This window comes from Zalophus californianus, chromosome 5 (assembly GCF_009762305.2).
Source record: "Zalophus californianus isolate mZalCal1 chromosome 5, mZalCal1.pri.v2, whole genome shotgun sequence".
In the NCBI taxonomy this organism is placed as follows: Eukaryota; Metazoa; Chordata; class Mammalia; order Carnivora; family Otariidae; genus Zalophus; species Zalophus californianus.
The window spans coordinates 154,008,445-154,254,305 of NC_045599.1; the positions used below are offsets into that span (position 1 = coordinate 154,008,445).

General features: G+C 52.9%; 4 protein-coding genes across 15 annotated transcripts; 1 reads left to right on the forward strand and 3 right to left on the reverse strand.

Annotated features, from left to right (window-relative positions):
* The first annotated feature begins 42,566 nt into the window (after positions 1-42,566).
* Positions 42,567-90,283, forward strand: SLC9A3 (solute carrier family 9 member A3). Of its 2 annotated transcripts, XM_027604262.2 has the most exons (17): positions 42,567-42,893; positions 70,398-70,700; positions 74,162-74,322; positions 76,206-76,284; positions 76,876-77,053; positions 77,664-77,884; positions 78,800-79,002; positions 79,415-79,504; positions 79,604-79,674; positions 80,679-80,808; positions 82,892-83,007; positions 83,559-83,688; positions 83,921-84,097; positions 84,360-84,432; positions 84,976-85,089; positions 85,409-85,670; positions 87,446-90,283. In XM_027604262.2, exons 1-17 carry the CDS (start codon positions 42,680-42,682, stop codon positions 87,447-87,449), a joined length of 2,526 nt encoding a protein of 841 aa, XP_027460063.1. In that variant the 5' UTR covers positions 42,567-42,679; the 3' UTR covers positions 87,450-90,283. The 2 variants fall into 2 exon arrangements, with proteins under 2 accessions (XP_027460063.1, XP_027460062.1); XM_027604261.1 differs by lacking the exon at positions 87,446-90,283 and having other exon boundaries at positions 85,409-85,674.
* A 3,422-nt stretch (positions 90,284-93,705) lies between these two features.
* Positions 93,706-118,042, reverse strand: EXOC3 (exocyst complex component 3). 4 transcript variants are annotated; one of them, XM_027606072.2, is made up of 14 exons: positions 117,253-118,042; positions 114,210-114,265; positions 113,174-113,364; positions 111,353-111,572; positions 105,419-106,100; positions 103,269-103,386; positions 102,308-102,433; positions 100,641-100,741; positions 98,894-99,004; positions 98,648-98,798; positions 97,209-97,331; positions 95,493-95,654; positions 94,990-95,117; positions 94,039-94,210 (listed from the first exon to the last, which is right to left on the reverse strand). In XM_027606072.2, the coding sequence occupies exons 3-14, from the start codon at positions 113,315-113,317 to the stop codon at positions 94,039-94,041; spliced, it is 2,238 nt and encodes a 745-aa protein (XP_027461873.1). In that variant the 5' UTR covers positions 113,318-113,364; positions 114,210-114,265; positions 117,253-118,042. The 4 variants fall into 4 exon arrangements, with proteins under 4 accessions (XP_027461869.1, XP_027461873.1, XP_027461870.1 ...); XM_027606069.1 differs by lacking the exon at positions 117,253-118,042 and adding an exon at positions 115,072-115,140; XM_027606071.1 differs by lacking the exon at positions 117,253-118,042 and adding an exon at positions 114,681-114,861.
* A 2,506-nt stretch (positions 118,043-120,548) lies between these two features.
* AHRR (aryl-hydrocarbon receptor repressor) lies at positions 120,549-200,762 on the reverse strand. Of its 5 annotated transcripts, XM_027606907.2 has the most exons (11): positions 200,668-200,762; positions 191,382-191,454; positions 183,880-184,061; positions 165,044-165,147; positions 139,237-139,326; positions 132,590-132,719; positions 131,047-131,180; positions 126,421-126,620; positions 125,419-125,480; positions 125,120-125,258; positions 120,549-124,305 (listed from the first exon to the last, which is right to left on the reverse strand). In XM_027606907.2, the coding sequence occupies exons 2-11, from the start codon at positions 191,444-191,446 to the stop codon at positions 123,237-123,239; spliced, it is 2,175 nt and encodes a 724-aa protein (XP_027462708.2). In that variant the 5' UTR covers positions 191,447-191,454; positions 200,668-200,762; the 3' UTR covers positions 120,549-123,236. The 5 variants fall into 5 exon arrangements, with proteins under 5 accessions (XP_027462708.2, XP_027462709.2, XP_027462713.1 ...); XM_027606908.2 differs by lacking the exon at positions 139,237-139,326; XM_027606912.2 differs by lacking the exons at positions 183,880-184,061; positions 191,382-191,454; positions 200,668-200,762 and adding an exon at positions 166,784-166,890.
* A 12,764-nt stretch (positions 200,763-213,526) lies between these two features.
* PDCD6 (programmed cell death 6) lies at positions 213,527-240,796 on the reverse strand. 4 transcript variants are annotated; one of them, XM_035727643.1, is made up of 7 exons: positions 240,600-240,796; positions 239,150-239,211; positions 223,779-223,823; positions 222,521-222,673; positions 217,034-217,143; positions 216,642-216,687; positions 213,956-214,094 (listed from the first exon to the last, which is right to left on the reverse strand). In XM_035727643.1, the coding sequence occupies exons 1-6, from the start codon at positions 240,692-240,694 to the stop codon at positions 216,673-216,675; spliced, it is 480 nt and encodes a 159-aa protein (XP_035583536.1). In that variant the 5' UTR covers positions 240,695-240,796; the 3' UTR covers positions 213,956-214,094; positions 216,642-216,672. The 4 variants fall into 4 exon arrangements, with proteins under 4 accessions (XP_027461951.2, XP_027461950.2, XP_035583536.1 ...); XM_035727642.1 differs by having other exon boundaries at positions 213,963-214,094; positions 222,515-222,673; positions 240,600-240,795; XM_027606150.2 differs by lacking the exon at positions 216,642-216,687 and having other exon boundaries at positions 213,527-214,094; positions 240,600-240,793.
* Positions 240,797-245,861: the final 5,065 nt, after the last annotated feature.

Genomic DNA, 245,861 nt, shown 5'->3' on the forward strand with positions numbered 1-245,861 from the left:
AAATATGTAGAGTCTGTAGTGATATCTTCTCATACATTTCTGGTATTGGTAACTTATGATTGTTTTTCCTTTGATCAGTCTTGCTAGGGCTTTATCACTTTTATTAATCTTTTCAAAAAACAACTTTTGCCTTTATTGACTTCTCTGTAAGTTAATTTCTCTGTCAGTTAATTGTTATTAATTTCTCACCTTTATAACTTTTTCTTCTACTTCCGCTACTTAATTTGGATTTATTTTGCTCATTTTTCAAACTTCTTAAGGTGGAATGTTAGATCATTTGTTTGAATTTTTTTAATGTGCATTTATATAATCTTTAAAAAGATTTTATTTACTTATTTGAGAGAGAGAGAGAGCACAGGATGGGGAAGTGGGACAGAGGGAGAAGCAGACTCCCCGCTGAGCAGGGAGCCCGACACAGGGCTGGATCCCAGGACCCCGGGATCACGATCTGAGCCAAAGGCAGATACTTAACTGAATAAGTCACCCAGGCACCCCAACATTTATATAATTTTTAATTATAATTTTCCCTCTAAGCTCACCTTCACCTTATCTTACAGATTTTATTTGTTATATATTCATTGTCACTCAGTTTGATATATTTTCCAATTTCCTTTGTGATTTTTTGACCCCTGGATTATCTAAAAGTGTGTTTTTTAATTTGCAAAGATTTGTGTTTCCCCAGATATATAATTATTATTAATTTCTAATTCAACTCCATTGTGATCAGAGAATATTCTCTCCCAGATTTCAATTATTGGAAATATCTGAGACTTATTTTATGACCCAGCATATGATCTATAGTAATCTTGAGTTCCGGAATTTCCATTTGGTTCTCTAAAAAAATAATTTCTAGTTCTCTTCTGAGAGTCCCCATCCATTTATTCTTTATGACCATATTTTCCTTGAATTCCCTGAATATATTAAAGCCCTTGTCTTCTGATTTCACCATCTTTCATTATCCTGAGGTAGGTTTCTACTGACTGCTTTTTCTTTTTTTCTTTTTTTTGTTTTTTCTTGATAGGTCACATTTTCCTGTGTCTTTACACGTCTAGTAACTTTTTATTGTAAACTACTGTGTCCCCACCATTGTTGTCAGCATGTTGTAGCAACTTTGGATTGTATTATGTTCATTGGAAGAGTGTTTATTTCTGTCCTAGCAGGTTGCCCGGCTGCAAACAGCACATCTGGCTTCCCTGTGATGGAAGCTGCTGCTGCGTCTTCTCAGCTTTTTCAGGCTTCAGCTGTTGCGTTTCTTCTCCGAGGCCTTTGGCGTCTCCCCCATGCATGCAGCTCAGGAGTCCAACCAGGATTTGCATGGAGTTTATATACAGATTTACCGGGCTCATGGTAGCTTCCTCATGGGGGCTTTACCCACCACTTCTACCTCTGCCAGCTGTGTCCTCAGCCAAATGCCGTTTCCCTGCGAGTCACCTGCTGGCAGTTCTGTTCCTTCCACGCTGTCGGTATTCAAGTTTGTACCTTCTTTATTTGCTTTCCAATATCTCTAGTGTTTTTAATTTTTTACGGAACATGTAATTATTATCTAAAATTACTCTGACACAAGCTACTCTGCCATTTACAAAGCAAAACTCCCACATAGTTTTTATATCTCCCTCAAGTTTTAATTTAATTTTTTCTCAAGTTTTAATTTTAAAGTAACTGACACCATTTACCTTTACCAATAGGATTTACCAATGTCTTTGCTTGTGCTTCTTTCAACCCACTCCTTCCTTCCTGACAAACTATACTTAGTGATTACTCCAGTAAGAATCTCTAAGTTTTACATGCTCTTTTTGGTCTTTAAAGGTCCCAAGGTGCCTTATTTTATCCTCATGCTGGAGTGATAGCTTAACTGATAATTTAGTGCTGATAGTTACTTACCCTTCACACAATAAAACTATTGTTCCATTGTTTCCTGGCATTTATTGCTGCGGATGGGACGCCATGGTCAGTCTGATTGCCTTCCCTTTGTGGGCATGTTGGACACATGCTACATACCTCCAGATTCTTTCAGCCCTGCCTGCCTCTGGACCTGAACTACGTGCTTCACCTCAGCCTTTGCCATTCTTAAATACCCAAGTGTCTGAGATGCATCCATATCACACATCCTGGAAAGAGTTACTCACGTATATACTCCTGGCAGTAAAGAAGATTATACCTTCTAAGTTATAAAAAAAAAAAAAAATCAAGGAAAACAGATTGCAGTGTTCTGGGGCATGACACAATGAAGGATGTCATTTCAACCAACATTAGACCTATTTGGAGTACTTTCCGTGTGATGCGACAGAAGGGTCAGGCCCTGAGAGAGACAACAAAGACTCATTGTCCCTAAAACTCTGTCCCAGACAATGCTGAGCAACATTCATGAGCTCCCACCGTTCTCCTGCTTCTGTCAAGGGTCAAATCTTAATGGACTGTACAGTTCTGGTCCTGAGTGAGGTGGCCCACCAGCAGGGGGTAGACAGGCCCAGAGGAGTATTCCCACAGCCTGGAGTCAAGCCCTAGGGCAACAACTGGGAAAAGTGTTCCCGCCACTCTCATCATCTTCCTTTAGGGACCTTGGGGCATCTAGGCATCACTCTTTTTTTTCACTTGCGACACTCAAGAGCTTGTTTCTTCTTGTTTTCCTTTGAAATATAAGTGGTAAAGTGCTATTGGACAGCCAAGGAGACAGGTGGTACCTTTCTGGGCCCATGAAGCTAAGTCATACAGATTCCCCCAAATCCAGGCTGTACAAACCCGGGAGACCCTGGGGTTTGGTCTCCCTTTTCCAGTGCCATAGGTCGGTTAGGGACATGCCCTACCTCTTCATAAGACCAAAAATATCTTATGTAGAATATAGTCACCCTAATATTTCTGGTCACCATTTTCCAACTGAAATGGAGCAACTGCTCATCTTGAAGGGGAAACAAAGGAAATCTAAGGCTGAGTTAGTACTAGTACCCTTTAGTTTTTTATTTTTATTTTTTAAGGATGTTGTTTATTTATTTCAGAGAAAGAGAGTGATAGAGAGAGCATGAATGGGGGAGGGGCAGCGGGAGAGGGAGAAGCAGATTCCCCACAGAGCAGGAAGCCCGATGCGGGGCTCAATCCCTGGACCCTGGGACCATGACCTGAGCTGAAGGCAGACAATTCACCAACTGAGCCACCCAGGCACCACAGTACTACTGCCACCCTTTAGAATGAAGAAAATATTATGACAAGAGGGAACTTTTCTTTCAAAAATGGTTGTGAGGAATGCCCTGGGAAGATGGCAGAGGGAGCACCAGGAACCTGTCTCCACACCCAGACAGCAACTGCACTGGCAGAATCTGTCTGAATAACTATTTTGGAACTGTGGAGTCAGAAGAAGGCTGGCAACTTCCAGGAGATGGCTTGGCAGTAAATTGTGGTTAATTCAGGTCAATTTCAGCTCTTAGCACAGGAGCATCTTCCCAGCACCAATCCCAGCCCGGCTGGCCACACATTCCCTAAGCAGCCTGCACACAGCTTGAGGGAACCTGAGTGAGCAAAGAGGACCATGCCCTCCAAACACTGGGGATCTGTGCTTTAATGACTAATTGCAGCTTCTGACCACCATAGTGTAGACACAGAGGGGAGTATTGTTGTTGCGCCTTCCCCTCACCCCCACCCCACTGTAACAAGCTCCTTCCCCTGCAGCGGAAGGGACTTAACAGATTTAAAGGGCTAGGGCCCTTCCTCCCCTTCATAGTTATGATATATACACAAAAAGGAAATGAAAAAGAAATTAAAACATTTCACCACAAAAAAATCAACTAAACACAAAAGAAGACAGGAATGCAGGAAATGAGAGATAAAAAGACTATAAGGCACATAGAAGTCAAATAGAAAATGACTGAAATAAGTCACCCATTTTCAGTAATTGCTTTAAATGTAAATGGATTAAACTCTCCAATTAAAAGACAGAGACTGGTAGAAAGGATAAAAACACAAGATCCAGCCATATGCTATCTATAAGAGACCCACTTGTGATCCAAAGACACAGACAGGTTCAGATGAAAGGGTGGGAGAAGACATTCCATGCAAACAGTGACCCAAATAGAGCAGGTGGCCCCACTAATACCAGACAAAATCGACTTGAAATCAAGTTTGCAAGAGACAAAGAAGGCATTATATGTTAATAAAAGGCTCTCTACAGCGAGAAGATACAATTATAAACAATTACACACCTAATGAAAGACCATCAGAATATACAAAGCAGAAATTCACAAAACTGGAAAACAGACAGTTCTCTAGTAATAATTGGGAGACTTCGATGTCACTCACAGTAGTGGATAGGACAACCAGTCAGGAGAGAAGGAAGGAGGCAGAGGACCTAAACAACACAATCAACCAAGTACATCTAACAGACACATACAGAACACTCCACCCAGCAGCCACACACATGTTCTTCCCAACAGCACATTTTCCAGGACAGACCTTATGTTAGACGACAAATTAAATCTTTTTTTTTTTTAAAGATTTATTTATTTATTTGAGAGAGCAAGAATGAGAGAAAGAGAGCACATGGGGGGGGAGGGTCAGAGGGAGAAGCAGGCTCCTCACTGAGCAGAGAGCCCGATGTGGGACTCGATCCCAGGACTCCAGGATCATGACCTGAGCCAAAGGCAGTCGCTTGACCAACTGATCCACCCAGGTGCCCACAAATTAAATCTTAATAGATTCTGAAAGATAAATATTATACAAAGTATCTTCTCCAACCAGAATGCAATGAAGTTAGAAATCTGTAACAGAAAAAAAATTGGAAAATTTTCAAAATTGTGGAAATTAAACAACACATGTCTAAACAACCAATAGATCAAAGAAGAAATCAATGGGTAAAATACTTCAAGACAAATGAAAACAAAAAACAACACACCAAAATTTATGGGACACAGAGTGGTGTTAAGGGGGAAATTTATAACTATAAATGCTTACATTAAAAAAAGATCTCAAAATCAACAACCTAACTTTACAACTTAAGGAACTGGTAAGGACATGGAGAAAGGGGAACACTCCTACACTGTTGGTGGGAATGCAAGCTGGTGCAGCCACTCTGGAAAACAGTATGGAGGTTCCTCAAAAAGTTAAAAATAGAGCTACCCTATGACCCAGCAATTACACTACTAAGTATTTACCTCAAAGATACAAATGTAGTGATCTGAAGGGGCATCTGCACCCCAATGTTCATATCAGCAATGTCTACAAGCCAAACCATAGAAAGAGCCCAGATGTCCATCAATAGATAAATGGATAAAGAAGAGGTGGTATATATATAAAATGGAATATTACTCAGCCATCAGAAAGGATGAATATCTACCATTTGCACTGATGTGGATGGAACTAGAGGGTATTATGCTAAGTGAAATAAGTCAAGCAGAGAAAGACAGTTATCATACGGTTTCCCTCATATGTGGAACATAAGGAATAGTGTGGAGGACCATAGTGGAAGGGAAGGAAAACTGAATGGGAAGAAATCAGAGAGGGAGACAAACCACGAGAGACTCTGGATTCCAGGAAACAAACTGAAGCTTACAGAAGGGAGGGGGTGGGGCGATGGGGTAACTGGGGGATGGGCATGAAGGAGGGCACATGATGTGATGATGAGCACTGGGTGTTATATGCAACTGATAAGTCACTGAATTCTACCTCTGAAACTAATAATACACTCTATTTTAATTAATTGAATTTAAATTTAAAAAAAAGAACTGGAAGAAGAACAAACTAAACCCTAAGCTAGCAGAAGACAGGAAATAATAAAGATCAGAGCAGAGATACATAAAATAGAGGATAGAAAATGGAGAGAACCAATGAAATGAAAAGTTGGTTCTTCAAAAGGATCAACAAAATTGACAAAATTTTAGCTAAAGGAACTAAGAAAAAAGGGAAGACTCAAATACGAAAATCAGAAATGAAAGTGGGTAAATTACTACTCATTCTACGGAAATGAAACAGATCATAAGAACACTATGAACAATTGTACACCAATAAATTGGATGACCTAGATGAAGTAACAAATTTCTAAAAACACAAAACCTACCAGACCAAATTATGAAAAGTAGACAATCTGAATAGACCTATAACTTGTAAGGAGAAGGAATCGGTGATCAAAACCTGGCAAAGCGAAGCCCAGGACCTGATAGCTTCCCTGGTGAATTCTATCAAACATTTAAAGAAGAACGAATACCAATCTTTCTCAAACTTTCCCCCAAAATTGAAAAGCTGGGCATATTCCTAACTCACTCTGAGGCCAGCATTTACCTGATACCAAGCCAAAGACAGGAGAAGATCAGAACACTGCATGCTCATCTCCCTCACACACACAATGCAAAGTCCCTCAGCAAGACAGTAGCAAACATAATTTAGCATCTTATTAAAAGGATTGCACACCATGAACCAGCATCCATCGACAGATGAACAGATGAGCACAATGTGCTCTATACATTGTTGTGTAAGTGCCTGGCATTAAGCTTTTGATGGCCGAAGCATTCACTTCAAAGACATCCATCTCGAATAAACACAAAGTTCTGACTACACTACTAGATAAAGAGCCAGGCTGCCCCACCCTGAAGTTCCCTTTCCAGAAAGCTCTGGATGACCTAGGGAGTTGACTGAGTGACCTCACTTTAATTCCCACTCTTATATTTTAAATTCGCCAACAAACAGCGAACCCACAAAACCCTAGGCAGTCCACCCTGGACCCCAGTAAGGGCAGAACCCAAGGCCTGTGCTTTCTCTGTGTCTCTCTCTCTCTCCCACCTCAACCTCGCTGTGTGGCCCCAGATGCGCCGCATACCCCCGGGCCGTGTGAGTCATAAGCCAGTTTCTTCAACGCTTCTTGGTGGCTGTGGCAGAGGTGTGTCTCGCAATCATAGTAAGAACCGCCAGGGCGAGTCTATCCCCAACACTGGCTCTGGTCAGGGAAATGGTTGTGGAGACCTGCCATAGGGAGTAAGGGCCCAGGTGAGCGCCCCAGGCGTTTTAGTCCATAGCACCAACACAAAACAACATACAGTGGGAAATTATTCAGGTTTAAAAAGGAAATGGGGCGCCTGGGTGGCTCAGTCATTAAGTGTCTGCCTTTGGCCCAGGTCATGATCCCAGGGTCCTGGGGTTGAGCCCGCTTCGGGCTCCCTGCTCAGGGGGGAGTCTGCTTCTCTCTCTGCGGCTCCCCCTGCATGTGTGTGCTCTCTAGCGTGCTCTCTCTCTCAAATAAGTAAAATCTTAAAAGTAAGTACATAAATCAATAAAAGGGAAAGGAATTACAAAACCTGCTACAACATGGACGCACCTGGCGAATGTTATGCTGAGTGAAATAAGCCGTCACGAAAAGACAAATACTGCATGATTCCACGGATATGGGGTACCTGGAGCCATCAAACTCATAGAGACAGGACGTGGGACGGTGGGGGCCGGGGGCTGGGGGCAGGAATGGGGTGTTTCATGGGACAGAGGTCCAGCGAGGGGATGGTGGTGCCTGCACAAGTGTGTGAACGTGATCAGTACATGGAACCGCACACTTAAAAATAGTTTAGATGGAAAACTTTATGTTATGCATTTTACCACAAGAGAAAAATTGTAACGAAGAGTGGTTGAGGAGAATAAATCTAGTTTGGAGGAATAAAAGTACAGACTTTGTACTGTCTGCTCCTGAGTATATACCCATGAGAAACGAAAGCACATATCTATACAAGATGTGTAAGTGTTCACACCAAAATTATTTTATAAGCCGAAAGGTAGGAACACCCCAATGACCACAGACCGGCAGGTGGTGTGGGAAACGCGGGGATCCACACAGAGGAGCGAGGTTTGGCAGTAAAGACAGACAGGCGCACCGGCACCCCCGGAGCATGGAGGATCCCCGGTGATGCGCTGTTCCACAGGACAGCCCGCCACGGGGGACCACAGACGCGTGGCTTGCTTTCCAGGAAGCATCGGAGCAGGCAGGTCCCGGAGACACGGAGACACAGAGCGGATTAGCTGCGCCCCGGCGCCCGCTGGGTGGACGGCGCCCTCTGCAGGGCTGGGCTCTGCTGTCAGCGGTGCCACCAAGGGTCTGGGCCCCACTCTCCCTCCATCCCTTCCAGGGAGTGAGGCCACGGGCACCATAGCACGTTTTGAAATTGTATTTTATTTTATTTTTTTTTAACAGGAAACACGTATGTGATGGAAAATTCAAAATGGACAAAAAGGGTTCCTGGAAGAGCGAGGCCCCAGCCTGCCGGCCCTTGCTCCAGAATGACTGTTGGGTTGGCGGCTGTGCTCCCTGATGTCTCCATGCTGCCCCATCTGTGCCCCCTGGCCTCCTACAGGGAGCATGCGGGTACTCCCCTGTCGAGAAAGATGCTGCGGTTGCAACCTGCTTCCTCTGGGGCGGTGGGGGGGGCGGGCCGTGAGCTGCACTCCCTCTTCTGTGCTTGGCCGGTTCACGTAAAGAACTTGCTTGGGCTTCTCGGCTTTACAACCTGTCTTAATACGGCAGAGTTGGTCCCATCTTGTTGCCATTTTGATATGCCCTCCGTGTGTTGAGGATGTTTCTGCTACGTATAAAATTCCGGGCTTGCAGGTTTCGTTTTTGTGTTTGTGGGTTTTGTGGCCAGCTCCGTGGAAGGCCCTGCTCCTGTTGCAAAGGTGGCTAGCGGTCCAATTGCTACTCCCCAAGATAATGCATCTTTTTTCTTTGGTTGCTTTTGAGATTTTTCTCTTGACATTGGTTTTCAGGGTTTGGCTGTGAGCTCGCTGGGTGTGAGGATCCTTATGGATGCCTTCTGCTAGGGGCTCACCGGCATTCACGGGCTTCACATCATTTGTCGATTTTGGGAGATTCGTGGGCTTCAATTAATCGAGTCTCACTCCTGCCACATTCCTTGTCCTCTCTTGAGTTGGGGCCCCATTTACAAGGGCTTTTAGCCCCTTGAGGATTGTCCTGCCCTTCCCACTGCACCCCGCTGTGCTGGGTGAGATTGGCCCCCTCCCCCCCCCCACTAGGGGCCCCTTGCTCCTTAGCCCTGACGGTTCTCACAAACAATGAATTTATAGCTCCGCGGGGGGCGGGGGGGCGCGGTCGATGCCTCTCCTTGGCAGCTATTCTCCAGTGCTCAAAAGCAAAAAAAGTTTCTCGTACTGTTCTTGCAATAATTCTGTCAAAATTAAAAATTTAAAAATATATTACTTTAAAAAATCCACAAATAAAGTTTATATAAGAATACACATTTGACTTCTGCTTGACTACAATGTAGGAAATATTTTCACCCAGCAACCAGAACAAGCCGTCAGCGTGTTCACTCTGACCCTTGGTGGAGGCCATGTTTTCCGACATCTTCACTGTAAAGATACTTTCTCCATCATGTCACTAATGAGCATTTTGTGGACAGGTTCTTGAGAATGTAAACATCACATCCCTCCTCAGTTTTCCATGTATTAACTTGTGTAAGTACGGACCCCTGGGCCCCAGCTTTGTTCACTGGGTTGTAGTCCAGCACCGTTACTGTTTCCATGACCAGATTGTCCCGCTTCAGCTGGTTGGTGCTCCCTCCACACGGCCTCGTCATTCTCGACATATGTCTTCCTTTCTGATGCTCTCTGACACGGTTCCTGGCTCAGCTTCCCCAGGACTCCAGCTTCCCCCTGGGGGAGAACAGACTTGGAAACCCAGGCCTGGCGCTGGCAATGCCGCTGTGGGGCAGTGCCGCTCCCCGCCCCGTCCCGTCCTGTCCAGGCTGGGGACACACACGCTCATTCACATCTGTACAGTGTATCCTGAAAATGATCCATTCACACAGACACGGTCAGTTCCAATCCTCACTCGGATCTGGTTTTCTCTTTGTCCAAAATCTGTAACTCCCTTTCTTTGACATTAAGAAACTCAGCTTCTGTCATCCTCAATAGACTTACATATGTGATCCGTCCCCTCTTAGGTAACTGGTCTCCTATTTACTGCCTCCCCTGCCCCTCACCCCCAGGACACTCTCTTCGTCTTGCTTGGGCTCTGACAGGTCACCCTGTGTGGACGCCCCTCACCCTGTTTGGGCCAGGCAAGCCCATTTTCTCCACCCCCATCAGCCTACACCTCACCTCTACACCTCAGCCTCCAATTCTAAGTTAAGGGGTCTTCACCTGCAGGGGCAAGGTCACCTGGGACACAGGTAAGTGGGAAGAAAAGGGATCTGGCAAGGGCAAAGGTCTAGGGGCCCCTCTGATGCCCAAGGAGGTGGAGCGGGCTCTGTGAGGTGCACATCCTGTTGCAGATGCTGGGATTTGCAGGTAATATTACTGGGCATGCTTTCCCCATCCCATGGCCGCATTCCAAACAAAGACCAAAACACCTGATAAAGAACCAATTAAACTGCATTTCTTCATCTGCTTTTATTTTATGTGACAGGGAGAACCTAATCCCATGAAGGGACAGGCAGGCCCCTTATCTTCCCAGCATGGGGAAAAGGGCAACCCCTTCCCAGCAAAGACTTTGAACTCCAGGAGGGAGAGAGTCAGCTGCAAGGAAGGCCTGCTGGCCAGAATCAAAGGAAGGAAGGAACTAGCAGCTTATCTGGAGATGGATGACAGGGTCACGGGCTGCCCAGGACAAGGCCAGGCTTACGTTCAGCAAAGGGAAGGCAGTGGGGAGGTTGTGGGCAGAGCAGGCTCAGCTTTGGGACGAGGCAGCCGGAGGGAGGTGGGGCAGTTCCCTGCATTGACAAGGTCACCGCAGGTGGGGAAGCCCACAGTGGATATTTGGAGCCTGTTAGGAGCCTGGCATCCCACACCCAGCATGTGGGCACAAGGGTCTGGCCCATGTGCCTTTGTACTGGTGGCCTGGCTCATGGGCACCGTCCATTCCTGGACACTCATCAGCTGGGGCCAGGGACCAGAGCCCCTGCCCCCTGGAACAGCACTGGGATCCCCGCGGCCAGCTGGGGTCCCTTCCTCGGCACGCTGTGGACCCTCGTGGCCTTTTCCTCTGTCCGGGGTAAGCACACCATTTCGGTGGAGTGTTTGCACTCTTGTTCTTGAAACAAGCCTCCAGAAGCAGGTGCTCTGGTTCCATCAACAGAGTTTTTCTGGTTTTGTTTTGTGATTCCTTGAGCCTTGGAGATATTCTCAAGAGGGCACTCTGCTTCCAGAAAAGCAAACAGCCTCCAAGACCCCTGGTGAGCCGCTGATAAGCATTGGTCACTCAGCGTCCCCCGCCGCGTGCTCTGAGACTCTGACGCCCTCTCACCCCGTACCTGGCCAGTGGGACAAGGAGGGAGGGAGGCCAAGGCCCGGAGTCTGTTGGGCTTTCAAAGGCCCGCGTGTGGTGGAATGGCCCATCTGAGCACAAAAGACACTCTCTTGGTCGCGGCTATCCGCCTGATGGAGCCCCTCGTGCTGGCGCCCACATGGCTGGCCCTGTGTGTTTGTGCACAAATGTGCACAGAGAGGGTTGTTGTTCTTGGCACAGTGGCTCAATGTCCCCTTGCAACTCTTGGTACATTCATTTTGCTTGTTTCATACTGAGTATGAAAAGATTAACATCAAATGCCCCATGTTTTCACACATTTCAAATTGGCAGAGTCTGAATTTGTGAGTGTTTATTCCTTAGAAAGCATGTAGGCTCTCGGTAAAATTGCACAGAGCGAATAATTCAGCTCTAATGGTAAATTGAATTTTGGGAATATAGTATCAAATTGAATTAAAAACTGACCATCCAGCATGTGATCAGATTAAGAAAGACATAGAGTGTATTCAATTATGTGTGATTCCAATGACCTCTTTACAAAGAAAATTGATTTGGCCAGAAAATTCCTGAGGACACCTCTGTCTGCACTTAGGACTGGCTGGCCACAGGTGTGTGCTGTGTGCGAGGCTCTGGTCCCAGCCCTGCCTGGCCACTGACGACCACGTCTCCTTCCAAATGGTAGAACTGGCTGACCCTCAGGTAGTGTCCCCCCGAGTGCACGGGCCAGCCAGAAAATGAAGGTTCCAAGCTCACAGGGCCTGTGGACAGACCAAAGGTCATCGCCACCTGGCTTGGGGTGCCGCCAGTTCCCCCGTGACAGACAACCCCCATGTAAGCGTGCACATGAGCAACATCCCTCTGCTGTGGCAGAAGGAACCTGGTCCTTGGGATTTCAGTGAAAGCCTGGAAAGGGCAGGAGTTGTGGGGCCAGGGACTGGGGGAGCCTAGGTTTATGTGCCGAATGCAGACTCAGCGGGGGGCACAGCCCAGGACACCCGGCATCTCCATCCAACACTGGCCACGTGCTCATGCGTGTGGGGTCATTTCATCCACTTCATCCATTTCATCTTACCGGCCTTTATGAAATCCAGACAGCACTGAATACCCCAAGTTTTTCTCAAGTTTGGTGCAAAATCTGGCTTGAACTCTATCTAGTCTTTATTTCTCACTTACTGTGAGCATCCACCAGTGTGTTTGATTTTGGGGTGCTGTCCAGAGCCCACTGGGGTATCACCTAACATATGGACAGTATTTGCACCATACTCAATTTCTAAGACCTGAAGAGGTCTGCATCCCAAAGACATCTGCCCCAAGGGCATCACACAAGAAGAGTGCATATGGTTTCATGTTCCGAAGCAGTGAACTCTGAATTAATGGGGTTTCTCAGCATCCTTCAGAAAGATTCATTGGTCGAGCAGCAGAGGGAACTCTCCCTTGTAGTTGAGGAACTTAATTACTTAAATGCAAATGCAGTTTCATGGGTGGCTCTGGGGCTTTAGAGAAGCAGGAGGCTGTGCGTGAGCTCTGGAGCTCTCCGCAGTGGGCTCCCCAGAATTCCCTAAGGTAGCAAAACTCAGGTTTTGACATCTGAGGATATATTTGGGTGTGGCAGATTTTTCCTCCTCTTGCGGTGTGAACCGGCAAACTCCCAGGAGCTCAGAGAAGCCCATGAAACAGGCTGGGGGACATCAAAGGGGATGAAGAGGCTCATGGAGGCAGGGGGCCTAGGGAGGTCTAGACAACCAGGCTCCCCACCGCTGCTAGGGGAGCAATGGGGCTGGGGCTCCGGCCCCAGCTGCCCGTGGCTCAGCCTGAGTGGGCTAGTGTTGAGGCATGGCCACCGATGTGGACCTACCCACAGGAGCAGACCAGACAGGAGAGGCACTGCCACCAGTCCGAGGCTCTGGTGGGATCTGTCAGCAGCTGACGGGAGAATGGACTCCAGGCAGGGCACTGTGACCCGGCACAGACCAGGCTGGGGGTCTTCCAGGGACGGCTGAGGGGGGCAGGCCTGGGAAGCTGCCCTGACTCGGTGACACAGGCCAGCCAGGGCACCGACCAACCTCGCCTTCTGTGTGCTGTGGGGGAACCACAAGCCAGGCCTTGGAGGGGGCACAGGGTGTGCCTGGTGTGGGGTCTGGCCAAAGGGAAGGTTTCCTTCTAGGGTAGGAGGGATACAGAGCCGGTCTGTGTGCTGATAGGGATCATCAAGCACAGAGGGAGGAAGGGCGTCAGCCCGGGGCCCAAGCTGGGTGACGCTGTGTGGGCAGGTGCAGCCTGTGGGTGGCAGGAAGAAGGAAGTAGGCAGCACCAGGGCACAGGGTCCATTTACGCACTGCAGTCGTTTGCCAAGGGGGACCAAGTTGATGATGCAGAGAAATGGGAGGAAGCACAGGTGGGCCTGGTACAGAGAGATGAGGTCCAGGCCCGGAGGAGGTGAGGCCCCGAGGGCAGGCAGGGAAGGCAGTGAGTCTGTCGTTCCAGGGGCAGAGCTGGGGTGCAGGGGTGACACCCAGGAACCTCCACGAGGCTTTCCCACCTCCAGGGGCTGCCCCCCGCTGACCACAGCCCCAGGCAGCGTGCAGGCTCAGGGCACACACTGCGCCAACGGAGGGCACGAGCTCAGGCCCTGGTGCACCAGGCATCAGGGCAGCTCGAGTCCCCAGGGGCCCTCCACCTCTTCTGGGAAGCACATGGGTGGCGGGACCCCTGGCTGGCCGAACCAGCCACCTTCTTCGCAAGCCCTGTGCCTTGGGAGCCCCAAGCCTGGAGCCAGTCAGGGGTAGCTTAGTGTACTTTCATTTGCAACCCTCAAAATTGTGGAAAACAATGCTCTCATCTTGAGGTGGGTTCATCTCATTACTTAGGATGCCCCTGGCCCAACTCTGCCCCAGACTCAAGGGGTGTCTACACAGCAGGAGCTTTGTGTCTTGTCTCTCCCTAATTGTATCAGGGACAGAGAAGACCCTCCCTGTATCACACCATGTCCACCCCTTCGGGAAAAACTGCTCCATCAGAGAGGTGGCACAGTGCTGTTTCCCTGCCTGTAAAATAGCATGATAATGTCACCTACCTCATTGGGTGTGATGAAGATGAGCACATATACTGTGTTTAGAACCATGCCTGGCATGTGATACCCTCCCCATAGTGTTGGCTGTCATTGTTATTTCCCTAAGGGGAAGATGCAGGGACACCCTGAGCAGTATGTATGGTTCGTGCAGTGTGAGAGGTTTGTACAGAGAGGGGGGTCTGTGCAGGGAGGGAGGTCTGTGCAGGGAGGGAGGTCTGTGCAGGGAGGGAGGCCAGTGCAGGGAGGGAGGTCTGTGCAGAGAGGGAGGTCTGTGCAGGGAGGGAGGTCTGTGCAGGGAGGGAGGCCAGTGCAGGGAGGGAGGTCTGTGCAGGGAGGGAGGTCTGTGCAGGGAGGGAGGCCAGTGCAGGGAGGGAGGTCTGTGCAGGGAGGGAGGCCAGTGCAGGGAGGGAGGTCTGTGCAGAGAGGGAGGTCTGTGCAGGGAGGGAGGTCTGTGCAGGGAGGGAGGTCTGTGCAGGGAGGGAGGCCAGTGCAGGGAGGGAGGTCTGTGCAGGGAGGGAGGTCTGTGCAGGGAGGGAGGCCAGTGCAGGGAGGGAGGTCTGTGCAGGGAGGGAGGCCAGTGCAGGGAGGGAGGTCTGTGCAGAGAGGGAGGTCTGTGCAGGGAGGGAGGCCAGTGCAGGGAGGGAGGTCTGTGCAGGGAGGGAGGCCAGTGCAGGGAGGGAGGTCTGTGCAGGGAGGGAGGTCTGTGCAGGGAGGGAGGTCAGTGCAGGGAAGGAGGTAGCTGCAGGGAGGGAGGTCTGTGCAGTGTGGGAGTTCTGTGCAGGGAGTTTGGTCTGTGCAGGGAGGGAGATCTGTGCAGTGGTGTGAGGTCTGTGCAGGGAGGTTGGTCTGTGCAGGGAGGGAGGTCTGTGCAAGGAGGGAGGTCTGACCAGTGTAGGAGGTCCATGCAGGGGGGCTGCCCCCCAGCAGGGTGGATGGTGCCGGCAATGGGGCCGAGGTGAAGCTGACCATAGAGACTTCAATGTCCCTTTCCTCTGGTGGTTCAGTGGAGCATGGTCTCAATACCTTAGCATCTCAGCCAGGCCAGAAGCACTGTGAATAGTCCAAAACCCACCGCTCCTCCTGCCCGCCTTGACCATGACCAGCTGAGGCTCAGGGAAGCTGTGGTTCTCCAGCAGGTGGCAGGCCAGCCGCTCCCTCGAGGGGCCACCAGCCACAGAGGCCCCTCCTTTGCTTGCTCCTTCTCTGCTCATTTTCAGCTCCACAGCACAGTAGGACCTTGCTGACCTGATCACTTTCGTTTATCTTGGAAATGTATACATTCATTTTGTTTATTCTAAAAGCGTCTTTTTTTCCCCCTTAATCAGAATTAGGGGTACTCTAATCCAGGGAGCAGAGCTGAGAGAACGCCCTAGAGAGGGTGGCCCCTGGGAGCCAGTGGGAACACCGGGGAGGGGACCAGGCTAGGGGAGCCCTGAAGGTCCCTGTGGCATAGCCCGGCAGAGGCACAGGGCCTGTAGCCCCACCACTGAGGTCAGCGGATGCAGGTTGCTCTCCCTGCATGGGCGCAGCCAGGCTGCCCTCCTCAAGGCAGGGGCGGTTCCTAGGGGGCCTCATCTGGGAAGGGTCAGCTGGGGAGTAGGGGCTGTGGTTCTTCTGGGGAGGGAATGTGGGCAGCCGCCCCTGCGTGCAGCACCCACCGGCACTAGTAGCTCGCACGGGCTCTTCACAGGACAGCCTTGTGAGGAAGGCAGCACTCCCCCAGCTGTGGGAGAAAGCTGAACTTCATACAAGTTCAGCAACCCCCACCTGGCCACACCAAGAGGAAGCTGTGTAACCTCTGAGCTCAAGTCCGCGCTTATCTGCAGGACCGTCCCAGGCACCCGGCAACCTCAGGCTCGTGCTCTCTGTTTGTTTTCTATTTATGGTAGTTTTATTCCGTGTTCAGCATAATCTTATAAGCTGCCCGAAATTCCTTTGGGAAGCAGATAGGGGTGTAATAATAAATAAATCGGAGTGGTTTGGTGAAAGGTAATGGCTGGTTTATTTCCCTCGCCATAAACATACCATGAGAGTGCTGAGTGCAAACTTGACGAGGGGCAGTTTTCCACAGAGGTGCCTGCTGGGTTCTCCGCACTGACTTCAGGGCTTTCTTGCAAGGAAATGCTGAGCGATCTGCACCCAAGACTCCAGGCTAGGGAAGAAACCACTAGAAATAACAGAACTAGATGTCACTCCCCCATTTGGATGTGTGTGGCCGGTAGGCAGAGCTCCGTCTGTAAAGCAGTGCCTGGTAAAGGGGTTGAGCAAGGAATCCCTCACCAGAAAAAGATGCCTGTTGGGAAAGATGGGGCTGTACACAGGGCTTTCGCTGTTCTCGGGCACCTGTGATCAGCAGCGTTTCTCACACACCCTCCACGTTTCTCTGCCTCTGAAGGTAGGGCCTGCTTTCTGGGAGAGTCCAGCGCCTCCCCCACGCCCCACCCAGGCAGCCCTCACCCCCTGCTCACACCTGGGTCCCGGTTCCGCTTGTCACAAGGAAGACCTAAAGATGTCTGCACTTGGCTCCAGACCAGGAGCAATCATGTGCTGTGCTGAGGCAACCAGCTGGAGGCCGCCCAGAACTGAGTATCACCTGAATGTAGAGGTAATTTTTATCAGAACGCAGTAAAATTTCTCACTGATCCACTTTTTATTTAGCAGCTTTATTGAGGTACAACTGACACAGAATAAACGGTACACAGTGTCCCCTTGATGCATTTGACATGTGTCTACACTCGTAACGCCACCACAAACAAGGTAAGGAACGCCTTCATTGCCCCAAAGATTCCCCGTGCCCCTTTGTGATCTGTCTCTCCCACACCTCCCTAGCCACATCCCCTGGGCTCCAGGCAGCCTCTGACCTGCCTTCTGTCACCGCTGATTAGTAGGCATTTTCTACAACTTTCCTAGAAATGTACTAATACAGTATTTACTTTTTTTGGTCTGGCTTATTTCACTCCGAATAGTTATGTTGAGATTCACCTATGTTTATGTGTGGCAAGATTTCACTTCCTTTTACATTTGAGGAGTGTCCCTCTGTAGGGATTTACCACAAAGCTGTACCCATTACCGTCCATGCACATCTGAATTGTTTCTACTTTGGTATTAATTTAGTCACTCCAGGCTTCTTTGGTTAGGGTTGGCATTCTGGAACCTTTCCAGTCTTTAATTTTTAGCATACTTGTCTTTATATTTAAAGTGGGCTTCCTGGGGCGCCTGGGTGGCTCAGTCAGTGAAGCATCTGCCTTCAGCTCAGGTCATGATCTCAGGATCCTGAGATCGAGCCCTGCATCAGCCTCCCTGCTTGTGGGGAGTCTGATTTTTCCTCTCCCTCTCCCCCCCATTTGTGCTCTCTCTCTCTCTCTCTCAAATAAATAAATAAAATCTTTATTAAAAAAATAAAGTGGGTTTCCTATAGGGAGCATATAGTTTCTCAGTTTTTCTTTTCTTTTTTTTCCACTCTGACCATGTTTGCTTTTTAATTGGGGTATTTAGACCATTTATATTTAATGTGATTAGTGATAAAGCTTGGTACATCTACCATTTTTCTATTTGTCCCCTCTATTTTTTGTTCCATTTTTCCTGTTTTCTTTAAGATTGTGTTATTTTTTGTTGTTGTTGTTTGCATTTAATGTCCTTTGTAGGGTTTTTGGCTATTGTTCATTGTTGTGTTCCATGGTTGCTTTACGGTTTATGATATACATCTTTATCACACGCTGTCTTCAAGTGATATTATGCCAAGTAAGACCTTACAACAGCATACTGCTATGTGCTACTTCTAAGATACATTTAGTTCAACGCATTATAAATCCTGTGATACATTGTTAATTTGTTTCCCATATCTCATAGATCACTCTTCTATGTTGTCTGATGTCCAGTGTCTTGAAACTCTTTGTTTCTATATTATTTCTGTGCTTGTATTTGTTTTCAGCAGGTGGTAAATCTGGTCCCGGTTAACCCACCTTTGCTGGTAGGGGAAGTCAACCCACTTTTAAAAATAACATTTGTAAGCCTTGTAAGTTAATAAACTAACACCCATCCTGAATCCCACTCGCTGGAGCACTGTTAAGACCTGTGTCCCCCCACCCTGCCCGGTACTTCCTCTGTGCATATCCGTGTGTGACAGTCCCCTCTTTGGTAATTACGAGCACAGTGTAGACACGTGGGTCCCAATCTTTTTCCCCTAACATCACATAGTGAACATTTTCTCACATCATTAGAGTTCTTTGACCTTTTAGAGGAAACACAGCACCCATTATGTGAATACACAGTAATTTTTGTAATGAGTCCCTTTGTTCCCGTGATTTCCATGATTTTGTTTGTAAAATGCATTTTAAGGACCCAAGTGAGTCTTGATGATTCATAGTTTCCTCCAGGCCGGTCCCTAAAAGTGACATGCCTAGATTAAAGGAGCACAAGCCTTAACATAAAAAGTGTGTGTGAGCGTGTGTATCTGTGTGTGTGCATGTGGCAATCCCACGTCATGATGGTCAGGGTGCAGGAGCCCCAAGTTGTCTCCCGAACGCAGATAGTGGATGGACCACCTCTAGACAAAGTGACGGGTCTCGTAGTTCCCAGGGCTGCTCAAAGTGGCATTAGTGATTCAAGGCTGTTTGCTGGGTCCGGGTAGCCAGATCTGAACTCACTAGAACTGTTAGAGGGAATCCTAACTGTAACACCGTGTCTCGTAGAAACTGTGCCCCGAAGACAAGATTATCCTGTGGCAGCACTAGAGTTGGCATAAAAGGGATATTTATTCTTTGGGAAAATGGAAAACGATTCACTTGCACTCGCTGTTAAGGCCCCTGTGAGTTGGCACAGAATCAGGAGAGGCCACTATGCACAGCGCTCCCGGGGACATGAGGCCTGTTGGGGCAGAGAGCTGGGCTCACCTGCCTGCCTGGGCAGACTTGGTCTAGGCCCATTGAGCACAGTGGCTGAGGGGCTTGTGCCTGGCCCCCAGAGCGGGTGTGAGCAGAGCTAGGGGCTTCCTCCACCTGCTGGCTGAGCCTCAGGTGAACAAAGAAAGAACGGTTTCTCCTGAGTCAGCAGCACTGGGCAGGCAGGTGGTCCCGAGGGCAGAGGCAGGCCAGCCGGGCAAGCACCAGCCTGACCGCACTGTGAGCCAGGCTACCCTGGGCCAAGCTGTCCGTGGGAGGGGCAGTGGGGACACTGCTGAGCCCGCCTCACAGCACGGGTACCGCACCATGGGCACCCCCAGGCATCCCGGGACAACCTGCACCCCGCAGGTTTCCATGAAGGTCTGGAGGCAGGGCGGGACCAGGGCTGCCCTCGCCTGCCTCGCCGGCCCTTCTCACAGCCAGGCCCCTTCCACAAGCCACTGACCACCAGTGTTTCTGGATTCAGACCCCTGTGGGCTGCACTTGGCCTCGGGGCTGCAGCGGCTGTTTCAAGGTAGGTCTGACACTCAGGACCACTTGGCTGGACAGCCCAGTGTTGACGCCTTTGCTGATGATGCCAGGTTTGAGCAGCCTTGGCCCTGAGCCCCTGACTGCACCCAGAGTAAGAGCCTGATCCCTTTCCAGACCAACAGCTGTGTGAGATGCTGGACTGGATGGTCTGGCCAGCACCCCTTGACCACCAAGGCCACAAAGAGTACTGATGAGAAAGAGGGGCTCCTGCTTCTGCTGTTTTCCATACAGAGGGTCCCTCTCCAGTGGTTCTAATGTCTGACCCATGAGACATTCAAAACTCTACTTGAAGGTGCAGCTTCCCCTCCCCTGGCTTGGCAGGTCCTGGGGGCCTGGGACGGGGTAGGCCCCGGGGAGCAGTGGCTCATGGTACTAACCCCAGTCCATCTCCAGGCTGCTCACTCTTCCAGGACCCGATTCGGCCGGAGGGAGACCCCTCATCTGGTGAGGTTCTCATGGCTCCTTGGAGGCCCCATTCTTAATTCTCCCTCTGCCTGGGGGTCTTAGGCCTTCAGGGGCCCCTTGCCCCTCCAGGATGGGCCCATGAGCTTTCAACCTGAGCGGGCAGGAAGCAGCAGTGGTTGGGAGCTGTGTTCCTGACCACTGGGAGCCCCCAAGGCCAGTGCTGAGCTATGGAGACACCTCTCTTGCCTTGGTTATCAGGAAGCAGGAAGTCAGCATGGCAGGTCTGAGCGGCAGAAATAATCAGATGTCACAAAGTCCAAGCCTGTAACTCTGTGAACTTTATTGGCAGGAGGAGTCATCTCCCTGTCCCACTTCCCCCTATTCTAAAAGCAGTTTTGGCACCAAGCAAGTGGTGTCTCAGCCCAGAGTAAGGCCGTTCAGGGCACAAGACATCCAAGCTCGGCCTCCAGTGAGGCAAAGGGCAGAAGACAGTGGAAGGGGGCCAGGCCCTGAGGGGCAGGGGCTGCTGGTGCTGGGGCCACAGCCTGGGAAGGCTAGCTCATTGCTGGGTAGCCCCATGGCCACACAAAACCCCAGTGTCAGTGTTTTGAGGTCACACAATGACAGGGCTCAACCAAGAGGTGCAATTTCCTCCTGATAAGCCCCTGGCAACTGCTGCAGGTCTTGGTCAGGACAGACAAAGTCACTTTCCTCCACCTCTTTCTAGGTACCTTCCCGAAGCTAAGTGGAGGCTGAGCCTGCTGGGAACCAGCAGGTAAACTACGGGGTTGTGGAAACGTCCTGACCTTGCATATGCTCAGGGTCCAGGCCCACTTCTGCTGGACGGGGATTCTCACAGGCTCGAGAAGGTGGGGAGGCAGCAGCGCCCGAGGGCCCCCTGTCTTCAGGACTGAGACAAGGTGAAGGGTGGGCAGTCATATGCTAGAACAAGGCTGACAGGCCAGCCCCAGTGCTGGGAAGAGGGGATGCAAGAGCACCTTGCAAAGGAGGTCACCAGCACATCTTGAACAGGGTCTGCTGTGGACAACACGTTCTTTTTTTTTCTTTTAAAGATTTTATTTATTTATTTGCTACAGAGAGAGACAGAATGAACACAAGCAGGGGGAGCGGCAGAGGGAGAAGCAGGCTCCCTGCCGAGCAGGAAGCTGATGCAGGACTCCATCCCAGGACCCCAGGATCACGACCTGAGCTGAAGGCAGACGCTTCACCGACGGAGCCACCCAGGCGCCCCCAAGACAGCAGGTTCTCGAGAAGCACCCCAGGTGCAGCTCGTTTGCACACACGTCCGGATGCCTGGCTCCTGGGAGCCCCTCCCCGCTCAAGGAGACAGGGAGGAGACAGAGCTGTTTCAGCAGAAAGCTGACCTCTGCCCCTGCCTGGGCGCAGTGCACAGAGCTGGGTCTGCGGCCACAGCAACCACCCACACCCAGGGTGGCCTGCACGCCCCAGCGGTCACACACCGGGCTCTTACCAGTGGGCCCGGGGGACTCACATCACCCTGAGGTTGCCCACAGCCTGCAATGTATGACCCCCAGGCTCTGTCCACCCACATGTCCAGTCACACAGCGGTCCAGCAGCACCCAGTGGGAAGGGGTTTCTAACTATGAGGTTTGGGTGGGAAAGTCCAAGTACTAGTTAGTACTCCCCACTAATCCTCGGCAGATCACCTGCTCACACTCTGAACCTAGCAAGACCTCCTTCTGTGGTTGTGATGGACGATAAGGCGGGCCACCAGGGGCGGAGGCTACCCTTTTACAAACACAAGCCCTGTGCATTCCTTGCTAATGGGTTTGGAAAATTTTGACCAGCAGAGAAGCTCGGGGAAATGTGTGGGGAACTTCTTTGCTTGGGAGCAAGGGCAAGAGAAGGGGCCGGGTGGAGAGCACAGCTGTCTGCATCTGGCTCGGCCCTCCAGTGGTGGCCCCTGAGGGATCAGGCCTGCTGGGAGGCTGCACTCCCCAGGCTCACGCCAGGCTAGACGGGCCCCACGAGCACCAGGGAGGAGCCCCTGGGTGGCCACAGCTAGCCCCAGTCTTCCTGAGGAGCGGCCCACATGCCACCCATGGCTCCTGTCTGCAGGGAAAGAGCCACAGTGCACGGCCACTGTTTGCTCACTTTCCAGGGGGTGGGTGTGCCAGGCTCTGCATTCTGGAACCCCAGTATCTGATCGTGGTCGGGCTGGCGCCACCTGCCCCCGATACTGCACTCACACACTTGAGAGCACATAAAACTAAGCCATTAGGGAAGCAGAAGTCACGGAGTCCCGGCCCCGGCTCAGCTCTCCATGCTTACTTCCCCACACCAGCCCTTCGCCTTCCCAAGAGCCAGGCTAGCTGAAGGTGATGTGATCAGAAAGTGGTGTTGGGTCCTAGGGTCTGCGGCAGGAGCCCTGATGGTGAGACTAGAGTCCTGCTTGTCGGCGAGGTCTCACCACGGCCGCTTTTTCTTTGTTCAAATGTCACCACACCCAGTTTCGTTAATTGTTCTTGACACGTTCCTTTCCTTTGCTGATTAGGATGGGGTAAGCCACAGGAGGCCAACTACTGGACCTGCTCTAGGTCCTGGGTGGGGGGCTTTGCTCCCCAGGTCTTGTGCCCTTCTCTGTGGGCATGCACTGGTCCTTGCCACCATCAGACGGCAGGCCGAGGGTGGTCAGCGGTCCTGGTGGGCCGAGGACCTGAGCAGGGCCCTGCCTGTGGGGCGTGTGGGGCCCCTGGAGGATGGGGTGGGGGGCTGGGTTGGTGGTGAATGACTGGCCCCGAGAAGGTGGCCCAGACAGCCTTAGAGAAGCCTTGGATTCTCTGCTCCCATGGAGGGCCCACCTGGCTTCTCTGTCCGCCCTGGGGCCCCTGCCTCTACCTTGCATCCAGCACCCCATCGAGACTGAGCCTCCAGAAACCACAAAGACCGTCTCCACCCTGTGTTATCTGAGTGGCTAGTGGAGTGTCTTCCTAATAAACAAAAACTGAAGCATCCCTAAATATTACTTCCATAACTTTATGGCAAAGGAGAACCGCAACGCAGACTGATTAGCAGTGTGGGGCCTGGAGCTGGGCCTTCCTGGCACACTGCGGCCCTGGCACCCCGGTCTGCTGGGGACCCCTGGGCACCATTCTTTCTTCCTTGCTTGTTTGTCCTGCAGCATGCAGGGACCCTTCCAGGCACCAGGGGATCAGCACTGAACCACACAGAGAAACCCTGTCACACGGAGCCCCGAGCGAGCAGGGAGACAGAAGTACACAAACAGAAGGGAGAACAGGTACCACCCCCGTGAGGCAGGTGGGGGGGGGCATCTCCATGGGTGGAGGTCGTCAGGATAGGCTTGGAGGGAGGGTGGCTCCCACAGAGGCCAGAATGGAGTCAGAGGTAGGGGTGCAGGGCCAGGTCTCCAGGGGGTCAGCAACAGGAGGCTGGTGCCCAGCCACCTTTAAAAGGACCACTTGGCTTCCCAAGGGCACAAAGAGCCTGGACCGGACCAGGGAGGTGGCCCGGAAACAGGGGCAACTAAGTACCATGTTCCTGCCTGTCTTCTTCCAATGGCCACGCTCTTGGACGGCCTAACACCCATAGCCAAGTTCTCCTCCTCCTTGGGGATCAACTAAACTCCATTATCCCATCCAAAGATACTTTTTCTTGTCTTTTCCTATTTTTTTCAAGACTTATTTTTTCTAGAGCAGTTTTAGGTTCACCCAAAATTTCGAGGAAGGTACAAGGATTTCCCATATACCTCCTGTGCCCCTAAAATGCACAGCCATCCCCATTGTCAACATCCCCCGCCAGAGTGGTGCCTTTGTTGTCATTGATGAGCCCTCATGAACACATCATAACCACCCAGAGTCCATAGTGACATTAGGCTCACTCTTGCTGGTGTGCATTCTGTGGGTTTGGACAAACGTACAGTGACATGTATCTGCCGTTAGGTATCAGAGCCCTTCCACTGCCCTAAAGGCCTTCCTGCTCCTCCTGTTCATCTGCCCCAACGCTGCTGCAACCTGGCAACCGCGGGTCTTGCGACCATCTCCATAGTTTTGCCCCTCCAGAGGTAGCCTGTTGAGATAGGTTTCTGTCAGTAACATGCTTCTCGTAGGATTATCTGCCATCTGTACATCTTCTTGGTGAAGTGTCTGCTAAGGTCTTGGGTCCATTTTTTTAATAGTGTTGTGTTCTTATTGTTGAGTCTTAAGAGTTCTTTACATGTTTTGATAATAGTCCTTCATCATATGTGTCTTTTGCAAATATTTTCTCTCAGTCTGTGGCTTGTCCTCTCGTTCTCTTGTCACTGTCTTTCAGAGAGCAGAAGGTTTTATGTTTAGCGAGGTCCATTTCTCTGTTCCTTCTTTCATGGATCGTGCCTTCGCTGGAGCATCTAACACGTCACCACCAAACCCGGGTCACCCAGGTCTCCCCTTACTCTATCTTCTAGGAGATTTCTAGCTTTGCATTTTACACTGAGGTCTGTGATGCATGTTGAGTGCGTTATTGTGAAGGCTGTGTGGTCTGTGTCTAGATCCATATTCTGCCTGTGCACGCCCAGCCATTCCAGCATCCCTTGCGGAAGGAAGGGTCTTCGCTCCTTTGTCAAAGATCAGCGACTGTACTTCTGTGGGTCTGTCTCTGCGCACACTGTTCTGTCGCGCTCCTCTGTTCGTCCGTCCTGTCACCAACACCACGCTGACTCGATCACAAGTCTTGAGGTTGGGAAGTGTGAGTCCTGGACTTTGTTCTCCTTTGATGCTGTGTTGGCTGTTCTGGGTCTTTTGCCTCTCCATATAAACTTTAGAATTAGTTTATCCCAATCCATAAATAGATTGCACATTTGGATGTTAGTACCTATTGCCACCCCCCCACCCCCACCCCCACCCCCACCCCCACCCCCACCCCCGCCCAGGGCAGCAGCACACTTGCCACTCCCCTGCAGAGGGTGGAGTCAGGAAATCAAGTCCATCTGAACATTCCTAGCAGGGATTTCTCAGGGAATGAATACAAATTTTGCTTTGAGGTCAAACATACCTTGGATCCTCCTAACCCCACATGGGGTCAGCGGATGAGCCCGACACTGCAGGGGGAGGTCTTGGCCTGGAGTGGGGCCTGTGTCTGGAACAAGGGTCAGTCTCCCCAGTAGCATCTGCAACACTGTTGCGGGCAGGACTCTTGGGCACAGCCATTCCCTCTGGCCTACCCTAGCCACAGCGTCCTGAGGAGCTGAATGTGCCTTGGGGGGGTCTGGAGGCACTCCAGCCTTAGGCCTGAGACCACCAGGTTTCTAACTTCCTTATTGGAAAGCCCGTTACTATCCCCAGGGAAGGTGACCCAGGTCTCAGGTCCACCAGCCACAGCAAACTTCAATGGGACCCTGGCTGGAGCCCGCACCGCCTGGCCCCACCTCCCAGGAGAACCTGCAGCAGGAAGGAGGCCCACTGAGGCGGGAGTGCAGGCCTGCTGGAGGGAGGTGGTGCTCCCAGGGGGGGACCCAAGAGGCCTGTCCATGGTGAGACTAATGTCGACATTTCAAGGATCACAGCCCGGTGGGTGCTGACCTAGCCTGCGCTGCACCTGCTGGGACCTGTCTTCGGGGACCTGGCCTGGGGCATCCAGTCTGGAGAGTGATGGACAGATTTAAGTTTCCCGGGGGTGACGTGCACTAGCAACCCGCCTGCTCCTGGAATCTTGGGGTCAGTCTTGGTCAGCCGCCCCTCCCGCAACCCGAGTGATACCAGGGCTGGTGTCCCAGACCCACACTGAAGTCCCTGCTGCCCCTTTCACTGCGAACCCCAAATAAAACGTGGCCGCATGGACTCCGCCCACGCAGTGAGACAGAACAATGCATCATGACCGCTTGCAATTTACCCCAATGTCTCCGATATGGTGCCTGACAGGCTTGGCCCAGGCTTGGCCCAGACTCCGCCCCCAAAGACCCCAAAGCCCTCTAACCCCCGGCCCCGCCCCCAAGGCCTCATTTTCCCTAGCCCCGTCCCCAAGGCCCGCACAGGCCCCGCCCTCACTGGCCCTCACAAGCTCCGCCCCAAGGTCGTCACAGGCTCCACCCTCAGCCCCCCCCCCCCCCCCCCCCCGGGGCTCTAATGGAGAGGAGGAGTTGGAGGGGGAGCAGGGCGCTGAGACCTGGAGAGAGACCTAGAAACCTGTTCTGGCTCGGCAGAAGGAAGGGCAAAGGGCCAAGAGGCAGTGAAACGTCCCGCTGGGGTCAGACGCTGAATGGGGCGTGCGAGTCAGCGCCTGGCACAGTTTGAGGGCGTTTGTGCACCCCCACCCCGCCAGCCCTGAAACCCACCCTGGACACCCCGCTTGTGATAGCGGTGCTCCAGATGCTCTCTTGTCTCAGACTTGAGATGATTCTCAGTCAGGGACACCCTCCAACCAGACCCTCCTCCAGCCCCCACCTTTCCTCCCCCTCCCTCCCCACCTCCCCTCCCCTAACTGCCAATCCCCCATTTGCTCCTGCCCTAACCCCTACAGCCCCCCTCACCGCCGCCCCCTCCCCAGCACCCTAACCCTTCATCCATGGCCCTCCAGCCCCAGCAGGCCTCCTTACCTGACCTCCTCCTGCAACCCCCTCAAGCCCCACCACAAGAGGGTTTCTGCTGAGGCAGGAGGCACACCAGGCTCTGGGTCACCGCTGGGTGCCTTTGCCCTGCTTTTGTTCTGCACAATGTCCCTTACTCCTCAGCTCCTCCCAGGTTCCCAGCACAGCCTCCAGAGCCATCCGTGGGCGCATTCCCCAAGCTCGGGGTGCCCCTGGCCTTGACACTGCTTGGGACAGCCATCTAGGAACAGAGCGCTCCTCTGAGCAGACCCTCCCCGCAGCGAGGCTGGCGCCTCTGCAGAGGCCAGGGTCAACTCTTTTCAGGATGAGATGCTCTTGGGACGCCTCGGCCCACTGCTCACCACCCCTGTCTGGTCACCGTTGTTGTTAGGGTAATTTTTATTACCGTGGATGAAATGACAGTGTGTCTGGGATGGCTTCAAAACAGTTGGGGAGGCAGGGAGGGAGGAGGGGGCTCTGGCAAAGCTGGTTCAGGAGCAGAAGGCCAAGGAGAATTTGGGAAATACAGAAGTCAGGGCTGGGCTCTGGAGACCCTGCATGGAGGGAGGAAGGGAGGGACACAGAGGGAGGACCTAGAGCCCAGACATGGGCTAGAGCGGAGATGGACCTTTGGGGCAGCAAGCAAAGATAGGCCCACAGAGGGCCCCCCAATTGCCCCTGCTGCTTTCAGAAGGGAGGCCCAAGAAGTGTCTGGAACCACTGTCTGACGGGGGGGATGGGGACTCAGATGGGCAGCAGAGCGGAGGGCGCGGCCAGCCTGGGGGCCCAGGGGTTGAGACTGCCCCGGCCAGTCCAGCCCCGGGGCCTGAGTCTGGCATGCCTTGCAGCTGCCTTTGCACATAAGTTGCCACAGCGGCTGGGAAAGGTGGTCCAAGGCACACTCTGCCGTAAACTGCTGCAGAATTAGCAGAGGTTAATATGTAATTCTGCACCCCATGGGGATCTCGCCAGCACCAGAGCTATTGTTTGATAAGGATTTAATGAGAAGAAGGAGGCCACACCGATAAGAGCCTTCTCTCGTTGTGAATGGTGTCAAGGTCAGGGTGGGAGCCCGCCCCCCAGTGCTGCCCCAGGCCCCGGGGCTCCTCTCATGCCAGCATCCCCCCGGTCCGGCTCTCTGGGGCACTGTCTCAGCACACGGCCTTATTGACAGTTTCGGGGGTGATTTTATTCTTACTATTTTGTATTTGCATCTACCGCAGGCTACAGCCTTGAGGAAGGGCTTGTCCATATAGGTCACCACAGGAGCCCAGGCCTTCCCGTCTTCGTGTGCTTTTCCCTCTGGGCTCACAGACAGCCATCCTGGGAGGCAAGGTCAGGGAGTGAGTGAGTGGGTACAGAAGATTCCCTTCCTGCAAACACGTTAACGTGGCACAAGCATTTGGGGTTTGAGGAGAGAATAGGGTATGTCATAAAGAGGGCTTACCTCCCAGCCTGTCCCAAGTTCGGGGGATGTGGCACGCTGCCCGTTCATGGGCTTGGCTGTCAGCGGGAAGTAGGGGTGGTGACTCAGTGCTGACACCTGCTCTTCCCCAGAATCATTCGGCCAGGGTGGGGTAGGGCATGGCAGGTGGGGCCCCAGCCTTCCAAGTAAGTGGGAGAGGAATCATTCAGGGACCCCTCTCCCCAACCCCGCCCTCCCCCTCTGGTCACTCCATCCGCACAGTGACTCTGAGCCAAAGCCAGGAGTCCTCTGTTGCCTCAAGGCCACAGCTCCACCCTCGTCCCTCCGGGCGACAGGTGGAGCTCCCCCAAGCCTCTGGGCCCAGCCCCCCGCAGATGAGCTGATACAGGAAGGAAAGGTGGAAAGTTACCCGTGAACACACAAGTCTATCAGAGAACAGTTCATGTGGACTACTCCATGGGTGAAGCCCCAGCCAAGGGCCCTGCTCAAAGATGCAGAGGCACAGAGCTCCACGTCCCCAGGCTCGGGGCACACAGATGCACCAGCTTTGTTTCAGACATCTGGTCCCAGTCGCCAGGACAGCTTTCCAGACAAATGTGCTTAGTGAGTCAGTCCCCTACGCTGCCTGCTTTGTCTCTTGGGCTCCGGCAGGTGGAGGGCACTGACTCTGCAGGCAAGTTTGGGGCCTGGCATGGGGGCAGTGTGGGGGTGGTGGGAGCTGGGCATGAGGAAAACCCTGAAGAAAGACCCCAGGAGAAAACCTGCAAGTATGCGCATAGCAGAGCCATCACGCGCGTCAGATTGCGCCTCTGGGACATCGTGGCATTAACAAAAAGCAACTGTTGATGTCAACAGACATGTAAATAATCAGGTGGCCAGCCCACACTTGGTACCAAGTCAGGAAGCCCTCTCCCCCAGTGAAGCCAATCCCCTACCCACGCACCTCTAGGTGAGGCAGGGCGGGGGGAGCTTGGGGCACTCTGTGCCATGGGAGTCGTGGGGCATCTGGAGCTAACCGTCCACAGACAGGGGCAAGGGTAAGGCTGAGCATCGTCCAGCTCTCGTTCTCTGTCTCTGGAAACCTGCCGCGTGATGGGCTCTAGCCGCTGGTCAAGGACCCTTTGGGGTTCCTGCCCCCCCCCCCCCCCCGCACTGCTGCCTCCCCAAGCCAGGCCTCTTATGCTTTTGCTTCTCCCCTCAGGGCTCCAGGTTTTGGAAACGAGGATGCCCCTGGTGCAGCAGTGCTGTTGAGTTGGGGCCTGCAGGCATGGTGCCCCAGAGAAGGGGTGAGGCAGTGCATGCTGCCCGCTTGCAGAATGCCCACTACCAGGGCCGTCTGGGCAAGCTAGCCAGCCAGCATACTGTTGGCACCACCACTCTCCTTGGACTAAACCAGCCACCCTAGGCTGCCAACCAGCTGAGCATCCAGTGCGGGGAAATTCACTGTGGCCAAGCTCTGCTCTCACCTCACCCCCGGGCAGTGGCTTCACCGGGACCATCACAGCGGCCTCTGTCCAGACGGACAGTCACCCGCATCTGCACATTCACTCATCCTGGACGCTGGACACTCACATGCAGCCGGCAGGCTGAGTGCCATCACTCTGTCTGACAGATGAGGCCCAGAGAGGTTCAGGAAGCCCCCAGAGACCACACGGCTGGCCGGTGGTAGGGGCAGGATTCCCCCAGGCTCTCTCTCCACACGAGCTGCCTCTGAGGGAGAACATCTGTGTGCAGGGCCGCGGAGGGGGCCCTGGCTCTGCAGGCGTGTGATTTGTGGGGAATCGTGGAAGCCTTCAGCTTCCTTGCTCTAAAATGGGATTAGGAGGTGTAGCCGGCGGATGTCAGGCCAGCCTGCGCATGGGGTTCCCATGGGTATCAAATGAAAGCAGGGTGGGGCGAAGGCAGGGGGTGGGCTGCAGCCAGACCTATGGTTATTTTTCTGTGTATTTAATACCCGATCTCCAAATAGGGAAGTGGGGAGCAGAACAATGGGCATATTCACTCACAGATGGAGCTGGCCAAGTCCTAAGTCCGGAGCCCAATGGCCCCCCGCACTGCCTGAAAGTAGTGAGCCCCGTGTCTCTGCCCAGTGCAGAACCACGCACATTTGAGAGTGGCGTATATCGTTTCTTGGGAGGTTTGTGTGAATGCCAAAGGCTGTTAAATAAAAGAAAACTTGGTCCTAACGCAAACAGAAAAACTGGCAGACTCTAATGAACCCCCAGGTCAGCAGTTTGTGCAGGTGAGCTGGTGCCGGCCACAAGCAGAGCCTTATGCATTTGATATGGCGTCGGAATCCAGAATTACTGAAATAAAACTCATAGGCATTTTGATGCTAGGGAGGCAATGAGCAAGCCTCCTCTCATCTCATTTCTGGGGCTTGTTACATCTGTAGCCACAGCCAGGTGAGCCTCTGCCAGGCTGAGCCTGCGGGGCCCCGGGCACGGCTTTCCCGCAGGACTACCCCACGCACATATCCAAGGAAAACACCCTTGTTCCCACAAGCAGACACAGCAAAAGCAGGAGAGATTGATTTTTGAAAATATTATTCCTGAAATCCAAACCTGTGGCTGGCGTTTGCTGGCAGGTGGCTGTGTGGGTATCTTGGGTTTGGGACATCAGCGTCCACCCTGGGGTTTGGGGGAAGCCGGTCAAGGAAGTACATTTGAACCGGGAGGTAAAACCTGAGTTTCTGTATTGTCTTCCACCCCAAATCTGAACAGCCACTGGCAGGGGCCTTCATGCCCTGCCCCGGGGGGGCAGGGCGGCTCCTGTGCCTCTCACCCCTTCCCTACCCTCTCCTGGGCCACGAAACCGCAACTCAGGTGCTGTGGATTCCCAGTTCTTCCTCAGGATTACACTCGATAAAGCCGGCAACTTCTGTCTCTGGAAAGAAGTCCTGGGTCCTATCCAATATTGCTACATCCCCTTTATGGTACAAGTGGCCTCGGCCCAGCCAGGGCCGGCCCAGGACAGCCTGTAGCTGCAGGTGCCCTTGCTGTGTGGCCCTGGCTGTGGGTTTGAGGCCAGGCTGTGGGCTCTGCCCCACAAGGTCCTGGGAGGGGTGTGGAAACACGGGCTCCAGGGGCAGATCCAGGATGGCAGGGCAGAAGTAGAGCCCACAAGGGGGCACAGCTGGACTCCGAAGGGGCCCCTGGGCTCCAGTCTGAGCCTCCTGAACCTGTGGGGGCCAGGAACCCCCCAACCCAGTGCCCCAAATGGTCCTCGGGCTGGTGGACTCAGCATGCCTCTCCCTCACCTCCTCAAGCTGGGCCCTGGCACATGAGAGTCCCAACCCAGCTGGTGTTGGCTCTTAGACACCGGGGACGTCGAGGTCCCCCTTGCACTGGACAGGGCAAGAAAGAGCAATGAGGGCCAGCAGTCACCTGCTATCTCTCTGTGCCTCTGTTTCCCCATCTGCGAAAAGGGAGGTGCAGTTCCTGGTTTCAGCTTCCCTCATTTTACAGACGGGAAGACTAAGGCAGAGAAAAACCACATACCCAAGCGTACCCATGAACCCCCATGAAAGCCTGTGCCATGGTGAGCAGGTGCAGTGAGCACCCAGCACATCTTGGTGCCAGGGACAGAGCAGCTGTGCTTCCAGAGCCGTGGTGATGTCCCTGCAAAGGGCGCAGACTCACACTCACTGCCTTTGGGGATAAGCCCAGGGTTGCTGCTCTCTGGATGTGGGGCCGGCGAGGCCTGCACACATCTCAGCCTGGAGGAGGCGTCCGTGGAGAGACCCTGGCAAGGGCCATGATGGACGGGGTGTTGAAATTGTGTGGGAGTGGCCCCCCCAGGGGACAGGCAGATGTGGAGTGTCCATGCCTGCAGAGGCTGGCTGGGGTCCCCAGCCATGGCCGACTGCACCCTTGCCACCTGGCGGCCCTGGTTCAGAACAGTCCTGTGGGACATGCATTCTGAGCCGCCCCTGGGGACCTGGCTTATTCCCATCCCTGGCTTCCATGTCCTCTGGAATCCAACACATATCCCAAGAGGGTAGGGTCCCTATCAGGGCCAAGGCCGGGGAGTCTGGGGGCCTGGAAATGAGCATTTGGACAACTAAGGTCTGCCCCTCCCTCTGGCTCTGCCTCGACCTCTGACCCTTCCTTAAGGAGGCCAGAGGGTCAGTACATGTTCCCCAACCTCTCCTGGCCCTGTGGCCCTCGGTAAAATGCCTGGGTCTTTAGGGACCAGACAGCCTCTCTTGGGTCCTCTTCTTCCAGTGGGGCTGGGCCTCTCCAGAGTGCTTATTTCTGTTCTGGAGGTGTTTCTCACAAGCCCGGGCAAGTCTGGACCAACACAGGATGGCCCCCTGGATGGGGGTGCCGCACATGTCAGCAGGACCAGGTTACAGGGACCAGTCCGGGAAGGGAGTCCCCCTACCATCCCGAGACAGGGTGAGATGCTCCGGCCCACTCAGGGCCAGGAGGCTCTAAAGGGTCTCAGGGGCCTGGGGGGTCCCAGTGAGTAGCAGTGGAGTAGACTGGTGGGACAGAGGCACGCCCAGGGCTGGGGGCCACCTCCTGCCTGGGCGCCGTCGAGTCGCCCAAGCTGCCCCAGCCCCCGCCTGTGGGCCGGGTTAAGGACTGGACCAGAAACATGTGGGCAGTGGGCGCAGGGCTCTCTCTGTCGCTGAGCCCAGCTGAGCTGAGCATAAAAGCAAGTCCCTTTTTCCTAAAAGGCCCGGCAGGAGCGCCAAGCAGAGGAGTACAGGCGCTCGTGCGCAGCCCCCGGCCACCCTCAAGGGAGGGAGCGGGCCGGTCCTCCTCTGCCCTTCTGATGAAGGAGGGCCAGCTTCTCTGGGGTCAGGAGGAGCCGGGCGTGTGTGCTGGGACCTTGACTCCGTGCCCCAGGACACCGAGTACCCCAGAAGCTGTTCTGAGCCAGCCAGGTCTTGCATGAACGGCATTCCCATCTGAAAGGCTAATTTGTGTAAATGCTCTCCTCAGGAATGTGCCTTCCCCACCACACACACCGCACACATTCCTCTCTGTGAAAACTTTCCACTGTCAGGTGAGGGCTGCTGGGCCCAGGGGGCGGAAACCTCATGGTCATTCTCTGGGGGAGCCCCGCTCCCACACTTCTGCTGTCTTTGGGTTGAGGTAACACCCGAGGTCGTCAGAGCCCTTGGTGAGGAGGTCAGGGACAGAACTCCCCGAGCACAGGGCCTGGGGTCACCCAGCCAGAGGGTGCTTGGTCTGATGCTCTAAGGCCTGGCAAAGCAGCTGGGGCGAGGGGGCTGCAGGCTCGTAATCAGTGGGTTTCTGAGCTTAGACTCCGGTCACTGGAGCCTCAGTCCGCACCTGAGTCCCCATGGGGCCCTGACTTGGGCTTACCGTGAACCCCCCAAGGACAGGGCCCCACAGTGGGGGACTGATGATGCTGGTGACACGCTTCCCATGTGGCGGGTCCCATTGGCCAGTGACAGGTCTCCAGGGGCAGCAGTGACAAACCAGCCACCCTACCCACCCACTTGCCAAGGACGGCTCCCTGGGCTGTTGGCTGACCAGACTCGGGGTCTGCTGTCACTGTTCCGGGCAGTCCACGGTGGAGGCAAATTGGGTGGAAATGAGACATGAGCGGGGCCATGGGACACATGGCCACCTGCGCTGCCCCTCTGCACACCGGCCCCTGCCTGAGCCCTGGACAGAGGCAGCTCGGGGCCCGGCCCTGCTGCCCAGGGCCTGCCTCTCCACGGGCACCCACGCCTCCCACAGCTTTTCCAGCAGGTTCTCCAACAGCAGAGGGGGGCAGTCTCATGATCCCCAGCCCACTGCGAGGACATGTCTCCACTTGGCTCCTCTGTCTCCAGGCCCCCCGGGTCCCCCCGGCGCCTTCTGGGGTGCTTGAGCTCACTTGGAGACCTCCAGTTCTTCCTAGATCTGGAGCTTGCCAACCAGACCTTAGCCTTTGCTTGCACTTAAGAATGTGAGTCAAAGGACAAATGCATGAAAATGTTAATGGCCAGTTTTCAGAGCATGCTAGTAGGAGTTCTACAGTTATTCCCATCAGCAAAACTGCCCTTCTTTGTAGAAATCTCCCTGGGTTCCTTTTAGAAGAAATGCTATCAGGAGTGAATAAGTTAATACAACTGCGTCCAACCCTGTGAATAGGGGTTCATCCCAAGAGCACCCAGAGCCCTTGGCTCTGCTATAAATGGCAGTCTCTCCAGGAACACAATGTGCATTGTGCTTCTCCTGGGCGGGCAGCACCCAGGCTCAGAGGCCCCGAGAGCCTCCTAAATCCTCAGCACACACTGTATCAGCCCTAAGACAAAGCCCAGCTGCCCCACTCACCCCTGTCTGGCTATTGTCACCAGCCTTTCAGGCTGTGTGTTTGCTCTGGGCCTGGCCTGATACTATTGATTGCCAGGTGAGGTGGGGCTCTGGGCTGGGCAGGGAGGGCATGGCTTTCAGGTTCCCAGGAACCTGGCCCACCTCCAGCAGCCTCAGTGGGAGCTCTGCAGACTTCTCATGCTGACATGTTGGCTGTGTGTTGCCCCTATTTGGCAGGTCTGAGGAGCGGGGAACAGGTTGGCACACCTGCCCCGGGGTTAGTACCAGTTTCAGGGACAGGGGCCCACTGTGGTGCATAGCACAGGGTGCAGATGGGTCCGGCTTGGAGCCCTGCCCACTTCTGGGTGCTGTGGGGGGTGGCTGCCTAGCGGAAACTGAGGCTTGTCGATATAAACAAGATCTCACCCAAGGCAGGCGGGGGTCTGGGCCAGGTGGGGTCCCATATCAGGCTCCTGACCAGAGATACCTGGGGGCTTCCAGGCTCTTCTGGTCCAAGTGGAAAGTGGAGGGTGGGAACATCTGAGCTATAGGAGGCGGTAAGCAATGACCTGATAATCCATTTCCTCCTTCTTCAGTAACATCTACAGAGCCAGAGTGCAGAGGTCTTACAGGGCAGCCCTGATGGTGACAGGGCCCAGGTCCTGCTTCCCGCAGCGCAGGGCGAGAATTCAGGTGGGCGCACAGCAGCAAGAGGAAGATTGCAGTCAGCCCCGCTGCATGCCTGCTCCGAGCACAGGCCAGCCTTCAGAGCACAGCCCTGCTCAGCCCTAAAACCCTGGATGCATTTTCCTTATCCTACCAGAGGGCCTCCATGCACAGAGAGAGTGGGCCGCTCCCACACTGCCACCCGTTCCGGCGTCTGCTCCCAGCTGCTCTGCTGGGGTGGGCTCCAAGGTCCTCAGCCAGCTCTCAGCCTCGGACTCTAGCTGGAAGGACTCTGCTGCATGTCTTTAGGGGTGACTTCTCCCTCCCAGAGGGTGGGCTTGCAGGACCAGAAAGGGAGCCAGGAACAAGTGTCCTAGAAAATGGGCAAATCCACAGATGAGGCAGATCCAAAGGCTCTGTGTTCTGCCAGGACAGAGCCCCAGGGGGCCACTGGGCCTGGGGGCGAAGCCCAAGGAGAAGAGCAACATGATCACTCGAGTGTGAGAAGCTCCAGGGACACCGTCAGCTGGATTCTGTGTGAACAAGGACTTGGAACCAGGTAGTGTGGGGAGGTGGGCCGGCCCGGAGCCCGGGAGGGACCGTGAGATCCACATGGCGACGGCCCCCTCCGGAGCTCCCCGCGTCTGCAGGCTCACAACTCGTCTTCTGACACTTACAGATGGGGGTCCCCTCCCCACATGTGGACTGAGCAGGCGGAGGGCAAGCACCCCAGTCCCAGCAAGTCTTGGCTGGAGGGAAGTGAATCCAAAAGGAACACACGGAGAAACTAACAACACCCAAAAGGCAGAGGAAAACTTTCGAGGACATTGGGACAGAGTGAGCTTGTTTTCCTTTGAGCTCAGGCTGAGTAGGCATGAACACACCGGAGCTGCGTCCCTGGCGGGGCCTTGCACCTGGCCTCCTGTGGGGTCCAGGCCTGCGTGCCGCGGGGCCACTGCGGGTGTGGAGCTAGTTAAGAATGGACGCCCCAGGACCAGCCCTGTCAGGCCTGATGAGAAAACAGAAACTGCACTTTAAACAGAAAGACGAATAGATTGAAGGCAAAAGAATGGGAAACGATACACCTTGCATGTATTAACCAAAAGAAAACCGGGGTAGCCGTATGAATATCAGAGCGGACTTTAGGCAAGAGTCTCCGAGATAGAAGGACATTCCACACGATAACGAGCCAGTTCACCCTGAAGACAGAACAATCCTGTTAACATAGCTTAAATCACAGAGAACAAAAGCTAACAAGCCTAGAATGACACAGCCACCAGCAGAGAATACGATGTTAACGCGTCTCTTTACTACAGAAATTAGTATGAACGTAGAAGATTTGAACAACACAACGAAACAGTTTGACCAAAAGGACAAACATGGAACCCCAGTTCCGACAACTGCAGAACACACATTCCTACCAAGAGCACAGGGAATATTTACCATAATAGCCCAGATGCTAAATCACAAAGCAAGTTGTCACAGATGCAGGAGGCCTGACGTCATCCGCGGCGGAATTCTGTCAGGGACAGGGACAGGAACAGTCCAGAAGGGTCTGGAAGTGAAGCAACGCGCTCCCGAGTGACCCACGTCAAAGAGGAAATCACAATAGAAATCAGAGAATATTTTGACGTGAAGAAGGAAAACCCAGTACATTAAAACCACTGGAAGCACCAAAGTAGTTGTCAAAGGGGACTTTACACCTTCTTGGAAAACTTCATGAATTTAAAAAAGAGAAACACTGAAAGTCAATGACCAGAGCGTCCAGTTCAAGAAGCCAGAAAAACAACATCAAAATATGAGCAAAGAAGGAAAGGAAGAATAAATAAGTGTGTGAATCAGAGACAGAAATACAATAGAGAAAATCAGCAAAACCAAAATCGGGTTTTGTGAAAAGACTAATGAAGTTGGTGGACCTCCAGAAACACTGATCACTGATGAGAAGAAACAAGAGGGAACCGACGTGAGGAATAGAAAGAAAAACATCACCGCAGCGCCTTATGGACACAAAAAGAGCATAACAAACTTCACATTAATAAACACGAAATTTTAGTTAAATGGGCAAATCCCTTGAAAATAAAATTTACCAAAATGGATACAAAAGGAAACAGAAAGTCTGAATCATCATGTATCTAATTGAGAAGTTAAATTCATAATTTAAAATCTTTCCAGTGTTCACTGGAGAATTCTCCTGTATCTTCCATATCTTTTGTTAGATTTTTTCCCTACGTATTTTGAATTTTTGATGCTATGTAAATAGTGTTTTTAAATGAACTTTTGTTTTCTGAAAAGTTTGTGGCAGTGTATAGAAATAGAACTGATTTCAGAATATTGATTTTGAAGCCAGCAGCTTTGCGGACCTAACTCTCATTAATTCCAATAATCTGTCTCCAAGTCCCCTGGGTGTTGCACGCGAGCCACAACCCCACATGCCCAGAGGGGTGGCTCTGCTCCTCCCTCCCCCATGTGTACACCTGTCCCGTCTTCACCTGTGTTCCCTACGGACATCTGCAGGTGCTATTGATCAGCTGAAGGAAATGTGCCTCCATTCTAAGTTCGCTGGGAGTTTTCCTTCTTGTATGTGTTGTCTTGAGTGGATTTTCAATTTTACCAAAGGCTCTCTGCCTCTGTGGGTACATCATTGAGCTTTCTCCTTCAATCTGTTAACTGAGGGACCACAGGAGTGGCTTTTCCAACATAATAAATCCACCTTTCTTCCTTGATATGCTCAGCTTGCTGGGCCCCTGTTACCTTCCCTATATATTTTGGGTTCATTTGTGAATCCTTGTGTTTGGGATGGTTCCAGTTTTATTCCCGAACAGAGTGAGTTTCTCGGCCTAGCTGGCAGGCCCCTGGGAGCAGACCACTTACCAGGCTCTGGGAGGTCTGAGCCTGTGATCCCATCTGATGGGTTTTTGTGGCACCTCCAAGAGGAGCTCGGGGCCAGTGGTCTGCACTGGAACTCCGGCTGCAGGTGGCACAGGGTTCCAGTGCCGCTTGTGGGGACGCAGTTTCAGGAGAAAGTCACAGATGATGGACAGTGTGAGGATGTCAGGGGACGCAGTCCATGGTAGGTCTCCCTCCTGGAATGGGGGTCTTGCTTCCAGAAAGAAGGGGGGAGTCTGAGACTCTGCAGAAGAAGAGGCAGGGCCCAGAGATGGGGCTCCCACGAAGGGGGTCACCTGTGTCCAGGGCTACCAGGCTGTGGCCAGGGTCTGTGTGAGGTCAGTGGGCAGAGGGAGTGGGTGGGAGGCTAGGGCATGATCAGATGTGGTTGGGGGGAGGGGCTCCTGCAGGAGCACAGTGGGGTCCCAGGAGCCCCTATCATGGAAGATCCCTGGTGTCCCTAAGAGCCAAGCAGGGTGGTGTGGAGCGGCATGTGGAACAGGGCTGCTGGGTGCAGAGGGGGTCCCCGGCTGGGGAGACAGGAATCGGGGACCCTAGTGGGGGGTGGGGTCCTGGGTGGCACTGTGTGCCATCTCTGCTGGGCCTCCCCACAGGAATGAGAAGGAGACCCAGCCAGCAGTGTCCCCAGACACTCCTTACCTGCGGGCTGGGCAGGAGGTTACACAGGCTCTAGGCTCACCTGGAGTCTCAAAGGAACCAACAGGCCAAGAGTGGTTGCTCCAATTTGTAAGAAATGCAATTTTAATGCAGCAATCACATAAGAAATGATAAATATGCCATTATGATGATTTTGGTTGGCTTCCAGACGGGCTACATCTGTCTAAACAGCAACCAAAACACAGTAGGTACTCAGCAAACAGATGAAGAGGGGCCTGTGCAGAATCACTGGCTTGGAGGGTAATAACACGGGTTTCCTTCCCCTCTTCAGGAAGAGCTAGTGTGTGATTCCTTGGGGTATAAAAGTAAGCTTGTGGGGGTGATGAGGTATGTGTAGCCTTAAAGTTACATTAAACGCTTAACGTCCACCTCTTGTGTTGTCAGCAAAAGCATAAACAGACTCAAAACCTTTGTCTCTTTATGCATAAGATGTTTTCCTAAACCATATGAATGAAATTCATAACCAGAAGTTACGATGATGGGCCAGATGTGACATTTTTCACTTCTGATTTCTTACTTTTGAAGTTCAGTTGCTCACAGCAGCTTAGGTAGAGTGCAGGGGTTTTTTGGACGGGTTAGTTGCATTTTTTTAACTGTTTTGAGCATGTCATATTGTCATGGCCCTTCTCTGGGTGCTAGGCACTGAATTTTTGTCCCTCAGAATTCCTAAGTTAGCGTCCTATCCCCCACCCATGATGGTATTTGGAGATAGGATCTCTAGGAGGTAATTAAGGTTCAATGAGGTCATAAGGATGGGGCCTGATCGAATGGGGTGGCCCTATAAGAAGACGATGAGAGAGCTCTCCCTCTCTCCCCGCCTCCTTGCTCTGAGGACAGACCACTGAGGGCACAGCGCCCCCCCCCAAGCCACCAGAACTGGACTCAGTCAGAACCTTGCTCTTGGACTTCCAGCCACAACTGTGAGGAAATAGACTTCTGTTGTGTGAGCTCCCATTTGTGGCACCTGCTCTGGTGGCCCACGCAGACTAAGACAACGTATGTGCTGGCAAACCTACAGGTGACCCAGGCCGCTGGGGAGGTATGGGGAGGGGAGGGGAGGGGAGGGGAGGAAGCACCTGATGGCGGGGCTGGGGAAGGTGGTTATCAGATAGTCATACACACACCGGGTCCCAAGGATGCGTCCCCAGACGGCCCACCATACACGTACACACCCAGGCCCCCAGGTTCACGTGGCCTCGCAGCTGTGAGAACTGTGCACAGCACGACTCTGAGGGGCACCATTCACAGTTCTGCTGGATGTGGATGGCAGGCCTCTAGCTCTGTGTGAAGCCACAACTCTGTCAGAGGCAGAGAGGTGTGGGGCCCTGTGGCCCCTGTCCATGGCGGGGCACTGACGGAGAAGTGGGTCAGCCAGGTGTGGGTGTCAGGAGGCAAGGCACTCCACTTCCCCAAGCAGACTTCCGCATGTAAGGGCGGCTCAGACAGAGGCACCATCTGGCCCAAAGTTTTTCAGGAGTGCAGGCACAGTCATCCTTCAAATGCCCACAGATCCTGCCATGTAGCCCCAGAAGTTCGCACCATTTCGGGGGCTTGCTTCTGACTCTCCATTGGACACCCCTCTCCCTTGTCCCTGGGCATCTTCCAGCCAGCTCTGCAGCACAGCGCCTAAGGGCCAATCACCAGCACCAGCATTCAGACCGGACCCATGGGTCCACATGACGATTCTCAGCTCTCCTGCCCTTTGAACCACTCCCTGGGCCTCAGATGCAGCCCCTCCCAGGAGAAATGGCGTGAGCTCTTAGGACAAGCTCCTCATGAAAACCCCAGAGGGTGGAGTGACCAGATGTTCTGGTGGGAACCTGGCCTTCCTGTGGAATGCAAGGACACCATCTTCAAAGAGACACTCTTCCTGAAGACTTCACTCAAGAACCATGAGGAAAGAACAGAGAAGTGTGTCTGGGCTGGAGGTAACCCAACCTTGTCCCACTGGCACTCTCTCTGGGTCAGGAGGCTGAGAATGGTGCTGGGGAGAGAAACAGAGACACGGCTGAGCTGGAAGCAACCCCACAACCGCCCATGGCCCTCCACACAAGGCTACCCCAGCAGCCAGTCACACCCTCCTATTGTTGGACGCTGTGCCCAGCTCATTCCAGCCCCGCTCTGCTTGAGCCTGGCCCTCCTCCCTCTACCAAGGGTCCCTGCACTACCGCAGAGGCCCTTTCATCAGGACAGTCCTCCAGGGACACCCAGGGAGGACTGGAGCCCCCTCCAGCATCCTCCCATAAGGTCACCCAGACGTTCAGTGCTCAGCCACCCGGCCAGTTCGCCCAGCTGGGCATGATTTCACTGGACTCTCTACTACACAACTGACAACCACCTCCCACCAGCAAGAAACTGGGGACAGAACCCAAGGAATAAAGCCATCCAGCTCAGCTCCGTCCAGCTCCAATCTCCTGGCACCCTGACCTACATTCTGATATTAGAAGATGCATCCATCTGTCCACCCACGCCCCTGCCCCCCACCTGCCCACCTACCCCTCTGTCCTTCCACCCAACCAATTTCCCCTGAGTGTTCCTGGATGCCAGGTGCCGTTTCGGGAAGGGGGATGCAGCCATGAGCCTTGTGGAGCCCCTCACTCATGGAACAGACGTTCCCACAGACAATCATCAGTCAAACTGAGTGGGTGGCAGGTCAGAAGACATGGAGGAACACAGCCAGGAGGGAGGGGAGCTCAGATGTCACAATTGTGAGCTGAGAGATCAGCTATGAGACAAGGACCTTGGGAAATAGAGGGGGTGCAAGTGCACGGGTCCCCAGGAGGGCAGCTCGGAGGTCAGAGAGGGACCTGAATCATGGGGAGACTGGGCCTTCCCTCTGAACTGGAGGCTCACCAGGAGAGCCAGACAGGGCAAGTGGAGGGAATGCAGGTGAGAAGTCTTTGCCACAGCCCCATGGTGGCTGGACCTGCTGAGCAGGGGCTGGGCTTCCTTTGTATTTTGAAGGTGGAGCAGACAGCAGGAAGATGGAGCTGCCCGGTGGTGCTGAGGCTGCAGGGTGGGCTGGGGAAGGGAGCAAAGGGGGCATTTGCCTTGTCAAATCTGAGGTGCCCAGGTGAGCCATCATAGGTGACAGGGCAGGCAGGAAGGGTTATGGGCAGACATCCTGCTTGGACTTCACTGGCGGCCAAGCCCTCAGGTAGAAAGTGCATTCTGCTCTGAGCCCTGGCAGCTGGCTCCAAGATCAGGGGTGGAGGGTCCCTCACGAAGGAACAAGGGCCACCACGCATGCGGAAGGGCAGAATGCCCTGGATTCTGCACCGCCCCTGGTTTGGAGGGAGAGAACCTGGTTTCTGACAAGTTGTTTCATCCTGTTACGAAATGCAGGTGTGTGATGAAGACATAGCTCCAGGCTTTGGGGCTGGCCCCCTCCTGGACCCTCCAGCCTCTAGCGGGGTCAGCAAGCCCCGCATCCTGTGTTTATGGATAAGCAGCTGCTTGGGGCAAGCTGTCCCAGGCAACTCGGGAGCCGAGCGAAGGCCACTGAGGGGCGCCCGAGGCACCTGCCGCCCACCATCCCTCAGCCAAGCCAGCAGGGGCCCCGACGCTGCGATCTACCCCCTAGCGAGGCGGTTGCGCATCGCCGCGCGGCTTCGCAGACCGCTCCCCCCGCCACCCCGCCCCGGCCTGCGCCCTCCAGCCCCGGGCTCCAGCACTCGGCGGGCTGGTAGGGGAGGGAGATGGAGGGGACCGAGCGCGGACGTGAGGAGGTGAGGTCAGGACGACCGGTCCGCCCGGGGTGGGCGTGTGCAGGCTGGGCGGGCGTGCCGAGAGCGTGCGGCGGTGTCCGCGCTCGCGTGCGCGCAGCGGGGGCGGGAAGGCCCCGCCCCGGGGCGGGAGGGGGCTGCCGGATTAAAGGCCACCCGGGCGGGCGGGGACCAAGACAGCCGCCCGTACCCCGAGTGCGCTGGGCTCCACGCCGCCCAACGCGAGCCCCGAGGGTCCCGCACGTCCAACAGCTCCGGCGCAGCGCGTCCCGCCGAGCGCAGCAGGACCCACACGCCATGAGCGTCTGCACAGGGCGCTGAGCGGTGGCTGAGATGTTGGGGCGCGGGGCTCGGGGCTCCGGTTGGGGGTTGCTGCTGGCGCTGCTGCTGGCGCTGGGAGTGCTGCCGCGGGTGCGGGGCGTCGAGGAGCCTGGCAGCGCGCACGAAGAGAGCCAGGGTTTCCAGGTGGTCACCTTCAAATGGCCCCATGTCCGGGACCCGTACATCATCGCGCTGTGGATCCTCGTGGCCAGCTTGGCCAAGATCGGTAAGAGGCCCGGGGCTCGATGGGTCTCGAGGTCATGGCCCCGCTGCGACTTCTCCTTCCACTTGCCCCCGCCGGGCTCGCGGGGTCTGCGTGGCCCCGCCTGCGCCCCCGGGTACAGAGCGGCGCGCCCGCGTCTGCCCTCCTCGGGGTCTCCGTTGGGCCCGCGGTCTTCCCCGTCGGGCGCTAGCTGCCCCGCGGCCGGGCCGTGGAGCGCCGCTGCCAGCCCCCGGGAGTCAGGCCTTCGGGTCAGGCAGAGCTAGGTGCGGACTGCGAGCCTGGCCGGGCCCGGAGCGGCCGTGCCGGTCGCCGAGGGTGACGCGATCCTGGCCAAGCGGGCGCAGCCTCCGGAGCCCCGCGCGCTCTGGGCTCCTGGATTTCGAGTCCGGGGCTCCCTTCGGCTGCATCCAGGCCTGCAGACGTCGCTCCTGCCCTGGGGCGCCCTCAGCCAGATGTCCTGTCTGCGGGCTTGTGGGGGCTGTTCCATGTCGGGAGAAAGAGCAGGTTCTTGCCATCAGCACGGCAGGGATATTTGGTTCTCAGCGCAGAAAGAAACACCGTGCCACTCAAGATTAAACCCAGTAAAATCCTATTCATAGGAGCAATTTTTCCGTTGACAGTGTTTCTCTTTTAAAAAATCCTGGTCTGTCAGATTTCTCTTAACTTGCTCCAGTGAGCCAGCAAGTGGGAACCGCAGGTAACTCCCGGGCAAGGTGATGGGAAGGTCAGCCTTCTTAAGAGCTTACGAGGACCGGAGTTTCAACATGTCGGTCCACCACGGAGGGTCTTCCGGAGGTGGTGGAGAGATGGTGGCCTGTGTGACTTACCAGGTGGAGCCTGGGGGGAGGGTGAAGGGGGGGTCTGAAGACACCCTCCCCAGGGAAGGGCAGGAGGCAGGGATTTGGGGATGGGGAGGGACACCGCAAATTGGCAAGGACCCCCCCTGGGGCATTAGGCTCTGAGTGTTCAGCGGGACAGGAGGGTCAGGTTCTGGGGAGAACCTACTAGAGAACTTGGGGCCTGGGGTTCGGGGTGCCTGGAGCGCGGGCGGTGCTTGGTTACCTTGTGTCCCGGTCAGCCCCGCCCGCTCTGTGCCCTGCCTACCCGGAGGTCCTTCTCATTTCTGGCTCTTGAAGGCACTGGCCATCCCTCTGCCTCCTCCTCTTTCCTCAGACGGCTCTTCATGTCTGTCCCTGGCCCCGGCTGGCTGTCTGGTCTCATGCTCACTCTGTCTGCACTCGGTTTTCTGGGGTTTTGTGATACCAGGGGTAGAACTCCAGCACCCACGTGAAGTCTCATGTTGTGTCTTTTCCGAACACGTCTGCCGTGGGTGAATGGCTGACACTTTTCCCTGGACAGGTCCAGCCCCAACCTGGGTTTCTGAGAGCCCTGTCCCGACACCCACACTGGAGTGACCCATTTCTGTTGGGGGGCGGGGCTCCTGTCCTCTGCCACCTTCTCTCGCCTGTGAAACCACCATAAGAGTGATTGGAGCAGGGTGAACCCGTGACGCTCTGGGGGTCCACACCTGGGACATGGAGCACCCTTGTCTTGTAAAGCAGATGTGTGCTTTCCTTGTGAGCTGGGGCCTCTCCTAGTCCCGCCGCGGCATCCAGAGATGGAGCCTTGCATCTGAAATTCCGGTGACAGCCACCAGTGCTCCCTCTGGTCAGTAGGCCCTAAGGGGAGAGACTGCGGAAAGGCTGGTGCACTGACCTGGGTGTCTGCCTGGCCCCAGAGTTTGCTATTCACCCGGGAAGAGCCATGTCCCTGCAAGTCTCCAACACCTCGGACTTGCCCTGAGGGCACCTTCTCCAGGGTGGCATGGCCACCCACTCTGCCAGCTGTGTCCTGGTCAGGGCAAGCCCAGAATCCGTTTTCTTACCCACACTCATTTAAAAAGGCTCGCTGTATATCCGCATTCCATTGCTGTCATCTGGGATTACTGACTCCCCTTGAAGGGGCAAGAGTCAAGCCTTGGTGGAGACTTTGGGGGGTGCTCAGGGCAACATGGCAAGGATCCTAAGGGAAGACCCATGGGGCTGACCCAGCTGCACCTGCAGAGCCCTCCTGCTCTGGGCCGAGCCCTGCCCTGACTCTCCTGTATTTGGAGGTTCCCACTATGATGGCATTGTGGTCTCACGAGGGAACAGGCAGCATCTCAGAGACTCAGTCTCCCCATCTGAAAAAGTAAGTCATGACTCTCCCCACGCCCAGCCTACCCCCCCCCCGTCCCTCCCTCACGCTCACCACTTTACTCCCAGACAATCTGCTGCACTGACCCTGCCCAGGTCCCCAAGGTTCTCCTGGTGGCTCAGTATGGGTCTCTGGTGACACCCACCTCTGCCCTTTCCTCTGCAGCCCCCCACCCCTTTCCACTCTGGCCCTTTCCCCATTGCCCCTCAGCTGTCCCTCCTCCATCCACCTTGGGACCCCACCCCCTGCCATCTCTCAGCCTTCCAGACCTCAAAAACCAAACCAAACCTTAGCAAACAGGCCAGACACCCCTGCTCCTGTTCAGCCCCACAAACCAAGAGTTGCAACAAAGCACTCATCTCAGTGGTCTACCTGCACTCCTGACCAGACCCAGTGAGCTGGAGCTCCACCCCTCCCCACCCCCAGGATCCATTGTTCTCCACAGGGACAAGCAGAGATCTGACCTGGTCAGGGTTACACCCCAGGGGTTCCCCAATGCCTAGCCCACCGCCCTGCCTGAAGGTAGGAAACCATCTGCCATGTGGCTCCTCCCCCCTTCCTGCCCCACAGACCTGGCTCCCAGACCCCTCCCTGTGCAGTGGACCCTAGCGCCCCTTCTCGCAAACCCCCACAGAGCACTCCCCCACACACCTTCACCTGCATCTGGGTGCAGCCTGGAGGCTGCATGGCGGTGTGTCCGGTCTGTGCATACATGAGGGGAAGGCATGGATCCTGGTGTGCTTCCTTCTTGACCCCACAGTCCAGGGTTCATGCTCCTGAGCCTCTTTGGCCCCTTTCATCATTTAAAATGGTCAGGGTATTTTGGTTTCAAGACACAGAAACAGAAGAAAAGCAGGTTTCTATGCATTTCCAAGCACTTGCCAAATGTCTTACCAGTGGCTTCAAGTGCTCATTTTAGTCCACATCCCACCTTGCGCTGCAGAGGTCAGATTTCTTCCAGCTACGTATAACCTGCCGTGGACCCTGGAACCACGCAATAACTCACACGAATGTGTTGAGGCAGCTTCTCACCTCAAGCAGCTTGGGACAGAGAAAGACCAGAGGGCAGGGTCATGGCCACCAGCGAGTTGGCCCAGGAGTCTGGGTTTACCGCTGGAAGCAGCACCTTTGCACGGGTGAGAAATAGGTGTGGCTGCTGAGCCCATGGACCCCCAGCCCCTAAGACCCCATGTCTGGGGCTCAGCAAAGGGCTTATTGTAAGCATCTGGGACTCCGGGGGCCCCTGCCTGTTACTGTACCTTTAGGAAATTCAGAAGGCCAGGGAGCCCACCCACAGGTGGAGCCTGCTGGACCGGAGAAGTTGAGGGCCCTCCTGCAGTGGGATAATCTCTGTCCCTGAACGGGCGTATAGTTCCTTCCTCTGGGCCCCTGGGGATTCCTGAATCTGCAGCTTCCTGCACCAGGGTCCCTTCGGGCCTTGGGCCAGGCTGGGTTTTCTCCTCTTAATTGTGTTCTCTATCCTCGGGCCTTCCTTGGGGACCAAAGCCTGGGCCGGCAGCAGGCTCAGCGACCCACGTTGGCCGTGCAGAGGTCGCGAGGCTGGGGAGCACTGGTTGAAGGGCCTCCTGGGGGGTAAGGATCCAGGCAGCTTCTGGAGACAGAGCCCCGGGGGCGGCAGGGTTATAGGACAGTACCTCTGGGGGAAGAGAGAGGTTAGAATGTTGGAGGCCAGAGGAGGCCAAACCAGCACAAGCACAGACCCTGGAGGACCTTGATCTCTACCCAGGGTGGCACAAAGGGGAGGGACTCGAACAGACCTGGGCTCTGAGACTATTACCTTGGTCGTTGGGCAGAGAATGGACAGGAGGGGCACCAGAGGGGATTCTGGGGGAGGGGGTAGTTCTAGGTTGACGGGGTCCCTTTATTCCCAGGCATTAGGTAGGGGGTTCCGGGGGACAGACATGGCTCAGCTGTCCAGCTGACATCCCAGGGGGTCCAGGGTGAGAGGTGGGCACTGGGCCGCATCGGGGAGGAGCCTCCGGAGAGAGTGGGAGCGGCGAGGGGGTCGAGATCCTGCCTGGGAGGAAGCCGGAGCCATCGGGAGAGCCCTGGGCAGAATGGGCTGCAGTGGCAGAGGCCAGGGTCAGGGGCGGTGTCGGTGTGTGTGGGCTGGTAGGACACCCAGGCTGCGGACATGTCTCGGAAGTGGGCTCATGGCGCTGATGCGCTGGAGGCGAGGGCACCCCTGACGTGGGCCGGCTGGGAAGTGGTGGGTTCCCTCTCTGAGCCTGAACGTCTCTGCTCTCTCCACCACGGCCTCTCTTGGGAAAGGGGGCAGCCCAGGCTCACACCCCACCCACTCAAACCAGGTGGAAACACCCCAGGAGGACCCCAGTGGCTGATGGGCCCTCTGGCTTGGAAGGCTGGGGGCTCAGGGGTGGTGGCGAGGTGGTCTTTCCTGGTCACCTCCGCCAGTGCCCTTGGGGCTTTGCAAGCCCTTGTCACCCCTGGTCTTGGGGGAAGAGCACCCGGGGGGGGGGGGGGCCAGGGCCAGGTGTGCAGCATCCAGAGCCTGTGACCCGCGCTGTGCCTCCGTGGGAAGTGCCTTCCCCTAGTTATGCTCCAGGCAGGGTGCAGCCCTGGGATCATGTCTTTGACATGCCACTGCCGGCTTATCAATCCAGTCTCTCGAGCCTCCGGGCCCTGTGATCCTGGACCCCAATTCTTGTTGCTTCCAAAGCCCCTTCCCATCATTGTGACTGTGCCCTTGATGGGGGGGGGGTGGCGCATGGACCGACGGCCTGGGACATCCCTGGCACTCCATCCACACCCTCTGCTGTGTCACCCAGGGCACCCAGACCCCCACCTAATCCATGTATTTCTCTGAGGTACAGCTGTGGGGCTGGGCGTCTGGCCCAGGCATGTTCCCAGGCTGCGGGGGGAAGCCATGGGATGGTGTTTACCTCCTGGGGTTAAAACCAGAAGCTTTTGGTTTTGACTTAATGTGCTCTGATCCTAGGACCTGGAGCCCCTGGTGCTGAGCCTCACCCTTGTCCGGCTCTTTCCTGTGGGTTCCTGGGCACTCCCCATCATACCCTCCTGCCTGCTTCCACTGGATTTCCCTTACTCCCCTCGAAGGAATGCATGAGATCTGGAAAAAAGAGGACCTAGAAGGACAGTGTGAGCAACAGGAGTCCCCAGTAGGCCCCATCCTCCCAAGGGTAGATGAGTCAGTGGGCCCTAGTGGACCCCCAGTCCTGGCAGGACAGATGCAATCAGTGGGCCTGGAGTTAAGACCCATCATCCAAAGCCTAGAACCAAGGGCCCTTCCAAGAGCCTCTACCATGCTGAAGGTGTAAAGTCTCCCTTTTCAGGAAGGCCCATGGGGGAATTAGCCACAGGCTGTAAATAATCCATAGGCATTTGGAGCTCAGGTATCACACTGAAATAACCCAAGGAAAGAGGGGCAAAGGTTGGGAAGTACTGATAGCCTCCAGTCCTGCCTGCTCATGGAAGGGACTCCCTGGGGAGGCTCTTCCTGGGCCAACTTCCTGTAAGTGGAGAGAGTCTTGGTGTTATTCCCAAGGCTCCAAGCCCCAGTGTGGGGTCTGGACCCAGGTCAGCCTCTCTGGGGAACGCTCAGTGCTCTGTGACCGCAGTCGCCTGAGACCTGTCTCTGTGCCTTCCTGACCTGGGCCGCATTCAGCCCCACACTTTATTTCTTGGCAGATGTGTCAGGAAACCCCCCTCCCCCGCCGTTCTTGCCCCTTGAGGAAGGGGCTGTGGTTTCCTCTGTGTCCCTATGGGTTGGAGAAAAGATTTCCTGCCACACCTGCCAGGTCCCTGAGCTGGGGTCTGAAGCTTGGGTGTGTCTAAAGTTAGGGTTCCCAACCATGCATTTCCCCAGTGTCCAAAGCCCATCTGGCAGCGAGTTTTACCTAGAGCTGTACACTGGGGGATGGGGGTGGCACTCAGCCAACGAGGGACGGGACTGACCAAGGTCTCTCCGCCACTGTCCGTCTCCTGCCCTGCCTTGGCACGTGCTTGCAGCTTCCCTCAGAGAAGGGCTCCTTGGCTCTGGCTGGCTGGGTCCTGGGACGGGCCTCTTCCCAGGAGCACAGGGCCCCTGGCTCCAAGTCCAGCTGCTGGCCGCTCTCAGGCACTGGGTCTGAGTCTCCAGGTCTTGGGTGCTTGTCTTGAGCAGAGCCTGCTTACCCAACCTGTCTGCCCTGCGGAGCCCCGACTGGGTGGTTTCCTGCTTGGGCCGTGGGGGCACAGCTGGGGTCCCTGTTCTCTGCACCAACGAGAACTTCGGGGCCGCTTGGGTGCCTCGCTGGGCGGCTCTCTGCCCCCACCCTGCACCTTCGCCCCCGCGCTGCCTTCCGGCCTTCCTTCCTGACCTTACTTATCTCCCACCCCTTCCCTATCTCTGCTTCATATCTTCGTCTTCTGTCTCCTCTCTCTGCTCAGGCCGGCGGAGAAGGGGTGAGGAGTGAGCCCAGGTGCTGCCCTGGCCCCTCCCCGCCCCAGCCCTACCTGCAGAGCCTGTGCGACTGGGGGATGGTGAGCTCCAAGGGCCTCTGGGCTGGGGGGCAGGTACACCATTAGTGAGGGGCGAGGCGGCAGAGGGGCTGGTGGGGCAACAGAGGCCCAAGGGCAGTCAGGACAGGGAAGCAGGACAGCCTAGTGGGTGCATGGTGGACTCCCACCCTCGCTGGTGTGGCCTTACCCTATGTGGCTTTCCCCAGACTCCACCCCGTCATGCAAGCCCAGCCCTACTCCCAAGGACCCGAGGTCAGTGCTGTGAAGGCAGGGGCTGTGTCTGGCTTGTGTCGTGCCCTCCGTGCCTGGCACCTGGCCTGCCCGCGCTGCTCTCGCCGAGCTGCATGGATGGGTGGGTGAGAGCCTGAGCACAGCCCTGAAGGCCCGCTTCTCCACCGGTAAGCTGCATCCAGACCATGTAGGCTCTGGGCCTGGGAAGAGACTCCTTACCTGAATTCTTTCCCCAACTGCCACACAGCCTCCTGGGAGCGCTGCACCGCAGACAACACCCCTAGCAGGGGGCAGACCAGGACAAAGCAGGGCCAGCATCTGCCCAGAGCACCCAGGGTGTGTCGGGCTGAGGGCGGGGAGCGCCTCACCCCACGCGGCGCTCACTTGGACGGCTCCAGGGACTCGGGTGCCTACCCGCATGGCTGCCGGCTCATACACTCCTGTGCTGAGCCTGGAACTTGGGTCCCAGGCAGGTCAATACCATCAGCGCAGGGGCCACTGTTGGGGGCATGACTGATTGACTTGATTAATGCAGTCTCCAAGCGCTTGAGTTTTAGCAGCTACCTCTCTGGCTGCTGGGAGAGTGCTCCCCAGTTCAGTGCTCACTTCAAAAACATCAGTGCCACCCAGCGCCGAATGCTGCTCTGGGCCACAGGATGTAGGTGCCACGGGACAAGGGCAGGTGCCACGGGACGCAGGTGCCACAGCCCAAGTGCAGGTGCCGTGGGACGCAGGTGCCACGGGACAAGGGCAGGTGCCACGGGACACAGGTGCCACAGCCCAAGTGCAGGTGCCACGGGACCAGGTGCCACGGGACAAGGGCAGGTGCCCCGGGACAAGTGCAGGTTCCTGGGGGGGGCAGACAAATGAGATCATGCCGCAGGATACATGGCATCATGTACTGTAGTGAACAACAAATGAGGGATGGAGGATAGCGCAGGTGAAGGGGCAGGCGAAGGGGAGTGAGCCCTGTGGGTTAGGGGAAAGCATTTTCAGGAGTGGAACAGTCAGTGCAAAGGCCCTGAGGCGGGTGTGTGTGGGTGTGTCTGAGGAGCAGTGTGGGGTTTAGCCAGGGGAGGGGGTAGGTGAGGTCCGAGGGACCAGCACGGCAATCAGTCACACGCGTCACAGGGAAGAGGGGCCACGGAGGCCTCTGGGCGAGGGTGCGCATGTCTCCACTGAGACGGACAAGACTCCAGGGAGGGTGAGGGCAGCTCAGACCTGTCACTCCATGAGCCGAGCCCTCCCCAAGGGCATTGTAATGCTGCTACAATCCCTCTCATTGTATAAGATTCTTCCCTTAAACATGTTCGGAACAAACAAGTCGAAAACCAGTGTGTATGTGCTCTAGGGTCTGATCAGAGGTTAAGGTCACCTCAAAGATTAAAGGCCTTCCCCCTTCCCCTCTGAGCGTCCATGAGACAAGACGTCTGAGCACTGAAGGGCCTTGCCAGGCCACTGTGGTTTGGCCTCCGTGCCTCCAGCGTCCCAGGGGGCAGAGAACCACTAGGCAGGGGAGGGGCCGAGAGGCTGAGTGTGCATGGTGCCGCCCCTGCCTGGAGCCCCCGCCCTGCCGGCCCTGCCCTGCCTGGCACACACCGCCCGCTAGGGTGACCATGGGTGTTGGTGCTGGTCACTCTCTAGGTCACGCAAGATGCCCCAGTCGGGTCAGGGGTCCGGCCTGGGCCTCGGCCTCACGCTGGACTTCCCATGGAGCTGTGTCTCAAGTCCTACCCCTACAACCCAAGTGTTCATTCATCAGTTCTAGAAAGGATTGAGAGCCCCATGGTTTGCTGGACACAGGGGGTCAGAGTCCAGGCTGAGGAGTCAGACTGTGGCTGGGGTGTCGGCTTCCCATCAGGGGCACAGTTGAGATGAGCCACACAGGAAGGGAGGGGGCCAGGCAGAGTGAGAGGGGCTGGGGGGAGGTGGTCCACGGGGAGGCACCAGCCCAGGGGGCCCCCGTGGGGCTCAGGGTCACTGGGCTGCAATGGCAGGTGGTTAGGGCTGACAAGGGAGGCTGGGGGCCTGCTGGCAGGTGTGGACTTTTCGGGTGGGGGGTTGAGCCAAGTCATTTCCCAGGTTCCCCTCACCCAGTGGAACGTTCTGCTCCAGGCACCGGTGTGTCAGCTCTGGGAGGCATCCAGCGAGCCCCTGCCGGGACCACCAGCCTCTGGGGGCAGGGACAACCCAGTGCCCGGGGAGAAAGGGTGCAGGGCCGTGTGGGGGAGGGCTGGGTCCTGTTTCTCCCTTTCCTGGGCGAATCAGGAAGCCTCAGTGAATTCACCACCTGCCGAGCTATCATGCTAAAGTCCAACTGCTTGTGAATTCTCAGCTGGGGAATGGTTTCTTCTTGCAAAGGCAAAGTGAGAAGTTGGAAGTACTTGTTTCTGACAGCTTGTGGAACAACGCAGAAGGTGGAAGACCACCAGCTCCCGGGGGTTCTGTTTCTTCTGGGATTTAACAAGCCCTGGCTGTTGGGGTGCCGTGGACCTGGGTCCCCCTTAGCCCTCACATGCTGGTTGCTCAGTGCAGGTCACCTTCAGCCCACTAGCTAGACATAGACCCGAACAGGACAGCACTGCAGGAGGGGGACCTCAGGTGCACATTGCGCCTCATGTCCACGTGCAGGTGCGCGTGTGTGTCCTGCCCTGTGTGCAGTCTCCATCTGAGGTCTGAGGGTTTTGCAGCCTGTGGCTGAAGATCTGAAATCGATTCCCCACACACCAAAGTCTCAGGGCTGCTTTCTGGGGTCGTGAGGTACCCTGTGAGCCTCCGTAACACCAACACTCCCTATGGAGGTTCAGGGAGGAGTGGACAGACCCGGCAGGTGCTCAGGGGACATTGGGCGAAGGCCAAGTTATCGTCACCCCCCCACACACACGGTCCAAGGGAGTCTCCACACTGGCTGTCAAACCCTGGGCACAGAGTCTCAAAGGGAAGCTCCCTGCCCAACCCCCGCGGGAGCAGCTGGGCTCTCAGGGGAGTGGGCTGAGGAAGTGGGTGCAGGAGGGAGCTGAAGCCACCCCCTGGCCATCCCAGTGGAGGGGGCCCACCGAGAGCTGTGTCGTGGGGCCGCAGAGGCCTTTCCAGCTCGAGAAGTCAGCAGGCCCCCCAGAGCAGGCCCGGGAATAGGTGTGCTCAACAGCAGGGCTGGGCGGCCACAGCCCCTCTCTGCACAGAGGCCAATTCCCCAGAAGGTGGCTGGGGTCGTGCCTGTGACAGAGCGTGCCGAGAGTGTGCATGGGGGGCCGCTGCCCTTCCCCACGTCCCGTGGAGCCTTCATGCCTTCCTCCTGCTCCTTCAGCTGAGGATCCAGATGGGGATCCACTGCCTGTGTAGCCTGGAGTGGGAGAGTCTCTGGCCTCAGTTTCTCTCAGGCAGCTGGGGAGCCTGGTGACACCAGCGGTGCTTGGTCCAGCTCAGCCCCCCAGGGCCGGCTCCAGACAACTTGAATCAGAGCCTCTGGGAGTGAGGCTGGGGCCAGGAACCACGCCCAAGGATGTCGGGGTGGGAAGCAGAAGGGAAGCGATGTTCACCATCCCTGAGCAGCCACGGCCCAGCCAGGCTTCTGGAGGCTGGCCACATCACACAGCCGCATGCAACTCCAGGGCCTCCTGCACTGGGGCTCCTGCCTGGTCCGTTGCTGCATCTGAGGGATGTATGGTGGCCTTGCTGTGGGCTAGCTACTCTCCCCTCCAATGCCCTGGCCTCCTCAGCAGGGACGTGGCCTGCATCCACATCTCCCTTGCATGTGGCCACAAGGGTGGACGTAAGCAGGTGCACAAATGCATGAAGGTTGCTTAAAAGGTGCCCAGCGGATGTCCTGTGGACACAGTGATGACCCTGCACGGTGCCCGGTCATAATAACAGGTCAACTAACAATAGTTGTGTAAAAACCACAATGCCCGGATGGTCAGTCAGCTACGGGCACATGTACCCAGCCAGCTCTGGGGTGCCCAGGGAGAGAGGCGTTCGGCACACACACCGGCTACCCGCGGCCTCCAGGTCCTCACCTGTCCTTGGGTGGAATGGTTTTGCGGCCTTGTCCTGGTGGGTGCTGGCTTTTACCCACTGAGTCCTCAGCTAGGGGGGGCGTCTTGTGGACTTGGCCAGGCCTAGGGGGACCACCCTGTGGCTGGCTGTTGGCCCCGCACACGTGTGCCTCAAACCTTGGCCATTAGTTTACCTTTTCTTCCTTGATACCTTGTTCCCTCCTGCGCCAGGGCTGGTGTTTCCAGTTGTCTCCAGCACAGTGATGCTAGGATTGGGGTGGGGGTCATCCGACCACCATTTAAAAAATATAGTGAGCGAACGGAGCAGGGCTCAGGGGTGCGCGTGTCGCCAGGGCTCTGTCACCCTCTGCTGGTGTGTGGCAGGTCTAAGCTCAGCCTTTCCCCATTTACCTTCCCCTGTAGAGCTTACCTTGCTGGGGATCAACTGGAGAAGGAAGGCAGTTTTAAGTTTCTGAGAGGCCCCTGGTGTTGAGAATACAGCCTCTGTTGTCAAAACCCTTTACTCATTAACTCAATAATGCCGAGAACATTCCGATGGCTGAGGTGCCCTCAGCCCTGGGCCAGCATGAGCCTTGCCCTGCACCCGGTATTTGGGTCCCTGAAGCCTGCGAGGAGCATGTCGTGGCCCAACACCTGCCCTGGCTCACCTGAGGTGCCCCCCACGGGAGGCACCGGCAGAGGCATGGTGGGCACACGCGGCCAGCCGCCCAAGGACGAGGGTGGGCTCTTCTTGCCAGACCAGTGAGGCCGCTGCGACCCCTGACCACCAGTTCGGGGTCGGGAAAGCTGACCCCCAGGCCCGGGCTCTGGGACCCTCTTCCCACCCCCACAGGGGCATCCTCCGGTGGTGCAGGGGGTGGAGACTAAGGGGCTGTGTCTCTGCACCTCCCCCTCCCCCGAGGCTCCCACTTGCCCTCAGGGGCACCTGACCCTGACGTCCCTCCCTCTGGCTTTCTGCTGAGAATCCTGGTTTTCTCATGATCTGAAGGTTAGTTGAAGTGTCAGGGAGCTGGACGTGGCTGGGAAGGTCAGTCCCTCGCTACAGAGCAGAGTGCCAGGTGCTGGTGTGCTGCTGAGCACACCCTGTGTCCTTACAACCCTGAGCCGCACTCCTGTCCTGTGGCCAGCACGGAGCCAAGCACCATCTCAGCTCGGTCGTGTCCGTTCCCAGGAGAGGAGCAGGAGGGAGGCCAGCTGCCCTGGGGGTGGCTGCCGGCGTGGAGCTGGGGCCGTCATGCTGCAGCCCAGCGACCTGCCCCCCCACCCACGGGGCCACAGTTAGCTGTTTTCAGCCTAAATCCACAGAGCCAGGCCCCAATGCCTAAGTGCGGGAAGTTAAGAGAATTGTCTGCTTTTCCAGAAACAAGGTCCTCGTTCCTGGTAATGTGCTCTGTGCCTTCATCAAAGGGAGCTGGGGAGGGTCTGGGCTCCTCAGGCAGCCTGACCTGGAGCCGAGTCTCCTGCCCATCAGAGCCGCAAGGATCGGCCACCCCGGGGCCCGTGCAGGATGTACGCGGTGCCAAGATGGAGGCATGTGTCTGCCCTGCTGAGGGCATGCGGGTCAAGCATCCACGGAGACCTTGTCACCTCCCACAGAGCTCCTGTCCTGGGACGGACACGTGTCAGGCTGTTTCTGGGGGGCCTCCGTCCCAGCGGGGGGACTATGGGGGGGACGGGTGGCGCATTCAGGGTCCTGCAGCGTGCACGGTGTCCAACACCCAGGTCCCGGCAGGGGTGCGTGGTTGTTGTGCTGTAGGCACACTTCTCCCTCGGAGCAGCTCTCACCTGACCCCTCGCAAAGGAGCCTGCAGGTCTCCACCGAGGTGGGCGCCTCCGACTAGCGTGTGCACCTGAAGCACACGACCACGTGTGCCACACATGGCACCGGATAGCCGCTGGTTCCTGAGACGCTGCTGCCCTTGCCCACCCACGTGCACACCCACCCACTCGTGCTGGCTCACACAGCTAACGATCACGCGTGCTCACACTCACACCCACTCTTGCTTGCTCACACAGCTCACAATCACGCGTGCTCACACCCACACTCACAATAACACCCTTTACAGTGAAACTGAACAAACTTTCCCGAAACCTTGCAGCATGTGAGTGCGGTAGAACCATGACAGACCGCAGACCAGTTGGCATAAAACTGCAGGATGTTCACACCTGGTTCCCCCTCAGGGCAAATAGCCAGCGTGTTTCCTGGCCTACCCGCCTCCCACTCCTCATCCTTAAAAGGCTGTCGCCTCTGTCCCTGGCCTGGCCTCCTAAGGCCACATTACGGTGCAAACGCACCCCCCCCAAGAGGCACACTTACCACAGTGTCAGCAATGCTGATTTTCAAAAATTAGTAGACTTAATATTTTTAGTAAAGGTGTAAATTTACAAAATAAGTGAACAGTTCCCCATACCCACCCTCTCCCCCACCTACAGTTTCCCTCTTGTTAACATTGGTATAACACACGTGTTGCAATTGATGAACCAATATTGATACATGATTATTTTGCATAGTTTACATGGGGGTTTACTCTTGGTGTGGTGTATCCTACTGGTTTGGACAAATGTATAACATAAACATGTAACATGATAGTATCATCCAGAGCATCTTCCGTGCCCTAAAAACCCCCCCTGCTCTACCCTAACCCTCCCTCACCCCGTTCCCCGGGCAACCACTGATCTTTTTACTGCCTCCATAGTTTTGCCTTTTCCAGAATGTCATAGAGTTGGAGTCCTACTGTATGAGCATTCCAGAATGTAGCCTTTTCAGATTGACTTCTTTCACTTAGTAACAGGCATTGAAGATTCATCCATGTCTTTTCCTGTCTTGAGAGCTCATTTCTTTTCGGGCTGGATGATACTGTCTGTGTGTAGCAGAGCCTGTCTACCCATCACCCACTGAACAATATCTTGGTTGCTCCCAAGTTCTGGCTATGAATAGAGCTGCTATAAGCGTCCATTTGCAGGTTCTTGTGTGGACATAAGGTTTCAGTTCCTTCGTGTAAATACCAAGGAGTGTGGTTGTTGGGTCATACGGTAAGGGTGTGTTTAGTTTTGCAGGAAACCACCGAACTGTCCTCCAAAGTGGCTGCACTGTTTTGTATTCTCACCACTCTGGTATTGGTATTGGTGGGTTTTGGGTTCTAATCATTCCAATAGATGTACAGTAGTACCTTGTTGTTTTAATTTGCAATTCCCTGATGATGTATGATATTGAGCATCTTTTCATATGCTAACTTTCCACCTGCATATCTTCTTTGCTGAAGCGTCTGCTTAGATTTTTAGCCCATTTTTCAATTGGGTAGTTTGTTTTCTTACTGAGATTTGAGTTCTTCGTGTATTTGGGATACAGATCCTTTATCAGATACGTCTTTTGCAAATATTTTCTCTCAGTCTGTGGCTTGTCCTCTCGTTCTCTTGTCACTGTCTTTCAGAGAGCAGAAGGTTTTATGTTTAGCGAGGTCCATTTCTCTGTTCCTTCTTTCATGGATCGTGCCTTCGCTGGAGCATCTAACACGTCACCACCAAACCCGGGTCACCCAGGTCTCCCCTTACTCTATCTTCTAGGAGATTTCTAGCTTTGCATTTTACACTGAGGTCTGTGATGCATGTTGAGTGCGTTATTGTGAAGGCTGTGTGGTCTGTGTCTAGATCCATATTCTGCCTGTGCACGCCCAGCCATTCCAGCATCCCTTGCGGAAGGAAGGGTCTTCGCTCCTTTGTCAAAGATCAGCGACTGTGGGATGCCTGGGTGGCTCAGATGGTTGAGCGTCTGCCTTCGGCTCAGGTCATGATCCCAGGGTCCTGGGATCGAGTCCCGCATCGGGCTCCCTGCTCAGCGGGGAGCCTGCTTCTCCCTCTGCTTCTCTCTCTCTCTCTCATGAATAAATAAAATCTTAAAAAGAAAAAGATCAGCGACTGTACTTCTGTGGATCTGTCTCTGTGCACTCTGTTCTGTCGCGCTCCTCTGTTTGTCCGTTCTGTCACCAACACCACGCTGACTCGATCACAAGTCTTGAGGTCGGGAAGTGTGAGTCTTGGACTTTGTTCTTCTTCGATGCTGTGTCGGCTGTTCTGGGTCTTTTGTTTCTCCATATGATAAAATAACTGGCTGGAATTTTTCATTGGGATTGCATTGCATCCACGGATCATGCCAGGAAGAACTGGCAGCTTGACCATGTCGGGTCTTCCTATCCATGCACGTGGAATATCTGTCCGTTTATACAGATCTTCTTTGAAGTCTTCATCCAGGTTTGGAAATTTTCCTCATATAGGTCCTGTACATATTTTGTTAGATTCATACCAAAGGTGGTTTTTAAAATTTTTTATTTTTTGGTGCTGATATAAATGGCGTTGTGTTTTAAATTTTAAATTCCATACCTTCATTGTCGGTTTATAGGAAAGTGACTTTGTATATCCCACAGCCTTGCTGTCATTGGGATTTTCTGCACAGAGGATCACATCATCTGGGAACGGCCCTGCCCCTGCCCCTCCCCCCCCTCCCCACCCAGCATGCTCGCCCTGTACCCCTGGCTTTGCTGACATATGTTGGGCTGTTGTGTCCAGGACCATACATGTGGGTGCACAGGGCGGGCAGGAGTTGTGATGTGAGCTCACCAGCTGTGGGGCTCTGGCCAGAGGAGATAGCCCAGAAAGCCTGCCCCACCCCCACATGCATGCTTTCCAAGTTCTGGCATTTTCCACCCAAATTTCAGTGCTGTTCGTTATGACTACATGAACTGTCTCCACAGCCATGAGAAATGGGACCATTTTCCATTTCCAGTACAGCCTTTTGTTTTACCTTTGTTTAGTAACTATTTTTGTTGACATAGTTTTCCATGTATTTCAGTGATTCTGCCCCAAACTCCCAGCAGGCTGCTGCGCAGGGCAGGTGAGCAAGTTCCCAGGCTCGTGGTGTCTGCGGAGCTCAGCATCAGTCCCCCTCTGCCCTCTCCCCCACACCGGGTACCTCCTCTCCTGAATCCCGGGCCTTCTGTCTTGGGGAACACCTCTGTTTGGCAGATTCATCCCCCACCAAATGTGGGTTTTCCCCTGTTCCTTTTGGGGACTGGCTGTGCAGTGGGCAGATGACAACCAAGCATCGTGAGCAGCCTGACGGCCCCTGGGCGCACCTGGAGGTCACCTCCCTTCCAAGGAGGGAGGCGCCACTCCGGGTCCCTCCGGAGTCGGTGTCGAGGCTGTGATCCGCTGCCCCGTGCTTCGCATGGGCTCTCTTCCCTCTCTTCCCCACTCCTCCTGGCTGCTTCTAATGGTGTGCTTTGGGGCAGATCGAATTCCACCCCGGGAAACACGGAAACACGAGTTGGGGGCTGTGTGCGCCCATGCTGCTGCAGCCGCCACTCCTTCTGAACATCCCTGGGCCCTTGTTCTCCTCCCTTTAGGGGTTCCCTCCTGCGCTTGGTGTCTCGTGTCTTTTTCCTCTATCTTCTGAGAGAGCTCTTTAACTTCATCTTTCAGCTCCTCCACTGAGTACTTCTGCTCTCATGTTTGAAAAGAGGTTTTTAAATCTCTGGACGTACTTTCTCATCGAGGGTGCAACCCTTCTTTCGTGGGTGCAGATGGTAACACTCGAGGCTTGCCCCCCGGCCTGTCCTCACATGCATCTGTGCTTCTGTGCTTCAGCCACGGATTTGTGCCGGAGACACTAACCCTAACCCAGCAGCAGACCCGGGCCCACGTGCGCGGGAGCAGGACTCCATGGCCGCCTGGGGAGTGCGGACCCCAGGGCGCCCGCATCCACTACCCTCATATCCCTCCTTCCTGTTGGCCCGACCAGAAAACTAAAAATACAGAAAATAAGTGACATCTCCCCTTTTAGTTTTCATCGGGCTTGGGGAAGAAGCACTCAATCCATGTTCCTTAGGAGAATCTGATTTTCATTTTACAACATCCCAGAAAGGTCTTGACGATCATCTCACCATGAGGAAACCAAGTCCAGAGGGATAAGATAATAATAGCTTGCTAAGGTCCCTGGGAACAGAAGCCGTGGAGGTGCTGCTCCGCTGGGGGGCCCGGCACGCGGGCGCTGCCCCCAAGGCCCCCCTCACGCCAGCGCACCCAGCAGGCCGTGCGGTCACCAGCGACCCTCCTGCATCTGGGGCGGGTGATGGGAGGCGGGGGATACAAGACCACGCCCACAAGGGGGGGGCGGGTGACGGGAGGCGGGGGGTACAAGACCACGCCCACAAGGGGGCGGGTGACGGGAGGCGGGGGTACAAGACCACGCCCACGAGGGGGCGGGTGACGGGGGCGGGGGTGCAAGACCACGCCCACGAGGGGGCGGGTGGCGGGGGCGGGGGGTGCAAGGCCACGCCCACGAGGGGGTGGCCCGGCTGCGCCCTCTGCCCACGTCCGTCAGTCCGGCTCTCCTCAAGACCTGGTGTCTGTGCCGGGCCCTCGGGCGGGCATCTGTCCTGTGGTCTTCCCACCTTGGGGAGCCCTTTGTCCTGCAGCGCTGCATCAGTATCAAAAGTCGATAGTCCCTGTCCTTCCCTGCTGCTGTGTGTCTGGGCAGCGGCCCATGACAAAGTCCTGGCTTCAGGGCCGGGGCTGGGAATGCCCTGATGTGTGTCCACAGCGCCACGGCAGCCACGGGAGTGGGCACGGGCTCGTTTTACGGCGCCTGGGCACGTCGCCCACACGTTATCTGCACGAAAGGTGTCCTCAGAGAAATGGCTTTACTGGAAGTTTCACGTGAAGGCGTAAAGGGAGCTAAGATCTCGACCTGCTCCCCTACAGAGGATCTGTTCACAAAATCCCTGTAGCCTTTCCAGGGCCCCTCACAGCCCCCGGCCACACCCCAGAGTGAAGTGTCTTTGTATCTTTGCTTCCGTGGATTTTCCGGTGCGTTTGCTCCTTAGGGTCAGTCTCCAAAGCTCCAGCCAACCGCCAGGTCGAGATTGAGGCAAACTCGGAAGAAGAAGGCTCTTCTGCTGTCTAGCCTCCTCCGCCCTCCTCCTGTGAAAGCAGAGTCACGAAATCCGTTCTGCGGCCCCTTGCACAGCCTGAGCGGAGGAAGGGCGCTGGGGCCCGTGTGATTCCGGCGTGGACGCCTTCCCTGCGCCTGTGCTCTTTTGGCTCCCGTGCTGTCGCCGCTGGAGCTCGAGGAATTTGTTTTGTTACGTAGGGTCTCCGTGAGCCGAGCACCAGCTTCCTTATGCCGCCGTGCCCGGCGGGCCGCGCACTCAGGACAGTCAGCTTGACCCCTGGGGCTCTGCTCGGGCCTCTGCCCTCCGGCCTTTGAGGTCCTGGCCTGGCCCCAGCCCCTCCCCCGGCTCTCCCCACCTCACCTCTGACCGGCAGCTTCTAGGCCCCTCCCCCACCCCCACTTCTTGCCCTGGACCCTCAGTTCTTCTCAGACCTGTTCCAAGTTCACTTGAAGACTGATCAATAGAAATGGAAATCAAGTAGAAACCCAGCCTGAAGGACTTCTCAAATCTATGAATGTATGTCTTTTGCCAAATTGGGGCATTTGAGGCCATGACTTTCTCAGATTTTTTCCCCCCATCCTCCCTCTCCTCACCTCTGGGACTCCATTTACACACATATTGGACCTTTCAACACTGTCCCACTGGCCACTGACGCTCTGCTCACTTTTTATTTTTTTATCTTTTGTTTTGTTAGGTGGGACCATTTCCACCAATGTAACTTCGAGTTCATGATCTCTTCTCTCATCTCTGCCTACAGTTAAGCCTATCTATTGAATTTCTTATTTCAGATATTGAACTCTTCAATTCCAGGATTTTCATTTGGTTCTTTTAAATTTCTTCTATTTCGGGGGTCTGCAGACTACAGCCCAAGGGCTGGGCACATGTTTCTTTTTTTTTTTTTTTAACATTTTATTTATTTCACAGAGAGAGACACAGCGAGAGAGGAAACACAAGCAGGGGGAGTGGGAGAGGGAGAAGCAGGCTTCCTGCTGAGCAGGGAGCCCGAGGCGGGGCTCGATCCCAGGACCCTGCGACCATGACTTGAGCCAAAGGCAGACGCCCAACGACTGAGCCACCCAGGTGCCCCTGGCCACGTGTTTCTGTAGATACAGTTTTCTTGGAACACAGCTGTGTCCATCCGTTACTGTATGTTATGACCATTCTTTCAATATGGCAGCAAAGCTGAGCTGCTGCTGAGCAGACTGGGTAGCCCCCAAGCCTAAACAATTTGCTATCTGGCTCTTATAGAAAAAATTTGCCAACTCCTGTTCTTTTCTGCTACTGAGATTTGCTATTTTTAAATTCATTACAAGCATATTTTCCTTAACACCCTTGAGCATAGTTACAGTAGCTCTTTTTAAACCCTTGTCTGCTAAACCCAACATGTGGGTCATCTTGAGGTCTCCGTTGATATATGGTCCTGTTTCCCTGGTTCTTCATATTCCCTGGTAATTTGGGGTTGTTCCCAGGACCCTGTGGCTCATGCATTGTAGAGACTCTGTATTCTGCTACGCTCCTCTGGAGAGCATTGATTTTGTGGTGGTTGTTGCTGCATTGCCATTTGACCAGGAATGGACTGGAACTCCCCTGTGGTGACGCGAGGTTGGGACCTGTCTCTCTCCTGTGTAATTCAGGAGTCAGCCAGGAATTTGGAAAGAGTTCATGCACAGAATGTGGGGTCTGGCCTCATGCTGCCCAGCTGCTGCGGCTGCCCCCATCCCTGTCCTCTGCTTTCTCGATCCAGTAAGACTACAGGTTTCTGAGTTTTACTGCTCTGCACAACCCTGGCTGGGGCCTGTCCTCAGGAAAAAGCCATAAAGAACAGGGAAGTCAGAAAAACAAACACAAACAAAAAAGAAAACAGGGCACTGGCCTGTTGCCGACCCTTCCGTCCAGCGCTGGAGCCCTCCAGGGTCTCTTTCCGTCTCTCTACTGTGTTTAGGTTGTTGTTCCCCGGGGATACTTGGTGCAATGTGTCTACTCCCCTCCCCCCCCACCCAGCGTCCGGCCCCAAAGTTATAATTGTCACAGATCCTGCTCTCAAATCTTTATTTAGATTAGTTAGAGCCAAACATGAAATCACAAGAAAGCAAAGCTTAAAGCATGTGATCCTTTATACTCAGAGCACTTTAGAAGCAGCCTGGCACAGGAGGGTTGAGAAGGAGGGGAGGGTGCTCAGGAAGAAGGACACTGATGTGGGGCGGCCTTCTGGCTCTTGCTCAGCTCAGACACACTGTCCACCTGGACGTTCATTCCTGGGTCCACCCAACAACACTTACTGTTCATTACTACGAGTGTCTACAATTTTATGTGAGATTATCAACAACACCTGCCGTGTGGAGTTCTTGCCTTGCCTGCCCTACAAGGGACAGCCTCTGGGGTGGACACCTCTGAACACAGGATGAGGCTTTTGTTTTAAATCAAAATGCTGCTCTGGGTCTCTCTCCAGTGGTTGAAGCTGGCTAGGGTCCAGGCTTCCTTCTGTCCTCACTTCTGTTGTGCACGATGGCTCAGAATTGAAGAATCTGACGCTTCCTAGGAAGCTATTAACACTTTTCATTTTTTAATTAAAAAATTGACAAAGTTTGCTTGAGTTTTATAAGCCTGCAATGTTTAAAGTGTTTTGTGGTTTGTGAACAGAAGCTCTGCTCAGGGTCCCGGAAGCAGGCCGCCCCTGGGGAGAGGCCAGGCTGGCTCATCTATCACTCTGAGCACTCATCCGCAACATCCTTGCAGGCAGGGGGTGTGGGGTCAGCTAGGTAATATTTGAGGACACTATAAATATCTTTACCCCCTGCCCTGCACTTGGCAGCGGACACATTTAGTATAACTCCTACCTTGGTGCCTCGTGAGGTGGCGTGGCGATCAGAGTGAGGGGGTCTGCTCCTCTCCTCATGGATGGTGGGGAGGGGGCTCGGAGGCAGCCCTGTTCTGGGAAAGTGCTGGAGGAACCCCACACTTGTCTGGAGAGTTAGTGCTGGGGACCCACGCGTGTGTGTGTATGTGTGTGTGTGTGTGTGTGTGCATCCCTGTATGTCTGTGTGTGTCTGTATGTCTGTGGACCTGAGTGTGTGGACATTTCAGGTCCAACCCTGACCTGCTCATCCTACTAAGTGACGTGGGCCCCCTGTGTGTGCCCAAGTGCTTCCCATTGTTTCTCTGGGAAGGTGTCCACTGCTCGGTCTGGTTACTCCATCAGGCAGCGTTTATTCACCAAGGTCCATACATGTTAAAGTAAAACCAAAGGATTTACTGTGCTGTTGCATTTGCGTGGACTCAGCTGAATTTTGTTGAGAGATCCTTGGAGGCGGTGGCCACATAGGGCCTGACCCCGGGTGCCCAGCTGCGTCCCGAGGGGGCGTGACACCCATCAGCAATGGCCTTCCCAAGCCCCCGGCACCCACTACTGCGGAAACGACTGGCTGGCAAGCTGGCAACTCCTGACCTTTCACAGCAGTCTGAGGGTTTGTAATTACAACTAAAGTGTGTGTTCTGTTGTCCTTACCATCCTCAGCCGGGCGTCTTTGCTTAATTAGCTGTAACTCCCCCTGCCTCAGCGATCAGTTACCTGTGGGTTTGGAAGTCGCTTCATTAACGTGTCCTTGTTGGAAGGTCCCGGCCAGCAGGTAGGGGAGCCCGGGAACCCACCTCACCCCCCGCCCACCCCGTGGCCCGCACTTTCTTGGCGCTTGGGCTTCGTCCTCTGCTGTCCTTGTCACTCTGTCCTGGGAGTGTGCACCACGTGCTCTGCATTAGCACCTCAAATATCTGCTGAGCTGGAGTTGACACCGATCAGATGCTGCTCCTCAAGGGTGTGGGAGCCGCTGTCTTTCTGCAGAGCTTTGTCCCCATTGTTGTTCTGCTCCAGCTGGGCCCGGTGTCCACATGACATGGTTGGTGTGTGTGCTGGGCCCCTGGCTACCCTCTCCCTCAGCGAGGCATGCAGGAAAAGCCAGCGGCTCCTGAAAGGCTCAGACATTCTCTGTCCTTCCAGCCTGCAGGGTTTGGCTTCTCCCCAGCAAATGCACAGGAATTTTGATGTGGAAGGTTGCACCACCTAATTGCTTCCCAAGGTCACGGCCTCCCTGATGGCACGTGGTCTTTCTCTCTGTTTGCGGCTCAGGCTCGGGGACAGGCCCAGATGTGGAGACCCCAGAGGTGTGGGTCCCGAGGAGGTGCTCTGGGCTACTGCTCAGGTTTGCCTTTGCTGGGTCCTTCTGCTTCTGGAGTAAAGCAAACAAGTGTTGGGAGGAACTGGGGTCTTCCCACCCACCGCTGGAGTCTTGGAGGCCAAGCCTACCTGAGCACATGGCCGTGGACCGAGGTACTGGGTGTTCTGGTGATGGGGACTGTGGTGGGCAGCCTGCCTTCCCGCCCTCCCCGCCTCCTAGAAGCCCAGGCTGCCCAGTGGGGCAGGAACAGAGGCTGGGTCTCGGGCTGTGGACGGAGATCTGTGACCTCCAACCCCGTGTCGGTGATTTTCATAGTGACTTGATGATGTACAGCCGCCGCGGGAAGGAAGGGTCTGTCCGCAGTGACTCACCCCAACTGGAAGCCACATCCCTCCCTGTGTCCATTCAGGTTTCTGGCCAGTGACAGAAACCAGACGCCACAGGGCACCTCCAGCAGGAACTCCGCTTACGGGCTCCTAAAATGCCCATTATACCCTTAATGGCTGAACCACCAGCAAATTGCCACTTAGAATCAATCAAGTCTTCCATTTAATTAGATCATTACAATGCAGCTGCAATCTGGAAGGGGTCACGGGTGATGGGGAGGGCCGCCTACAGGCCTGACCAGTCTCTGGCTGGCCGGACTTGCTCTTGAAGAATTCCCATCAACCAGAGACCCCAGCCACTCGAGACTGACACCCTCCCTCCTGACGGGGCTGGGGGGCAGTGATGTGCAAAGCCTGGAAGGGACAGCTCCAGCTGGGGCCAGCTGAGAGCCCAGAACAAGGGTCCCAGGAGGGCTCCCCCCACTGCACACTGCCAAGCTCTCAGCCCACAGGACAGGGACGGCAACATCCCACCCCAATCTGTAGCTCCAGAGAAGATATGTGGGCCCATGTGAGGCAGAAGCCTGACTCGGAAAATTGCCCTGTATCTGTGAACGCAGAGAAAGTGAGGTCAGGCACCACAGGAAAGAGAAATATCGGGCAGTCGTGCTGATGTCGTAGGAAGGAGAAGGGGGATCCACCTGGCATAAAATGGGACCCAAGAAACAGAAGGGAAGTCCCCACAGAGCTTTACATCCCAGAAAAGGGTAAACGCAAACTCAGACACTCCAGTGAAGACCATGAAACAGGGAAATTGTTGAAGAGGGTTTTCATGGGGGAAACACGCAGTGTTAGATCTCAGACCTTCCTGACTGAGATATTTCCACGGGCGCAGCGGGACACAGGACGGGAGGTGGGGCCGGGGTGGACAGTCTGGAGATTCAGCGGCACGGTCCAGGGGCAGCCGAACCCAGAGGGCAGCTTCCCTTGCTGGGCAGGTGCCTGCCATCTTCTGCCCCAGGGTCAAGGACCGTGCAGGACGTCCGCTGCGGATGCACACCCGAGACAAAGAGCCAAGGCAGGGCAAGTGGCCGGCTGGGCGCCGTGTGGGCAGTGAGGAGCCTGCAGGAAGCTGCCCTGCAGACTGAAGGGACATCCCCAGCACTAGAGAAAGAAGACTCAGCGTGAAGATCTATCCTTGCTACAAGGTGTTCTCAAGGAGGAAAAGTTCTCCCCTAACCAGACAGAAAAAACAAGCAAACAAGTGCCCGTCAGGGTGAGGGGAGGAAAAAGCAGTCTGCTCCGTTCCTTCCTCTGTGCTTGCTCAGAGCCCAAAGCAGCGCGTGTGACCCCAGGACACCACCCGCTGTCTGGTCCTGACAGCGGCCGACGCAGGAAGACGCAAGCCAGCCACTCGGAAGCAGAGAGCTGGAAAGGCAGGGGTGAGCACAGAGAAGTAGGGGAATTTGGGAGCAGACTTCTCTCTGCGGATGGGCAAGTCCTTCAGTTTCACAATTATTTTTAAATATTTTCTTTGCTAAATCCAAGTTAAGTGGAATGTTAAAAAGTGTAATAGGAAACAAAGAAGTACAAAGGGCTTATTCTAAGGCACAAAACTCAGAGGCCATAAAACAAAGGCCAGTAAGTTTACCTAAACAGATGTCTGCACAGCGCAAAACAACATAAACAAAACTAAAAGGTGAGCAACGGTACCTGGACGGTGTGAGGACCTGCTCCAGGGTGTGACCAGCCTTGCCCCCCCGCCACCCCCAGCGAAGGAGCAGTGAATGCTGTGAACAAGCAGTTCACAGAGAAGGAAAGGAATGTCCCCCAGATGTGGGAAGACGCTCACGCCTCACTCAGAAGAGGACCGAGTTACACTGAATCTACCAACAGAGTTTCTCAGCCGCCCAGGATGCGGCCTGGTGTGTCCGATCCCGGGTGAGCTCTGGGCTAAAATGCACATGCCTCCCAGCCCTCCAGAAACCCGCCCTGCACAAGGTGTGTCCACCATCAGGAAACACTGGGACTGACACTCCCGACCTCCGCCCTGTGTGGGTGCACTTAGGTTTCTTTCTCAGCGAGTAAAGAGCTCAAGTTGCCTCTTCTGTGGATTTGCAGGGCTTACTTTAGAGCAAGAGCATCAGGTCTGAAGTCAGCTTGTCCCTCATCCACCCGTTTTCCAAATTAACAAGATCTTATGTTGACGGGCTGCCATGCCTGAGGCCTGGCCTGTGGTGTCCACAGTCTCCTCCTGTTAAAGAAAAGCCTGGTCCTTGGCACCGACAGCAAACTGACTAAATCAGGATCCCGTGTGAATCTCTAATTTGGGGAGAGATTGTAGCTAAAGACTAAATACTCAGCAACATGACCTGAGGCCAGCTCTAGGGCTTTCTAGCGTGCCCCCAAGGCTGACCCCGCCTGTGACGCTCAGAGCTCATGAGGACACACCGTGGATTCCGTACTCAGAAGGCCCACACCCCAGCAGTACGTGCTGCTCGGTGGCCGTCCCTGCAGAGGCAATGTCATGACCTTGAAAAGGCAAGAAGAGCATCCAGGAGCTTGTCACAGGCTTGACCCCTCATGCAGCGTGGCCAGCAGCGTGGTGGGCAGGAGAGGGAGCCCCCCTGGCCTGGGGTTTGTGGGGACTCCTGGGGGCAGGAGAGGGCATGGCATCTACCCCAGAGAAAAGCACCCCTGCCAACAGCCCTGCAAGGACAGAGATGCAGGCCAGAGCCGAGGGGACCGAACAGCCGGCTCTGGGCAGGGACCAGGGACTTCGCTGACACAGCTCCTGGGCACCAGACCCACTGGGACAGAGGGAATTATAAAGCCAGCTGTCTCTGGACATTAACAGATGAACAGGGGTCTCCAGTGGGAGGGGACCCATACTGTGTCACGGTGTGACAGCACCTCGCTGGGGGCTGTTAGAATGCAGAACCCGTGAAGCCTGGTGTCTGTGGCAGGGCCCAGACTGATGGAGCCTTCAGGTGCTGCCCCCTCTCTTCCCAAAGCATCAGGGAGCCCAGCACCACAGGCCCAGGGCGCTGGCGGGCACCGCCACGGGCTTGCTGGCTGCCAGCCCCATGAGCCCGCATCTGGGGCACCATGTGCTGCCGAGGACCAGGTTCTCGGGCCCAGCTGTGTGTGAGCAGAGCCAGGCCCAGGGTGCACAGCGCGGGACACCTGCACTCTCCTGCCCTTGGTGCCCCTCCCAGGCTCAGAGAGAGCGCCCTTCAGGCAGACGTGAGCCGGGACACCCCAGTGAGGCCAAAGCCTCTGGCTGTTTTCCTGCTGACCAGCTGGGGCAGCCCTGAGGGTTTCCAGGGAACCTGCCATCCATCATTCTGGGCGGCCACCGCCTCATGCCATTTGTCACACGTGCCCCTGCGTGGTTTGGTAATCCTCAGTCATATGACTGTGTCAATCAAGGTGCTGGCTTCCCGGGGCCTCACTCTGTGGCCCCCCTGCAACTTTGGGGGAGCAGGGATGCTGCCTTCACCTGAGCAGTGTGAAAATTTTCAGAAGGAAGAACATAGGAATACAGGGAGTTCGACCATGGTTGGGGGTGCAGGAGAGCCGGAGAGCCTTCAGGGCATGTGGGGGGCAGGGACCCCCAGCAGATTCTCAGATCCCAGAAGCATCAACCTGTTCTACCTCCACAAGCTGAGACCTGGTCCTTCCCAGAGCACGGTGACCAAGTGGGTCGGTGACGCTGGGGTGCTCGTAGAAGGTCCCGTGTGTGCACCTGCCACTCTGCTTCTCCACCAGACTTGGGGGACCATGCATGAGGGAAAGAGCAACTCCTCGGGCAGTCTCCTCCAGAGCCAGCCTCTGACCCCCATGATGACCCCATAATTAAGCAGGCCGGGGGGGAGAGTGGAGCTTGGGACAGGCAGCCTGGCGGGAAGGGCGGGTGGGACCAGAACCCCCTGGGCCCAGCGTGCCGGCCATCCCCCCCGGCCCTCCAGCCCCCCAAACGGGACGGGGTCAGCGCCGGCAGCCTCGCGGGATAACACCCACGCTCTGCACGGAGCTGGGGCCTTGGCACCTCAGAAGACAGCTCTGCTTTGAATCTCTAAGAAGGCTTCTCAATAAACAGAACCTCAGTGAATGGAACAGGGAATTATCCCAGACATTGCTGAGGGCTCTCCTGTCAACAGTCCAACTGTTTTGATGTCAGGCTTAACATAGGAATTCTCACTTTTTTCCTGAGTCTTAGAATAGAAGGAGAAATGGGCCCCAATAGGTCTGCGAGGCTGCCTCACTCACCCCTGGGGCCCCTCTGTCCCCCCCACCCCTGCCAGCTCGCATAGACGCAGTGGAGCTAGGGCCTGTGGGGGAGCCCTGGAGACCCTGGTCTCGGAAGGCTCTGTTCCTGGGGGCCTGTGACCTCCAGAGAGCCAGGAAGGGGGGATGGTCCTTCAAGGAAGATTTAAATGCAGCCCGGCGTCAAGCAGGGCATGGGCTCCAGCAGCTTGAGACAAGCCGGATGAGGTTGGGCCGGGCGTGCCACGGAGGCACGAGGCACTGCATTCCCGCTCAGAGGGCCGGAAGGGGCCACGTGGGGCCTGGGGGCTGTGGGGCCCTGGGGTCTCCCCACCCAGCTCGGGCGTCCTGTCCTCAGGACCTGGAGCCGCCCCCTCCAGCCTGACTCCATCATAGGACGCTCTTCCCACCTCCTCACCAGCCTTGTGGGCTGCCCACGGTAAGGGAGGGGCTCTTCCCCCTGAGGGAGACAGGGAGACCCCGAGGCGGGTGTGCCGGGGGCCAGGCCCCGAGGGAACCACAGGCGTAGGGCCCGAGGGAAGAGGCCACAGACCCAGACGTCTGTCCTATGAGCCAGAACAGCCCCTCCCAGGCCTCCGGCGTGTGGGTCCGCAGAGCCAGGCAACCCCCAGGGAGGTGAGGGGCTCGGCCCCCGCCCAGGGGTGAGCAGGGAGGCCCGGGAGGCCGGTCAGAGCCCGCCCGCAGAGACTAGCAGCCCCGTGGGCCGGAGCAGCCCCTGTGCTTCCAGAAGGAAACCCGTGGGGGAGGGGCTGCAGTGACCCTGGACCAGCGCACTCCCACCGGGCGGTGGCCCGGCCCCTGACCTCGCCCTCCACCTGCCCCACAGGCTTCCATCTGTCGCACAAGGTCACCAGCGTCGTCCCCGAGAGTGTGCTGCTCATCGTGTTGGGCCTGGTGCTGGGCGGCATCGTCTGGGCAGCTGACCACATTGCCTCCTTCACGCTGACGCCCACCGTCTTCTTCTTCTACCTGCTGCCCCCCATCGTGCTGGACGCCGGCTACTTCATGCCCAACCGGCTCTTCTTCGGAAACCTGGGCACCATCCTGCTGTACGCCGTCATCGGCACCGTGTGGAACGCGGCCACCACCGGGCTGTCCCTCTACGGCGTCTTCCTCAGCGGCCTGATGGGTGAGCGGGCATGGCATCGGCGGGGTGGGGGTGGGGGGGGATCCTGGGGGCGGGGCATCCTGGGGGCGGGGCATCCTGGGGGCGGGGTCCGCGGGGCGGGGTCCTCGGGGTGGGGCCCTCGTGGCGGGGTCCTCCGGGTAGAGTTCGGGGACGAGGTCCTGGGGGGTGTTCTTGGGGTGGGCTCTGCAGGAGCAGGGTGTGGGCAGCCTTACTACTTAAGAAAGCTCGGGATACAGAATACAGACCCAGAAAGGGGAGGAGTGATCAGGGTGACAAACCTCACTGGTGGGTACACTTAACCAGCTTGGTATGTTTAAAATGAGGTTTAATTAAGAAACAGCTGTCTGGGCATCCCCAGGCTGAGGCTCAAGAGTCCTGCTTGGGAATCAAATCCTGTCCAACCAGGTTAGCAGGTGGGTGGGGTGGGTGGGACAGCCGAGCCACTGTCCCTCCCCCTCAGCAAGAAGGTGGGGCTGGGCCTCACTTCCCTGCCACCAAGCACCCAGGGGAAGAGAGGGGAAGGCCCCCTCTGGCAGAGGCCAGATGGAGGAGCCCTGGCAGACGCGCACCTGAGCACAAAGACTGGGTCGTCCTACCAGGACGTCCCGCAGGAGAAGCCTGGCCGGTCGCTGCTCGGCCACCACTCATCTGTGTGTCTGCAGCCGCTTCCCCTGCCTGTGTCTCCTGAAGTTTGGGTTACTTAATTCAGCCCTGGCACAGAGCCGAGGTGCACCCCACCCACCTGGGAGTTGGCCATTATCTACCTGGGAAACTGGAGCAGGCAGGGCAAGGGGCTCACCTGAGGCCTTGCAGGGCCCACTCTGGGGTTGCTGCACATCTGCAGCGTGGGTCTGCTGCGCTAGCGCACGGCGTTGGGGGAGTGAAGTGAGAGTCAGCACCATGGGCACCTGTCTGTGCACTCAACCTTGGCCCCAAACACCTCACCTGCAAGAACCAGACTCCTAGGGATGGGCCTGGTCCGCGGTTTCCGTCTGACTCTAGGAAGAGTCTGTGAATCGCTCCCTGTGTGGATCAGGGCCTTGGGGCCTTGGCAACAAAGGACATGCACTGAGAAAGAGAGGCCAAAGGGCCCCTAACGGGAACCATCACCTTGCCTGGCCCATTTGTCATCTCAGGACTTTGTCCTCAGCCCATGGGGAGCATGCATGCTCCTTTGAGCCCCCGCTGCCATCTGGCACCACCCCCAGGCCCAACCCAGAGAAACTCTTCAAGGGTGACACGGGGCCGAATGCACCTGGCCAGGCCTCGCACGCAAGTAAGCCTCGGGTGCGTTTGATTGCATTTACTGGCGATGCCTTTAGATATATAGCTGGGACGCAGCTAAGATGACAAGACCGCCTCCGGCCACTGGCCCCAGGGCAAAGTCTTGGGGTTTGGACCAGGATCCCTGCGGGGGCCTGTGCTCAGCCCTCAGGATGCAGCTGGTCAAGGGTGCACATCAGCCAAAGTCACGGAGTAGAACGGCACCCGGGGGCCAGTGAGTCTGTCCTGTCCCCAGACGCCTGGAGCCGGGAGCCTGATGGGGCTGGGGGGGTGGGGGTCAGTTTCTGCAGACCAGTGGCCAGGCTCTGAGGTGCAGGTCAAGGCGGGGGAGCAGCCCTCTGAGGAAAGGTCAGCCTAGGCCAGGCCACCTGTGGGGTGGGCATCTGGACGAGCCAGCTAGGGGTGGGCCCAGCAGAGGCTCCAGGCCATCAGTCAGAGAGGCCCCCTCAGATGGATGTAATCTCAGGTCCTCTTGGCCGTGGTGGAGAGAGGGTCCTGGTGCGCACAGCTGGTCGAAGGGAGCCCACAGTCCAGTCCGGTCCCAGGAATCTTGCTGGCAGGGCCGGTGGGTGGCAGATGGTCCCACCAGGGAGGAGAGCAGGCTGCGCCTGGACCCAGGGCACTTGCTGCCTGGTTGGCTGGCTTCCAGGAGGTACCACCAGGTCTGTCAGGGTCTGTGGACAGTGAGAGGCCATTGAGCCAGGAGGCGTTTACAGATGGAACACCTCAAAGGGTATGTGGGTCTGGCAGCTGCTGACGTCTGAAGCCAGGAAGGACTGCCTTCCCACCTCCACCTCACCCACAGCATCTGGAGGTGGGAGAGCAAACCCTATGATTCCCGTTCCAAAAGAGACATCTTAAAGTCATTGGAAGCTGGTTCTAACACCTGTCACCCCTTCAGCACCCAGACTGTGGCACCAGGCTGTGGGGTTTTCAGAGCTCACAGGAAACCCCCTCCAAGGCCCTGCCTTCCCCCAGACACAACCTTCTTCCAGGGGCCCTGCCTGGCCCTGAGGGAGAGCCGGGCTCCTGTGGAAGCCCCCCATCCTGGGCCTGGAGGGGGCCCTCGGCTCTGAACCGGCAGGCGTCCAGCCCACATGGTTTCCACCTACCCCACCCCGGCTGGCCTCTCCCATGGCCTCAAGGCCTGACTGGCCCCTGGGGTCTGTTTAAGTCCACTCAGCCTGGGGAGGAGGCTCCATACCAAGAAGGCCCCTGGACAAGGTCCCCCTCCCACCACAGCCCTCTGAGAGCAGGTGTGTGTCCCGAACACAGCTGGGACAGGCAACCATATGCAGGGGTCCTGAGCTTTTGTCCAGGGAAGACCGCTGCGGGGGGTTTGCATGCAACCTGGGGTGGCTCTGGAGACTGAGATGGATCTGGAAGGACAGAGAAGTTGGAAAATGCATCTCAGCATGACCCCCGCCCCCGAGGGCGCCAGGAACTTGCTGGGCAGAGGTCACTCCAAGATGCAGGCTAGGCTGAGCTCTGAGGATCTGCACCTCCAAGGTCCCTTCCTCCCCTCCCTCCTCTCTGAGCCCCCAGCTCCCTTCTTGTCCCTCAGACCTCCCCAGCGGCTTCTACTGTTGGAGCCCCCCGGTTTCCCCGGGGCCTGTGAGGCCTGTCCCTCCCCTGCCCCGTCCATCACCTCCCCTCAGGCTGGTCCTGGTGGCTCTGATCTAGGCTGAGGTATCGCTTCCCAGGGAGGCCTTTCCCCCAGGCCTGTCGAGCCCCCGACCACCTCCCTTGCGAATACACCATCTGCATCCCCGGACTGCAGACCGCCCAGGGCCGGGGTCTGATTCCATGCTGTGCCTGGTCGGGCACCAGGGGCCCCTCATCTGCTGGCAGATGGCCTCGGTAAGCTGGCCAGAAGGAAGCAGCCAGGCACAGGGGCTGTCAGTCCCCGCTGGGGGGTGAGATAAGCCGTTCCTGAAGGTTGTGGGGGCCCATGGGAGGGAGGCAGGCAATCTGACCCCAGTTCCCACAACTGACCAGCCCCAGACCCAAGAGCATCAGAGTCCCCATCCTGAGGGGCGTCCAACTCAGTCATCAGCAGGACAACAGCCTGGGGCAGCCCCCCAGAAGGCCAAGGGGAGGAAGTGTGCCTGACTCTGAGGTCCTCCTTCTACCTGGGCCCTGAAGGGCTCTCCTTGATAGCCCTGCCTGTCTTGCAGGAGACCTGAAAGTTGGGCTGCTGGATTTCCTCCTGTTCGGCAGCCTGATCGCCGCCGTGGACCCGGTGGCCGTCCTGGCCGTGTTCGAGGAGGTGCACGTCAACGAGGTCCTGTTCATCATCGTCTTTGGGGAGTCACTGCTGAACGACGCCGTCACTGTGGTGAGCGGGTGCGGGGCGGGCCCTGGGACTTGGCACAGGGCATCTCAGAGCCACTGGGAGGGAGAAACACGGTCACTCTGTGGCTGCAGTGCCCCTCAGTGCAGAGGGCAGAGGAGCGGACACACAAAGGCCAAGTCTGCATGAGGGGGCTCTTCCTCTGCTCGCAGCTCCGACCGCAGGAGGCTTCCCCATGCCCCTGTCGCGTGGCCCCCCTTCCCTCACCACCTCCTAACTCAGAATGACTGCCTGTCTGGGTCAGTTCTTCGTCCATTCTCCCTCCTTCGTGGTAACCATCTGTCAGCCCCACAACCACGGTTCCCAGAACAGGACCCCTCTAGCTTTGGGTCCAGACTTGGTGCTACCCGTTCGTGAGTCCCCTAAGAGAGCCGATGAAGAAACAAACAGCAAGATCTCACCAGAATCAAGGAAGGAAGATGAGCAAGCATGGGCCGTGTGCCCCCGAAGGCAGCTTTCTCTCCAGAAGGGAGCGTGGCAGAGTCCCCGTGGGCGGGCAGGGGCTTGTGGACCCTCTGTTAGGGTGTGAGGCCACAGCGACTCCACAAAGTGAACAGAAGGCTCATGACATGTGGGGACACTGTCTAGCATCACAGTGGCCGGCATGGATTTTTCAAAGCCCATCCCCAAACTGGGCCACTACCTCTGCGAGAGTGAGTTATGGGTAACACTGAGGCACACACAGAGTACCTTCCCCACGCAGATCCGCCGGGCGCTGTGTCTCCAGGCACCTGCTCTGGGCCCGAGGGTCTGGCCCCACCAGCCCCACACCACGGGATAGGAAGATGTCTTAGCTCTGAAAGTACTGGTGGTCTGTCTAAGAAACCCCCTTCTCATGTCCCTTCAGGATTCAGGAGACTGAAAAGTCCTAAGGTTGTGCTGCACCAGATTTCTTCTGTAGCAGAGATGTTCTCGGGGGAATTTGAGAATTAATTTGGAATTTAATCAGAAATGTAATACACAGCTCCTTTGAGATTGGGCTGCCCTGTGCCGTGGCTTCGCCTCTCTGCGGAGGCACGAACTTCTGCCTGAGCCACGGAGCTCACCACAGAGCTCTCCACACACAATCCTGCCAGAGGCTCCATCCCCCCTCCCACCTGCGTTTCCATGGAGATAGCGGAACTGTGGTCCAGCCCCCAATGCCCTTGGAGGCCCAGGCCCTGCCCACCACCAGTACGTCATCAAGCCATGCCCAACCTCCTGCTATAGAGACAGCAGCACACCCTGCCTTTTGGGGTCCTGTGTCCCCTCCAGCCGACCTGGAGAGGCGGACCCATGGCCCAGAGACAAGTGGCCTCCCTAGGAGCCGGCATCCTGCCCATGGCAGCCCCTCGGCCCGGCGGTGTGGAGCGGCACGTCCTCAGGAGGCCCGGGAAACACAACACTGTCCCCACAGCTGAGCCTAGCATATAGTTCTCGAGCTTTTCACCTCAAATATCTTGGTGGGATACAGTTTAAAAGTCAACATGCAAAGACATCAAGGGGTGTGATCCCACAAGCAGGAGTCAATGCAATAGTGAGGTCACTAAAAATGAAACTCTGGCTTCATCTTGGAAAACAAAACAGAGTTAAATGCAGTAGGTAGCTTTGTGCTTTGCTGAGAGTAGGAAAGGGCCAGGTTTGCTCCTGAAGGTTCTAGTTCCTTCTAGAATGTTCTTCTGCCTCTCCTAGCCCACCTGCTGACTCATCTTGGGCCTTTGTCTTATTGAATATTATTGCCCCGTAATGATTTCCTCCCAGTGATTTCTGGTGGCTTCCACAGGCTGCTCCATCCAGCCCAAGTCTCTGAAGCCTGGGGCCCGAGTCACGGGGGTGAGTGCTGGCCGAGGGCTGACCCGATGTCATGCTTGCCTCTCTGTCCCCCCCAGGTCCTCTACAACGTGTTTGAATCTTTCGTGACACTGGGTGGTGACAAGGTGACTGGAGTGGATTGCGTGAAAGGCATAGGTGTGTGGCTGGCAGGTCCACCCACCTGGGGAGTGTGGGGGCCACGTCTCCTCTCCAGCATGGGGACCACCTCCAGGCTTCGGCCCCAGGTCTGCCCCTGGAACCCACAGCCTGTGTAGGAGAAGGCATTTCCGCTTTGAAGTCTGGGCGGCGGTTTCCTCGCGTCCCCAGCGTGTTTCATGGACGCAACTTCATTGGGTCCGGGCACCCTTGGGGGAGCAGGGTGCTGCCCCGTGAGGCCCACCAGCACGTCGAGTTGGAGGACGGGGGTCCTGGGTGGTCCCGAGTAAACATTTCTCTGGGAAGGGACAGTGACAGCCTCGCTGTCCTGGGGGCCCGGGGACAACCCTGCGCAAGGCCTCCTTCATGGCCTTTGTCCACAATGGGGGAGGGGAGCCGGGCCTCCCTGCACTCCACGTGGGAGAACTGGCCTCTTGTTGGCCGCGCTGTTGGCGCCTCTGGGGGGGTTACCGGGCGACCCACATGAGGAATGTTCTGGAAGGAGGCCGGTCAGCGGCGCCCACACAGGGGCCAGCCACGCCGGCCACAAAGGGCCTTTCACGTGGTTCAGCCAACGTCCTCGGCCCACAGTGTCCTTCTTCGTGGTGAGCCTGGGGGGCACGCTGGTGGGGGTGCTTTTCGCCTTCCTGCTCTCGCTGGTGACCCGCTTCACCAAGCACGTGCGCATCATCGAGCCGGGCTTCGTGTTCGTCATCTCCTATTTGTCCTACCTCACGTCCGAGATGCTGTCGCTGTCAGCCATCCTGGCGTGAGTCCCTCACCCCCATGCCCCAGGGTGCCAGGGCCGCACGGTGTCCCGGCCATGTGCTGTGCAGGGGTGGGGTGGGGTCACCCCACAGCACAGTCAAGCAGCTGTGCCCAGGAGGGGAGGGGGAGGGGGAAGGGGGGAGAGGGGAGGGAGGAGGGAGGGGAGGGGGGAGGGGGGAAGGCCCCTCCCTTCCTGGGCACAACCTTCCTGGCCCACCTCCCTGTGAGGGGTGAGAAGCCACTGTGGGGGTGAAGAATCTGGTCTATTCAGGTTTTAAATCAGGAGTTGGCGTTTTCACAGAATTGTCCTTGAGCTCTGCCTACACGCAGCCTCTTCTGGGTGCCCTGGGTGGGCGGCTGGCTAGCAACCCGTGACCCAAATCTGCCCCAGCACGCCTCCAAGAGCCAGCTGCCGCTGGACTGGGGACAGACACCGAGGCAGCCCACTGGGTGGCTCAGGGTTCAGGTCTTGGGGTGTAGGGAGGCCCAGCTCCAAGAGAAGACCCGATCAGTGGGGTGGGTGCGTGCCCAGGACACAGGCCCACAGGCCCACAGGCCATGCAGGTGGAGTCTCGGCCCCCAGTCTGACAGCAAGCCCATCCCGCCCCCAGCATCACCTTCTGTGGCATCTGCTGTCAGAAGTACGTGAAGGCGAACATCTCTGAGCAGTCAGCCACCACCGTGCGCTACACCATGAAGATGCTGGCCAGTGGGGCGGAGACCATCATCTTCATGTTCCTGGGCATCTCAGCCGTGAACCCCCTCATCTGGAAGTGGAACACAGCCTTTGTGCTCCTGACACTGGTCTTCATCTCTGTGTACCGGGCCATTGGTGAGGGTGCCGGGGGTTGTGGGGACGAAGGAGTGCGGGGTGGGGGTGGGGCTGACGGGGAGGAGGGGAGTCGATGGGGGTGGCGGGGGGGGGGGGACAATGACAGGGATGCCTGGGGGATGGGGCTGTTGGGGAAGGTGGGGATTGGTGGGGGGCAGTGGGGATGACTGAGGGATGCTGGGGACAGTGGAAGGTGGACAGAGGGGACCCGCTGTGGGCAGGCTGTGGGAACCGAGGACGTGGTGTTTGAGACCAGCCCTCGGAGTGAGCCCCCTGGCCCAGTGAACGGCAGGTTCCAGAGCCCCTGGGGAGCCTCAGCATGGCCAGGCCGTCAGTTATGTGCAGTGAAGGTTCAGGCTTTCTTCACGGCCTTGTCACCTTGAGTCAGAGAGAGCATAGCTGGGGGGCAGGGTGGAAGGTTCTAGAACCTAGGGGAACCCATTTGGTTTCCCCTTGGCTCACTCTGGATGCTGTCACTGAGGAAGCAGATGGAGGCTCCTGTGAGGCTGGAGCCCTGCTGCCTGCTGTGACCCTTGTGGCCCATCCTCGGGGTGCTGGCCAGGGCGGGACCACCACCCACTCTGCCTGTGCTCAGCGGGGACTGGGGGCTCCAGGGAGCGGCTTCCGGAGTGAGGCAGAGTCAGTGGTCCTAGGACACAAGGCTTCCATTGCCTCCTGGGTCACAGGGCAGGTTTGGCTCTCGGCCAAGAGGGAGCACAGGTTGGACCGGAGGGTGTGGGGAGAGCAGGGCCCCAGGGTGGCATTTTCGTGACTTTTGCTCAGAACAGAACCCGTCACCCTCGCCGTCAGTGCCCAAGGAGGGAATTCCCAAATGTTGCTCCCCCGGTGCGGTGGCTGCCAAGGAGGGGGGGCCGCTCCTGGAGCGTGGGAGCTCAGCGCGGGCCCCACCCGCAGGTGTCGTCCTGCAGACCTGGGTCTTGAACCGGTACCGGATGGTGCAGCTGGAGATCATAGACCAGGTGGTCATGTCCTATGGTGGCCTGCGCGGAGCCGTGGCCTTTGCTCTGGTTGTCCTTCTGGACGAGAAGAAGGTGAAGGAGAGGAACCTGTTCGTCAGCACGACCATCATCGTGGTCTTTTTCACGGTCATCTTCCAGGTAGGGTCGAGCGCATGCCCCTGCCTGTCCTCCCGGCCTCACCATGCCGGGCCGGGGTGCTGTGACAAGCCTCTCCAGCCTCCAGGCCCTAATTGGTTTTTACTATTTTAGTAACTAGGAGCCGTTTTGTAGGTTTTCATGTGGCCCCACAGGGGACGCAGCACGATTTGGCCTAAAAATGTCCTTCCTGGGTTGCTGCTGGCTAACAAAGCCCCAGTTAATATTTCATTGACCAGACACGCCCAGGAAAGTGTCCCACTTCCCCCTTGCTTTTGGACAATCTAAAGAGCTGACCGGGGGGCCCTCAGAGCAGGGTCGGGTGGCGGTGGATTCACACACTGGGGGCTCAGTGGGCCGGGGTGGGCCCTGGGGTGGAACCTGCCTGCCGCCAGGGTCAACACCCGTCTTCCAGGGCCTGACCATCAAGCCCCTGGTGCAGTGGCTGAAGGTGAAAAGGAGTGAGCATCGAGAGCCCAAACTCAACGAGAAGCTGCACGGCCGGGTAGGGGACCTCCCCAGTGGCTGGGGGGGCGGGGGGCGGGGCAGGGCTGGCAGTTGCGTCCCTCCAAGTGATGCTAATCCCCTTCTCTTTCCTGCGAAGGCTTTCGACCACATCCTTTCAGCCATTGAGGACATATCAGGGCAAATTGGACACAATTATCTCAGAGATAAGTAAGTAGCCGCAGGTGCCCCTGGCTGGGTTGAAATGGGGATATTTGGAGGCATCTTTAGTCTTGTCAGCTTCCTGCCCTCTGCCTTTAACGGGAGACCCACAGGGTAGAAAGAGCCACTGATATTCCCCATAAACCAACCTCACAAAGTGCTAGCTAACTGAAGAACACTGCCTTTAAAGGGGTCAGGTTGCTTGACTAACTGTCTGAGACCCCCACCCCCTGGGACTCCTGGTCCCCCTGAACCCCCTCCTTCCCCTGGGGCTCCCCCTCTCCCTGAGACCCCCCCCAGAGTCCCTCCGCCTCTGGGACCCCTCTCCCCCAGGAGCCCCTCCCCCAGGAGCCCCTCCTTCCCCTGGGACTCCCCCGCCTCCTCCCCCACCACGTCCGTCCAGCTCGTGGCCCGCTGGGCTTCGGCTAGATACTCCCCTTATCCTCACCTGGCCACCTGCTCTTCTGACCCACAATGCTGGCCAGTACCCTAACTGTGTTGGGTTGAAAGCCTCCTTCTGGCCAGCCTTGTTCTGTCCTGGTGTGGGAGCTCAGGGGCTCCTCTTCCCCCAGCCAATCCCTCTGCAGGTAAAATGTGCCCCCTTCACTGTAGGCAGGGCTCCAGGGCCCCAGGGCCCTGCCCTCCCCCAGCCTTACCCTTTCCAGAGGGTTAGGTAGTCACTTGGGAAACTTTTCAATATCGTATTAAGAAAACAAAATACAGAATTCGGCATACATTCTAATGACACGTACCTTCAGGTAGGAAGGTAGGAACAGAGCGCAGATGAGGAAATAGCACCCCTGAGGTTTATTCCTTTTATTTTAAAACTTATCTTTGTGCTTGTTACAGTAAATAAAAATCAGGGTTGGGGGGAGGGAGGGCGTCTCCTGTGTCTCAGTTCCTGGGAGACCATGTCCATTACAAGTCTGGGCAGTGAGAGGGGTCCCCGTCCACCCTGGGGCCTTGCCCACGGCCCATCCAAGTGTTGATGTCATGTTCGTTTGACCCCCCAGGTGGTCCAATTTTGATAGGAAATTCCTCAGCAAAATCCTTATGAGAAGGTCGGCTCAGAAGTCACGAGATCGGATTCTGAATGTTTTCCATGAACTCAACTTGAAAGATGCCATTAGCTATGTGGCTGAGGTACCAGAACATTCCATCTGTTCTCTTGTTGGAGTTGGGGGCTGAAACAACACCCAGCCAAAGGATGTAGCCAACAGCCACGGGGTCTAGGGCAGCGGGTCAGGGAGGGAGGCCCCTGGTGGGAAGGCCCAGGTGGCACCGCGCTGGGGCTGCGGACAAGTTCATGACGTGAAGCTCCTGGGTCCTCCAACACCCCAAGAATGGCTGTGGGAGCTGAGGCACAGCACCCTCCCCCACGGCCCTCTGTGGGATGCTCTGTGGTCTGGTGAGTCTGAGATCGAAGACCAGCTAGGGCATTACAGAGTCATGCCCCCCAACATACATATGTGCACACACACACATTCATGCATGTCTGCATATGCACACAGAGGGGAAAGCAGCAAGGGTATCTCGCATCCTGTGGGGTCAACAGGGGACACACCTGGGAACAGGCTGTGATTCTAAGGTCCTTGCAGGTGAGCAGGACTCCTCTGCATCCACAGAATACCCGCTTCTGGAGGTGAATGAATCCTCCCCCATGTCTTTGGGGCTGATGGGCCATAGAAGACCCCCACCAACTAGTGGCTGGTGCATCCGGTGTGGGGTCAGTGAGTGGGCTCGGGGAGCCTGTGGAAGGATGAGGGACTAGCCTACCACGTGGGCTGCATGGTGACTCTCCGGATCTTGCTGTTTCTGATGCCACATGCCCTGTGCCAACCCACAGCCACTCAGTCAGGACTCGGGGTGTGTCAAAGTGACCCAGGCATAGCAGGTCCCAGGTCAAACCCCACTCCCCTGGACACACAGTCTGGCTGGCCCCTCCCCAGTGGCCACACGCCTCCAGGCAGTGCACGCGTGTGACAGTCACTTGGCCTTTGCCCCGTGTGTATCCCCTGGGCCCCGAGGTCACCTGATGCCTCACCAGCTCAGGCCTACACAGAGCCTGGTGAGCTAGGGATCTGCACTCCCATCTCAGCAAATCCCATGGACCTCAGCGAGAAGGCGTAGCCAGAGCCCTGGAAGCGTCTGTTCCTTCCGAGGGGAAAGTGATTCCTGTCTCGAGTGGGCTTGTCCACACCAAATGTACAGCCTGATGCCCTAACACAGCCGGGGGTCACTCCAGGACAGACGGATGCAGGGGCCACAGGGAGAGCAGTAAAGAGGAGGGCCCTACACCATCTACTGAGCTAATGCCACACCAATGCTGCTCCCCCTGAAACCCCAACCCACAAGCTCCAGGCACTAGGAGGGACAAGGTCACCTGCTGTCTGCACCTCTGGCCCTGGGCTGGGAAAGTTCACTGCTCAAATCTCTGCCCTCTGGGACTACAGAGGCCTTCGTGTCCTTCGAGCCTGGATGGGTGGGCAGGAGGGACTGTCCTGACTGACCAGCCCTTCTGCTGGCCCAGTCCTGTCTCCCTCGGACACTCTGACACCCCTAGCCCCCACGTGGGAGATGCAGCCTGCTTGCAGGGCCCCCACTGCCCACCACACTGAGTGCCCGGTGCCCGTGACATGGGCTCCTGCATGGTCAGGACTGGCTCTGCCCACTCAGACCGCAGTGGGGGGTGGTGCGTCCTCCTGGGCTGTGCCTCTGGGCCTCCTGCCCTGCCACGCCGGCCCCTGTCCCTGGTGCCCTCGCAGCCCCATGCCCTCCCCTGAGGAATCCCTGCTTCTCCTCCAGTGGCCCCCTTGGCACTCGGCCCCACGCTCCCACCCAAGGAGAGTGGCTGTTTCCAACTCTCATTCATGTCAGGCTTGGCTCTACATGATCTTAATCTGGTTCAGTTCCGGACAGAGGCCATGAGCCCCCACTGGGGGTTTCCTTCTCAGGGTCACTGAGGGCAGGTGCTTGGGAGTCTCCAGTGGGGACAGGGGACACCTCCCCAGTCCTGTGGGGAGCTGCAATGTTTCCTGATGCCCCGTGCCCACTGAGGGTCTGGGTTGAAGGACCCATGGTTCTGTCTTCACTTTCCTCTTCAAACCACCAGCCCCGACCCCTCAGCGAGGCCTTACCTGTGGCCTCAGCTCTCCAGGGGCTGGTGGTCACCTGGCTTCAAGGCACTCCACGGTGTGGGCTGACACAGGCTTCCTCTTCCCCACAGGGAGAGCGCCGTGGGTCCCTGGCCTTCATCCGCTCCCCCAGCACCGACAACATGGTCAATGTGGACTTCAGCACACCACGGCCCTCAACCGTGGAGGCCTCTGTCTCCTACCTCCTGTAGGTGCTCGCGTTCACACGGGCTTCCACCAGAAGAGGCCACCCCTGGCCTGGGCCCCTCCCCCACTCCCCTGGAGGCTGCCCGCCTGGTCATAGGCAGCAGGGCCCCTCTGGACAGACACTGGCCAGTGGGCACCTGGGGGCAACTGCGAGTCATAAATGGGTGGAGCAGAGGCCCCTGCATCGGACCCCAGGGAGGGCGTGCACACAGGCGCCGGTGTCCCCCGCTCCAATGCATCTGTAGTAAATGTTAGCGCCTGCCGGATGGAGACCAAGAGAGGAGGGTGCCAGACAGAGACCTGGGGCTGAGGCCTCATCCCTGGCCACCCCTACCTACACCGGTCCCGGGGTTTGGGCCTCCTGCTCTGTAGTGCTGTGCGGCTGGGGCTTGGCCAACCGGCGTGCAGGTGCCGGGCTTGAGGGGGTGAGTGAGGAGGGCACGGAGCACGGTGTCGGGGGAGGCCTCATGGGAAGTCATGCCCAGGACAAGGCGCCCAGGGGGCCGGCGGTGAGGGCAGGAAGGGCAGGCGGTCACCATGGCCCCCACACAGGAGGGAGAACGTCAGCGCGGTGTGCCTGGACATGCAGTCCCTGGAACAGAGGAGGAGGAGCATCCGTGACACAGAGGACATGGTCACTCACCACACCCTGCAGCAGTACCTGTACAAGCCTCGGCAGGAGGTGGGTGCGCGGAGCCCGGGTGGGGTGCAGCTCCCTGGTCCCCTCCTCGCCCCGGGACGGTTTCCGTGCAGAGGGTGCTCAGGCCGAGAAGGGCTGGCAGGAGGCGCGGGGCTCAGCCTCCCAGCCAGGTCCCTGGGCCCTCTCGCCCCTGGGTGTGCTGGCTGGGGGTGCTGGGGGGGCCGTGAGGCCCGGGGCAGCCATGCAAGGTGCCCCCACCGTGATCTCTCCCCAGTACAAGCATCTCTACAGTCGGCATGAGCTGACCCCGAGCGAGGACGAGAAGCAGGACAAGGAGATCTTCCACAGGACCATGCGGAAGCGCTTGGAGTCCTTCAAGTCCGCCAAGCTGGGGATCAACCAGAACAAGAAGGCGGCAAAACTCTACAAGAGGGAACGCGCCCAGAAACGGGTGAGGGCAGTGGGCACGTGGTTGTCGGCAGAGGGGCCGTGGGGTTCCCGGGGGCTGGGGTCCCACCAGGGCACCCCCAGGGACAGGCCTGGGCAGGCGCTCTGCTCCTGTAAGCCCTCACAGAGCAGGAGGGGCCCCGGAGGGCTCCCAGCAGCACCAGCAGGGGCTCCCCTGGAACAGTCTCCCCTGGGAACAGTTGGGGCAGTCAGGGTCCAGGTGTGGCTGTGCCCACACCTGCTGACGGTTTCCTTTTGTTTCTCAGAGGAACAGCAGTATCCCCAACGGGAAACTGCCCACGGAGAGCCCCATGGACAACTTCACCATTAAGGAGAAAGGTACTGGGGGGGGCAGAGCAGGACCCAGAGACACATGCGATGGGGCAGGAGGGGTGCAGAGCGCTGTCCTGCCAGAGGGACCCTTCCCCTTGGCAGTCAGGACCCACCTTGGGCAGGGGGCTGCTGCCAAGGCCCCAGCCGCTCTGGTGGGCAGCGCCCTGGAGGTGGGCTCCACATCCCCTGTCCCAGTCCCCACTTGTGGTTTAGCTACAAGAAGAGTGCCCTCTCTGAGCAGAGCCTGCTCTGCAGCGCGCTCCTGCCTCCAGAAGGCCAGGCTGGCTGGGGAGGAGGAGCAGGGGCAGGAGGGCTGGACACTCCCCGTGGCTCCCGTGTAGAAGGGAAAACCTCTTGGTGTGGTTTTGCTTTGCCCAGCCCTGTGCTGGCCGTCCAGGCACTGCTGCCCAGCAAGCTGCCCAGATGGGGTGGTGTGATGACAGCCCTCGGGGTGCTCTGCAAGCGGTCAAGGGTGTCAGTCAAGGGCACTACACGGGGGTGTCTGTGCGCCCAGCCCGCTCCCTTCATGCTGCCCTCTCTTGCCACCAGATTTGGAACTTTCAGAACCAGAGGAGGCCCCGGACTACGGTGCTGAAATGGGTGGGGGGATCGAGTTCCTGGCAAACATCACGCAAGATGCCACGGCAACAGACTCCCCCTCAGGTGAGGGGTGGGGCCGGCCCTCCTTGGGCCCCACACGTGAGCATGGTCATTGGTCATTGATGGGGGTTACAGGGCCCGGGTCCACATGGGGTGTGAGTTGCGGGGGGGTCTCTGCTCCAGAGAAGGGAGCATGTGCCCTGCCTGCTGCGTGTGGAGAGACAGAATGGGGTGCAAGGCATGGAACCCCAAAGACCTTCCAGGTGACCTTCCAGGTGTCGGCTACAGGAAGAGCTGGTGTCTGACCCCCAGGGCAGCACCCTCCCTCGCTGCTGTCTGAGGTTCACCTGGGAATCTCATCAGCCCCTGCCCTTTCTCCTAGGGATTGACAACCCCGTGTTCTCCCCGGATGAGGACCTGAGCATCCTCTCCAGGGTGCCACCCTGGCTGTCCCCTGGGGAGACGGTGGTGCCCTCCCAGAGGGCCCGTGTGCAGATCCCCTGCTCTCCGGGCAACTTCCGCCGCCTGGCGCCCTTCCGCCTCAGCAACAAGTCCGTGGACTCCTTTCTGCAGGCCGATGGCCCCAGTGGCCCCGATGGCTCCGAGGAGCAGCCCCACAAGACCCTCCCTGAGTCCACGCACATGTAACTCCTGACCCCGCCCACTGGCCTGACACCTGCTCTCTCAGCTTCTCTCCCCTAGCCAGCCGCCTCTCTGGCTCTGGACCTGAACTTCCGCAGACTTTCTCCAGCAACTCTTCTCCCTCCTTCTAAACCTCTTTTCCAGCTGCACATTTCTTAGGAGACCTGTCTGAGTCTCTGCTTCTCCAGCTGAGATGTCAGGATCCAGAGCTGTTTGAGGATCTCTGTAACCCATGTGCTCAGCCCATGAATCTAAGTCTTGAGCTCAGAGGGAACTGAGCCCAGGGCTGGGTGGGGGTTGCGTGGGAAGAGGCCTGTTTTCCTCCCCAAAGGCCCCCGGGGGTTTGGGAAAAGTCCATGTGACAGAAGTGAGTCCAGAAGAGCAACGGGTCCCTTTCAGCCTCATACAGAGAGGAGCTTGGGGAAAGGGAACAGGGAAGTGGAGGGGCAGGCCACCAGCCAGCCAAGGGGACCAGCACCTCTCTCAGGAGAGGAGGCCAGAGAAGGCAGGGGTGGGGGGGTGGAGTTAGGGGACAAGGCAAGGGCGGGGGGGGGGAGCGAGGGGGCAAGGCAAGTGTGGGAGGCTGGAGGGGCGCAAGGGGCAAGGCAAGGGAGTCAGAGTGGGGGAGTGAGGGGGCAAGGCAAGGGTGGAAGGTGGGGGGCGTTAGGGGGCAAGGCAAGGGCGGGAGGCAGGGGTGAGGCACCTGTTCTGCTTCAGGGACTTCTTGCTGGGTCCCCACTTTACCTTCCATAGGGAAGAGGGTTCACCCCTTTGTGCAAGGTTTTGGGTTCATTTCACGTTTCCTTTGGGTGTTTGGTGGGCACTTGGGGGGAAACAGGAGGCGAACCTTTCCCCCAGCACAGAAGGGGCTCTCATGCAGAAGCTTTCCCATTCATTTCAACTGAAGCAGGACCTCCTTGTTTTTCTCTCCTGTGGACACTTGGAGAGGGCGTGCATCAGTCCAGCTGGGGCGAGGCCTTCATGGTGGGGTGTTCTAGCAAGGCTGGCTGGCGCTCCCCGGTGCAGCATTTTCTTTACGCATAACGCTGGGCTTTCTCGGGAGTTCCTGGGGACTAGAAGTGAGCTTGTGGGGAACACCACGTGGGCAGGGCCTCTGTCTGGTCCTTCCGCTGCTCTTCTGCTTCTTCCTGGCTTCTGCCTCTGAACCCATAACCTTCCCCTCTCTCTTCCTTGAGCCCTGCTTGTCCTAGAGCAAGGGCACCGTGTCCAGGGAGGCCATGTGGCCAGGACCATTCCTGGACAGGGTGGTTGTATGGGGCGGGCATGGCCTGTAGCGGAGGTGCCCGTCAGGGGGCTGCAGAGGCAGGTCCTTAGAAGGCCCTGTAACTGCACCGTGTTGGCCACACGGCCCGGGCATGGCCTCAGAGTGTCCCACAACATTCCAGGTAGTGGGGGCGGGGCGCAGGCTGGGTGTGTTGGGGACCCTCCAGGCTGCTCGGCCATCCTGGAAGATTAGAGGGAAGGTCCCACGGCCTGGAGTGTCCCTGTGATTCCCGGACCCGCAGAGGGGCGGTGGCAGCCTCCAGAGGTGGGAGCGCCCGCAGTCAACTGGGAAGGTTGCCCATGCCCCCTGCCCGCAGGCATGCTCCGGGTTTGGGCCAACCCAGCAAGTCTTGACTTCCGTGCAGTTTGCGCGGCATGGGGCCGGGAACCTGACCAGCGCCGCCTCCCGGGTCTCCCCTGCACCCCTTCCCCCTCCCCCCCCACGAGGGCCCCCGCCAGGTGCCCTCTGCGCTCACACCCTCTTCTCCCGCAGGTGACACGGGCTCCGACGTGCCGCTGACCGGACGCTCGTCCCCTCCCGCCGCCGAGAAGCCCCCGCTTCCCGCGCGGTCCCCGCGCCAGCGCGCCCTGAGCCCGGCCCCGCCCGCCGAGGGCCCGCCCGCCGAGGCCCCGCCCACCGCCCCGTCCGACCGCGAGCCGGGCGCGGGGCCGGAGCGCCGCGGACTCCCGGGCGCGCATGCGCGGTCGGCGGCGGCGCGCCGCGTGCACAGCCGGCGCTCTTTCCAGCGGCCCCCGCGCGCGCCGCCCCGCGCTGCTCAAGCTCGCGTCCCTGCCGCCGTCGTGCCACGCGCCGCCGCACGCGCTGGAGCAGGAGGAGACGCCGCTGTGACGGCCAGGCCCCGGGGTCTCCCCCAGCCGGAGTCTAGGTGCTGGCATAGGGCAGCAAGCCGGACTCGCCGGTTCAGAATCCGTCCCAGGGGACCGAGTGTGCCACGAGGCCTGACCCTTGGAATTCCTTGGAGCCACCTGCAGAGAGGCCCCTGCAGAGAGGCCCCTGTGGGCTAGGAAGTGGAGCGTGGCAGAGCCTCTAACAGCTGCCGGGCGGTCTGGGCCCGTGCCCTTGCCCCGAGACTCTGCTGTGGGCCCTTCTGTGCACCTGCCGTGGTTCTGAAGCCTGCCGGCACTTGGGTGTCATTGCCACCCCGACTTAGAGTCAGGAAGGGCCCTGGGTATCCAGAAGTGGGCTCTGGGTTCGAGTTCTTGCCACTTCGTGTCCACTATCTCATCAACACTGCCAGGGACACTGAGACCAGATGCCAGCCCACCTTCCGGGCCCCGCAGGGCTCTCACCCCCAGGGAGGCAGGAGCCCTGATTCCAGGAGCAGTTTGCAGGCGGAGGGGTTGGCCCTGCGTGATGTCTTAACATACACTTAGCAGTTCTTTGATCTACCTGTCACCTTAGGGACACCTTAGGTACAATTGCAGAAACATCTTTTGTTTATCCTTTTTGTGTTGTGACTTCTGGAGCCCAGCACTGGTCTGGCTCTGGCCCAGGCGTCAATGTGGCGGCCCCTGGTCTGCGGGTGTTGCCCCATGCCCAACACCTGGTCTCTGGCCTTAGCCGTCCTACCTGACACTGGGAGAGGTTGCACTGGCCGTGTGGGCAGGTCTACACAGCTCCCGCTGAGTAGAGTGGGCCTTCACTTAGCAAGCAGCTCAACAGGGCCCGGGCCAGGTGGGGTGGGAAGCTGCTCTTTCCTGGAGAGCCAAGGGACTTGGAGCAGGGCTCAGAGCCTCACAGGACCCTCTGGGCCTGCCCTGAGAATGTTGTAGCCCAGACTGCTCCTCACCCCCTCCAGGGTCTCAGGGACATGGCTTTGGACAGAGCTGCACCCTCTGCCCCCCATCCTCTGGAGGGAGACCACTGTCTGGCTCTCCTATGGGGGCAGCAGACAGGAGGCTGGGGTGAGGAGGCTGCCACAGTAGTCCAGGGAAGAGGCCCTCATCTGCCCTCGCCTGTTCCTCAGAAAGAGGAAGTAAAGATCAGAGGAATGTGGGCCTTAGGATGGACACTACTAGAAGCTTTTCTGAAGAGGCCCAGCTCAGCTCTGCTCAGGAAAGTATTTGTGCTGTGCTGTGACCGACTTCTGATGGTGGAAATTCTCACAGCCGTCACTGGCGAGGCCTGATAGCACTTCGTAGTGTTCACTGAGACCCTGGTGGAAAGTCGGTACAACCTACTGTCCCTTTGCTGTTGAGAAAAACAGGGACTAGTCACTGTGGCATCTGCTCAGCAACACAAAGCTCTTGACCCTGGGGCAGCAGATCTGCTCATTACCTAAATCACACACACGGGGGTGGTGTTTGGTTTTCTTTCTGTAGGTATTCCCCCACACTGTGCAACCATTTTGACAAACTCTGTGAGCACAAAATCCAGCCATTATCGGGGCAACAAAACCTGCCGGTTAGTGAGCCCGACTGAGCTGCAGCAACCACGCACACCTCCAGGAAGGCACACGCTCTGCCCACTCCCTGCAGAGTGGTTCGTCCAGATCAAGCCAAGCCCTGCCGCACTGAGCTCCCCAGGGTCCACAGCCCAGCTGGTCCGGCATCTCCAGCTGCCTTAACAACTCACCTGGACCTCTGGACCCGGATCCAATTCCCAGCTGCGGAGCTAGAGGCTGAGCTGGGGAAAGCGGCTCGGAGGTCCCTCCATCAACACCAGAAATAGTAAACCGGCGGGTGATGCCTCTGTTTGACAAATGTCTCATGGCTCAGGTGGAACTGAAGTTCTAGGTGGGAAACCTCCTTTGCAGAATCCCACATTTCAATGCTCACGAGAGAAGTTTGGTGTTTCCTCTGTGGACAGTCTTATGCTCCGTAGTGCTGTGGATACATTTCATAAATGAGAATCCTAGCTGTTCTTGTCATTGTAAAACAGAAAGTAAACAAAGTCTTATGAATGTATTTCCTTAGGAAAACTGTTGTAAAATTTTTTATTATAAAAGAATTCCTATTTATTTAATACTGAATTTTGGCCTACTTTATGGTAGACTATAAAGAACACAAATGTAGGAGTTGCTATTTCTCACCTATTTTCTTGAAAATAATTTTGTTACAGTGCTTATATACTGTGTACTAGTGATCTTCTATTGTGAAAGGAGATTTAAAGAATTTCATTGAAATTCGAAATGTACGTTAAGTTAGGAGTGGTGAAAATTGTGTGTTAATTTTGTGAATGTAATTTTAGTCAAATTTTGTGTAACCCTGACCACAGAACAATGTGCCTTACAGGGCCCCCTGGATGTGCTGGGCAGGGGCCCTGTCACAGACCCTGTCACACCTGCATGATCAAGTCTATTAAAAATGTTTCAAGGCACTTTGGGTGGAAACTTTGTAAGTGAGAAATCATATCAAGGAGAATTTAAGGGGCAGTTCGCTGCAGGCAAACATTGCTCTGGTACTAAAATTAACATCGACATGTGCGTGCGCATGCGCGTGTGTGCATGCGTCAGAGGCAGCCCCTTCTGGCTGGTGCAAGGAGGTCGTTGGGACGCGACTGCTGGCACGCCCTGGGCTCTGAGACCTGGTTCTTCCCAGGCACAGACAGGTGGGCACCACCACTTGCTCACTTACTCAGACTCGTCACTGCACACGGGGCAGGCGCCTAGAAAGGGCAGAGCAGCGCCCACCCAGCCAGAATGGGAGGAGGAAGTGCCTGAGACACCAAAGGGGGTGGGCCCGGGGCCGGAAGGAGGTGGGTAAGGGTGGTCTCTGGAGGCCAAGATGAAGCTGATGGGGGAGGCAGAACTGCACCTGCCCCTAAATGTCTGGGTGAATCTTGTCCCCCCGAGGTGGATCCCACCCCCCCAGGTGGATCCTGCCCCACCCCGAGGTGGATCCCACCCTCAGGTGGATCCCACCCCCAGGTGACTCTCACCCCCCCAGGTGGATCTTGCCCCCCCCAGGTGAATCTCACCCCCCCAAGTGGATCCCACCCCCAGGTGGATCCCGCCCCCCAGGTGGATCCCTCAGGTGGATCCCACCCCCAGGTGGATCCCTCAGGTGGATCCCACCCCCCAGGTGGATCCCGCCCCCCCCCAGGTGAATCCCACCCCCCAGGTGGATCCCGCCCCCCCCCCGGTGGATCCCACCCCGCCAGGTGGATCCCGCCCCCCCCGGTGAATCCCACCCCCCCAGGTGGATCCCACCCCCAGGTGAATCCCACCCCCCCAGGTGGATCCTGCCCCCACCAGGTGGATCCCACCCCCAGGTTCCTTGAGGTCTGTGTCACAGACACATCTTTTTTTTAGAAAACAAGGGCACAAGCAGGGGCAGGGGGTAGGGGAGAGAAGGGGTGGAGAGAGAGAATCCTAAGCAGACTCCCTGCTGAACACAGAGCCTGGACTCAATCTCACCACCCTGAGATCATGACCTGAGCTGAAACCAAGAGTCAGACACTTAACCCACAGAGCCACCCAGGTGCCCCACAGACACATCTTTCAATAGCTAAAATTTTTGAGGTTTATTATAGAAAGAAAATGCACATCAATGCCGAGTCTATAAATACTTTTTATAAGAGAAGTCTAACCAGCAAATTTATAGCCATTTCAAAGTTGATAGGAGTGTGGTTCTAGGACTGCTGTAAGTACCACAGACTGGTTGGCTTAGAACAACACATTCATTGCCAAGTAATCCAGGTGTGGGCAGGGGCTCACTCCCGACCTTGCAGGAGAGTCCTCCGACCTTGTCAGTGTCTGGTGCCCCTGGGCTTGGAGGAGCATCACCTCAACCCCCCACGCCTGTCACGGCCCCACCTGCTCGCTCCCAGGCCAGCTGTCCAGGAAGCCCGTCTCCGGGCTTCTCCCCGCTGCGTTCCATGTCTCCTCCCAGGTGGCACTGGTGTCCCGGTCACATCCCTCGCTGCGGTGTTCCACGGACAGGCAGGAGGGCCGAGCAGCCAGAAGCCCCCATGTGGCCCACCTTCCCTGGAAGACTTCCTCTGGACACAAAGAAGTGTCCATGCCTCCCAGCTCCGTGTTTTGGGGTCACAGCAGTTTGGACGGTACATTGGCAGAGCACCCCAGGTAAGCATCAGCTCATGCGCCCACACCAGTTAAATGTGGTCAGGAGCCCCTTCCCCGCCGTGCTCTGAAAACCCTATGAATAAAACTTGAGAGTCAAAGAAATCTCCTACCTTGAAAGATGTTCTTTCCACTGAACAGCAAGTGTTCTTACAAAGAACCACCCAAAGACTCAGTGAGTCTGCAGTGGCCTGACAGGAACCTGTTTCTGGTACCAGCTGCAGGCTGCCTGTCCTGTTAAACCCATTTTCTCCGATGGACACCTGGCACCAAGCGGCCTAGAGACGAGCCCCCCCTGGCTGTCACCGACCCACCAGGATGTGGGCCTCTACTCTGCCCCCACCCCCCACCACATCCTGGCCACTGTGCTGCCCTCAAAATCACGTGTCCCTGTTATTTGGAACGTGCTGACCTCTGGCATTCACCATTACCACAGGCATCCCTGAAGCAAGTGTGACCAATGGCCAAGGGCACTGGGGCGACCATCACATAATCACAGCAAGAACTGACAAGGACAATGTGCGCCACTTGGGTCTGTTGTCATCATTTGAATATTCACCCTGGATATTTGTTCCTGAAGTAACGTGGAGTGAAAATTCAGTCGCTGGGAAAATAAATGCATTTTTATGATTATAAGGGACAATAAAACTCTTAATTTTATTATTTCAAAAAACACTTGGAATTACTACATGCTCAACATTAAGACACATAATATGTATATGAAAAGACAGGACATTTGCTCCATATTTATAGAAAAGTCACTCCTCTTCTGAACCAGGAACTTTCTCTAAGAACTGCATCTAGTTTTTAGTCACTTAATTCCATTTAGGTTTTGATTCCTTGAACAAAAAGCCCTTCATGTGAATTTTTTACATGGCTGGACATGGCTGGAGATGAGCAGAGACTTGAGCTCGGGGGTTCAGGGCAGCCCACACCGCACTCACGCGGGGCCCTCGGGGGGAGAAGCAGAGCACAGCACAGCCACCACGGGGGCTGGCGGCACAGTGGGGAAGGGGCTGCATGCCCCCCCACCTGAGCCAGCCGGTCCCCGGGGTCCCTGAAGCAAGGCCGGGGGGAACAGGGCCCCTCTCCATTCCTGATTTTGGACAGCACCGCATGGTGAACCAGAGCGCAGGTGCTTCCGAGAACTCCCACTCACTGACAGCAGTGGGGAAGGGTCAGGACCCACACACAGGCCTCCCCATGTATTCAGGTACAGCCTCTTAGTTAATGCATTGTGAGACTCAAGACTCATGCAAAACGAGGCCACCACTGAAGCAGCTGCCACATAGACGGCTACACGACAGAGGGGCTAAGGGATCTGGTGTCAGGAAGGAGCACAGATCCTGTATCGTGCACCAGATAAATGTTCGCATTCACCTTCGAATCCGCTTTGTCAGACCTGATGCTCATCCCTCATCTGCCAGGTCCGCTCCTGGGGGAGGGTGTGGAGTGGCGAGAGGGACACCTGCCTGACCTCAGTGGGGTTGCGGGGAGGATGGGGCTGGGGCCCAGCACCTAAGAGCCTGCGGCACGTGTCAGGACACACACAGCACGAGGGGCTCCACGCAGAGCTGCAGGACCCAGGCCCCCAGTCCAGGCGGAGGTGCATCTCTGAGCTACACATCAGACAACCTGAGAGCAGCCTCCAGGCACTGGACGCACACTACATCATCCCTAGTAAGAAAACCTTCACACCCGGGAAGTCTTCATTTCCCTGCAAGAGGTTAGACTCTTTTATTGAAGAGCAGAGTTTTGGGTGTTTACACTGTGCAGAAATGAGGGAAGACCCAGGGGTTAAGGGGGATAGGCACCATGAGGCCCCTCACAACAGAGCCTGCCTCACAAAGGACATTACAAAAAGATGAGAAAGCCAGCAGAACCACGGCCCTCAGAGTGCTTGTTCTTCAAGAAGCCCTGAGCACAACACCGGGATAGGAGGGCACGCGAGTCCTGGGCATCTCATGTTGCTCTGGCTGCCACACATTTCCAAGGGGGGGGTGATGGGCACAGCATCGCAACAAGGCTGCGGCCCAACAGGCTACTTGAGGAGCTTTGCCACGTTCAGACTGGGAACCACAATCTCCTTGAAGAGGGGCACATAGTTTGGGTTTGCCTGCGTCGGGCCCTGCTCCAGCGTCTCAATGATGGTCTGCTTCATGTCCCGGCTGGTGTCCCCTCGCATGGCCAGGAGTGCACCAATGTGCTCATCCCTGCAGGTGTGGGGAACACCACGGGTGTGTCAGCGGGTGCGCTTACAGCTGCTCACCCCCCACGCCTGCCTCAAACTCCCCCCAGTCTCCCCCCGCCTAGCTTGGGTCAACAGCTGTGCACGAGAAGGCATGCCCCATATCATGACAGGAGAGAAACCGGAGTTCTCCGCTCATGGTGACCTTTTCTTCAACCTATAATCACGAAGTTTTTTAAACTCTGTTCTCCTAAATCTTTAACAGACTGCCGAACTAGAGTGAGAGGACCCTGGAGAGCCCCGGACCACCAGTTCCTCCGGCTTCAAGCAAACCCACAGCACTGGCAGAGAGAGAAAAAGCTGGCTGAGGCAGGAGGGTGGTGGGGGGCATGCTGGTTGCATGTGACAGGCACATGTCCCTTCTCTGAATCCACGAGCATAAGACGAGCTTCCTGAAACCACTCTGCTCTGCTGCCGTCCCCCCAGTGCACAGAGCGTGGTGATGCCCCACCTGCACTCAGGCCACCTGCTCCCCAGCCGTGCTGACACCTGGGAGGTGCATGACCCGAGGCTGGGGTCCCATGGGCTCCAGGTCCAACAGCAGGGCTAGGGGACACAGAGGCACGCTGATATGCCCACTCTGCTCCCGGCCATAATCCACACAGCTTGTCCTCCCGGGAGCCAGGACACCCAACAGTGCTCACACCTGCTCGTCAGGCCCCTCCATCTTGTCAGCGACCCTAGGAATGAGCTTACTGCTGTTCCATGATTTCTAGCTAAAACACATGGCACATGGGCCCTTACCTGATGTCTGGATATTTGCTGACCAGAGTGGAGACTTCCAGGTAGAGCAGAGACGGGTCCGTCAGCTTAATAACTTCCGCGATGGCCACAATGGTATCACAGTGTCCATCTGCATCCTCCCCAAACCCCTGGAAGATAGTGTGCATGCAGCTGCCAAGCACCACGAGGGGAAACATGCCGAATGTCTGTGGAACTCTGTGGCCCAGGCACACACCAACGGCTCAGGATCGGCCCACAGTGGAGCTGTCCTGGGCGCCCTCAGCAGGGATGCTGCAGGGCAGGGGGCGGGCAGCCCACAGGGGCGAGACCAGTCTGGCTAGCACCGCTCCCATGGGGCTAGGAGTAACGCCCCAGAAGCTACCCTCAGCCACAAGGTCCAACAGACTTTCCTGGGCACACAAGAAGGATCAACTGGTCACTTGGTTCCTGACGTGACTGGCCCTGATCAGCGGGGGCCGAAACGGCCCAAGGGGTGGGGGGGACAGAAACAAGCAGGCACTCACAGAGGCCAGCTTCCGGAACAGGAGGCGGAGCTGCGCGGCCTCCCGGACCATCCTCTCGGCACCTTCCTTGCGCTCCTCTGCACTGCGGAAGGAGATGCGCTTCTGCATGACAGCCCGCAGGTACTCCAGCACCACTCGCCTCTGCGCCTCCGCGGTCATCCTCTGCCGGCACACACAGGGTCAGCGAGGCAGGCTGGAGGCTCCCACTGAGACACTGCCCTGCTGAGACCTCCCCGCACCTCCCCACTGAGACACCCCCACCCCCGCTGAGAACCCCTAGGCTCCCCACTGAGACCCCCCTCCGAGAACCCCTAGGCTCCCCACTGAGACACCCCCACCCCCGCTGAAAACACCTAGGCTCCCCACTGAGACACCCCCCCGTCCCCCGCTGAGAACCCCTAGGCTCCCCACTGAGACACCCCCCCAACCCCGTCCCCCGCTGAGACCCACGCCCCAGGCGCCTGCTGAGACCCAGGCTGGCCAGGCAGCTGTGCAGGGCACACGCCCTCCTGCCTGTCAACAGATGGCAGAACCTGAAGGAGCACACGTGCGGGTTCACAACAGTATTCACTAGGTTTCTTTCAAGTAAGTGGGGAAGGGAAACTTGTGCCCAATCGCACCAGCAGATGAGCCCTCCAGACAAGCCCCCACAGGGAGGGCTGCATGCATGCACGGGCTCCTCAGGCACCAACTACTGAACCAACCCAGCCAATGTTTAAGGAAATAAACGGTGGCACCAACAGCCGAGGGAGCAGCACAGGACTGCGGGCCAGCCGCCCCCAACAACACAGGTGAGGGAAGCCGTCAGTCGGGGTTCCAATCCCTGGGTCTCCCCACAGGTAGCACTCTTACTGGCAGAGTCACAAGAATTTCCTTTAAAATGAGGACTTTGACAAGGGTTCTACTGGGTCCCAGTCATCACAGAACAAGAAGACATGAAAGGTGTGAGGACCAGAATGAAAAGTGTCACTGTTCACACGACACAACCGTCTACACAGAGATCTAAAAGGGTCCCAAGACAAATCCCAGAAACAATCAGAAAGTTTTACAAAATGTCTGAACATGAGGTCAGTATATCAAAACCACTTCGTATAAGCCAGGAAAAAAACACTTGGAAAGCCCGACTTTTTAAAATGTATCAAACACTGCCTAAGGCCCTGAGAACCCATGAGAGGGGCCGAGGTGCTGCAGGAGGAAATAGGCTACTTCGGGGAAGCCCCAAGGACATGCACGTGGCTGAGGTGCACAGGGGCTCCGTGCGTCTGTGGCAGGGCTCCTGGGTCCCCCAGAGCCCGGCCACACAGAGAAGAGCCCCGGGGCCTCTGTGGAAGCAGAGAAAGGCCAGGAGCCTGCCTGTGCCCTGGATAGGGATCCCGGAGAGGAAACTGACCCACAGCCGCTGCCCCCACCCTCCCTTCTAGGGGATTCCGGGGCCGCTGAGGAGGTCCCTATCACAAGTGCGGCCTGTGTCTGTGGCCACGTGTCAAAGAGGGCTTGGTGGGGTGTCAGAAGGCAATAAGGTTAAAGGATCAGAAACGCCATCACCTCCAACTGGCTTATCTCCAGACACTGATGTCTCCTGCCTGCCTTCAATAAAACCGCCTGCGAATGTCCATTCACAGAAGAACCAACTGGACACTGAGTTCCACACAAGACGGCAGGTGGGCTCCAGCTTGCAGGTGAGCTCACACCAAGTCACTGTGTCCACACTCTTACCTTTTTATACGGCTTTTTAATTTTGGCAAAATCATTGAAATAGTCTTCCACGGTAACACAAATAATGTCCACAGCATTTGATCCTAACAGCCACTTCCTTGTCATCAGCTCACTGAGATGTTGCTGAAAAGAACACAGAAAACGTCACCTGGACACAGTCCCTGAGTCACGTGTATCAGGAGGAAGGTGCTGCAGAGCCTCAGTGATGTTTTGTGACAGCAATACACACATAACAACCCCACTGGCACGTAGTCCGCCAACACGTACCGTAACTCTGTGAGACGCTCATTACATATGACTTCAGTGACTGTGGATCTGTCCGTACACACACAGCCTTTATTGTTTATATATATCACATGGATATTCTGCATTTACCCAATCCTGATGGACATTTAAAACTGCTCACATTTTGCAATTAGAAAGAACAGTGCAGTGAACCTGTGCATTTCTGCAGGTGAAAGCCCAAAAGTAGAACTGCTCAGCCCACAAGTGTGCAAACTAAAACCCCGGAAACTTTCCACACTGCCCTCCAAAAACTACAGCACTGGTTCTACAGAGGACACACGAGAGCATCCCCTTTCCCATGCCTGCAACACCACTTGCCATCCCATGAAGCAAGGGAATACTCAGTTTGAGTCTGTGCATCTCTGAAGATCAGGAAGACCAGGCATTTTGTTTTTACATTTAGGACATTTGTAATCCCTTTTCTGTGAAAGGGCTTACTCATGTCCTTTATCCAATTTTGTCATAGTTTTTTTATTTTGAAATAATTTCAAATGTATCCATTTCATCTGTTTTCTAAACCATTTTCAAGAAAGTTGCAGACATCACAAAATGATCCCACCAATCACCCCAGAAGCTCCTCTCCAGCTACTTCCTTCCAAGGAGGACCCAAGATGATCACGGTTTTATTTTTTTAATATATTCTGGTCTCTGCCTATACATCTATATAATGCTAAACCATCTTTGTATTTTTGAAATAAACCCTACTTGTTCTTGGTGTATTATGCCTTTGATATGATGCTAAATGCATTTTGTTAATGACTTTGTTTTGTATGTTTATTCAAAGGGTCCATGTGATGTGTGTTGCACACATGCACAAGTTCTCAATTTGGTTCTGGTATCAAGAATTTGCTAATGAACACAGTCCATCTTCCTTCTATGTACTTGTTTCCATTTTGTAATTCACCAAGCTGATTAATCTCTTTAGTATTTCATGGGAGTCTGTTCATTTGTACATCAGAGGACTCCAATCTGGGACTGTATCATATAAGGCACACCTCACAGAAAAGCAAAGGCCCTTTCACAATGAGAGGTGAACTGAAGTGTCAGCTCTGCTCGGGTATACGGTCACAGGGTACATTGCAGACCCACATACACAGTGGATGGAAACACTACTGTCAGCCTGGAAATTAAAGCAGCAAAGAACCAGCTCCCACCTCCAGGTCCAGGAAGACCTCCTCCAGCAGGCTGCTGCAGCCCTCCTTTGCAATGGTGTCCAGAATCCCATCCATGCTTGGCTGGCTCAGAGACATGCCTTCTTCCATTTCATTTTTCAAATACTTCCTTTTTAAACTGACTATGGATTCTCTGTAAGGAAACAGTTAAGGCCCCATAAAGCAGCTGAGTATCCTTACCTTCTGCTCTTTTGTTCCTGGGTCACCCTGTCCACGATGGTCACTTACTTGAAGGTCTGGCAGTTGTTGATGATGGCGATCATATACTGGACATAGCAGTGGGGGTGCTGCCGATTCCTCAGGTGCTCTTCTTTATACGACTGAGCTTCCTCTTTGTATCTGAGGACACACAGCCCCCCAGCAAAACTATCAGTAAGGGGAGCCTGAGGGTGTGCCAAACACCACAAACAAATCACGCCTGATAAATACATTTGGCATCGTTAACATCTGACCAGGTAAACTTTAAAAATAAAGTAAAATTTTGGATGATCTATACTAATGAAAAATCAGGGAAGCTGATCATTTTATATGGATTATTGAAAATAAATTTTGTATCAGACTTTGAAATATGATTCAGTATTCTGAGTATACAAATATTTTGAAATATTTGTAGGTTGAAAATTATTACTTTATCTGACATATAATTTGCCTAGAAATTCATACAATAGTCTTGGGAACATTATGATATATTAGATAAAATGTCACTTTCTGAAACTTTCCCTGAAAAAATCAAATTAAGAAATTACTCAAAAATAAATAACTTGCTCATCTGAGGTCAAGAAAACAAGCACCTGAGATCACTACATACTTTATTTCTGAATTTATTAGAGACTCACAAACAAGAGCAGAACACTACAACACACTATACCTATGTTTAAAAGACCTTACGAAAGGAGCCAAGTTGGCAATTAAAGGGAAATAATTATGCACTTATTCCACCTTTCTGTCCAACGTGTGGTTCAGGTAATCAAACTTCTGGGGCTGATGAGGAAAATTTCCTCTTTCTGCCAACAAAATGACTAAGGCCATGATCCCCAGGGGCATGACTGGCGGGGACTCTCAGCCACCAGGGCAGGACAGAGGGACATGCATCTTGTGATGCACTGCCGTGTGGAGCACTCTGCTTACGCCAGGTTCTTGCAAAACAGCAAGAAAATAAAGAGGAATCTCACAAGCCTTTAGAGCCAACATGTGGCTCAGAGGGGGACAGCAGTTAGGGCTAGACAAGAAGGTGCTAGGCACTATGACATAATCTGCACGTGTCCACAAGCCAGTGGCTCAAAGAGGGGAAAGGCCACACTACTGCACCTGGGACCTGGGAGCCCAGACCTGCTGCTAACCCAGTCTCAACACACAAGTAGAAGGCGGCATGTCTGAAACCACTGGGGAAACCCAAATACAAACTTGGTGTCAGACAGCCCTACAGCCAGAGTAAGGACACAGGGAATGAAATGCCAGAATGTCTGGGATCTGCTTTAAAGTACTTGGGGTGGGGGGGGGGTGTGCAGGTGAGGTGAGGGGGGGCTTTAAAGGGACAGCTTTTGAAGGTGGACGATGGGTCAAGTTTTTTTTACACCATTCTTTCTGCTTCTGTATAGATTTGAAAATCTTCGCGAACAAGTCAAAGGGAGGGAGGCATCCAGCAGACACACTCCTCAGCCTTGTGGGACGGCCGACTCCCATCAGCGGGAACGGGGAGCCACCACCTGATGGAGCCCCTCCCAGGTCCTGGGTAGCGCAGACAACAGAAAGGAAGTGTCTGGAGGAGAATCTAACTCCGGCCCAGCAGGCCCATCTGGGCTCTCAGGAAACCAGTATAATCCATTCCAAAGGCTTGTTTCAAAATAACAAAGATCACAACAACAAATTCAGGCTTAAAGTATTTTTTAATATCAGGCATATTAGGATCAAAGTTTTGCTTTTAAGTTTTAAAAACATACACTTTCTAAATGAGCGCCCTGGCAAAAATACATACCTACTCAGGAAAGAGTTCATTTGCTGAAGACACAAAACAAGTACCTTTGTTTTCAAATCTTCACTTATCTGAGCAGCAACTTGAAGATTCTGTTCGAACATCTAAAAATTGGAGAATTTATGAATTCTAATATGAACTCACAAGGGTGCAAGTTTCCCATTAAAACCCCTATCTGCCAACTGGTAGTTATAGTCCGAATTCAGAAAAAAAAAAAAAAAAAAAAGGAAAGAAACCACTCAAAATATAACAAGTCAGTTAAATGAACAACTTTCTCAACAAATGAAAAGAAACAAGTGAATCGCTTCCTAATTACCTGCAAACAGGCTGGTCTCCACAAAGAGGGAAATGTGTATTCTCAGCAAGCTGACAGGGAGATGGGGGGCCCAGAGAGGTCGGGTGCGGCTGGGGTCACAGGGGTGCCAGGGGGTGGGCTGTGATTTGTGACGTGGATTCCTCATGAAGAATTGGGAAGATACACACTGGAGCTCAGGGGAGCTACACATGGAGAGGTGGAGAAGGGCTGGAAGGCCAAGCTCACCCCAGGCCTGTGGTACATGCAGTCTGTCATGACACCAGTTTCCAAAATAAAGGAAAGGATGAGGCCCCCTCTACAGCTCACGGTGTCACCCAGAGACAGATGCCCACAGTGCTCACTTGTGCCCGGCTAGTGTCCAAGCACATGCCAGTGACGTGGTCTCATACAAGGATTAGACCATGACTCAGCCCTCCTCCTGCCAGAAAACCTTCCTCCAGGAAGAAAAGCCAACGGGCCAGAAGAAAAGGACAGTAAGGAAGCTGGAGGACATCAGCAGGAGCTGGGCATCAAAAAGTAAATGAACTGGGGCGCCTGGGTGGCTCAGCCGTTAAGCGTCTGCCTTCGGCTCAGGTCATGATCCCAGGGTCCAGAGATCGAGCCCCACATCGGGCTCCCTGCTCGGCGGGAAGCCTGCTTCTCCCTCTCCCACTCCCCCTGCTTGTGTTCCTGCTCTCGCTGATTCTCTGTCAAATAAATAAATAAAATCTTGAAAAAAAAAAAAAAAGTAAATGAACCATAAGAAGGCACAATTATGGTTAAAATATAAAGGACTCTTCCCCAAATCCATCAGGTTATACTCAGTCAGGTGGTATTTTAGAAGACAAATCTCAGCCATTTCCAACATCAGAAAACACCAAACAAGCAAACTCAAATCTGAGTGTCCCATGCAAATAACATGTAATTCGGTTCTACTTCAAATCCAAACACTTAAGGGAAACTAGAGTAACTCTGGGCAAAACTGCTTGGACAGGTGACCCTTGGTATTTTCTGCTCCAGACAGAAAGAGAGGCCTGAGGCACCGGAAAGGTCTCCCTCTGTCTTTATTTTTTTTTTTTTAAAGATTTTATTTATTTATTCATGAAAGACAGAGAGAGAGAGAGAGAGAGAGAGAGAGAGAGAGAGAGAGAGAGGCAGAGGGAGAAGCAGGCTCCCGCTGAGCAGGGAGCCCGATGCGGGACTCGACCCCAGGACCCTGGGATCATGACCTGAGCCGAAGGCAGACGCTTAACCATCTGAGCCACCCAGGCGCCCTCCCTCTGTCTTTAGGAAGGGAGGCACTTTATGTTCATTTGTCAAACCCACAGATCCCAGGAATGATCCAGCAATGCACCCCAGAAGCACACGATGGTACCTGGAAGACAATGGCAGGGAGTGTCGTCTGGAAGAACCCATCCTGGTCGGCTTCGGGCTCTGTCTCTTTGATCCAGTCTTTCTTGTCTGTTTCTAGTGCTTTCCGCAGCCAGGCAATGATGTTTGACTAAAGAAGTTTGGCATCACAGAAAAAGGAATAGAACAGGCCACTCTGAGGCAATGCACACAGCCTCTCCTCAGCAGTGCAGTGGCAGAAACCAAACTCAGGGCCCTGGGAGTCGCTATTCCCAAACAAGGGGATGCCAGAGAAGCCACCCCACAAGCCGCCTCCATGGCAGGTGCTGCCTCCACTGACCACCTTTTGGATGAGCACCACACTACAGGAGACGCCAGGCTGGTCAGTCATACACGGAAGCACGAGGCAGACATGCTCCCAGCAGGTTTGTCCGTGGAAGACCACACACCAGCACCATCACCTCGGGAGCACAGACCCCTCCCTGCTTCCCAGTGTGGGGGCTCAGCATCTCAGTCAGAATGCTGTCTGCTGCTTGTGCTCACCTTGTCCAAGGAAGCAGACCCTGACCTCCTCATGTTACTCGCAGACCACCTGGGGGTCATGGGGGGTGGGGGGATGGGCACTTGGTCCCCAAATGCCACCCTTCCACTCCTGTGCTCAGCTCTAAGAGGCTGGCAGGCACCACTGCCCATCTGGCTACCAGGGGCTGGACAGACTCACTAGTCCAGCCAGAGGAGGTTTCTGTACCTGTAGAACACACGCTTCAACCTCCAGATCCAGGGCCAGAGAATGAGCCACCTTCCTCAACTAACTGGCCAACGCATATTTCAAGATCCAATTTCCCAGAAGCAAAGCCCACACATCCTTAGGAAGCCAACATCAAAACCGGTTTCTCCCCCGCCTTCTTTTGCCCACTGGCCTCGGTTACGGCATGACTTAGGGAGCCAACACAGCCTGGTTTGGGACCACACATTGCTCTACTCACAGTGAGAGTTGACATGTACGTGTCAAGCAGCTCAGAGACCACATCTGGAGAAAGCAAAGGCTCCAAGATGCTGACATCCACTTCTGGGGCCAGCTCCGTGTTCCCCATCATCTCTGCACTATGGCAAAACCAGGTATGAGAAAGAATAATTACCAGGAAGACAGAAAATGCTCAGCTAAGTGTTGCTATTTCTTTTGACACACAAATACCCAACCACCCTCAAGACTGTGTCAGGGAGGAGAGGCGGAGCCCTGGGGAGAGCACTGGGTGAGAAGTGCCCACGTAAGGCACCTCTGTCCCTGGCCTCAGCCCGCTGCACCCACATCACTCAGGAAAGAAACCCCGTGATGGAGGAGATATGTTTGGTCTATGCCCAGCACCTCCCCCTGGGGAAGGCCAGGGCCTGGCAAACCGGAAGTGCTGAGTAGACAGGTCCTATCGAACAAGGGAATGACAAACAAGTACAGTAATTCAGAAACATAAGTGCTGAAGTTAACATTTCTGATCCCTGCACTTCATAATGAAACATAAGTCAGCAAAAGTATCAATGCATTCGGACAAGTGTGCTTAAGAAGGCAGGGATGTGGGCTGAATTTCAGAAAAAAGTTTCCATAAAAAAGTTAGTATCTTTGTGTGGTTGGGTTTTTAAAAGTCCAAAGTTTGAACGTTCAGAAAAAATACACATGCTTTTTGCCATATTCCCTAAATACGTATTTACGAGGAAAACACTGAGTACTCACAGTTAGTCCATTATCTACAAGAAATACAAGGTCTTCCTAGGTGAAAAGGCACTTCACAAAATTCTGCAAGTATTAAAAGACTATTCACTCAACACAGATTTTCACCAAAGAATCTTAATTCAGCGTGAAATGTTTTTAGTATAAAGCAATCCAATTTTTCCCACTAGAAAGTCCAAATGCTAAAAAGGTGGCCAGTATGCAGCTGTCCACACACAGAAAAAGACACAAAACCAAGACACAAAACCGTGCACACCAACAAATGCACACCCGGTCTGGTGGCTAGAACAGGAACAAGGGCCCAGGGCCGATTCTACTCCTGCTCTCCACTCGCTGTCCATGTAAATGCTGGGCATGTGACTCCCTGTGCCTCAGTTTTCTCACACAAACAAATATGACCCTAACAGTGCTTTCCTCATGGGGTAACATGAAATCGAGCCCTGTACAGAGAAGGCCACAAGATGGGGAGATGGTGATCACTCCGGGCTTATGGGCTGGGCGAGGGCAGTGCTCAGGGGGCAGGACCAAGGCCTGGCAGAGTGAAGCTGCAGACACACCAGAGTGACCATCACTATCATGGGTGAGAGAGTTTCTCCCATTTTATGTTAAGATGTACATATTCTCTACTATAACCAGTTACCAAAATACAAACAAAAATCCAAAACCTTATTGCTAAAGCAAGAGGTTTAACAAATCTCTGCACATAAGCGACAGGCTAAAAATAATTCCAGTACAGTACTTTATACTGTTCTCTATTCACAAAACCCTGCAAAATCAAAATGCATCTTCTCCTCAGCTAGCTAACCTTAAAGAATGTATCTTTGAATATATTCTACAAAGAATACCCCGCCATTGCCTCAATTTTCAAACCCTACGTCAAACGAATACAAGCACAAAATGGCCCACATCCCTTTTGTGAAGTGACAAAACCTCAAGGTTGAAATGTAAAAAGAATGGATTTTTCCAGGATACTGGTGAGAAGAAACCAAACTGGGGGGGGGGGGGAGGACTGGAAGCCAGGAGGAGTGAGCTGGTGGCCCCTGTGACTCTGTGCAGGTCCCGGGAAATCCTGCACCCATGTGTCCTTACCTGTCCCCCGGGGTAAAACCACACACTCAGGGTGTCACCGCAAGGAGGAAATGGGTTAGTGCACAGTGGGCACTCAGTATCATGGAAGAGCCCAATGCTGAACTGCTTCCTAGGGACTGGACATCAAGGGCAGGAGCACCAACCAAACACAAGAGCATTCACACAACCAGAGGCCGGGCCCTGATCTCAAGGTTAAGCCCACACATGGGCCAGAGGGGAGGCTTTCATCAGCAGGAAAACAAAGTCTGAGGGTGCTGAGCACATGCTGGAGCAAAACAACTCAACTCTACATAAAATAAAATACAAGAGTAACTTTGGAGTTACCTTGTGTAGGTATTTAAGACCCATGTCAACAGGCTCACGATCTCATTGGCTTCTAGGTCTTCGGACGCAAGCTCCTGCATCCGCGTGCTCAGGGCCTGGTGGTACATGCTCAGGAGGTTTCTGAAGATCTCATAATGGGGAGGGAAACACTGAACCATCAGGTTTTTGGCAACGATGAGGTCATCTAGGACGTACTTCCTTATGATTTCCAGGTGGCGGACGAGCCACATCTTGTCGGACTCCCTGGTGTCTGCCTGTGTGCCCTCAATTCTAGTCGTCACGGTTCTGTCCAAGATGGCAAACATTTTCTCCTTCCAATTCTTGGGCCTCCCAGGAGGAACAAAACTAGTTTGTTTTTTTCGGTCAAGTATGCGCCTATCGATTTTTTCTTCCCTTTCAATAATTCTAACAACTGAGACCAGCAAGGTGGGGTCACGGCGAACAGTGACCAGTGACCTCTGCAGCACCATCCACAGCTGCTTGGCCAGCTCGTCCGAGAGCCCCTGCGTGCTCCCAAAGTAGCTGTGGATGAGGGTCATGTCTCGAGTGTTTCCACTGTCCATGCGGTACTGCTCATACATCAGCCCGTCCCGGGAGCACTCCAGGTCCATCAGCTTTCGGTGGGCCTGTAGGAGCGCCCCTTGTTCTATGAGGTCCTGGGTCTCCCTCACAATTTCGGGCACTAGGGAAAAAGGCACAAGATGGCACCGTGAAAAACCACACAAATGGCTGGGTAGGACCCTGGGAAGATGGCAGAGAGAGCACCAGGAATCTGTCTCCGCACCCAGACAGCAACTGCACTGGCAGAATCTGTCTGAATAACTATTTTGGAACTGTGGAGTCTGCAGAAGGCTGGCAAATTCTAGGAGATGGCTTGGGAGTAAATTGTGGTTAATTCTGGTCAATTTCAGCTCTTAGCACAGGAGCACCTTCCCAGCACCAGCCCCAGCCTGGCCTGCCCGCCACGCATTCCCAAAGCAGCCTATACACAGCTTGAGGGAACCTGGGTGAGCAAAAAGGACCATGTCTTCCAAACACTGGGGATCTGTGCTCCAACTGCTGGTTGCTGCCTCCTATCAGGGAGATGCAGACACAGTGGTGGAACCCATTGTTACTGCACTCAGGCCACCATTGTTGCAAACCCCTCGCCCTAGAGCCAGGTGACTTCAGGATGATTTAAAGAGCCAGTGCCTCTTTACCCCCTCCATTTTTATTCCTTCCCCCTCCAGACATTAAAGACAATGACATTCAAAAGCAACCTCATATACGGGGGAATTAAAAAGCGCCTGCACATGCTCAGGGAAGGGTCAGGCTCAGAAAAGACCTGAGAACACCTTCAGTTTACATCTCAGTCTTATCCTCAGCACAGAGACAGCCTACAATAACCAAAACAAGAACAATAAACAAAAATCAGCATGCCTGGCAGAAGAGGAGAATCTGATTTTCACAGTTACTATGTTATTAGATTCAAATGTCCAACGTTCAACAACAAAAAAATCACAAGACATAAAAAGATTCAGGAAAGTATGGAGATTCAAAGGAAAAAGATAACCCAACAGAAACCATCCCTAAGAAACACTAGGTTGTTGATCTACTGGATGAAGACTTTATTTTTTTTAAAAGACTTTATTTACTTATTTGTCAGAGAACAAGAATGAGCGGGCACAAGGAGGGGGAGTGGCAGAGGGAGAAGCAGGCTCCTCGATGAGCAAGGAGCCCGACACAGGACTCGATCCCAAGACCCTGGGGTCATGACCTGAACCAAAGGCAGACGCTTAACAGGCGCCCCTCTACTGAAGACTTTAAAACAAGTTTTAAAAGTTTTAAAATGTCAAGTGGACCAACATGCACACTGTGGACACCCCAGAAGATAAAAAGAGAGGAAAGGAGACAAAGAAATTATCTGAATAATGATCAAACTTACTTAACTTGATGAAAGACAACAATATAAACATCTAAAGGTTCAATAAACTCCAAGTAGGAAGAACTCAGAGACCCAGAATGAGACACGTTACAAATTGTTGAAAATCAAAGACAGAGAACCTGGAAAGCAGTGAGGGGAAGCAGCTGGTTGCCTACGAGGGAGCCTCAGTAAGACCACAAGCAGATTTTTCATCAGAAACTTTGGAGGCCCAAGGGCAGTTGGCTGCGAGAGTTGAAGTCTAAAAGAAAACAACAGTCACCCAGAGTCCTACATCTGGCAAAACTGTCCTTCAAAAGTGAAGGAGACACAAAGATACTCCCAGACAAGCACAAGCTGAGCACTCCTCGGCCTGGAGAGCTGCCCCAGCGTGTCCTGCGGGTGAGATGAAAGGGCGCTGGATGGTAGCGCAGAGAGTGGTGGAGGAATAAGGATGGCAATAAAGGTAGATACGTGGGTAGCTGTAAAAGCTAGTGTTATGGTAACTTCGGTTTGTCGCTTTACTTTTTGTTCTACATAATTTAAAAGACTTGTATATTTAGGGAAAAAAATTATTTGTCTAGTATTACTGTAACTGGTTTATAATTCCACATTGTGTTTTCCACATAATTTGAGAGACTAATGCATAAAAAACAATTAGTCTCTGTTTTTGGACAATGTATAAAGATGTAATTTTGTGACACCAATAACTGAAAGGGGGTGAGACAGCATTGTGTAGGAGTAGAGTTTTTATCTGTTACTGAAGTTAAAGTGGTATAAATTCAGAGTACTTTAATTTTAGATGTTAAATGTAATCCCCACAGTAACTACAAAGAAAATAGCTTTCAAATACATAAAAAAAGAAATGAGAAAGGAATTAAAGCATTTCACCACAAAAAAATCAACTAAACACAAAGAAGACAGGAATGCAGGAAATGAGGGACAAAAAGGCTGTAAAGCACACAGAAATCAAATAGCAAAATGACAGAAATAAGTCACAAATTTTCAGTAACTGCTTTAAATGTGAATGGATTAAATTCTCTAATTAAAAGACAGAGACTGGTAGAAAGGATAAAAACACAAGATCCAGCCATATGCTATCTATAAGAGACCCACTTGTGATCCAAAGACACAGACAGGTTGAGATGAAAGGGTGGGAGAAGACATTCCATGCAAACAGTGACCCAAATAGAGCAGGTGGCCCCACTAATACCAGACAAAATCGACTTGAAATCAAGTTTGCAAGAGACAAAGAAGGCGCATTATATGTTAATAAAAGCCTCTCTACAGCGAGAAGATACAATTATAAACAATTACACACCTAATGAGAGACCATCAGAAAACACAAAGCAGAAATTCATAAAACTGGAAAACAGTTCTCTAGTAATAACTGGGAAACCTCGATGTCACTCACAGTAGTGGATAGGACAACCAGTCAGGAGAGAAGGAAGGAGGCAGAGGACCTAAACAACACAATCAACCAAGTACATCTAACAGACACATACAGAACACTCCACCCAGCAGCCACACACATGTTCTTTCCAAGAGCACATTTTCCAGGACAGACCTTATGTTAGACCACAAATTAAATCTCAACAGATTTGAAAAGGTAGATATTATACAAAGTATCTTCTCCAACCAGGATGGGATGAAGTTAGAAATCTGTAACAAATGAACAATTCACAATTAGTGGAAATTAACACATTCAATCACTGGGTCAAAGAAGAAATCACAAGAGAAATTAGAAAATACTTAGACAAACAAAAGTAAGAACACACCGCACCAGAACTTAAGGATCCAAGAGAGCAAATGTTTAAGGACAAGTGTATACCTGTCACTGCTTGTGTAAAAAAAAAACTATCAAATCAACAACCTGACTTTATAATTTAGGGAAGCAGAAAAAGAACAAGCTAAACCCAAAGCTACCAGCAGGAAGGAAACAATAAAGAGAAAAGCAGAAAGAAACACAATTGAGAAGTGGAAAACAATAGAGAAAATTGACAAAACCAAAAGGTGGTTCTTTGAAAAGATCAACAATTGACAAATCTTTAGCTAATGAACTTAAAAAAAAAAAAGAGAGAGAGAGAGAAAAGACTCAAATACTACAATCAGAAATGAAAGTAGGGACATTACTGTTGATTCTACAGAAATAGAAAGGATCACGAGAGTACTATGAACAATTGTACACCAACCTATTTTTGCACTAGACATAGTGAAAAAAACCTACAGAGACTAACTCCTGAAGAAACAGAAAATCTAAATAGACCCACAACTAGTAAGGGGAGGGAAAATGGGGAGCTATCATTTAATGGGTGCAAAGTTTGGTCTTAATCTTTTAGTTTTACTATCATGTCACTGACACACAGCACCGTAGTTTGTTTTACAAGATGGAAGAGTTGTGGGGGTGGATGGTGGTGACAGCTGCACAACGTGAAAGTGCATAACACCAAAGAACTGTACACTCAAAAACAATCAAGATGTTAAATTTTATATTAAATCTCATGTTAAAACAAAGTGGGGGGGAAAAAGGCTGTGTGCACAGTACTACCAAATTACAGGCAATGAGAAAAGTCTAAAGAGGGTCAAACCAGCACAACATCTTCCCAATAAAGTCTACTCCTAACACAAATGCATATATAACATAGCCTCATTCGTTCTTCAAGGTAAGAAAATTATTTTCAACTCCTGTGGATGAACTTCTTCCAGTAAAGTAACTTTTGATCATTTGACATTAGCTTTACAAAACTGGAAGGAAATGTTGCCAGTCAACAGGAAATCATAAGGGAGGGGAATTAACTAGCAAGGTGCTGGCTCAGTGTCATGAAGGACATTCAGGCTTGGGGACGACGTTCCAATTCCAGGCAGCCAACGGTCACCAAGACGAGCTGCTTCCTTAGCACCCACTGTGGAGTCGGCAATGCTGTGCCATTCGTTGGGGGGGGGGGGGGCGATGTGAGAAGCAACTTGGAACATGGCCATAAGTATCAGGGAAGATGAGCAAGGGGGCCAGGTACTCAACAACACTGCCGTCAGACACGAGTGTGAGAGGAGTCCAAGGAAAAGGAGCTGAATAGGACACAAATTACCAAGGTACAATGCGGCTGGAGCAGGGCCACCATGATGTGGCTTTATAGTGGTGTGAAGAACTGTGGCACATTACGCTCAGGGGTTGAGCAGAGTTTAGGGAAGGACAGAAAGGGTTCACTGAGACCAGATACGGGATAAAGGAAGGGAAGGGGTCAGACCATCCCAAGGTCTCTTGCTGGGATGCTGGTGACCCTGCCAGAGGTGAGGGGGTGAGGGGTGAGACAATCTCGGGACTGTGCTGAGCAGACACGGAGCCCCACCCACATGACAAATGACACTGTTCCCGGATAGGCTGCAGAGCCTCTTACTGGTGAGGTATTAGGACATGGCTCTGAAAGGGACACCTCCACACCTCCTGCCACCACCCCACCCCACCCAGCCGCAAGGCCTCCACCAGATCCCGCCCAATGCTGACCAAGGCTGCAGAGTGTTTCCCTCCTGTGCCCTACCCCCCCGCCCCCGGCCTGTGCACACTCTTCTCCACCTGGGAACTGCCACTCGCCTGTATCACCTCTCCAGCTGGGAACTGGCCCGTCTGTCCTGTTCACGGGGATGCTTCTCTCTTTTTCACCTGTCAGAGTGCCATCTGGTCTACTGATCTGACAGCCACACTGCAACCCAGGGAATGAAGCTCACAAGCACTTATTCTGTTAACCCATTGCTGTGCCTCTATCCAAACGGAACTATAAGCATTTTACTGGTCTTGGCTTGTTCAAATGGTCCCTTCCACCCTTAGTGCAAACAAGAAGTTAACTATACAGGTGGGAATCAAACACTGCCCACACCGAGGGAGGTCTACAAAATACGCCGCACAAAAGCTGGATCTACCTCTTCAACACCTGTACAGCGAGGAAAAACGAGTCACAGGAAAGAGAATAGACAGCACTTTGCCCCTGACGCCCAAAGCACCGGCCATCCCCAGCTGTCCTCCCCACCCCCCCAGCCACCTGAGAAGATGTTCTTGAGGTTTTCCACAGCTGCGGCAAGCTGGCTGTGCCGCACGACAGCATCCTTCACATCCTTGAGGCTCTCAATGGTGTTGATGCTCTGCCTCCAGTCTTTGCTGACGTCGGCCAGGGACCGCTGGATGTCTTTGACATCGTTCAGTGCATTGTGTAGCTGACTCAGGCCTGTGCGCACACCGTCCAACTGGGACTGGATCGCAGCCTAGGGGAGACACCCGGGGGCGAGGGGATGGTGAGCAGAGCTAGGACAGCCACAAACAAGTCTTCCTCGGGAGGTTCAAGTTCACAGAAGACAAATTTCAGTAGCTGGGAATAGTCAATACTCAGAGAAAAGAGAATAAAATTCAACAAGAACTTAACTGATTCACAAAATAGCTTTTCCTTTTTTTCACTGCTGCCTTAGAACAGAACAATGTCTTTTAAAGCTCTGTTGAGAAAACCTCCTAAACTCCTCATGTGGGCCCTCAGCCTGAAGATACTGGATACCACGATGGGCATGCCTCAGGTCCCGTGGCTGCCCCAGGAGGACTCCACACATGGTCTCCCCAGGCATCCCTCAGTTCCCTCAGGCCTCATCTCAGACTGTCAGGACTTGCTCATCAGCTCTGAGGTAGAGGGCCTCCTGCCACTCAGCCGGGACCAGACTTGGCTCAAGGATGGCTGGCCCCACTGCGGAGAGCTGGTACATCTGGGATTCAGACTCACTCGACTGGCATGCCGAAATGCCATCAGCAAGTGGTACACGGCCAAAAGGGAGGGGACATGAAGGAGGGGCAGCCAGTGGAGGGGAAAGAAGGGAAGGCCAGTTGGCATAACCAAAGCCAGGTACACATCCGACCCAGGAGCCATTTAAGCTGCACATAGAAATTATTAATGATGATGGTAACGGACCACAGAAGGTCTCTAGGCCACTACTGATGATCATCAGCTAATCCCACAAGTTTCTGGAACAGATTAAAATGCTGACTAAAAATGTGGCAAGTCCAAACTGTTTTTTAAATTAAAGTAAAACTAGTGTTTTAAATAGGCCAACCAGTCTTTGGATGCTTCATTTTGGTACAAATGATCCTCATCCTGTCTTATTAAGCCTGCCATTATCCAAATGCTAACAGTGTTTTCAAGTGCCACATGACTGTGAAAATGAACTTTCCTCAAGGGCATTCTCTTCACCCCCAAGACCGCTCTGCTGCCTGTCAATCACAGCAGGCCATGGTCTTAACATTTTTGTAAGTACACTGAACGTCTGTATTTTAACAAAACCTTATCTCTTCATACAAATTAAGTTGAAAGCCAAACCAATCACAAAATACCTTGAAAAAGAATAATTTTCTTTCTTGTCCCACTCTCACATGCTTAATAACTGTGCCGCACTCTCCTCGCTCCTTCCTGCCCAGGGCCAGCAGAGTGCCTGGCACACAGCCAGCCAGCTACAGCGTATGCTGAAAAGTTCTAAACAAAATGCTCTCTAGTGGCACTCTGTAGAAGACCTTTTAACAAATAAGGATAGCTGCTATTCTTCTAGTATTGTTTAAAATTTAAAAGGACACTTCTGGGTGCTTAAAAGATTGTTCCTTTGGTGTTTCCAATATTCCCACAAACTTCTCTATAATCTACTGCTTGGTAATACAGTTTTGGAAAGAACGTGTTAAGTAAAGGTTATGGTCTGTTCTGCTTTCCAGACCATCACAAAATCTAATTTAGCAAAACTACAATGATGATGTTATGCAGGAACCCAGAACTCAAGATAAATGGATCTATCCTGACTGGGAGTAAAGTGGATGCCTGTGGCCTCTGGTCTCATACCTTCAGTCTGGCCTCCACTGAGGCCTTTTTCCGGGCCTCCCTCCTTCGGTACTGCTCCACTTTGTCCAGCTGGTCCGGGCGCTGAAGCATCCCAGCAACCCTCTGAACAGCTGTTGCTACAGCCTCCCGGTCTGTCTCCTTCATCGTTAAAAAGCAGGTGGAATCTCAGCACATGTCATACTAGAGGTACCCTGTGTGAACAGGGAGAGAGCAAGCACGAAGGGAAGATGTGTTAGGAAGGTAGAAAAGGTTAGGTACAAAACTCATGCCCCCTAACAGTCTCAGCTGTTCACAATGGAGCTATAAGGAGAACACCTGAGATCCAGTAAACCTGAAAGCTGAACCAGGATTATGAACTCCTTAATAATAGATATAAGCCTTCAGAACTCAGATATGAAGACACTTTCACCTTTGAGTAAAGCAGAGGCATTTACAGGTAAAAGCTATAAACAAATGGAGAATGTCTCTATGTGGACTTTAGATCCCTCATCCTATCAGATGTCAGTCTCCAAGGTACTTCTCTCCCACAGACAAGAGCCAATTTCTGGAACCTTCATAGCACCCTTTGGCCACACTGGTGGGGCAGCTGTTCCAGGAGGCCTCAGTGAGGACACGGAAGCACCCAGACAGCATATGCCTCAACATGCCTCACTCACCCCCAGCTCAAGTCCCAGCACATGCCCCTCAAAAAAATCACTACTGGGGCATGTGGGTGGCTCCGTCGGTTAAGCACCCGACTCTTGACTTCAGCTCAGGTCGTGATCTCAGGGTCGTGAGGTCAAGCCCTGTGTCAGGGCTCGGGGCTCTGAGTTTGAGATTCTCTCTCTTCCTCCCCCCGCCTTGGCCCCCCCTTCCCCGCTGGCATGGGTGTTTGCACATGCGCGTGCTCTCTCAAATAAATAAATCTTTAAAAAAGGGACATATTTTAAAAAAATCATTACTGGCTGTTAATATCTGAAATTCTACTTTGTACATTTAACAACCCTAATAAACAAAGATGACAAGGCAAAAGGCACCTTCGCTCAAACAAACCTACCTTCCATCCCAGCTCCAATGCCCCAGCCCTGGCGCCAAAGCGGTATCCGGGAGCGTCTGGCAAATGAGAGGATTTAATAAACATGTGTTCCCCTGACCTCAGACATTACACTATTTCCATGCATGTTTTCTGTATGTAACTTCTTGACGAGATGAAAAAGAGCCGTCCTCTCCCTAAATTCCTTACCCGCCCCCCCGCCCCACCCGCTTACAGCAAAACCCTCAACTCCCCGGACTACTTCCACGGAGGGCTCTGTACTAATTGACCACTATCCGCGCAGGACCTGCCTTCTGACTCCTCTTCGCAACAGCACTGCGCGGCCGGCACGGCCTCTCCTTCCACCTGACCGACCGGGCACTACCCGGTGCACAGTCTCAGCGGGACGGAGAAACGCGCAAGACGCCCAGGCGAGAGCCGCGAAGCCCAGCACCGGGGGGCCAGCCGACGGCCGCTCCACCACCAACTCCGTACCTGCACACTTCCGTTCTCCTCCGCTGCCACACCTCACCGGCACTGCTGCCGACCCGACGAGCCGCGCACCCCCCGGCCGCCCGCTCGGGGCCCGCGCCGGCCCCAGCGCGCTGCCCCCGCAGTTCTGCAGCGCGCGGCTCTCTCGGAGCCCACGCGCACCCCCTCCAGCCGGCAGGACGCGGCCCCCGGAGGACGGCAACGCCCCCGCCCCCGCCCCGCCTTTCCGGCCGCGGAGCGCCCCGGCCGCGTCAGTGGAGCGCGGGCCCGGTCTGGAGCGGCCGGCTGTGCCGCCCGCCTCCCGGGGCCGCGCGTACCCGCCCCCCCGTCCCGGGACCTTGGCGACCACCGCCCCGGAGCCCGCCCACCGCCACTGCCGCCACCACCCACTCACCTCCCACTGCCGCCGCCCGCAGCCCGACCGGAAGTGAGCGGCGCCCGCGGGCACTTCCGCTTCCGCCGCACGCCGGAAGGGCGGGGCTTGAGCTGTGGGACCAACAGGGTGGCGGTTCTATATGGGGTCCCCGCCGGGGATTGCTCTCATTGTGGGGGGGGATGTGCGACCGTCAGGACGGGGTCCCCGCCCCCCGCCCGGGGGCGCTCTCACTGTGGGGGGATGTGCGACCGTAAGGACGGGGTCCCCGCCCGGGGGCGCTCTCCCTGTGGGGGGGGGATGTGCGACCGTCAGGACCGCCCCCCTGCTCCCCCCCCCGGGGGCGCTCTCCCTGTGGGGGGATGTGCGACCGTCAGGACGGGGGTCCCCGCCCGGGGGCGCTCTCACTGTGGGGGGGGGATGTGCGACCGTCAGGACCGCCCCCCTGCTCCCCCCCCGGGGGCGCTCTCCCTGTGGGGGGATGTGCGACGGTCAGGACGGGGGTCCCCGCCCGGGGGCGCTCTCACTGTGGGGGGATGTGCGACCGTCAGGACCGCCCCCCTGCTCCCCCCCCGGGGGCGCTCTCACTGTGGGGGGATGTGCGACCGTCAGGACGGGGTCCCCGCCCGGGGGCGCTCTCACTGTGGGGGGGGATGTGCGACCGTCAGGACGGCCCCCCGCCCCCCCCCCGGGGGCGCTCTCACTGTGGGGGGATGTGCGACCGTCAGGACGGGGGTCCCCGCCCGGGGGCGCTCTCCCTGTGGGGGGGATGTGCGACCGTCAGGACCGCCCCCCTGCTCCCCCCCCGGGGGCGCTCTCACTGTGGGGGGATGTGCGACCGTCAGGACGGGGTCCCCGCCCGGGGGCGCTCTCACTGTGGGGGGGGGATGTGCGACCGTCAGGACGGCCCCCCGCCCCCCCCCGGGGGCGCTCTCCCTGTGGGGGGATGTGCGACCGTCAGGACGGGGGTCCCCGCCCGGGGGCGCTCTCCCTGTGGGGGGGATGTGCGACCGTCAGGACCGCCCCCCTGCTCCCCCCCCGGGGGCGCTCTCACTGTGGGGGGATGTGCGACTGTCAGGACGGGGGTCCCCGCCCGGGGGCGCTCTCACTGTGGGGGGATGTGCGACCGTCAGGACCGCCCCCCTGCTCCCCCCCCGGGGGCGCTCTCACTGTGGGGGGATGTGCGACCGTCAGGACGGGGGTCCCCGCCCGGGGGCGCTCTCCCTGTGGGGGGGATGTGCGACCGTCAGGACGGGGTCCCCGCCCCCCTGCTCCCCCCCCGGGGGCGCTCTCACTGTGGGGGGATGTGCGACCGTCAGGACGGGGGTCCCCGCCCGGGGGCGCTCTCCCTGTGGGGGGGATGTGCGACCGTCAGGACGGGGTCCCCGCCCCCCTGCTCCCCCCCCCGGGGGCGCTCTCACTGTGGGGGGATGTGCGACCGTCAGGACCGCCCCCCTGCTCCCCCCCCGGGGGCGCTCTCACTGTGGGGGAATGTGCGACCGTCAGGACCGCCCCCCGCCCGGGGGCGCTCTCACTGTGGGGGGATGTGCGACCGTCAGGACGGGGTCCCCGCCCCCCTGCTCCCCCCCCCCGGGGGCGCTCTCACTGTGGGGGGATGTGCGACCGTCAGGACGGGGGTCCCCGCCCGGGGGCGCTCTCCCTGTGGGGGGGATGTGCGACCGTCAGGACCGCCCCCCTGCTCCCCCCCCGGGGGCGCTCTCACTGTGGGGGGATGTGCGACCGTCAGGACGGGGTCCCCGCCCGGGGGCGCTCTCACTGTGGGGGGGGGATGTGCGACCGTCAGGACCGCCCCCCTGCTCCCCCCCCCCGGGGGCGCTCTCACTGTGGGGGGATGTGCGACCGTCAGGACGGGGGTCCCCGCCCGGGGGCGCTCTCCCTGTGGGGGGGATGTGCGACCGTCAGGACCGCCCCCCGCTCCCCCCCCCCGGGGGCGCTCTCACTGTGGGGGGATGTGCGACCGTCAGGACCGCCCCCCGCCCCCCCCCCGGGGGGAGGGACCGTCAGGCCGGGATGCCTGCCTGGCCGCTACCAGGGTGTGGGGGCGGCGTCAGGACGGCCCCGCACCGAGGACCGCTTCCCTGGAGCGGGCCCCGTCTCACTCAGCCCCTCGTACTCCGGCCCTTTCTGCCGTCTCCCCTCAGGGTCCCCAGGCCGACCTCGTCCTGGGCGCTGTGGACTCACCTTCCCTCTGGCCTCCGCTCGTGCGTCCTCTGTAACCCTCCGTGGCCTGCTTCTGTGAGGGAGCCACCCTGCCGCCCTCCGCCTGACGCTGTGCGCGCCCCGTGGTCTCCCCCACCGCGTTCTGTCTACCAGCTCGTGCCGGTCCTCCCGCGGCGGCGCGGCGCGGGCTGTGTCTCCTTCGCGTCGCCGCAGCTCCCGCCAGACCAGTGACCGGCATGGGGCCGGCTCGGCGCACTAACGAACGAGGCAGGGCGCGGAGGGTGGCCGGGCACTTCCGTCAGTCCGGCGCCCCCACGCCGCCGGGCAGCTCCCCAGGGAGCTGCTCTTGTCACGCCCTGGAGTCCGGATGAGCCCGGGCCCTCAGGACCAGCACGTCCCGGGGTCAGCACCCCGATGAGCACAGGCACAAGCGCACAGGAGCGCCCCCCGGCTGACGCCGGGCTCGGCTCCAGGACGCCGCGTGTGGGGGCGCAGAGCCGCAGGGAGGGGAGGAAGCCGGCCCCGGGTTGCCGTGTGGAGAAGAGGCCCACTGGTCCCAACTCCCAGAGTGAGAAGATTTCAGGGTGGCCCGCTGTGAGCAGCCCTGCCTGCCGTCACCCGACAAGGAGCCCTGTTGCTGTTACAGAGACCAGCCTGTGGGGATAAGCACCTCCTGAAAGCCAGCCAAGGTCCTGCCAACAGGAAGGGGACTGGAGCACGGCGGGACCGGCAGCCGGCCGGGAGGACGGTGCAGTGGGGTGCACAAGTGTGCGCACACAGCGGGGTCGGGGAGGGAGATGCAGGGGCGTGAGCCCCCCGCCGCCCGCCGTCCGCTGAGCAGCGGATGAGGGGCGCTACCTCGGCGCACTGACTGACGGCCAACCCCTCTGTTATCCCATCTGTACCTAGCAACTCACGAAAATATATTACTCAATTGAGCAATGAAGAATGTAAACAAAAAGTTGAAATTATGTTTGAGACTATAACTGTAAAGGCATTTTGAAATTAATAAAAATGTGCCAAAATTATCAAAGCTTTTAGGGCTTAATTCAAAATATAACATTTAACATACCCAGGTGGAGCCTTGTGCTATTGACATTTGTGTTTGGAGGTAGGACTCCCTAATAACTTCCTCAGCCAGGATGGTTAATATTGGGATGGCTGTTAAAGGACTTTTTTTCTCCTTAAAACTAGAAAAATAGAACTTGATTAAAAAATTTTTGACTTCTCTTTTTGGCAGACCAAATAACTGAAAGTCTCCTGTAAAACATTGGATGAAAATAGCGAGCACCTTTGTAAGTCACCCTTTTCCTGAGCCCAAGCAAGCTCAGGAAAGCCTGGAGGAAAACTACCCTAGAGCAGGGATGGGTGAGGAGGGGAGGGGGCTGATGCCCAGGATGGGCTTTCACACCCATATGTGGGGTCAGGGCTCTTCCACAAAGCCAGGATGCTCAAAGGATGCATCCTCAGTGCAAGAGTGGACCAAGAAAAAGAAAGTCCCCAAAAGCAGTTTCTCCCAGGTGTTGGGCTCCCTGAGTCAGGGAAGTCCCTCGCCCCCCAAGAACTCAGAGCTGGGAGCCTGCACGTCACCTGGGTCTAACACCCTCCTCAGCCTAGCAGCTCTCACTGAAGCCCTTTGACAGAAGCAACCCCAGGAATATTTCTGGAGAAGCCCCCCAACCTTGGAGTAAAGAGCAGAGTGCAGTAGCCTGTCCTAAAGGCCCTGAGACCCTTGTCTGTTCTGGGAGAATAGAGCTCTTGACTAATTCCGACTTAGACTTTGTTAAATACACATGAAGAATAGAACTAGAATCGTAACTTCCAAACAAATAGGGGAAGGAACAGAGAAAAGAGCTGCAATCCCGTGGGGACACAAGGCAGGAGAAAAACCTCAAAGGACGTATGTACCTGGAATGTAAAAATACATTCAAATATATCAACTATCGGAGCAAAGTAAATGGATTGTAAAACAGGCAAACGGTTATGAGAAAAGCACCTAAAACACGGAGGAACAGGGTGGTCAGGGCCATAGAACACTGGTGGGGCGCCAACGTTAGTATCAAGACAACGTGGGCTTTATGTCAAAGGCACTACCGGGTTTTTCCTAAGATGCTAAATGCATAAGCCATAAAGAAAAAGACTGCAATGCTAAAATGTTAAACTCTTGTATTTTATAAAATCTTTAAATGAAAAGACAAGCCACAGACACACAAAATCGGTCACTGAGGAGATGCTGCTATCCTGCTACAAAGAGAACGTGGACAAATCAACCAGATGGGCAAACAAGCGTGGGGAGACCAGAAAGGGGGCAAGCAGGACTCCAGGCTAGAGACCCGGTCGGGGGGAGGCCTCCCGGTGTCCTTAGGGAGGACTTGGGGGCCCCTACTGCCCTGCAGCCCACATGACCCTCAGACTGCAGCCCATGGCTGTTCCCACACGGAGCCCTCCTCTATCCCTTTTCTCCCAGGCCTGTGTGTGACCTGCAGGCCCTCCAGGACCTTGTCCCCGCCCTCTCCTTGTCCTCTGGCTCCAGCCCGGCAGGCTGCTGTTGTGTGACCCTCCGTGTGGCCTTGCCCACAAACCTCCACCCGGGCTTCGCTCGCCCAGCCCGTTAGTGTGGCGCCGTCCCCTTCCTGCGCATTACAGGACCAGGTGTTTCTGTGCTCACCGTGTCCATGTGCATATGCACCAGTGAGCTCTGTGTCTTTCTTTCCTTGCTGAGTCCCCAGCACTGTCAGAGCCCTGGCACCCAGAGGGGCCCAACAACAGTGCTGCTGGAGGACGTGAGGCCCGGTGGGGGCCGGCGGGCTGCTGCTGTGGCCTGAATGTCCCCCAGATTTCATATGCTGAACCCTAGCCTGCGAGGCCATGAGAATGGGATCAGTGCCCTGAAACAAAGAGACTGCACAGAGCTCCCATGCCCATTCCTCCCTGTGAGCTCACAGCAAGAAGTCTGCCACCCTTCACAGGGCCATGGGGGCGCCCTAATCACATACCTGCACACGCACACATGTGCACACACTCACGGGGACCAGGTGTCCGTTCCCTACAGGACAGGGCAAGTCTGGGCTATCCTAATGGCACCTGGAAGGTCCCCCAACCCTCAACATGAGGAGGAGAGGGACTGGCGGGTGAGGAGGAAGCGCCCAGCGAGCCCATGGCAAGCACTCAGCCTCCTCCTTGCAACTTTTGGTGCCAGCATGTTTATTTTCACTTTTATTCTTGCCTTCTATCCAGTAGTAAAGGACTAGAAACACACACTAAAGGAAATGCAGTTACTTCATTTGGAAAATCAAATAGACATTTCTGTTTATGGTAAACATGATTTAAGATGTGATTTATTTTATATCGATATTGCATATTTAATACAAACCACAGTATCAGAAATATATGTGAAGGCTCTTTCTAAAGGCACTGAGAAAACGGTATTAAAAGTTTCATTAAAATATATTCATTTTTAAAAAGTCAACAAGTCAGTCTAGATGTCCAAAACTTTTTTCCTCCAGTAGAAGCTGTAAAAATATAAAATGTAACTTGTGTTCATCTCCTCCCATCCAACCATTCCCACATTACATTTGATTTTAATGTTTTTTAGCTATATAAGCAAAAGCTATGAGACAACAAAAGAATACAAGCCTATAATTAGTACTGATAATGACATTTTAAAGCGGAAGTGACTACATCAGCACCCTCTACATTCCATCATCTTCCCACACAATCCTTTTTAGGAGGGGCATGTACAGACTCAAGGACATTCTGCTGGTGTTGACCTGGAGTGTTCAAGGGGCCCAGGCGGATGATGGGCATCTCCAGAACACAAGACCCACAGAGCTGACTTCCAGGTGTTGAATTCTCTGTCAGCAAAGCAGGACCTGTCCACCTGCCAAGTGCGCATCTGGCCACCTGTGGGGAGGGGGCGGCATGGTGCCATGGTCCTTGTGAGCAGTGACAACTGTGTGCTTCAGAACGGCTGCTCCCTGAGGCTCTTGTCTGGAGCTCTTCTTTGGTTACACTGCAGCCGGGCTACAGTGTGCAAACACGCAATGATGTCTGAATTCCTCCTTTCCCGTCCTGTGTTTTTCCGGGTTGCACGTTACATGCATGTAGTACTCCCTGTCTGCTGCGCCCTGAGGTGGGGAAGGGCAGGCATCACTCTTGGGGGAGCCCCAGGGCATCTCAGGACATGGTCCTGCAGCCAGCCTGGGCCCGGTGTGTGGCTTCTCCATGGATGAAGTGAGAGGGTCGGTGCCCTCACAGATGGGGACCCCAGGGAGGTGCGCCGTCACATGTGGGACCTGGGCGCCGGGTTTGGCCAGGAAGGAGGAGGAGGATTCTGAGATTCCACTCCATGTCTCAGGCAGCAGAGGGGTGCTGTGCTCAGCCTGAGAACCGTGTGAGGAGGGCCCAGGGCTAGTCGGAGGGCCCCAGCAGGCGTCCCAGGGGGTTGTACCACCATCATAACAGATGGGGGAGACTCTGGCAGCGAAGTGGGGTTACTGCAGCACCAATGTCACCCTTCGCAGGGCCTCAGTGAGGTGACTGGGGGAGAGGCTGCTGGGCTGGCCCCAGGGGACCACACATTGACCGCTCCCAACCTGGGCTCCAATGGGTAGCCTTCTCGGTCAGTGCGAGGAGGAGGCCTTCAGCTCCTGCCATCCCGCAAGGGGGACCCTTCCACAAGGCTGGCAACCTGTGCAGGGGCACCCCAGCGTGTGCCCAAGTGTCCAGAAGACCCAGTCCTACCAGCCGAACCCCAAATTCTGACAAGGTGAATGTGCATGAACTCAGCTGAAGACTGACACCCCAAAGCCACATATGATGGAGAGACAGGCCCCACACTGGAGAGCAGAACGTACCAATGGTGGAGCAGCAAGTCCTTCCCTGGGGGCTCCTGCCACCTCCCGAGACTCCCGGGTGGAGGTGACTTTAGGGACAGATGCTCTTGTCCGTGAGGAGCAGGAGCAGGTCCACCACGGGACAGGCGGGCTTGGTGGTGGCCTTCACACCTGACGGCACACCCCACACCAAGTGCACTAGCGCAGGGCAGGGGGTCCATCTCTGGCGGTGATTGTGGGAGACTTCCACATTCTGAGTTATGCCTTCACATCCAGGTCTTCTATGGTCAGAGTGTATGACCTTTACAGTTTTTCTAGAAAACATTTCCTGTCCGTCTTGTCTCTAATAATTCTTCCTTAGGCGGTGATTGGAATTCTCATTTGAAAACCGATACACAGCCCCCACGGACAACTTGACTTCCTACCTCTTTTCTCTACATTTTGTCCTTTTCTCTGCTTCCAAACCCAGACTCTGTAAACTCGAGGTCCACCATGTACTGGAGACAGATTAGCATGAACCACCTTCAGAGGCCCATTAAAAATGCCAGACAGACTTCCAGGAGGAACGGGACATTATCCATTTGCACCTGGGTATGGCCTCAGACTCTGCCGTGGGGTTGAGAAGCATATGCTGCACATAGTAGAGAGGGCAGGACCCAGCACACAGAGCCTTTTTTGCCTAGAACCTTCCAGATTCCTTCCATGAATGGGGGCATGGCAACTGTGGCTCAAGAGAATTATATCCCTAATTTACACGCAGGGTGTGCCTGTTGTCTGCAGTCCACTCCACAGAGGCGTCAATCCACCGGGAAGTGGGCGTGGGGACCCCTGGGAACTATGGCATGACTGCCAGTCGGCCAGGAGCCCACTGCCTCTCAGAGTGGGGGATGCCCTGCCGGGCTGACTTGTCTCACTCCAGCCACTTTCTGAAAACTTTTAATCCTTCAAAGAGAAATACTGTCATACTTAAACAGACTTAAGACCACTTTGCATTGAAAAACTTGCATGACACTTCACAAAATACGGAATATGTCATTGCACACGCTGCCCACTCCTACCAGGGGACTGAACTCATGCAGCAGTGCAGAAGAAAGGCTCTGATCCTGCATGTGCCGTCCCAGCTGAGGGGTGAGTCTGAGTGTGGACAGAGGCTTTTACAAACACCCCACTTTATGGCAGGAAAGCACACTCGGGCGCTTTGGGAGGCATCAGAGTTGCCACGGCACTTTTGGGGAACATTCCAGGCACCCCGCCCTGGCTGTGACTGGCCCATAGCGCTGAGTCCAGGGGCTCTCGTTTGACGATGGGCGTAGTCCCTGGAGCTCTGCAGTCACAGCCCAGTGCAGGGGGCTGGTGACCCTGTGCACAGAAGTGGTGGGGACGATCTGGCTCAGGAAGGCCATGCACACGCTCCAGGCATGCACAGTGTGCGGGGTGGAAGGGGGTCAGCTCCCTGCCAGGTCTGAGCGGAGCCCTGCCACTCGGGTGAGCTTCCAGCAAGCTGTGCCCCAGGTGCGGAGCATACAGGTGGTGCCTGGCTTCCGGCTCTGTTTTCAGGTGCATCCTGGTAGGGAAAGTGACCAGCTGTCTCTTGGCCATACCACTGGCTCCCAACCACACCTGACTTGGGGACATGGAGTAGCCATCTGCTGCATCTTCAGACCCAGAGTCACTCTCCATCTTGATGGGCACATCAAGTGACAAGATGGGGTTGCACGGAGCTCCCGAGGGCGTTGGCCCACCTCGAAACTTGGTGTCCTCGATGGAATGGCCCACTGCTGTAAGACGCTGCCCTCTGGGCTGAGGAAGCCCATTGTCCAGGCTCCCTTGGGGGAAGGGGCAGCTGGGTGGAGGGTGCACCTGGCCCTGATCGCTGTCCCGCAAAGCTCTGCTGGTGCGGCTGGTGCGGCTGGTGTAGGCACTGGGAGAATGGCTTCCTGGGTGACAACTGGGTGAATTCCTGAAAGCAGTTACCCCACTGGTGTGGACGGCGCCCTGAACGCCTGGGCAGGGCACGCAGGAACCAAGGGACACAGCACACATGGAGAACGGGTCACTCTTGCTGGACTCCAGCTTCAGCTTGGTACCCCCATCCTGGCCATGTTTCCCTGTCATCCAGCTCAGGTGCTTCACGGGTCCCGGTGCCTCAAAGCAGCAACTGTATGCATGTATCTCCCTCCGCCCCCTGGCTCCTGAGGAGCCGCTGGGCACCCTCCCGTGCTCGTCTCCTGACCTGTCCCTGCAGAGAGGAGACAGCCTGTCAGACAGAGCAGGGATCTGGTCATCTGACCCCCTTGGGTGGGGTCTCTAAGGGAGGGCATTAAATTAGCATGATCCTGGCTGAACTTGCAAGTGTGGCTATGCGCTCCTGCCACCTCCATTTTTAACACCCCAGCAGCCCTATGACCCCAGGGGCCAGCATCCTCCTCTCCTGTAACTGACCCTTCCATGGCCTGCTGGATGCCCATGCAGAGCTCTGCAGGTCCAGGGGTGCGGTGGGGGTGCAGGGAGTGGCACATGCGGGGGTGTATCTCCATGAGGCCTACACCGGGTGTCAAGGGTCAGACACACCCACCCCAGACGCAGAGGCAGATAGATGCCCTTTCCGGCAGTTTCTATGAGCCTGGCCTGTCACTGGCACGCATGCTGCTGCGCCCACAACACTTGAGGTGACGGGGGAGACAGTGCCCAGGAGGATGAGGTGGAGCCCTGCCACGCAGCCAGGCCGGTCCTCCAAGAGGAGACCTCCTGGTCAGGGCCGGCAGTGGGGGCCTGGGGGAGGAGGGAGAGGGAGGGTCTCTGAGTGCAGGTGAGGGCAGAGGACGGGGTGGTCACCCAGGGTCCAGGCTTCAGCTGGAGCATCCTGGCAGCCTCGGGCACACCCCAGACGTGTAAGGACAACTCCCGGGGTAGGATGCATGTTTGGGTGTGCTCCAGGTGTACCTTCCTGTTCCCCTAAGAGCCAGGCTCACCTGTCACAGTCAAGGCCACCAGACCGGCAGCCAGTGGCTCTTCTCCTCCTTGAGGCCCAGCTGGGCCAGAGCACCACTTACCCTGCGGCCCCCTCAGGGTCAGAAACGAGGTCAGGGCCGTTTCTGAGGCACAGACATTGGGCCCTGGCTGGAACCCGGGCCCAGCGTCCCGCATCCGCTTGTGTCCTGAGCACTGGAATGTTTTCTCCGTTGTTCCTCCCTGTGAGGATTTAGGGAGGGGTGCTCAGCACAGATGCCCACACCCTCCAGCCTGGGTTTGGAGGAATGCAGCACAGCGCTGGGGCAGGGAGAGCCCCCAGAGGGACATAGATACATTTCACCCTTTTAAAACACAGGAGACAGTGAATCTGGAAAAGTACCTGCAAAGTAACTGGGTTTCCCGTGGAATTCTGGTTCACATGGACTTGCAGCAGCTCTCACTCTGTGAAGAACAGATAATAGGAAAATACATGTAGGTAAGTTTGTGCTGCTTGGTAGGAACTGACACCAAGCTGGTGTCACTGTCATGCCCAGGAGAGAAGACGCTTTTTAATTTCCTACAGCTTGTAAGTCTTTCCTCAGCTACAGATATGCTAAAAACTCCAATTCACATCACTTATCACGCCAATAAAAGGTTAATGAATTTTCTTCAGAAAGTAGACATACACATAAATGTTTTGGGTTTTTTTGTTTTTTTCTGGATGCCCACAGTGAAAATACAGTCAATTTTTGTGATTTCCACTAGTTACATTCCATAAACTCACCCAGAACACTAAATTAGTGAACACTGTGGATGCCCACAGTGAAAATACAGTCAATTTTTGTGATTTCCACTAGTTACATTCCATAAACTCACCCAGAACACTAAATTAGTGAACACTGTGGATGCCCACAGTGAAAATACAGTCAATTTTTGTGATTTCCACTAGTTACATTCCATAAACTCACCCAGAACACTAAATTAGGAAATCACAAAATTAGTGGAATTTTGTGATTTCCACTAGTTACATTCCATAAACTCACCCAGAACACTAAATTAGTGAACCATCCTTCATAGGGCAGCGAGCACACACACACATAGAAATCACAGAGCTTGTGACCTTGAATTCTAAGCAAACTCATCCTCATAGGTACTATTTCATTATTTTCAAAAGAAAGAAACAAGGCTTAAGTGATTCCCTTTAGGCCACCTCTCTAGCAGATGCCAGTGCCAGGACTGCAATGCGGGCCAACAGGCCTTGGAGTCAGAGCTCCCTATAGTGCTGGTCCCTACCCATCCTCTGGTCATATCTGTAAAGAGCAGAGAGAGGGCAGCAGGAACGGGGGCAAGGACGGGGGAGCAGCAGTGGGCGTGGCTGCTTTCTGAGAGGACTCTCACTCACTTTGCGTCCATAGAGGCTGAGACGTCCATCCTGTGCTTCACCCGCAAAAACGCGCTCGTCATTGTCATCTCCGCCACAGAGGGTAGGAGGACAGGCACCACGATGCAGAACAGTGAGAGACGAGGGGGCAGGACAGTCCCCGACGGCGCTTTCCTCTTCTGTCCAAACAGGAATTTTAGTTTTCCTTGAAATTGCATTGTCTGGTGTTTTAAAGACAGAAACGAAGAAGTGTCCACAGAACGAATTAGTGTCACCGTTCAAGAATGCAGAACGCACATTCTCAGGATGAGAAACGTGGAGAAGAATCTTATCCTGAGTCACTAAGGAGACACAAACCAGCAATTCGTCCATGCGTGGCCAACAATTCGTCCATGCGTGGCCAACAATTCGTCCACGCGTGGCCTACTGGGGTGTGGACCGTCCCAGGGCCTTCAGGGCGATGCACAGTTTCTCTGGAGTTTCAGTCATATCCTTTAACTGACAAGCACGTGCTCGTGTGTGCACTCGTGGGACCCTCACACAGTGAGTGCTACTGTGCATGGACACGAGCTGTCACTGGCCCGTGGCAGAGCCATCAGCCACCCTGGCAGGATTTGCTGGAGGAGATAATCTCGGAGGGCTGTTCCAGCTTTAACTCTCTATTTCAGAATTATCATTTCTCATTTACGATGATAAAGCTTAGGGACAACCTGATTTTATCTAGAGTATATAGTGTAATTTAGGAGTTTGTGATAAAAGAAAATAAAAGATCTTTCTACAGTAGAAAAGCTAATCTAAATTACTAAGTGCCTTCAGGGCATTCCTGCCCTCGATGAAAGAATGACCCCACAATGTGGCCCTCTCTCTCCTTATCCCTCCAAACCTCCAACCCTTCATCCATCCATCCGTCCACCCAGCGTCTCATCCATCCATCCGTCCATCCACCCAGCGTCTCATCCATCCATCCGTCCGTCCACCCAGCGTCTCATCCATCCATCCGTCCGTCCACCCAGCGTCTCATCCATCCATCCGTCCGTCCACCCGTCTATCCCTCCATCCATCCGTCCGTCCACCCAGCGTCTCATCCACCCATCCATCCGTCCACCCAGCGTCTCATCCACCCATCCGTCCGTCCACCCAGCGTCTCATCCACCCATCCGTCCGTCCACCCAGCGTCTCATCCACCCATCCGTCCGTCCACCCAGCGTCTCATCCACCCATCCGTCCGTCCACCCAGCGTCTCATCCACCCATCCGTCCGTCCACCCAGCGTCTCATCCACCCATCCGTCCGTCCACCCAGCGTCTCATCCATCCATCCGTCCGTCCACCCAGCGTCTCATCCATCCATCCGTCCGTCCACCCAGCGTCTCATCCATCCATCCATCCGTCCACCCGTCTATCCCTCCATCCATCCGTCCGTCCACCCAGCGTCTCATCCATCCATCCATCCGTCCACCCAGCGTCTCATCCACCCATCCGTCCGTCCACCCAGCGTCTCATCCATCCATCCGTCCGTCCACCCAGCGTCTCATCCATCCATCCGTCCGTCCACCCAGCGTCTCATCCATCCATCCGTCCGTCCACCCGTCTATCCCTCCATCCATCCGTCCGTCCACCCAGCGTCTCATCCATCCATCCATCCGTCCACCCAGCGTCTCATCCACCCATCCGTCCGTCCACCCAGCGTCTCATCCACCCATCCGTCCGTCCACCCAGCGTCTCATCCACCCATCCGTCCGTCCACCCAGCGTCTCATCCACCCATCCGTCCGTCCACCCAGCGTCTCATCCATCCATCCGTCCGTCCACCCAGCGTCTCATCCATCCATCCATCCGTCCACCCGTCTATCCCTCCATCCATCCGTCCGTCCACCCAGCGTCTCATCCATCCATCCATCCGTCCACCCAGCGTCTCATCCATCCATCCGTCCGTCCACCCAGCGTCTCATCCACCCATCCGTCCGTCCACCCAGCGTCTCATCCACCCATCCGTCCGTCCACCCAGCGTCTCATCCATCCATCCGTCCGTCCACCCAGCGTCTCATCCATCCATCCGTCCGTCCACCCGTCTATCCCCCCATCCTCCCATCATCCATCTGTCCATCTCCCCATTTGTGTATGGATTTATTGAATGAAAAAACATTTGCAAAACACCTACTGCTTGCCAGTCACATTCTTGGTGTGGAGAATTCAAGGTAGCTGTGTGCTGGGATATGTTCAACATTCAGCTCTCCAGAGAAAAAAAGACCTGATTTGTAATGTTTGTCAATTTCTTTGGTGGAAATATTCCCATCATGGCTGATTTCAAACTACCAACTAAATGTCAACAGGACCTCTAAATACCTGATGTAACAATGGGCTAGTGAGCCAGTCTAGACAGGAGCACCACTTTGACCTGACTGTGGAAAGAGGGTGGCTTCCACAGAGTCACAGAGGAATGCCAGGAGAGCTGTAAGTCATGCCCACTTGCCTGTTCCCAGTGCATTCCTTTTGAATGCCCGGGCCCTTTCCAGTGTGTGCAGTAACGAATTTTATGAATTAGTGTAATCAAACATTTTCAGACAAATTTCTTTTGCTTGTTTCCTCTATTCAGTGCATTGTTTTTTACCATTTCATTTTAACCTATATTCTAATTTCTGCTTGATTGTATAGTAAAAATCCCTCCAATTTTATGTCATCTGAAAATAAGAATTTCCAATTTCCAGCAATTGGTTATCCAACTTTAAAAAGTGGACATTCCTTGTAAGCCAATAAATAGTAGCTATATTAATTTCCATAAAATTTAGAACAAAATATTATCAAAATAAAAGACCTTATGGTCAACTAATCACCTAAATAAAAGATGAGCAATCATTGTATACACAGTGGCAGCAGATCTGGGACTATAATGCAAATAAAAAGCTAATTCTCTTGTGAAGGTCCTGGTGTGCATGGAAAGGCCTGCAGAAACATGCAGTGTGGGATGCCTCTGCTGTAGGGCTGAGCCTCCTGGGTCTTCAGAGCTGGGTCCAGAGACATTCCCACCATCACCCACCAGCGACCTTCTTCACTGTCCCCTTGGATCAGTAGAATAAATCCAAGGAACACGATGCTGCCATTGTACTGCCAGATGGCTGAGGCCAAAATATTGCCATAAATGACACATGCCACCAAGAGGCAGCTTGGAGTGATTTCCTAAGATGCCATCACTCTGGGCAAATGTAGAGCAACCTGGCAGGTTGGATGGCCTGAGTGGGTGACATGGGACTCTGAAAGTGCAGTGTCTCCACTGAGGACCTCCAGTTTGAAGAGGGGTCAGCCAGGTGAGGCTCAGGGAGCACATGTGGAGGCACAGAGGGTCCTGAGTCCTGGGGAGAGTCCACAAGACCACCACAAGCTCAGCCCTCTCACACTGGTCAGGGCAGAGCAGAAAGTTGGGGAGGCTGGGTGAGAAGAGCTTCAGGAAGAACAGTACTGGGGTGCTGATATCTGCAAAGGGGCCTGGGTATGCAAAGGAGGACATTTTTGTATTTTGTTCTCTACTCTTCTGAAATGACTGGATGTGTGTTACATATGAGCAATGTTTTTATTAAAAAAAAAAAGACCCGCCAGCAGGAGAAGGTTAATGGAAAGTACTGCCCACCCTGTGGGCCAATGAGGCCTCTCCCCACTGCTCCCCGCCTGTGGTGGGGCTATGCAGTCAGCGCGACTCTGATCTCCGAGAGCCTGCTGCTCAGCCCAGGACCCTCAGATGACTTGGATGTGGAAGGGCTTGGGTGTGCATTTCCTGCAAGCCACTCGAAGAGCAGTAGGGAAGCTCTGGGTCTTGCGTTCTGCATGGTGCTGCACACAGCAGGCCCTGGGCTGGAAAAGGTCAGCATGAATCAAGAAAATGGAGAGGAGCTCGCATGAGATGGGACAGGCAGGCAGGACACCCAAGAGCTCGTGTTGACAGGTGAGGGCCTCTTCCAGCTCACACTGGTCTGTGGGGGCTTCCCCAGGGCTCCCTGTTTTCAGAGCCACTTGGAAGGCGACCCAGAGGAATGCCCACTGTCCTCTGCTCGCCTTTCCTCCAACACAGGCTGAGCGAGACCCCCAGCCCCGCCCAGCGCAACACTGAGGGCGCATCCCTCCTGTGGACCCCCTGCAGGACCCCAAGGTCAAGGTGAGAGAGAGACTCCGGAGGGGCCCACAGCCCAGGTGGGGCTGGGGAAGAGGGCACACAGCCTGAGGGGCCGACCGCTGACAAAGGCCTGGGAGTCCTGGGGTCAGAGGTCATGGTGTTGGTCTGCAGGCAGCGGCACAGGAGGGTGGGGGGCGCCGCAGAGCGGACCCCTCCCCCCCCCACCCCGGGATGCGAGGCCCGCTGAGGTCTGGGTGGGCTGGGGTCCGCCCCTGCCGCCTCTTCCCAGGGGCCCTAAGAGGACGGGAGATGGAAACCCCAAGTGTCTGCCGGCAAGACAAGAGGTCACACCAACAGCCTGCGCAGGAGCGGAGGCGCACGCCAGGCTGCGGGCTGCGCCGGGCAAACGTCTCTCCAAGAGTCTTAATGGAGGTGCAACTAAGCAGACGAAACCGAGCGCGACGTTCACGCGCGGCTCCCGCTCTCGCTCCCGAAAACCCTTCCGCGCGAGGGGCGCCTCTGGCCGCCAGGGGGCGCGCACTCACCAGAAAGCCCGAGGTGCTGTCCAGCAGGCAGCGCACGCGGCACACGAAGCAGCGCGTCAGGAAGGCCGAGAAGTCCGTGGGCGAGCCCGCGCCTCCCTCCTGCGCGCGCAGCAGCCTCCCCAGGACGGCGTCCTCTGCGGCCGCGATGGCACCGACGCGGGGGCGCGGCGGAGAGAGAGGCGGTGAGTGTGCTCTGAGGGGCTCGGGGCGTGCGCACAGGGGTGAGCGCCCAGCACGGAGGCGTGCGCCCCCGCCCGCCGGCCCGCCGCGTCCGCGGCCACACAGGGTCACACACGGGCACACCTGTGGGCACACAGTCACACACGCGTGCATACGGCCACACGCGGTCACACACGCGCGCCTCCCCACACCGCCAGCCTCTGCGCGCCACGAGGCGCGCTGCCACGCCCCACGCAGTCCACCTCGGACACCCTCCCGCACACAGCCCACACGCATCCTACCGTGCACACACAGCCCACACAGCTCGCCCCACAGACACAGCCCACACACCCCTCTCCCACACTCACACACACACATCCCATCATGCACACACACACCCTGCACACATATCCTGCCACGGACATGCCCACACACACCCCTGTCCCACCGCATGCACACACCTGCCACACACACCCATCCCGCATCCCCCACATGCCCCCACCACATGCCCGCCCCGTCCCTTGCACGCACACACACATGCGTGTGTGTCCCCCTGAGTACCACTGGCCTCCGCCTCTGCTCCCCGCCCACCCTCTTCCCGATAGAGATAGTTGCTCTGACAAATTTTGCCTTCGTTGTTCTCTGCCCTTAAAAATACCATCTCAGGACAACTGCACGTATGACTGTGACCCTGTTGTCCAGTTTTGTTTTGAGCTTTATAAAATGATATTGCATATTGGCACCCAGGCTTTTCTTTTTCACTCAGCTTTGCGAGGTAAATCATGCTGTTAGCTGAGATTGTGGTAGAAGCTTTTCTTGAATTGTTTACAACTTTGGGGAAAGTGTGTGGAAGAGCTGGAACCCCCCAGTGGACACCACCCCCTCCCCTTGGCCTCCCATCTGCTCCACTACCTCTCACAGAGATGGGTGCTTGCCGCATGTGTCCTGATGGGGCAGGGGCCGTAGACCTGGAGGAAACCCTTTGCAGGGGGGCTTGCCCACAAGGGGCAGTGTCTCTGAGCAGACAATAATCTTTAGGCCTTTTTTCAGGTAAATCTAATATGGGCCAAAGGAATTTCCTGGAAGATGTGCATCTTGAGGGGGAGTTTGCAAAATGAGAGACAAGTACTGTAGCTTCTTGTGAAGTGGTCTCATGCTCCAGCCAAGCCACATGCACTCAGGAACCAGAGAGCTGAGTGGGGACCCCTGCAGAGGGGAGGGGTGTGTGGGAGGGGGTCCCCGAAGGAGAGAAATGTCAGGCACTGCATTCAATGTGAAGCAAAGGCAGATGAGAAAGCATGATGGAAATTTCTCAGAGGCATCCACATGTTTACACGAACCGTTCCAAGTCTTGGTTAGACCCACAGAAGACCCAAAGACCCACCTGTCTCTGAGTGCAGGGGCTGCCCAAACACCACGTGGGGAGGGTCCATGGCCCAGTGAAGCTGCCGGCAGAAGTCCTGGCGGTCATCCACGTGGATATAGTCATAAATGTTTTGGTGCATCACATCCGTCTGCAACATTGTTTTAAACTAAGTGAATCTGCATGCTTTTTATTCCAGTGATTAATAATTGCAAAACCTGTCTCACTCACTGCCCTCTAAAGATGTCTCATGGGAAAGGCAGGAGTTTGGCATTTGACTCATGCGAGGCCCCCCCGCCCCCAGCCTCCCACTCACCCAGGCAGTGCTCTCGGGGGACAGAGCAGGAGGCTTGGAGACCAAACACCTTCTGGGTCCAGGATACTCACTTTTCTCCAGGACTTCGAGAGCTCATCAAGCTGTGTGTTTATGATGTGGGCACTTTTCATCCTATCACAAAAGTTTATTAGGAAAGCATCCCTGAGAAGTGAGGTGGGAACTGCCAGGTGAGACCAGAGTCACAAGGTGAGACAGGAGCTGCCAGGTGAGCTGGGAAGCATCAGAGCAGATGAGAGCCTGGCCAGGCCTCCTGGCCAGTGACTTCCTTCATCCCAGCACTTCCAGGCCTGGCTGCTGCTTCCTTCTACAATGCTACAAGGACTGCTGCTCTCCCGCCCTCTCCCTGGTCCTTTGTCCTCCCACCTACCTGAGCCCTGAACACAGAGGCCGACCCTCGAAGGCACCAGGTCTACACTGAGAAGCTGCACTTCAGGGTGCAGAGGCCACAACTGGGAGCTACAGAGACCGGTTTCCGAGGAACATGACTATTGCGATTGTCAGCAGAAGTGTTCTCAGAGGGTGGTGCACGTCTCCTCCTTACCTCCCCTTAACTGAACAGTGTCACCCATTATCCACACTGAGAGCCTGGCCCAACAACACCTGAATAACCTGGCAGGTGCCATTAGTGATCTCTTTGGAACGGGCCATTTCTAAGTTTGTGTCATTTCCCAACAGGATCATTACAATAATTAGATGGAGGGAAAGTTCCTGAAAAATCAAGACCAGAAATTGGTTACTTTTAAAGAAAGTAACTAGTAAATTCACCCAGACTGGATGAGACCTACCACGTTTTCAAGTGGCTGTACTCTTGCCTGAAACTCCATGCCTAGGGTTCACTGGGACCCCCAGATGTCAAACAAGATTCAACTGCAGGAAGGTAGAAAAGGGACATAATCATAACTTGAAAGCTACTTGGTACTACAATCACCAGCGCATTCCTTAGTCCAAAGGGACTACGTTTTCAGAGAAAGAAGTGGTCAGAGAGGTCAGAATGCTTGTTGTCCTTGGTCGTTGTCGTCTAGGGTCAGAGGCTCTGGACATGAACTTGGGGCCAATGGGCAGAAACCAACTCATAGTGAAAGTGGACGCACCAGGCTTTCCCTCCAGTTCAAGACCTGGTGGCTCCCCTCTCGCCTACCTGCTCGTACCTCACCCGGCGGCCCTATGATCACGAGTGCCCTTCCCACAGGGACACTTTCCTAATAATAATAATACTGAGATTCAGTATGACATACAGGCTGAAAAGTGCCCAAATCAAAAGCATACAGTTGGAGGAGTGAGTTCTCAGTGTAACCAACACTCAGATCAGGAAACAGGACACAAAAGCTCCTCAGAACCCCCTTCCCTCCAGGGCGGCGGCCATGGTGCAGACGGCGCGTGCTGTAGGCTGGTTATGTTTGTAAACGGAACGCTGTTCTTCGATGTCTGTCCTCTTGTTCAACATCACAGTTGTAACGTTCACCCATGCCGTGTGTGTGGCAGCAGTTTCTCGTGCCCACAGGGTGAGTGTTTCCACCTGATTAACCCACTTGGCCCCTTCCACACGCCACTACTGTGTCTGAGTGCATCTCTGTTGGGTGCACACCTGGGTGGGTCGGGGGTGGCAGAGGGCCAGCCTTAGTAGACAACACCAAGCAACTTTCCAGAGTGAGTGCACAAGTATGCTGCTGCCACGGTGAATGCCGGGCCAGTGGCTTTACATTCTGGCTGGCATGTAGCCTTCCCAGCTGTGCCTTTATCTGAGCCGCTGTGGTGCATGTGTCACAGGTTCTCAGTGTGGTTTTTTTCTCACTGCCTGTCCTAAAGCCCAGTGAAACTGTGCATCTTCTCACATATTTATTGGTCTTCAGGTGCAAGTGTGTGCATGTGTACACGTGTCATGTGGGTGTGCACATGTTGCCTTTTTTGGTCCTTCCCCCAGTTTGATTGCTGATTTTCCTGTTCTTCAACTGCTCTGGACATGGGTCCCCTACTGGGTGGGCTCTGCTGCCAACATCATCACTCCCTGGCCTGCCTTCCTGCTCTCTTAGTGGATCTAACGCAGCCGATTCATCAGTCTTTCCTCATGGGTGGGGTGTTGCCCTCATTATTCCTCACCGATCTCCTAACTCTGTCCTGAAGCTCCTAGAAACTTCTACCATCACCTGATATTTACTGTGCATGGTGTGAGGTAAGAGTCAGGATTCATTTTTTTCCATGTGGATCCAGTTCACCCAACTCCATTTGTTGACAAGACCACCACTTCCCCACCACCAGGCAGGGCCCCCTCTGTTATAACTCCCACACCCGTGCACACTGAGCCTCTGCCCTGAGCTTCCAGTTCTGTCCCGTGAGTCTGTTCATCAACCTTTGTGCCAATCCCACGCTGTCCCAGCAACTGGGTTTTACAGGAAGTCTTGTGTCCAGCATTTAAGTGCCCAGTAATCACCACTCTTGCCCCCTTGTCCTCTCTGGGTGGTCCTAGATAGTCTCAGCTCTCTGCATTCCCAAAAGCTTGTCCATTTCCACCTAAAAAGCTGCTCGGTTTTTATGTCATTACCTCTATAACATGATCTGACATCTTTATAATGATAATTGGAGCCCTCCAATTCACAAATATGGCATATCCTTCTGTTTGTCTGGTTCTTCTTTAAATTCTATAAATAATGTTTTCTATTTTCTTGTGAGGTACTGCATACCACTTGATTGACTCATTACTGGGAATTCAGTGTTCTTCTATCCTGCTGTAGATGGATGGCATTTTCCCTTCTATAGTTTTGATGAAAGGAAAAGACCATGCTGACCTGTGAGCATGGGGTAATCATAGTTCCCATGGTGACTTAATAAACAGGCACTGTCATTCAGTTATTCTCTTGTGAGCTTTAATGGGTGACCCCACACTTTGTAGAATCCCAGAAAGGTGGGTGTCCCTGGATGCCCTGTTCATGTCTCCCCACACCTTAGTTAATTAATGGAAGGGATGTGTGGAATTAACATGCAAGAGGGGGTCTGTGGTTTAACCAAAACAGGAGACAGACCAACTGGGGGGAGGGCATAATAAAACTGGAAAAGATATTTCTGACTCAGACAAATTTACAGACATATAGATGTGAATATTTTTTAGTTTTGGGGAATAAAGGTATAATAATTAGTGTGGCATGACTGACTGCCCTTCGTCTCCCTTAATCTCCCAGAGTCTGCTCCCTACAAAGCAAGGTCAAGAAAAATAAACGGTGGGGAAATGTGACAAGTAATAGTAATTACAATAGTAATTGTTCAAATAGTGGGGCAAAAAACAAATAGTGGAAAAACAAACACAGCTCTGATCAAGTGAAGCCTTTATTTTAGCTCTAAACCATCATTTACGGAGTTAGGAATAAAACTAACTTTTACAAACCTCATTCCAGCAGTTGTCATCTTTACTTTTTATGCAAATTGTGTTACCTAGGCTGTTGCCTAGCCTGTGGGACTCTTAACTGCTCCAGTGCCCTCACCCTGGTTCACCTGGGGACAGTTTGCCCCCAACTGCCGGCCTTTGAGGGAATGGACCACTTCTTGAATTAATAAATGTAGATGGCAACTAAAATATGCATCTAAAACCTACTTGTTCATCACAAAGACTCCTGAACCTGAACATACTAAAATAATCAGTTCCCGACTTTTGTTAAGTATTTTGCACAAGAAGCTCACAACAGCACAAAGCTGTTCTAATATTTTCCCGAAATATTTTGCATAGAGGCAATGCCTGATTTAATGGCATTTGGAAACAATTTCCTCATAATAAAAGGCAAAACTTTATTTTACGTCTAACACTTGGTGGAAAATAACCAAGCTCCAAGAAAACAGAGAATCCAGGGAGTAAGTTTAGACCTGGGACCAAAGCTGCTCCTCAGGACACTTGCATTTATTACCAAAGCCACCCCCGGATTCTGGCTGAAGGCAGGCAGCTCTGGATGTGTCTGGAGAATTCACAGGGCAATTCAGCAGACAGTGATAGGAACTGAAGGGAATTCTGACCATGGAAAAGGCGGACCAGACCCTGTTTTCCTAGATTTGACCCTGCACATGCAATCAAAAAGACAAAAAAAAAAAAAAAGGATTCATCATTTGGGGGCTGGAATCACATCATGTCCACAGCCTGGCAGCAGCTATCAAGGGACCCCTGAGCTCTGTGTCGCACGAGGGGCCCTATGGCCAGAGAGCTCGGCAACCCTGAGAGCATGTGCAGAAGGCTAAAGTGGGGAGGAAGGGCCTCAGGCCGCCACTCCGGGAGCTCATCTGTCTGGAGTGGGCGATGCATGCCCCACCACTTCAAATCTCCTGACACCTGCCCCACATGTCTTCAGGAGGTGGAGATGGACCCAAGGACACAGTGATGGGAGCCTTGTCTCACCCACTGCCACGAGCAGCCAACAGGCAGCCTCCCCTGCAGCAGGGCTGGTGGTACGGATGCTTCCCCCTGACTGGCACCAGGTGGCTAATGCTCTGTCCAGTGCTCTGTATGTGGAGGAGGAAAAGGAGGCTCAGAGAGACCAGAGCTGAGGCTCTACCCCCTGGTCTGACAGGGCAGTCCCAGGAGTGCCTCTTGGAGGTCACGCCCACCACACTTCATCTACTCGCCACACGCTGGCCATATCTGTGGGGTCCTTGCCGGGGCTACACCTGCATGTGCTGCAGGGGCTGACCCAGGCCACGTGGTTGGCTATCGCCGCAGGCTGTCCTGTGGAAGAGCCAGTGGCAGAGAAGAGGCCTGGTCGGGAGAGGGTGTGTCAGCCATTCGGTCCTGGGTTCAGGCGGTAGGAAAGCAAATGCAGAGGTGGGTGTAAGAGGAATTGCTTCTCAGAACCATCTGTACAGTGACAGCCACTTAGGTTTTGGAAATGAGTCAAAATGACAGTTTTCATGGAAATTAGATCAAATGCTCCAATCAGCTTCAGGGGCCTCAGGCCAACTTGAATTTTCACACGTGTCAGGGACCCACATTCTCTGATCTTGGCTTCCACCACCCTTTGCTTCTGGGCACGCCCTGGGTCTTCCACCCATCCAGTGAGATTTTTGTTATTAACTCCATGTACTGCCTCTAAGCTTCATTCATCACTTGGCTCTGATCCCGGATCCTGCACACATTTCCCCTCTGCTGGCAAAGGTACTCCCGGCACTGTAGGAGGGAGGTTGGGCCCGTCGAGTGCTGGCCACACCCAGCCCTGGACTCCCCACCATGGGTAGCCTCCCCGAAAGTCTGGCCAGCATCCCAGTGGGCAGTTTCCTGCTGGCTAGCCCTGGCCTGGGGCACCTCACTGACCTCTCCATCACCCAGGGGCCAAGGCCTCACCCTCACCAGTGAGGGTGTCTCCAGAATGTGCTCCTTGCTGGAGCGCCCAGCCTCCTGAGGGCTCCACCCTCTGTGCTCCTGTGTTACTAGTTAATGATCTTTATACTAGTATCCATTTTTTATATTAAGCCACTCAAATCACTTCACAATTTCTGCCTCCAAACAGGACCCTGACTGACAGACACACTGTATGCCTCATTTTTCAAAGTTGTATTTTGTTCTCTCTCTAATCCGCCTATTTGTATGTTGAATGGAGGGTGTTCATAATTTTGCATGCTGAACCCCTCTTCAGAGGGGGTATCTTTATGAGAACGGCTGTGGCCTTGCTGCTGAAGGGTCACATTTGTGTCTCCCTGAGGCCCCGAGATCTCACCTGTCCACCACTAGCTCTGGACTAGGGGGCCTGCACTATGCAAGAGTGTGAATTTGGATTTGGACTTCAGGCTCAAGCTTTGGATTTCTCTTCATTCCCTTCCCCGAGGCCAGGCAGAGAAGTTTCCTTTGCCCTCCCTGGCCATGGGTGGGGGTTTTATTGCACCTTTTCTTGGAGGAGGATCCCAGTGTTTGATGGGTCTCAACCCCAGAGCCCTGCCCCAATGTCTGGAATCATCCAGTCTGGGCAGGCCTGGGGTAACGGACCAAATGAATTATCTGTGAATCAATAAGGGCATTTCCAGAACACGCTATTTCCTGAATGTGCCCCAAATCTGAGGTTCCAGACAGTGATGCTACAGCAAGGAGAGGCGCCCTGGTGCTCACCAGCCCCTCACCTGAATGTGAGATGCGTGGTGGGGGCACAGGCAGCAAAATTCACTGCCCCGTACACTTGTGACACCCTGGACATTGTCACATCTCTGCACGACCTGGAACCCTAGACAAAGCCGGGGTGTGAAAATCCTTACCTGAGAAAAGCTCTGTGATAAGAAAAGCCCGATTTTGCAGATGTTTAAGGCTGGAAGACAGTAAGCATGTGCAAGACAGTGGAACCCACTGCATAGCAGGTCGAAGAGCTGTTTTTACCTGGTGGAAGCCCAGATAGTCCACGATTGTTGCTGAAGCATAAAATATCATGCCTTCTGCACTCACGACCAGGGCAAAGCCATCGAGAGACTAGAAGAGATAAGAACTCAAATTGGCTCCTGCATACATTCTCAAAATCCTCACAATGAGAAAGTGCAAGCATTGTTTTTGCTGAATTTTCAACCATTTCTTTTGTTTTGTAGTCTGTATCCATAACCTCCAGAAACACCCACTTTTAATTTATTTATGACAATTTTGCAACAGGTCCCAAGTTAGCAGATGACAGGGGAACTTGGTTCATCGTTTATAAGCCTCAAGACTGTTCTTCTTTTCCTAGTGATTATAAAACTCGTGTTTTACAAAATATAAATATCTTCATGACAAGATGAGACTCCACCAGTATCTGAGACATAACAGGAACCTTACTTCACCTACGTGGACTTTCTCTGTTCACGCACTGTCTTCCAGCCTATGTTCTGCTTTTCCTAAGAGTTTTTATCATGAAAAAATATTGAACTCCATCAAGTGTTATTCCTACATCTACTGAAATAATCACATAAAATTTGTCTATTAATGTGGCGACTTTGGTGATAGATTTCTGATGATGAATCATTCTTGTGTATTATGGGGTAAGCCTTATCATAATTTTATTTATTTTTTATTTTTTTAAGATTTTATTTATTTATTTGACAGAGAGAGACACAGCAAGAGAGGGAACACAAGCAGCGGGAGAGGGAGAGGGAGAAGCAGGCCCCCCACAGAGCAGGGAGCCCGAGGCGGGACTCGATCCCAGGACCCTGGGACCATGACCTGAGCCGAAGGCAGACCCTCAACGACTGAGCCACCCAGATGCCCCGCCTTATCATAATTTTAAATATGTTCTTGGGATTGACTCATTTCACTTAGGAGATATTCATCTATATTTAAAGAAAAGCTAGTCTATGAGCATCTCTCCTTATTTTGGTGTCAAGATCACCAGAAATGAGTCAGATCCCTCTCCCTCTTTCCCATTTCCTGAACCCGCTTTTTTGAGGCAAGGATAATCTGCTCTTTGAAAGTTTGGTTTCACTTCCAAGAGCATCCAGCTTGGGCACATTTTGGGGAGAGGGCAAGTGAAAAGGGGCAGATTTTAGCACCATATCAATTTATGTAATGGTTGTTAGCATATCCATATTTTTAATTTTTTTCTTATATCAATTATAGCTTCTTAAAATATTTTTTATCAGTGCATCCATTTCCTCTTGATTTTAAATTTGTTAATGTATGTTATTCATATTTTTATAATTATTAAATCTCAGTTTTATCCATACTTTTTGGGTGTGTGTGTTTCTAGAAAATTAGGGCACGTGACTGTGTTGTGCCTGATTTCAAGTCTTTATTTGAAAAGCAAGCTTTTTAGCCCCATCCCGCAATGGCTTCCCAGAATCACCAGTAGTGAAGGTGCATAGGGGAGCACAGCCACTGGATTGCATGATCAATGAGCATTTCTTCCATCTATCTATCTACCCATCTATTATCTTCTTCCTCCTTCTCACCATCATCATCATTATGATAAAGAAAATGACAGTTCATGCTGTGTAGGTCCTCATGAGTGTCAAGTGCCCTACATGAAGTAGCTCATTCAATTCCGCATCACCTCCACGGGGCAAGAGGTTGTAACTCTACTTGGTCAGTGCAGAAGCTGGAGGTGAGGGAGGCACCCAGACAGTGGAGTTCATAATAATTTGTGTCTTTAAAATACAGACATTTAGAGACTTTAAATTAACTTCTATAGTTTGTGGTTATTAGCAATGTATTACAATACTTATTTCCCTTAATTATTGACCATGTGGGATACTCTTTCTTCCTTTCCATTTCCCTTTCCCTTTCCTTTTCTTTGTCTTTTTCTTTCTTTCTCTTTCTTTCTTTCTTTCTTTCTTTCTTTCTTTCTTTCTTTCTTTCTTTCTTTTTCTTTCTTCCTTTCTTTTTCCTTCTTTCTTTTCGAATTTTTGCCATTTTTTAAGTGATAAATTTTTTACATTATAATTTTTATTTCTTTGACTATTAATGGGATTGATAGTAATGAGATCTCAGACATTCACTGTTAACTTGTAGTTCTTCTTTGGTAAACTGCCCGTGCATATCATGTGCTAATTTTTCTGTTAGGGTTTTATAAATATCAATTTCTAAGAGCTTTTAAATTACTGATATTGAAGATTTCTAGGCATTCTAGGAAAATGGCAGCCACTTAAACCCAAATGCCCTCACTTCTAAATGATGCAAAACAACATGAATGTGTGAAATTACACAAATCTATGCCCTTGTCATAATGAGAACACAGGGAGCTGGTAACTTCCAAGTACTTATTAGCAGAAAAGACAGTACTAAGTCCCAGTGAGCTATGAAAGGAAGAAAGTGTGCAGTTTCTCCTTATGAAACTAGGGGAAAAGAGCCAATTAAATCCAGTGTAAGTGGAAGAAAAAAAATAAAAACAAAGTGAAAAAAACCAATGATGTTAAAACTGTCAAATAATAAACATCAGCAACAAAGTCAATTTGGTTCTTTGAAAAGATTAATAAACTGATAAACCCCTAGCAATTTTGATCAAGAAAAATACAAATTACTGACACCAGAGATTTAAAATCATTACAGATCCTAAAGACATTAAAAGGGTAGTAAGAAAATAAGAATGAAATTCAATAAATTAAGCAATTTAAATGAAATGGACAAATTCCCTGAAACACACTAACAAAACTGATGTAAGAACAATAGAAGGGGCACCTGGGTGGCTCAGTCAGTTAAGCATCCAATTCTTGATTTTGGCTCAGGTCATGATCTCAGGGTCATGAGCTCAAGCCCGGCATGGGGCTCTGCACTGGGCATGGAGCCTGCTTAAGATTCTCTCTCTCTCTCTCTCTCTCTCTCCCCCCCTCTGCCCCCCCACCATGTGTGCTCTCTCGCGCGCTCTCTCTCTCTCTCTCTCAAAAAAAAGGAGCAACTAGAAAATCTGAATAGCCCAATATCTGTTAAACAAACTGAATTTGGTTTTTTTTAAAGATTTTATTTACTTATTTGAGAGAGAAAGAGAGAGAGAGCATGAGCAGGGGGAGGGGCAGAGGAGAGGGAGAAGCAGACTCCCTGCTGAGTGGGGAATCTGATGGCAAGGCTTCAGGATCCTGGGATCATGACCAGAGCCGACGTCAGATGCTTAACCGATGAGCCACCCAGGCGCCCCCAAACAAATTGAATTTGTAATCTAAACCTTCCCACAAAGAAAACTCCAGTTGCAGATCAAAAAACATAAAATGCCTAGGAGTAAATCTAATAAAAGATATGCAGGACCCAAATAATCCAAGAGATATGCAATGTTCTTGGATTGAAAGACCCCCTGTAGGTGGAGTCCAGTTCCCTAAATCAGTCTGTGGATGCGATGCCGTCCCAATCCCAATCCCAATCCCAATCTCAGGGGGGTTTCTTCTCTTAGCAGAAATTGTCAAACTGATTCTAAAGTTTGTATGTGCAAAGGGCCCAATTTACCAAAGCAACAACGTTAAAGAAGAACAAAATTTCAGAACGTACGCTGACTTCGTGACTTAGCGTAAAGCTGTGGTAACCGGGTCAACATGGCATTAATGTGTCTGGGACAGCTGGTTGTTTATGTGGAAAAAGTGAACACTGACTCCTATCTAATTCCACAAAACTTAATTCAAGACATAGCTTAGGCCTAAAGATAAAACCCCATAATCATGAGGTTTCTAGAAGAAAAAAAAATGTCTTCCTAACCTGGGGTTAGGCAGATTTGGACACAAAAACACTAGCCCTTCATGGAAAAACTTGATAAATTGGGCTTTATTAAAACACAATATTTAAAAATGGAAAGACACACCACAGACTGAGAAAACAATATTCACAGTATATAGACAAAGGACTTTATCCAGAATATATAAAGAATGTCTAGAAATCAATAGTAAAAAGATGAACAACCCAATTTTTAAAAATGGGCAAAAGTCTTGAACAGATACTTTACTAAGGAGATGGAAGAATGGCCTGTCTACAGATAAAAATTTGTCAGTATCACTAGTCATCAAGGAAATGCAAATGAAAATCCCATTCAGATACCATTTCATACACACTGGGACGGTTAGGCAAGAAAACAGACAACACTAAGTGTTGGTGAGGATATGAAGCATCACCAGTAAGAACATAAAATGCGGCCATTACGTTTTGGGAAACTATTTTGTGATTCCTCATAAACATGAACGTGCATCTCTCCTATGACCAGAAATTCCACTCTGAGTACTTACCCAAGTGAAATGGGTATGTTCACAAAAACACCTGAACCAGAATGTTCATAGTGGCTTTATTCAAAATAGTCAAACTCTGGAAATAACCCAGTATCTACCAACTAGAGAATGCACTGCAGAATAACCCTAATGTGGGAACTATCACGCAGAGAAAAAGAGCACCCTACTGATTGTGGGGCCTATGCGTCTGTTTATATGGAGCCCAAGAGCAGGCCTAGCGAATCGATGGGGTAAATACCAGAAAGCAGTTCCCTGGTGGTGGCAGAGGGGAACAAATTAAATGAAAGTAGGGGAAAGACCTCTATACAAATAAATTTGAAAACCTAAATAAGTATATGGTTTACTAGGAAAATATGATTTACCAGAATGGACCCATTAGAGACAGAAACCTTGAACAACTGATTTCTATAGAATAAACAGGAGTTCCAAGGAACCAGCCCACAAAAATGTACAATATGGTCCAGATGGATTTAAAATGTAATTCCACCAAGTGTTAAAGATCAGATCACATCAATGCCCCATAAACTGTCCCAGAGCATAGAAAATGAGGGAAATTTTCTAATTATTAGAACTGTAACATTGACACTTAACTCTGAAAAGGAAAGTACAATAAAAATAAAATTACAGACTTTTCATTATTGAGAATGTGCAAATAAAATATTAGCAAACAGATTCCAATTTCACATTAAGGAAATATGATACACATGACCAAGTAGATTTATTCCAGGAATGCAAGGTTGACTCAATATTAGGAAATCTGTTAGCATAATACACCACATTTATAGATCTAAGGGGGAAAGTCTTATAATTATCTCCATAGATGGTAAAAAAGCTTTCCACAAAATTCAACACTTATTCTTTATAAAAACTCTTAAGAAAACGGGAATTACAGGTACATTCTTAACATGATAGTGTGTGTGTGTGTGTGTGTGTGTGTGTGTGTGATTCCTAGGGCACCAACTTACTTAGTGGGGAAATATTCTGTGTGTTTCCAGTAAGATCAGGAAGCAAGGCAAAGATACCCATGGTCTCCCATTCCAGCGTGTGCAAACTATGGCCCCAAATATGGCTTGCCACTTGATTTTGTAAATAAAATTTTACTGGAACACAGCCACACCCAATCATTACTTACGGTTTGTGGCCTACAACAACAGAGCTGAGTAGCTGCGATGCATGGCTCACAAAGCTAAAATATTTACCATCTGGCCTTTTAAAGAAAATGGAGGCTGACTCCTGTCCTCTACTGTGACTACCATTGGATGGAGCTGTTGCAGTGAGACAAGAGAAACCAGCAGGAGGCATAAGAACTGGGAAAAGTAAAATGGTCTCTGTTTGCAGAGGATATCGCTATTTTTCTGGAAAGCTTTAGAAAGCCAATGATAAAATAACTCAAAAAAAATTCAGTAAGGAGGCAGGATATAAAATTAAACACATGTATTCAATAATCTTTATATACTTCATATTATATACTTTATATTAGAAAAAAGACCAAATTAGAGGGTGTGATGATAGATAAAACCTCATTTACAAACATCTCAAAAAAGATCCAAGTACTTTATAAATAAACTTAACAAGAAATGTGTAAAACCTATGGGAAGAATTTTAAAACATCTCGAGACACAAAATTATATTTGAACAAATGGAAAGACATCCTTTGTTCCTGGGGGTGATTCAGCATCGTGCAGATGCCCATTCTGCCCAGGTGAATCCATCAGCAGACTGAAGTCCTGTCTGTGCCCCACTGTTTATGGAGCGAGCAAGTCGATGCTAAACACAGGAGGTAAACATGCACTAAGAGCTACAAAACACAGGAAGAATGGGGAGGGGGGGCTGCTGACCTCTGGTCACAACCGCTGGTGCTGTGCTCCCATGGGCAGGTAGGTCATGGATGGCGGAGGGAGTCCAGAATCAGGCCTCAGCTCAAATGGAAATGTGGCTTAGGAAGCAGGCATCATCCCAAACCACTGGGACAAAGACAGGCTTTTCTTTCTTTTTCTTTTTTTAAAAGATTTTATTTATTATTAGTGAGAGAGAGAGGGAATTTGAGAGAGCACAGCAGAGGGAGAGGGAGAAGCAGACTCCTCGCAGAGCAGGGAGCCCGATGTGGGGCTCGATCCCAGGACCCTGGGATCATGACCTGACCCAAAGGCAGCTGCTTAACCAACTGAGCCACCCAGGCATCCCAAAGACAGGCTTTTCGATAAATTATGCTCTGTCAACCCTCTGTTATTACTGCTCTTTTTGGTTCGTCTGTCTGATCAGGGCTGGAGAATCACCCCCAAGGTGATTTTTTTCCCCTTTAGGTTACTGAGTTGATATGGAGCATTACCTTATTCCCATGGCCACCATGGCTCATTCTTTTATGGCCCATACAGAGTCAATTCACTGTTGCTTTACGTAGAGTTCTTTCATCTAGTGTCATGAGCAGACCAGCTGATTTCTCCTTTGCGCCCTTCATCAGGCTTCAGTGCAGGGTTTCCTGACCTTGCAGAATTAGCTGCCTACCCTCTTCTCCCATTCTGTGCTCTGCAGTGGCTTGGGGAACTTGGTATTTTCTGTTCTTTAGAGGTTTCCTAAAATTTACTTGTAGAAACAAGTGGAGCAGACACCCCCCCCCCCACCCCTAGCTCTGCTCTTGCTCGCCAGTGTGACATGACTTTGTTCAGGGTAACATCACACGTACCCACAAACGGCTCCCTCCCAGATGCCACAGGGCAGAAGCTGGGTTCTGGGGAGCCTCCCTGCTCCTGCATGAAGGAAGCCAGTTGGACAGCAGAAGGATGCAGCCGGCTGTGGAAGGGGCCAGAGACCCCCCAGCATCATGAACCCTACAGGTCCTGAGCTGCCAGACTCTGTGGTGCTGTGGTCAGTCCTCTGTCTCACAGAGCCACAAAGAACCTGTCCATGGTGAACGTGTCTTCTTCTGGGTGACGCCTTGTTTTTTTTTGTTTGCTCCCTACTTTGTTTTCAGATAACTTTGTTGTAGATTTTCTGCCTTCTTGCTTTCAAGGTACAACATAACTGTTGTTTCAGATGTGTATTTTCTGTGTTGGGGCTAGAGGCGTGGGAAACATGCACCTGCTGACCAGAGCTGCTGGTGTGTTCTTCCCAAAGATGGTACTACACCACACAAAGTTTCCGGGAAAACCCTCAGGGCAAAGGATAAAGCTTTCCAACTTCATGCAGAGCCTGCTCTGCTGCAAAGCTGCACATTCAGCCACTGGAGTATGATTCAAAAAGGCAAAGTCACAGCACTCATGAAAATGTAAAATAAACATTTGCCAAAGGTCTTCTTATTCAAGAGGGAAGAAGTAAGATTCAAAACCAGCCCAAAAAGCACTTGAGAAGCTAGGTATTCACAGGCAGTCAGGATAAAATTTCTGATGCAAAAGTACCCTTTCTGATAATCCTAGAGTGGCTTGGCTCCTCTGTGACTTGAAAGTTTCAAAGTTTTGGACAATTTTCTGATGCAGAGGTGCAAACATTAGGGTAATGACTTGACGACAGGACTCAGAGTTTTGTGCTGAGTTTTCTGGGCAAGAAACCCCAGCCTCACGCAGCACTCCAGCTGTGGCCACAGATTTAAATGGTCCATCTCCTTGCAAAGCCCCCCACCCCTGAATCCCAGTGTAACTTTTAAAGAATAGGAAATTGACCTCATACAACAGAGGTGTCTGGCAAAACGTCTCCAGGAGTCAAATAAACCGTGTTATCTGTCATTTTAATACCTGGGCAGCTCCAGAGAAAACTGTCTGGTTCCACTGTCCTAACACCTTTGAGTGCTGAATGGGAAATCCAGTATTTGCCCATTTGCCTGGATCTCATCCCAGGGGCCTATATGAGAGTTGGTAAATATGCCTAAATCCTCCCCCCACACCCCGGGGCCTCTGTTCTTAGACACATAGTATTTGGCGGGGGCACCTATAAACATTTGAGATTTGTTTGTATCATTTATCAAAAGTCCTGCCTTCCCTGCCTGAGATAAAAAGAGATAGAGAAGCATGTGATGACATTTAGACATGCTGCCACCTTGCAGGGGTGGAGGCCTTGCTAAGAGGAAAGAGGGCACCTGGCACCCACTGTCCCCGTGCCAGCTTCAAGCGCTTCACCTCGAAAGTGCTGAAGCTCCTTTCTGCCTGGATGTGATCCGGCCTCCCTCCTGCCCCATGCTCAGCAGGGCAGGTGGTGTTGAGGCCCTGGGGACTGGTGTCCGTGTGGAATGGTGGGCTTCAGGGCAGCAGCAGGGAGAATAGGCTGGTACCACCCACTTCCCACGCAGTGACAGGGACACTCTGACAAACCAGGGCACTGTCACCACAGCGGCTCACACTTCAGGACGGGAGCACCCAACCACGGATGCCAGTGCAGCCCCACCCTTGGGACTTGGACAGAGGTAGGTGGGGACATACTGGCGTCCACTGAGGGGTTGTGAGATGAAGGGCATCAGTTCTGCTAATAGACCATCAGAGCAACTATTTGCTGTCACCATTACAAGGTGAGCCAAGGTCATCAGCAGGCCTCGAGGTCAGGTGACATGCTCAAAGGGTGGGCAGTCAGACCAACTGCCACACGGTGCTGGCGATGGTGACTATGGGCAGGCGGGGTGTGTGTGGTCCTCAGCCCCACCCACCCCCCCCAGCAGCCAGAGAGGAAGGGGGGCACCCGTGGCTCTGCCAGCTCCCAGTGCAGAGGCTGCCACACATGATGATGCCCTGCTAGTAACAGGTCAGAGACCAAAGGACAGCTCAAGGCTGGAGTATATAAAATGCCTTCTTAAAAAAGATTTTATGAGATTAGTCACAACCAAAAACAACCTTAATTTTAACTTACAAGGCAGAAATTTAAAAAAAAAAAAGAAAAGGAAAAAGACCATAAAATGCTATTTGCCGAGTCATATGGATTCAATATCAGATTGACATTCTGGTCCAGAATCATCACGCCAAATACTTTTACACATGTGGGACCGTCTTTCAAATATGCATCGCCAACGTTTGTTTTCTCCCGGTCTCTTTTTAATCCTACAAGAGTTTTGTGTTTTTTTAAACATGGTACATGGAAAATGAGGTCACTTTTCCAAGTGGAAAAAAGGATTTGGTCCCAAACTGAAGACTGAACTTTTTTTACGGGGAAAAAAAAAAATCACATCTCCGTTCAGTTACTGAAAGTCACGAAACGTGCACCTGCCACTCAGGGAGGCAGCGGGGTCATAGCAGGTGAGGGTCTGCGGCGGCAGTGCCTCCCACTCTGCCGGCCCAGCCAGACACTGCCACCACACGCAGCCCCTCTGTGGGGATAAAGGCAAACGTCTGAAAAAGCCAGGACTTCCTTTGGCAAACCCTTTGAATATCCTGACCTCGTCCAGTCCCGTGGCAGAAAAAATAGCCAGCAAATACTTCAAAGATCATTTTGTCAAGGTCACAGCTGAGAAACGAAAATTATAAAGGGCTCCTCATTGCTCCTCCCTGGAATAAAGGGTCGAGGGGAGCGGCACACTCCCCTGAGAGCCGTCGCCACGGTTACAGAGCAACAGCACAAGGCAAGCCCGCTAGTCACGCGAGCGAGCGGGCACCGGGCAGCTGCTGGGCCTTGCTGGAGCCAGATCGCTCGCGGCCTCTCCATGGGGCCTGTGTGCGTGCGAGGCACGTTCCTGCTCAGGGAGCGGAATGACTAGCTGTTTATAGAGTCCACAAACAGTAAACTCAGCCTTGAATTTCTGCCACGAAGCCGCAACGGCACTTGAAACCGGTTCTTGAAAATGCAGTTGGCTGACCATGGCAGGACCACAGAGATGGAGGCAGGTGTGGACCCTCAGCCCACCTCGCTCTAGCCCGGGCCCCCACTCTGGTTAATCCACTGCCCCTGGGCTCCCTGGTCCTTCTTTGCCATGGGAGCCACTTCCCTGAGGCAGACACCAGGGGAGGGGAGGTGCCAGGACAGGGTGGGTGGGTTACTGGGCCATCAGCAGGGACAACTGCTCTGGGGCCCTCCCAGCCTCCCCGTGCCCAGCGGGAGTGGAGCCCAGAACTGGGTGCAGGCTGTCCTGTCAAACATCTACTTCCCTTCCCTGGTACAATGCTGCTATTTCAGACACTTCAACCATGTGCCGCCTTTTCAGCTCTGTGGCCTTGGGCAAGTGAAGTAACCTCTCTGGGCCTCAGTCTCCTCTTCTGAAAGATGAGAATGACTGCAGTGACCAACTATGAGGGTTAAATGGGCTCTGCCCAGCATAGAGTGAGCAAAGAATCAATTTTGGCTATTATTAGTACTAATAATAATCACAATTATAACTAGAATATAAGATTTTGGGCCGGACATGTGATTTTGATACCAGAAATGTTGAAATCATTTCCCAAAGTGAGAACAAAGCCTATATTTTAAACCTAGGATCTACTTCCTGAGTACAAATATCTTAGTGTGAAGTTTAGTTCATGAAAAGCTAGCCCAGTTAGGGACAATCAATAAGTAAATGCTATTGATGAGTCTGAGGGTCCGTCGTCTAGAGGAAGCAGGCCCATCCTGATGGGGATCCTGATGGTTGGAAGGTTGCACCCTGCTGACCCCCAAAATCTCTGACCTTGCTTTCTGAGCACATCCTGGACCACCAGCCTCAGCCTGGATACTGAGGGTCACTCCAGACCTTCTGGGTTAGAGCCTGCCTCTGGACAAGTTCTGGATCTTTCCTCCACACGTGGGCAGCTCTACGCCCAGGAGAGCCCGAGCCTGCTTTGTCCCCCACCCCCAGCAGGAAGCTAGGGGCAGCAGGAAGGAGGGGTTGGTGCTGGGGGCTGGGGTGGCTTGGGGATACCCTCCCTGGCAGAAAACCACCATCAGGAAGGAGGGCCGCCAGGGCCAACCCTGTAGACCTGGGAGGGTGTTGGCCACCTCCTCCTAAGGAGGAGACAGGGTGTGAGCCTGGGGTGCTGGTGGGCAATCCCCAACACCCCTGAGGTGGCACACTCCAAGACAGAACAAGTCAAGGGTGGGGGGTCCCACCAGGTGCTCCAGAGCCCAGGTGACAGGCAGGTTCTCAGGCTCCCAGAGTTCAGCCACTCCCCTGTGAACCAAGGATGACTCAGAGCTGGCCCAGAGTTTCTCTCAAATGCTGGCTCTTCTTGTAGTAATTAAAACTTCACATGATGACTCTGGTTTGCAATTTCCCAGTGTTCACAGATGAAAACGTTAAAATGGTGCAGTGAACAAGAGTTACAACATGTGGCCCAGCACTGTTGTGCTCCTTCCACGGGGCTTCCCTACGGGGGGCTGGCCCAGGACCCTCACCTTGTGCTGAAATCACCTGCTGGGTACCTTCTCAGTGGGGGCAGAGCCTGCAACACATGTGTTTAAGCCTAGGAGACCCCCAACAGAGCAGGGCCAGAGTGAACACACTGATCACTAAGCAGTGAGGGTGACCTCATGAGCCCAACTCAGTGCCTAAGGATGGTTAGGGGCTCATGGGGATGGTCAGAAGTTCATGGTGGATGGTGGAGGGTTCATGGTGGACAATTGGGGGCTTATGGCAGACAGCTGGGGGTTCATGGTGGATAGTCTAGGGTTCATGGTAGATGGTCAGGGATTCACAGTGGAAGGTCGGGGTTCATGGTAGATGGTCAAAGGGCTAATAGACAGTGGTGGGTTCACGGTAGAGAGTCCTAATGATCTAAAAGCCAGAAAGAGGTCAATCCTGGTCAGGTCCCAGACACCTGATCCATCTGCAGAGATGGGGCCAGGAGCCATGCACTTCTGACCCCACAGGGAGGCCACTGGATGGGCAGAAGGCACAACCTCTTGGGCCAGGGCAAGACAAAATTGAGAAGTGGCATGAGCTGGTGGGCAGTGTGCTCGGGTCAGCCTGGGATGTCCCATGCACATCGTCAGGCTGGCAGCGGGCCACGGAGATGAGGTAGAGGGGCTGTACTGGGGGCTTGCCTTCCTGGCCTGAGGCCTCTGTTGAACCCCTGAAAGAAACTGAAAGGGTCTTCAGAAGACTGGGTCCAGCAGATACAACAGAAGATAATCAAAGGCAGATTTCTCAGAGCAGAAAGACCAAAGAGCAAGCAGGAGCCTGGTGACAGGAGGTGTAGCCACTAGTGCCGCAGCCTGCTCCACAAGGGAAACCGAGGCAAGGGGGGCCCTCGAGGGTCGCGGGGTCCACGGCCTGTGCCGCAGCCTGCTCCACAAGGGAAACCCAGGCAAGGGGGGGCCCTCGAGGGTCGCGGGGTCCACGGCCTGTGCCGCAGCCTGCTCCACAAGGGAAACCGAGGCAAGGGGGGGCCCTCGAGGGTCGCGGGGTCCACGGCCTGTGCCGCAGCCTGCTCCACAAGGGAAACCGAGGCAAGGGGGGCCCTCGAGGGTCAGAGGGTCCATGGCCTGTCACGTCACGGGTCCCCAGAAACACACCAGCGCTCGCCCTTGTCTGCCCACTCCCATCCTTCAAAATCGGCACAGAGGTGGTCACAGGATCGCCCCTCCTAAAGCCAGTCGACCTGAGGGGGCTAGCCTGAGCAGGCGGAGGGGGGTGAGGAGTGGCCCCTGCACTTGCTCTTGACCAGAGAGTTAGGTCCCAATCCCAGTGCCCCTCTGTCCAAGTCCCAGCCCACTGAGACTCACCCCCGTGCTCCTGCACCGACCCCTATGCCTGACAGCCCTGCCTGTCCTCCAGGTCGATTCCTACCATGCCCCCCTTTCTGTATCAGACAACCCCAAGTTTTGGTCCTGAGTTTGCTGGGGTTTTGTGCCTGTTCTTCCCAGCCTGTGTTTCTGGGGTCTGGTCTCTTATTCTGGCCAAGTACCAAGTGGAGGAGCCGCAGAAGGTGACAGACTCCAAGCAAATTCTGTCTCATGAGGCCTAGTGGGAGGGTGGGTTTCTACGTGTTTCTTTAGAAGAGCCACGGCCTGAAGGTAAGAAGTCTCTGTGCCTGTTGTACTTCAGGATCCTGGGAACTTGTCCAGAAACCATGCCAGCATGGCTCTCGGCTCACGGCAGCTCTCTCCAGGCCCCCTGGACAGTGCCCCACATGAGTCACCATCCCCAGGCCCAGGAGTGCCCGGGAACTGCTGGGTCGCCTCCCCTGAGGATCCTGCTGCAGCCCGCAGCTCAGGACCCTCAACACAACCAGCCTTCATCCACATTCCCTCCCGGCAGTTTGTTCCATCAAACATGGACACAGGGCTTCCTGGCTAGCACAGGCTCTGGCTCTTCCTCTCCAAAATCAGGCCCAGGAGGGTAAGCTGTCTGGGGCTGGAGAGGGAAGGTGAGGCGGGGGCTGGGGCTTGGGGGCAGTCAGAGAATGGTGGAAGGAGGAAATCTTGTTCTGCTGCTGCCCAGGGTCTGCCTCCCCTGGTGGGACAGGGAGGGGCCAGCTGGAGGGAGCAGCCCAGGCCGGGGGTGGGCCCTCCCAAGGTGGGCCAGCACCCCCTCCCCTCCTTGAGCCCCACCTGCCCCAGCACACAGCTCCTCAGAGGAGCAGAGACAGAGCACGTGGAGCAGCACAGGGGCTCAGAACAGAAAGATGAGCATGAATTTTAAAAAAATACATTTCAGGAGATAAGAAAAGACATTAGCAGAATGAAATAAGAACAAGAAACGTGACGAATGAATCAAGTGGCAATAGGAGGTGTGAAACTGTAACCAAGGGAATAAAACAGTCCAGGATGTGGCATGATGGGCCATACACACACGGCCGCGGGCGGGGAGGAGCCCTCTTCTGAAGGGCTGCAGGGAAGGAAGACCAGACAGCGCATGGAAGAAAAGCCAGCAATGGGAGGGCAGACGAGGAAGTGCCAACATCTGGGTAAGAGCAGCCCCAGAAGACAAAAGCAGGAGAGGAGAGGCGGTATGTGAACCGTCCAGACTGAGGACCAAAGGCTGCGGATGGAAGGAACCGGGCCGCGCGCAGCCGAAGCACGCACACACCGCGGCTTCGGGAAGGTCGGAGCCCCCAGGGAGCGGGCGCGCTGCGTATGAGCCGCCGGACACTTCGCCTCAACCGGGGCCGGGGGGGCTGCACACGGCGGGCCCTGTCTCTGACGGCGGAAGGAAAAGAAGTTCGAACCCCAGATTCTATATTCAGCCAAATTTTTCTCCAAATGTGAAGGCATAACAAGCTCCAGCATGAGACCCAAGGAGACGCCACACCGCGACCCCCGTGGACACCCTCCGGGGGGACGCTCTCAGGAGAGAAACACACCCAGGCGGCAGGCACGGCGAGGGGGCGTCCGTATAACGTGAGGGACAAAGACAAGACTCCGCGCCCCGCAGGCTTCAACGCGAGGCAGTCGACCCGCGGGATCCGGAACCGCCGAGGCCCGAGAGCGCGTGCGCGCCCCAGAACTGGACACAACCCCTTTTATTCTCCAGGCAGCCCCCGTAAGGACAGAAGCAGAGTTGAAAAACTAGCGTAAGAAGGCTCAGTCTTAACTGGAAAACTGGAGAGAAGGGGAAAAAAGAAGCCAAAGGAAGTTCCGTGAGTGGGAGACCCAAAATAGGACGGCAGAAACCAGCCCCGGAGGAGTGACCGCGCGCAGTAGCAAGAGGCTCTGCGCGCCCCGCGGCCGCGGTGCTCGGAGAGGACCGGCTGTGTGCGTCTGTAGGAGGCAAGCCTCGGAAGACACACAGGAGCTGAGAAGCAAAGCACCCCGCAGCAAGGGTGCCCAAGGAGGCTGGAGCAGTTGTAGTTCTGCGGAAATGTACTTTAGTGGGATGAAGGGGGAAAGCGGCTGAGCAAGGTTTCAGAGCCTGTCAGAACTGGCCCGCCAGGCCCGCCGCACACCAGCCGCAAGACCTCCAGCTCTCGCGGGCTCAGGGACGGTCGCTCCTAGCTTTCCCTGGGTTTCAGACGTTTTCAGAGGGCAGCTGTTGGCCTGGGACGGCGTGTACCTGCCCACCGTCCTCATGCGGCTGTGTCACAACCCCGCGTAAATCCATGAGCAGCGTCTGTATGGCCACAGGTCTCCTCCGCTGAGCCAGGTGGGTACTGACCCACGTACTCAGATGTCTGGGGTGGAGAGGCCTCCTCTCCCCCTCTGCTGGGGCCTCAGGCGCCAGGCCCCACACCTGCTCTTCTCCGCCTCACTCTCTGACCAGGCAGGTGAATGGGTGCCAGGTGTGAGACATCACCTTCTTCCCTCGTCTGCAGGTACTTCCCCATGGCCTTCCAGCCTCCGGCCTTCCGGGTGAGGCCCAGACTCCTGAGGCTCAGTGCTTTGCCTGAAACCTGCTCCTTCTCTTTGAAAGCATTTGGGATTTTCTCATTGCCACTGGGGGGAGGGGGGTGGAATTCCAGAAAGGCAAACACCCTGGTCCTTTCCATCCACTGTGCTGGCCACACAGGGGGACCTTTGGGCCGGAAACCCAGCCCTCGGTTCTGGGAAACTCTCCTGGAAAGTTTCCGCCCCCGATCTTTCTGGAACTGGAGCGTGCTGGCCTCTCGGGGCCCATATTCTTCACCTAGCTTCCTTTCCCTCTAGGAGCTGAAGTGACCCTTCAGCGTCAGCTCTGGGTCTTTCCACCGTCCTAAGTTTGCTCTCATACTTTTAATTCTTGAGCTCTTTCCAAAACCTCTGAATATTCCCTTTTGTGGCACCTGTTTTCATTTCATGGACATTGTGAGGAGGTGCCCAACATCAGCTTATTGGTTTGTTTCCCTTGCTCACCCAAGCTGCCTTTCCTCCTGGATCCATAGTAAGCCTCTTGCCTGAAGGGTCTGCAACCCTCTTGTGTGCTGGAGTTTAGGAGTGGGCGGGGACAGCCACCAGGAAGCCCCACACCCACGATGGAGCCTCTAGCTCTGGTGGGGACAGCCCTGACGTGGGCATCTCTGGGTCCTTCTAGACTGTCAGGCTCCACAGAGCTGCTGGGCCCTTCCTTGGCTACAGGCCGAGGTCAGGTTAGCAGCTGGTGTGCAGCACCACCACCCACCCCAGTCATGCCCCCAGATCCCAACCCTCTTCTGCAGTGTGGGAGGGACCCGTGGCTCACACCACACGGCTGCAGGGCGGTGTGCCTGCACGGAGTCTCTCTTGGACCAGAGGCGCCTTTGTGCTGGTTGGGCTCCCTCTTTAACTCTGAGGACAATCGTCTCTGAGGATAGGGGCCCAGGGTCCCACGCCTGGTCACCACTGTTCCAAATGATTTCCATAGCTATTTCTCTTACTCAGTTCTTAAGGACTTTGTGAAATTATGAAGAAACCACTGATGCCCTGATTCACAGCTTCTCCTTTTAAATTCACCCACTTAGGCTGGACTGCGGGTGACTCCCCCTTTTCCCCAAGCAGCCGCTTATCCCGCCTCTCAGCCTTTACTGCCCTCAGGCCGCCCTGTGTCCCCACACCTGAGCTTCACCAGGACCCCTGCCCGCATTGTCTCTGAACTCCCATGAGGGCTGGTTTGCCTGAGAAGCCCTGCAGTGCACCATGGGCCGCATGCACCCTGGCCCTCGCTCTGCCCTAGGTCGGCCCAGCTAGCCTTCCCTTTGAAGCGTCAGATGCTTGGAGTCCTTCGCCCTCTGGTTTCTGATGGGGTTCCATCTTATCTTCCCTGTGAAATGCTTAGGGGAAATCCTCTATGATGCTGGTTTTGCCACGAGAACCAGTGTCCTTTAGGCACCCAGCCCCACCAGCCACAGCACCCTCCCGCCACCTTCCTGTTTCAGTCTGGCCAGCAGGAACAGAAGGCCTCTGTGACTGCCCCCGAGTCTGACACACGCCACCCCATCAGCCATCTTCAAAGGCTTGAGGCTTGAAACAAGCCCTGAAAATGCTCTGCAGGTGTAGAGTGAGATAGGCCTCTGGCTCTGACACCAGCCCTTCACCAACCAGGCCCCCAGGGCTGCCCGGACACTGGCTTGGAGGGAGTCTCACAGGGAGAGGTAGTGGGGGCCAGTTCCAGCTCTGCCCTTGCTAGTATGTGACAGTGGGCAACCTATAGAACCGTCTGTGCCTCCATTTCCCCATCTGTAAAATGGTCACAATGATAGCATCTGCCTCATAAGGCTACCGAGGATAGGGTGGGTCCCCAAGGCTTGGAGCGGCCCCAGCACACTGGTGCTGAACTCTGGCTTCAATAGCAATTCAGGGCCTGGATCTTGGAGGTGAGAGAGGCCTGAGTTTCTGCCCCAACCTGTGCTCTAGCCTGAGGCTCCTCCCCTGCAAAATGGACAGTTCTACTGGGCTGAATAGTGGCCCCCAAATTCATGTGCACATGGAACCTGTGAAGGTGACCTTATTTGGAAAAGAATCTTTGTAATTAAATTAAAGTAAGGTCACTCTGGATTAGGGTGGCCCCAAATCCAGTATGACTGGTGTCCTTTTAAGAGGAACACAGAAACACAGGGAAGACTGACTGTCAGCAGACACAGGGCAGGCATGGGACATACTCTCCCCTAGAGCCATCCAAAGGAACCCACTCGCCCACACCTTGCTTATAGCCCAGTGACACTGATTTCAGACTCCTGGCCTCCACAACTGTGAAGAGCACATTTCTGTTGTCTGAGCCACATCCAAACAACATGAACTTGAACTGCCATCATCACCATGCCCTGCTCAGATCACTGCTGTCCTCAGGAGCTAGAGGTGAGGCATGTGGATGCCAGTGCCCTAGCCTTGTGCCCTCTGGGAGGAGAGACCTCACTCTGCCAACCAACAAGCTCAAAAGGCAGGTGAGCAGGTGTGTGTGCATGCAAGTGCCTGAGGGAAACCCCACCCCTCAGGGAGAATCAGATACCTTGTTTTCTCTCCCCTCTCCACCCTGTGTGCTCATGCACAGAACCACCACAGGACAGTGGCGGCTAAGCTTCAAGAGAAACAGGGGAGTTCTAGCCAGAGGACCAGAAAGAGGGTCCCAGGAGGGAGCAGGTGCGGGGGAAGGAACCCAACCTCTGTGTGTGAACTGACATGGTCCTTGCTCAGTCCGGGGGGTATGTGTGTGGAACATACCCAGAGAGGCAGAGCTGTGGCTCTGAGCAAGGCTATGCTAGAAACTGCTGCCCTGGCCCAATGGTGCCTATGGGGGGGCCTAGCTGGAATGGGCAGTGCGCTATCCAGGAGAGATCCTGCTGGCTGAGCCCACTGCCACACGGCTGCTACCAACACAGGATGGAGGACAAACACCTTCCCTGAGGGTGTGAGGCCTCAGGCTCCCAACACATGCGAGAATGTCCAGGGCTCAGTCTGAATGAGTTCCCCTTGCTGCTGTAACAAATTGCTACAGACCTAGTGGCTGAAAACCACACACTTTAAATATATTAATGAATTCAAAGTAAAAAGATGGAATGAGATATGGCAAGCAAACAGTAATCAAAAGAAGGCTTGGGTGCCTGTATTAGTATCAGACAAAGTACACTTCAGAGAAGGGAAAATTACCAAGAATGAAGAGGCATTTTACATAATGGTAATGATAGAAGGGTCAATTCATGAAGAAAGCATAAGAATCCTAAATGAGTATGCACCCTACAACAGAACTTCTAAACACATATGGCAAAAACTGATAGAACTGAAAGGAAAAATACAAAAGTCCACAATTATACTAGAAGATGTTAACACTTGTCTCTCAGGTTGAGACTAGATAGAAAGTCAACAAGGATATTAAAGACATGAATGCTGTCAACCAACCTGATGACATTGATGTTTACAGAACACCCCACCCAGTGACAGAGGTCAGATGGGGCCCACTTCCTGGTTCATGGATGGCTTTTCACTGTAACCTCACAGGGAGGAAGGGGCAAGGGAGCTCTCTGGGGTCCTTTTTATAAGGCATAAATCCTATTCATGAGGCTTCACCCTCATGCCTAAGCAGCTCTTAACACCTTCACATTGGGTTTCCAGTCTAATATGAATTTAAATTATATTAATTGGGCAGGGGAGGAATACAAATATTCAGTCCATAGCAACAATCAATGAAACCAATAGCTGTGTCTTTGAAAAAAATCCATAAAATGAATAAAACTTCCAGCCCAACTAAGAAAAAAAATGAAAGCCACAAATTACCAATGGAATTAGAAAGGAGACACAGCTACAGAACTTACAGACACTAAAAGGACAACATGGCAAAACCTTGAACAATTCTGTCCCTATAAATTCAATAAAGTAGAGGAAATGGACCAACTCCTTGAAAGAGGCAAACTTAAAATTCACACTAGAACAGATGACTAAATAGTCCTACATTGATTAAAGAAAGTGAATCCATAGTTTAAAATCTTCTAACAAAGAGGGGCGCCTGGGTGGCTCAGTTGGTTGAGCATCTGACACTTGATTTCGGCTCAGGTCCTGATCTCAGGGCCGTGGGACCGAGCCCACGTTGGGCTCCACACTCAGCGGGGAGTCTGCTTGAGATTCTCCCTCTCCTCCTCCCCCACGGTGCTCACACACTTCTCTCTCTCTCTCTCCTTCTCAAAAAAAAAAAAAAAAAAAAAATCTAACAAGAAAACTCCCAGACCAATTGAATAAACTGGCAAGTTCTAATAAATATTTCAGGATAAAATAACGGAAGAGAAGGAACAATTCTCAAGTAACTTCATGAAGCCTGCACCAGGGTGCTTCCTAACCAAAGACACTACAACAAAGCTACAAAAATAGTTCTCATGAACACAAACATAAAAATCCCCACAAAATATAACCAAATTTAATCCAGCAACATATAAATAAGATCTATCCTAAGCTAGCAAGTTTGGGCCAACATTTGAAAATGAATCAATGTAATTCATAATATTAACAGACTGGAGGGAAAAAGCCATGATCATGTATCTCAATAGATGCAGACAAAGCATCTGACAAAACTTAATATCCATTTGTAATAAGAACTCACAGAAAATAAGGAATAGAGGGAAATTTCTTAATCTGATATAAGGCATCTATAAAAAACAGAACAAACAAAACCTGAAAAACAAATCTAAGCTAATATCATACTTAACATTGAAAGACTTCAGGTTTCTCCTTAAAACCAGGAAGAAGACTGACAGAGATGTCCTTTCTCCTCCTCTACGTTGCTCACGAAGGCCCGGAAGGGTAATAAGGCAAGAAAAATAAAGTGTGTAGACCAAACAAGTAGATACAAACTGTCTCTTTTTTCAGACAACATGATAATCTATGTTAAAAATTCCCACAGAATCTACAAAAAGAAAGCTCCAAGAATTACTAATGAATTCACCAAGTTCACAGCTACAAAGTCAACCTAGAAAAATAAGTAATTTCTTTGGTATTCTATTTCTAGATAGTAATGGATTTCTATATAGTATCGGAATATAGTATTTCTATATAGTAATAGAAATTGAAATTGAGCAACAGTTCTGGTTATAATAGCAAAAGTAACAGAAAATACTTGAGTATAAATCCAACAATATACACAGGATCTCCAAGCCACACACTCCAGACACAGATGAAAGCAGCAAAAGACCGAATGGTGTGCTCATGCATTAGGGATCAGTACTGGTCGGTGTCAGTTCTCCCCAACTTGACCTACTGATGTAACACAATCCCAGTCCAAATCCAAGCAGGAAGTTTTGTAGATAGCAACAAGCTAACTCTAAAATTTATATGAAAAGGCAGAGAAACCTATAAAAGCCAAAACAATTTCTGAAAAAGAACAAAAATTGGAAGATTCACACTACCCGATTTTAAGACTTGTTCTAAAGCTGCCGTGACTGAGGCAGGCTGGTACCTGATTGTGAAAGGTCATGCACACAATCAACGGCAGAACAGACTCACAAAACTAGGGCAAACACGAGGATATTAATATGCAAAACGAGTATATCTCAGCCCAAACCTCACACCTTGAACCAAAGTTAACTAAAAATGAGCCATAAGCCTGAATGCAAAACAGGAAACTATAAAACTTTGGAGGCAAACATAAAATAAAAATTGTTTCAACCTAGGTTAGGTAAAGAGTTCTCAAATGTGACACCAATATAATGATCTATTTAAAAAATGGATAAATTGGGCTTTGTCAAAATTAAGTACATTCATTCTCTGCAAGACCCTGTCAAGATAATGAAAAGACAAGCCAGACTAGAAGCAAATACTTAAAAATCATACATACAACAAAGAACTCCAAAGTCAAAAGCAAGGAAGCCAAACAACCTGAATTTTTAAGTGGGCAAATATTTGAGCAGACTGCTTACAAAAGGGCTCTATCAGTGGCAAATAAGCTCAGGAGAAGATGCTCGGCATTGTTAGTCATGAGGGTATGGACACTCCCAACCACACTTACCATACAACCCAGCAACCACACACGTGGGTATTACCCAAACAAAACCAAACCTATGTTCACAGGAAAACCTGCATGTGGATGTTTGTTGCAGCTTTATTCATAACACCAAATCCTAACTCAAACATCCCTCAAAGGTTAGGTGGACAAGCACACTGAGATGCATGCACACCACAGAATGACAAAACCAACTGAGCTACACGCAGCCACGTGGTTGGGTCACAGCTGCATCTTGCTGGTGCCCAAGCTCCCTGCTGTAGGAACCCACCCCCAGGTGTCCTGAGAATAGCCGCTGGAGAAGGCCACAGGGGCTGGAGAATGTGGGCGTGGTGGGGGCCGGGGTACTGCACATGGGCAGCCCCAGGGAAATTTGGGCACAATGGAATTGTTGTTTGTCTTCATTATGATGGTGGCCACACCACACCACCAATAAGAACAAATTTTAGCATGCATGACTTAAAAATAAGTGTTAGAAAATGTACCCATGGTACACCTGAACTCCAGCTAGGGTCAAGTGGTCAGTAGTCCACAGCTCCTGCTAGCACGCTGCATGTCCACACTAAACACTACAGCCCGCCTTAAAAGTAGGAATAGAAACCCAGGACGCTGCTATCTGTGACCTAATATGTATGTTTCCAGAACCTGCCCATCCCACACCACACCTCCCCTGTCACCCCATGCCCAGCGCCTTTGCCAGGGTGCCCTCCGCTGGGCAGCCCCTCTGGCCATCCATCCTGGCTTCTTCATGGGGCCATGGGCCCAGGAGCACTAACCACAGACAAAGAAACACGAGGCCCTGCCCCAACCCCAACAGGGACCCTGGACCCCCAACGGCTCTGAATCTTGTTTTTTTCATCTTAAAATAGCAGACATTAGACCACAGGCCTTTTAAGTGCGTGCCAGCTCTAAATTTTTATGAATTTATGATGCCTGCCATAAACCTCTCATTTTTTCCAGTTTGTCTTTAAGAGACTGAAGATTGGAAATAAAAGCTGGATTTTCTTGTTATTGTGGCTTGATTTGTTTATTTTGCTGTTATATTTTTAAACTTCAAAAAGAGTCTCTAATTTCAAAGTTTGAGAGCCCCCACACTAGAAATGCAGTGAGGAGAACCCTTGCCATACAACCTAGCCTGTTTCCAATCCAAGGGAACTTCCAGAAACTTCTGGGGTCACAAAGAACATGTTACAAGAGGGGGCAGAAGGAGACTTCAGTCTACATGATGGAGTGGGGCAGGGGGCCTGCAGCCTCGGGTCCTGTCCCAGAGGGTCACTCCCCAAACACGAACACTCTGAGCCAGTGGCAGCGATGGGGCTAGGCACCGCCCTTCCCGCCCTCCCAGCCCTGAGGGAGCTGCTCTGCTCCCCGGGCGTAGGCCTGGCCACTTTTTGGGCTTCAGCTGTGCAGGGACCTCAATGGCACATCCATGTCCTGAGGCCCCCAGGGGAGACCTGGTCTGTGCGCGGAGGGCAGGACAGCTGCTGGGGACCCACAGAGGGGCCAGAGGGTAGTGGTGTGGACACGTGTGGTACGGACCACAGCAGTCCCCTGGGCTCCAACGGGAGATCGGGGTGCTGTGTGCACATGCTTCTGTACTTGTAGTGAGGACACAATTTAAAGATTTCATGCTTAAGATTTTATCATCTTAATTTTGAACATGAATCAGAAAAAGAGCAATGCCAGTCATCTTTCACCAGGAATAAAACTCAAGCTGGCACAATGTTTTCCAGCCCCAAGCACTGACAGAAAAACCCAACTTTAAAGGAAAAATTAATATTTAAGAATCTGCTTCCGAAAAACATGATAAATAATGAAGTATGGAAATACTTCCTGTATGGAAACCACAATATTTCTAAAAGCGCCTCTGCTGCTAGAAGCCATGCTCTGCTCCAGACGGCACTGAAAGCTGCAGGGGCTCTAAGAAGGGGGTCCCCAGGCACCCACCCTACTGAATTTTCATGGAGATTAAACACAAGTATGTACTTCTTCCTATTTTTACTTTTTAAAAAGGAAGTGATTTATAAGCTCCTTGATCTTCATGAGAACAATCACGTCAGCAGGGGTAAAGGCCATGGGGGGATGTGGAAGGTATGTGGGGTTGTGGGGGTCCCTTGGGGACCGTTGGGGGTCATGGGGGATCATGGGGGCCATGGTGAGTCATGGAAAGCCATGGGGTCGTGGGGGTCCCTTGGGGACCGTTGGGGGTCATGGGGGATCATGGGGGCCATGGTGAGTCATGGAAAGCCATGGGGTCGTGGGGGTCCCTTGGGGACTGTTGGAGGTCATGGGGGATCATGGGGGCCATGGTGAGTCATGGAAAGCCATGGGGTCGTGGGGGTCCCTTGGGGACCGTTGGGGGTCATGGGGGATCATGGGGGCCATGGTGAGTCATGGAAAGCCATGGGGTCGTGGGGGTCCCTTGGGGACCGTTGGAGGTCATGGGGGATCATGGGGGCCATGGTGAGTCATGGAAAGCCATGGGGTCGTGGGGGTCCCTTGGGGACCGTTGGGGGTCATGGGGGATCATGGGGGCCATGGTGAGTCATGGAAAGCCATGGGGTCGTGGGGGTCCCTTAGGGACCATGGGGGGGTCATAGGGGGTTATGGGAGGCCATAGGGGGTGAAGAGGGTCCCTGTGGGGACTATGGGAGGTCATGGAACTGTGGGAGGCTGTGGGAAATCCTAGGGGACCATGGGGGTCCCTTGGGGACCATGGAGGGACATGGGGGGCCACAGGATCATGGGGTCTCTGTGGGGACTGTGGGAGATATGGGGGTTCTGGGGACCTATGGGGGTAGTGGGTCACGGTGGGCAGATGAGAACCCCCAGATTCCAGGCACAAGCGTCTCTGGCTCCCCTCCAATCAGCCCAGACGTTTTCCATCTGTGCATCTGTCAGATGGCAGATGGCAGCACCCCATCCTGCGTCTTCCCTTCAGATGTGAGGCAAAGTGAGGTCATCTCAGGCTGAGGTGCCTGAGGGGCATGTGCCCACCACCACAGCCCACGCACCAGATAGCTGAGCACCCAGGAAATCACGCGCAGACAGTGGGAAGCCGCTCCCATGGGCAGGGAGGGCATCGAGGGAAGTGGACTGAAGGATGGGCAGCAAGAAGCAGGAGGGGCGAGCCTGGGGGACAGTCCCTGTCCCCTGTCCTCCATGAGGGGCACTGGCACCCCTTGCGGAGGACACAGTGAATAGCAAACCCCTGGGATCGTTCCCGCGGTGAAGGTGCCAGGGCGGCAGCCTGGCCACGGGGCAGTGCCCAGGCCAGCTGGCGCGTGAGGGCCTGGGGCTTCCCTCCAGCACCCACCGGCAACAGGTCACTCTGGCTCTTGCAGGAGCTGGGGTGCAGACGGGGCACCCAGAAAAGAGGCCGATGGGCTCCAAGCAGACTCAACGGCATCAGCGTGAAAGGCGCCCATTCGCCACCATTTCTGCCCTTCGGTGCGACAGCCTGACAGATGGGTGGGCATGTGCAGCTGAGGACGCTGCGCCGGGGGGACGGAAACACCCACCAGACAGGGCTGGAGGCTGAGAACCTGGTGTAGGCCTCCCAGGGGGACACACAGGAGGACGTGGGGCCCGGCCCCTCTGGGACCGTCGGGGGAGCATGAGCTCAGTGGCACCTCTGCAGCTGGTTACGGGCAGCCGGCGTCCTCCAGCCCATCCTGAGATAGGGCAAACCAGGGCCCTGGTCTCTGGGCTGCTGGTGCAGGCAGCGACCCCCTCTCTCTGTGTACAGCGACTTGATCCAGCCCAGAAAGCTCCACCTTGCCGTCCTATCTTGCTTGAGAAACTGAGCCATGGCATTCCCCTGCCCTTGAGAAGCAGACCACATGAGGGGGTCAGGAGGGTACAGCACCTCAGAGTCACCAGAGCTGGGAGGCCCCATCTCGGGGATAAGGCTGACCTGGGCCCCTGACGCCCTGTGTGTAACTATTGGTGTTAAATGGATCAGCCGGGCACACTTGTCAGATCCTGGGAAGCTCAGTGTGCAATTCTCTGTTATTAATTAAAAGAAAAAAATCCTGCTTAATTTTTATCAGGTTCTTCCACTGACAAGTAAAACCAGAGAATGCAGAATGAAAAACGATTTTCAGATTTGAGATGCATGGACCAAGGTCACCCCTGTTCTCTCTGTCCCAAGATGCTGGACCTCACCCGAGCATCTGTGCCTGATCTCCACGGCTCCCAGGGCAGTCCGGGAGCTCCACCCTGCAACACTTAATTGTCAGCAGTCCAACCTGCCGGGGGGGGGGGGGGGGGGGACACAGACGGCCTGCACAGCGTGACAGGCGTGTGATCAAAGGGCAAGGGGGCTCACCTCCAGCAGCAGCCTTCCCTCCAGCACGGCAGACCTTGCACTCAGACCACGGTCTTCGGGGGAGGGGGCACTGACCCCCGGCTGCCATGGGCCCTTCGGCACAGCTGTCAGAGAAGAACAAAGCAAGGCCGTCAGCAAACTGCCAGGGCTCCAGACCTGCTCACCTTCTTGCGTTTCCCCAGTTCTTGGCTACCACCGCCTGCAGACAAAGCCACACTCCCAAGCTGACCCAGGGTCTCCTGGGCAGGACACACTGGGGCAGCATAGGCTCGGGTCGCATCGCAGGGCAGGAGGAGAGCTAGGACCCAGGCCAAGCGGGGCCACTGGTGGGAGCCCTGGGGTGATATTCAGGAGTTCAGGCCATCTGGGCTGGGCCTGACCCCGAGGACCCCACCCCTGTTCTGCTCCCCAGAAACTGCTCAGAGTCCCACCCTGCCTCAGGGACCCCCCCGGAGTCCTCAAAGCTCCTCTCTGGAGACACAAGCTCCAGCAAGTGCCCTAATTCAGCATTGCTGCTCTACATAACTCGGACACCCCTCGAAGGCCCAAGTGACCTCATCACGCCCCCCAGCTCCCCCACTCCCCCCCAACCCGCCACCTGGTGTGGAGCCGCCCACACTGCATGGGCTTCCCAGCTGGGAAAGGAAGCCCCAGGAAAGCCTGCCTGGAACAACTCAGGGGTCCACGGGGGGGCAGTTTCCTGGTCCCCCCGACTCCCACCCCCAGTGTGGCTTCATCTCCATCTTGGGGTGAAGAGCTCAGACATACAGACATGCAGGTCACACAGGCAGATGTCATCCACATCCCAGTTCGCCTGCCCCGCTGCGGGGTCCCCCTTGGCATGCAGAATTATGGAGGATCCCCTGGGGTAGGGAAAGGGTCCTGGAGCCTCTGTGGAGGGCACGGCAGGGCAGGAAGTGCCCCTCAGGTTGGTTTCCAGACTGAAGCTGCAGGTGATGTCAGTGCAACTGGGGGTCAAAGGGCCGTGCTCGAGGCAGACAGAACCCTTGCATTTGTTCTGGTCTTGGGGGAAAACATAAACACGGGCGCTTCCATCTCCCGCATTTTCTCTTTAAAAACCATCAAGCTGTGCTGAACTTCTCCTCCAGAACATGCTGGTCTGTGGTGGTTGTGCTCTCCCGGTGGTGTTCATGTTCGCTGAGCCACACTCGGACCCAGGATCTGCTCCACACCCCCTGCACCCCTGCCCAGCTATTAGTGAGCAGTGGGCAGCATCTACTCCGCCAGCAAGTTGGATAGAAACTGGCCCCCCAAGGCCCCCAGAGCCCTAGGACTGCCGGGCCCCCTATGCGTGCACTCCAGGTGAAATGACCTGTCTAATGCCCCCTGCTCGGTGGGATGAGACCACTGTGGACAGAGACCCCCTGCGCTTCACCCCACACCAGCCGCACTGCTGGACCAGCAGCTCCCTGCCCCCGAGCCGAGGCCACGCTGGGCCCCTGCCCTGAAGCCCTGTGCTGCCTGCGCAAGCATGTTGTTGGCCAAGTGTCCACAGAGGCAAAGGGGTGGATGCAGGGAGGCGGCCCTCAGGAGAGCCCCGCATCATGGCCTTTGGTCTCTGTCTGGCTTCCCTGTCCCGCCCTCTCTCAGGGCCTTTGCTCTATCAACAACCGCCCCACCCCGCACTGGACCTTTGTTCTCTGCACTAAATATTTCCAGAAATGAACCCATTTCCTTGGGCAGAAATCAGGTGTATCCGGGTAACATGAACAGTCATACCTGGGGGCCCCTGGGCAAAGGTGCAGAGACGGTTGGTACTCCAGATGGCCCAGGCCTCTCTTCCTAACGGAAAACTTCACCAGCAAGCAAGCCCCCACCACTCACTTGTCTTCAAGGCAGCGAAACACTGAGCTTGGAGATGTGTCAAAAGTCAGACGTTTAGAGGTGCTTAGTTGTACTCCCTTTGGGCACGTCACCCTGTTGACTCAATACTCAGTTGGAAAGCTGAGCGCTCTGAATACAGGGAACCCACATGGCTCTGCCCCCAGCACCCAGAAGCAGAAAACCGACCCTGGAGAAGCCAGTGCTGCCATGTCCCCCTGAAGGGAACCCCCCAGAGGTTGAGGGGAGCCTCTGCCAGGGGTCACACACGACCCCATGTTCTCAAAGGTCAAGAAAGATAAGAGGGCCACCTACCCACACACCCAGGCTACCAAGCCTCCCACAAAGCAAAATCCATTGCAGAGGGGTCATTCCCACCCCCACCAGAGCTCGAACCAGCTCCCCGCCTCCAGCCTTCCCCAACATGCCCCTCAAATTAGGGGAGGGGAGGTGTGGGGTTGGGCTATCCCTGCCTGCCTGTTCTTTGCCCTGCAGACCCTGTGGGGAGTGATGATTTGCAGAGATGTGAGGCTAGGGTGGGAGAAACCCAGCACAGTGATGTCACCACGCTGTGGGATGCTCACCCCCCCCACACACAATGGACTATGCCCCATCCCACACCCACTAGAGGCAGAAGTGTAGGGCAGCCCCCCAACTTCTCTCCCCTCCCCACCATGTCTCTGCACAGGGACACCAGCCCCCCAGCATCGTGTGCCCCCCACGTAGGGGGACCCCCAAGTTCTCTCCCCTCCCCACCATGTTCTGCACAAGGACACCAGCCCCCCAGCATCGCGTGTCCCCCCCCAGCTGGGCACCCCCACTTCCCCTCCTCCGCAGCCACATCCCGGCGGGGCACGCCCAGCGGGGCCTCCTCTGGGCTCCTGTCACGCGATGGGGCCGTCAGCCCCACAGTGACAGCCACCTGGACCCCGGCCAGGGCCTCGCGTGCGAGCAGAGCCGCCAAGGGGCCCCACCCCCAGGCCTGTGGCAAGACAGAAAGAAACCGAATGTGGAGCCGAGCCGGGGGTGGGGGCCAGCTTTCCCGGAAATCCATGTGAGCTGACAGTGGCTGCTTCTCACTTCCCAGGTCCCCCAGTTCAGGGGCCCTCGAGGAACTGAAACAGGGTAGCAAACTCCAGTGGGGTGTGGGGGTCACAGCCAGCGTGTCCCGCCATTCCCTTTCTCAGGGAGTGCCCAGGCGATGGACCACGGGGGCAGCCCCAGCAGGGGTGGGGGGCGGGGGCAGGCAGCAGCCTGCAGGCTGTCCCCCCAGCCCCTCCCAGCTCCGCTCTGCCCTGGATCGGTGCTTCTCTCCTGAGTCCTGCTTTCTTTTTCCCCTGTGACCGCAGGTCTCACCTGTGGGTCTGAGCCGGGAGTGAATGGGGGCCGGGGCTGGGGGACCGGGGGGGCTGCCCGTGCCCTGGAAGCCTCCGCAGACAGACCCCAGCCCCCTGCTGGGCGTGCCCTGGGGGGGTCCCACCCTCTACATGCCCAGTCCCCAACCTGGTCCCTGTCACCCCCTCATCTGCACTTGATTGCCCACAGTAAAGGGTCAGGGAGAAGGGCTCTCAGGGAATGGGTGGGGGTACAGGGTGTCCTTCTGGGGAGCTGGTGAAAGTGTGAGGAGAAGTCGGCCACGGGCCCTCGAAGGCCTGGCTTGTCCAGGAGGAAATTCCAGGGATGAGAGGCACGCCAGGGCCCAGGGTGTGAGAACCCCCAGGAACCAGCTGGGGGTCCAGAGTCCTGTCCACACCCAAGTGCCCCAAGGCCCCCATGAGCCCCTGGTGCTGTCCGGCCCACAGAAAGGGGGCCAGGCTGCAGGCCCTGGCTCCCGCCGGGACCACGTCCCATCGGCCCCACCCTGTGGGCAGCCAGTCCTCCTGCCCTGCCTGGACTCTGAGGGGCAGCTGGGGGCCTCTACGAGCCCTGGGGATTGGCCTGAGGCCAGCCTTCAGCCCCCGGTCTGTCACACAGAGCTCAGGCCCACACAGCAGGAAGAGGAGGCAAGGGCCAGGCTGCCCACTCCCAGAAAGGAAGGGACTCCCTCAGGCTCACAGCTCAGCCTGAATCCCGATGGAAGCCTGCGCCGCTCAGCCCTGCGAGTCCCTCCCCCACTCTGAGTCACCCGAGGGGCCCGGAGGGCCAGCCACACGGAGACTCTCACTGCGGTCCAAGCTATCCACCAGTTGACTGCAAAGCTCACTGTGGCCAGCGCGTCTCACTTCAGTGATTTCTTACATCCCTAACAAGGTCCATTTGGGACAGAGAGAATTGGAGAAAAGATGGAGACAGTGGCCATCCCTGTATACACCCAGGCGGGGGGTGTCAGAGTGTTTAAGAAGGGAGGGGCCGCTTCCCTTTGGGGCTCAGACTGGGGCTGCCTGCACCCTGCCAGCCCCCAGCCAGCACCCCCATCTCCTCGCTAAGAGACTTCCATTTCCCTCACACATGGGGCATTCAGAGCAAGGTGACACCCTGGGCCAAGCCACGTGCCCTGGGGCCCAGCATCCCACCACAGTGGCTGCTTAGAGTTGTGTGGCCAGGTCTGGCCAGTGAGAGACGCAATACTCTTGGTGGAGGAGAAGCTGGAAGACTTCCCTATCTCTGCCTCTGGACGGTGCTGTGATGCTGAGAAGGTGGCAGCCACTTTGTTACCAGCTTGGGGGAAGCCTAACCCTTGGCAGATAGGACAGCTCAGCCAGGATAAGCGGGTCCAGGGTAGGACGCACTGCATGTGGGATGCATGAAGTTGTCTAGGGGTTGGGGCAGGACCCTTGTCACCCAGGGTGATTGAGAGAAAAGCCAGGGGCCCCACTGGAGGCTGGACTGAGACCCCAGTTCTGACCATCTGCAGGTCCTGGAGTGGACAGGCCCACGTCCACAGACCAGCTGAATGGAACACATGCCTGGTAAAACCTGGCACTATATCAGGGTCGAGCCAAGAGTCCTGGCGCTCTGCACCATGTGCCAACTTTCATGCTCTGGGTGGCACCCACGGCATGTCTCATCGGGGTCATTTCTTCCTCCAGCCCTGAGCTAGCATTGTGCTGCCCCAGGCCTTCACAGGTCAGAGCCCACCTCCGGCCTTGCCTGCGTGTACCTGCAGAGGCAGATGGCGTGAACTCAGCTCTGCTCTCCCCCCTGCTACGCCCAGAGGTCAGGGCAGAGGGGAAGCAAGTGAGCTTGAAGCACCCCGGGGACCCCCAAGGAGCAGGTGTGCCCTCCTATTTCCACGTCTCATGAGAAGCTAACTTCCGCCCCAGACCCCTTCGGAGGCATGCTTAGCAGCGAAGAGCAGATAGCTTAGAACAGGGGGCCCCGGGAGCCTCAGCTCCCCTATAAGTCAGGTCCAACACCATCTAACATGCTGTGTGTGGGGCCTGGGAGTGAGCTGCCCCTTCCTCTCGGCATGCCACCTGGGGGCTGGGGCGCTCACCCGCAGACTGACAGGTGCAGGATGTGGGGGGCCCACCATGAGGGAAGGTCAGCTGTCCCACCCACCACCAGGCCCCCTTCTTGGGGGCGAACATAAGGCTTCTCCAGGGCCCGCGTATGTTCAGGAGCAGATGGGTGTCCTGAGGAGCCCCAGTTTACCTCTTGCAACACCCAATCTCTCCAACCAGACTAAGGCCCTGGCAGAAAGAGCCAGGGGAGAGCACAGGCTTCCCAGGCGCGGGGGTGGGGGTGGGGGGGCTTCGGTGGGCGTGGAGCTGCTGCTCACGGGAAGGCACAGGCTCCCTGCCCCAACAGGGTCTACAGACCCCTCTGCAGTTTCTATAGCAAACTAATGAACCATCACCTCACAGTTTTCAAAATGTGAGTTTTCAAACTTTTAAACCATCCCTCCTTTTACTTTTCAAGGACTAAAATAGTAACTCCTTGTTTTGCCTTTGGCAGATGAAAAGGGGCATCCATGCTGGAAGAAAGGGTTATACAGTGATCTTCAAGGGCCTCGAACTATTCACAGAGGAAAGTCTTGGCCACTCTGTTACCTTCTGAACAGGCCGTCCTCTGCACCCGGATGCAGAGAACAGATTCATTCACTTCCTTCCCTAAGAGGCTTGCGGTTTGTGGTGCTCTGATGTGGGAGGTCCACCCAGCTCCTGCACGGGGAAGGGTTAGAGGAAACGGGAATACCACCCTCAGGTTCTCTGTGTGGGAGGCTGCTGACAAGCACAGTCTCCTCTAGCCATCGAAAGGAGGTGAGGTCCCGACAGACAAGTGGGGAGCACCCAGGTGGGTGGCGAGCTGAGAGGTAGGAGGACAAAGTGCAGACCGAGGGGCACAGGGTGGCTCTGGAGAGGCCCTTGGAAGGAGAGTGGGCTGTGTGCAGAGTAGGTGAGTCCAGCGTGTGTGGGGAAAGGCCCCTAGTCAGGGCAGGTGTCTGGGGAGGGGCCAGGACGATGAGGTCCTGGAGAAGCCCCAGCCATCCCAGAACACAGGCAGCGCCAGCTGAGAGAGGGTGCCAGTCAGGATGCTCCTGGGAGTGGGGGCTCTCCCCGTCCTGCGACATCCACAGAGGCCCATCTGTCCTGCACCCACAGAGCAGGCCCTGTCCCCGGGAGGGCAGGCCCCTCACACCTGGTCGGGGGGCAGACAAGACTTTCTTATGGTTCCTGTGAAAAGATACAGTGGCCCAACCTGCACGTTCCCCCTGCAGCTCTGTGGGGACCGCGCCTGCTCCAAACGAAGGGCACCCATCCATGTTCTACTCTGACTCTGCAGACGGATGGAGATTTTGGGAGGGAGGCTCACAGGAACACTTCATTTCACCAGGGCTGTGGGCATGACCAGGAGAGACCCCCAGTGGGGTAGCACGAGGCCAGGGGGGACATGCCTGCCGGCCTCCCCTTTCTGGGGGGTCTGTGCGTCTGAGCCTGGATGTCTCCCCATGCCAGTGAGGGGGTGCGCCCCAGCCACATCCCCACGGACCTCCCAGGCACTGCCCCCTCCTGTGAATGATAAAATGATTTCACGACTACACACAGGCAGGGCCCACAGGGGCCGATATTTACCTCTCTCATCCCTGCATCACGCCAACCAACCAGGTGGACCCAACAGGTGAGACAACAGGTCTGGAGGGGTGGATGTGGGAGGAGTGGAAACAAGGTATGTCCTGTGCGAGGGTGTGTATGTTCTGTGTTGGGGCCTGGACAGTGTGAGTCTGAGGAAGGGAGGGAGAAGCAATTTACTTGACATAGGTTGCTTCTGACATGTGGTGTGGGTGCATCTTAAGAGCAGGAGAAGATGCTTATGCCCTGCGTGTGGGGGAGGAGAGCCAACAGCCTGGGCAAGGGTCCCAGCAGGTGTGGACTGGTGGGCTTGTGTCCTTCCAAGACCCTTGCATTGGGAGGAGGGGACTAAAGCTGCCATTCAAAGCCTCGAGTTCCCAACATAAGAAAAAACATCAGGAGTATAAACGAACATGCTCGTTTCTCGCAAGCACTGCATTTCGAAAATAAGAGAACAGTCCAAGATGTATCATCAGGTTGTTGATTTTCTATAAAAATTTTCCATACATTCCAAAATGCACCAGGCAAGCTTTAGAGATTTCACACTTTGATACTGCTCAAAAAGCACCATAAAAAATACATTTCCTCAGAGCCAGTGATGATGGAGAGGCTGTGGCCACCCCATCCACTTACTCTGGTCAAAAGAACACATTTCCAACCCCTTTCTGAGGCACTCTGCATAACTTGGGCCACACGTTCGGCAGAGAAAATGCACTCTTTCCTTAAATCCCCAGAGTAGGATGCAACCAAAAATAGCTCTTTGAGAAGAAAAAGAAAAAGGAACATTACGCATTGCAGATCCATACTCTCTTCGTGGTGTGAAACATCTGGAACAAGCCAAATAGTTGCGCATTTTTGTTGAGTTTCAACACACCAGAAGAAAAGTACAGCAGCATCAAGCCAAGGGTTCAAGAAACATTTTGTGAAACACAACAAAACAAAACCCCAGAAGGGTACTGTTGTTTTTAAAAAGTCAAATACTTATTCAGCGAATAAGTGCATGGCGTGTGGATGTAAGACACAGCGTGTGCACACCACCGTGACGGACCCATGGCACTCGCAGCCCCGGAATCAGGGAGCTCTAAGACCAGGAAGTTCCAGACTCGGGGGGCATGCCCGGTGGCCCCTTTGCTAGTAGTCCCAGGGCCGTACCTACAGGCCCAGTGTCCCAAGATTTGGAGGAGCAAAACTGCCAGAGAACATCTGATTCATGTATGAAGAATGAATTTATAATAAATTTATAAAGAAGCCTCCAGTTACATAACCTTGAATTTGCAAATAACCCGACTTGAGGTTGGCCCGTGAGTCACCCTCACACGTCACCACAAAGTGAGCGGTTCCTGTCACCCATGCGTCATTCGCGGTTGATGCTACGGACAGAATGGAGGTGGAAGGCTTCAGTGCCCAAAGCTGTCCGCGGGCTCGGGGGCCTCTGCAGGACGCAGTCATTCACTTGCTCATGCCTGCATCCCTGCCCATCCCGGGGCACACCTCCTGGGGGGGGCTCTGCCAGCAGTTTGGGGGAGGTGTGATGGGAGGGGTGTGGCTGGGGAGGCCACCTAAGGGTGACACCGAGTAAGGGCCTGAGGAAGCTGAGGGACTGGGGGGGCTGGCTGCATGAAAATGAGCCCAGCAGGTGCGCAGGGCTATCGGGAAGCATCCCCCAAGTGAGACACAGGGAGGCCCCACTTCGCGCTCCATGGCTCCCCGACCCGGTGTCCACACAATGTCCCAGGCCCACAGCCACCCACTCGCCTCCTGCGAGACCGCAGACCCGGTCTGCGGAAGTGCTGGCTGTTCTCTCTTTACCAAAGGACTGGGTGACCAAAGAGGACCTGCCTGAGAAACACGTGCGTGTGCCATGATCACCTGACACTCGCCCGCACACCATCTCCCCCGGCTCCCCTAGGGACTGTTCTTGCACCCGCTCCGGAGCTGCCATGATGCACACCTCAGAGCACCTTTTCAGGTTTTTCGTTTTCTTTGTCCCTCCTTCTGGTCATGTGTTTGTGTTTTATTTTGAGACAATGTCCAACTTAGAGAAAAGCTCTGAGAACAGCATAGAGTGCGCAAACACACTTTGACCAGAGATTCCACCCACTGTCCCACAAACACCCTTCCAGCCAGGGGTTGGGTCCCTGGGCCCAGTCTCTCCTTGGTTCTCTTCCACGTCCATGACCTTGACCCTGAAGATCATTGCCGGCTACTGTGCAAACCACCCCTCAGTGTGGGTTTGTCTGGTGTTCCCTCATGGTTAGACCAAGGTCTATCCCTCTCAACAGGAACATCACCCAAGAGAAAACGTGTTCTCCTCTGCCTCCTGGTGCGTGGCACGTGACGTCAATGTACTCCACTGTCGGTGAGGTCAGAGCTGGTCCTCTGGGACAGGGGGTCTCTCCATTCTAAGTGTTTCCCTTAAGCATGAATGCATACTTTTTGGGAGATAGTTTTAAGACTACAATAATCCCACTTCTGACCCCACTTTCACGCACTGATTTTAGCATGAACATTTCTTGCCTGAGTTATTACTATAATGGTTAGTGACCATGGACTTTATAACAGTTTTATAAGGTGAGTTATAAAGTCACCTCTGTCTCCAGTCACCTATCCACAGCACTTCCTCCTGTCTGTATCAGCAGTCTGCCCTAAGGAGAACTACCTCTTATCATTCATTCATTCATTCATTCACCCATAGCAATGTGGGTTTATGGAATCCTATTTTATTCACTGGTTTATGATCTATTACTCTCCTTTTCCGTTTTAACGCCGAAATGGTCCAGGCTTTGCCAGTGGGAGCCCTTTTGGGATGGCTGTGTCCTGTGGCATGTCTCTCACCCTCTCTGAGCACTGCCTCACTTTCTGGCTCAAGATGCTCTAAGCTGACCTGTGCTCTCCCTGCTCCAACTCTGAAAGGAGGCCTGAGTTCCTTTTGATGGTGAACAGTGTCCAGAAGCCAAGATCAGAACATGAGCTGTGCTCACAGCTACCTCGGACCTTGCCAGTGGGCAGAGCAAACACATGTATACACATATTCATATCTATAGCTACCTTTATATTTTGAAAACCAGGAGCTCACACCAGTACCTCTGATTCCAATTCAACACCACAGGATTCAGTATAGAGTAGAATGGTTTTTCCTTTAATATTTGGTAGAAATTGCTTTAAAACCATCTGGGCCTAGATTTTAACTACTGATTCAACTTTTTAAAAATATTTTATTTATTTATTTATAAATAAAAGAGAGTGTGCACACACATGCATGCAAGCGGGGGGAAGAGCAGAGGGGGAGGGAGAAGGTGGGGGAAAGAATCCCAAACAGACTCTGGGCAGAGCATGGAGCCCAACAGGACGCTCCATCTCATGACTGCATGATCATGACCTGAGCCGAAACCAAGAGTCAGACACTTAACAGACTGAGTCACCCAGATGCCCCCCAATTCAACTTCTATATATTTTTTAAAGATTTTATTTATTTATTTGACAGAGACACAGTGAGAGAGGGAACACAAGCAGGGGGAGTGGGAGAAGGAGAAGCAGGCTCCCCACTGAGCAGGGAGCCCGACGCGGGGCTCGATTCCAGGACCCTGGGACCATGACCTGAGCTGAAGGCAGATGCTTAACAACTGAGCCACTGAGGCGCCCCAGGATTCAACTTCTTTAATAGTCATATTACTATTTGGGCTTTTTATTTCTTCTTTAGTCAATTTTAATGAGCTCAATTTTCAGCAATGTGTACATTTATATTTTCAAATTTATTGGCATAAATGCGTTCATAATAGCCTCAAATTATCTTTTTTTTAAAGATTTTATTCATTTATTTGAGAGAAAGAGAGAGAGAGCATGAGTAGGGGGAGAGGCAAAGGGACAAAGAGACTCCCCACTGAGCAGGGAGCCCATTGTGGGGCTTGATTCCCAGGACCCTGTGATCTTGACTTGAGCCAAAGTCAGACACTTAACTAACTGAGCCACCCAGGCCCCCTTTAAATTATCTTTTAAATATCTGTAGCAACTATAAGCATGTTTCCTTCACATCCTTAATACTGTTTATTCTTTTTTCCGCATTCAGTCTCATCAGATCTTTATAAATTTTATCATTGTAGAGGAACTCTGTTGTATATTTCTTTTCCATTTCACCAGTACCTTCTCCTTTATTATTTTCTTTCTTTGACTCTCTTTTTATTTTACTTTATCAGAACTACTAAACCAAATACTTAGTTTATTAATTTTCCACTTTTCTTTTTTTATATATAAACTCATAAGGTTATTTATATCTGAGGATTACTTTAGCTGCATCTTACACATTTCGATTAGTAAATATTTTCTTCCTTACATAATGTTTTCTTCTTTAATCTATGTGTTATTTACAAGTGTGTTTATTTCCAAATACAAAGGTTTTCAAGTCATCTTTCTATTATTGATTTCCAGCTCAATTGCACTGAGATCTTAACATGAATTTGTCATAATTTTGTCTTTTGAAACTTATTGAGACTTGCTTTATTGACCAATATGTTTTCAACATATTTACAAATTTCATGTGGGTTTGAAAAGATGTGAACTCTATAGTTTCAGAGTATAGTGTTTTATGTGTGTCCTTTAACCTTTTTGCATCATTGAAATCTCCTAGAATCTTTACTGATTTGTACTTACTTGATCTATTAAATACTAAGAGAATTACTTAAAATCATTCATGATGATGAATTCATATATTTTTCTGAATAGTTCTGTCAATTTTTGTTTTATATTTTTAAGGTTATGTTACTAGAAGCACAAATTTTAGTGCTTGATAAAATTTTTTCAATTTAAAATTTTAATTGATTTAAATTTTTAAAATCATTATATAGTGACTCCCTTTGATCTAAGTAATGCTTTTTAACCAAAAATCAAAATTTTTACATTAAAATTACTTCATCAGATTTCTTTCAGTTAGCACTTTTCCAACATATCTTTCCCCATACTTTTCCTTTCACCCTTTCCATGCTGTTTATAAGCTGATGCAGTAAAATCCACTCTCATAACCCTCATCTTTTAGTTGGCATATTTAGTCTATTCACATTTACTGTAATTTGTGACATACTTGGGATTTTGTGTTTTCTATTCCATGCTTCCATATCTCTGTTTTCCCCTTTCTTGTCTTTTTCTCTTTGATTGGTTACATTTTCTCATTCTATTTTGTCTCTCCACTAGTTTGGAAGGAAATCCCATTTCTCTCATCCTGATGACGACCCTGGACATTGTATGATGTAGTAGCTTGTCAACTTTCCCAGGAAATTAACACATGAACTACTGAAGTCTGTGCCTCAAGTCTCCCTCTCTATTTTTAATATGCTTTTATGGTTAGGAATTTATCCTCTCTTTCTGGTTTTGTTCTTACAATACATCCTTATACTGTCTTATACAGTCAGTGTTTGCTTCAATCTGCCCACATGGTCACCACCCTCCTGTTCTTCCTTCTATATCCCCACTCCAAGTCTCCACCTGGAATTCCCTTCCTTCTGCATGAAGTCCTTTAAAATCTCCTTTTATAAAACTCTCTTTGGGTTCTCAGCCTTATGTAGTTTTTAGTCTCTGAGTATTCCTTAATTTCCTGCTGTCTCACTGATATATCATAACAGGTTTCAGATAGTTTATCTTTGCATTTTTGGCTGTTAGCAGCAGAATGACTGATTGGTTACTGGTCCCTTGTATTTTTGGAAACAGAAGAAACCATATACTTGGTAGCAGAATTCCCCATTAGACTCTAAATGCCAAGGGGATGGGAACCATGGTGGCTCTTCTGTTTTCTTCCTTATAACAGGTTGTTAATATGGAACTCTTTCTGTCTGCAAGAGTTGAGGTCCCAAAACAACAGGGTGCCAACTATACCCAAGTCCCAAAGTGAGATTCCAGGTGACCTAGGCAGAATTGCAAGGGAGGTGTCAGAGACAAGAGATGCTCAAGGCTGAGAGAAGGGTCTCCTTGAAGGGGCTGTGTTGTGAGCCCGATGCCCCCACCTGTACCAGGAAAGCAGTGAGGGCTGGTATCTCTCTACACTCAAGAAATCCAAAAGACAAAGGCAGTGCCTGAAGCTCCCAGTAGGCACCCAGCCTTCACCAACATGGTAAGTGCTACCTGCCAACCTGGTGGGTCAAAGGTACACATTTTCTGGAGAGCAGGTAGGGCCACAATGCCCCAAAATTGGCCTGGGATGTGTCAAATCCTCCAAATCCTCCTAGAGACATGAGCAGAGTCCTCAACAAAGGAGGCTAGAGGCACCATCTGACACCTGAGGCTAAGAAAGGAGGTGTCAGGGACCAGTTTTGGAGAGGATGGAGCACCAGTGTTACCAACTGCAATAGAAGACCCCTGGGTCCCCCACTGAGCCCTGCCTGCTAGCTTATGGCAATGCTGCTCACCTAGGACCTCACTGAACCCTCACCTCTCCTCCCTGCTGCTGCTCTGAACCCAAAGGGCAGGAAACCACAGCTACCACTGGGGCAGGACCAAGAGGAGAAGCATCCCTTGAGCCCCAGCCCTCCTGCCTGCGGCAGCCCCAAGTGAGAATGAGGAGAAGGCTCACACTTGAAAGACAGGTCATACTAATATGAAGCTCAGCCTGCTTCGGGAGCCAACGTGAAGAGGGGGTGTTGCGGGGAGAGACACTGAATTCTCTGGAAGGGACCAGAAACCCCAGAACTATCCTGGTTCTTCCGGGGGAGTGGGGGAGCCAGCCACAAAGGAAGTTTGCTGGGGCGGGGAGAGAAAAAAATCAGAGCTGCTCTGTGTTGACCCTGAGTTCTGGCTCCTTCTCAGTCCTGAGCTGACGCAGGAACCAGGAGGGAGGGAATCAGTGCACGCATGGACCAGTGAATGCCTGCTCCTCTTCCTGGAAGTAATTTAGATATGGCAGGAGAAATAAAACGGCACATAAAATAAATCAAGGATGATCTGACGACTGCTGAGGGACCTTCCTGGGAGCTGGGGTCAGAAGCTGGTGGCCACAGATGTTAGGAAAGGGCAAGTGCTCCATCCCGAATGACTCAAAATTACTGCGTCTTTGCTGGAAATGCCCCAGGGAGCCATCTTCCAGAAAGTGTTAGTGATGGAGAGGAAGGGGCAAGGGAAGGTGGTTCCAGGAGCAGATGAGGAGGTAAGAGGCAGCAGTGACCCACATCCCTGGGGGAAGCATCCGCTGGATGCTCCACATGAGAGGAGAGGAGGCAGGTCCCAACCCTCCTGCCTCCAGAGGGCCCTTCTCAGTCAGCTTGAGCCGCCATAATGAGACACCTTGCCCAGGTGTTTAAACAACAGACAGGTACTCCTCACAGGTCTGGAGCCTGAGGTCCAAGGTCAGGGCAACAGCAGATTCGGTTTCTGGTGAAAGCTCCTTTCCTGGCTTACAGACAAGGAGAGCCCTCTGGTGACTCTTCTCAGACGGACACTAATCCTGTGGGGTTGGGTCCACTGCAGGGCCAGATTAAACCTTAATACTCCTAGAGACATCTTCAAACACAGCCACACGGGGGTAAGGGCCTGTGAGTGCATTTGGAGGGGTGCAAACATCCAGTCCGTGACAGGGCTCCTCAAGAGGAGGGTAACTCTGGTGACAACTAAAAATAGGTACAATGCAGCTAAGCAACCACATATGCCCCAGTTGTGGGTCACAAGCCCATCAGGGAGCACTGCCCTCCTGACATACATCGCAGCCATTGGAGGCTCTGGGGACACACCCTCCCACCAGGGGAGCAGGGGCCCAGAGCCACCCCTGCAGGGCTCCATAGTGTGTGTGCAGAATTGGACCCCACGGGCTGAGCACAGAGAACACAGAGGGATGGGAGGCCCGGACACGATCCACGGGCAGCCCTGTTCCAGGGTGAGAAATCTCCACGTTCCCACAGAGCCCAAACAGCTTTTCCACTTCCCCCTCCCCCGGGTTTTGTTCATTGACAATGTTCCCCTCTCTGACACTTCTCTCCACAGCATCAGGAGCCCTGACTGATGCTCCTGTCTGAAGGACTCACAGGGTGGACGCAGCGGGCGGACCTCGGGCTCTTCGTCACCTGTAAGCAGTGCTTCTCCACCACAGGTGCTTGTCCCTCTGGCTGGTGAGTCTCCCAGAGGAGCCCACTCTGCAGAGCTTCTGCCTGGAGAAAGGGGCCCTGACTGACCCCTGGGCTTAAGTGAGGGGGTGCTGGGGCTTTTCGGACCCCCACATCCTGGGGGAACCAGCTTTGCTCTGGCCCCACCGCAAGGACCCTTTATGCTTGTCCTCTTGCCCCACCTTCTCCCCTTTCGTCAGCCCTCAATTTCCTATTTTGCGAACAGTGAATTCACAGTCGTGGAAAATCCCACTCTTGTGTTGGAGCAGAGGGGTTGATAACAGAAGCACTGGCCCATTGCCTATGTAAAATCCAGATAAATAAAATTTTAAAAACCATGCGGCTTTCAAAAATCCGCAAAAGCCAACACTAAAGTAAACATTACAGGCAAATTTTGAGGCCTTATTACCCTTTGAGGCTGAAATTTTCCAGGTCACATCCTTCCCAAAGGTAACATTTTATGGAAGCTTTAATGAAATTAGCTCATCTATTTCTGAGTCAGGAAGCGCAGATTAAGATCCAATTTTTGTAGCCTGACTTTTTTCTAACTACACAGTGGAAATGAATCCAGGAAATTTTTAGAATTTCCTCTAAAATGTACAGCTCGAGGGGGATCACAAACTTCAGAATCCCTGGTAGAAAAGGCATTGTGGAGAAATCAAGTTTGTTAGACCCTAACCGTGACAGTCGCCATGTAGCTGTGAGCTTTGACTGATGGGCCTGCCGCAGGACCTCGAGTTGCCTCTAAAGGCTCAGGCCGACATGAAGGGCGTCTGCTTGCACCAGCGGGAGGCGTGAGGTAGCATCTGGTTAAGAAGAGCTAGGCATTCAGGCCAATACTAGGACAGTTGCCTGAACTCTTGGAAACACTAGATCGGAGCCTTTCTGAGACCACCAACACCGGCCTGGCCGGGCACAGCTCGATCCGTCCAGAGAAGAACTGACCTTGTCCCCTCCCAACCGCCCAGCCAGGAGGTCAGGTTGGCGAGGGTGTGTCCGTAGGAAGAGGTGAACCACCAACCCCACCGAGGGCAGCCCCAAACCTAGCCCAAGCTGTCCAAATGGGCTCAGTGGAAGCTGGGGTCACCATCTATAACAGAAGTGCTTCACAAAGGCAAGTCCGGGACCACGCCTTCGATGTGTCCTGGCACCCGCTCCATGGTTCTCCACCACACTTTGCACGACTTTCTCAACTTCATCACATCACAAACCTCCTGAAAAAGCACCCCTGTGCTACACAACTTCTAAAATGTTCTAAGTCATCCCAGTAAACTGACCTCAACACCACTGGGGCTCAGAGTGACCACCAAATAGCCCCAGTCATGGGGGTGGGGCCTTCCTGAGGGGACACACAAGGAGGGGTCCATGAGAGGTCTGTGCAGTGCCCCCTCCTGGTGCAGAAACCTGGGCACAGCCCCTAGTCTCCTTGAAGTCCCCAAGGACCCAGTCATCAGCACTGAGCCCACAGTTAGTTGGGAACAATACAGACTCAACCCCACTCGCAGGTCCCACTGGCTGGGTAACTACTGATTTTTAATTTAAAAAAGTAATTCAAAACCCCTGAGATGTTGCTCTCAGCTTCTGCTCAGAACACAAGCTGGGAAGACCACTGTCCCACCTTCCAACAAAGTGTGGTACCATCTTCTGATCTGTGGGCTTTCTTGGCCCATCAGACACCCAAGGTTGAGGGCAACCAAGAACCCAAATCTAAGATACCGGAGCTTCGAGAGAGAGCCATGAGCCAGACGTGTGGACACTGGGAAAGAGAATGCAGACAACATTCAGACGCGGTGATGAACGTGACCAGCGAGAGGACATAGGAGCCTGTGGTTATGGAGGTTGGGGGACAGGAATCTGCTCTACATACAGCTACCCACAGAAGAAAGAGAGCCATGAGAGGGTCCTGGTGCAGGCCAGGGGAGGGCACCAAGCCCTGTCCTCCGAGGGCCTGGGGATCCCCAGTGCTGCTGGGGAAGGAGCACAGAATCCCTCTGTCCCTGGGGAAGGGGCCCGGACCTAGGAGGCTCCACCTGAGACATAAGACCTGGGCAGCGAGGAGCCAAACCCTTAGACAGCCTGGGGTAGGGGGCTGCCTCAGCACAGCCCACAGACAGCACCTGCCCCTCACCTCCTCTGGGAAGCCCACCAGCCCACAAGACCCTCCTGGTGACCTCCACTGAGGGCCACCCCACCCCATGGCACCCACCATCCTCTGCCACCCTCCAGACTACTTTTTCGCCACCAGCCATGGACGTCTGGGTGATGGACGCCTGATGGCACTCTTTTAACCCAAAGAAAAAGTGGGTGGTTTAATGAGGAGGACTGACCTGGGCTGAGTCCTGGGTGAACTCCAGGCTCGGGCTGCAAAATCCCACAGGCCCGTGTCGGGGACGGAAGACGCAGGTAGCATGGGGAGGCATGGGGGCACAGGGGAATAGGGATGCCCTAGAGGGGTCCTGGGCATGGCCGATTCCTTGGCTACCAGCCCCCAGGACCAAGCCTGGCTCAACAGACCTGATGGCCATATAGCCTAGTGTGCTTGGCCTCCCACTGAGGGCAAGCGGCCTTTACATCATGGCTCAGGACCAGCCTGGACTACCCACAGGGATCCATGCCCCAGAGCAGAGTGAGGACATACATGGGTGGGCTCCCAGGGTTCTGGGATAGGGGATGGAGGTTGAAAGGAAACCCCATGTAGAGGCTTCACACACACAGCAGGCTCTCCGAGGCCAGCAGTGATCAAAGGATCTAGGATTCCCACTCCGTAAGAGGAATGGAGGCCAAAGTGGGTTCTTTGGAGGGGCCAGTCGGTGAGGTGCCCAGCTGGAGTATCCACTGGGCAGAGTTGTCCACAGGCCCCTCATCTTCCCTCACAATGGGCTCTCTGGAGGAAGTCGGGGTTGGGGGATGGCTGAGTCCTCGGGAAGACCACTCTCCCTCTCCTGGGGGGCTGGAGAAGGCCGGCAACACACACTGGCTGAGTCACACCTCAGGCACATTGGATTTACAAGGAGCCCAGGCCTGGCCAGTCATCTCAGGGCAAACTGCTCCCACCAGGGTGGGAGGTGGGACAGACCCGGGTTCACATCGCCCCAGGGCCTCAGCCCTGGCCCACTCTCCTCACAGCAGCCCCAGCCATTTTGTTCAGCAACATGAAGATGTGCAGAACTTGACCTCCAAAGCCTTCAGGCAGAGCACGGACTCTGCTGTTGGCCACAGCCCCCACCACTCCCTAGTGGGCATACCTGCCCCTGTACACATTCATTTTACTCACTCCCAAAGACACGTAGTAAGTCATGATTCTGTAAGTTCAGACTTAATTCAAGATGATGGCAACAGTCACAGGCTCTGAAATAGGGTGGTGACAGTCACATTTCTTTCCCCAGGAGCTGAGCCAGGCCACAGGGAGAATAAGCCTGGCCTAGAGCCTCAGATGTAGGACAGCACCGCCCCCAGCTACCGTGAGGGTTTGACACGTGCCGGGGACCCCCTGCACAGACGGGCTGCTGCTGGGCCTGGGTCACAGCGCCCCCAGGACAGGCAAAGCAACAACCCTGAAGGTTGGCCGCTCAGCAGTTATGCCGGCGAACGGCGAACGGGGAACACGGCCTTCTGAGCTCAGCCACCCTGCTCCCCCACGGAGCAGACCTGCCCGGTCCTCTGAAGCCCTGAGGCTGCAAAGCCAACCTGCCCCTCCCACAGAGCCTCCGGTTCATCAGCATTCAGTGACTGCTCCTCTAAATGACCACCAAAGACAAGGGTTGCAAACCGGCCCCCCAGCAAAGTAGGGTGAGACCCGGGTGAGACCCAGGTGGGCACCGGTGACACCCAGCCGGGTGCACGTGGGCACAGGTCGGGGCACAGGCGACACCCAGCCGGGCGCACTGGGCACAGGGGAGAGTCCTACCTTGGAAGAAGCTCTTCACCCTGAGGTAGCTGACGCTGAGACGCAGGACAGAAAGCTTGTCTAGCTTAGACACAATGTCGGGAGGAAGCGGCAGCAGGCTGGCCAGGTGGTCCAGCTCGGCATTGAGCCGGTCCCGGTGCCTCTTGGAAGGGTTTGACTTCTCGGCCCCCGTGGCGGGCCTCCTGCAGGGAAGCAACCATAGTCAGACTCGGGGTTCTCCACCAGTGTCCGTCACCCCACGGGCTGCAAACCCATCCCCAGAAACGACCTTATGGTGCTATCAGCTTCTAAATGAAAAAGGTGTTGAGAAGGACAAAAGTCTCCTGATCCTGGGATGCAGGGTGGCTCAGTGGGTTAATCTTCTGCCTTTGGCTCCGGTAATGATCCCGGGGTCCTGGGATCGAGTCCCACATCGGGCTCCCTGCTCCACGGGAAGCCTGCTTCTCCCTCTGCCTGCCGCTCCCCCTGCTTTGTGCTTGCTCTCTCTCTAATAAATAAATAAAATCTTAAAAAAGAAAAAAGTCTCCTGATCCTGTGCACACAAGGAAGCAGGGACCCCATTACCAGGAAGGGCACTCAGAGACAGACAGCAGGCCTCTCGGGAACACGGCTGTGAGCAAGCTATGTGGCCCCAGCACATTTCTTGACCTCTCTGTGCTAACTTCCTCCCCTCAGCCTGTTTCAGGCTTTTTTTAAACAGACGACCTTTTTGGGATCTGCGGTGTAGATGTGACTGGCCTCTCTGGGCTCAGTTTCTCCTCTACATGGCGGGGCTGAAAGGGGCCAAGGAAAGACTAATAATGGAGGACCCTTGGGTGCCTGGGCACCATCCCGCCCACCCGCCCGCCCCTCGGAGGCCCTGAGGTCACAGGCTGTGCCACTGTGAGGCAGCTGGAGCCCTGGGTCCCGTCTCCCCTTGCTCCACAACAGACCAGCTCTCCCCCACAGGGGGGATTCCCCCGGCCCAGGGCTTCCCTGTCTACCAACCCTGCACAGAGCAGAGCTGACCCCAGACCCCAGCCGCTTCCCAGTGACCTCCCTCATCCGACTCTCTCAGCCCCCAGGATGACCGTTCCCTTCCTCTGACCTTATGTCCCCCTCACAGAAGCAGCTCCTTATAGGCCCTTCCTAAAGGTCAACCACATAAAAGCATCTGAAGCTAAAATGAGTCGGGGGAGGAGGCCGTTGGCAAGCTTGGCAATGGTGTGGCCTGGCTCCCAGGGCCAACCCTCCCTGGGGTCACGGTGCCTGGCAGGCGGGAGGGCTCCTGTTGTTTCTAGGGGCTGGGGTCTCTTTGGTCCAGAAGCTCCTACTTGTCACTTACAAGGATGGTGAGGTCAAACAGTCTGTCTGTGAGAAGGAGGTGCACAGCACAAATCTGTTTTGCAGAGTCTGAGGGCCCAGGCCACAGAAAACACACAAAAGCCTGCCGCTCCAGTCCCCGAGGCCACATCTTTGTCTCTCTTTGTTTTGGGGATGCTTTTTTTTTTTGAGGTATAATTCACATAACACTATTTCAAAATGTACATTCACAGTGCTGTGTAACCACATCTCTATCAAGTTCCCAACCATTTCATCACCCCAAATAAAACCCTGTACCCATTTATCAGTCTCTTCCTGTTTTCCCCTCCACCAGCCCCTGGCAACCACATGTGGCCTTACGTCTCCATGGATTAGCTGTTCTAGACATTTCATGCACCTGGAATCCCACAATGTGAGACTTTTTGCGTCTGGCTTCTTCCACGTAACATCATGTTTTCAGGATCCACCTGTGGTGTAGCACTGGTCAGGACAAGGTTCCTTTTCCCAGGTGTGTGGACAGACCACACTGTGCCCCCCTGTTCCCCAGAGGACGGGCATCTGGGCATTGTACAGAATGCTGCAGCAAACACTCAAGGTAAGACTTTGTGGGAACCTAATTTCCAGTTCTCTCGGGCACATGCCCAGGAGTGGGCAGCTGTGTGCTCACCCTCTTCTACTCTCAGAGGAGCTGCCAGACCGCGCACCCACCAATGCCCCCACTGGCAAGACAGAGGGTTCCGTGGTCCACATCCTCAACAACACATTATTTTCCTTTTCCCATAGAACAGCCGTTTGCACAGGAGGGAAGTGGCATCTCACCGTGGTTTGATCTGTATTTCTTAATGACCAAAAATGTTGAGCATCTTTTCGCAAGTGTCTTCTTTGGAGAAATGTCTACCCAAGTTGTTGCCCATTTTTTCATGGGGTTATTATTTGTCATTTTAATGTTGAGTTACAGGAGTCCTTTATATGGTATACCTTTACCAGGTATGCTATTTACAAATATTTTGCCCATGTCTTTGATTGTCTTTTCACTTTCTGCTGGTTTTCTTCCTTAATGAGCCACTTGCCCCCAAACCACTCCTGTTACTAGCCAAAATGTAAACTGGCAGAAGGCCTGGGGACAAACTGAGTGGCTCCAGTGGGGCTGGTGCTTGCTGGCGGGAGGAGAGTTCCCCCCGCCCCTGGCTCGTCAGTGAGACACCCAAGGTCTCCCCAGAGACAGGGCACTACCCAGGGCAGGTGTGGGGGTCAGAGAAGGGGAGACAGTGGGAGACAGGCAGATGGCCCCAGCTGAAGTCTCACCTATGTGTAGGGTTGGGGGGAGCTGCCACCTGCCTCCCCCAACAGCCTGTGCCTGAGAATGAGCCGAGCGGTGACTGCTCCCCACCTCTACCCCAACCCCCACGGGGTGCCTGGGGGAGGGACATTAGCCTGCTAGAGAGATGGATGTTGGAAGAGCCCTTTCAAAATGTCTCACAGCACCGGCTGCCCCCTGATGCATCTCTACCACCCCTCTCCCCAGCCCCATGGGCCAGAGCGGGAACCATCCTACCCCATGCCCTCATGCAGGAAAAGCACCCTACCAAGCTGGCCTCATGTGGGGTGGAGGAAGCTCCAAGTCCCTGGGCAGAGACTCAGCAGGAGGGGATGGGGGATGAGAGACCAGGGCCATTAGCAGCATGGAACAGTTCAGGAAGGCTGGTTCAGACGGAAGCAAGATACAGAATACCTGGAGCAAACCAGGCAATGCTCCCCCAAAACTGACCTACAGGACAGAGTCAATGTAATTGCAATTAAAATGCCAGCAGGACTTTTTACAGAAACTGGCATGCTGATTCTAAAATGTACATGGAAATACAAAGGACCAGGAATAGGCAATTAAAGAAGAACAAAATTAGAGGATGTATCCTTTTGATTTTAAGCTTTCTATAAATCCACAACATTCAAGATGGTTTGGTATTACAGGAAAGACAGAAGTCTGCAACAAAGGAACAGAGTAGGCAGTCTAGAAACAAACCCACATTTTTGGCCAACTCATATGACAAAGATATTATGGCAGTTCAACAGGGAAAGAAAGTCAACTGGACACCCATGAAAACAAGTGAACACCAGCCCTCACCTCACACAAGCCCGTCCAAATTAACTCAAAGTGGATCACAGACCTAATCTACAGCCTACTCTAAAACTTTAGAGGAAAATACAAGAGAAAATCTTTGGGATAGTCCCAGGACACTTAGAAGACACACCCACACTCCAAATCATAAAAGAAAAAATTGATAAATTGATCTTCATCAATATTTTTAAATGTCTTTTGAAAAATCACCATTAAGAAAATGAAAAGGGGGCTCCTGGATGGAATGTGCAAGTTTTGATTTCAAATCTGTGAGCTGGAGCCCCACACTGGGCGCAGAGATTACTTAAAAAAAAAAAAAAGACAACAAATGAAAAGGGAAGCCACAGATTGGGGGACAGTGCCCGTAAGAGCTTCTATCCAGAATACATAAAGAAGTTTTATAATTCAATAAGAAGACAAACAATCCAATATGAAGAAAGGCAAATTATTTAAACAGACCCTTCACCAGAGAAGATATGTGGACGGCAAATAAGTACATGAACAGATGCCCAGCACTGCTCAGGAAGGGCGGACGAGAGCCTCGGGGAGGCCGCCCGCAGCCTGTTGGAGAGCTAGCCAGGAGGCGCCGCTCAGGAAGGAGGCAGAGGAGCTGAGCTCCGTGAGTGGCTGCTGGGAACATAGATGGTACAAAGGCTTTGGAGATCAGCTTGGTGGTTCCCTGAAAGTAACTCGCATGTGCTGGAGAAGTCGAAAACCCCACTCCACACAAAGCCTTGTAAGTAAACGTTCATGGCAGCTTTACTCGTAATGGCCCAAACCTGGAAGCACCTGATGCCCGTCCACAGGTGACTGAACAAAGCAGTGCATCCGAACGCTGCAGCTCCGCTCGGCTGTAACCAGGAGCACACTCGATGCACACAAGCTGCAGGTGAATCTCAAGATCATGCCCAACAAAATGGTGTATGATTCCATTTATAGAAAATTCCAGAAACACAAGGCAGGCTACCAGACAGAGCACATCAGGGCTGCCTGGATGGAGGTGAAGGCAGGAACGGCACACAGGACACTCTGGGTAGGATTCGAGTGTCGGTGACCTTGATTTCGGTGATGTTCCATGTGCTTACACGTGTCAAACCTGACCAGACTGTGCATCTACACACGCACAGTTCCATCTCCTTCAGTTACAGCCCAGTGAGGAGAAAAGTGCAAGCAACAAACACCTCCAGGAGCTATGGTGCCATCCCTGGAGAGCAATCAGACCCCCACGGGGTTTGGCCTCCAGTTTTCCTAGAGAGGTGTTCTGCTCACAAGCACACAGCCAGCAGCTCCCCTGGGGCAGACGGACACACAGACATGCCCGGTGGCCGCCTCCTTGCACCTGGCACGCAGAGCCAGGTGGAGAGGGTGTGCTGGGCGCATGCATCGGCAAACACCCAGCGACTGTTCAAGTTACCCCATGGTCTCTCATCACCGACCCCCCACCCAGTCCCCAAGCTTAAATGCCCAACACCCTCTCAAGCCAGTGAGGAAGAAACCGATTATCAACAGTGTTAGGAACAAGCAGTGGTCATGGGAAAAGAAGAGACAGATTCAGACCCTAACCACAAACCAGGAAAAATTCCAAGTGCTTGAAAGTTTAAAATATGTATTAGGGACCCATAAAAGTTTACAGAAAATACTGGAAATTCCCTCATAAGCTTATAGCAGGGAGATCTTCCAAACTGCAATGTAAGATTAATTAGCTACCAGGGAAACGGTTAATAAATCCAACCTCATAAAAATTAATTTTTCCGCATAAAAAAAACATGATAAGTAAAATCAAAACCGGAGGAAAGTGTTTGACACAGATTCAAGAACTAGTGTGTCTAGTACAGAACTAGCTCCTAAGACTCAAGAAGCACCAAACACAAACAATCTGATAGAGAAATGAGCAAAAGTGATCAACATAGTTTGGAGAAAAGGAAATCCAGATGGTGTTCTAACCTGACTTACGGGAAGAACACAAATTAAAATGACCAAAGTCTGAAATGCAGCATGTGCGCAGGGCAGGAAGGAGGCCTGTTCCAGCAGAGACGAGCATGCCCAGAATGCTGGGCAGCTGGTGGCACCCTTCACAGTCCTCAGGGCCCACACCCTCCGACAGAGCAGCCTCGTGGCCAGGAAAGCTGCCCGGGTGGGGCCTAACTCACCCTCTTGCAAGGCAATGACCAGCTGCTGTTCCATGGGTGCTGGCAGGAGGCGTGAGTCTCCCATTCCTCACCCCACGGCAGGCAGCGTGCCCCTTCATGTGTCTGCTTCATTTACCACGTCCCTGAGTCCCGTGGGAGCGACCCAGACGGGCCCCTGGCAGGTGCTGCTGTGTAGGGTCTGCAGCTGGGGAAGCCCAGCTCGGAGAGTCCACCACTTGCATAGTGAACAGTAAACAAGCTGCCTGAAGGGAGAGTCCACCTCTTTCCCCAAGTTTGCTCACTCCAAACACAACCCTGAGAGGCAGCCCAGGGAAGGGTGGCGCCAAAACGAACATGCCAGGATGTGTGGCGCCCACGGTGGGCTGCTGTCCAATGGTGAGCACGCATGCAAAATGACGCAGGAGGTTCTGGGCGCTACAGGGCAGGCACAGGTGTGCACCCAAATGGAAGGACAACTGTGCAGACGCCGTCACTCTGAACGGACGTGTGTCCATACCTGCTGCTTTATGCAGGAGCCTCTCAGGACAGACTCACAAGAAACTATTCAAGTGGATGCCAGTGACTGGGCAGGAGGGACCTGCTGGGGGTCTGAGTTTTGAATCAGATGAACATGAGACTTCTTTAAAACATCAATAAATAAAATGAATTACTTTGTAATAAATGCCTCAAAAACTCATTATCTCAGACCCTGTTATTGGAACAAAAACATTATAAAAGCAGGAAAGTTAGCTCCCTTGCCCCAGATGGCCCAGCACACAGAAAACGGTGCACACAGATGTGTCCTGAGGATCTTTCCTCACTCAACATGACAGTGTGTTCACCAGCACAAATCCTGTCCGGCACACACAAGCAGGACTGTGTTCCACCAGAGCGGTCCGCCCGACCCTGGACCCAGTCATGGAAACTCCCAGCCTTCCGCCTCGTCAGGGATGCACTCAGAGCTCTCCTGCCCCACTCTTCGCCTGCATAGCTGGGGAGGCCCACGGCGGCCACGCAACTGACTCAGGTGACAAGTCCACTTTCCAAAGTCCAGCCTCTCAAGCCTCTGCTGTCTATCCTCAGGTGGTGGTGGTAGCCACATTCCTGCAGACCTCTCAGACCTCTGTAGCCACCAGGGGCCAGGAGGGCAGCCGGGGTCACAGAAACACGGACCCACCTACAGACAGCATTGCAGGTGTACATCCCACACACAGAGCCTTGTATTCATGTGCTCACACTCATTCAAACAGAGCTGTATTACACACACACACACACACACACACCCAGAGGCCCAGCCGACAGTGGGACATGCTGTAGGACCCCCACTGGAGGAGCCAGAGACAGCCCCAGGGCACAGAGGGGTAGCTCCAAACCCCCATAATTCCCGCCACCACCGCAGACTGCACACCTGAGTGTTCTGAATGCCCCTGGGCCAGTAGAGGGACTGTGTCCAGGGCGTGAGGGCCACCAGTTCCCCTCCCTACTCTGTAAACTTCCTGGAGGCCCCCAGGCAGGGGGAGCAAGCCGCACACTGTGTCCATCACGTGTGACAAAGCTCACAAATGGGCTGTGGTGTGTCCTCGCGAAGACAGGCTTTCACCAGGGCAGAGAGGGGCTCTGGTGCTCACTAAAAATCATGGTGACGTTTCAGGCCCCCATGTTGACTTCTGGCCCAAAGGTGTCACTCGGCTCTGACCATGCCTTCTAATCAAAGTTAGGAAAGCAGCCCAAAGCTATTAATTAAAGCTGCAGTGGGCTTCCAGCTCTGCAGCTCACCTGCAGCCCCAGACCCTGGTTCTGCTGCTATAGCTGCAAGTCCCCCTACCCATCAGGAAGACACAGCAAAGCCTCTCCTTCACTCACTTTGTTCTGAAAATTCACTCCTTTTGATGAAAACACAAGTACCTCCCCTTCAACATGAACAATCAGCAAAAACAGAAGACATGATACTTTACTGTTTCTGAACGGGCTTTCTTCTTTTCCTTCCAGCATACGTGCACTCCCCTGGTGGGATCATCATCTCTGGCCCTAAAAGAGAAAGGGAGCATAAAGTTGGTTATGTTGAAGGGCCCCCAGTGTCCACACAACTCCCCAGACCACAAAGGCAGAAGCGTCAGCTAAGGTCTGCTATGCTAGTCAAAGAGCCACAGTAACCCCACACTGGGGTCCCACTCCTCCATCACAAACTGATGACCCACCAAGCTTGCCAGTGTGAACCACTCACACCCTGTTTCACTCAGCAGGAAGATGCCGAAGGGCCCAGTGAGGACACACGGCCCTGGCCATGACATCTCCCCTTTGACCATCAGTATCATACTCCCCAAGCCTGACCTGAGGACCCGAGTCACTACACTCGTACAGAGAACAGCCCTGTGCTCTTGCAGTTGGTTCAGAAAGCTTACGGTAGATAAATATCCTGAGCCTGTCCTCAGAAAACAGAAGCCATTCCATGGCATCCATGAGCAGGACACACAGCTAAGGTACCAAAGAGCAGTTTGCTGCGTCAGGGTTCTGATGGGGCTGTTCCTCTGGCAGGGGCTGCACGTGTCCTCTCTTGGTGGTGTTTGTGGTAGGTCTTCTTCCTTGTCCCAACCCTCCCCTTTATGGCCCTGTGCTTCTGAGCCAACAGGCTTCCTCTTTCGTATGTAAAATCTCCCACTCAACTTCACAGCACTGGGCTTCTACTTTAGCCACCAACTCGCAGCTGCCCCAAGCCCAGCTGAACATACCCACCAGCCTCCACCAGCAGTGCCGGACATGGCACCTGTATCCAAGAGGAGGTCCCCAAGGAGTAGCCCAGGATCTGTGCCCTAAGGCTGGTCGGCTCACCCATCACCACTTTCAGATGCACCAAAATCTTGATTTTTCCATGCAGTGAGGGTATGTGAGCCCTCACAAACGTCCTGCAGACCCGTGTGCTGTGACCACTCATTGCCAGGCACTGGGCCAACAGACTTGGAGCAGAGCTTAGGAGCCCTTACCTGGCCTCAAGAAGAGGTGTGTGTGTGAAGTGAAATATGCCATGAACATGCTTTAAATATAAGAAACACACTTTGAATATAAAGACATAAGTAGGTAAAGCAAGTGGATAGGAAAATATATGCCATGCAAACAGTAATCAAAAGAAGCTGGGCTAGTTATGTGGGTATCAGACAAAGTAGACTTAAGAAAAAGGAATATAACCAGGGACAACAACATTCCTTTCTCAGTAATCAATAGAACAAGTAAACCAAAAACCAGGAAGGATTTAGAATATCCAAACAATAACAGACTTGAACTGATTGACATTTATAGAACACTCAACAACAGCAGAATACACATTCTTTGTACATGGAACATTCATCAAGATAGACCAAATTCTGGGACTTTAGAACAATCATCAACAAATTTAAAAGAATAGAAATCATACAAAGTATGTTTTGTGACAATGATGGGATCAAACTAGAAAGATATATGGAAAATGTCCAGATATTTGGAAAGCAACCTGCTTCTAAATAACCACGGGTAGAAGAGAAAGTCTCAAAGAAATTTAAAGTACTGTGAACTGAATGAAAATGAAAACACAACATAACAGATTTTGTGGGACACAGCTGACCAATACTTTGATGGAAACTGATATTATTAAGCATTTATATTAGAAAAAAATAAATGATCCAAATAATCTAAGCTTCCACTTTAAATAACTAGAAAAAGAGAAAATAAATCCAAATCAAGCAGAAAGGTGGAAATAATAAAGAAGAAAAATCAACGAAACTTAAAATAGAAAAATCAATGAACCAAAAGTTGGTTCTATGAAAAGATCAACAAAATTGATAAACCTCTAGCCAGACTGATCAAGAAATAGAGAAGACACAAATGACCAATATCAGGAATGAAAGAGGGGTCATCACTACAGATCCCACAGACATTAGAAAGAAAATAAAAGTATACAACCATGAACTTACCTGTTTTTCCCCAATCAAAATCCATATATTGAAGCCCTAATCCTCCATTGGAGGTGGGGCCTTGAAGGAAGTGATTAAGGTTAAATAAGGTCATAAAAGCAGAGCCCTGATCTATTAGAACAGTTGCCCCTATAAGAAGAGGAAGAGACACCAGGGCTCTCTCTTCACCATGTGTACAGTGGCATTGCAAACCAAGAAGAGAGCTCTCCCTGGAAACCAAATCAGCAGTGTTGGGGAAGGTCATCAAGAAGACATGACCGCCAGTTGACCTGTGAGCTGGACCCAGGTACTAGGAAGCTCTTCACCGCCCCCCACCAACTCTCCTTGGTTGTGGGCTCCACTCACCTTTCCTGCTCCCAGCGGCTGTTCCAAGGACATAGCCTTGGGATGTGCACGATATATATGACTGAGCCTAGTTGAGGCCTCTTTATAGACTTTTAAGAGATGGCCAATGGGTACTGGATCCACTCATCTTTCTGCCACCTAAGACAAGCCTTTGTATGTAATTTCTCTTGGCTTATTCAAACTGTCACCTATCAACCTGGAGTGGCCACCTCTTTCTTGGTCTCTCCCTGCCACAGGGAGAGGAGGGAGGTCTCTCTTCCCTCCACAAACAGGGGCCAGTTTCAGATCACACCTGGGAAGCTCCTGAGAAGCTTGTAAAACCAATAAGCAGGCACCTGGATCTTGGACTTCCAGCCTCCAAAACTATGAGAAATAAATGTCTGTTGTTTAAGCCCCCAGTATGGGCTTTTGTTGTGGTAGCCCAAGCAGACTGAGACAAATACTATCCCCACAAATCCAATAATTTAGATGAAATGGACAAATTCCTTGAAAGATACAAACTACCAAATTCACTCAGGAAAACAACTGTTTGGTCCTATTTTTTTTCAACAATAAAAAACAAAACAAAACAAAAAAACACCTAGGTCCAGATGGTTTCACTGGTAAATTCTACCAATTTAAAAAAAATAATAATAAGACCGATTCTCTGCAACCTCTGGCAGAAAACTGAAAATAAAATTGAAAACTGACAACTCATTTATAAGTTCAGCATCACCCTGATACAAAAACCAGACATTTCAAGAAAACTACAGACTGATATCCCCCATGAAAATAGACACAAACATCCTCAATCAGACATTAACAAGTGGAATCCAGCAATACAAATAAGGCAAAACATCATCACAAGTGAGGTTTATCCAAGAATTCAAGGCTGCTTCAACATCCAAAAATTGGTCATTGCAATTCACTACATTAATAAACTAAAGAAAAAAATACAATGACCATCTCCTACATGCAAAAAAGTATTTGACAAAAAAAGTATTTGAAGGGAGCTTAATTACCCTGATAAAGGGCCTCTACAGAAACACCTACACTAGCGTCACACCTAACAGTGAAGACCGAGCTCCTCCCCTGGATCACAGACCCTGCATCCCCCTTTCCACTCAGCACCACATGAGTGTCCTCATCAGGGCAATAAGATGAAGAAAAGCAATGCCATAATGTTGGGGAAGGAAGAAACAGAACTCCGCTCACAGACAACATGATTGTACATAGAGAAAATCCAGGAAAGTTTACTAAGACAAATCTCTTATAATTATTGAGTTCAGCAAGGTCAAAGGGTAAAAGGACAATGTACAAAAGTCCAGTGTGTTTCTGTAGACTAGCCATGAACAATCAGAACACAGATTTTTAAAAAGCAGAACCATTTACAATAGCACCAAAATAAAAATGAAATACTTCAGTATTTCAAGAGGTTTACTATGTGTATAACTGGGGCTCCAAAGAATATGAGGTGAGAGAAAAAAATTAATAAATAGTAGAGATTTGTCCAAACATAACGAAAACTGTAAACTTACAGATTTAAGAAGATCAATAAACTGCAAGTTTAAATTACAGCAAGGCCACGCGTACTCCGATTGCTCATAAGCAGGGATATACAGAATGATCTTAAATGCCCCCAAACATCCATTGGTGCAGAGAAACAAGGGCAAGCATGAGAGCAGACACCTCGTCGGAGAAGTGCAGAGACGGCACACCCTGTGCGCACAGCTTTCAAAACTGAAGGCTGGAGGTTTTTTCAGACACACAAAAGCTGAAAGAATTGCTCACCAGCTGACCCACACTGTAAGAAATGTGAAAGGGTGTCTTCAGGCCAAAGGAAAATGATACCAGATGGTAACATGGGTCCACAAAATGGAATAGGAGGCACAGGAAACAGAACTGCTGGGTTATAAACCCAAGGTCTGCTCTTACTGTTTGAAGGTCTTTAGAAGATAGTTGTTTAAACAATAATGATAACCATGTATCGTGGGGTTTGTAACATATGTAGAGGTCAGGGGTATGGCAACTCTAGCACCTAGGCCAGGACTGGGGAGATGTAAGGGCCCAGTGGAAGGTTCCTGCATGTTCACTAAGTGGTGTAATGGTACTCAAAAGTTGTGCCAAGTACCCATTTATTGCCTCTAGACTCCAAGTCCACCCCTCCTTGGGAGCTCTGCATGAACGCAAGCCTCTCTATAGCACACGGTGTGGTGCCTGCCAGCAGAGGGCCCGGGAGGGACTTGGCAGGAGTAAGAAGATTCTGATCCCAGGGCTTCAGAGTTTAATTTGTTCCTGCTAACCACCACCAGAGGCCGAGAAACTCAGTGACCTTCTCCACCAACCAGGGGGCTGAACCATACCCTCTCCAAAGAGGCCTGAACCCCAGCTTTGGAGAGGGATCCCCATTTCTAAGTGCACTCTTCTGACATGTTCCGCCAGCCACTGAGTACCCTTCAGAGTCTTCTTTTCACCTTTATGGTCAATCCACTGTGGTAGTTAATTCTTCCTTATAAAAGTCTCTCAACTCAAACAAAAAAATTAAGCTAAAAATAGAAAAGCCTGATTTTTTCTAAGTCCACATATTTCAGAGTTACGTACTAAAAAATGACACATCGGGGATTTGCTCCTACGTAATCTGGGGAGCAGAGTGGAATCTAAATGAAACTGGATCATTTCATATTGATAGCTGCCCATCTATGCTGGTTGATGAATAAGTTGGGCTCATTATAAACTTCACTTCTGTTAAAGATTGGAAATTATCCATAATAACAAGCTTTTTTTTTAAAGCATTAAAAAGGGGCAAAATGTGGCATAAGAATAGACACACTATGATGCCAAGGCCATTCGATGGGGAAAGAAGAATGCCCTCATCAAACAGGCAAACAGATGTCCACATGCAAAAGAATGAGGTTGTTCCCTGCTTCACACCGTATGAAAAAATTAACCAAAATTAGTTAAAGACCTAAGTGTAAGAGGTAAAATTATACAACTCTCAAGGACAACACGGGGCTATATCTTCATGGCCTTAAATTTGGCAACAGCTTCTTAGATATGTCACCAAAGGCACAAATAAGAAAATTAAAAAAAAAAATTAGACTTCGTCAAATTTAAAAACCTGTGCTTCAGAGGACACCATCCAGTCACAGAACAGGAGAAAACATTTGCAAATTATGCATCTGATAAGTCTACTATTCAGGACATATAAAGAATTCTTACAACTCAACAACAACAAAAAGACAAACAGCCCAATTAAAAATGGGCAAAGGACTTGAACAGACATTTCTCCAAAGAAAATATACAGTCAACAGACACATGGAAATGCTTCACGTCATTAATCACTAGGGAAATGTAATCAAACCCACAATGAGGTAGCATTTCACACTCACCAGGATGGCCATCAACAAAACAAAGGAAAACGACAAGTGTTGGTGAGGATGTGAAGCTGGACCTTTGGCACTGGAACCTGGGACCTGGAACAGTGTGGCACATCCTCAAAGAGTTAGACACAGAGGCACCCCAGCAATTCCACTCCTGGGTCATGTATACTCAGGAGAACTGAAAACATACATTCAAACAGAATCTGGCACACACACATGCATAGCATCGTTATTCACAACAGCCAAAAAGTGTAGACAACCCCAAAGCCCGTCAACTGGTGAACAGGTAAACAAAGTGTGGTCTATGCCCGCAGTGGAGTATTTCTCAGCCGTGAGAAGGAACGGGCTCTGACGCACACTGCCACAGGAAGGAGCCTCGAAGACATGCCACACGCAAGAAGGCAGACTACCAGAGCTCCTGTGTTGGTTCCATACATATGAAATGACCAGAACAGGCAAGTGCATAGACAGAAAGTAGATCAGTGGTTGCCAGGGCCGGGGAGGAAGGAATGGGGAATGACTGTTTCATGGGCAGAGAGCTTCTGTCTGGGGTCAAGAAAATGTTTTGGAAGTAAGCAGAGGTGGTAGGTGCCCAACATTGGTGATATACTAAATAAATGTACCGAATGGTACATTTTTAAGTGGTTAATTTTAGCTTATGTGAATTTTACCTCAATGAAAAGCACAGAACACAAATGTGTATATAAATACAGGTGAAGATTCTGGAGTGGTGAGAAAGACAGAGAATAGCAGGGGAGAAGTGGATGGAGCAGACTGAAAATGTCTGAGGGCATTCTGCACAGAGGGAGCAGACAGTGGGCCGTAGCTGCAGGGGCCTGGGGGGTAGAGGCGGGTTTCTGAGCTGACGGGGATGGTGTGAATAATGATGCTATGCGTGTTTGTGTGCCAGATTCTGTCTGAATGTATGTTTTTAGTTCTCTTGGGCTTATACCCGAGAGTCAAGAGCATGTGCAGGGATGTGACCTGGGGGCCGCAGGCTGGAGCAGGAATTGATGGATGGATGCTTCTGCCTTCTCAGCCTCATCCTGGGGTACGGCCACCACACCTGCACTTCTCTGGGAAGCCAGGTTGGACCCTCAGTGGCTGGAGGCCAGCGTGCAAAGCCATCGCAGGCCTGGCCCCAGCCTAGGCCAGGGAAGTTTCCCTGCACCCCGCGAGGGGCTAGGCACCCAGCAACCTACAGTCACCCATGAGGTCAAAGGTGAAGGAGATCCCATCCCCAGCACCACCATTCCCCAAATGAGCCCTGAGCCTGGAGCAGGGACGGTGTGGGGTTGGGGGAGATGACAGAGAGGGTGAGGAGGGGGCCAGGGACCCTCCTGTGCAGGGTGGCGCTGACCCCCTCACTATCCTTCCCCCAAAGCTCTTTTCCTCCAAGCAGGAGCGGGGACAGGACCTCGGCTCCAAGGCATGCCTCACACACTGTCTGCCTGCCCCACAAAGCCATGGTCTCCCTTGGTGTCTCCATCTCAGTGCTCAGAACAACCCTAAAAACACAGGTTACGGTAAAAAAGCACCAAGGGCAAATAAATCTCTCCAAGTACCCCCCCCAACAGGGGTGTGTGTGGAAGAGATCAAAGGAGCTGCCCATCAACCCCCCCCACACACCACCACAGACCTCCTTGAAAAACCACAGTTTGGGGGTCCATCTGTGCTGAGGTTTCTGCCCTGGGAATCCTATATATATATAGGATATATAGGTGGATATTATGGCATTCAGATTATTCCATTTTACTAAATACCTGTTCATTCTCCTCAAAAAGATGAAGCCTCCACTGGATTAGACCGAACTCCTCGAAGAAATGCCCCTCTGAGGCAGGACACAGATCTCTGCCTCAGATGCAGGAGGCAGACGCCTTGTTGGGAAGTGCGGGCAGGAGACCCTCGCCACTGGGTTTCTGTGGCCTGCGGCTGGCCTGGGCCAGGGTCTCTCCTGCAACCATGGACTGTGCTGGGGAGGGAGGCAGACAGGGGCCTGGGCACCAGAGGGGAACATACACGTGTGAGCTGGGCCCAACAGGGTGGTTTGGGGGCCTCCCATCCCTGCTAAGCTCTAAGTTGACTGGGTTTCTCAAAAGAAACCTGAGCTTTTATATAAGAATCTTTCTCTAGGGGCTCCTGGGTGGTTTAGTTGGTTAAGCGTCTGGCTCTTGATCTCTGCTCAGGTCTTGATCTCAGGATCATGAGTTTAAGCCCCCCATTGGGCTCCATGCTGGGCTTGGAGCATCTTTCCATGGGCACGCACTGCTGTGGGACCACACCAGGAGTCTGAGTCGCAGCTCCAGCAGTTACCCACCTCAAAGTCCTTATGCGTAAAGGAGGTGAATGGCAGCCACGGGCTGCAGGAGGGCTGCAGGAGATACGCAGCTTCCCATGTCAGGGCCACGCTGCATGCTGGCCACTCACCACGAGGGGGTACAGCCTGCACATCACCACAGGGTCTCCTCCTAATGGCCGGTGCTAGGACCGCCACCGTGATGGGACTCCCTCCCAGGAGTCTGCAGAAGCCAGGCATTATCCCTAATGGCAGACACTGGGTGGAGGTTGTCCAGGCTTAAGGGCCTGCCTCTACCAGAGACCCCCTGCAGAGCGTCCATGCTGAGTCAGCTGCTGACCAGGCCAGAAATCCAGGTACACAACTTTCAAGGACCCAGAGCTTGAGGACAGATGTCCCAGGCACACACTCAAGCCCTGAGCCCCTCAAGGACCAGCTGTGGCTGGTCAAACAGAGGCCATGTGTAAGTCTAGGGGCTACCCACTCCCAATGCTATGATGATGCTTGGGGCAGCCAAAGCTGAGGGCCTGCTGGACACTTCCAAAGAGGGAAGATGCCTCCAGCACCAACCCCTGGAAAGAGACAGGAGGAAGGACCCAAGAAAGAGTTGACCTCTGACGCTGACCAGTCACCTGCCCCTGTGAGCTGCCCCTTCCCTAATGGGAGTCACAGTGGGAACACCAGGGTCGGCAAGTCACTGAGGGTCTGTGCCACTCACAGAGTAGCCACAATCTGGGATTTGGGGCCACTCAAATTAAGACTTCTGTAGGAAAAACAAAAAACAAAAAACCACACAAAACTTTCTTGGTGCCGCTAACTGAAACCGAGTGAATTCCTGGAACACGGGCCCTTCCGCCCTTCCCAAGTGCGAGAACCAAGCCTGGGGCTCCCTGGCCCGGAAGGAGGGCGCCAGGCTGTGCTGCCCTAGCTCCAGGGCCCCCGGCTCCTGCACTCCTCCACCGGCTGCCCTGGGGAAGGCTCGGGGGGGAGGGGGGCGGTGCAAAGCCCTCGCCAGCATCTGCCCAAGAGCTTCTGAAAGAAACGGGACCTAGAGCAAAATTAGCCCAACCGCCCCAAGGCGGTGGGTCACAGGCAGGAGCTTGTGGGGAAGGGAGAAGCTGAGGGGCCATGAGCAGTGCAAGTGGACCGGCTTCCCTCAAATATCCTGTTTTTATTTTTAGGTGAGAAACCACCCGCCGGACCCCAGGGCCTTGCGTCAGGATGGGTGGGAGGAGGGCTCCGTACGAGGGTCTCGATGGCGCAGCGGGGACCGGCGGAGCGCGCCCGGGGCACTTACCCGGGGCGGCGGGGCGCGGAGGCTCAGGCGCACCCGCGGGAGGAGCCCGCCCGGGCCGGGAGCTGTGGCGGCGCGGCTGCCGGCGCTCGCATCTCGGGGACCCGCGGCGGCTGCGGCCGCGGAACGACGGCCCCACCCCGGCACGCGAGCCCGCCCCGCCCAGGGGCCGACCGAGCCCGCGAGGCGGCAGGGGGCGCGCGCGCGCATCTCCGCCCCGGCCCGCTCCGCACAGCCTTCCCGGGTCCGCGTGCGCCACGGTGGGGTCGCGCCGTGCGCCCGTCGCGTCCCCGAGGTCTCTGCAAGAGTCTGTCCGCTCGGGGGTACTTTATGCCCCTCGAGGCCCCTGTGCCCCTCGCAGGAGCCCCAGGCCCTCTATTCCTCTCCCCCAGGCACGCGCCACCACCCCCCTGCGCCGGGGGAGGCCGAGCGCGCACCTGCCCGCGGTGCAGAGAAGCCCGGCCCAGGCTCCCCTCGCCCCGGGTTCCCGGCGGTCCGATCCAGTAGGTGATGTGAGAATAGCGTCTCCCGCCCCGCCTGCTCCAATGGGGTTGTTGCGAGAATCAAAATGGGCAAAAGGTTTTACAGACTCTTGAAATACTAATATAACACCTTGACCCTGAGCTTCCCAGGAACAGCCCAGTCCTGGACCTCTCAGGGTCCACCAGACCCGTGCGCGCGACCGAAGACGCCCTGCTCCGCTGACCCGCGTGCCTGAGGCGCGGTCTTCTCTGGCCCTCTCCTCCCGGGCCCTTTGGCGGCCGCTCTTTTCTCCTCTAACACGCTGAGGATCTTTGGGCCCCTCCCCTGCTCCACCAGGCGTCCTGACTTGGAACCACTCCGACACCCGGTGAGCTTGGCCTCACAACCTGAGGTCTCTGCCCAACGTCTGAGGGTTCCCCTAGCGACCCCGGCCCGCTCCAGCGCCACAGCTCTCACCCGGGCCGCCATGGGGTCGCCCGACTCCCATGCCACGTCCAGGCCCTGGGTGGTCTCCAGGATCAGCCCCTCATCCAAGCCCCACCGTGCATCCCCACGGCTAGTCCTGTAGGGGCTCCCACGCCCGCCCCCACAATCAACTGCCAAGGGTATTGCTCCAGGCCCCCACCAGGCTCTGAACAAAATTCTGTCTCCCCAGAAGCTCCCAATATCTTTCCCTTCCTGGACTCACCGATGTGCTCTGAACGAGCAAGCATGTGTGCCTCAGGACGTTTGCACTCGCCGTCCCCTCAGGGAAATGCTCTTCTCCGGATACTCACAGGGGAGCAACCTGTTCTGGTGTCCTCAGAGAGGAGACCCACTCCAAACCAAGGCCACTGCTGTCCATCTCCTCTGCCTGCTCTGTCTTTCCTGGTGCACATTGCACCTGAAATTACGGCAGGGTAACCTGTAGACGTCCCGGGTCTGTTCCCCTCTATCCAGGAAGAACACCGTGCCTACCGCAGAGCAGGCGCTCAAAAATGTTGACTGAGTAAATGGTTTCATATTATTTTTTTTAAAGGGGGGGCCAAATTATATTATTATTTTAAAATTTGATTACAACCAATTTTGTTGGCATTAAAATTAGAGGTATTGTAAATTTGAATGGATAAACCAAAAACTAGAAATTAAGTTTGGTAAAAATGGGAATAGGAGTTTTCCAGTAATTACAGATTAGAAAACAAATCAATTTAGAGAAACACAGACAAATCCCATGTTTACAATGATTGTGCCACAGATTTAAACTTCAGTAGTGCATTAGTAAACTGTTCACATTTAGATCTTCACCTTGAGATTAGAGAGCTGTTTAAAAAAATCGGTCTTCCATGTGCCTGCACACTTAAAATTTCTCCATTGTATATATACAAAACACCTACCATTTCTTAGGGCAAAAGACATATTTTCATAACAAAACTATAATGTACCTCTCAAGTATGAACAATGTACACATAATACACGGTATACAGTATTTTTTACATGGAGCAACTTGCAGCTATGTTGCAATATATTGTATGTTTTAAGTAGCTAAAATCAGTAGTTGCATCTTGATCCAAATTTTGTAATGTGCTTTATGCACAGAAAAGGTTTGGGTGAATAACTGAGGTTATAGATGAACTTTAATTTCTTTAAAAAAATTTTCTTTAAAAAAATTTTTTTAATTTTATTTACTTATTTGAGAGAGCGAGCGAGCGTGAGCAGGGGTGGGGGTGGGAGTGAGGGACAGTGGGGGAGGGACAAACAAACTCGCCGCTGAGGAGGGAGCCCCACGAGGGGCTCCATCCCAGGATCCTGAGATCATGACCTGAGCAGAAGGCAGACACTTTACAGACTGAGTCACCCAGGTGCCCCTTCAATTAATGTTTAAAATTTCTGCAATTCCTGCACATATTTGCAGAAAGCATGTAGTATTTTTGTACTTTTTTTGGTAATTCTTTTGGTTGTTAAATAAAATAAGTAAGCACGTGTATGATTTCCAGGGAGGGGGACACATCTTGCAGAGGTAAGGTGGGGGGTCCCTGGGACCCAGGAATGTGGGCGGGACACCTGTTGGGTCCCCCCACCCCAGGTCTGGAGCTCTTTGGGTAAGAGCTGGCACTTCCCCTCATGGGAAGACAGCACCTCCGCACCCCAGGGCCTCCCTCACTGGGGCAGAAGAAAACCAATGTCCGGCTTCCCCTCCTTCCCTGAAACTGCCTTTGATGGCCTAAGTCACCCACCTCCCAAGCAGCCCATGCTTGCGACGAGCACACAGCAAAGACCATCCAGGCTCTGCCAGCGACCAGGAACTTTCATCAGCCTGGTACCTGGCTAACAGCCCCATAGCTGATCCACGATGGGGGCAGGAAGGGGGGGGGGAGAGAGCTAATTTACCACAGTTTATTTCCTGACGTATTTACTGTAATTTATTTCCTTTCTTCTACAGTCTCTCCCCACCCCCACCCCCAACCCAGCCAGCCCGCACTAAACATGACTCATTTGCTTGGTTTTCTTTGAAACTACTGTTGTCCTCCACATCCTTCAGCAGCTCTGAAAATGAGCCTCCCGCAGGGTTCCACAAGTGAGGTCGCATCGCCACACGGCCAGACCTGCCACTGCCCGTTCATCCCGGCTTCCCTGGACCCACCCTCCTGCTAGTCCTGTGTCTGAATCCCAGCCCTTTCCGCTTGGTTTTCTTCCTCATTTCCTGGCACGTACCCTCCAGGTGCTTCCCTAGCTAAAGGAATGCGGGAGGAAAATGTCTTGAAATCTTCGTGTGCCTGTACAGCTAGTGGCAGAATTCGAGGTGGACACAACCTTCCCTCCACACGTCCTGGAGTGTGCGCCAGCCTCCCCTGCTGCACGGCTAGCCCCTCCCTGAGTCTCAGGAGCACCTGTCTCCTCTGGAAGGTGAGGGTCTCCTCCCTGGCGCTGATAGCTCCTCAGCATAGCCTTGTCCATCTGCAGTGTCCTTTCAAACTAGCCCTACCTCCTTTAGTTCTGGAAAATGCCCCCCCTTTTGAAATTTTCTTCCCTAGAGTTTTCTCTGTTCTTTAGCTTTTTCCCTTCCAGACATTCTATTTTTAATTTCCCAGATTTCTCATTCTGCATTCTTATAGAATTGGGTCTTTTTTAAACATATGCGGTATCTTTCGTCATCTCTGAGACACGGGCTGTAAATCATCTGGGTTCTAAGATGTTTCCTCTGGTTCCTGAGTTGCTATTTTACAAACGTCAGGTGAACTTGGCTGCACCTCATCCAAGAGTGAGGCACTGCCCTAAACAGACCTGCTCTCGGGTGGTGGGTTTCTCTGACTTCCTGCCCGGCGGTGGAGGGGCCTGCCCTACAGGAAGCCCTCCCTTGTCCCCCTGCCCGTGCCCTCCTGCACCACCCTGCTCTCTGCAGGAACTGGCAGCTTCTCCCTGGAACGTGGGGCCAGATTATCTCCTGTGCCACAAGACCCTGAAGCTTTGTTTCCCTCTCTGGTTCTTTGTATTGTTTGAAGGCAATTTCAAGAGGAAACTTGCTATCTGAAAACCCTCTGAATTGTGAGCAGCTAGTTTGATCCTTTCTTAAACAAGGTGAGGCCCAGTCTGGCTGGCCTGGAGTGTCATCTGGTGGGAAGGCCGGACAGGTCAGATGTGCCCTCTGTGCTCCCCCACGTCCCTGCATGAACAGGGTGAGGTCCAGGGTGCCCTCCATCCGAATTGAAGCCTAACCACCACTTATCATGTGACCTTGTGCCCTCTATCGGTCTTCATTTTCTTCTACCATAAAACAGAGAACTACAGACAAATGGAACAGAGAGCCCAGAAATTAACCCTCATATATATGGCTAATGATGTTTGACAAGGGCACCAAGACCATTCAGTGGGGAAAGGACAGTCTTCCCAGCAAATGGTGGTGGGAAAAATGGATATGCCCATGAAAGAGAATAACGTTGAACCCTTACCTAACACCATACACAAAAATTCAAAATAGATCCAAGACCTGAAATGAGATAGAAAACGCTGAGAAGAAAACACAGGGGGAAAGCCTCATGACATTGACATTTCTCCAAAGACGACATATGAATGGCCAATAGCACACGAAAAGGTGCTCCACATCACTCGTCATCGGGGAAATGCAAGCCAAAACCACAACAAGATCCCACCTCACATCCATGAGGATGACTATTCCCCAACAATAATGGCTACTGTGAGGATGTGGAGAAATTAGCATCCTTGTGCACTGTCGGTGGGAATGTAAACTGCTGCAGCTGCCGTAAACTGAGCAGAACCACCGTGTAAGCCACCACTCTGGTATACAAGCGGACCTCTGACAAAGAACTGAAAGCATTGATTTGAAGAGACAGTTGTGCATCCACGTCCACAGCAGCATTATTCAACCCCAAAAGGGGGAAACAAACCAGTGTCCACAGGTGAGCAAAATGTGGTGTATCCACACAGTGAAGTCATTACTCAGCCTAGAAAGGAAGGAAATCCTGACACTTGCTACAACACAGATGACTCTTGAAGACAATCATAGGAAGACGAATACTGTACCCCCACTGATACGAGGTCCCTAGAGGAGCCAATCCACAGAGGTGAAGTAGGACGGTGGGCACCAGGAGCTGGGCGTTAGTGTTTCATGGGGACAGAATTTCCGTCTGGGAGGATGAGAAAGTTCTGGAGATGGGTGGTGGCGATAGCTGCAGAGCACTGTGAATGTGCTTAGTGCCACTGAACTGCACTCTTAGAACTGGTTAAAATGGTAAATTTTATGCTATATGTATTTTAACATGTATACACACAAGAGGGAAGAATCCCCACCTTTACCCATTTATTCACCAGGTATATACGGTCCAGCTCTAGAGGCAGACATGGGCCAGATTCCTAGCCTCTAGTCCCGTGGGGTCAGACACTGATCAAATAATCACATACATACTCACACTTACATGGGCACCCATGAGTACACACTCTGCTCTTAAATGCTATGGAGAAGTGCTATGAACTGAAGGCCACTCCTGGACCCACCTCTGCTGGGTGTTGTGCGGATGAGGGGTGAGCAGGGAGCCTCTCCACCTGAGGGATTCGCGTGATGGAAGGAGGACCCATGGAGATGGGGCTCAGCCACACAGCAGGGACAGCGCATCTGACACCGCCCCACATGCAGCCCCTCCCCTCCCCTCGTGAGGGTAACAGCCTCCATCTCTGCCCACCCAGCAGAGACTGCCCTCTCTCTGCCCCCAGGCCCCCACCTGCTCTCCTCCTCAACCAGGCTCATCTGGACTGAGACAGGTGGCCCTCCTAGCTGACTAGGTTGACGTTGGTGGTGACCACAGCTATGACCACAAGTCAGGCCTTCCTGACTATTCTGGGATTATCTTCTTCATGAAGAACCCAAGGGTTAAAGCTGGGTGAGAACTCCAGGTGTTTTGAGCAGGTCCTTCATCTTCCTGTAAGTCAAATTAAGAGCTGGGTCAACAACACACCATTCAAATGGCGAGAGGGAGTGCGTGAGAGCAGGTGACCAGGGGCCCAGGGATGGGGACAGGGAATGAGGACTGCAGAATGAGGGATGAGGCACGGGGGGGTGGGGATGAAGGATGAGGAACAGGGCACATGGGTACTGTGGGCTGGGGGGGCAGCTGGCCCAGCCTCCCTTACTGAGGTGCTCTGGCCTGCCCCATCCCAAAAACCTGGGTCTAAGTGGACCTGGGGCACAGCTTGAGCAAAGTAATAAATGAAAAGCTACCCAAGTGAATCTTTGCTCGCAACTTTCCAGTTGTTGTTGCCCTCAGGCTGTAAGCCCCACCTGCTCTGGTTTCTCTCTTGCTTCTGTTAATTCCATACTGCTGTGTCCTTGGGGTCATGCTCTGGATGAGGCACCCAGGGCAGGTGTCCCTCCATGGTGTGACTGCCCCCGTGTGGCCGACTGAGAGCTCTTGCGGCTGCATTTGGCTCCCTGTGCAGGCATCCATGTGCTTGCAGCCTGTCCAAGGGAGTGCGTCCTTATGTTTTTGCACGCTCTGCGTAGGCAGCCTGGGCAGGGCTGGGACTCAGGAAGGTTTGCTCCCAGCCCTTCAAGTAGCCTGGGCTTCCCAGTGGACCCCCCAACCTCTTAAGCCCACCAGCCTTTTGGGCCTTCAAGAAGCATAGCCATGTACCCACCCCTGCAAGACACCACAGCCCTGACTGGCCGCCCAAGTCCCCCACTGACCACCATCTCCCAAACTGAGCCTCCACTGACCAATTCCTTGGCTCCCACTGCGAGGGTTGGTGCCACACATCTGAGTGTACCTGTACTGCACACCTGAGTGTACCTGTACCACACCTGAGTGTATCTATACCACACCTGAGTGTATCTATACCACTCGAGTGTACCTGTACCACACACCTGAGTGTATCTATACCACACCTGAGTGTACCTGTACCACTCGAGTATACCTGTACCGCACACCTGAGTGAACCTTTACCACTCCAGAGTGTACCTGTACCGCACACCTGAGTGTACATGTAACACTCCAGAGTGTACCTGTACCACACACCTGAGTATATCTATACCACACCTGAGTTTATCTACACCACGCCGGAGTGTACCTGTACCACACACGAGTGTATCTATACCACACCTGAGTATATCTACACCACACGAGTGTACCTGTACCACACACCTGAGTGTATCTATACCACTCCAGAGTGTACCTGTATCACACACCTGAGTGTATCTATACCACACCTGAGTGTACCTGTACCACACACCTGAGCGTATCTATACCACACCTGAGTGTACCTGTACCACACACCTATCTATACCACACCTGAGTGTACCTGTACCACACACCTGAGTGTTTCTATACCACTCCAGAGTGTAACTGTACCACACACCTGAGTGTATCTATACCACACCGGAGTGTACCTGTACCACTCGAGTATACCTGTACCACACACCTGAGTGAACCTTTACCACTCCAGAGTGTACCTGTATCGCACACCTGAGTGTACATGTAACACTCCAGGGTGTACCTGTACCACACACCTGAGTATATCTATAGCACACCTGAGTTTATCTACACCACGCCAGAGTGTACCTGTACCACACACCTGAGTGTATCTATACCACACCTGAGTATATCTCCACGAGTATACCTGTACCACACACCTGAGTGTATCTATACCACTCCAGAGTGTACCTGTACCACACACCTGAGCGTATCTATACCACACCTGAGTGTACCTGTACCACACACCTGAGTGTATCTATACCACTCCAGAGTGTACCTGTACCACACACCTGAGTGTATCTATACCACACCTGAGTGTACCTGTACCACACACCTATCTATACCACACCTGAGTGTACCTGTACCACACACCTGAGTGTATCTATACCACACCTGAGTGTACCTGTACCACACACCTGAGTGTATCTATACCACACCTGAGTGTACCTGTACCACACACCTGAGTGTATCTATACCACACCTGAGTGTACCTGTACCACACACCAGAGTGTATCTATACCACACCTGAGTGTACCTGTACCACACACCTGAGTGTACCTGTACCACTCCAGAGTATACCTGTACCGCACACCTGAGTGAACCTTTACCACTCCAGAGTGTACCTGTACCGCACACCTGAGTGTATCTATACCACACCTGAGTTTATCTACACCACGCCGGAGTGTACCTGTACCACACACCTGAGTGTATCTATACCACACCTGAGTATATCTCCACGAGTATACCTGTACCACACACCTGAGTGTATCTATACCACTCCAGAGTGTACCTGTACCACACACCTGAGCGTATCTATACCACACCTGAGTGTACCTGTACCACACACCTGAGTGTATCTATACCACTCCAGAGTGTACCTGTACCACACACCTGAGTGTATCTATACCACACCTGAGTGTACCTGTACCACACACCTATCTATACCACACCTGAGTGTACCTGTACCACACACCTGAGTGTTTCTATACCACACCTGAGTGTACCTGTACCACACACCTGAGTGTATCTATACCACACCTGAGTGTACCTGTACCACACACCTGAGTGTTTCTATACCACACCTGAGTGTACCTGTACCACACACCTGAGCGTATCTATACCACACCTGAGTGTACCTGTACCACACACCAGAGTGTATCTATACCACACCTGAGTGTACCTGTACCACACACCAGAGTGTATCTATACCACACCTGAGTGTACCTGTACCACACACCTGAGTGTATCTATACCACACCTGAGTGTACCTGTACCACACACCAGAGTGTATCTATACCACACCTGAGTGTACCTGTACCACACACCTGAGTGTACCTGTACCACTCCAGAGTATACCTGTACCGCACACCTGAGTGAACCTTTACCACTCCAGAGTGTACCTGTACCGCACACCTGAGTGTATCTATACCACACCTGAGTTTATCTACACCACACGAGTGTACCTGTACCACACACCTGAGCGTATCTATACCACACCTGAGTGTACCTGTACCACACACCTATCTATACCACACCTGAGTGTACCTGTACCACACACCTGAGTGTTTCTATACCACACCTGAGTGTACCTGTACCACACACCTGAGTGTATCTATACCACTCCAGAGTGTACCTGTACCACACACCTGAGTGTTTCTATACCACACCTGAGTGTACCTGTACCACACACCTGAGTGTATCTATACCACTCCAGAGTGTACCTGTACCACACACCTGAGTGTATCTATACCACACCTGAGTGTACCTGTACCACACACCTGAGCGTATCTATACCACACCTGAGTGTACCTGTACCACACACCAGAGTGTATCTATACCACACCTGAGTGTACCTGTACCACACACCTATCTATACCACACCTGAGTGTACCTGTACCACACACCTGAGTGTTTCTATACCACACCTGAGTGTACCTGTACCACACACCTGAGTGTATCTATACCACTCCAGAGTGTACCTGTACCACACACCTGAGTGTATCTATACCACACCTGAGTGTACCTGTACCACACACCAGAGTGTATCTATACCACACCTGAGTGTACCTGTACCACACACCAGAGTGTATCTATACCACTCCAGAGTGTACCTGTACCACACACCAGAGTGTATCTATACCACTCCAGAGTGTACCTGTACCACACACCTGAGTGTATCTATACCACACCTGAGTGTACCTGTACCACACACCTATCTATACCACACCTGAGTGTACCTGTACCACACACCTGAGTGTTTCTATACCACACCTGAGTGTACCTGTACCACACACCAGAGTGTATCTATACCACACCTGAGTGTACCTGTACCACACACCTGAGTGTACCTGTACCACTCCAGAGTGTACCTGCACCGCACACCTGAGTGTAACACTCCAGAGTGTACCTTTACCCCACACCTGAGTATATCTATACACCTGAGTATATCTACATCACACCTGAGTGTACCTGTACCACACACCTGAGTGTATCTATACCACACCTGAGTGTACCTGTACCACACACCAGAGTGTATCTATACCACTCAAGTGTACCTGTACCACACACCTGAGTGTTTCTATACCACTCCAGAGTGTACCTGTACCGCACACCTGAGTGTATCTACATCACACCAGAGTGTATCTGTACCACACCCCTGAGTGTATCTGTACCACACCCCTGAGTGTATCTACACCACCTCAGAGTGTACCTGTACCACACACCTGAGTGTATACCACACACCTGAGTGTATCTATACCACATGGGAGTGTACCTGTACCACACACCTGTGTATCTGTATCACACCAGAGTGTACCTGCTGTACCACACACCTGTGTGTACCTGTACCACACACCTGAGTTTCTATACCACACACCTGAGAATACCTGAAACATGCCTGAGTGTATGCAGCACACACCTGAGTATACCTGTAGCATACACCTGAGTGAGTCTCTACCACACACTTGAGAATATCTGTATCATACCTGAGTGTCTGTACCACATACCTGAGAGCATCTATATCCCACACCTGAGTGCATCTACACCACACACTTAAGAATATCTGCACCTCACACTTGAGGCACCTGGGTGGTGCAGTTGGTTAAGCGTCCGACTCTTGGTTTTGGCTCAGGTTGTGATCTCAGGGTTATGGGATCAAGCCCTGCATCCAGCTCTGTGCTGAGCATGGAGTCTGCTTAAGACTCTCTCCCTCTGCCCCTCCCCACTGTGCTCTCTTTCTCTAATGATCTAATACATAAATCCTACAAATAAATACTATAAATTCTAATAAAATAGATACATCTTAAAAAAATTTATTTTATATATATATATACCAAACCTGAGCACCTGAGTGTCTGTAGCACCTGAGTGCATCTGTGTCACATACCTGAGTATCTGTACTACACACTTGAGAATATCTGTACCATACCTGTCTATACCACACGACTGAGTGCCTCTATACCACACACCCTAGCATCTGTACCATACCTGAGTACCTGTACCACACACGCGAGTATCTGTACCATACCTGTCTATACCACACGACTGAGTGCATCTATACCACACACCCAAGTATCTGTACCACACACCCGAGTATCTGTACCATACCTGTCTATACCACATGACTGAGTGCATCTATACCACACCCTAGCATCTGTACCATACCTGAGTACCTGTACCACACACGGGAGTATCTGTACCATACCTGTCTATACCGCATCTACATGCATGTAGCAGACATAAGATTATCTCTACCAGTTTATACCACACCTGAGAGTATCTCTATCATTGTTTATCTGTAACATACACCTGAGAATATCTGTGCCACACTCACGTGCATCTGTACTAACCTACGCATGTCTGTACTCTGCATTTGAGTATTACTCGTACCATACCTGAGTGTATCACACCCATGTGCATCTATACCACACACCTGAGTGCATCTGTACCATGCACTTGTGTTTCTCTTCCCCGTGCTTGTGAGGTACTGAGAAGCCCACACTTTTATTAGAGGAACAGCCCTTCCTTCCTAACCAGAGAACATGAGACCTTTACCCATCCCCAATCAGACCGTTTCTTTGTTAAAATTCTGCATACCTTTCCTTCCCCTTCCGGAATCAGGGGTGCAGGGCTCATCACATATTTATACAGTTCCTTCTCTGTGGCTGACACAGCAAGAGACCTGTTGGTCTCTCAGTGTCCACTGTTTGGCATCGTGGAGCTCAAACACCAACTGTGTACTGGGGGTAGGTGCCTCACCAAGGCCATGAGCTGCTCTGAGGCCAGCTCAAGAGGGGATCCAGGTGCAGGGAGAAGGGAGGGGCTCCCACGTGCACAGGACAGAGCACAGCAAGGCTGATGGGAAGCCACATGGGCCACCCTCACTCCAAGCTTGAGGTCTCTGCAGGCCTGGGTCAAGGGAGAAATGAGAGCAGCATCTTCTAAAGGCACCTCTTGTAGCCACAGTGTAGGGAAGGGGAGCAGGCAGGCAGCAGAGGGGGTGCATGGCCTGGGGGTGAGGGCATGGGGTTTATTAGCTGGGAGACACTGAGTCCAAGAAGTCTATGAGAACCCAGAGAGAAGCCACCTGAGCACCTCAATGTGTGGGCCTTGGGTCTGAAAGTCTCTTGGAGTCAGAATTTGGGGTATGGGGTCAGATGGAGCTCACTAAAATGGAACTTGGGGTCATGTGCTGGTGTTGCATCATGAGCATGTTGATGCCTGGAGAGGCACCCAACACGGAAAGTGGTAGAAATCCCCAAAGACACCTCCACATGGGCCATCCCCCACTTAGCTCACAAAGCCAGTCCATGAGCCCCATAGATTCTTTACCCCAATCCCACATATTGTGATCAGTGGTGTTCTGACCTTTCTAATCAGATGCCACAGATAAACCCAGAAACGGCCCCCTCCCAACAAGCACAGGCCAACAAGACCTCTGTGGGACACCAATTTCAGATGTCCCAGACCCATTTATAAATCACTGGACACCCATCTGAATGTCCTCACAACCACCGCCCCAAATTCTGGTTTGGGGAAGCACGCTGAAGAGCGGAAAGAGGCAGAAAACAGCCTCAGGTGATCCTGCAAGGGAGGGGTGAAGGGACTGGCTGTGTGCCAACAGCAGGCAACGCGGACGACCACTCCAACTGCCTGCACCCCACTTTCATGTTCAAAAGCCACAATTAACAGATCATTGCAGGGCAGGACTCAATCATCGTAAATAACAGAAACCCACACACTTCTAAACCAAATCTGGATTTATATGTTCAAGGAAGTTTTTATGAAATTTAAACTAACTCCTGTCACAAAGGATGGCGGTATCCTTGGATTTCCCATAAGCAGACTCAGGTGGACACCCCAGAAGGTGTCCTGGACCCCTGCGAGCTCCCAGGTGAGTATATCTGACGCAGACTGGGACAGGGGGTGCATTTGCTTTATTGCTTATGTTGCATATTCAAACAAATACAATAAACCCCGTTTTAAAAAATGTAAGGCACATAAAAGCCTCTGTGCAGGTTCCGTATTATTTTTAAATTCCTAATGGCTAATAAAAGTATTTCCACTATAGACCTGGAGCTATCTAGAAATGCACATGATGAATTTTTTGCATGCAGGATATCTGAAACATTATCATATCTTACCTCATGGCACAACTGAACAGTCTCAAATCAAATGTCTGCATGTCAATAATGATTACAACTATTGTTACATTTGCAAAAACCTTATCAGCTTATCCACGTATATACAGTCGGGTCCCCAAATGTTAATTATATAAAATCTAAAGGAAGAACAGTATCTAGCTGCATCTGTGTCCCATTTCCTTAAAGGGAGATTTGGCATTTTTAGTCTTCCTTCCATAAGTCATGTTGCTATTTGCAAAGGCCAGTGCTATACGATGCTGAAGACCATGGACAGATACTGTTCATATGACACCTGAATCCAGCCGTCCTGATCCGTATCGTAACGCCTGAATATATCGGTCAACCTCTGGGAAAGAAACAACAGGCATTTAGATCTTGATATTTAGTAAACAGAAGCAACGAAACATATTTGGTAAGAAGACATTTAAGAACCAAAGTCACCCATGTCTCCAGACACCCCCAACTCTGACGGAAACCAGGGCAGGAAGGCATGGGTGGGTATCCCTGACCACCCTCAGGCCTGCCCATCATGGAGAATGCTGCGGTCTGGAGGGACAGCAAAGGGTGGGAGGGTGAATACAGGAAGCTGGTCAAGAGGTCAAGGAGTGGGCTGTAGGCCCAACTCACTGATACACCAGAGCCCCGGGGCCTGGCTGAGCCCTCTAGTCCCAGGCCCTGGTTTCCCAAGGGGTCCAGTGGTGAGCCTGGGTCCTCCCTTCCTTCTCTAAGACCAACTTCGTGGGGGCTCTTCCTTGAACGCTCACCTCTGCTCTGGCTACTTGCCACTCAGGTCACAGGGAAACCAGCCCTGACTCGGGCCCCTCCCTTACACCCAGCAGGTGAAGGCCCAGACACACAACATGGAAGGGTAGGTCTCCCTGTACCAGCCTCAGGGTCCCTCCTGCCCACCCCACCCATAGGGCTCCACCCTAGTCTGTTCACAAGCTTGATCCCCCCACAGCAGGTTAGGAGCAGAGGAGAGAGCCCTGCACCCAACAGCAGGGACAATTAGATGAGTGCCACCCCAGGTGAGGGGTGCTGGACAACCACAGTAGGCCTGAGGAATCACAGGTGACAAAAGGATGCAGGCAGAATGCAATTCCCCAGGACAGGAGAAGAAAACAGTGCCCAGGTTCATCATGAGAGCAGGCTGGAGCCCGGCCCTCTGGTGGCAGGTTAGACGGGGTGCCTGACACAGCTGACTGTCCACTCGGGCTTTAGCCGGAGCATCCCAGAACACGTGAGACACTAACGTCAAACCAACTACAAAAACACCAGCAGCACGTAACTCTGGCTTAAAGAACAATGGGCAATTCTTCTTTGTACTTTAATTGTATTTTCCCAAGATTTCTACAAATTTTCGTGTTCTTTTGTAAAAAAATCATTTTTAAAAAGCCTGTCTCTTTTTGTAGAAAGGCAGATGAAGGAAAACATTTTTGAGGATATTTTACCTGTGGCCTGCAGCTTTTCGTTTACATTCCCCACCTCTGTCCAGTGTTTAGAGTCACTCGGGAAGGGTGGGTGGGACCAGGGACTGGCAATCAGGCCTCCAGCTCAGCATGGAGCCAGGGGGCAGCGGCTGCTGCAAGACAGACTCCTCCTGGCTGGCCTGTCCTCAGCCTAGAGGGTGTGCGGAGGCACTGGGCAAGCTTCTCATGGGACTCAGATCACGTTACCTCAGCTAAAGAAAGCCTACACTCGATGACCTTTGCTTAAGAAGAAAGGATCAGATGTTTACTTACGGGACATAACCTCAAATGAAAACCCTAACCTTAGAGTAATTTAGATGCAGACAATGATGAGACTTTTACGTCTTTTTCTAAAGTGTTCAGATGACACTGCCCATGGGGTGGGATGAGATGGGGTAAGGCTCTCCCCATTTCAGAGAGCCAAGATGCAAATGTTAACAGACCTGGCTCTCCAATGAGGCCTTGAACAGGGACTGGGCTTTTCCCAGACTCATTGTATTTAGCAGGCCACAGAAATTTCACTTTTACTGACCTAGCATTCTAATGGGAAAAAAAACCCAAGAATGTTTCTCAAAATTCCAGTGGACACTAAAGCTGACAAGATGTAACCCCAACCTAGATTCAAACTACAAGGACTTCTCTTCATGAAAAAAACATCTGCCTTCCACAAATGGAATCTGTGTCAGAGTTAAGGGCTGGGGGGTGTTAGGATCATGGAGGTATGACATCAAACTGTCCACCAGCTGGTAAACTGCTGAATCTGAGTGATGGGCACACGAGTCCATCATTCTTTTGTCTCTTTTTAATTTGTCATAATAAAAACTCTGAAAGCTATCTAAGGGTTTATCAGTTCACTGCATGTCTAAGCTTAAATCTAGGTAACTGATCCCTACCTAGAGACAGGAGCAGGGGGGCCTGTGTGGGCACAGCAGGGCAGGCTCGATTACTCCTGCCCTCTGTCTCTGGAAAGGACGCTCAAGGTCTGCACTTGTCTCTCTCAGAGGTAAAGGAGCAAGGCCGTAGGAGGGAGATGTGAGGTGCCGGGGTCAGCGGGATTCACGAGCTCCGCCCAAAGCTGCTTGGCTCTGACACCCGAATGAGGCGCCAGGTCCTGTCTTGGAACTTCCCTCACACAGAAAGGCAGGGCACAGTAAAGATCACAACAGAAAATCTACCCATTTCCTCAGAATGAAAATACAACAAAAATACCAGAGTATACATGTAAATAGCCCACTCGATTTAGAAAACACGATCTCATTTGAAGGGACTGCTCTATAATACAGCCGACCCTTGAACGCAGGGTTAGGGGCAATGAACCCTGGAGCAGTCAAAATCCACATATAACTGTGATGCCCCAAAATGTAACTACTAACAGCGTACTGTTGACCAAGAGTCTTACCAATTAACAGTCAATGAACACTTACTTTGTACGTTGTATGTATTATGTACATATTCTTACAGTAAAGTAAGCTAGAAAAAAAATGTTAAGAAAATTGTAAGGAAAATACATTTTCAGCACTATACCATACCTATCAAAAAAAAGTCTGCCTATGAATGACCTGCATAGTTGGGCCGTGTGCTGTTCAAGGGTCAGCGGTATTTCCACAGGGAGAAAGAGCACTACGGGCCATACCTCCGTATAACAGAGTAACATCTCTCCACAGACAAGACTAACTTTTATAAGCCCCGGAAACTGACTTTACTCCATTAAACCGCTAATTCCAGAATGGCACCTCCCTCTTCCTCTGCTTTCGAGGATACTCCCTGCCTGCTCCACCGCTCCACTCATGGTGAGCCCCCATGGAACCCCCATTACCTGCAAGACGATGCAGCCCTGGATGAAGTCGTCAAATGCGATCTGCCCCCGTCCTTGTCTGTCGAACTTGCGAATGAGGATGTCGTGAAACTGGTCAGAGAGCCGGTACCCTTGAAGAGAAGAATGAGGATGAACAGAGGGCCAGGAGAGTGGACATTCCCATCAACATCCACGTCCTCCTTCCAAAAGGCCCCATAGCCTCTGACATCAGGTGATAACAAATGACTGAGGCTGGGGTGGGAGACTCAAGGCGCAAAATCATTCACATGCACTCTGGGAACGAAGCCATCATTCTGCTATGCGCCCCGCCTACAGTCCCATGAGTGGCCGACATGAAGACCACCCCCTCTTTCTGGAAGGGTGAGTGTTACCCGGAGGCCAGCGCTGCCAGGCGCAGCAGGTCATTAATGTGAGCTCACTCGTTCACATCAAGTATACTCACCCCATAGTGCTGCACCCCAAAAATCACCCCATAGGGCAGCCCAGCTTTGTTGTGAAGTTTTCGTTTTACAAGTGGTTTCATTTTGCATCTGAAAGATTATATCACTGAAGACTTCCAAATAAAAAAAATGTAAAGGCAGGGAAGTAGCAGATTCATTGATGGGTACTCCCCTGAATAAATCAGCACGCCGACATTAGGAAATGAAAGATTACAAGGAGCAAGGCAGCCTCGTAAAGTTCACAACCACTCAAGGGTCATCAAATGGTTTCTCTTCAGACTGAACAAATGTTATGACAAAGAGTCCCTGATGCCACCTTCAACTTAATGTCTTGGAAAGGTCTCCAGCAGGGAGGTGGTTCTGAAGACGCGGGGACACAGCGGCCACTCGCCTGTGGGACACCCCTTGAGGCCACTCTAAACAAGGATACCTACTTCCCTCCTAAACCCACTACCTGTGTGACTGTGGTGTCCTTATTTATTCAGGAGACAAGATCCAGGGGCCATTTTTAGTGGTTTTCCATCCTGTTGGAATCATTGTGAGGATATATGTACACCTATCACCTGAGTGAATTTCATAGTTAATAACTTGTAGAAACACTTACTTTTCTAAAAAAAAGATTCAAACATGCACACACATGACAGTACCTTCCAGAGTGGTCAGCATACTCTATCCATCTGTGACTTAAATCCAGGGCCCCCTTCCCTGCCAGCTGAGTAGAAGACAGGATCCCTGACTTAAAAAAAAAAAAAAAGACAACAGGTCCTGGATGGGGGTCACACCCCCAGCCCCTCTGAGTCTCCTCTCCTCACACCTGGCACCTGTGCCTGTGGACAGGTAAGGAACAGGCCCAGGCTGGTAAGGGCTGAGCTCATCCGAGGCGTAGATCGCAGATGATAGCCATCACTGTGGCAGTCTCCCGCCCAGACATAAACATACAGGATGGCTCTCCACAATCTCTGCAGACCATGTAAGCAAGTTCTATCATCCCTGGGATTAGCTTCCAATTTCCCCAGTCCTCAATATTATTGTAGCGAGAACAAAACCAACAGAAGTCAGCCTAGAAAAATGAATGATGAACAAACTATAAAAGAGACATTTACATAAGAATCAAAATCTGAGAGCAGACTCTTCTCTAAGAATTTCCTTCAGTGAAAATCCATGTCACGATAACCCCACCCTCATAAATTAAGAGGATGTGCCTCCTGGAAATGCAAATCAAAACCACAATGAGGTGGCTCACACCTGTCAGAAGGGCCGGTATCAAAAAGACTAGAAATGCTACATGTTGGCAAGGATGTGGAGACAAGAAACCCTCGTGCACTGTTGGTGTCAATGTGGGCTGGTGCAGCCACCCTTGGAATCAGTATGGACGTTCCTCAAAAAGTTAAAAATAGCTACCACGTGATCCAATAATCGCACTACTGGGTATTTACCCAAAGAAAACAAACACACTGATATGAAAAGATATCTGCAACCCCACAGGCACTGCAGCATTATCTACAATAGCCAGGATATGGAAGCAGCCCAAGTAACGGACTGATGGATGGATAAAGAGGTAGTGCACACACGCACCGGAATATTAGACAGCCGTAAAAAAGGATGAGACTTTGCCATTGGCGACAATATGGATGGACCTAGAGTGCATTATGCTAAATGAATTAAGTCAGAGAAAGACAAATACCAGACAATCTCACTTATATGTGGAATCTAAAAATAAAACAAATGAACAAATAAAACAGAAACAGACTCGTAAGTACAGAGAACCGGTGGTGGCCAGAGAGGAGGGGGTAGGGGGATGGGTGAAATCGGTGAAGGGGATTAAGAAGTACAAATCTCAGATTATAAAATAAGTAAGTCCAGGGATGAAAAGTACAGCCTAGGGAACAGAGTCAATAATACTGTGACGGGGGCGCCTGGGTGCTCAGTCGTTGAGTGTCTGCCTTCGGCTCAGGTCATGGTCCCAGGGTCCTGGGATCAAGTCCCTCATCAGGCTCCCTGCTCGGCGGGAAGCCTGCTTCTCCCTCTCCCACTCCCCCTGCTTGTGTTCCCTCCCTCGCTGTGTCTCTCTCTGTCAAATAAATAAAATCTTTAAAAAAAAAATAATTCTGTGACAACGCTATATGGTGAAAGATGGCAACTACATAGTCGTGGTGAGCGCTGAGTAAAGGAGAGCGCAGTCGAATCTCTATGTTGTATGCCTGAAACTAACATAACATTTATGTCAACTATACTTCATTTAAATGGAAAAAAGAAAAAGAGGTGCCCTCTGTGTGCAGCTCCCCTGGCTTGTGACCCTGGTCAGCATTAGCCCCTGTTGGACCTGAGGTGCTGGCCACAGGGCCACACCCTGACCTTAGGAGAGTGAGGTTCTCTCCTGACAACTAACACGCACAGGACTGTTAGTTGTATGGGAGGGACGGTGGCAGCCCTCCTTAGAGTGGTCCTGGGCTGGAAGGAGCTGGAGGCCTGGCTGGCCTGAAGATCCCACGAGTCACCAACCGCCTATTCCCAGCACCCCCCTATGACAGCACATCTTCACAAACCTGGATGCTAACCGGTAACTACTCTCCAAGGGACAGACCCGGAACAGGGCACCAACCCGTGTCTATAACCAGCCAATGGCATGAAAAGGGTGGGGGCTGCTTGAGGACCTGCTGGGACCCTAACGCAAATGAGCTACTAATTTTTAGGGTGGGTCCACGGCACTGATTTGGTGAGCAAACATCCACACCTTCCAGGGACGCAGAATAAAGCATGTTGGGCTAACACCGCACAGGTCTGCTATGGCTTCAGGGTCATGGAGGTCATGTGGCAGTCGCTTGTGGTCAGGAGCTAGTTGACGCTGGGACACAACAGAGGACAAAGCAAATGCAGCACCACGTTGGTAATGGCTGAGATGAGTGACAACTGAATGGAGGGCCCTACATTTTGATAACATTTCATCAGAAAGCACTGAGCTGGTGGAGGGAGAGGGGGTGGAGGGAGAGGGAGCTGCCCGTACCTGACGACCTTCCCCACCAAGGGGGCACTGCACTGTGTGGGGTGAACTCCTCATACACTTCCTTACTTCCAGCTCTCTCTACCTGGTGCACAGCGCATATTAGCCGTGACTTTAAAAAAGGACTACGTGAGCTATCCTAGCTGGCAGGTGGGCCTGGGAGAGTGACCCAGTGCAGTCAGGGCTGAACAGGAATCTTTGCTTCAGTTACTACTGAAAATCTTCTAAAATCATTAATATGTGAAAAGGATAACAATGTCCCTTTTTGGTAGAAGGCCTCAGAAATCAAGAACCAATCACAGGAACAGACTTGTTAGAACAACTAACGAAATGCTGTAGCAGAGTATTTACTTTCTCCAGAAAACATCTGGAAGTCAGGTAGGGGCCCAGCGTCAACTAGCTCCTGACCACAAGCGACTGCCACATGACCTCCACGACCCTGAAGCCATAGCAGGGACTCGGAGGCCAGAGAGGCCAGGGCACTGCCCACCTCAGAGCTCCCACCGTGGGCTCTAAGGACCCAATGGGCCACTGGCACGAAGGAAAGAGAGGGCTCTGGGCCTGACAACATTAGAAAGTACCGTGTTCCCTGACACCTGAGGTCACTTGTCTGGATGTAATTCACAGGACCCAGGTTCCTCCCAAGCGGTCCTCGGCCCAGTCAGGCCTCCAGCTCCTTCCAGCCCCAGGACCACTCTCTGTAGAGGGCTGCCACCATCCCTTCCATACGGCCCTACCCGTTCCCCAGTCTAAGGGCAGAGCAAAGTCAGCTGGGTTCCCAGTCTCAACGCAGAGAACCTGAGGTCCTGCCCTAATCTCGACCCACACTTAGTGAGTGAGTTGAGAACACAAACTTCCTGTGGAGTCCCAGAACCTCTAGCTGGACATCACAGGAATTCATAAGGAAAGAAAGAGAAAGAGGAGACAGTCATAAAGTGCATGCCCAAAGGAAAAAGGGGAGAAGGGGCAGAAGTTAACAACACGTCAACATGACAATTAAGATGTACTTTGTATTACTAAAGCTCAAAATACCTACAAGTTCATTAGTACATTATAATAACATAGTACATTATAGAAAAAATAGTACATTAGAAACTAACTTGCCTGATTTTTTTTCTAGACGGTATTCATAAGCAGTCTTTCAAGCAAAATGTAGCAGGAGTTTTGTAATAGGGCCCCAGTAACCAGAGGGGCTGAGTGAGATCATCCCAAACACACCAGAATCTGGGTGTAACTCCCACAAGCCTTGGACAAGTCTTCCATGTAAGTGTTCCCTCCACACACACAAAACCCCAACTCCCTCTCAGACCCACACACCAGCATCAGAAGGCCCACTGACCCACCCTGGAAAGGCTGGGCAGACACTCCTGGTGGCACGGCACACCTGGGCTGACATGCACTTGAGAATGGGAGCCTGAACGCCTAGCAACGCTGTGCCTGAGGCAAGCAACTGGTATTGCCACTTACAGAATCATCTCCTACAAGTATCTGATCATCTTGCTGTGTGTTGTGATGTATCATGAATTATAAGCTGCCGGACATTTTATTTTCCCTTATTCACGTGAAACTGTTTCCAAAGCCATCACATTCTCAATGTGCATGTCACATCACTCCATTTCACAAATGATAAACGATTGCATAGCCCGTATCTCATTTTGGATGGAAAAAAACACATAAAGTCTCCAAGTCAGATATAAGCCTTCATGATATAAATAATATCAAAGTATAAATCCGTATGATGTCAACAAAAATTTCATAGTTAAAAAAAATCAGTAAATTGAAGGGCATCTGGGTAGCTCAGTGGGTTAAGCATCCGACTCTTGATTTCATCTCAGGTCATGATCTCAGGGTAGTGGGAATGATCCCCAAGTCAGTCTCTGCGCCGGGTGTGGAGCCTGCTTAAGATTTTGCTCTCCCTCGCCCTCTGCCCCTCCCCCACTCTCAAAAAAAATCAATAAATTGACCAAAGTAAAAAAAGTTAATGACATCAAAACGGCCTCCAAAATGAAATATGCTACACAATCAAGACAAGTGAATTACCAAAACCTGAGAGTGCTTGCTTGAGCTCGTTCTTGTCAATCATCCCAGAGTTGTCCCTGTCATAGGTGCGGAAGACGTTCTGCCAGTCTGTGATGTACTTCCAGACGCCAGTGAACTCACTGAAGTTCACGCCAGCCTTGTTCTCTCGGTCAAACATGGCTGAGACAGAAAGGAACGTGAGTGGTACACAGTAGCTGGTATCTCAAGGTTAGTTGGCAAGCAGCTCAATCCCAGCACAGCCACTCCCACACTTCTCTCAGGGCCAGCCCCGTGCTTAGTCAGCAGATGCCCAAGTGTTGCTAAGAAATGCTCATTCGTTGATGGGAGGGCTGGATCTCCTCTGCTGGGTGGTTACCCAGCCACAGCCCCTAAACCACCTGAGACAGACACGAGGCACACAGTAAAGAAAGTGCAAGAAAACACACCCGCAGAGACACAACAGAAATAATACTTGACAAGGAAGTAGCCTCTACAGAAACATGATGCCTGGAGGGTGCTCTTGCTTTGTCAGGAAGAAACGGAGGTTCAGAGTGAAGTAGCCACCTTCAGTGAGAAAAAGACTCTACTCCCTTTAGATTTTTGTTTTTTTCAGTAAGACCTGCTTTTCGTTAAAAAAATCAGCCTAAGGGTGCCTGGATGGCTCAGTCGGTTAAGCCTCCCAACTCTTGATTTCAGCTCAGGTCATGATCTCAGGGTCATGGGATCTAGCCGTGTTGAGCTCCGCACTCAGCGGAGAGTCTGCTTCTCTCCTTCTCTCTCTCTCCCCCAAATAAATACATACATACATACATACATCAATCAATCTTTGAAAAAGAAAAAAAAAATGAGCCTAATTCCAGGTCCAAATATGAAAGAATCTATAACTGCATTTACATATAATGGCAAAATGGCGAAAAACATACAAAAACAGTCTGTACTTCTGCTACCAAGAAAATGACAAATCACTTGGTCCCTTTCACGTAAAGAAGCCAGTATAAGACTGAAACAGGAGTGCTCTTGGTTGCTCAGAAGTACACTGTAATTCAGTGAAAGCTCACGTAAGGGAAAAATCAGGTCAGAAACTGAGCATCAGTGTTTCCGCCAGTCAACAACCATGCAAGATATGGACGGTATGTGAAACGTGCTGGTCCTGTATGTACATGAACTCTTCAGAACCGGGAACTCAAGCTGAAGTGCTCGGCCAGGAGGGCAGGGTGAGGGGGGCAAGGCAGAAAGCACAACCTGCATCCAAGCAGGACAGGAGTCTGCCTGCACCTTTACTTACATATGATTGACCTGACAGTCACTGGATTAAATGGAGTCCATGTGCCTGAAAATAAATGACAGGAAACAGTCAGAGAAAATAGTTTTCACAGCAAGCTCTAAGATTCTAATCTGTAACATCAGTAGCTAACGACAGTAACTTGCTGTTCAAGGAAGACCTTCGGACCACGGTTCTCAGCAGGGACATAGTTCCCAGGGGACATTTTTGGTTGCCATGACCACTGGGGGCTGTAAGCATGTCATTGATTGGGTCCGGTCCTGTACTGTGCAGGAGTCCCTCAGGCCCCAACAGACATACATCCAAAGCTGTTCATAATGACATGAGGCCGGGGGCTCGCTCTCGTTTACTACATAAACAAGATATGGTTTTATAGTATTTCTTTTCTTTTCTTTCTTTCTTTTTTTTACAGTGTGGATCCCAACAAGGGGCCTGAACTCACGACCCTGAGAATCAAGACCTGAGCTGAGATCAAGCGTCAGACGCACACAACCGACTGAGCCACCCAGGTGCTCCTGGTTTTACAGCATTTTAATATACACTCTATTTTCCAGGAATGCAGCAACCAGGTGAGTTGAGAAGTATACTCAAAAACATACCATAAAACCATGCCATAAAAATTTTCTCCTAAAATTATAGTCTGAGCATATTATTTTCATTGAGAGTGTGATTCACTTCAGAATCATAATGGGGATATTCAGGGCGCCTGGGTGGCTCAGCGGTTAAGCGTCTGCCTTCGGCTCAGGTCGAGATCCCAGGGTCCTGGAATCGAGTCCCGCATCGGGCTCCCTGCTCAGCAGGAAGCCTGCTTCTGCCTCTCCTACTCCCTCTGCTTGTGTTCCCTCTCTCGCTGTCTCTCTCTCTGTCAAATAAATAAATACAATCTTTAAAAAAAATAATAATGGGGATATTATCAGATATTTGTTATAAAGGGGATTGTTGAATCTGATAGAACCATTTATCAACTGGTAATGAAATGTTCACTAGATACCTTCATGCCTCAAAATCTGTTTTCAGGATAATTTATACCACTATCAATTTTTATACTCACTAAAAAGAAGTGTAAAACTATTTTTAATGTGGAGGGAAAGCAGTGTCTCTCCCCACATCCCACTTATATAAAACCTCATATTTTCTTCTATATATAAAACTATTCCCCCCCCCCACCCCGAGATCTATCCCCTGACCTCACATAAAGTGACCTTTTGCTCAAGTTTGAGGCCTACTTGGATGTGGGTGGTGGGCAGGAGAGTCTGAAGGGTACCACCCCTTACACTCTACCACACTGGGCTTCCCACCACAGCTCTAGAGGGCCATGCCCTCTAGTCAGGGCTCATGCACATGCTTCTCTACACCTCAAGTGTGGCCTCCCAACACATGCACACCCTTCACCACTCACCTCTCCTGTAAGCCAGAGGAAAAATGTGTCCCCAGGAGAGCTTTCCCTGAGTGCCCCACATTCCCCCCAACCCCTACACATGGGGGCTAGATAAGCATCTTCTGCAGGCCTCAAGACATTTGGGGAGGGAGGGTGGGCAGAAACCTGTATATAAAGCTATTAGGAAAGGTATTATTGAAAACTATGTTACAAAGAACCCAACAGAAAGGAAAATTCTAAACACGGAGAGGGTTACTTCTTTGCTGTTTGTTTTTCCCTTCTTCACACCTAGCTGCTGCAAGCACTGAACTGCTCTTCCACAGGAGACAGCCCAAAGGCTCCCCAGGAACCCAATGCACCTGTTGGAGCCTTTCCCTGGCCCTCGTTTCCTGTCTTCCCTCCACCTGATACAGGCTGATGAGCCCTCAATGAGTGAAAGTGAAGGCAGCCTCCACAGTCCATCCTGACTGTGAGCAGAAGCATCATGGGGCCGTCTCTGCAAATGACTTGGCCAGGGAAGTTTGAAATAAAAGCAACACAAGTGCAACAGTTAAGTAATGTAGAAATATGCACATCTGCCATGGTGAGGGCCTGGTGCCACCTGGACAGGCATGCATGGAATGCCCAGAGAGAGTGCAGCCCTGAGGTGACCCAGGGGAACCAGCACCCACGGGGGAGGATTCTGAGGATGGCAGGGGTCCCAGGCTCAGAAGAGAAATAGGTCATCCTGAGCTGAGTCAAGGATGGAGGGAGGCTGCCCTCTGGCACGAGACCCACAGGTTTTCTGCAGGGCTGCTGTGCAAGGGAAGGTGGAGGCAGGCTCCTCCGCTCATCCTTCTTGTTATACCCCAAATGGGGCCAGACTCTCCAAAGAAACCAAGGGATAGATAGGCGGAGCAAGATGGCGGAGGAGTAGGAGACCTGGATTTCATCTGGTCTCAGGAATTCAGCTGAATAGGGATCAAACCATTCTGAACACCTACGAACTAAACAGGAGATCAAAGATAAGAATACTAACAACACTCTGAACAAAAAAGCGACCACTTTCTGGAAGGTAGGACGTGCGGAGAAGTGAATCCGAGGCGATATTCGGGAGGATAGACGCGGGGGAGGGGGCCTCCGTCAGCCGCTTCTGGCGAGTGGTGGAGCCGCGGAGCACAAAATCGGAACTTTTAGAACTCGGCTCCGCTGAGGGACGTCGCTCCAGTGGCTAAGTGGGGGGGGCGGGGGGTGAAATCTTCGCGGGACAGTGTGGTCTCAGGACCCTCGGGGTCACAGAAAGACCGGGGATGCCTGAGTGCGGCAGAGCTCCCAGGTATTGGAGCGGGGAAGCCGGCTGCAGAGACGGAGCTGAGGCGCGGGCTCTCAGCTCGGGGTTGCCATAAACTGTGATCCGCGGCCCAGTCGGGCCACTGCTCCTGCAGCAGGGACCCAACAGGCGGCAGAGCCGGGGAGACTCCCCTCCCTCCCCCGGGAGGAGCGGCGCGGGAGCGCACCGCAGGGATCTGCTGGGTTTGGAGACGCCACACGGGGTCGGGTGCCAGAGATAGAAACGCTCGGTCACAGGCCAGGTGAGCACAGCGGCCAGAGACCGGGGACACGGGAGTGACTGCTTTTCTCTGGGGGCGCACTGAGGAGCAGGGCCCCGAGTTCTCGGCTCCTCCGGGCGGAGATTGGGAGGCCACCATTTTCGCCCTGGTCCTCCAAAGCTGTACCGAGAGCTTGCAGGGAACAAAAGCTCCTGAGAGCAAACCCGAGCAGCTTGCTTAGCCCGGACCAACAAGGGCGGGGCAATTCTGCCTCCGGCAAAGACCTTTGGGAACCACGGCAACAGGCCCCTCCCCCAGAAGATCAGCACGAACAGCCAGCGAGCCAAGACCAAGTTTACCGATCAAGGAGAACGGGAGAACTCCAGCGCTAGGGGAATACTGCACATAGAATTCATGGCTTTTTTTTACCATAATTCATTAGTTTTTCAAAGTTAATTTTTTTAACTGTTTTTTTTTTTTAATTTTTCTCTCTTCCCTTTTTCAAACATCTTATCAATCCCTTTTTTAAAAAACATTTATTTTTCATTTTTAGAGTCATATTTTTATCCCTTCATAGTAGTTACCCTTATTTTTGCCATATATATATAAGTTGTTCTCTCTTTAAAATTTTGAGACACAATTTCTTCTAATAGATTAAAATATACCCTAAATCACTAGTGTATGGCTTTGTTCTATTCTCCTGCCTGATCACATTCTCTCCCTTTTTTTTTTTTAAATCTTCTTCTTTCTTTTTAAAAAACAACTTCTTATTTTATCAATTCCTTTTATAAAGTCTTTTATAATTTTCATCTTTACAGTCATCTGCCATCCCTTCATTGTATCAACCCTTATTTTGTACATATATAAGTCTTTCTTCCTTTAAAATTTTAGCAGGCACTTTCTTCTAACAGACCAAAATATGCCCAAAAGCTAGTGTGTGGCACTGATCTACGCACTAGCCTGATCATATTTGATCATATTCTGTTTTTTTTTGTTTTTATCTTTTTCTTTTTCCTTTTTTTTTTTTTCCTCTCTTCTTTCTTTCCCTTTCTTGTCCCCTGGTTTCAGGTCTTTTCTGATTTGTATAGAGTATATTTGCTGGAGACATTGTTAACCTGTTAGCATTGTGTTCTCTCATTCATCTGTTCTCCTCTGGACAAAATGACAAGACGAAAAAAATCACCTCAGCAAAAAGAACAAGAGGTAGTACCATCTGCCAGGGACCTACTCAATACGGACATTAGTACGATGTCGGACTTAGAGTTCAGAATCATGACTTTAAAGATACTAGCTGGGCTTGAAAAAAGCGTGGAAGTTATTAGAAAAACCCTTTCTGGAGAAATAAAAGAACTAAAATCTAACCAAGTCGAAATCAAAAAGGCTATTAATGAGGTGCAATCAAAAATGGGGGCACTAACTGCTAGGATAAATGAGGCAGAAAAAAGAATCAGCGATATAGAAGACCAAATGATGGAAAATAAAGAGGCTGAGAAAAAGAGAGATAAACAACTACAGGATCACGAGGGCAGAATTCGAGAGATAAGCGATACCATAAGATGAAACAACATTAGAATAATTGGGACCCAGAAGAAGAAGAAAGAGGGAGAGAGGCAGAAGGTATATTGGAGCAAATAATAGCAGAGAACTTCCCTAATGTGAGGAAGGAAACAGGCATCAAAATCCAGGAGGCACAGAGAACCCCTCTCAAAATCAATAAAAATAGGTCAACACCCCGACATCTAATAGTAAAACTTATGAGTCTCAGAGACAAAGAGAAAATCCTGAAAGCAGCTCGGGAGAAGAGATATGTAACCTACAATGGTAGAAACATTAGATTGGCAACAGACCTATCCACAGAGACCTGGCAGGCCAGAAAGGACGGGCATATCTTCAGAGCACTAAACGAGAAAAATATGCAGCCAAGAATACTATATCCAGCTAGGCTACCATTGAAAATAGAAGGAGAGATAAAAAGCTTCCAGGACAAACAAAAACTAAAGGAATTTGCAAACACAAAACCCGCCCTACAAGAAATATTGAAAGAGGTCCTCTAAGCAAAAAGAGAGCCTAAAAGCAGCATAGATCAGAAAGGAACACAGACAATATACAGTAACAGTCACCTTACAGGCAATACAATGGCACTAAATTCATACCTTTCAATAGTTACCCTGAATGTAAATGGGCTCAGTGCCCCAATCAAAAGACACAGGCTATCAGATTGGATTAAAAAACAAGACCCATCAATATGCTGTCTGCAAGAGACTCATTTTAGACCCAAAGACACACCCAGATTGAAAGTGAGGGGGTGGAAAACCATTTACCATGCTAATGGACACCAAAAGAAAGCTGGGGTGCCAATCCTTATATCAGACAAATTAGATTTTAAAACAAAGACTGTAATAAGAGATGAAGAAGGACACTATATCCTACTTAAAGGGTCTATCCAACAAGAAGATCTAACAGTTGTAGATATCTATGCCCCTAATGTGGGAGCAGCCAATTATATAAGGCAATTAATAACAAAAGCAAAGAAACACATTGACAACAGTACAATAATAGTGGGGGACTTTAACACCCCCCTAACTGAAATGGACAGATCATCTAAGCAAAAGATCAACAAGGAAATAAAGACTTTAAATGACACACTGGACCAAATGGACTTCATAGACATATTCAGAACATTCCATCCCAAAGCAACAGAATACACATTCTTCTCTAGTGCCCATGCAACATTCTCCAGAATTGATCACATCCTAGGTCACAAATCAGGTCTCAACCGGTACCAAAAGATTGGGATTATTCCCTGCATATTTTCAGACCACAATGCTTTGAAACTAGAACTCAATCACAAGAGGAAAGTCGGAAAGAACTCAAATACATGGAGGCTAAAGAGCATCCTACTAAAGAATGAATGGGTCAACCAGGAAATTAAAGAATTAAAAAAATTCACGGAAACCAATGAAAATGAAAACACAACTGTTCAAAATCTTTGGGATACAGCAAAGGCAGTCCTGAGAGGAAAGTATATAGCAATACAAGCCTTTCTCAAGAAACAAGAAAGGTCTCAAATACACAACCTAACCCTACACCTAAAGGAACTGGAGGAGGAACAGCAAATAAAGTCTAAACCCAGCAGGAGAAGAGAAGTAATAAAGATCAGAGCAGAAATCAACGAAATAGAAACAAAAAGAACAGTAGAACAGATCAACGAAACTAGGAGCTGGTTCTTTGAAAGAATTAACAAGATTGATAAAACCCTGGCCAGACTTATCAAAAAGAAAAGAGAAATGACCCAAATCAACAAAATCATGAATGAAAGAGGAGAGATCACAACCAACACCAAAGAAAGACAGACAATTATAAGAACATATTATGAGCAACTCTATGCCAGCAAATTAGACAACCTGGAAGAAATGGGTGCATTCCTAGAGATGTATCAACTACCAAAATTGAACCAGGAAGAAATAGAAAACCTGAACAGACCTATAACCACTAAGGAAATTGAATCAGTCATCAAAAATCTCCCAACAAACAAAAGCCCAGGGCCAGATGGCTTCCCAGGGGAATTCTATCAGACATTTAAAGAAGAATACCTATTCTCCTGAAACTGTTCCAAAAACTGGAAATGGAAGGAAAACTTCCAAACTCATTTTATGAGGCCACCATTACCTTGATCCCCAAACCAGACAAAGACCCCATCAAAAAGAATTACAGACCAATATCCTTGATGAACATGGATGCAAAAATTCTCCCCAAAATACTAGCCAATAGGATCCAACAGTACATTAAAAGGATTATTCACCATGACCAAGTGGGATTTATCCCTGGGCTGCAAGGCTGGTTCAACATCCACAATCAATCAACGTGATACAATACATTAACAAAAGAAAAAACAAGAATCATATGATCCTCTCAATAGATGCAGAAAAAGCATTTGACAAAGTACAGCATCCTTTCTTGATCAAAACTCTTCAGAGTATAGGGATAGCGGGTACATACCTCAATATCATAAAAGCCATCTATGAAAAACCTACAGCGAATGTCATTCTCAACGGTAAAAAGCTGAGAGCTTTTCCCCTAAGGTCAGGAACGCGGCAGGGATGTCCACTCTCACCACTGCTATTCAACATAGGATTAGAAGTCCTAGCCACAGCAATCAGACAACAAAAAGAAATCAAAGGCATCCAAATCGGCAAAGAGGAAGTCAAACTCTCACTCTTTGCAGATGATATGATACTGTATGTGGAAAACCCAAAAGACTCCACCCCAAAACTGCTAGAACTCATACAGGAATTCAGTCAAGTAGCAGGCTATAAAATCAATGCACAGAAATCAGTGGCATTCCTATACACCAACAACAAGACAGAAGAGAGACAAATCAAGGAGTCAATCCCATTTACAATTGCACCCAAAACCATAAGATACCTAGGAATAAATTTAACTAAAGAGGCAAAGGATCTGTACTCAGAAAACTATAAAATACTCATGAAAGAAATTGAAGAAGACACAAAGAAATGGAAAAACGTTCTATGCTCATGGATTGGAAGAACAAACATTGTGAAGATGTCAACGCTACCTAGAGCAATCTACACATTCAATGCAATCCCCATCAAAATACCATCCACCTTTTTCAAAGAAATGGAACAAATAATCCTAAAATTTGTATGGAACCAGAAGAGACCCCGAATAGCCAGAGGAATGTTGAAAAAGAAAAGCAAAGCTGGCGGCATCACAATTCCGGACTTCCAGCTCTATTACAAAGCTGTCATCATCAAGACAGTATGGTACTGGCATAAAAACAGACACATAGATCAATGGAACAGAATAGAGAGCCCAGAAATGGACCCTCAACTCTACGGTCAACTCATCTTTGACAAAGCAGGAAAGAATGTCCAATGGAAAAAAGACAGTCTCTTCAACAAATGGTGTTGGGAAAATTGGACAGCCACATGCAGAATGAAACTGGACCATTCTTTACACCACACCCCAAAATAGACTCCAAATGGTTGAAAGACCTAAACGTGAGACAGGAGTCCATCCAAATCCTAAAGGAGAACACAGGCAGCAACCTCTTCGACCTCAGCCACAGCAACTTCTTCCTAGAAACATCACCAAAGGCAAGGGAAGCAAGGGCAAAAATGAACTACTGGGATTTCATCAAGATAAAAAGCTTTTGCACAGCAAAAGAAACAGTCCACAAAACCAAAAGACAACCGACAGAATGGGAGAAAATATTTGCAAATGACATATCAGATAAAGGGCTAGTATCCAAAATGTATAAAGAACTTATCAAACTCAACAACCAAAGAACAAATAATCCAATCAAGAAATGGGCAGAAGACATGAACAGACATTTTTCCAAAGAAGACATCCAAATGGCCAACAGACACATGAAAAAGTGCTCAACATCGCTCGGCATCAGGGAAATCCAAATCAAAACCTCAATGAGATACCACCTCACACCCGTCAGAATGGCTAAAATTAACAAGTCAGGAAACGACAGATGTTGGCCGGGATGTGGAGAAAGGGGAACCCTCCTACACTGTTGGTGGGAATGCAAGCTGGTGCAACCACTCTGGAAAAAGGTATGGAGGTTCCTCAAAAAGTTGAAAATAGAGCTACCATCCGATCCAGCAATTGCACTACTGGGTATTTACCCCAAAGATACAAATGTAGGGATCCGAAGGGGTACATGCACCCCGATGTTTACAGCAGCAATGTCCATAATAGCCAAACTGTGGAAAGAGCCAAGATGTCCACTGACAGATGAATGGATAAAGAAGATGTGGTATATATACACAATGGAATATTACGCAGCCATCAAAAGGAATGAGATCTTGCCATTTGCAATGACGTGGATGGAACTGGAGGGTGTTATGCTGAGTGAAATAAGTCAATCAGAGAAAGACATGTATCATATGACCTCACTGATATGAGGAATTCTTAATCTCAGGAAACAAACTGAGGGTTGCTGGAGTGGTGGGGGGGTGGGAGGGATGGGGTGGCTGGGTGATAGACATTGGGGAGGGTATGTGCTATGGTGAGCACTGTGAATTGTACAAGACTGATGAATCACGGATCTGTACTTCTGAAACAAATAATGCAATATATGTTAAGAAAAAAAAAAGAAGATAGCAGGAGGGGAAGAATGAAGGGGAGTAAGTCGGAGGGGGAGACGAACCATGAGAGAGGATGGACTCTGAAAAACAAACTGAGGGTTCTAGAGGGGAGGGGGGGTGGGGGAATGGGTAAGCCTGGTGATGGGATGGGTATTAAAGAGGGCACATTCTGCGTGGAGCACTGGGTGTTATGCACAAACAATGAATCATGGAATACTACATCAAAAACTAATGATGTAATGTATGGTGATTAACATAACAATAAAAAATTATTAAAAAAAAAAGAAACTAAGGGATAATAACAGCCAACAGTTAACTGACTAGTTATCACGTACAGGTCCTGTGGCCTGGTTCTCAGAATGAACATCAAAGCTCAACAACTCACAGCGAAGCCGAAATACTACAACATGCAGACATTTAATATCTCAAATATATTACACGTTATATAAACCTGAGTGTCAGTCTGAAAATCTAAGTAGTTTATAAAAGTTCTCGGTAAGAAAACACAGTACAGTGCAAATAACCAATATTTAACACAGCTCGCTGAAAACAGAGGGTACATTATACCCCCAGGTAGACTTTTTTCACAAGCCCTACATCCCCAGTGACCCTCTATCCCAGATTTTCTTGGCCAACCCTAATTTCAAACATTCCTGTCTGCTTTTCCCAGACACGAACATGTTTGGATGTCAGAACCACTCATCTTGAGAGATTTCTTGTCAGATTTTTACTTAGAAATTATATGATCACTGGACCTAGAAGTCCTGCTTTTAATTTCCTCTCAGAGAACTAAAGAAAACAGAAACCTGATTTTCCATGTGAATTTAGGACACTTTTTTCACCCATAATTTGAGAACAGTGCCAAAGGCTTAAGAAGCAATCCTAAGCAAATGATGACAGTCTAGGGAACCATCTACAGTTGTAGAGGTAGAGACAGTCCCCATCAGGATGCTCTATCATTTTCCCACTTAACCCTCAAGCACACAAATAATTGCAGGAATCCCCATTCTCAAAGGGGAAAAAAAAACCTACTCTGCTCTGTGATAATGTATTGTTTTTATACTCTCCAAAGAGTTTTCTTTCTTGAAATTATGTCCTGTTAACCACAAGCTTAAATTTTGGCTTCAGTGAGTGGTTAAGGGTTAAGACTTCATGACATTTGCACAATTGAGATACCTAACTACTTAGAATCTTTTGGGGCAAAAATAATAAATAAAATTTAAAAATAAATAAAAAATAAAAATCAGACTTTTTAAAATGTCATCACTGGTGATGTCTTTCCACTTTACTTCATCAGACCAGGAACTCCCAGCCCCTCTGGGCTTTTCTACACAAGAGGAGATGTAGCAAGTCCTGCAGGGCTGGGCACACAGCACTGGCATTCAATGCACAGAATTTGCAAGACTTTGGTGCCTCTTCAGGTTCAGCAAAATTCCACACTTTCCCAGTTTTCTTCAATTACAGCTTCAAATAGCACAACTAGAAATATGGCCTTTCTGAAAAGCAATCTAAATACTGATCAACAGCATTAATGATGCCTATACCCCCTGATGTGATAAATGTCACTTCTAAAAACTGGTTCTATGAAATTTGGGGTCAAATTACTACAGTATTTACATTAATGAAAATTAGAAACAATCTAAATGACTTAAGTGAAACACTGTAAAACTCAATCCCGGTAGATACATTGTCTCCCAGTTCTGTACCAGGCAGATGCAGGATCTGGTGGACTGGGGCTTGGCTCAAGGAGGAAAAGGATCTAAAGTTCCAGTCTTCCTATTTTCACATCCAAAGAAACTGGGGCCAGAAGTGCGATACACCCAAGGTTACAGGGTAACTTGTCAGTAAAGCCAGGTCCACCAAATCCCAACTTTCTTTTGTTTCTATCTGAAACTCTGGCTGGGCGTGTTTCTGGACAAAGCAGACAGGACAGGCTGTACTAGGGTTCCTCAAGGACTCCTTCAGGCTCCATGACTCACTAAGACTCCAATACTCAGTCAGTTTGTTACAATGAAAGGACAGAGTAAAATCAATAGGGGGAAAAGGCACCAGGAGAAGTCCACTGGACACCAGTACCGCCCAGGACGTGCTTACTCCTCCAGCTACGAGTTGTGAGGACACAGGCCAAATACTGTCCACTAGGGAAGCTCCCACGTCTAGAGTCCAGGGCTTCTCTTGGGAAGTCCATCATGGAAGCTCCAGATACCCAGAGGGAAAGCAGGTGTTTGCCATAAATCCTACTATTAGTATCAACTATCCAGGCAAACAGCTATCACACACCTCGAGGCCCTTGGTGGACAAAACACTCTTCTCAGTCAAAACGTCACAGGAGGCAGCCAGCCATAAAGCCCTTCCTGGGAAGGAGCAGACTCTGAGCCATCCAGGCCTGCTGGGCGAGTCCTTCCCCACACACAAGCAGAAGGAAGCTGAAGGTAAATCTCTAAAGCAGCAAACACCCTTACCCACAAAACTGGGCCTGTGGGGGCAGGAGCACTGATGGGATCAGAAGCACGGTCTGCGGGGAACTAACTGTCGCTTATATGGTCTGATTTCCCTCATTTTCTCTTAAGATGGGATCCCCAAGAGAGCTAGAACTCTTTTGATAAAAATACCTTAAGAAGAATATATGGATTATTTTTAGAGTGCAGCTAAAAAATGTCTCCACAAAATACCTACATAGGTTATGTGAAGGCAAACCTGCACAAGCACAAAACAGACATGAGCAAAATTAAATTCTCCTGTAATTCCAAGAAATGTCATGCAAGTTAAAAAAAAAAAGGTACCAAACTGAGATAGTTTATGACATGTCATTTCAAAAGAAGGCAAGAGAACAGTCTTCTTCCGTCTTTCTTCATACCTATTAACTACACACCTTCCTGAGAGCAGTCAACTTTAGAAGCTTTCCTATGGAATAAAGTCTTATAAAGGACTCAGTGGATGGGACCCACAAGTACTCTTTCAGGATGGTTTCAACGACATTTTCGCAGAGAGTGCGCACACACACACACACACACACACACACAGATTTAAAGTGAGAAACCATGCAAGTCTGAAACTTCAGTTTTCCCACCAGTAACAGACTAAGTAAACCAACGTCCTGAAATAGCCTAATATTCCAGTTCTAATATGAAAACAGAAGCCCATTCCTGGGAGAACAATTAGAAGTCAAAATAATGTCAATTGCATTAGCTCTCGGAAGTCAAGGGGAGTGGAGAGGACCACGACGGGCCCACCCAGTGGCCAGTTTCCGTGCACACACTACACCCCTGCACAGGAGCCCAGCCTGGCCTCCTTCAGGAAGTGGCCGTTCTAGTGGCAGAGGCAGCTACAACAGTGACCACACAGAGCAAGACCAGAGTGTCAAGGACACTACAGTGATGCCACAGTGGCTCAAGAGCAGGCATATCCCTCCAGGCAGAAAATCTGGAACTCGGGATGTACACGGCTTGAGCTTACATCAATGCAGAAGGAGCACCGAACCCATGCAAGGGGGTGGACACCACCATGGAGACAGGTGGGAAGACACTGGGGCTCAGCATGCTTTGAGCGCCTGTGAGCATAACATGAGCAGAAGCACTGAGGGGGACCAGCAACAGACATCTGGATTTAGATTCTGGCTCCACAACTTGAGAGCTATGAGGGGTAACTCACCTACTCTCGGGATCTGCATCATTAATAACCTGCTTTACTGCAGAAAGAACTTAAAGAAATTTATAAAGATATCCACGGTAGAACAAAAATGAATTAAATTGTAATTACGTTGGATGGGAAGAGAAAAGTAGGAGGATAAGAAAGCAAGGGATCTAAGACCAGGTCAGTAAAACTGACCTCTCAAAATTCTAAATTCATGCTAGTGGCAAGCCACCAACTTAAATTTTTTACCAGCTAATTTGAAGAGGAAAATGTAATTGGTTAAAAGATTCAGGGTTAATAAGATATAAATAAAACAAGACAAAATAGCCACCAGAGGTGTTTAGAACACCAGAGATACCATGCTCCCATGGAGAAGCGAGATGGCTGCTTCCTGGGCATCCCTGGCTCAGAGGGCGTGGTGGCTGCGGTGCCTGCCTCTCTTCAGCGTAACAGTGACTACCTGCTTCATGAGGCCAGTTCTTCCACGCCTCCACAAAGGCCACTGAGGCAGTCCCGACCAAACTTACTAGCTGGGTTAAACTAGGTACTGATTTCAAAGTATCTCAGCAACGGTGAACAAAACATCCTCTAGGCAATTGTTAAAACTCACTCTCTTCTAAACAGGTTCCTGGTGGGTATTCAGTAGTAGCTGAGTTCAAGATTATGTTCTGACAGAGTAAAGACCCCGTATGCTTTAACGACGAGCTGAACTAAGGGCAGCACTGACACCCTCTCGTGAAAATACAGAAGCCTAACACTATAGGTCAGAATAGGTGCCGCCACCACACCCCCAGGGCTCCAACAACAATGCTGATTTGAGATTAGGTTTGTTACGTGCCCAGCACGGTGCCTACATGCAACGGATGCTCAGTGAGTGGCAACTATCAACACCACCATCCCGAGCTGACCCCCTGGCCGGTAACAGTACTACTGCTATACTCCCAGCTGACAACACTGAACCGTGCTATGTGCCAGGCACTGTGCCAAACACTCTCCATGCATTTTCTCCATCCACCCGCCCAGAAAGGTCAAGTCCTTGCCCAAGGTCATATTCCTAGAACTGGTAGAGCCAGGATTTGAATCCCGACAGGAGCCCCCAGGGTGGACACCATCATGCTAATGAGGTCAGAGTGTGACCATCACTCCCAGTGGAGGTTTCACATAAACCCCAAACCTGGGTGGCACTCTCAAAACTTCAAGCAAACAGACAAAAAGATGTCCAAATGGACATGGGTCATGAATTGGTCCTCACTTACTGGAAAAGAACTCAAAAGGAATGCCTGCAAAGCATGACCCCTGAGGGCACTCTGACTGCAGTGGCCACCCTCTTTAACATATGATGTGAAAACATCTGTTTGGTCAACATTAGAAAGTTTTTTTGTTTTCTGAGAGAGAGAGAGTGAGGGTGCTTGCATGGGGGGTGGAGGGGCTTGATCTCACGACCCTGAGATCATGACCTCAGCCAACATCAAGAGTCAGACATTTAACTGACTAAGCCACTCAGGTGCCCCAACACTTAGAAAGTTTTAAGCCAGATTTGCCAGATCACAGCCTGCTGGATTTCCGTTTGTTTTGGCATCTTTCCAGTAGTAACCCTGTCTTCTACTCCTCTAAGTGTAACTCAAGCTTTGGAGACACAAAAAATGGAAAGGGGTTAATAACAAGAGAAGAATCAAGAAGGCACAATCATCAAAGCAGAAGTAAAGAGATTTCTTAGTTTCCTGAACACAGCTACATAAATACACATGAAGTCATACACCAATACCTGCGGCCCAAGTGTTAAATACTGGAAAAAGAAGTCAGTACTGTCTACCATTCTTTAGACATATTAATCTGCAAATACTAATCCTGCACTTCATGCAAATCATGACGCAATGACAAGACTAACACTAAATGTCTGGTATGTGCCCACAAGGAGGGCAACCAGCACTACTTCACAGTGCTGGCATCCTTACTCTTTCCAGAACATCAAACTGCTGCCCACTAATAAAAATGGGTCTTTTGACATCTTAGAATCAATCCCTTTTCTACCTTAAATGGCACACCTCTGGAAAGACAAGCTACAAATCTAAGAACCAGAAAAGGCAGTGGCATCTGAGGGATTCTTAAAAAGGGCAACATAGCCAGGTATTCAATGAAGTAAAAGGTCTCAAAGAGTACTTCCATGGATTAATTACGCTGAAACCAGCAAGATCAGAACTCCACGGAGAGCCCCCAACACACCGCCACACAAGAACTATGATCCTGTACCCCTGTCTGAACACCTAGTATTCCCCCACTGATAAGACCACCTTCCCACAATCCAACTGCCAGCGCCACACCTCCAACAACCCAATCACTTCCCCATGGTGCCCTAGCACCTTGATGATCCTCTCCAGAGAGGTCACAAAGATGGACGGACCTACCTAAGAAATTCAGTGATCTTCAACGTACCTTAAGTGTATCTGCTGTACAAAGCTAAGCTTCCTATCCTTCCCTAAAACCTGCACCCCAACCTCCATTTCTCAAGAAGCGCTTCCCTGCACTAGTCCTAGCTCAGCAAGGCACTTAGAGCAGGATATCACTTGGCAAAATAAATGAAAAGCACCTCCACCACATGCCAGTAATAATAGTTAGGCCTTAATAACTCCTCTGTACCTGGAAAAAGAAACTATTTACTACAGGTGGGTCAGGCTCAAAGTTCGGTAGAAGTCCTGAGGGCCAGGTCCCACTCACCATTGGATAGTGCTTGCTGAAGTTCGTTGTCCGATATCACCCCGCTCCTGTCTTTATCAACCCTACAAAATTAAGACCAGTTAAGCTGGTGATTAAAAGTGCAGAACAAGCAAAACATGGCAAACATAAACATTTAACTCTTGCGTTAATCCTGCATTCACCCTGGCATGCTCCCTCCCGCGGACCTTCCACTGTACTCAGCTAGGATGTCTCACCCCCGCATTCTGCTGCGGAATGAAACATCTGAGCGCCTTCTCTCCTCCTAAGCATACGCCACCTGCCAAAGTCCAAGGTGGTTCCCCAGAGACACCTAACCATTTTTGTCTCTCTCCCTGCACCTTCTCAGGCCTTTCTCCTTCGTTTTCCCTTGGCCAGTCTGAATTCCACCCACGCCAGTCTCTCCTTCCACAAACAGCAAAAAGACTGCCTCAGACAAGTCCTTCATGGCCATGAGTCACTCGAGTCTCTGTCACTCATTCACTTGGAAGGACGACTCCAGACGGAAGGCGCTGTGGTTACAGTCACCAGCTTCTCTCCCTGCCGCTGGCGATGCAACAGCGCTGCAGTGGTCTGTGTTTCTGTTCGCCTTAAGCAAGCATCCCCAGGAGACCCTCCAGGAGCAGCAAGCCCCTCAGCTGCGGGCTCTTGGCGTTGCAGGGGGAGGGGTGGAGGCCGCGACCCCTGAGCATCTGCAGCGGGCTCCGCACCTCCACAGGGCCCCGGCGGGAGGGAGGCGCCCAGGGGGCGGCAGCAGAGGGTTGGGGGTGTCGGGCAGGAGGCCGGGGAGAGATCTAAGGAGGCCAGGGTCGTGATGGGAGGAAGGGAAGCAGGAAGGAGGCAGAGGCTAGGCCCAAAGGAGCCAGGAAGGAGGCCGAGGGAAGACTGGAGAGAGCTGCAAGGAAGGAGGGGGTGGGGGTAGCGGGGGAGGCCGGAGCGAAGCCAGGAAGGAGGCCGGGGGAGGCCGGAGGGAAGCCAGGAAGGAGGCCAGGGGAGGCCGGAGGGAAGCCAGGAAGGAGGCCGGGGGAGGCCGGAGGGAAGCCAGGAAGGAGGCCGGGGGAGGCTGGAGGAGGCCGGAGGGAAGCCAGGAAGGAGGCCGGGGGAGGCCGGAGGGAAGCCAGGAAGAAGGCCGGGGGAGGCCGGAGGAGGCCGGAGGGAAGCCAGGAAGGAGGCCGGGGGAGGCCGGAGGGAAGCCAGGAAGGAGGCCGGGGGAGGCCGGAGGAGGCCGGAGGGAAGCCAGGAAGGAGGCCAGGGGAGGCCGGAGGGAAGCCAGGAAGGAGGCCGGGGGAGGCCGGAGGGAAGCCAGGAAGAAGGCCGGGGGAGGCCGGAGGAGGCCGGAGGGAAGCCGGGAAGGAGGCCGGGGGAGGCCGGAGGGAAGCCAGGAAGGAGGCCGGGGAGGACAGAGCGGAGGCCGGCGCAGTCTCATAAGCGCCCGGGTGGCGCCGGGCCTCACCTCTGGAAAACGTTCCACAAGAAGCTCTGGTCGGGCAGCGCCGCGCCTCCAGCTGGGCCGGCCCCGGGGCCCGGGCGGTAAGAGTAGGCGGCCATGGGCCCAGGCGCACCGCTGGGCTGAGGTCCCCCCGGGAACGCGAGAGGCCCGGGGCGGCTCCACTTCCGCCTCTGCTGGGGCGGGGCCTGGCACCTACGCCACTTCCGGGGCCACACGAAGGCGGGGTCTCCGCGCGGGCGGCGCCGGCGCGGCAGAGCCCTTCGCCGCCCGGTTGCTAGGCGACGCCCGGGGCTGCGGCCCGCGGCGGCTCAGGGCCGGGGCTGCGCGGGTGCTCGCGGCGGCAGCCTCCGGACTCGCGGAGCCGCGTGCGAAAGGCGCTCAGTCCGCAGGGCAGAGGGACGAGAGGCGCGGAGGGGGCTCCCCTCGAGCGTGGTCAATTCTTGTTCCAAGAGGTTCTGGAAGGGAGTGTGACCGAAGGGAAGAACACGCTTTTCCGGAGCGTTTCGGCCTCCCCGTGCGTCGTCCTGTGGCGTCACCTGCCCCTCACCGGCGGCCCCGCCCGCTGAGGGGCCCCGGCCAGCTTCGGGGCGGGGGGTCCTGCGGGGCCTCAGGGCCGGGCGCAGCCAGGGCAGAGCCCCGAGAACGCGCGCGCGCCCGGTGTCCTGGGTCTGGGTCGCCAGGCGACGCGCGTGCGGACTCCCGTCAGGTTCCTCAGGGGGACGAGGGTGTTCGTGACGCCGGCTTCACCGAAAGAGCGCCTCTCAAACCTCCGCCACAAGCCGAGGCTTTCCCACGCCTCAGCGAATTCGGGTGGTTTCTAAGTCCCCCTCACAAGGAAGTCCCTGAGCCATCTTTTCTAGAACTTTCCACAGCGCCGGGCTCTGGCTTCTGACGCCCACCCTGTGTGTCTCTGGCTCCTCTTCCGTTCCAGCTCCACAAAGTAACAGGTAGGGTTTTGCGACACAACCGGCGGGGGAGCTTCAGGTCACGTCCCAGCGGCGGCAGCAGGCCCGGGCCCCCCTCGCGGCCGCGTCCCCCCCGTGGGGCCTCCCCGTGGGGCCGGGCGTGCTCAGGCGGCGGCCCACTGCAGCCTCGTGGCTCCGTGCGTGGTCCTCAGGCCGCACCTTCCTGATGCGAAACGCGCGCCGCCGCAGATCAGACGGGCAAGCCCAGGCCTCCCTTCAGGCGGACTCTCGAAGGGGCACTACCTACTAGGAAACGAGGGTTTACAAAGTGCTGCCCCTCCCCCACCAGTGCCGTTCCCCGGCTGCACAGGTCGGTCCCGGCGGCTGCACCGGTCGCCGGCCCGGGGCGGTCTGTCCGGGGGCAGCCCCCGCTCCTCAGGAGCCGCAGCCCCCGCTCCTCAGGACCCGCAGCCCCCGCTCCTCAGGACCCGCAGCCCCCGTTCGTCAGGAGCCGCAGCCCCCGCTCCTCAGGAGCCGCAGCCCCCGTTCGTCAGGAGCCGCAGCCCTCGCTCCTCAGGAGCCGCAGCCCCCGTTCGTCAGGAGCCGCAGCCCCCGCTCCTCAGCAGCCGCAGCCCTCGCTCCTCAGGAGCCGCAGCCCTCGCTCCTCAGGACCCGCAGCCCCCGTTCGTCAGGAGCCGCAGCCCCCGCTCCTCAGGACCCGCAGCCCCCGTTCGTCAGGAGCCGCAGCCCCCGTTCGTCAGGAGCCGCAGCCCCCGCTCCTCAGCAGCCGCAGCCCCCGTTCCTCAGGAGCCGCAGCCCCCGTTCGTCAGGAGCCGCAGCCCCCGCTCCTCAGGAGCCGCAGGCCCCGTTCGTCAGGAGCCGCAGCCCCCGTTCGTCAGGAGCCGCAGCCCCCGTTCCTCAGGAGCCGCAGCCCTCGTTCGTCAGGAGCCGCAGCCCTCGTTCGTCAGGAGCCGCAGCCCCCGCTCCTCAGGAGCCGCAGGCCCCGTTCGTCAGGAGCCGCAGCCCCCGTTCGTCAGGAGCCGCAGCCCCCGCTCCTCAGGACCCGCAGCCCCCGTTCGTCAGGAGCCGCAGCCCCCGCTCCTCAGCAGCCGCAGCCCTCGCTCCTCAGGAGCCGCAGCCCTCGCTCCTCAGGACCCGCAGCCCCCGCTCCTCAGGAGCCGCAGCCCCCGCTCCTCAGCAGCCGCAGCCCCCGTTCGTCAGGAGCCGCAGCCCCCGTTCGTCAGGAGCCGCAGCCCCCGCTCCTCAGCAGCCGCAGCCCCCGTTCCTCAGGAGCCGCAGCCCCCGTTCCTCAGGAGCCGCAGCCCCCGTTCCTCAGGAGCCGCAGCCCCCGTTCCTCAGGAGCCGCAGCCCCCGTTCGTCAGGAGCCGCAGGCCCAAGAGTCCGCACAGCACCCGGGCCGTGCTGTGAGGGCAGGACCGTCTTGCAGTTCTCGCCATGGGCCACTGGCCGTCGACGCGGAGGCTGTCACCTGCTGTCCCGCCGCCCGGCCACAGAGCTGCGCGGCCACGGGGGTGACGGCCGACTTGCCAACACAGAGGCGGCTCAGCGCCGCGCAGTTCCACGGACTCAGTCGCCGGGAGTGTTAATGCACTTGCCACTGCCCCCGCCCACCTTGGGATTCAGCTCCCTCCTGACCAGGTCGGCCCTAAGCAGACGCAGCGCTGCCGGACCGGACGGAGAGCAGAGAAATACACTGAAAGGCAGCACTGCTCTCCTCCTATTACTGTTAGCACGTAATGTGTCTGACGTTGGGGCCAGTTGGAAAATGCCTTTTATTATCCTTAGAATTTTTCTAAAGATCGGCTCTTTCTGGGTCCTAGCATTCCTAGGACTGTGCCTCACAGTCCACCCTCTTGTTCATCTTACATCTTTGGCATATAGTAAACCCTCAATAAATGTTAAACAAATGGATGACCAAGTAAGTTATGTGTCCATTCTTGACTGGCCAAAGTTGGTGATTCATAAGCACTTTTGGAATAAATCAAGCCATCTTAGGAGTCTAAATTTTGGGGAAAACTCCTTAGAAAACACTCCTGACTCTATGGATACACAACAAAGAAGGACCCAGATTCTTAGAAGCTGCGGCCGTTCCTGTGCAGGCTCTGCTTTCCCTCTGCACAACGGATGTGGCAAGTGGGCACATTACCATAGAAGAGGCTAGAGTATGTTCCCTCTGGCTCGCCCAAGGCTTCCTCAACTTACTTGACCTGGGAAGTGGCATCTGGGCACACAGACAGCTTCCGTGGGCAGCTCTTGCCTGGACCGGGATCTGGGTGGAGGGGTGCCCTTCAGGCCAAGTGTTGGAGCCTCACTCAGTCACAAGAGGAATCCAAGGGCAGAGAAGGGCCAGGGAAGCTATGAAATCCTAGAGATTGCCTGTCTCTTCCTCACATTGGGCAGTTTTCAGAAAATGAACCGGTGAGGTGGAGGCCAGGAGACCCACTGGGAGGCTGCTGACCACATTGTGTATGTATCCACACTAACTTCTTTCCCTCTGAAGCCACTCTGATTCATTGTTTGTGCCGGATTTTCTCATCAGAACCACCAACGGCTTGCACTGTGACCTTTACATGCTAGAAAACGTCCCTGTCACTTTCCCTTTTACAGACTCTGGTGCAGAATTCTAGGAGACACAGCCAACTGTGTCCAGGCCTCCCCTTCCTTTCCAACCAAGGTTCTTGTCAGAATTCAGTATGAAAGGGAATGACTTACCACTTTTTATTTAACTCAGGTGTCCTACTAAGTGGTGGTCAAGTTATATGTGCTGTTTAGTGTAAGATACTAGCAAATGTCTATACTGGTGTTGGCCAACCTAACTTTCTGCAACGATGGAATTGCTCTGCTGTCCAGTGTGGGAGCCACTCACATGTAGCTACTGAGCACTTGAAATGGATCAAGGTGACTGGGGAAATGTAATTTTAAGATTTATGTAATTTTAGTGAACTTAAAATAGCTATGTGGCTATGGCTAATGCTATGGACCGTTTAAGAATATTGTTCTGTATCTTTTTTGCTTCTTTGGATCCATATTAGAAATCACATCTCTCGGGTCAGCATCCTAGTTTTTTACCTTGATGCACATTTAAAAAAAATTTCTCTGGTGTGTCACTTCCCCTACATGTGGGTTTTCTTAGAAACCTTGAATACACATTGCATAAAACATTTCCAGTATGAAATATTCTGTCCCACAGAAACCTGCATTTCCAGACCACCTACTCCCCAGTGGTTTTCTTGGTTTCAGAATGCTCATGAAAATGGTCTGCAGGTTGATTTTCGGTTGAAAAGTAGCAGACATAAGGAAACCACTGCCCTCAGTTCTTTGAAACCAAACAACCCTTCTTTTATCGTGCTTCATGGACATGGCTTTGCCAGCTTTTCATTCATTGTCCCAACACTTAAATGATGCTTAGATGCCCACATTTATACTTCCACTTCTGCAAAATTCTTTGGCCATACTTTTGTTTCAGCTGCTGGTTGGGATGGAGGTCTGAGGTTGTCCGCCGTCTTTCCACCTGTTATTTTTTCCTGAAAATCACCTCCTTCATGTTTGTTGAACCACATCATCCCATGAAGGTGGTTTTCAAAGTTGGTCCCTGAACATATTACAAATGCAGATTCTCAGGCCCAACCCCAGGACCTACTGAACCACATGTCCTGGGTGGGGTCAGGAATTATTCAACAATCCCTCCAGGTGACTCTGATATACATGCAAGTCCCAGAGCCACATTAGGGATGGCAAAAACGGGGTCTTTAAATTCTATCATTGCTTACTCATTTATCTGAAGGGATTCCTCTATAAAATACTTTTCCCAATCAACTAGGTTATCCTGAATGGCAATTTGTGGATAAATGGCAGGATAACCATTTCATTCTTTTTTTTTAATTGTCCACTTTCACTGTCAGTAGTTAGTGCCTTAGTTACTTCCAAGAGTGATTAATTATGTTTTTGTTCAGTGTTGGCTGAGTTTTTAAACTATTATTATAAATTAACATACTAATGTTTTTAATACAGTCAATCCATGGCTATGGCGGGGGGAGAGGGGAGTGGTAACCACAATTCAGGTGCTTAGAGCCCACCGCTATTGGGGCAGAGCTGGGGTGTGTGTGTGTGTATGTGTGTGTGTGTGTGTGAAGAAAAGGGGTGCCTGGTGGCTGGTGTGTGTGTGTGTGTGTGTGTGTGTGTGTGTGTGAAGAAAAGGGGTGCCTGGTGGCTGGTGTGTGTGTGTGTGTAGAAGAAAAGGGGTGCCTGGTGGCTGGTGTGTTGTGTGTGTGTGTGTGTGAAGAAGAAAAGGGGTGCCTGGTGGCTGGTTGTGTGTGTGTGTGTGTGTGTGTGTGTGTAG

Coding starts and splice junctions, on each gene's coding strand:
- SLC9A3 (XM_027604262.2), top strand. CDS start 42,680: ATGTTGGGGCGCGGGGCTCGGGGCTCCGGTTGGGGGTTGCTGCTGGCG. Junction 42,894..70,397: donor GGCCAGCTTGGCCAAGATCG/GTAAGAGGCCCG, acceptor CCTGCCCCACAG/GCTTCCATCTGTCGCACAAG. Junction 76,285..76,875: donor GGATTGCGTGAAAGGCATAG/GTGTGTGGCTGG, acceptor CTCGGCCCACAG/TGTCCTTCTTCGTGGTGAGC.
- EXOC3 (XM_027606068.1), bottom strand. CDS start 113,317: ATGAAGGAGACAGACCGGGAGGCTGTAGCAACAGCTGTTCAGAGGGTT. Junction 98,799..98,893: donor AACAACTGCCAGACCTTCAA/GTAAGTGACCAT, acceptor GTTTCCTTACAG/AGAATCCATAGTCAGTTTAA. Junction 95,118..95,492: donor TGTTCCGGAAGCTGGCCTCT/GTGAGTGCCTGC, acceptor ACTATCTTCCAG/GGGTTTGGGGAGGATGCAGA.
- PDCD6 (XM_027606149.2), bottom strand. CDS start 240,694: ATGGCCGCCTACTCTTACCGCCCGGGCCCCGGGGCCGGCCCAGCTGGA. Junction 239,212..240,599: donor TTGTGGAACGTTTTCCAGAG/GTGAGGCCCGGC, acceptor TTAATTTTGTAG/GGTTGATAAAGACAGGAGCG. Junction 222,674..223,778: donor GACTGTCAGGTCAATCATAT/GTAAGTAAAGGT, acceptor TTTCTGTCTCAG/CCATGTTTGACCGAGAGAAC.
- AHRR (XM_027606907.2), bottom strand. CDS start 191,446: ATGATGATCCCACCAGGGGAGTGCACGTATGCTGGAAGGAAAAGAAGA. Junction 132,720..139,236: donor ACTATCTGGGCTTCCACCAG/GTAAAAACAGCT, acceptor ACAATGTTGCAG/ACGGATGTGATGCACCAAAA. Junction 124,306..125,119: donor GACCCTGAGGGGGCCGCAGG/GTAAGTGGTGCT, acceptor TCCTCTCTGCAG/GGACAGGTCAGGAGACGAGC.